We start from the raw sequence: 267,287 nt of genomic DNA, 5'->3' as shown, positions 1-267,287 counted from the left end.
TCTATAATACTTGTCATTTCATAAAATGAATGCATAAATTATTATATTCTTCATTTTTTATATGTTTGTGGGTTATTAGTCTTGAAAATATAAATTTGACCAACTTAGAAAAGCTAAGTAAATAATTCATATTTATTGGTTAAAATTAATCAAGATAAATTAAGTCACATTTATTGATTGAAAACTTAAGTTCCAAAAAAATTAAATAAAGATAGAAGGATAAAATTATATTTGTTAATGTTCAAAGTAAAAATGTGACATATTAAACGAAACAGTGAGAATATTTTCTTTCTCTTTTTTTGAAGGCCTAAATTACCCCTATAATATTTAAATTGGTACAAATATACATACATCTTCCTTTCGGCTCCCAAATACTCTTGACGTCAATCTTTTGGCTAAAAAATATTCTTATTTTTAACAATCCATACTTATAATGTAAATGGAAGATAATATTATATCAAATCTTATATTTTAAAGATATTTTAGGTTCTTTTTCATTAAAATAATCTAAAATTACTTAATATATTGGGCTCATAGTTGGTTTGATTTTGAATCTTGTCCATCATTTCAAAAAATTTCATTGTTTGACAAAACAAGGGAGAAAAAAGGAGTAATTAATGGTGTCATTCATTACATCAGTATTAGTTTAATAAAAGATTATTTAATTAAGTAAATATATACTTATACTGTATTTTTCTTTTATGAGTTACCAAAATTCAAAGTAAAAAATAAAAATAACATTTTCTCCTATCCCCCTCTCTACCCACAACATCATTATAATAATACAAATTCAAAGAATATGAATATATCAAATTTATTTAAAGTTTGAATTAGTGATATCTTAATTAAGAATAAAAAAATTTATTTTAAAAAATAAACTGAGGGAATGAGCAAGACGCAAGACAATTGGATAACTTACTGAATATATATATTATATATATATATATATATATATTATCAATGAAAAACAATGGTATTTTTTTAGATGAACAGTAACAAAGGGGTAGTGTGATTTTTTGTTGTATCTCCAATTCTCCATTATGAGTGGAACTAAAATAATTTGGGGGTTGATTCAAAATAGGACAATAGTAACATATCAATATTAATAATTTTTTCAATATTATTTTAAGCGTAACAGGTCAAGACATGAATCATGCGTGAATTTTGTTATTTATTTGAGAAGGGCTTAAATTTTGATCAATTAGATTAGGTAACATAATAAATACATACTTAATGATTTTACTTTATGATCTTAGTATAGTATAAGTGTGTCTCAGGGATTTTGGACATAGGTCGAAGGGATACTCGTGCAATATCCCAAATTATATATATAACGTTGGATTGGTTTTGTCTCTGATTGATTTTTTTTAGTTGAAACCAGACCAACCCAACTATAGTCGGATTTTTTTTCCAACACCAAACTACTAATCAATTTTTCTTTTTCGATTCGATTTTGTACGCCCCTACTTTATGGACCAAGTCCAGACTTAGGCCTAACAATAGGGGCCAGTGTTTGATAACTCCGCAAGTAAAAACAGATGTAGCAAATATGATTTCCACTTTGACTGAGATAAGACACAAGCACGCACATCCTTCATTCAAATGTAACAATACAAAAAGAGAGGAATTATATGGCAGCAGATATTAAAAAGGAAAAAGAGAAACAAACAAGCTCAAGCCTGCACTTGCAATTGCGCACAAGATTGATCATTTGGTTTGTGGTGGTGTAATGGAAAACTTATATGATGACTTATAAAGTGCCTCGCCAATTCTCTGCCCTGCCACTTCACTGGCGGGCACTGCATCAGAAAGCTCGTTTACGTCTTCTTCTGTGAGTTTTACTCTCACGGAACCTATGTTATCGTGAAGATTTTTAATCTTTGTTGTACCTATAATAACAGACAACAGACTAACTCAGTATTCACAACATCATCATAGCACAACTGAGTGCTACAAGTACTCTAACATCATCATAGAACAACTGAGTGCTACAAGTACTCTAACATCATCATAGCACAACTGAGTGCTACAAGTACTCTAACATCATCTTTGTATTAGTGAAACTACGAGAAGAGTTAATGCTTACCAGGAATAGGTACAATATCATCCCCTTGGTGAAGGACCCATGAAATAGCAAGTTGTGCCGGAGAGCATCCATGCTTCTTGGCTACTCCTTCCATATGAAAATATATAGACTCGTTCTTTTCAAAGTTCTCTCCTGTAAACCTAGGTTGTGTAGTCTGATAAAGAGTAAACAAATCCAGAATCATAAGAGCATGAAAAATGGATTTAATAACAATGAAACGACGGTTTGTTTTCATACCAAAAAGCTGTTGGCAGGCAAGCTTTCAATAACTGCTTTTCCAGCAAATAGTCCGCGTCCAACAGGGCTATATGGAACAATCCCAATTCCAAGCTCCCTAGTAGATAATGAGAGAATTGAAAATTTCTCCAAACTATATACTAACGAGTAGAAAGTTTCAAATCTTTTCTTCTTTTTCAAAATGTGTAATGGAGTGTAGAGAAACCTGCAAACTGGAATTATGTCATCCTCCACGTCACGTGTCCATAGAGAATACTCCTGCTGTACAGCGGTGATAGGATGAACTGCATGTGCTCTCCTTATCGTCTCCGGGTGAGCTTCAGACAGGCCAATATACTTTATTTTACCTTCTTCAACTAATTTTTTAAGTTCTCCCATCTGTAACACACCTCACCACAATAAAAAAAATAGAAGTGATCCAATGGAAAAATAAAAAGCAAGATTCTTGATTACGAATGCAGGCATTCCTACTCAAGGCAAATGAAAATTATGAGGACTAAGAGACTGAAAAATAAAGGCAGATCACTTACTGTTTCCTCAATGGGCACTGTTGTGTCTATACGGTGCACATAGTAGAGATCAATGTAGTCCACTTGTAGGCACTTTAAGCTAGCTTCACAGCAGGAACGGACATATTCAGGAGTTCCTTTCACTGTAACCTTAGTTGGTTCAATCTTATAAATACCGAACTTTGTTGCAAGCTGTACTTTTTCTCAAGGCAATTGCTTTAATGCCTGAAACAGTGAAATTCTTGGTTTAACCACAAACTACTTAGAAAAAATCAAACAGCTATTTAACTGAATGGTAACGAGTCTTCTGGCATTCGGTTACCTCACATAGTACATGAGCCAAAGAAGAAGAACATAATTTAAATCGTTTTCTCAGTCCAACATTGCCATTATACACTCATTTTTCCGCATTAACATTTCCTTCCCATTTTCATTTTACTCCATATATTCTATTCAGGAATGTGACCTGAGTTAACAATTCTAGCAACAAGTTTGTAAAAACTATGAATGTTTCTGCTAAGAAAAATGCATCTTTTGATGATCATGATTCGTGCTACACCAATTGCTTGTAGTTTACCTTCCCGATCAAGTACTCATTTGCATGATCCGTGCCATAAACGTCTGATGAGTCAAAAAATGTGACTCCTTTACTAAAAGCCTCCTTGATTATTGCAATGCCTTCCTCCTCAGGAACAGGACTACTATAGGCTCCAGTGAGCCCCATACAGCCAAAACCTAATTTAGAGACCTACAAACAAAGGTTCAACATACTGTGAATGACCATTACATCAAAAATCATATGAACACTACTTCACGAAATAAACAATTTTGCAAAAAGGAAGTAACACAGATAAAAAGCAAATTACTGCATCCATTTTGGAAAGGGTAGAACATCCTTCTTTGTTCAGAGTAGAATTTATCCATTAAATTCACAGGGAAAAGTCCATGAGATCTAACTTACGATTAGAATTTTAAGTGGACGGGATTTTGTTTAAGCAACGGACTCCATGATTCAGAAGGATTCCATGGGTTTTGAGTCCAGTGGATTACATGGGCTGTTGTAGGATCTATAACTCGAAACCACAACATTCAAATCTTGAATTCACCTATGACCCGGTGACAAAAAACTATGTATATATATAACTTGTTGAATCCCCTTTAAGAAAACTTTTAGTTTAGCATTTTTTGAATTCCCTTGTTAGAATTTCAGGCTCCACACTAAATAATACCAGTTGAGATAACGAATGTTGATGCCTTTAAGAGCTCTGAGTAGCACCACTTTATCCAAAAATAGATACTCATACCATGCGATTAATACAATAACAAAATAACAAGACGAAGAGCCTGTTTTGATTGACCTTGGACTTATAAGCTAAAGCCATAAGAGCCTGCTTGGATTAGCACATTTTTAATTTACTCAAACACTCAATTAAAAAAAATGCTATAAGTTATTTTTAGGCTAAAAACACTTAAAATACGTCAACTCAGACAGACTCAAAATCAATTACTCTAAAATAAAAACCTACTTCCAATACAAAAAGACAGACTTAGAAGTGACAAATGTGATATCATCCAAAAAAAAAAGTATGATATAGCTTGAAGTTTTTACCTCAAGTCCTTGGCTTCCCAGCTTTACTCTAGGCATCTCCACTGCGTCCGCCATTGCTCAAATGGAAAAATCTCTTTTTCTTCTTTTCTGGGTATTAAAATTGAATAAATTTGTAGTGATTCTATGGTGATATATATATATATATAAATATAAATATATATATATATATATACTTCGTCATTAGTGATTTTTCCCCTGCATGAGGAGAGCGATTAGGTAAGCAGGGGGGTTGCGTCAACGATTACGTTGATCCTGGTCAACTTTGCAAAACGTCAAATTACGTTAATATATTTTATTAGAATAATTTACAATATTTTTTTTTCCAAATATGTGGAGCAGTCAAATAAAAATGTATGAAACTAAATAATTTATGTTTCCAAGTTCCAATTATACTTTCCATTCCCTTATACTTCAACCTAAATTTGTCCTTAATTTTTTGGGATTACTTTTAATATCACTTTTTTTCATTTAAGATATAATATTGCTCAACGATAATATTTTTCTTATTTATTCTTTTGTGACTATTATATTATACTTAATTTTATTATACAATTAAAGATCAAATATATATCCTTTTACCTCATCTTAAATTCACAAAACGCAAGTAATAATTAGTTGGATTGTCTATCTTAATTTAGGAATACATATTGTACCCATTTGAACTTAAATTGATGGCATTATAGTAAGCGTTAAAAAGCTACTTTTTAACACATGCAAAAAGTATAAAGTTTAAGCATGATAAAATATTCTTTAAGCATGAAAATTTCTTTCTTTTACAACTAACATATTTTTTTAAAAAAATAATAAGATTATATTTTTTATTAAATGAGTATGATGAATTAAATAAATCTATTATTATAAAATTGTAACTTTAATGGCATGACATGACATGACATATAAGAGAAACATAAACTTTTAAATGAAATAAAAATAATATTTAAATGTAAGAATAGTTAATGATCAAAAAACACATTTAAATCATCATATTTTTGTGAGTATCTATTCATCTAGGTGTGTTTCAAATACATAAATATAACGAAAAATGTGTTAAAACTCGCAAAAGAGTTACCGTTTAAATGTGTTTTTGACGGTAATCTCTCTTTAGATATATATTTGAATAGTTCATACTGAAACAATTGAGCAGGCCAACTAGCAAACCGAAGCCGGCAATGGCATCGCTTACATTCTAGAAGAAAAGACACAAATAGCACATACGATACTCATATTAAACTAACGATGAAAGCCATTTGCTTATTTCTTAGACAGTCACTATCCTTCATAAGCACAACATTATATTATACACTCATGACCTTAAATTTTTCATGCTTATTATTGTTTCACTACGACAACAACCACGCCTCAATTCGAAGCGAGTTTAGAAATTAGATATATGAATTCACACTGCTTCATTTGAACTCATTTCATTCTTTGTTGTTCTGGTACGTAGTTGAATCACAAGTAATCTTGCAAGGGACGCCCGTCACTAATGGGACTTCCCTCAAATCTATCACCAGATGAGGCAAGTCCGGGATGGATGAACAAAGGTGACAACGCATGGCAGCTCACAGCTGCCACCCTAGTCGGGCTCCAGTGTGTGCCCGGCTTAGTCATTCTCTATGGTGGCATGGTGAAGAAGAAATGGGCAATTAATTCCGCGTTCATGGCACTCTATGCCTTTGCCTCCGTTCTCATATGTTGGGTTGGATGGGGCTACCGGATGTCATTCGGTGACAAGCTCGTGGCCTTCTGGGGAAAACCATCCGTCGCCTTGGACGAGAAGTACCTTCTTAGACAAGCATTTCTGGGATACCTCCCCACAGCAACAATGGTGTTTTTTCAGTTTGTTTTCGCAGCCATTACGCCAATCTTGATAGCTGGGGCGCTTCTGGGGAGGATGAATTTTATAGCTTGGATGTTGTTCGTACCTTTGTGGCATACTTTTTCGTATACCATTGGTGCATTTAGCATTTGGTGCCCAGATGGATGGCTGAACAAACTAGGAGTGATTGATTTTGCAGGAGGATTTGTTATTCATCTCTCTTCTGGTGTTGCTGGATTTACTGCAGCTTATTGGGTAAATTTCTTCTTTTTATTCTTCTTTCCCCAGTAGAGCACTGACTACATCCTAATCGCGCGCTACAGGGCCATGTGGGTTGGCATTACCAACAAGATTTTTTCCATACTAGGACTCAAACCCGAAAGCATGAAGCTAACACAAGACCCTTTTCCCTTCTGTACAACCATTAAAGTGGAATATTACTATTTCAACTCTCTCTAGATTTACTTTGAGGTGATCTTCTTGTCCTGATCATAACTTGGGAATGTTGCATGGCAATATTAATATTGACAGGTAGGTCCCAGGCTGGACAAAGACAGAGAGAGGTTTCCACCAAACAACATTCTCATGATGTTAGCCGGCGCCGGCCTTCTATGGATGGGTTGGACTGGATTCAATGGAGGAGCACCTTATACCGCCAGCACTGACGCCTCCTTAGCCATATTGAATACACATGTCTGCACCGCCACCAGCCTCCTTACTTGGCTGGTCCTAGACATTGCTGTTTCTGGCAAACCCTCTGTGGTCGGAGCTGTTAATGGGATGATCACCGGCCTTGTTTGCATCACCCCTGGTGCAGGTACGTTCTCATTTTGTGCGCTGACTGGGTATAAATTTCGACATGCTAGACTAACCAGTAGATTCTCTACCTACAGGAGTTGTTCAGAGTTGGGCGGCCATCCTGATGGGCTTAATTTCAGGAAGTGTTCCATGGTACACAATGACAATCCTTCACAAGAAGGTCAAGCTATTAAGGCATGTCGACGATACCTTATCTGTCTTCCATACCCATGCCCTAGCAGGAATTTTGGGCGGTATTCTCACTGGATTTTTCGCTGTGCCAAAGCTCTGTAGGCTATTTTACCTCGTACCTGAATGGGAAAGGTACATTGGCCTAGCCTATGGTTTACAGACAGGCCGAACCTTAGCTGGGCTACGGCAAATGGGAGCTCAACTAGCTGGTGTTGGATTCATAGTATGTCTAAATATTGTCATGACAAGCTTGGTCTGTCTGTTCATCAAGTTGATAGTGCCTCTTAGGTTGGACGAAGGGGTGTTGCAAATTGGAGATGACGCTATCCATGGAGAGGAAACATATGTATTATGGGATGATGAAGAGAAATATGAGAATACCCAGGTTAATTCTGCATATGATGCTGATGAATATCCATCAGTTGTTTCAAAGACACTGAGTGAACTCCAAATGGTATAAAAGTGTTCTCTATGGCTAGGTCACACAATACTTTGCTTCTAGCACGTGCAAAACTTCTATAACTTCAGTAGCTGAAGCATGTTTTGTAAAGAAAGTCTGGCTTTCTTAGCGGAAAGATGAGACTCAACTAGCTAATATTCAGTAGAACTACATGTTATTTTTCTTACAAAATATTGCAAGGACCATTTTACTCGCACATAATAGACAGGTGAAATCGAGACAGCAATGGAGAAATAATGCACAACCATAACATTGCAGTGACTATTGATCAATCATTTAAAAAAACCAAAATATGAAGTACAAATACACTCCTCAAAATATAAAAAGCTTGAACAAACAAAAGGGCCTTTTGTTAGACGCCATTCTAGAGAAAAAGTGTCCAATTAAAGAGATATGGGAACTTTCACCAAGCATTCACATCACACTTACAAATACTAATAGAGTTCCCTTGATCTCAAGTTATGGCAACTGGCAATAAATTCCACATCTCTATCAACTACAATTTTCACCATGTAAGAGAGTGTTAACAGCCATTATAAAAATACAAAAAAAACTACAAAGACATAAACAGAGGAAGAAAATAGATTTACTTGCGCTTCTTGGATTTTACAGGGGGCTGCTCGGGAATTTCACCATCATCTTCTGAGGAAAATTCTTCTGGTTCATCAGGGACTTCATTTGGAACATTATGCTTGGTGATATAGTCCTTCAGTATGGTCATGCTTTGCTCTTTCATAGATATCAGTTGCTCCGATAAAATCCCTTTACATGCCTCAACAGAGTATGCTTCTGATCCTAGGCGAAATGTTGCTTTAACTTGAGGAGGGGATAATGCATCTCGCATTTGAGCATCCATAGTCTCCTGCATAATTTCAGTCCTCGCCTCAATCCAGATTTTAGTGTCACCGATAAAAAGAAACAGATATTGTGTGTGATGTGAAAGTTAACCTTCAAGTGTACACCCAATAAAACACACAATGAAGATAGATTTTCAAGCATATGGACATATTGTACGTGCATGATTACCTTACATGAAACATTTGAGTGCTGAATCAATCTACATGGGGCATTCATTTTTAATCAAATGAGTAGAGCATATAAAGATATGCAGAAACAAAAAAACACCACAAAAATCGTTAGATGTGGTAGTACGTATTTCACATTCTTCATGTCACTGATACCAAATCCTTCTTGTGGTCTACTCTTTGACACATCGGCCAATCCCCGAGGATGGTCTTACTTTACAAATAAAGGAAGAAGAATAGCTAAAATATATTCTTCCGCTGTAAAGGACACTCATTTCTGATGGGCTATGGTAGGTCGAAGGTCCCAAACAAGATGATTTCACGTAACTCAATGGAATAAGAACTTCTTTTTGGTTCTGTAAACCAAAGGAACAAGAAGAACCATTTCCCAGCTTCTAAAAGTACCAAAATCATTTCCCCTTTTCTGCTCCTTTAAAAATAGGCAAGGTTCTGTCTTAACACAAGTCATAATCAAAGGGAACTCCAAACTGTCCGCTTGGCCATAAACTACAACTAGGCCAACCTACATACTGAATAGAATTTCTTCAAACATGCATATAAAGATTTACTTTTTCAAAAAGTTGCACACCAAGATTTGCTTCTCCCTATATTAAAATACATCGCAAATAGTTCAATGAGAAACCAGAAAAGCAAGCACTGGAAAACTGTTCCCCATACTGTCTCTGCACAATTGACAAGCAATGCACATTCTGTATGGAAAAAAGCATCCTATATAACATAAATATTGGAAAGATCAAACAAAATGTACTAAAAAAGAATAAATCTGTATGAAGTCTGTCTTTTTTATTTTATATATCATATATGTAGTAGCATTCTAGCAACCATTTTCTGAAAAAACATTTTTCTTGAGATAGGGTGTATCCGAAACAACCACAAAAGTAGGGTTAAGGTCCGTATACATCCCACTCTCTCCATACCCCAGTTGTAGAACTATACTGGATATGGTGTTGTTGTATCATATATGCAGTAGCACAGTGCTATGTGACGTCCCGCCATCCATTCAGGCAGAACGCCACCCAACCAGGCTGCCAGCAGCAGGCGCAAGGGGGCAGACTGCCCAAGCCGGCCAGCAGGCCAAGGGGCAAGCAGCAGTTGAAGAGGCAGCCGTTACAACAGTTTCAGCTGTTACGGCAGTTACAGCCGCTACAGCTGTTACAACAGGTAGTGGGGCGGCAGTTTCAAGCTTGGAGAGGCTTGTGCAGAACGTGGGGCAGACTAGGAGCACCTAGGAGTCCTTTTTGGAAGACTTAGAAGCTTGTCTTGTAGGCAGACTTAGGAACTTGCATAGTTAGTATTTATTTACTCTTAGGCATTAGAGTAGTATAAATAGTAGTTCATTTTACTTGTAAAGCATCCAATAATTTCAGCAAGTAATAGAAGTTTCTTCTTCCAAAATTCTGTCTACATCTTATTTTCTTAGCGATCCGAGTGAGAGGCTAACTTGAGTTTGCAAGAACGTGCAAGAATCGTGAGTAAACCGTCAAGTGCCGCACGGAACATTGTCCGAATCAAAAAGTCCGTGACAATTGGTATCAGAGCAGGTTCATCGTAAGAGAATGACGAACGAAGGAGACGGAAGCGGCGCTAGCAACACCCCCAACGTTCAGGTAGGAAAGAAGAACAAGAAAGGGAAGAAGCAGCAGAAGGGAAATGAACCCAGTCTGCCCAATCTGCCCGATCTTCCACCCACTGATCCTCCACCAACTAATCTTCCACTAGGCAGTCTTCCACCAGGCGGTCAGCCATCAGGCAGTCTTCCACCAGGCGGTCTTCCACCAAGCGATCTACCATCAAATGTTCCTCCACCAAGCGATGGACAAACATCTTTCCAGCATAATATTGTCGATGGAAGTGACGACGACGACAGCGAAGATACTATCGACGTCACTGTTGGACATGAATGGCTTGCAAGCATCGAGAGGGCAAGGCTAGCTATTGAGATTTTAGGTCAGCGCTTGAATGAGTTGGACAATGATGTCAAAGACCTTGAAGAGAACTCCCTTGAGGAAGTTGAAGCCATTCGGAAGGAGTTGGAGGTATGCAAGCGGTCTGAATTAGCGATGAAGGAAACCATTACTTCCTTGGAGTTCAGATTTTTGGACGCCCTAACGACGATCCAGACACTGAAGAACAAGGTTGAAGCCCTCGAAGAAGAGAGGGAGGTTGGAGCATCAACATCACTTGGCCAGGAAAGGGAGTCCAGAGTCTAGGTTCCCAAGCCACCAACATTCAAGGGTGTCCGCGACGCCCTAGAGGTAGGAAATTTCCTATGGCACTTGGAAAATTATTTCAGGTGTAATCGGGTCAGGAGCGATGCAAACAAGATCAACATTGCCGTGTTGTATCTTTCCGACGTAGCCATGTTATGGTGGAAACGCAAAGATGCCGAGATCAAGAGGGGCACACGCACCATCAATACATGGGAATAATTCCTTGAGGAATTCAAGAAAGCTTTCTTCCCCAACAATGCTGTTTACGAAATGAAACGCAAGCTCCGGGAGTTGAAGCAGACGGGAAGTATTATGGCCTATGTGAAAGAGTTCACAATTTTGACCCTTCAAATTCCCCAACTCACGGAAGATCACATGATGTTCACCTTCATGAACGGGCTGCAGAATTGGGCGAGGACCGAGTTAGAGCGGCGTCAAGTAAAAACCATTGATGAGGCCATCACTCAAGCCGAAACCTTGACAGATTTCAAACATGATCGTTTGGACAAGGCGAAGGGCAAGGAGGTAAGGGGCAGTCAAGCTAAAGGCGGGGGAGACCGTGGCCGAGGCAGAGAACAGTCGGCACATCCCAAGCAGCAAGACACGCCCAAGCCCGATGGCAAACGGTTTGAACGCCAGAAATACTCGGAGAGGCGGACGCAGTCCAGCAAAGGAGACGGGTGCTATATATGCGGCGGACCACACGGTTATGCCAGGTGCCCAGAGATGAAGAGCCTTAGTGCCATCGTCCGTGAGCGGAAAGAAAAGAAGGCACAAGACAAGGTGAAAACGGCAGACACCACTCAGTTGGGCATGGTTGGTATTTGTGGTGCCATAGCCAAACATGCCGACAACCCAGGGGATTTCAGTACGCAATACGTGGACATCTCCATCAATGGGCAACCAGTTCGGGCCATGGTAGATTCTGGGGCTGAAGCCAACATTATGACCAAGACGGCGGCAGAGAAATTGGGACTGAAAATTGTTCCAAGCAACAATCGCCTCAAGACGGTCAACGCCCCACCAACTCTCGTATGTGGAATTGCTCATGGGGTCAGCATCACTTTAGGATGGTGGAGAGGTAAGACAAATTTTACCGTAGCTCCTTTGGACATATCCGATGTTATTCTTGGACAGGAATTCTTTCAGCGTTGTCACACGATGATTGATCCCTACCTTCAACAACCCATGGTGATGGAGGGGGAAGGGTCTTGTATGGTGCCTCTTGTTAGGGTGCCGAAGAAAGACGGATATGCCCAATTGTTGGCCATACAGATTGTGAAGGGCCTGAAGAAAGGAGCACCAACCTTTTTAGCCACCATCGCATGTTCGGGTGAAGACCATGGTGCTATGGAGCCCTTGCCACCAATCATAGAGACTGTTTTGCAGGAAAACAGTGATGTGATGCCGGAGGAGCTGCCGAAAACTCTACCTCCAAGGCGCGAGGTAGACCACATGATCGAGTTGGAGGCGGGAGCCAAGCCACCTGCGCTTGCACCTTATCGCATGGCTCCGCCTGAGTTAGAGGAACTGAGGAAGCAGTTGAAAGAGCTCCTCGAAGCAGGTCACATTCGTCCATCCAAGGCACCCTATGGAGCGTCGGTGCTATTTCAAAAGAAGAAAGACAGGTCGATGCGTCTATGCATTGATTACAGGGCGCTCAACAAGATCACAATTCGGAACAAGTATCCAATCCCGCTGATCGCAGATTTGTTTGATCGTCTTGGAGAGGCCAAGTACTTCACCAAGATGGATCTCCGGAAAGGCTACTATCAAGTGCGCATTGTAGAGGGGGATGAGCCAAAGACAACATGTGTGACCAGGTATGGAGCATTCGAATGGTTGGTGATGCCCTTCGGCTTAACCAACGCACCTGCCACATTTTGCACGATTTTACATCCCTACTTGGACCAGTTCGTAGTAGTGTACTTAGATGACATAGTCGTCTATAGTAGCACTTTGCAGGAACATGTGGAGCACTTGAAGAAGGTCTTCAAAGTTTTGCGGGAGAATCAGCTTTATGTCAAGCGGGAGAAGTGCGAGTTCGCTCAACCAAAGATACATTTCTTGGGCCATGTGATCAGCCAAGGTGAACTTCGTATGGATGAGGCAAAGGTAAAGGCGATCCAAGATTGGGAAGCACCTACGAAAGTGACCGAGCTACGTTCTTTTCTTGGACTTGCTAATTATTATCGCAGGTTCATTAGCGGGTACTCCGCTATTGCTGCCCCACTAACCGAGCTGCTGAAGAAGAACAGGCCTTGGTTGTGGAGCGAGGAGTGCCAGGAAGCATTTGAAGGTCTTAAGGTTGCGGTTACTGAAGAACCAGTCTTGATGCTGCCTGATTTCACCAAGACCTTTGAGATCCATACGGATGCTTCTGATTTTGCCATTGGGGGAGTCTTGATTCAGGAGAAACACCCCATAGCATTTGAAAGCCGGAAGTTAAATGAAGCTGAACGACGGTACACGGTGCAGGAGAAGGAGATGACGGCCATTGTGCATTGTCTACGCACATGGAGGCACTATCTACTAGGCTCCAAATTTGTAGTGAAAACTGACAACGTTGCCACTAGCTATTTTCAATCACAGAAGAAGATCACACCAAAGCAGGCTCGTTGGCAGGATTTCTTGGCGGAATTTGACTACAACTTGGAGTACAAACCAGGAAGGGGCAATGTGGTAGCCGATGCATTGAGTAGAAAGAATGATCTAGCGGCCATCTCCTCAGTCCGTAGTGAATTCCAAAGCGCAATCAAAGATGGTATGCAACGCGATCCGGAAGCCAAGAAGATTATGCAGCTGGCTGCTCAAGGCCAAACCAAACGGTTTTGGGTAGTTGACGGGTTCTTGCTTACCATTGGCCGGAGAGTTTATGTACCAAAGTTCAGATTCATCAGGCGGCGTATTATCAAAGAGAGCCACGACACTCCGTCAGCTGGGCATCCGAGACAGAAGAGAACGAGGGCATTAGTGGAGGCCTTCTATTTCTGGCCACGAATGCGGGAAGAGATCGAGCAATATGTGCAGACTTGTCTTGTGTGCCAGCAAGACAAGGTAGAGCAAAGGCAACCTGGAGGGTTGTTGGAGCCATTACCCATAGCTGATCGTCCATGGGAGAGTATATATATGGATTTCATCACTTCTTTGCCGAGGTCAAACGGGTTTGGCACGATTATGGTCGTAGTGGATAGATTCTCCAAGTATGCGACTTTCATGCCTGCCACAGCCGGTTGCACTACTAAGGAAGCTGCACAATTGTTTTTCAAAAATGTTGTGAAGTATTAGGGGCTGCCGAGGTTCATCATTAGCGATCGGGATCCTCGTTTCACAGAGAACTTTTGGAGTGAACTCTTTGAAATTCTTGGCTCAAAACTTCACTTCTCCACCAGTTTCCACCCCCAAACTGATGGCCAAACTGAACGCGTCAACGCCTCGTTGGAATGCTATCTTAGGCACTATGTAAGTGCACATCAGAAAGATTGGGCTAAGCTCCTAGACATGGCGCAATTTTCTTATAATTTGCAGAGGAGTGAATCTACAGGGCGCACACCGTTCGAGTTAGCAACAGGCCAGCAACCCCAAACTCCACACTCACTGCCAACCTTGTTCGAGGGGAAGAGTTTGGGCGCTTACAATCTTGCCAAGGGTTGGAAAGAACAACTCGACCTTGCCAAATCTTATTTGAGCAAGGCGGCAAGGAGGATGAAGAAGTTCGCCGACCGCAAGCGTCGTCCCACCAACTACAAAGAAGGTGATATGGTTTTGGTAAAGTTTAATCCGAGGCAGTTTAAAGCACGTAGAGGCGTACATCACAACTTGGTGCGGAAATATGTGGGTCCGTTCAAAATTGTTGCCAAGGTGGGTAAAATTTCATACAAGTTGGAGTTACCTCCACACTTAAGGATCCACCCGGTCTTTCATGCAAGCGTTCTTAAGCCTTATCATGAGGATAAGGACGATCCCAGCCGGAACAAATCACAACGGGCCCCTATCACCGTTACTGCCTTGCATGATCGAGAAATTGAAACTATCATAGATTACCAAGCCAAGCGGAAACGAGGACAGCAGGCTAGTGTCATGTTTCTCGTACATTGGAAGGGACAAACTCCGGAAGAAGCCACTTGAGAGAAGTACGAAGACTTGTGGCAGTTCAAAAACAAAATTCAGGAGTTCTTGCAGCAACGCATCGCGGTCGTCGCATCATTGGGTGGGGGAGATTGTGACGTCCCGCCATCCATTCAGGCAGAATGCCACCCAACCAGGCTGCCAGCAGCAGGCGCAAGGGGGCAGACTGCCCAAGCCGGCCAGCAGGCCAAGGGGCAAGCAGCAGTTGAAGAGGCAGCCGTTACAACAGTTTCAGCTGTTACGGCAGTTACAGCCGTTACAGCTGTTACAACAGGTAGTGGGGCGGCAGTTTCAAGCTTGGAGAGGCTTGTGCAGAACGTGGGGCAGACTAGGAGCACCTAGGAGTCCTTTTTGGAAGACTTAGAAGCTTTCTTGTAGGCATAGACTTAGGAACTTGCATAGTTAGTATTTATTTACTTTTAGGCATTAGAGTAGTATAAATAGTAGTTCATTTTACTTGTAAAGCATCCAATAATTTCAGCAAGTAATAGAAGTTCCTTCTTCCAAAATTCTGTCTACTTCTTATTTTCTTAGCGATCCGAGTGAGAGGCTAACTTGAGTTTGCAAGAACGTGCAAGAATCGTGAGTAAACCGTCAAGTGCCGCACGGAACATTGTCCGAATCAAAAAGTCCGTGACAGCTATCTATACTACCCAATAAAAGCCTAAGACGGAAATTTCACTACAGCACCAAGAGCCACTTCGACTTCAACTAGTAAATTTAATTACTTCAAGAACCGTATATTACTAGCGCAAGAATCTTCCACTCGATATACTACCAAAGAGTTTCCGATAAAGGATTAGCAAGAAGTAAATATACCTAAGTCATATACATGAAAAAATTATTACAGATTGAGCCTAAAATCAAATTCTAATACTTACATATTTCGCTTTTCGAGCGTCAAATGAAAAAACAATTACTGATTCAACCTAAAATCATATCCTACTCTCACCGTTTCAATATACTTGTTCTATTTCGCTTCTTGAGAGTCAAACTAACTGAAAATATCAAAAACTTACCTGATTGAGCGGAGCGTTGGGAGCTACAGAGACGGCTGAGGAGAATAATATACGGTTAAGCGAGCAGCTAGTTGAGTTAGGGTTTTTGAGGGAATTTATAATTTGGGGTTTTTTGGAGGGAAGCCCTACCAATTTTTCCTCAACGCTACAAACTTCAATATTTTGATATTCTTGCTAACATATAGTTATTCATGCAAATATTTTGCAAAGTTACTTGTTGCTCTTTTGCACTATGATCATCAAATAAATCTAAAGAGGAGGAATTTTCATTATTATGATTATTCATTTTAGAATACAAATAAGTATAATTTAGATTTTGAATTGGGTTGTAAGTTTGGAGTTACGGTTAAAAAATAATTACCTTAAAAAGATAAATTTGAGATAAGGATGAAATCTATCTAATGGTTAAGATTTAGGATGAAAATCATCTTATGATTCAGATTAAGATAAAATTTACCTTACTATTTGATGTTTTATTAAAGATAAATTTAAAATAAGAATTTTATTATTTCAATTGTAAAATAAATTAATCTAATGTGTAAATAGTTATGTCATATCTAATATGATTTTATTCATATATCAAAATAGCGTTCAAAAAAGTGTCAAGTTGAAACACCAAAATATGAAATATAACTTCCAAAAAATGTATATGTAAAATCCATCAAATTTACCTATATTAATGGTCATCCAAAATTAGCCTACTTAATTGGGTCAAAATATCTTTATTTCATAAAAACTTAACGAGAAAAATAATTAGAGTGTGTTTGGATAGACTTTTAAGTAAAGAAAATAATGAATAGTTGATATATATATATTTTTTTTAAAAAAAATTAAATATATAAGTGTATTTCAGATAAATGATTTTTTTCTGTACAATTTCATTAAATTTAGTGATTTTATTTATATAAAATTAACATAGATAATTTAATTACATAATTTTGTAATTAAATGACCATATGAGAATTTTACTTGTATTTTGAATTTAAGAATTGAAAATCTTATTGGATTTTAATTTGAAGTAATTTTATAGAATGACAAATTAATAATATAAAATAAATAAGTTACCTTTTGATTTATTTGTGTTCCATAGCAAACTGTTTGTCAGTCCCTCTGCCCCTTTTATTCTTGCTCGCTACTCTCCCTTTCTCACTCTCTTCCTGTCGCTTGCCTCTCTCGCTTTATACAATAGAATTGTATATATTGTGTTTCTAATTGTATAAAGCGAAAAAAATTTGTATAAACGCATGCAAATGCATATATCTTCGTCCTATAAACTTATAATTATACAATACTAATATCTCCCTGTCCGCGTCTCTTTTGCCTTTCTCGTTTTATACAAATTCAAATTGTATATAATTTCTCTCTTTCTCGTTTTATACAATTCAATTCGATCGTATATTCCCTGCATAGGTCTCTTTTTGGTTTTCTCTCTTTCTGGTTTTATACAGTTCAATTTTGTCTTTCTCGTTTTTATACAATTCAAATTGTATATAATTTTTCTCTTTCTCGTTTATACGATTCACTTCAATTGTATATGTATAGCGAATTATACATATATACGTTTGCTATGAAGCGCAGTTATGCAAACTTTGTTATACCATACAAATATGAATTTTATGTTTGTTATATGTGAAAGTTGCCCTTTTAATTTAGTTGGCTTCCTCCATTATAGCTCTGTTAGTATGTAAAGGCGCATAATTTTTTCGGACACCAACCTACTAGTTATATGTATTAAATGAGTAAATTTTAGATTAATAAACATACACAGATATATTAGCGCTCTATAGTTATAATTTTGTTGTTTGATCTATAGCAAATATTGTTTGTTATAGAGCATTTCATTTGTATAAATCCCAGGCAAACAACTCATTTGCATAAAAAACGCAACAATTATAAATGTATGTCGTTTAGATAATTTGTATATATATGCAACTAATGTATATCTATCACTGATTGTGTTTGTATATTTGCATAAAATTTGAATATGTATACAATTAATCGAATTAAGACATTTGTATATAATTTTTGTTTAAAACGAAAAAAAGAAAAAGACAAAAGAGAACTTGACAAATGAAATTTTGTATTGTATAATTATAAATGTATACGACGAAGAGTTAGGTAGTTGTATATGTATATACAATTTTCTCTCACTTTATATAAATACAAACACAATTTGTATATTTGTGTTTGTATAAAAAGAGAGAGGCGAAAGAGAATGGCGCGCGAGAATTGTTTGCTATGGATTAGGATAAAATGAAATTGTGGTATTATCATTAATTTTGAATTTTATACTATAATTTCGCTTGAATATATACTATTATGTATGTTTAGAGTCTGTTAAATTAATTAATTATAATTAACTGATAAGTTTAAGTGTTGGAAAAATATTTTATAGTGTTAAAATTAATTTTATAAATAAATAACTATGTATTTAAATAAAAGCATTGAAATTGATGATAAATTAGGATGATCTGGATTTTCTTTTTAGCAAGCTAAGTATATTTGTTAGATTGATTAAAAATAGAAAAAATTACATGAATTAATACATTTAAAAAAATAATTAATGATTTTAACGATACTTTTTTGTTTATTATCATTTATATTAATATTGTGATAAATCTGTAATATGTATTAAAAATGAATTATTTATGCAATATATTTGAATTATAATTATTTTGAAATATATTGTGTTTGTTTGGTAAAAAATAATCACATTGTATTATAAGTGTATTAAAATGTGTGATAAATGTATTATCCATCATTAAAACTTGCATTATATGTGAATAATAAATTGTTTTTTGTAATATGTATTAAATTTATATTATAAATAATTTAAAAGTGATAGTATGAAAAAAAAAATTACATGATAAATATTTTTTTATTATAACCCATTTACTTTAAGTTTTCCATTAAAATACACTTACAATTTTATTTAGAAACAGATGTATAAAGGAGAAAAAAATAAGAATACAGAGTGAAGAAGAAGTGAAAATTTATTTTGATTAAGATATTTTGGACATCAAAAAGAAGTTAATTAAAAATAATAGTACTTAGTCAAACTTGGAAAAAAAGTCATAAGCCTATTTGCCTTAAAGTCAAACAACGGTACGTTACTACGCGTTTTCGTTTCTTATACTCTCCGCCAATTCAAGACTTCCCTTCTCACATTAAGAGGAAAATGTCGGACGGAGGATTGACGATTTTGGACGGAACACAGCTCAGAGCCGTTGATCTATCGTTACCGTCGACGGTCGACAGTTCAGTCACCGGTGCTCAGCTTCTTGATGTCGCAGAATCTAAAGTTTCAGAATCACTCTTCGGCTTCTCATTGCCGGACACGCTCAAGTCCGCCGCTCTTAAACGCATCGGCGTCTCCGATGACCTTGAATTCCGCCGTGAAAATCTCGATCGTGAAAACGCCTTGTCTGTGCTTCGGAAATACGTCGACGCTATTGCGAATGAACTCCAAGGTGAGTGTGTTGACTTGTTCAGAAGTACTCATATAATGTACTAGCATGAAATTATTGGTAATTTAGTGGAAGATCGAACTACCGGGGAGAATAATTTAGATGCTTGTTGTATTTGTCAAATCGGAATCTCAGTGACTCCGTCCGTTACATAATTTTTAGGTCATTTTCACTTTAGTTGAAGAAAGCATGTTTTTATTCTACTGTGCGTTTCTTTTATATATGTCAAAATTTATATGTTTTCGTTGAAATTCGAAACTTATTGATCAGATTTTTAAGAAAGAAATACTAATAATTGTTGAATGTCATTGCTCGGGTTCAATGTACCAGTCAAGGTGAAGTGGACATACATTAGTACATTTGTCTCGATAAAAAATAGAGTAATAGAATTTGTGAACCTTTTTTTGGCAATGAATTTATGACTAGAAAGTGAAATATGACAATTTTTTGGTTCCGCGTCTGTAGCTAGTTTCAAGTATGATGGATAAGGAATCTGACGAGAAATGTTTTATGTAATTACTAATTACGCGTGATTGAAGATCAAGTATCACATTTTAAAGATGCACAATGAGGATGACATTGAAGAGGAGATATTGTTGGTTTTGCTTGACCAATAAGATGATCAGATTAATTATCAACAATTTCTTAGATATGGAAATTTTAGGTGATACTGGCATTTGGATAGCTCTTAATCATTCTTCATGCATGTTTTCTTTGTAACAGTTGCGGTGAGGGGGCACTTTGTGCCTTGGTCTATAATTAATTTGCTTGTTTCTTGTAAGTTGTATGAACTCAGGTTACTCTACTATTCAGTCTATTCACTTATTGAGACACAAATTATGAAGTCTTACTCTACTCACCAAAACCTTGGCCTCAGCGGAGAATCTTCTTTTGCCTTGTTTAACTCTATTTATAATTTAAGGGGGAAAGAAATAATTATGTAAATATATGGGTATCCAAATGTAAGATTTGAGAATCTCAAGTTTTTTGGAACTCCTAAGTATTGGAATGATATGCGCTTTAACAGATGATTCATATAGTCATCCCCAGCTAGTTTGCGATTGAGATGTTGTTGATTGGTATTTTACTAGTTAAGGTGAGATAGGAAATCCGAAACCAAGTGATAATAAGCTCAATTGATGTAGAGTACAAGATGCCTTAGATATCACTCTTTGATATTCCAAATCTCACTGAAGACAGATTGATCAGATGTCTTGTGTTACATAGTTCTAAAAAATTGATTTTGATGCATCCAAATTCCCAAGATGCGCCAAGAGTCTAAGACTACCTAAACTTCTAAATGGACTGGAAAGTAACCTTTCAAGTAGTTGCAATTTAGAAAGCTGCTTCCTATGGAGAGCTAAGTCAAGTAACTGTTAAAAGAACTAAGTAGTTCTTTTTGAACTAAACATTGCCATTCTTTATTTTAGGATGAAGTTGAACTAAACATCGCAATTCTTTTATTTTTGGATGAGGTTGAACTAAACATTGCAATCTCAGAAAGAGGATAATGTCTTGAATGGCCTTGCAATTTATGGAAAATTAAGATGCTCAAACCTTGACTATATGAAATGCTCTTCTCTGAATTGGCTATGTATGTCATTGCCTCGTTGCTGTCCTTTTGTATGCTTCTATGCTGGATTGGATATTTAAGTGCCAGACATGTCTCTCTGTTCATTGGATCAGTGATCCAATTTTATTTGATGAAGTGAAAAAACATACTGATTTCTTTATATCCATGTTCAGATGATCCTATAGTCATTGCAATTTTGGATGGAAAAACTCTTCAACTGTTTTTGGAAGATGAAGATGACTTTGCCATGTTGGCTGAGAATCTTTTCACAGATTTAGACACAGAAGATAGAGGAAAGATCAAAAGAAATCAAATACAGGATGCTCTTTTTCACATGGGTGTCGAAATGGGAATCCCACCTCTTTCAGGTTTGCTCCACTACTCCCCAATAAAGAGCATCAAAACACCATTCACTCTCTAGCAACAACAACATATACCGAGTGTAATCCCATAAGATCGTTCATTCTCTATCATTGCTAGATATCATTGAAATTTGAAGGTGTTCAAATGACTTAATACAAAAAATTAAATGCATTCAAATGATGAAGCTTTTCTCAAAACCCCTTTTTCATATGTATCTTCATTTGACATTATATGTTTCAGCATATGCAAATATTATTTCTTAGGAGAAAATGCAGCAGTAATCCTCATTCCTCAACATACTTCTTTTGACCTTTTTGCTTTTAACTTCTTATTTATATGGAAACAAAACTCTTTGACATCAAGAGTGAAAAACTTACCCACCCATTGAATTTGGTTTCAAAATAGTTTTTTTTAATAAAAAGATCAGGTATTTCTTTGTTTTCTCTGCTTCTCACTGCTGTCCTCTTATATATCACCCATCGCCATAACTGTTAGGCGTTAGCAGCTTCACGTTCAACCCAAGACGCCCTTCATTCTGCAGTTGTTATCCTGTGCACAGATTCAAGCTTAATCATATAATCCTGTCTCTGAATATTTAAGTTTCATCTGATTTCATAATTCTGGTAAGGATAGAGATACCAAGCTTAGCTACAGTTTAAATATAAGTCGTAATTATCTCCATGGTAGAGATAACTCCATATGCAAATAAAACTAGTTGATTTGGTAATGTTTGAGTTTAACCATAAGAAATTGATATCTGTGTCCATATTCTTCTTATATTTCTTGTTATTATTTTTAATGATTAAATATTATAATTTCAACGCATAACCCATTGAGAAGTTAGCTACAATTCCATTCATCAACTATTCAAAAGTCAAATGAAAGGGTAGTTACCGGGCACCATTTTATACATATAAATCGTGTTTTTTTCTCCTATAACATATATTTTTGTCTTGAGGTTTCATAGTGTTTATTGCACTTCACTAGAGATTCAAAGACTTTAACTGAGAAGCATGTGAGCTATATGATCTGAATAAGAATCTTTTGTCTAGATCATTTTTTCTCGTCAGTGTTTGGCTAAAGAGTCTAATAGCATGATATTATTAGTTTTTCTGAAAACTACTAACTGTTTCATTGTCATTTGAGCTTATCCCTTTTGTTCCATCTTATATGACTTGATTCCCTTTTTAGTCCAATCTGAAAGATTGGAATCCTAGCTTTGGCAGCTGATTTCTGTGTTGCTCAATCAAATTTCATCGACAGCCTATTTCTATGCTAAATTCTAACTTTGTTGTTGAGCAGAGTTTCCTCTACTAAGTGACATTTTAAAGAAACATGGAGCTGAAGGAGAGGATGAATTGGGGCAAGCCCAATTCGCGCATTTACTACAACCTGTGCTTCAGGAGCTGGCAGATGTTCTTTCTGAGAACCCTATGGTTGTGTTGCAGAAAATCAAGATCAATAATGGTTCCAAATTGAGAATGGTTGCTACTTGACTCATTTTTCCGTACCTAAGCTGAAATCTTCTTTCTTTCTTTCTACCCTGTTTTTCTAATCTGTTAAACTGGTCATGATGTGCAGATTTTGACTGATGAAAAGCAACTAAGCGAGACAGTAGATAAGATAATGCAGGAGGAAGAGAAAGACGGTCTAAGTACAAAAGATGTCATTCGACACTATCTCGAGAAAAATGGAGCATCATTGGGCTTGCCACCTCTGAATGATGAAGTGGTGATTCTTCTGTACGATACCGTATTAGGTGCTGTAGAGAATGGAAACACTGATGCAAAAACATCAAAGGAGGACGAATTCATGGTTTTTCTGAAGGAGATCCTTGAGAAGTTTGCAGCTCAACTTGAAGTTAACCCAACTTTTGATGATCTTGTTGACAATTGAAGGTATGTTGATGCGCCTTCATGTACACCCGCTCCATATAAAATTATTCCAGAAATGTTCACAAATTTATCTTAGATTTTGACTCAACTTATCATTAAATTTCTTCTACTCTTACTGTGTTCCTATATGGAGTATGTTTCTCGATCGAATCCACATATATGTCAATATAGTAATCAAAACTGCCTTTTTCTTGACAATGCGAAACAAAAATTTTCATGACTCAATTATCTATGGTCATAACCAAGGCCCAAGGAAATGAATGTTTTTGAGGTGGTTTTAATAGTCCCTCTCTATCCTATTTTACGTCGTCCCTATAAAAAAGAATGTTCTTTAATATTTATCACTTTAGACTGATGCATAAATGACACTATTAACTTTGAAAATATGTATTTGGCCTAACATACAAAAATTAAGTAATTGATTCGTGTTAATTTATAAAACATGACTTTAGGTGAACACACCAAATAAAGTATAATGAAATTTCTTAAAAAACACGAAACTCATTATTTCGGGTGCTAAATGCAAGGCAATTGTGGCGCATGGAACTTTGCCGACACCTTCAAAATAGATTATTTTCTTTTATTTGATTGATATAAGCTCCACTAATTTATACTTAAATTTGTGTAAGACTTAATTAGAGAGAATCTCTTTTTTTATTTGATTTTTTTTTATTTTCAAGCTTAAATAAAAAATTTATGAATCTTATTCCATGAAGGATATTTCAACCGTCGTATCTCATTTTTTTAATGAATTTTTCTTATAGTAATCTCCTCCGGTTATTTTAAGGTGAAATAATAGCATATAATTGATTTTAAAATATAGTAATAATTTAATTAAAAGTATTTGTTACCAATATCATAATTGATTGTTTTGGTCTTCTAATAAACAATTCATGATTTTAATTTTTTTTAAAATAAAATAAAATTACTTTTTATTTTTTTTAATATATAATTTCCTATTTTATTCTGGCTTTTACGTTTTGCAAAAAATTTTAAAAAATAAATTAGAATGTAAATCGTTAAAAGTAAATGAATAATATAAAAGTCATTAAAGAATGTGAGAAAACAAACAGCAAATTACTTTAAAAAATAATAAGCAAAGTGTACAGAATATGACTCCACGCGTGACAAAGACCACATTGTACTATGGGTTAGAATCTCAATAATTAACCCAAATTATATGAAAAGTTAATGGACCACATGTATTTTTCGTAAAATACATTGCAAATAATTGAGTAGGAACTTGTAATTCAGCCTTTGTTTATGAAATTTAGATAAAATTTTGTATAGATTTCTCACATGTTTTCGTCAAAAAAGAATTTATACGTATCAAATATTTATAGTAATCTAATTCTTTTTTTTTTTAACTTTTGACGTGGAATATATTTGTTCACTTGTTCTGGTGAATATTTTGGCTATTGAGACACTGAAAAAGTAGATTAGGAAATATGTGTAGTTTGAAAAAGTGCATGGATTGTGACTTGTGGAAAATTTTGATCCATATGTGATACAAGGACACCACTCAACAAATAAGAAAGAAAAAAAGGTATCTTGCACAACACTTGTGATAGCTCAGACAAATTTGTGGGGCATCAAATAAAATAACAAAAGAAAAGGCTATCGAAACTTGTGATTTAAAATAGATCAATGAAATTTGTGTAGTGATAAATAATTTCAATAATGATAAAAATGAAAGTTTAATGTTTAAGTAGTTAATCTGTTAGATATAGAAAAGTGGCATTTTCTTTTGGAATAGTTGGAAAAAATGAATGTCACGACTCACTAACACAGTATAATAATTTTATAATAGCAAACATAATAAGGTTTTATATGTTATAGTTTCGATAATTGTTCTTCATAGCTGTAATTTTGTTGTTATGGAGGTTGCGGTTTGTATACTTTTGCCCATTTGTATATTTCACTCGTGAATACACAAATAGGATAAGTATACACAAATTCTATATTTTGACATTTAGGATTTTTCAAACTCGTTTGCATATTTCATTTGCCAATACATAAACAGGATAATTTATTATGATATTTTCATAAATCATTTTCAAATAGCTAGGATAAGCATATACAAAATTCAAAATTTATACAATTAGAAATCGAATTATACAAATCAAGCAAATAACAAGAATTAGAGAAAACTACAACCACTAGTTATAATTTTCTTAAAACTATAGTTTTAGTGCCTGATATAAACTAAATGTTTGTTATTCTGCATAATTTCTGAACTTCTGTCCAGGCAGCAACAGTGATTTGAAAACTTCAGTATCCTTAGAAAATTTCAATCTCATTGCTATATGAAGAATAATATCTATGCAATGAAATCTCACATATCTTTAAACCTTATCAAGGTTAAAATTTTGATTACATGATCACCAACAGCACAACAGCAAGATCCTGAACTAGGTAAAAAAAACAAGAGAGGATCCACTGGCAGTTATTCAGTTCTCACATTGAGATCTTCTCGAACGACTGATAAATATAGATGAACTATTAAACTATCCCCTTCACAAGACCATGGGGTAATAGATTACATTGACATGTTCAAACTAAAACCAAGAAACGCCAACAATTACCAGAATCTAACACATCTTCTACGACGCCATAATACATAATGCAGCAATGTCATAGCAGATGGATTGGCTTCCAATTGAAATGATGACAGAAGGAATCAACTTATTCCTTGCCATCAGCAGCACGGAGGGAACCTAGCTCAACTGGAGCTTGGGTGCCCACAACCTTGGAAGATCCATAGGTTGCAGTATCAACTCCTTGAGATTTCTCTTTCTCGATCTGCTCCTTGATCCAGAAGTATGTAATTCTCAGACCATCCTGCACTCGGAGAATGATCATTAGTTTATACATGGCGCAGAACATTGTTTTGCGAAATGCAAATGACAATGTCACTTTTGATAAGAGAAAATCAGGAAGAATTTTACGATGTCAGCAGTAAAGAGTGTAATGGTACCTTCAATCTCATTGTTGGAGCCCAACCAAGCTTCTCTTTAATCAGCGTGTTGTCTGAGTTGCGACCACGGACGCCTTCTGGGCCAGGAATGTGTTGGACAGGAAGCTTCTTGTCCTCAAAGCTGAGGACCATCTCAGCCATCTCATTCATGCTGACCATCTCATCACTTCCAATGTTTACTGGCTCACGGAAGTCGGATTTTGTCAATCTATATAAAGAGTATTAAATAAAACAAGCCACTTAGACAAAAGCTTATTCGACGACCATTGTTAAAAGTAATATTGAGCAACTAAAATTGATTTGTTTATATAAACTATAGCTAAGTTTATTATATTTCTTCCAAAGTAACAAGTAAGGTCCCCCTTGAGGAATTCAATCTAATCGGCAAACACGTTCCCAAAAGAAAGAAATTCAAGGTGCCTAATTCTCATAACTGAATCCAATCAAAGCACAAAACACGACTTCTCCAGTAATTCAGAATAAGTGGATATTTGTAGTAACTAATTGCTTAATTGTGTACAGAAGAAATCAAGATTTGGCTGTCTCACCTAAGAACCCCTTCAACACACTCATCAATGAAGGTGAATGAACGTGTTTGAAGTCCATCTCCCCACATTTCAAACTTATCCGTTGCAGTTTGTGCTTTTCTACAAAAAGCGGCAGGAGCTTTTTCCCTTCCACCTGAAATGCAGAAAACATTAAGAAAATGACTTCTCACAATCCATATAAAGACAGAATGTGATTTGTCTGGTTAGCAGCGACTTTCAATAAATTACCTTTCCAGGTTCCAAAAGGTCCATAGATGTTATGGAACCTTCCAATACGACATTCAATTCCAAAATCCTTGTTGTAATGTTTGCACAATTCTTCTGTGGCAAGCTTCTCCAAACCATATGCATCTTGAGGCTAGAACCCACAAAACCGAAGAAAAGTAAGAAACTGTTACTTTGCAATTATTACTCAAATGGCATAGTAAAGAAACATTCTATTTTTAGGAAACAAACCTCTGCAGGCCATGCATCAGCTTCTTTCAGGCTGACATTTGTTTCAAGTTGTTTGAACTCAGGGTATATGCAAGCGCTAGATGCATAGAAGAACCTGAATAATATCATCATCAGATACCAAATGAATATATTTGAACTGAACTGACAAATAAAACTATATGGTAATGCAGCAAGTCCGGGAACTTAATGCTAAGCACGAATCAAACTTGAATTACTAAAATTAGAACACAAAAAGGCATAAAACAAAGACTAAAGACCTTTTGACACTGTTAATCCTAGCAGCTTCCATCATATTGAAGCTGATCATAGTGTTGTTATAGAAGATAACAGAGTGGTTGGACTGAATGAAACCCATGCCACCCATATCAGCAGCAAGGTTGAAGACATGGTCAACACCTTTTGTTACCTTCAAGCAATTATCCATAACCCTAAGATCCGCAAGATGAAACTCATGACAGAACATATCCTCTGTCATGTGCTCATTCTTCTTCCAATCAGAGGCAATTATGTAGTGGCCCTCGCTCTTCAAACGGCGAGCAATGTGAGAAGCGATAAACCCTCCAGCCCCAGTAATGGAAATACGGAGCTTCTCAGACGGCCAGTAAGGTTCCCTCTCAAGATTCTCATAAGTGTAAGAACCATAGTCAATACCACCAGAGCTTCCCATTCTGAAAAAGCTACACTCAGTCAAATGATGTTCCTCTTTCAAAACTCACAAGGAGCAGGCAATATCCACAATTATTAACACCCTAATGTCTAATTACCAACAATGTTTTCTTCTCAATTATATGCTAGGATGAGGCACTAATACAGTGCGTATAAGATGTATCTTTTTTTGTTCAGCCTTGTGAATATATAAATTTAAAGAGGAACTTGCAGTGATATAAACACTCACATAGCTTTAACTCATACATCAAAATTGGTTTAAACAAAAGAAGAGATCTTTCTAGTGATTTAGCTCCTAAAGTGAAGGTTGGGGCAATGAGTAAAATAACTACAACAACAATAACATACCCAGTGTAATCCCACAAGTAGGGTCTGAAAACGATAATGTGTATACAGACTTACCACTTCAAGTTAGAAAAACTGTTTTCAATAAACCGTGGACTCAAATAGGAACAAAAGTGAGAGCATTAATAATCAGAAACACATATTCATCATAAGTGAAGAAATAATATAATTAATACTAAATCAACACTATTTAAGTGAGAATTTGAGAAAACAGTGAGATTTCACTCCTCACCTCCACAACACACCCATCCACCCCACACAAAGAAAAACAAAATGAAGAAAAAGTGTCAAAACAAATATTTCACAATGTGAGATAAAACATATGAAACAAAACGTAAAGATTGAAACTTTTTTCAAGAAACACAGCACCCAAATACAAAACAACATCAACATTTACAAATCAAAAGACATCTACCTCCAAGATTTATAAATACAAAATATAGCAAAACCACAAAGTGAGAAAGGGGAGAGTTATAACCTGTAAAAGTATGGAGGAGAAAAAGATTGAGATATTAGAAAGAGAGTTGAATGGTTGAGAGACAATTATGATAACAACAATTTGGGTATATATAGAGAAAGATAGACACACAAACCATAACTCTTATTTTCCCCATCCATCCAATAGTGCAAATCTTGTTTACACTTGAGACCAGATTCACTATGGAGATTGCCTTTTTTTTTTTGGCTTAAACCATGGTAAAAAGAAATAAATTAAGGGCAAATTATAGAAATCACATATAAATTAAATTAAGGATAAATTATAAAAATAACATATTTTTAAGGTAAAATTATAATTTTATCCTTTAAAAGTTTATAATTAAATTTTATACCTGATACACTAATTTGATGTGCGAGATACACTAATCTGGTGCGTGAGATACACTAATCTGGTGCGTGAGATACACTAATCTGATGTGCGACATACACTAATCTGATGCGTGAGATGCACTAATCTAATGCGTGACATACACTAATCTGGTGCGTGAGATACACTAATATGATGCGCGACATATACTAATCTGGTGCGTGAGATACATTTTATACATGATATACTAATCCGATGTTTAAAATATATTAATATGATATATAATATACATACGCGAGATATATTAATTTGATGCGCGAAAATAAAATATTTTAAAAATTTATAAGGAATAATGATAATAAATTAACTAAAAGATAAATTTCGTAATCAATCTTCTGACAACCATCAAACCAAAAAAATAAAATAAAATTTAACCACCATTCCAAAAGCTTCTTTTGGGGGATTTTCTTTAAGGAGGTATTTCTTTTAGAACCAAAAAAAAATAAAGATTAATACCTACTATTTTGTCATCCATCTTTTTTATTGTCTTAGCATTAATACTTTATTTTATAAAATTCTTGACAATATTTTAAACGTTTTCCTATTTTATAGGCCAAGATGTCATGAGAATCATTCTGATTGGCTCCTCTCCCATCTCCAATACCTCCTTACACATCCTAGCCCACCTAGTATTTGAAAGATTATATATATAGAAAATCGAAATTATAAATAGCAAAGAGATTAAATTTAATAGTCTTCTTGGTTATAGTTTGCCTAATTATGTTTTATAATTTTAATTTTATATGCTATACGTATTTTGGTTTGTATAATTCGTTTGCCATAATATAAATAGAGAAAGTATATATAAAATCTACATTTTATACATTTAAGAATTTTTCAGAACTGATACAAATCAAATATATTAACAAGATAATTAGGATACACATATACAAATTCTAAATTTATACAATTAAAAACTGAATTATATTAATTCTGAATTTGTATAACTAAAGTCGAATTATATAAAAAAATTTAATATAAATTTACATATATATTAGCGGCCAATACTAGTTTTTTTAAACTATAACTATATTAAATATTTAATTACGTCGACTAAGGAGAGGATGATAGGATGACACGATTTTTTAACGTACAAAAGTACAATAATAATGAGAGAAAGGACGACATATGCGATTCCAAAATATCAAATTTTATTGGGATAATGCACAAGTACCCCCTCAACCTATGCCCGAAATCCCAGAGACACACTTATACTATACTAAGGTCCTATTACCCCCTGAACTTATCGAAAAATTCTATTATGTATTTTAATAAGAGAATATTTATCATAGTAATAAATATAATACAAAAATTATTTTAGATCATAGATTCAAAAATTTTGATTTTACTAATTAAATTTCTTGATTTCACGATTACTCTCGTATACCCCCTAATTTTTTACTAGTCTTCTATTGACTTTCATTTTTGTAAAAGAGTTATTTATTGAGAATTTGTTTCATTAAATTATTAGTAGTTGCTTAACGACGAGAGTAATTTTGAAAAAATAGCTATGAAAAATTCTTTTTAATAAAATAAGCAAGTAAAAAGATTATTTTTTTAGTACAACTTTTCCCCTTAAAAAAAAGGGTGATTGTTGCAATAGCAAAATATTTAGGGGATAAAGTAAAATACTTTAATACGTCACAAGTTTAGGAAATGTATGGAACGCAATAATTGAATGTGCTTGACCAGCTGATGCAATATATGGATTAGTTGAATCCTAACTTATTTTAAATTGATATAAATTCCACTAATTGAATCATGAACTTATTTTTTATCATATAAATTTGTTTAGTTTGAATCATTAGCTATTATAAAGTATTGCTTAGGCAAGGGTGATTAGTGAGGTGACTGTAGATACTGTTTTCTTTTGATTTTATTTATGAAATTACATTAGGGGTGGCAACATCAAATTCAACCCAATTTGTTTGAGTTTGAACGGGTTATTGACCCGCATAAGCTTAACCCAGTTTAACTCATCTAAATTGAATTGATATATAACCTGAATTGGCTCATGAGATTCTTGGTAAAATATTTTGAAATTGTTGTTTTTTTATTTTGATGTGTTATATAGTAGAAAAAATAATTTCATTAGGTACAAAAATAGTTTGAAAGAAATAATAAAATAATTAAGTTTAGTAAAAATTAAATTGGATTTGATCTTTACCCATTATATAACTCGTTTTGATCCATACAAATTTTTTTCATAACCTATTATGATACGTCCAAATTTTAATCTAACCCGCTCAATCGTCACCCCTGAATTAAATTACATTGTTATAACCACAACAAAGTAAACTATTCTAAAATGTACTAAATTACTCCCTCAATTTATTTTTACGTGTAAGACACATGATTTTTATTTTATTTTTTTCAAATAACTTTGGCGATGCAATAATCTTTTATATACTTCATAAATATTAAAATTTCATTTTTGGCTTTGAACATTAATACGTCCATTATCATATTTCAAATCCAATTATTATTTCCTTGCAAGGAATAAAGAATAATATTAAGTACGGTTGGTACCATTTCATGATGAAGATTCGAGGCATGCAAAGTGGAAATTTTTATTTATATTAGAAAGACAACAAAATATAAAATAGTAAAAGAAGATGCTAGGAAGTTTCAAAGAGAATTCTTCACATAAGACGTTAGCCATTTAATCATCAATATTTATATCAATCTTCAATATTTATATCAAATTAATATACGCATTATATATATTCATTTATTTAGTCACTTGATCATAATTAATAAATGTATATTTTTCGAGTCATTTAATTACTTGATAATGACAGGTTTGATATGATTTGATCTAATGACTTATAAGTTGGGTTGAGAAGAACCCAAAATGTTAACTGAAGCTATTCTTGAATAAATCTTGTCCCCAAACTAGAAGACCTTTTCTAATACTACTTGCACAAATGTCTGTCTATCTGCAATTATTTTGATAGTACTATATAAACTATCAAGGTATAAAATAAATCACAACTCAACGGACTACAAGTGAACCCAAATGTATATTTGAGTAAAAATTTGTAAATATGATGACTAGCATGCAAATCAACTAGGTTATTTGAACTTCAGTAATATGACGCATAATAACAACTTAAAAAAAGGATTTATATGTATCTTTTGAATCTCTACTTGTTCTTCGCATCTCATACCGATGATATCTACATGAATGGTTGCTATGCAACAGAGATGATGACTGAGAATAGTCAGAACTAGCATAGCAAAGGGATGTCAATCCATTAGTATCATCCAAGAAGGCGTTGCCATACAAAGAATGGGCATTTTTCCTGCCACAAATGGTTAAAAACAGTATAATTTTATCAACATGCATGTGCAAAATCTGATTCAGTGCAGCTGGGGGCTTTGACAGTGTTTATTGCTCTCCCCGACCTTGGGTTCCACAGGAACTCACTTCTCCACGTATGCGCTTCTGCAGATGCTCCAAGCTGGCTACGCGCTGCATTGAAGCTGTTCTACCCATCTTATTCCCACCAACTGCTGCAGCTGCAGGATTCTGCTGTACAGTTCCTATTGTAGGAACATCAACCATACCATTTTGAATTCTAGGATCATGGGTTGGCATATGATTATTTGGCGGTTGTTGGTAGTAATGATGTTGAGAATCATCTGGCACAGGCACAGCAGTGTCTGTTGATGTGTCCGAAGGACTGCCAGAGAAGGATGGCATTGCCATTGAGGACATCTCAGACATAGCTTGGAATAAAGGATTTAGCCCTGTAACTCTTTTAACTGTTTCTTCTGCCATCTTCACCTGCACGACAAACAGCAAAGGAAGGAAGAACTTTTAATACATGTTTTTAACAGCAGATGATTTTCAACAATACCACGCACGTGTTTTAAAAAGAAAACACCAACAACGATCCAACTCCTCTCTTCCCTGTTAAGATCTACAAAAATATTAATCTACTATATAATGTTTACTCAAGTATGAAGGAAAAGAGGATGAAAGAATTTTTGTCATCATGGCAATCCTTTTCTTTGGATCTGAAACATGCCTCAACAGCAAAGGTATCCTCCAGTAGGTGATAGAAGCACAACATAATCATGTTGCTATAGTCCAACCAAAAATTATTTCTTTGTTAGCGGAGCCTGATATGCACTAGAAGCATGAATGAAAACAAAAAAGAGATAGCAAAAGCAACATGGAATTGCCACCTCATTTTACCTTGGAAACATCCCCTCCCCCTCATGTTTTTTCTTCTTTTCTCCCTTTTGGTTACAGGAAAATTGATCACTGTGCTAAAGCAAAACAATTGATGCACACAGCAGGTTTCTTCTTGTACTTACCCAAACAAAATACAGGACCTACTTCCTCAACCACAACTAGTTAAAGAGCCTTACCTTTGCTCTCAATGTCTCAACATCTGCTTTTAGGACACGATTATCAACAGCTGATTCATTGTATTTCTGGCTTATGTCAGTCAGACGTTTCAGTAGGGAGGAGTTTTCTACTCTCAGTTGAGATACCTACCAAAAAATAAGGCTTCATAAGACAATAATCTTGTGCCGACATTCACTTAAACACGACTTAAGAAACATACCTGTGTCTCAAGTTCTGTAAGATGGGCTTGCTTTCTTCTCCTTGAACGTCTGGCTGATTCTCTATTTGAAAGCATTCTGATAAACCAAGGGGTTGATATTATTAGGACTTTGATCAGCCCAGGTATACTTCACTACTAAATAAATTAATAATTAGCTTTACATTTTGGATGCCTACCAATTACATTACCACTGGGACATGATTCAAGTAGGAAAAAGTTTCTAATCAGAAAAGGTTGGAGCACCTTATGCCAGTGAATCATTGCACCTCTAACCATATTATTCTCCTAGGAAGGAATACTCTGCATGTAATGGACAAGCAGCCTTTACATAATGACACCTTCCATGAGAAGTGTAATCTCTTTCCTTGCAAAGCAAAGAGAAATCTCGTTCGATGGAGGCAACGGTAATTGGTAGCATGATATTCCCTTCTCTGAGACAGAAAATGACAGGCCAGACTTATACTTACATGGGGGTGCATGCAATCTTTTGCAGAGAGGAGGGATTTAATATGCAACAACGAAGGATACTATTTATACCACACCAGGTGTGGATCAGAATTTCGCACAAGTGAATTCAGACGAAGACTAAGAAAAACTCTCCAGCAGCCAACAATTAAGGTACCATAGCAAACACCAAAAGAAAGTTTTTCCAACTGCTCTACTTGGTTCATACACAGCCTGTAAACAAGTCATTTTGGTCTCATGCTTATTATATTTTAATCGGTTGGGCAATATATATGCTTTAATTTCATTCCATGTGCTGGCCATATCTGTTGCCTTTAAGAGGGAGTGAGAGAGAGGAGAAAGAATGAAAAAGACAGGGGTTCTTTTAATTGGCCGTGTTTGTCTCTACAAAAACATGAAACTGTGGGCAACACATCGAGCATGTATGAGTATGAGTGAGTGTGAGTGTGTGCGTGTGTTTATACGTACATAAACTGCTCAAGAAAAAATATATACTAAACATATATAAGAAGAAGTATACTTTGGCGGTTAGAGTATTTGATTGGACCTCTGTAGTCACAAACAACTATTCCTCAGTTGTATTCAAACAAAAATTTCACCTTCACAAAGCATCAATAGTCATGCAAGTGTTCTCTAATAACATGCATGAATCAAAATTGAGTGTTGTACAATCAAGTGAATCAAAATTGAGTGTGAATAATCAAGGGAATTTACTTTTCACAAACGGACAAACCGCTGTCCACAATTATTTATATCAGATGTAAAAAAAGAAATCAAAAGCATCTAATTCATCAGGAACTCATGAATCAACTAGTATGATGTGTCTATCCCCAATAAATTACTAATCTTTTGACCATTCTCTCTTTCCCAGATTTAACAGCAATTTAAGTACTACTACTAGTACAAAAACTACAAACCACATTACCTCCTTACGCGTTTTGTATCAGCTGGATCTGTTCCTTGAGTCGTTTCTGCTTCTCCTTCAGCTTCATCATCATCGGATAGCTCTCTGGATGAACCACTAGTTGTTGATTTCACCTGCACCCCAGGTTTCTTCTGCACTGCGGGCAAAGAGGGTATTCCAACTGGTCCACCAGAATCCTTATCTTGAACTTTTCTCACTTCCTGACCAGATCCTGCAGAGAAAAACGAACAAAAGGCTGAATGCATGAAACTAATTTCCATAATAGTGATAATACATCGTACAGAAACCTACACCAAGTCTTTGCCTGTCATTATATGGATGTCTACATACATTTATTCTTCAGTTGCATATTACACGCTTCTGCTGATGTAGATGGTTGCATTGTCAAGTAAAGAACAGAAGTACAGAACCATAAAGTTACATCAGTACTTAAGCAAATGGAGAAACATTACATCAAGGAGATAGGGAAATGACTAGAATGATGACTGCAGATGAAGAATCAGAGCCCAACAATCCGTAAATTTCTGTCATTGAAACGGGTAGACTAATTCCTATTCACGAGGACCCTATGTTAAGCATGATTGGAGCTTGGAGCACAAATTACACCACCAAATGTAGTTAGTTTACTAGGCTCTAATTGAGGCGAGAGTGGACCAATATAGTTACTTTTTGTGTCTTAATTAATAAGAAAAGTTAAAAGGTTGAGCTAATAAGAGAAAAAATTGGTTCCTTTCTATGATAAATAGTTGGTTAAATAACCAGAGCAACAAGCGGCTCATTGATTAATTATAAGTGTGGTTTGTGTGATAAGAAAACAACTATTAGCTGTGTCAATAATGTTGTTATGACGTGTGCTAGTGCTTCTTGCTTGTGGAAGAGTGTGGGAGTTCTGTGTTAGGATCACATTGAAGAAACTCATTCTATTTCTTTTCTTTTCTTTGGATAAAGTAATAAACTGGAAACTGGAAATAAGAAATTTTTCTCATTCTACTCTGGTAAGGAAAGAATATTTATGCCTTTTGACAAGTACAGACTACAGAGGACTATATATTAAGCCTGTGACCTGTTTTTCATTGAAGAGACCTTTTGCTCCTGCCAGCAGAATAAGCCCAAGCGATTTCTTCTCTTCTTAACAGATTTTTAGTTAGGACTTGATTGAACTATATCATCTCTTCTTCAAATGAAATTTCACAACATGGGAATACATTGTGCATGTTGTTTTTGATGAACTACATTGGGTATGTTGTTGTTATCATTGTGGTGGTGTCGGAACCTACTATGCAAACCTCAACTAATTCCTGGGGATACCACATATGAGATGAAATTACCTGTGTTTTTGTCTCTGTTAGGATTTGAACTTGAGAATTCATGGTTCTAAACTTATTCCATTGATTACTAGTCTATACCCTTGGGTATAGAGTTGTTAATTGAACTCAAATAGCAGGATGTTCAAGTTGGCTCGATTTATTTGCACTTGACAGTTCTACCTTCTAGGCTTCGACTATGGGTACAAAGTTTTGAATTATGATCAAAGAGAATTGATTAAGGATTGGAAGGTGTTGTACATCATAGAAAGTGATAAGTGATGGAAAAACTATGTAGAATTTATATAATCTCAAAGAACATGCATTAAGCAGAGGTTAAAATTTACTTCCTTAAAAATTAAAATACTTCGAATGTTTTTTCTTATTTGTTGGAACTTCTATAAATTTGTTTTAAGTATATATAAATGACAATTATTCTAAAAGCATAACATAGTGCGACTAAGGATCCACCTGTTTGGTTCAAATCTTCAGATTCCTTTAAAGTTTGTTCTTTCTATGTAAGAAAATGTAAACTTTCCAGAAGCTAATGGCGAAGTGACACCTTCATGGAATCAATGGTAATGCAGACAAAATTTAACTCATCCAAGAATCACTCACGTTTACTCAAATGTTTCACATAATAATACAACTGACATCAGTCATCAGCATCCTAAACCAATTTGAAAAAAGCAGGAAGCACAGATCTTCATAAATTACTGTCAGACCACTAACCACTTCGCTAAATCTTGTAAACTTTCTTTAGCAACAGAAAGCACAGACTATCATAACACCAAAATCAAAAACATCATACATGATCAATGGCAAGCACATCATGTTATACATCAACAACACAAGAGAAAAAGTGAAATGAATCTCAAGATTGGTCACAACTTACCTTTAGAGGTGATGTGAGATACTGATTGTGATGCACTAGCAGTCTCTGGTCCTTTATCAGGTGCAATGGAACTCGCATCTTGAGGCTTTAGATTCTTCGCCTATGAATTTTTGCCAGTATAATTTCATCAGTGAATAAATTACTCGATTTAGCTGAAGACAGTAACAATTATTTGAGCGCGAAACTTTTCAAAGCTAATTCGAAAAAAATTAAATTAAAATAAATAATTTACCCGAGTCAATGCGACTGCAGCACAAGCCAAATCGAGGCGACTTTTGAGAAAAGCTTGATACTCTTCAGCATCAACGTGAATATTCTGCGGAGTCGCAGAGCCAAACAACGTCGCTGCCGGCTTCGAATTTAACGCCGTGCCGGAATTGAGATTAGGAGTAGAAAGATTCTCATCCTTGATCTCGACAACATCGTTTTGGTGTGAAGATGACGACGATGACGCCATTGTAGGTGGCTGAGGAGGAGATGAAGTGGTCGTACCGGCGGCGCCGGCGGCTTCTAGTAGGAAACGCTGGAAAGCCCATTCGGAAGAGCTGCGATTCATCATCTTCGAGTAGGAGATGGCGGCGGCGGCGGCGGCAGAGGTGGGTGAATCAACGCCCAACTCCGCCGTCGGCGGCGTCGACCAAAAATGGTCGCCAATGTCATCGTCCACTGAAAATACCCTATCCATAGTTCTCTCTCCGAAAAAAAAAAACTAAGACTTTTTCAAGCTTTTAAGCAATAAATAGGAAGAAAAGAAAGAGAACACGAGTTTTGAGTTTTGATTACTCTTATATAATTGCTATCATGGAAATAATATGGATTCTTATAAGACTACTTATTTACCTTTAGTCTTTTCATTTATAATTTTTATAAATATTTTTCCAAATTTGTTTTTCTTCAAGTTCAAATTATAAACTATTATCTATAAAAGAAATTGTCAAAACTCAAGTCAATGAGATGATATATATAGGTAAATTTCATTAAATATTGAAATTATAAGGCAAATAATTTAATTTGATAGATGAAGATGATTTGATTTGATCATATCCATTTAAATTAATATAGTGAGATGATTAAGATTCTTCTGCCTTTCACAACTAATCTTAAATAGGAAAAAAATTATTAAGAAGTATTAAATTCTTTAATGTGTTTTTTTATACATAAATTTAAATTAATCAATTAATAAAAATAGTATACAATAGATCAAATAAGTAATTCGTATGACTTTTACATAAGAATTATCAATTATTTATGGTTTTATAAACCAAACAATTTGTCATTAATTAACTAAGATAAAAATAAAAATTTTAATTCAAATACATGTGATTTCAAAAAAAGCTTAGTTCACCATTAATTTAATTATTCAATATATTTAGTCACTATATATAATATTCTTTTCGACGAAGGGTGAATTTAGGAGCTAAAAATGAACCTATTAATTTCCCAACATCATATATATCCCTTTACTTGTATTAAATGCATTTATAATCTCATAATTCAAAACATTTTTTCCCTTTCTTTTTTTGGGGGGGGAGGGTAGGGGTGGGGTGAGGGGGTCCTTTGGCATGTGTTAAAAGAGTCGAGGGACATTTTTTGAGTCCAAATATGGAAAAAAAGGTAAGTGGTCATTATCCAAGTAATGGTAATGAAATAACCTTAAATTTGAGTAAAAACAAAATAAAAATCCTCATTTGAAAATGAAAAAAAAGTATTTTTTATGTAAAAATAAAATAAAAATCCTCAATGGTATTTTGAAAATGAAAAAAAGTATTTTTTATACCTTGTTTGGATCATTGTTACTCATTATTTCATGATGCATTATACTCTGTTGTATTGCATTGTATGATATATTGTATTGTTTGTTGTTGTTTAGTAAAATTTTAACTGTTTGGTTTGATAGTATCGTACTGTATTGTAATCATAAATTTACTTGAATATCCTCAATTATTTTATGGTAGGAGGTTTGACTAGATTTAAATAATTAAGATAAAGGGTAAAATAGTATTTTGAAATATAATTGTAAAAAGAAATAAAGTAATCATGGGAACACACCAAATTGGTTGTTCCATAAAACAGGGGTTTCCATCGTGACATAACAACGAAATTTAACAATACAGTTACAATACAGTTTAAGTAACAATCAAAATAAACATTATAGATATAGTAACGATACAATACAATAAAATGGATAAAAATAATACAAACATAGTATTAATTCGTATATATATATATTTCTTTTATTCGATATGCGATATTTATATTGAGATAGATTATTGTTATTAGCCGATAGGAATAGACGACTTTTTTATTTCCGATGGTCGCATTATTTTGCCTATTGGATAAATTTTTCTGTGGGGTGTGGCCCATTTTTGGTGAAATTGTGGATAAATATGAAATGCGGCCCACACAGTCTTTCATGGCCCTATATACCAATTGCTTTTCTTCACTTTAAAGGGCATAAAGCTATGTCTTGTTGTAGCCATTTTTATTATTATTTTTTAATTTGGTGAGTGGAAAAAAACAAGATTGGGCAAGTTGAGGGAACAAAATGGAACACACTTTATGGTTCGTACAAAATGGCTCTGTGACACATGATTTAGACATTGGACACATTTTATAAGAGTCGATATCTTGGTCACTCGACTAACATTCTTCTCTTGGAAAGTTATTCAATTTTAAATTTTAACTCAAACGTTATTCAACTATCCACTCTTTTCTCAGAAAGTCACTCAATCTATTAAATTACTTTTTAATTAAAATTTATTGATATTAATTATTTATATAACAAATCAAAAATTTTAAAAAATAAATTAAATCATTTAGTGATCCACCCACCTAACCCGATCCATTAAAAATTATGATATGACCCATTTTATTTTATCTTTAATCCTAAATTAATCCCTCTCTTTAAACATTGAATTAGGATTAAAGACAAAATAAAATGGGTCATATCATATTTTTTAATGGGTCGGGTTACGTGGGTGGATCACTAAATGGTTTAAATGGTATTTTTATTTTAAAAAAATTTTGATTTATTATATAAATAATTAATATCAACAAATTTTAGTTAAAAAAATAATTTAATAGATTGAGTGACTTTCTGAGGAAAGAGTGGATAGTTGAGTGACTTTTGAGTTAAAATTCTAAGTTGAGTGACTTTCTGAGAAAAAAGTGCATAATTGAGTGACTTTTGAGTGAAAATTGAAAGTTGAGTGACTTTCTAAGAGAAGAGTGCATAGTTTAGTGACCATATGAGGTATTAATTCCATTTTATAAGAGCTAATTATTTTAGAGATTATAATGGTTAATGTCGTAAAATTGATTTATTTTTTTGATTATATATAGATTGTTTTCTAATATGTGAAGCAATATTTCAAGTGAAGTTTCACATCAAAAATATTTTAAGCTAAGTCTTTCATTACAAACTAGAAAAATATTAGAATGTTTGATTGATAGTATCGATAGACATCAAAGAGATAATTGATAGAGTGAAGTGATTAAAAAAACAAAAAATAGGAAGAAAACTTATATGGAGTGATTGGGAGCAGAGATAAAGAGGAAATGTGGCAAATGTGGGAGGCATTTGGGGGGTGGGGGGTGAAAGAAAAAAGTGAAATTAACTATTACAACATACAAAAAGCGACAAAGCTTAAATATTTGTAGGGTAAACTTCATGACAAAAGTTAGGATAAAAAGTTGTATAGATTTGTAATGACATGAGAGTAGATGGTCCGCGACTTGAATTAGATAAACTGTAAAATATTGACGGAAGAGACTCATATTAGATGATGACAATAGACATGATTCTTGAATAGATAGGATGAGGGGGTGGGGTAAGAATTGAGCTAGTTGATTTAGAGCATTTTAAAAATTAATGATATCGTGTGTATTATAAAAGTATTAAGTTTTAGGAGGTTGTCATAAAATGAAAAAGAGGGAAACACACTATATTTTGATAAAATTTTAAACACCTATGGAATAATTGTGTCCAATAATTTAAGTATAAATTTAAAGAATCACATAGTGTAATATAATAATTACATTCTGTCCCGACAAATTAAGTATTTATTAATAATCCTTTAAAATTGTTGTGGCGTGATACATTAGTATGTTGTGATACATGGTAATGATATACAGTAACTTAAAACTATTAATATTAAAAAGGGGGGGGGGGGAGGATGGAACATTTAAATTTGTTATCTAAATCAGCTTAAATTACGGTAACAGTTCATTAATAAGCATTAATTCAGCACGTAATTTGATAACAATTTCAAATTTTGAAAATTCAAGATTATATCATCTAGTTTGAAGACATTTTTATGAACATCTAGTTATTAAACTTATTGACTAATACATGTAACAATTTTCAAAAACTCGTGATACATAGAAAATCATATGATACACATCAAATTCATGTATCAATGCATCGTCTAATCACTATAACACACTGAGTCGATATGTATCAGCAAGCACACTTGATGACGCAGTTATTAAACTTATTGACTGATACATGATAACAATTTTCAAAAACTCTTGATACATAGGAAATCATATGATACACATCTAATTCATGTATCAATGCATCGACTAACACACTGAGTACTTATATATTAAACTTACTGTCTGATACAAGATAACAAATTTCAAAAATTCATGATACATATGGGATTCCTTTACTACAATTTTTACTAATTTCAACAATAATGGTTGCTGCTTCTTTTCTCTTTTTTTGGTGTATTTTGTCAACCTTTGATGTAGATGATTCACCAAAATCTTTGTTTGAATCCTTCCGAACATTCATAGGATCATGCAAAGACTTTTTTCTATTTTCTTTCCAATTTTCATCGTCCGAATCATAAATCCTTCTATTAGTAAAAGTACTCATTAATATGATGTAATAAAACAATGGGAAAAAAAACGGATGATGAAGTAAGAAGAAAAAGAAGACCTAGAGACAGCTGGTGTAATATAGCATTGAACAAGAAGAAAAAAAGAACAGATAATGGATTAAGAATAAGAAGAAGAACTATAGACGGATGATGGAGTAAGAAGAAGAAGAAGAAGAACCAGTGAACAATGGTCCAATTTTCAGCAATTTCAATTTTTTGGAATTTTGAAATTCAAAATTTAATATTAAATGTTGTGAAACGTTTTTAATTAAAATTAATAATTCAAAATTCAAAAAGTGATTCAGAAGATTGAGCGTTTTAGTGAAGAAAAAATAGGCATGATATTGGGGAAGTGTGTTTTATAGGAGATAGAAGACTATGTATCTCTAAACTTCTACTAAATTATTTTTTTAAAAAGGAAATTATGTAATGTTTAAAAAAAGAAGAGAAAATTAGAGAATACTAAACTTATAGTTGTGTATTTACGTTATTTCATCTAAATGTCTAGCTCAAATGAGGTAGTGCCTAATGTCATTGAGAGCGAGTACCCTAGGCTCGCTTTGCTTATTCAAGTTTCACCCTTTCTTTCAAAAATCAAATTAAAGAGGGTTGTTCAAAATAGATTCAAAACTAATAAGTCAACCACGAAACTGACTTATTAGTATTGGATTATCACATTAATGGTTGGTGAACGTATTAAAATTTAACAGTTTGTCGATACCGGGTAGATTACTCCATTTTTCTTATTGGATAAATTATTACTTTACTAAGAATTATTATAGTTATATTTTTACCGTAAGTATCGTTATTAATAAATACCTATGTGAATGCACCCTCAAAATTTAGTTTTTCAAATATTTCTCATTATGTATAATTAAAGAATTATCATTTATCTGCTTAAGTAGAGCTAAAAAATATTTTGTTTGATCGAAGATTGATATATTAGTGGGTGAAAGTGAAAAAGAAAGCATGAAACAATTGAGCCAATGCACCATTCCTTAATTACCAATCCGACATTAAATGAACCATTACCTTATTAGTTGGCTAGTGGATCAGTCTATTTAAAAATCAATATCCGACAAGCCAAATAATTAAGCATAACTATCCATCTGATCCGTCCAATACACAAACCTAAATTTTAGGTTATTGAAAATGTCCAAATAATATATATGGACTATGATGATCTAGTTGTATAAAATAAATGTGATATTTAAGATACAGACATCAAGCTATTAAAACACACTATAAAAAATGAGAGAATGAAAAGAGTGATCCTATAAACGAAACTAATTTGAATTTATGCTAAAGCGTTTGATTGCATAAGTGTCATATATCTCATAATGAAATTGACGGAATCTCCCTTCATCATTATACCTCAATGCATTATTTAATTTTAATTACGTGATAGTTTTTGAGGTTAAGGTATGCCTCCAAACATGAGAATGAAACTCCATATATTCAGAGATGTTGATCTTCTTCATTAATGTGAAAATAACCAGTTTAAAGCTTGAAAATTTGTAGTGAAACAATATTTGAAAATAATAGTTAAAACTTTTTGACGAATAAATAATGTAACGGTGCATATAATTATCAAATAGACGAAGCCATCATCACTTTAAGAAAATCAAGAAATGTGTAATTTCTTGAAAGAGAATTCTGAAACTGGGGCGGAGTAATAAGGGACTACGAGGACATGTTCATCTCTGGACCTGGACAAACAAGTGGGCGAATACTATGACTATAATAATTAGATTTCACTATTACGTGATAATTTTTTAAACAAGTATACCAGAAGTAAATTCGCAATGATTTATTAGACGCGTAAATCAAGAAATTTAAGTTTCATGAAGAATAATTCAGGTCACAGATGAATAATAAATGAATGATTGTTAAACACCGTTTTAAAGAAAAAATAAAATAATAGATAAGTTCTTACCGCTCAACAGATAAGCTCAAACAATATTTAGGCTTCACATACTTTGAAAGGTATATCAAAAAACGCAATAAAAATATTTTTTCGCACACTTAATAAATATTTTTATATGGAAACTTTCTAAATATTATATTTTTTTCTAAATCAACATGATTTAAGGAGATGAATTTTTATAAACTTGGTCAAATAGAACTTTAGAGGTTTTATATTAGTTTTGACTTCTCTCCGACTAGTAGTACCATATTCCAATTTTGCACACCCTCTCCCTTCCGCCGTTACGCGTTACCTTCAGACATCCGATCTATCAAAAAGGGAAAAAAAAAATAGAACAACACTCGCTTCATTCACTCTCTCTACAGGTCGGAGATTCATATTTTGTTTCAAATTCCACAATTTTTACAAACCCTAATAGTAATTGATTGTTTGGGCGGTCAATTTTCATTAAATGGCATTGTATTAGTAGGAATTCGGGATCGTCGGAGTAATTTAATCGGAGGGTTTTGCGGAGATGGCGGAATTAGGGCAGCAGACGGTGGATTTCTCGGCACTGGTAAGCAGAGCAGCTGAGGAGTCGTATGTTACGTTGAAGGAATTGGTGGAGAAGTGCAAGTCGTCTAACTTATCTGATTCTGAGAAGAAAATTGGGATTCTTAAATATGTAGTTAAGACTCAGCAGCGTATGCTTCGTCTCAATGTCCTATCCAAATGGTGCCAGCAGGTTGTTTTCTTTTTTTTTTAATCTATTCACTCCCTCTCTCATTATGTATGTTGATGCATTCAAGATTGAACACTATCTTTTTTTAATTTTTTAGATATAATGATGTGTTTTTCCCAATTTGTGACCCCCTTTATTAATCCAAAGGTACCCGTTACCTCCCACCGGCATAGGTACGGGGAAAATTTTCTTTCCAGGCTTAGGCAGATGGGGATTCTATGTTTGAGTTCTTTAAGGGTTATAAGAAGTGTGCCTTCTTTCTTCTTTGTTGAGGGGTGCGAAGAGTAGTTTTCGACTTCTAGGGTTTCTTTTGTTTCAGGATTTGTGAATTGGAAAGAGGAAAAGGAGAGGATTTTCTCTTTCTTTATTGATGCATTGAGAGAGTAGTGACAGAATGTATATTGGTCATGTATTTGTTTTTGTGAAATTTGTGAGTTGGAATGGAGAAAAATGGATCTTGATTAAGATTAGAAAGGTAGCCGTGAAATGAGTAGGGTGGATGTTGTTTTAGGAATTGGGAAAAGATGGACCACGAGGAGTAATTTAAAACTTAAAATCAGATAGTTAGGGTGGAAGTTCTAGTTATAGTGAATGTCGAGGACAATTGCCAAAAGAAAACAAAAGTTGAGGACAACTTCAAAGGTTTTAAGATTGTACGATGCTCTGTTCAAGTTGTACCAACAGCTTATTTGATGAAAGGCGGAATGATCCAAGAGACCCTTGTATTTGAATCGGATTGTCGATTAGACCCTTCTATTCTCGCCTTTTTTTTTATGACAAGGGAAACCTGGAGCCGCTGCCTTTTGGGTGCACATAGGGTAAAACCCCACTCCTATGCAATAGCTCGCAAACCACATAGGAGAGGTAACCCGCACCAGGCGACTCAGAAGGCAAACCCCCTTGCTTTCACATGCAAGGTGTTTCGAACTTGAGACCTCCAACAAAGCCCTTCTATTCACGACTTTGTCGACTGAACTTTTAGACTCAATGAAACACAATCTTCTAAACCCCTTTGACCCTTCAGATTTTTAATGACATGTCATTTATTTTTAACTTTATTTTGAAGTTTTCAATTTTTTTCCTTATTCACTCCATTTCTCCCTCACCGTCTCTATCCCTTGACCACCTCTTTCCATTTCTTACATCTGATATACCACCATAACTTTCCATCTTTATCGGTAACCACTTCCCAAAAAAATTAAAGACCTCCATTCTCCTCGAAATTTTCATCATTCACAACTTTCGATCACCTTTTTTTTTCAGCAACGCCTCTGTCCACCACTTAAACCACCGTGAAGACTGTCATTTTCTGATGAGATGGTAGAGAAGATGAGCAATCTGGCGATCAGTTCGTTGAAGAAGGGAGAAGATGAAGAGGTTTCCAATATACAAAAAGCTGAACAATTTTGCTCTTTGGGCAATTAACAATTTGGGTTTATTTTATTTTATTTTATTTTATTTTGTTTTGTTCTGGACCAACTTGTTTTGCACTATGTTTTTAATTATAATAAATTGATGACCATTTTTGGTCACGTTTTGACAAAAAAAAACCACCACTGTGAACTCCTCTTCTCCATTGATGCCAATGAACACCACTAAAAGACCTCAATATTTCTGGACATATGCACATAATTTTACACAGCACACACTCCACCTAATTCAAAGAATCACAATCACTCTTCACGCTCTAAAACTACTGGATCTTTGTCACCTAACAATTACGCCAAAAACATGGAAAGGAAGGACAAACCAGGAACAGTAGGACTTATCCCATTTCTAATCTTGGGAGAAAGAGTATGTGTAAAAGAAATAGGGTGGGGTGGGAACAATGGAACTGCTGTCACACCAAAAGAGCTATGAGTTTCCTGTAGATCTTGCTTCAAACAACTTTCTGTAGCATCATTTGAACCTTTAATCTTTGATTTAATAAACTCTTTCGAGGTATATGTTGGTAATGCTATGTACAAGGTTTGTCTTCATGTCTTTCTTCTCCCTTTCATGTCTTCATTTCTTCATCTGTCTTTTTCTGGAAGGAAAGATACACTTGTATTATATTCAGTATCTAGGTGAGTAGAAATATGGTTGTCAAATCTTCCTGGACCCTTAGAATCAACGGTTGGCCCTATATTCTTTATCATTGATCTCGTAGAAACTGCAGTTCAAACTCCGTATTTAAAGTACCAACACAATTATCTGGTTTGCAGGTCCCGTTGATACAATACAGTCAGCAGCTTGCATCCACTTTATCTAGTCATGATACATGTTTCACCCAAGCTGCCGACTCGTTGTTTTTTATGCATGAAGGACTACAACAAGCCCGTGCTCCCATCTATGATGTTCCTTCAGCTGTTGAAGTTCTTCTTACCGGAAGTTATGATCGTTTGCCAAAATGTATAGAAGATGTAGGCTTGCAGAGCACATTAAATGATGACCAGCAAAAACCAGCATTAAAGAAATTAGACACACTGGTTAGGTCGAAACTCCTTGAAGTTTCGCTTCCTAAGGACATTACTGAAGTCAAAGTTTCTGATGGTACTGTTCTGCTTCGTGTGGAAGGAGAATTTAAAGTTCTAGTTACCCTCGGTTACAGAGGACACTTGTCAATGTGGAGGATATTACATATGGAGCTGCTTGTTGGTGAGAGAAGTGGTCCTATGAAGCTGGATGACTTTCGGCGGCATGCTCTTGGTGATGATTTAGAACGAAGAATGGCTGCTGCAGACCATCCATTTATGACCTTATACTCTATCTTGCATGAGCTTTGTGTGGCACTTGTTATGGACACAGTCATAAGGCAAGTGCAAACACTTCGTCAAGGAAGGTGGAAAGATGCTATTCGTTTTGAGCTCATAACTGATGTCAGTACTGGACAGGCTGGCAGTGCTGGCTCCACACAAACATCACAAGACGGGGAGTCTGACTCTGCTAGTTTGCGTACTCCTGGGCTGAAGATTTTGTATTGGTTGGATTTGGATAAGAACTCTGGAACATCCGAAATTGGAACATGCCCATTTATAAAAATTGAACCTGGACCAGATCTGCGAATTAAGTGTCTTCATAGCACATTTGTTATTGATCCTCTAACGGGAAAAGAAGCAGAATTTTCCCTTGACCAGAGTTGTATTGACATTGAGAAGTTGCTGCTAAGGGTGATATGCTGTAATCGCTATACTCGTTTGCTAGAGATTCTTAAAGAACTTGAGAAAAATAGTCAGATCTGCAGAGTTCCCAGCGATATTCAGCTTCAATGCCATGTAGAAGAAATGCTTGGCGATTCTCGCAAGGTTAGTTATTTTAATACATCTCTTGGAATTTTTGAGAGCTCATGCAAATCATAAGTTCCATATTGGTTTATTATACATGGTTGTATGCATCATCCATGTCGTGTTGTTTTAAAGATCTGCCTCTCTTAACCACTACGTTAAAAAGAAATTGATGTATGGTTTAGCAAGGATAAAACCGATCAAGTCAATCTCTGCCTTCTCCCACAAATAGCTATTTTTGTCATTATGTTGTCTGTCTTTTGCATCACAAGTATGATAGGGTAGAGTTGTGATAACCGATGGACTCTTCATAAATGATATATAGAATTAAGGATGTCAGAGAAGTAGCATTACAATGATATTCAAGGAAGAAAGAGTGGAAGAATCTAAGTTAGAAGTTTCCAGTAGCAGTTATGTAGGAAAGAACTTGCCAGCTGTCCAAATGCTTAGAAAATTTGGAGGGAGTTCTGTTTAATTTAGGCTGCTTTATGTCTATACCATTGCACATGTGATCTAAATGTTAGAAACAGAACGTGTTCATAAAAATCAAGTAGGGGGCACTAGCTTGTTTGGTTGCTTTTGGGTGGAGGATCAAGTATCTAAATTACTGTTCTATGTAGTATTTGCTGTTTAAAAGCTAGGGGCTAACTGTGAATAACTACACATATAGTTGAGATATGGCGTTTAGAGGCTGGTAACAACCAATACCGGCTTACCAAATATATTGTTAGTCACCAAAACAGCTCAGAACTGTGTGCTAACTTACCAATCATAGGAAAAAGATAGAAGGAAAAAAATGTGTGCTAAATCAATATTACACACGACTCCAGCTACTGAGGTCATTTCTATACCAAGCAATGTGTTGCGAGGCCTAACAATAAGGTTTAGGAGATGTGAGGGGTATGCATTATTTTTGTCCATGCAGACAAGGGTGTTAAGGTCAACTTGTTGACATTTATTTTGGATAAGTGCAGTCTACTTATTTACAATCTTTAGGTAAGGAATACATCTGTGTAGAAGAAGTTCTATTTATTGGCCACTGTAGGCAATGCATACACAAATGTAAGTTTCGTGATTTTCCACTAACAGAATAATTCCATGGTATGGCATACTATATAGACTAGCGAATAGTAATTTGTGCATTGTTGCACATGATATAATTGATTAGCAGTCCCCTTTGTCGTTAATTTAGTTTATTCTCTAAGAGCATACATAGTTAATAAAAATGCAACAGTGAAGCAGTACTCGAACTATCATCTCTACCGAAAACCAAAAGACGGAGGAGATATTAGGTGACTGAGTTCCAGAGCTCTTTATCGTTGCATGTTGAAGTGCTGTGTTTGCTTCTTGCCCCAACTTTGGTAGATCCTTTCTGCATATAATATAGTTGTACGTTGTCTTAAGGCAGCCAAGCTGAGATCTTGAATCCTGATGCTATTTGTAAGTGATGAAGTTCACATATGATCTTTTCTGAAGTTCTCTAATCTAGTCTAGACTCTCTGGTACTATATCTGCATGACAAACTTTTTCCTTCTTTAACTGTTGCCTCTTTGCAGAAGGATAACAAATTTGACAGCAGGGAATATCAAGGTCAAGAAGTCCTGCGTGTACGTGCCTTCGGCTCATCGTTCTTCACCCTTGCAATAAACATAAGGTTTTCTCTTTTTCCTTTTATTGTTGGAAATTGATCTCACCTGGGTTTTTGAACTTTTTATCTTCAACTGACATGGAAAAAATGCTGGTCTCTGTGCTCTAATTATGTGCCACCAAGTATTATAGCATGAAATCAAAATGAGTATATGTGAGGGAAGTATTGGAATAATTATCTCCCATTAACATGTGGGAGACCAATTGCAACACTTGACTTGTTTGAATAACCCTGGGACAATTTCACGTTTCCGCTGAGTTTGGTCTGCCAAGTCAGTGGTAGTCTTTTTCTCGGGTCAGCATCAGCATTATCAAAAGCAAAAACCGTAAAAAACCTCTATGGTCTGTTGGGGCTTTAAACGCAAATAAAGCGTGGGCTTTAACGGAAAAAGGCTATAGAAAGGGAGAAAAAAGTACAAAGATATATGTTTAGTCCAAGATTTATTATAATTATAAGCATGAGTGTATCAAAAGATGTCTTAGACCCTTCAGGGTGGCCTAGTGGTTTGAGCTAGGGACTTCCATGTTGGAGGTCTCAAGTTCTAAACCCCTTGCCAGCGAAAGCAAGGGGTTTGCCTTCTGGGTCGAGCTTGTCGCACCAGACTTGCCTAGTGCGGGTTACCTCTCCTATGTGGTTTGCGAGCTATTGCATAGGAGCGGGGTTTTACCCTGTGCGCACCCAAAAGGGTAGCGGTTGCGGGTTTTCCTTGTCGTAAAAAAAAAAGTATGTCTTAAAACCTTCATGATGATACTGAAGCATACATGCATGTATATATTCTTAGGATGTTCGTCTACACAATTTTGGATGTTGCTTGATCATTGCAATATTTGCAGAGATGTGGCAATGTTAAAAAGTTCTACCTGATTGTCTATTGATTTGATTTGTTTGGATAATATTACGTCTGAGTAGCATATTAATCAATGACTAGAAATACTTGTCTTTGGAGATTATCTATGCTCATTAGTACTTCTGATGTTTGCCACATGCTTTGACCACTGTTTGGATAATGTTATGTCCGAGTAGCATATCAATCAATGACTAGAATACTTGTCTTTGGAAATTATCTACGGTCTTAATTGCTTTTGATGTTTGCAACTTTCTTCGAGTACACTGTTATCTGGATCTCTCTTTGAGAATCCCGATCAGGAAGCAAGAATTTTTCGGTGTACTCTTAACTATTTCTTGTATTCCAGGAATGGACGCTTCATTCTTCACTCATCCAAGAATGTTATATCATCATCAGTAGTTGTTGAGTGTGAAGAGGCCCTAAACCAGGGAAGTATGTCAGCTGCTGAGGCTTTTATTAGCTTGAGAAGCAAAAGCATTTTACATTTGTTTGCGTGCATTGGGAGGTTCTTAGGCCTTGAGGTATGCATGCATTTTTATCTCTTTTTTTCCTGTCTTTTGGCTATTAGTTGTTCTGTTTATTAATTTTGATAGAGAGGCTTTATTGTTATATTCAGTATTCCTTGTCTTGACTTTTCTGCCAGTTGCCTTCCTTTGACATTTAGGAGTGATCTTAACTTCACATAGGCTTTGCTTAGTCATTAAGTTGCATGGAGCCATATTTTTTTTTAATCGGTGTGGAGCGATAACTATTTTGTTTTACTTTTTTTTAAAAAAAAAATAAGTGTGGTGTCCTGGCCAGCTTGCCTTTGTATGGCTTATGCTTCTCAGTAACTTGATTATTAATTGCCAGTTTGTTTTATTATTTTATCTTGCTGCATATGTTCTGTAGATGCAGTGGCTGGATCAAAGTTTGGTGTTTGCATTTATGCGTTCAATTATAAATCATTTAAGCTTATCTAGTGGTAATTGATATGTTTAGCTATTTTAATGATTATATGATATATGAATTCAAATCCCAGGTCTTTGAACATGGGTCTGCAGCAGTTAAGGTGCCAAAGAGCATTTCTTCTGGTACAAATTTGTTGCTTATGGGTTTTCCAGAATGTGGAAGCTCGTACTTTTTGCTGATGGAACTAGACAAAGATTTCAAACCTGTGTTCAAATTGCTTGAAAGTCGGTCAGATTCACCAGCAAAAGCTCAATCTCTTGCTGATCTGAGTAACGTGGTTCGTGTAGAAACTATTGATGTTGGAAGGATGCAAATATGTGAGGACGAGCTCAATTTGAGTCTTCTCAACAGCAAGAAATTGCTGTCTGTTTTACGTAGTGATGGCGGCAGTCACCAAACTTCTGAAAATAGTCTTCTTGCCGACTTCAGCTTGGAAGGTTCTATAGTTGCTTCCGGTGTGCAATCAACATTTTTGTCTATTGTTGATGAAGTATTCGAACTTGAGAAAGGGTCCTCGGTGCCTTCTTTCTCTGGTCAAATCCCCCCATCAACATTCGGTGCTTCTCCTGCATCTCATTTTGGCACTGGTGTTGCTAATTATCAGAGTCTTAAAGTTGGAACTCTGTCCCCTAAGTGGGATCGTGGAGTAGGAAACTACAGTAACTCCATGTACAAGGGCGTGATACAGTCAGGTTCAGTTGGTTCATTAGCTGCAACTCAAACTGGGAAAAAGTTGACAGCTTCGAAGTCTGAGCAAGATTTGACTTCTCTCCGATCACCTCATTCTGCAGGAGTTGGATCATATACATCATTGGATGAAGACCAGCTGACTGTATCTACAAATCGGTCAGCTCGGCTCCTATCTCCACCACATCGAGTTTCTGCATCAAGTGGAAAAGCTAGTGGCTCAAGAAACTCTGCTGTGGGAACTTTACCAGGTGGTTTCAGGACTGCTGACTCTAACTCATTGGTTTTAAGTCCCGGATGTAAGTCAAATCACCTCTGAGAATGTCTCTTATATATCTGTATGTGGTTGAGTATATACATTTGTCGCTGTAGCTCTCCCCCCCACCCCCCCACCCCCAAATAAATAAATAAATAAAATAAAAATTGAAATAATAATAATAATAACGAAAAACTCCAATGCTCAGGGGACATGGTTATTTTTTATGCATATTTCTCAGAACTGTGTTGCCTTTGTTTTTTGCCAGCCCAAACTATAGATTCAGCAACATGTATAAAGTCAGAGCAAGATGCAGCTTCAGGATATAACATTTTGCCTAGGAAGCGTACATTGTCAGATTTGTTAGATTCACTTCCATCACTTCAATCAATGCAGTCCAATGAAGGATCATATAAGCGAAGAAAACTTGTGGAGTCTGCTGGCACCCATCTACCCAAGTCAATGATGCTTACTTCTTCAGATATTTCTGGGAAAACTGAAGAGTATAGCTATGGAAGTCTTATAGCTGAAGCTAATAAAGGGAATGCACCTTCTAGTATATATGTTTCTTCCCTTCTCCATGTAGTCAGGCATTGCTCACTATGTATCAAACATGCCCGGCTTACTAGTCAGATGGAGGCGCTTGACATCCCATATGTTGAAGAAGTGGGTCTTAGAAGTGCATCCTCGAACTTATGGTTCCGAGTTCCATTTGCCAGAGATGACACCTGGCAACATATATGCCTGCGGCTAGGTAGACCTGGAAGTATGTACTGGGATGTGAAAATTAATGACCAGCACTTCCAGGACTTGTGGGAGCTTCAGAAAGGAAGCAATAGTACTCCATGGGATTCTGGCATTCGGATTGCCAATACATCTGATGCAGATTCTCATATTCGTTATGATTGTGAAGGAGTTGTTTTGAGCTATTATTCAGTTGATGCAGATAGTATAAAGAAGTTGGTGGCCGATATTCAAAGGCTATCTAATGCTCGAACATTTGCGCTTGGAATGCGGAAGTTGCTTGGTGCTAGGGCTGATGAGAAGTTTGAAGAAAATAATGCAAACTCTGAAAGTAAAGCACCGGCTGCACTTAAAGGCACTACTGATGCAACTGATAGAATTTCCGAACAGATGAGAAAGCAATTCAGAATTGAGGCAGTAGGACTGATGAGTCTGTGGTTCAGTTTCGGTTCTGGGGTGCTTGCTCGCTTCGTGGTTGAATGGGAATCTGGTAAAGAGGGCTGCACTATGCATGTTTCACCTGATCAACTTTGGCCACATACAAAGGTTTGGTTTCTATTTTTTTACGTATAAGTTGTTCTGTTTTTCTCCGGTCTCCTTTTATTCCTTTTGTTTTTCTTGTCTACAATTCCATGAGCCTCAAAATGCTTATGAACCTATAATTGGCCTTTTTTTGAGATCTTGAGTTATACGTTGTTCCATTACATTATTGCGGTTTAAGCTAGGAAAGTCCTGTGAAATATTCTGCATGTGGGGGCATAGCCTTTCTATTTTGTTTCTCTTTCAATTATAAGCATTTTCATACCATATTTTAAGCTCAAAACTTTCACTGTTGGTTCCAAACTTAACGACTTCCATATTTTTGTGTTTGGCAAACCACAGTTTCTTGAAGATTTCATCAATGGTGCTGAAGTTGCATCTCTTTTGGACTGCATCCGTCTCACTGCAGGACCCTTGCATGCTCTTGCTGCTGCAACGCGGCCGGCACGAGCAGCTCCAGTTTCTGGTGTTCCTGGTGTTACAGCGCCTATTTCTTCTGTTGCAAAGCAGACTGGTTATGTTCCATCCTTACCAAGCAATGTAAACTCTAGCATAAATCAGCCTGCACCCGGAGCTGGAGTTAATCCTGTTTCAGCTTCTGTGGGTACACTTGGCGCACACAGCCATCCTAGTGCTGCAATGTTGGCAGCTGCAGCTGCCGCTGCTGGAAGAGGTGGTCCTGGCATTGTTCCGAGTTCACTGCTGCCAATAGATGTCTCTGTTGTACTTCGTGGTCCGTACTGGATTCGCATTATTTATCGGAAAAAATTTGCTGTTGACATGAGGTGTTTTGCTGGAGATCAGGTTTGGTTGCAACCAGCAACACCACCTAAAGGGGGGCCAGAAGTTGGAGGATCTCTGCCATGTCCACAATTTCGACCTTTCATCATGGAACATGTTGCCCAGGAACTGAATGGAATTGACTCTAACTTTACTGGTTCTCAACAAGCAGTTGGCGTGCCTAACTCAAATAGTTTAAATGCTGGTTCACAGCTTCCAGCTGCAAATACGAACAGGACTAATCTCTCTAATTCTACTGGGTTAGCTCGTCCAGCAAATGCTGTAACTGGTTTCAATCGTACTGCAAATGGTCTTCCAGCAGCATCAAATTTAGCTGGGGTAAATGCAGGGATGCCTTTGCGCAGAGCGCCTGGTACTGGTGTACCTGCTCATGTCAGAGGAGAACTAAATACTGCAATTATTGGACTTGGTGATGATGGAGGGTATGGTGGTGGATGGGTTCCTCTTGTTGCTCTCAAGAAGGTTCTCAGAGGCATTCTAAAATACCTTGGGGTGCTATGGCTCTTCGCTCAGTTACCGGACCTTCTGAAGGAGATTTTGGGATCTATTCTGAAAGATAATGAGGGTGCATTGTTGAATTTGGATCAGGAGCAGCCAGCCTTACGCTTCTTTGTGGGGTAAGGTTCCAATCATTCTGTATTCTATCTAGTCCCCGTCTATTCTTATGCTGACTGAATTGTGATGGAGAGAACTTGGGAATGGGAAGGGACCTCCTGAATCTCAATTCTCACATGTCCTTTAAATTGGATGTGTGTAAACCTGGCATTTGAAGAGAATCTCCAAATTCTTAGTTCTCACATTTTCCTTTACGTTGGACACGTCTTACATGAATTTTGACTGGCTATGCATGATTTGAACCCTTCTGAAGTCATGTTTATCATTTTTCCGGTTCTCCTTGTTTTCCTGCCTTCAGCTTGGATTTTGATTTCTCATTTCTGCTTGAATTGTATTGCATGTGTTCATTGTCATTCAAACATTGATACTTAGCTTTGATTGTCTTTCTTAATCATTCGTTGTGCTTGGAGTAGGTCGAACTTTAGTTATGTTATGAGTGTCGAGGCTATACAGTAAAGTAGTCATGTAGTGTACTCATTCAGCATATTTTCTTACGATTAGCTCAAAGAAGTACTGCTATAACCCCTGATAAATATCCGAATCTTTTGCAGATATTTTCTCTGTGACTTCATACTATTTTTTATGTTATATTTTTGGAGTCAGGCAAGTCTATTGTAAAAGAAGAGTCTGGGAACAACATGGATATCATGTTTCTTTTTGGTTTTTGTGCTCAAGGCTTTTCCGTTTAGAACCATTTTCCCGGGCCTGTCTAATTTCATTAAAGCTCAGTCTAGTTAAAAAAAAAATCTCACCTGAGTTTTGTCCATTTTAGTTTCACATAGTTACTTTTAGTCTACTGGTTTGATGTTCAACATGTTCTGCTTAATGTCTTAAATTTTCTGACTTGTTAGTACTCTGTTTCAATTGGCTAGAAAGGTCGGTACTTTTTAAGTGTATAATCTGAATAATATATCCCATTTTGGGGATATCCTTGTCTGATGTTTTTTATGGTGACCTTTTAATCTTTTATGTCTAGAAAAGTTGCCTGCTGTTTCAATATATTCCACTGATTACTGGGGTGTTAACTAGTTTTATTTGGTTTTTTAAAAGCATGTATAATATTTTGTGATCTTGAGTTCCTATTTCCTGATAATTTTGTTGCTGCAGGGGCTATGTATTTGCTGTTAGCGTTCATAGGGTTCAACTTCTCTTGCAAGTTATTAGTGTCAAGAGGTTTCATCAGTCGCAACAGCAGCAGCAGCAAAATCCCGGAAGTGCGCAAGAGGAATTAACTCAGTCAGAAATAGGAGAAATATGTGATTACTTCAGCCGCCGTGTTGCGTCAGAGCCATATGATGCTTCTCGTGTGGCATCATTCATTACACTTTTGACGTTACCTATTTCTGTTTTGAGAGAATTCCTTAAACTCATTGCATGGAAGAAAGGGTTGTCTCAAGTGCAAGGAGGTGATATGGTCCCTACACAAAAATCCCGTATTGAATTGTGTCTTGAGAATCATGCTGGATATAGTATTGATGGTAGCTCAGAAAATACATCTGCGTCCAAAAGCAATATTCACTATGATCGGGCTCACAATTCTGTCGATTTTGCACTTACGGTTGTTCTTGATCATGCACATATACCTCATATTAACGCGGCTGGCGGTGCTGCTTGGTTGCCCTACTGTGTGTCTGTTAGGTTGAGATATGCATTTGGTGAGAACCCAAATGTTTTGTTTCTGGGAATGGAGGGGAGCCATGGTGGACGGGCTTGCTGGCTGAGAGTTGATGATTGGGAAAGATGCAAACAAAGAGTAGCTCGAACTGTTGAAGTGAATGGAAATTCCGCTGGTGATGCCAATCAGGGAAGGTTAAGGGTTGTCGCAGACAGTGTTCAAAGAACACTGCATGCGTACCTTCAGGGGCTGAGGGATGGTGGTGGAGTTGCTGCAGGCATTGGATCGTGAAATAGAGAGATTTCAATGAAGTAGATCTAAACAATACACAAATGTAGTGCTGACTAATCCGAAAAATTGCCTTGCAAGATTAACCGGAAGAACCAGCCAGTGTAGATTTGGATGTGGCTAACCAGCTGGGATGTAAACTAGACTTCCTTTTTAATGGGTATATGCAGGCTCCTTTGTACAGGTAAAAATAGATCTATTCGCGTCTTGCTTCGAATGATACACAGAGATCTGTTCTGGATGGTCAAGCTCGACTGCAATTAGAAGGATCGCTTAGTGTTGTAAATTGTTGGAAGTGAAGGCTTAAATTATTTCTCCCTAAATTTCTGTAAGTAGCAACACTGTAAGACAGTTGGATGTGTTTCTCTAATTCTCCCCATATGAAATTGAATGGATACACAATTTATACAGATAATTACTATTAGTTTAGAGATGTGGCATAGTTGTTTTAATTGTAGAAAAGATCAATTCATTGTTAGAGATGGATAAATGAGAAAATTACTTTGCTGGATCAGCCAAGCAATACATGTAAAAGTGAGGGGGCATGATTGATGGTGTATTTTAGACCCATATATGTATGTTGCTAAAAATTATATATAAAAATTCGTTGCATGCTAAAACAAAAATGTAGCAGAATATGCAATCATATCGAATTAATGAAGAATTGGAGCTAAGGAATGGTTAACTTACCTAAGTTTTGATCTTAACCTGTCAATGAGGGAAAAGCCAGGAATGTAAAATTAAACACAATAGCTCAACACAACTAGTCAAATACAAGAAACAATCGTGTTGTAGAAAATAGTAAAAGCCTAGAAGCTATAGCTAGAGGCAAACTGCATTTATGAACTTTCCTTGGTGCTTGGAACTTTTGTGTCTTGCTTCTCTTCTTGACTAACCTCAATGGCCTTTTCGACTGGGGGCTGAGCAGAGGCATCAGGCTCCTTTTTCAACTCACTTTCAAACTCTTTTGCAGCCTGTATTATGAGATATGGTTAGGAATTATGAAATTGCATCACCTTGACAAGATCACCTACTATAGCCTTCAAGAAAGTAAGTATGATGACAGAAAAGTGTCTGAAATCATTTTGAATAAGCACACAAGTGCTAAACCTACTTATGTAAAGTCAATACAGATATCTTCCTATTTCAATGGTCTGACTGGCTTGTGAGCATTTACAGTTTTCCCATTGTTTTAAGAAATTGAATGTGGTTTTCATTTGTTGGCCTTAATGTACCCACACCGAACGGGAGTGGTATATCTGTTTACTTCGAGTAGATTCTTCACTAATACATCAAGAATCAGCAATAAGTTGCATGTATCTTTATTGGATACTTACACATACCTGTATCAGATATCGCCTAGAGGAGTATATGTGATACAGAGTGTAGTAGGGACTTGAGAACAAGGAGAGGCTAGTCATTCATTGTCATTTTCATGTGTTTGGATCATGAGAGTGGGATCCAGAATTTTAGGAAGCGACTGGAGTTATAGTCTCAAACCACTCAGAGTTTGTTATGACATCCACCACTGACTTTATGTCCCCTTCTTTACGCGCTTCACAGTTTTGATATCAGAGATACTCCTCCATATGTTAAATCTAATCCTACTTTCCCTTCAGGTCATCAGAGTCCAATGATTTTTAGTATGAAACTTCTAGTATTCCTTGAGTTAAAAGTTGTACATCTTTTATAAAGGTACACCAACTCAACAAAAGTATTCATGTATTCTACCTAATAGAACTGGTGAGAATAGTCAGTAGTCAGTATGATGAATTATAATATGCGGCTGTTTTGTTTGAGGATCTTAAAGTAATAATCATAGAACTTACTGGGCTCACCTTGGTAGGTAACTGTCTTAACAATTATATTGATTTCTCCTTCTTCCTGACTTGCCTTTTAACCCCATACCCTGATTTTACCAACTCCTTCACTTAGTGAAATGCCAAATTCATCATCCATCCTACCGGATCCTTAGGATGAACTTCCTACAATTGACTACTACCGTTAACCATCATGATCAAGAGAGATCATCAACTGTATTAAAGCTCCAGAGAGTAGTAATACCGACTCACCGAGATACCCATCTCCGGTCACTCACCTTCCCATATCTTGATAGACCAGCCATCCCGCGCTTTGCCACCCTCAATACAACTCTCTTCCATAAAAGACACACACCCAACAGGTTAACCGAGTTCCAAAACCAGGCTGATAGCCAGAATACTGAAGTCACCAATTCCTTGTGAAGGGAAGTAGGTTCAGTGGCAACCTAATATTATTCGTGCTGGAAGAGCAATCTTCAGAGTGCCACTTTCTTTGTCTCAAACAACACTTGTAGAGATGCATCAATTAAGTAATTGTAGTAGCTCATCCTATCTTCATTGTTTTTCCTACCAAACCTTCCAACTCCCATGTATTCACAAAAAACATAGCTTCAGCTGGGGGAACGTATGCTCAGCAATACGTGGACTCTCTGAGGAGGCTGGTCTGACCAATCTTGTATTTTTTATCTTTCTGTCATTCCATATTCATAACAACAGACATAAGCTATACTACTGAGAATAGATATGAAGTAAACTTCCTTACAACTACTGAATGATCACAAAAACTCTTCAATCTTCAAGAAGAATCATACAAAAGGAACAGGCACTATCCACCATATATGGATACATGGGTGTTTTCACTCCTAGTTAGTCACAGAGGCAGGGCATGCCTTTCTCCCAAGCCTCATCATTTTTGTTAAGACCTGCTTTTTCTCAAGTTGAGCCCTTCTCCCTAGGAGGACAAGTAAGATGTCTATCAGTATTCAATAATGTGGTTTTCCATGTATTTATGTCTGCAAACATTTCACCAGACAAGAAATTCTATCAACAAACTCCCGCTAGAATTACGGGAATTTCTGAAGCCAAACAGTAAGATGTGCACCAAGATTTTCCTTCGAAAATACTGACTGCTCCTACACTCTGTCCACCACCAACATAGCTCACCATAACTTTCCCATGATTTGCATTGATTTTCATGATGTTTTTTATCTACTTCGGTAAGAGCTTATTAGTAATAATATACACAATCGAAAATCCCGAATGAAGTATCAAACTTATCTCACAATCAAAAGGCAGTCTGATTCCCACAATCCAATTGAAAACGTGCATCTTAGCCTGATGATTGTAACTTCTAGAGATCTTCATCTAAGATGTCAGGTCACTAACAAAATTATGTTTATCTATATGTTTTATTATTTATGGTTTTATAACCCTCATCCTAAAGGTTGAAGCTTGCTTATACGCTTATATGGTCATCTGATAATTCACTTCCTTCTTGCTCATGCATAACACTTGAATATTTATCGAATACATATGCATTTTCAAAGATACCTTTCCTAGCTTGTTCACTAGAACCAAATGCAGATTAAATTAATAAGTGGAAATGGGGAAAACCCATTTTCTCCCTCTGTTGGAAGAACAAAAAGGCCAAACATCTATTACAACCAGCACAATTGTTATTTCAACTTCTTTTTCCAGCCAAGATCATAGAAAGAACTTGTTCAGTCACTCACGAAATCTCAAATCTTATCTCCACATCAAGAACTATTAATGTGTCGGGATCAATTGGAAGTTTGAAACTTCTTTTCTCCACATTTGAGCCTTCACTTTTTCACCCACAAGGGACTAAACTCATTCCCAAAGCCCAAACTTTAAAATCCAACACAACAATGAGACCCTAAAACAATCAAACAAGCGCAAAATATACAAAAACAAAAATCCCCCATCCCTTAGTTACGCCCTTTTCAAATCCCGAAAGGAAAAGAAAAACATGATTTTTGATTTTTTAAATTTGATTATGAATTACCACCATTCTGAAATCTAAGAAGTTCCAATTTTTCTTCAAGTTATTAAATCTCAAGATTTTATTCTTGGTAGGTGAATCAATAATTATATTTCTAATTTAAAGCAAAGTTAATTAATTGATAGATACTATAGCAGATTAGCAGGTTAATTACCACACGAACTACTAATTTCAGCTAATCTTTGAAACTAACAAATGACCTAATTGTATAAATACTTCATGATCTAATTATCCGTCCAATCAAATAACTATTTTTGTATGGAGGAAATTTAACCTGTTGAAAACTCTTGACAGTCTTGCCAATATTACGGCCAACTTCAGGCAACTGTTTGGGCCCAAAAACAAGAGCAGCAACACCAGCAATCACCGCCAGCTCTGGGACTCCAAGTCCAAACAAACAGTAACAAGAAAGACCCCTTTTGCTGTTGCTCCTTACTTTTCTTGTAGTTGTTGGAGGACCCAGAAACAGTTGACTGTTGCTGTTGAAGAAAAGTGAGCTAGAAGAACATAAAGTTTGAATCTTGGGTGCTGAAGAAGAAGATGAAGATGAAATGGGTTTTGGTGTGAAGGATAAAGAAAGAGTTGTAGTAACAGCAGCACCAGATGAGATTATTGCTGCCATTTTTTCTGAATCTTGGATTTTCTTGATGTTATATGACCTACAGTTGTTGTTCAAGATTGTGTTGGATTATTGGAACAAGAAAGAGATAAATTTTGGGAATTTCTTATTGGGTATACAGCTACTGCTGACCTTGTGGGTATTATTATTTTTTATTTAGCTACTAAAGTATTAAATATTCAATTTTTGTACAATATCTCCTAATAAGAAAAACGTGGTAATGGAAATTAAAGATTGGTTGGTGAGTTTAGAAATTTCTTGATTTTCTATTCTAGTTTAAATACATCTGATATATTAGGTTGTTAAAATTACTATACATTTATTTTTTTAAAAAAATGTTTTCACAATTATATCTTGTTGCTACTTCAGCTTTGGTTAAAAGCACAACTGATATAATCCCCTCTTAAGTAAAGGGTGAAAGAAAAGAAACAGAATACATAAGAACCTGCATGTTTTAAGAATCTCAAAACTGTTTTAAGACACAAGACATGAAAAAATCCAATCAAGAGGAGCAGTCTTCAACCAACAGCAAATTCGAACGCAAAAATTATGAAATTTTATTAGTCCTCCTCAAGATTGATTGAATCCTTGAATTTGCCATATAATATCTTCTTAAGTTCAGCCATCTGGGCAACTATTGATTCTTTCTCTTCCTCTAGTTTCTCCAAGTTCTTGCTAGTTTCCTCTTGCAGTTTCTCTATCCTGCTCTCCACTTCCTCCTTTGGAACATGAGCAAAAACTTCCCCTATCTGGAAGCGCACTATCTCTTCATCGGTCAGAATAAGCTCGTTGCTTGCATCCTCAAGGTTTTCACATTTTTCCTGACAAAGGAGAGACAAACAAAAGAAAGCATCCAGCATCATTTCTCTAGCTCATGCAGGCAAATGCATATATCTAACTAGCCTGCAGTATAATTTACCACAAAATTTTAGAACTACAATCTTAAAGTGACAACGGGGACACTAGCTAGTTAAGCGTTCTATAGCTAGTATGCAGATTCATACTTGTATGTCACAGAGAATCTCATGATCTTTTTCAAAATCATACTAGGTTCTAAAACTTTCAGTTAATTTGTCAAGTAAATGCAACACATACAATTCCAGTGAACAGTATTACTAAGTCCAGAATGTAATCAGCTTATGTGTTTGATTGTGGAGAGTATTCAACACTTGAGCCAGAGTCTTTTGCAGCTGGTATTACACACCGTATGTCAAAAAGAAAAACTGGTCTTTTCAAAATCACACTAATTTTAGATAGTCCTGTTTATTTGTCAAGTAAATACATCATACATTTCTAGCAAACAGTATACTGCACCCAGAAATCTTTTTCCTGATAAGATCTTACATCAAGAATATTATCAGCTGATTTTTATGTCAAAGCGATAAAATAACTATTCTTCAAACGTAAATATGATTGACCTTGGAAAAATACAAAATGTATGTAAATTTATTGATACAGGTAATCAAACCTGGCCTAAATATAAATCTAGAAGGGTCTGGGACCAATGGCGTTTTATCATACCATTCTGTTTCGCGGACAAAATACATGTTTATAATAGTTAATAACTTAATATGCAAGGTAGACACATATATTTATTGCGATATGAGTCTAGTGAAAACATGTTGGACTGATGGTAATATAGACATTTTCCATCTCAAGCAATCAATTGTAAATATTTAAAACTTAGGTGTTCCAGTTCTTAGGCTTATTCTCCTTGGGGTTCATGACATATGCTTAAATGTCTATTAAAAGATGTTCTGGAATCTCTGGATCGAATATCTATACACATACATATGTATGATGCGAATAGGTAACTCTGATTGGGTCTTGAGGTCAAATTTTCAAATTCATCTTCTTATGAGGGGCAGCATAAACCGCCCTGGATGAATTTCAAATCCAGGCCACTAAGTTTGGTTTCAACTACCAAGCAAACCATCATAAGATTGTAATGATTAGCAGTTTTCTTCATATAGCTTGTTCATGAGTATGGCATTTACTTTTGACAAACAGTGTAAAAGACGTAGTAGCCTAAGGGTCTTCTCTCTCTATGATCACTCCATCACCTGCAGCAAGTCTATAATATTTACACCCAAAACTGTTTTCCTCCAAAATTCCTATGCTGAACACCTGATATAATCAACACTCGCACTTAACCACCTTTAACCTTCATTTTTTCAAGGCAAAGAAGGAGATCTTCCGATCGAAGATTCACTGTTACCTGTACACACTAATTAATATATTTTTTTGCACTTCACCATAATACAAGCAAACTCATAGCTTGAGTACATCAAAATGTTGGGGCTGAACTTTGCTTACTCATGGACTCCCTCATTTATAAGCTTTTGAATATGTATCATCATAACAACCAAAACCATGCATTATTCTGATATTACCTGAGAACTTTTTTCTGCATTAGCACGTAGATGCATTTGAAAAAATCTAAACATACAGAATGAGAGAACATGAATAAATCAGAGACTCGGTGTGTTAACTGGAACTAGTCATTTTGTTTATTTATCTTACACACATAAAAAGGGGCCTTCTATGACTGAGGTTTACAGGTAAAATGAGAAAACACTTGCTCATTAGCTTAGGAGAACAATTTTTCCTTCCTTTCTTAGCCCATACTCTTCTAAAATTAGAATGTAAATGTTCAATCTTCCAGATAATGAAAATAACCTCAATGAATACTAAACAAAGTAGAAGTCTGTCCATACAGTCACAAAGAACGCTTTGATGAACCTCACAGTTTTAATGTACTCACTCCATCCCACCATATTATTTGATATTTATTTTGACCCACTTCCTAGTTTAGATTGTTCCAATGATATCTTTAAGAAGATGAAACTCCAGCAACTTGTAAGAATCATATGATTCATGATTATACTAATTCATATTATAGATTTGGTATCACATCTCTATATATATATATATATATTCTAACCATTACTTTTGCACATATTTACAAAAGTCAACTGCCATGCAGGTGGGATAGCGCTAGATGCACATCTAAAAGTTTGTTTGGGAAATTATTTCAATTGTAATTGCACTTTACCTTACGTATTCTAGGTACCAACATGTCCTCTCACACGCAAATCCGAATCATTTCTTCGGCCAATCACATAGCAATATTTTGACAATTGGTGATGAGACTCTGAACCAGTATCTCTAGTTCTCTATAACTACTCTAATTGGAGTAGTCACAATCTTTCTTTTGTACTTTGCTTATGCGTCTGCTTGATGCCTCTAATGGTACTTCCTTACTTCTTTATAAAAATAAAATAAAAACAACTCCAATACAATGTTTTTTTTTTTATGAAGTAATAGATTTTATAGAAAATGCATCAAGAAGATGTGATTTGTTAAAAAAAAAAAAGAGGGACAGACTCAGCTATAGAACAAAAAAATTCCAATACCATGTTAAATTATGTGAACCATCTCGTCAAAAGTTTAAAATGTTAAAGAGGAGACACATTTATAAATTTGATAGTGGACAGTGAAGGACTTTGTGCTGCTCATGATTCAAGAGCCAAATAGAGGAAACTGAGCATTTCATTGGCTAGAAAAAAATTATCGCTGCTTGAATTCATGTACTCCCTCTGCCTGATTTTGTGTGAACATATTGACTGGGCGAGAATTTTAAGAGATAAAAACTTTTTTCAACTTATAGCCTTAAAAAATTTATAGAAGTTATGTGGCTATTAAAAGTCATTATATTAAGGGTAAAATTTAAATCTTTAAAGTAAATTACTTCAAAATATAGAGAGGTACCACTATTAAGCAAACAAACTAAATAGTAAGATTGTCACATAAAGTGGAATAACGTATTGAACATGAACAAGACACTGAAGAGAGCATTATCAAAGTATATGGTCCTCAAAGCAAACAAGAAAGCTTATAAAAGTTTGAATTTCATACACATGAAGAATGTTGAATGTAGAACCAACAATTTTCTACAAAATCACCTCCTTTTAACAATTCGACATGTCATGAGCAGACTTCTATGTGTGCCCGTTCATAGGTGTGACATTATAATGATTGAAGCTGATAAAATGAACAAACTAGACCTCAAACATGTAGACAGGGTTGTCATAAAAGACCTAAAATGTCTATGAAAAAAAGGTGCACTTAACTAAATACAACACAATCAAAGCAATGGATCAACAATTAAGTATCGATCATACCGACTTGATGGAATTAAGGCTCAAATTTTGTCAGTTATACGAAACAAACGTCATATTAATAGAAATTCTAACTTAAATGAACCCTTAATAAGTCTTGAAGTAACAAATTATTCCAATTATCATAGTGAATCGGAAATTGGAATGAATATGAATGATCCTAATTCAAATACTGCATCCGGTTTCCTTTCGCCCATCCAATTTTGAACCGCAAATATATACACAAAACTACTGAAAGTGGAAATGCTGAGGGAAAACGGGAAAATAAAAAAAGGCATTTACCTTGGCAGCCTTGATTTCATCATTGAGTTCGTGAAGACGATTATTCAATCTGCCAAATTTGTTAATATTCTGCTGATCCTCCCATGTTACCTCCACTTCGGACCCCGAAGTTCCAGCCTTCTCCACAGAATCAACAATGATAAGTATTTCTTAGAGGAAAGCTCCAATGGTGAAACGGTATAAGTTAGGGTTTAGTAGACTCACCTGCTGCATTTTCGATTGCACAAGAGAAGACGATGGGTTGGGCACAAGTGAGAATCTTTAAACTTAAAACTCCTTATGTTTTCCGCAAGTAAAATTTAACCCCTAAACAAAAAGAACTAGCTAGTGCCCACCTCGTCGGTCGTTTGGTTTGGTGTGATAAATAAAAATAAATAGTGATAGCTAATATATATTCTTGCCTAGTTATCATGTTCGAAAAAATTTATCCCATCATTTATATCAAAATGATAAGATGCATTATCTCAGAATAACTAATCGTAAATAACTCGCTTCCAACCAAACGATCCCTAGATTTTGTTAAGTGCTAAATAAAAGCAAACACCTATATGTGTTCTTTATATTTTAAGAGTGTATTATTAAGTGTATATGTTACAGTGTTGTGTGTTGTTTGAATAAGGGTGTCCAATTTACTAAAATTAGATAAGTATTTTCATAGTTGTTTTGGTGTATCAACTTAACGTATTATGGACAATACATTATATTGCATTGCATTGTATTTTATTGTGTTGTTATCATCAATAAACATAAAATATTAATAGAGACTAAGTTATTGTGTAATAAACAAAGGTAAGCGTTACATAAGATGTTCAAATCACCATTCTTTTTGGAGACACAGATTTTGAAGAGAGTTGGCAAAATAGTCATGCTCAAAATTTTAAGATCCAGATATAAGCAAACAACTTTAATTTAATTATTATTGTATAAAATTACTACTTCCTTGTTTACATTGTTGGATTTTATTGGAAAAAGAAAAGAAATGTGATTAGACCTAATTTACTTGCATTTGTTAATCAAAAAAGGCAAGTTGTTAATCAATAAATCCTATGGATTTACCACATTGCTCAAGCCCAATGGGTCAATGAACTTACTTAGACAGGGCCTTTTAAAAAAGTTTTTCTATTAATGGGCTTCAGAAATTCTAAGACAGTCTTATAAAAGGTAGCCACTCAGTGGTTCTATTTAAAACATAGCCTAAATTAGCTACTTTTTGATATATTTAAAATTGCTAACTTAACTTCTCTTGTAGCTCATGGTAAACGTTGTCTACTAGAAATATGGTTATCTGAAATGAAATTTCTCTTTTGTAGATGTCAAAAACTAAGTAATAATATTTTCACAAAGAAATATTAAAAAATTCAACAAGTATATATTTGTTTACTTATTTGTATAACCTAATTTTTCAAATGAAAGGGTATCAATTAAAATATCTCAATAATAATAACTCCACTGTATTGATACATTGCACCTCAAAAGCCATCATCAATTACTATCTCTCCTTCTCTCAAAGTTATCATCACAAATAATAATTAAATAGTTGTTATTGATCGAGATCTGACATATATTTCATGAATTTAATATAGATTCGAATTAATGTGAACATAGCCAATGAAAAATATTGCAACTACCCTTCACATTTTCATCTCTATATTTCTTTTAATATGTATTTTGAGCATTCATCTAAATAACAAGAAGTGACATATGAGACCTCTAAAATGTATCAAATTGAAATAATGGGGTATGGCCAATTGGCCACTCACAAAATAAATAATTGATGCCCAACAAACACTAGTGATTGAAATAATTGTGATCCCTATAAGTTTGTCCCCATTAGCAAAGCACATGGCCTTGCCTCCCAATAACTTTAAATATGTCCATGTTACTTGTCTTCAATTTATTAGATAATTTCAAGTGTCACTTACACATAGGGCCACACTTACAATATAATATAAATTCTAAAGATTCCCAAAATTGGGCTCCAACCAATATGAGGCTGTCACACACTTGACAACTATTTAGATCTATATATATATATATATATTTTTTTTTTCTTCTCATGGATAAACATTTTCTTAATTTTTTCCCCCTTATATTATATATATAAACCCTTCAAATTACAATACATTTAGAAACTCCAAGGTCAATATATAATTTGACCATGGAAAAAAAAAACAATGAACAATTAATTGGAACATCAAGTTTAACTCCTGTTCTTGCATTTCTCCACTGCTCTTGGTGCTGCATAAAGTTTAATTATATTTATGTTAGTGACATAATTTGAAAAAGAAAATTAAGGAAAAAAGTTAATATTTACGTAACGAGATAAAAAATAGAAAAAATGTATTAATTTACCTAGCCCAATAGCTTCTGATCCTTTCATTATCCGTAAACGTTTGCATGAATCAACAAACATCCTATAATAAAATTAAGAAAATAAAATTAATCATTCAATTTATATAACTAAATAAAAGATATAATATTTTATCACTATCATATTTAGAAACTTACTCCCAAGGTACATCACCAACAAGCATCCAATCACCATCTTTGTCTTCATAAGTTGGTACATAGTCTGAACCATTCAAGAGGTCTATCAATTTGCTCTCATTCATGAAATCCTTAAATCCTTGAGTCCCACAATTTCCTACACAAATTTCAAGGAATAATAATTGTCACATCAAGACAAAATGAAAAGAAAAATAATACACTTCCATAATTTTAATGGACAAAAACCTTCCCACTACCAAAGATATGAAATGCCCAATAATAATAATATTCATTTACTATATTATTTTTTAAAAACTTCACAATATAATATGACAAATAAATTAAATTTTGTTAAAACTTCACAATATAATATAATAAATAAATTAAAACGAAAGAATCAATATTTACCAATAGTAAAAGAGCTAAACATTTTGCCAAGTGCATCAGAGAGTTGTTGGTAACTTTTGTACATCTTCAAGTCCACTTTACGTAAGTATGGTGCACCGTCAACACTAACTTTCACAAAGGCTGCGCCGGTGCCGGTGCCGGAGATTTCGCCGGCGCCGGTGGTGTTTTTCTGAACAGTCATTACATTCTTCCTGAATGATCTCACTGGTGGCCAACCCACAACTTGTGCCCTAAGTTAAGCAAATAATTAAAAAATTAATTAGTCCCATGCACTTAATTAATTATTATTAAAAATCCCCATATTTATTTACTCATGATGATGATTTAGCACTGAAAATTCATAAAATAAATAATATCTTAAAAGTAAAAGTCCAAAATTCAAAAAACTTAATAAAGTAAGAATTTTTATAATAAAGTATTTAGCTAGGAGTAGCATTTATGAAATTATAATTATCTTTTTAAGCGCACACATGCGTTGTCTCACCAAAAGGTAACAAAGAAATACTCTGTAAAGTACCTCTAGATTTGTTTTTATAAAAATAATTAATTTACATTTTGAAAAAGGTTTATAGTAATAAATAAAAAGTTCCATGTGTTTTCCACTAAAAATGTTGGGTGATGAAAGTAAAAGATTCCAAATGTTTTGTTTTTTCTGCCATCATCTAGACACAACCACAGCCATATCCTAAATTCCAAAATTCTCAAAAAGATAGGTTACCACTACTGACACCTAACATTTAGATTTTTTTTTTTTCCATTTTAAATAATTTTTTTTAAAAAAGAATTATTTCTTTTAAAGCAATTATACTCTTATACGAAACAACGTTACAGTACAATATTTTTTCCTATATATATATCATAAATTTTAATACAAATATAAAATAAAATTCGAACAAAATTATAAAAATCTTTCTAACTCAAAAGTCTAGCTCCGCCTTCATTATACTATTAATTAAAAAAAAATTATTGTAGCATACCCAAAATTCTTTCTTAATTCAATATTTGATCTCTAACGTAGATTAGTAGGATATATATTCAATTAGCATGATCTACAATGCAAATTAAGTAATTTACAACAAAAAAAAAAGGAGTAATAAAATTGGCATGAGAACAAAAAATATATAAAAAGAGACAATTAAACTTAAAAAAAAAAAAAGGAAAATGAATCCTTTTATGTTGCAATATATATTGTAAGAGTTCAATAAATATATAAGAACTACATAAAAAATCAAGATTTCAATTTTATGAGTGTTGAAATAACTATTTCAACTATTAACTAATAGAACCTAAACATACTAATATTTATATATATATTCAATGCATTTCTAACTAAAATCTATTATTTTAACGAAAACTATATTAAATTGAGACAAATTTATATAGGCTTCTAGCTCCGTCTAACTATTGGTTCTAAGCATACTCAAGAAACTTAAACTTCATCACCATAAAGATATTACTACCACAACAAATATTAATTACTTGGAACCATTAATCAACATGATTAAAGAATAACACAAAAGTAATTAACTTACTTGGCTGGTGGCTTAGCAGGATCATTAGAGCTTGGCACAACAATATTATTCTTCTTCTCCTTCATGTTATCAACTTGATTAATATTAATATTATCCATTAATGTGGAATCCTTTGAATTAGAAAGGTTTAATTTCAAATCAACAGTTTCTGAAAAGACCCTTTTGCCATTGTTCTTATTACTCGATTCCAGTTCATTCCCATTAGCTCCGGGCAATCCGAGCCTCAGCTCCGTCTCCGCTTCATAATCCAATCGGATTTTGTCACACTCCGCACCCAACACGCTTGTCATACTTCTCTTGAGAATTAAAAATTTTACGTGAAAATTCTTCTGAATTACGATAAAAATACTTTCTTTTTTTTTAAAGATTTTTAATGTGAATATGAAAGTGTAAGAAGAAGGGTATAATAAGCATGAGAAAGCATGCTATATATGAAATAATATGTGAAGAGTGTGTTGGATAATTGAGGTGTTTATTAAACGGCAAGGATTTTGCCACGTGGAAGTGAATGATTAAACGGGTTGGGCTCGGGTTGTCGGATCGTTTATGTCATGAGTGACGTGTTATAGTTTTTGATTAGGGTTTTTATTTTTTTAATTTTTAAAAAATAAAATAAAATTGTTTTGTTGTTGGAATAATGGATTAAGCAAGTTGGCAACTATTTTTGAGTTTGCTTTTTGTTTGTTAGGCTCCACTTATTGTTGTTTTTTTCCTTTTTTTTTTGGTAATAATTAATTGAAAATTATGAGATAAACAGTATGATGAGACTTTAAAGGAGACAACAATGACAACTTTTTTTTTATGAGTAAACAAAAAGTAATTAATTAAAGGGTAAAATAATTAAAAAGAAAAAAAAAAGGCAAAAAGTAACAAAAAGATAAGAAAAGAGCCAAGGAACTTTTATCTTTTATAGCTAGATGTTCCCTAAATTATCTGACTTAATTCTTGTGCTCTGTTTATTATTCTCGAATCTAATGATAAATAAACAAATATATATTAACTTAAAGAATTAATTAGGTCATAACTTATGTCCACTAATTTAATGAACGATAACACATATAGTTGATAGTTGTGATGATTACGTAAAGAATTAAAGATGTTGAAAATTTGAGAGTTATCGATATATTTTATGTGTTTTCAATGAAAAAGAAGCAAAAGATGTACATTTGATTCAAAAACTCCAGTTGAAAAATGTTAAACCTTATTCAGAATGTAAAAAATAGTTTTATAAAATCGGAGTTAAAAGAATGACATGGACGATATGAATAAGCCTTTTCTTTAACAAAATAACCTTATTAACTAAATTTTTGACGGATAATATAAAAAAAAATTTAAAAATTTGATTGTATATTTGAATCTTTTCCCTTAATTAATATATATATACTATGCAAATACTTCATATTTGATTTTATCCCTTAGCTAAATTTACTTTCTTTCTCTATGTGTTATAAATTTTGAATATCTTAAACACAAAGCTAGAAATTGATTTTATAGTTTACTATCTTCAAAATATACCTTGCAATTTCAGTTCAAATATAATATATAAAAAATTAATATTTGATATATATCTTCACATTATTAACTCTATATACATGTCATAAACTCATAATCATGCATCTTAGTTTTGCTGAGACAAATAAAAAACGTTCATAAAATTGCTTAATGTAAATGTCTAAGTATGATGTGTGTGTGTATATATATATATTAGATATTGGTGCCAGGTCTAATATCTTAGTATTATTTTATTTTTATTTATGAAATATATGTTTTATTTAGATAGTTAAATAAATTTAATATGATTTTTAAGTATACAAGTGGTTAATTATTTTTAGTTTGAGCAAATTTATTGCGAAGAGGTTCATTAAAATATCTATAACAAGTATTTTTTGTCATCAATCGTGATTTTTTTTTACTCAAAATAGTTACAAGATATAACAAATATTACCGACATTCAAAATAATAAGCAGTAATTAAAGAATAAGAATTTAAAACTAAAAATCATAGCTAAACAGATTTCATAATTTCGAAAAAAATTATAAACTAATTAAATTATAGTATAAATAAAAAGTTATTTTTTAAAAAGAAATTCTAAAACACGCTGAATAGGCACGTTGACGAAGACGTGCGTGTTTCAGCGTAAAATCTTGAACTTAAACTAAAAGTCACAGCTAAAAAGGATTTCATAATTTTGAGAAAAATTACACATTAATTAAATTAAAGTAGAACAAAAGAAATAATTTATTTGATTTTTTTTCGAAACACACTGAAAGAGGAACATCGATTTGAAAAGTTATAATTATAAAGGATTTCATAATTTCGAAAAAATTATACACTAAATTAAATTATGTATAACAAAAGAAGTAAATTTTTAATTTTCAAAAACATGTTGAAGCAGACACGTCGACGAAGAACTAAAAGTCAGAGCTGAAAAAAATTCTATAATTTTGAAATAATTATACACAAATTAAATTAAAGTTAAACAAAAGTTCAATTTTTTTTCGAAATACGTTGAAACAAGCATGTGAATTATAAAAGTCTTAGCTAAAAAAGAGTTCATAAATTCAAAAAAATTATACGTTAATTAATTTTTAAAAAAATATTAATATTATTTTTTTCAAAAAGACGTTAAAGCAGGCACATCAATGTCGATGTTTCTGACCACTAAGTGTCTCTTATTATATAAGAGAATACTTGAACATTCACGTGGTTTAATTTTTTCACATCCAATTTAAGGTAAACAACAAGTCATGGGGTTTGGTGCATGCAAAAGGTGTATTTAATTAGTACTTAATTAATTTGTCTTATGATGAAATCTAAGAAAGAGCAATACTAATTGTATGTCACCAAAAAATATTTGTATATATGATACTTGGTACTACTCTCTTGTGGATGCATCTAAGGTCAACTCCATTTAGTTGAGGAAGGATTGTTGACATAATGAAACTTTTTCTTAGATTAGTTATTTATTTTCTTGATAATTAATTAGAAATCTTGATTCATGTAAAAAAATTTAATCGAAAATATTTTTTTCAAAATGAGAGCTCAAATTCAGACGATAATATACATATCAGATAGTAAATGAAAAATAAAAAAAATTTAGTGACAAAGATATTAGGTATTAAAGATATTACTCCTCCAAAGTTTTAACTACTATTCCAAAGTCAACATACATCTTCTCAAATTGATACTCTAAATCACACTTTTTTTTAATTCTAATTTTATTTTAAAATTTTCACACCCCTACCACCCCTTGTGGCTAAAACATCCAAAAACAAACATATCTGGCAAATTAGGATTTTAAAATTTATTTTTCTAAAGAAAGTCTTAAGACAAAGGAGAAAACATGTGCTAAGCTTTATTGAAGCATAGAGAATAAATAGAGGGCCCAAAAAAAGAAAAAAAACAAGAAATGAAAAGGCTCAATTGCATGTGCGCCAGCCTCACCTTTACCCAACTCCATCTCTTATGCCATCTTTCTTTCAAACAACCTTAGCTAGCTATCCTGGGTCGGGTCGTAGTGATAGAATTGTTTCATTTGTAATATAATTAGAAATTTTAAATTTGAATTGTGATTATGAAGAGAATCTTGTTAGAAACGTCTCACAAGTAGATATTATATAATCTAAACTTAATCAGAACTTTACCGTAAATTTTAAAACCAAACCCGAAAAAATAAAAAGAAAACCTTAGCTAGCTAATACTCCAACTATTTATTTAAAGAAATTCCCTTCTACTTTCCTCCCTAATAAATATATTCCGTTTACTTGCCCTACCATCTTTGTATTATGGTTTTGGTACAATATTAGTATATATTTTTTAAAAAAAATTGATTAATTTAAATTTGTATTTCATAAGGTTTATGAAAAGAGGAATCCGCTTTCTGTAGTTGGATTCACAAACTTAAAATTCTTATTTTTGAACTATCAATCCTTTTTTAAATTTTGGTTTATTTCATTTTATGTGACACAATATAATTAGACACAATAATTTAGAAAGAAAAATAAATTTTGAAGTTTATGGTGTGAAATAAATCTTAGACATTAATATGGATATAGGAAACTTCATTACGAACTACGAAGGGAATCTTTCAAGTGCTTTTAATTATAAAAAATTGATATTTTTTTTAAGACAGACTAAAAAGAAAAATGTGTCATATATATTGAGATTACAAAAAGAATACTAAATTTGATATAGATCATTTACATATATATTAAGTAGATTTCTTAACAAACTCTCACTCCCAAAAATACACTTATTGATGCTGATTTGTATATGAATGTATGACTTATATTAAAGGCATAATACATATATTGGATCCTAAATTTGATTTTAAATTTTAATTTTGATCTTCAGCTTTCATAATGCACAAGTAGACACTTTAACTATCCAGCTTTTAAATAAATAATCACATGAGTCCTACATGACACAATATACGCAGGACACCACGTAGGATAAATAAATGACATATAGGATATGTGTGTCTATTTGTTCAACTTTATACAAATTTAAGTATACATTTGTGCACATTCAAAGTTGAAGAGCATAAATGCGATTTGAAACTAAGTTAAAGGACACATTTATATATTATGCCTATTACAATAATCTAAATATAAAATTATATTATATACGAGCTAAAATGATAACAAGAAAATTGTGATGATACTGAAGAACGAGGAAAAAAAGATGGCTAAGATCAGAATTAAAGACAAAAAATTCTACCAAAATTTGTAATTATGTATGGTAGATCCACTTTTTATTTAATTTTAAAAAATATTATATTGTTATACCTTAGAAATAAGTTTCCTCTTTTTCCTTTTTAATCCTAAGATGAAGAATCTTTTTTATTTTTTTAATTAAGAAAAGAAAAGTTATTTTGGTCTTCTTCGATCTGTCCCTATTATAAGCAACAATATTACGATTTCCAATTATGAGTTATAATATTCTTTCATTTAAAATTCAATTTTGTTTTTGTGGTAGGCTTGCTTAGAACGTGTCTTGAAATTATATTATGATCAATTTGCTAATTATATCAATTGTTCTTCTGGAACTTTTGCTAATATATGATTAGATCTAGACTTATTTATTTCTAAAATATATCAACAAGCTTTTAATATCTTAAATTTCATTAGCAGAAAATGTATTTTACAACTAGAATCACTTCACATCATGAATCATTATTTTAAAATATCATTATAATATTTTATTAATATAAATTATGATAAATATAATTAAAATCTTTTTAAGTATAATATCAAATTCTTTTAAAATATCATTATAATATTTTATTAATATAAATTATGATAAATATAATTAAAATCTTTTTAAGTATAATATCAATTCTGTAATATATACTATTTAAAATTTAATTATATTTTAATATAATACGAGTAACAAACACCTGATAAGTTAGTTAAACATTTAAAAAATCGAAGAATATGATATATAGTGATCAACTAACAGTCAAAAGGGGAAATATCAGAGAATGTCTATTAATTTTCTCAATTCCTCAGGAATTTTTCCTAGTTAAAAACCAGTTTTATAATAAAGTAGAAAGTTAAATAAATAAATAAATAAAAAGTAATAAACAGTTCAAGTTTACACAATAAAATCAACTTGGGTGATGTTATTTTTTTTATTTAATTATTTGATATTTGAAATTTTATTAACTCAATTAAATTAAAATTCATTTTGAATGGATTTACTATGTTCGAGGATTAAATATTTATAAAAATTGATATATTTTTCATTCACAAAATTTAAATTCTATATATTTAATTAAGATTAAAAGAATTTCAATTAGTTTTTCGTATCTCATGACGTATGATTAAATCAACTTTAAAATTCAATATTTTGGAAGTAATTTTACTAAATTGATCATTTTCTTGTTAGCCTGAGAGTTAGACAAAGTCGCGGCCGTATTTTAACAGATAATTCAAATATATTGTCATTATAAGTATGTTCCGTACAAAATTTTCATTTTTGTAAATAATTGTATGATAAAAAATATAAATAAATTATATAATTGATATTTCATGTTGGAGAATTTAGATTTTTCATATGATGCTTACGCTACTTAAAAAAAGACAAGGAAAAATTGTCAGTAAATAATATTTTACCCGTAATTGCTTGATATGTTAGTAAATAATATTTTACCCGTAATTGCTTGATATGTTGGTAGATAATATTTTATCAGTTTAAAAAAAGATATACATAAACACCTAATTTTGTTAGGGATTATATGTTCACGTTCTCAATTTTTTTTTTAGATAGTACATTTTTATCGTTACTTCATCTTTTATTATATTTATCTAGATTATATATAAATAATTTTATTTACATATCAAACACAAAAAGATATTTATTTTTCGTGAAAACTATTTTCCTTATTACAGTCTTGTTATCATATGGCACAAATTTTCCGTCCATTATCTCTAATCTCCGTCCACTTTTCCGTTCTCAAACATGTTTTTTATGGTTTAAATTAGCGACGGAGCTAAAGTCCAAAGGTAGTCGAATGATTATATTTTGATCGACATGCTCAAATTTTATTATTATTTTTTTAAATAATATATTCACTAGACTTTCCTAATTTAATAAACAAACAATATAAACAAAACGTATAATAGATAATCATAACTTTTAACTTATCTCAATTGATATTTGTATTTTTTTTTTAATTTTAAGTGTTTACAGATAAACACTTAAATTTATATAATTATTTGTTTACTTTTAAATTGACATATCTATTAAGAAAAAAATGATTGACATAGTGAATTTATCATTTATCCATATTACTTAAGAAATTGATGAATAAAAATTTAAGATTTTCAAAAAATTATACATTTTTAAAGTAATTAACCGGGGGTGTAATAGGTAATTATTATTTTTATCATTTCTTAATTTGTCAAAATGAACTAGTAACTCGAACTAAAAAAAATAAATAAATAATTAAAAACGAAAAATATAAAATTAAATAAACAGACAACATATCATCCCTTCAGATATTCAATGCATCAAGTTCAAACCTAACTTTAGTTAGATGATGAAATATATGATATTTCGCACCGAATAAAGTTTAAACACACGTGAATAATATTTATTCAAATTTTACCCGATGTAGCGTAAATTCAATTATTATTACCTAAATTTCAGTCATATTAAACCATTTCTAAGTTTTTTGTCATGTTGTATATATGCATGTATATTCATATACATAGCCAACATTGAATTAATTTTCAGAAAGAGAAAGCGTAAAGAGCAGCGAATGAAAAAGATATGTGTACAGTAGTGTCGCCGCTCAAAGACAAAATGGACTGTTGACTATTAGGCCCATTAAGGGCCCACAAACAAATTTAAAAAGGCCCTCGTGTGTTTTTGGGCCCATAAACAACAGCTCATGGTCATCCATATTTTTCTGTCCACAAAAATCACTTACTTTTCACTATCCTTTCTTAAATGTCACACGTGTGCTTTTAATGCTTTTTTTTTTTAAAAAAAGTTAGGAATACTTCCTCCGTCTCATATTAGTTGTCCGCACTTTCCTTCATACATATTAAAAAGATATTACGAAAAACAAATTATAACATTTTTTGGACTTTACAAACTTGTTTACAATTTCAAAGAGAACTTGTTGTAATTGTAAGAAGAGAAAAATTAGTCAGTTATCTCTTTTGGTTTTGTAAATCGACGAGTAATGTAGAATAACTAGTTTTAATACTATAGACAACTAATATGAAGAGAAGTAAATTATATTCATAAAAAGCTCGTTTATCTCTCTCTCTCTTTTTTTATAGGGAAAAGGGTTTGAAATATATTCATAAAAAGCTTGTTTATCTCTCTCTCTCTTTTTTTTTTATAGGAAAAAGGATTTGAAATATATTCGAACTTTGACTGAAATTGTTGTTACGATATCATACTTTGAAAAAGACCTTTTACCCTCATTCACTATTTAATATTGTCTTTCAAAAGGTGTATATGTACCCACATGGACATAAAAAATATTGCATAATTATAAATAGTAATGTGTCTGCTTGGACATATATATACGTTTAAATTACACTATTAAATAGTTCAGGGGATAAAAGGTCCTCCATAAATTTGATATCGTAACAACAATTTCGATCAAAGTTAAAATATTTTTCAAATCCTTTTTCCTTTTTTTAATATATGCATAGTTGAGTTGAGAAAATTGTAAGTTTCAATATGCATGTGTTAACAACTGATGCACAACAATTTCGAGTCCGGAGTCTAAAGGTATAAAATATTAACAAAAATTTTAAAACGGTATATAAAATTTTATATTAACTAAAACGATTTTCAAAAAAAAAAATTAAAACAATTGAAAATCGCTGCCTAGGTAGCGATTTAATTTATTTTTTTTTTAAAAAATCACATTTTGTAAAATTGCTGCAGTAGCAACGATTTTGCTTTTTTCGGTGGAGTAAATCGTTGTTGTTCTAGCGATTTTACCGTTTTGATTAATATATAATTTTATCAACCATTATAAAAAATTTTTTACTAATATTTTATACCCTTTAGAATTCGGACTTTAACAATCTCCCTAATTGAGCCAAGTTTAATCATGATGCATGGTAATTTTTAGCTACATAATATGAATCATATGTATCATTTATGATCACCAAAGCTCTTTTTATGTGTGCTGCTTCAAAGACATTGCAAATTCACAGGCCCATCGATGAGCAAAGACACCTAAGTCGGACCCCATGCTATCTATTACTCCCCCATCTCCATATTTGTGTGGCGAAATAGTAGCTTTAATATCAATTGCTTTGATCAAAAATATTTTTAATATTAGTATTTATGATAGTATCCGTTTTAAATTAAATCTCCATATTTTTCTCTGTAAATGCCTCACACCAAGAATATCCAACCCTTATAAAGGAAATTAAATTAGTTAATTAGTACAAATTAAAATTCTTTTATTTTGTGTTAGTGGTATTCATGTTATTTAATTCTTGCATTTATATCACAATATGAGAGTTCTTTGGGCTATACTAGAGTTATATTGCAACGAGCCAATGTGAAATTTCTTATTTTTATGTTCATGATGAGATTATTTTCAGTTAGATAGAAATTTTCATATAAAAAAATCTCGCTATTTTTACTTTACTCTTATTATTAACTAATCATTTCTTCAATACATTTCTCAAAATATCAAATTTAATATATTCAAAAAATGCTATATTTATTTATTGCTCCTTAAGTATAGTATCGAGTTTATTAAACAAAGTAAAGATGCATGGTGGATGCAGGGGCGGACCTAGAGCCTAGACGTTGTACATTAAAAATATTGTTAAATTCTTTTTATCTTTATATGTTAATTTAACGAAGCATACTGAACAAGTAAAGATAGCAGCACGATGAAGGAGGAGTATTACAAACATCTTTTTCTAGAACAAATTAGAATTTGAAAAAAAAAAAAACTCTCCTTTATTGAGCTGTTTACATATGTTTTATCTCTTTCCTCATTAATCAATATTTTTATATTATTATTTGTAACATATATCCTTTTTATGCATGCATGGGAGACTTATAACAAAACCGTACTGTCCTTTCATTGAAATTGGCTGTTCCTTTTTACCTATCAATATGAAATACCTTATAATAATAGTAATAATAATAATAATAATAGATACATTTAACTTGGTCTACTATATCCATTCGACATTTAACAAACAAAGTCAAAGAACACTTTCCACATTATTGGTTGAATATGACTTATCAGAAGAGTCAGATTCAAAATTTAAATTCAAAGTATAAAAATCTTAATATATATTGTACACGTTGTAGTTATAGAATGATGGATTTGAATTCAAATATAGTGATTTATTCACATTCATATTATTTTTCATGTTGAAAATATCAAATTTAGATGAATTTATTAAATTGAAGTTATATCAATTTCTCTAGATACGAGTGAGACATATTCATGAATCAATTGGTTAGAGACAAGTTCAGATATGCCCACACTTTCTCGGGTATATATAGTTGGTCCAATAAAAAATATATTTTAACAGTTAAATTAAATTATTTAATTTAACGTAAATCGTAAATATTCGTTGTGAGTAAATTTTTATTGTTTCAAAGTTGGGACAAATCACAAAAAGGAATGAATGAAAGTGAAAGAAATCAAGAATGCGTGTGGATATACACTTTTGACTAGAATACGAATATTATCCCCTGAAATAAATTCATTCTTAAAGTATGATCTACCAACTATTTATAAAGATTTCAATAAAAAAAATTCAAAGGATATAAAATTTTGAACCCATAATTTCAAATGTATAATAAGTTCAGTGCAAAAAAAACTAAAGATCAAACTCATTAAATATAAATATTGAATTCACCTCTACATTAAGCACAAAGTGAACAATACGTATTTTATAAATATTTAAATTAGTTTGTACTAATATATATATGAGATTCAAGCCAGTGGATATAAAAGTCCACAAGTTCATTTAAGTTTTTTGGGAAAATGCGCAAGTACCCCCTCAACCTATACCTGAAATTTCAGAGACACACTTATACTATAGCAAAGTTTGCATGATTGCGCTCTATAGCAAACATAAAAATGTATAATTCGCTGGCCTATTTCGCTGCAATTGTATAGTTTACTTTGCATACAGTTGAATCGAATTAAAATGTATGTATACTGCATAATTATAAGTGTATAGCAAGAAGATATATGTTTTTCTCGCTTTATAAAAAAACAGAAACACAATATATATACACTTCTGTTGTATAAAGCTAGAGAAAATTGTATTTCACTGCAATTGTATAATTCGTTGGCCTTTTTCTTTGCAATATTTGAAGTAAAATGTTTGTAAATTGTATAATTAAGTGTATAACACGAAGATATACATTTTTGCATATGTATATACAATTTTCTCTCACTTTATACAAAACAGAAACAAAATTACACACTTTTATGTATAAAGCGAGAAAGGCGAGCGAGAATGGAGAGTGGCGAGCGAGATTTTTGGGAGAGAGATGCTGGCAAATTTTAGCTAATGTTTGTTATGGAGCACAATTAAATCAAACCCTAGTTATTCTATTTATTTTAGGTTATTAGTTTACTATTATATATAATTTTTTCAAATTAATTTGAGCCAAATATTGGGTATATGGGCTTAGATGAGTTTTGATACAAAACCCAAGTTGAGCTTTCTAGGCCCATATAATCTCTTTATATGGTAAAAATGTAAAATAAAATATTTTGAGATATTTTTATCTAATTTGATCTTTACAAATCACTTCTTTGTGATTTTAATTGACTCAAATACTGTTATGTGTTGGATCATCACTGCAAAAAATTATGAGATTCAAAATTATACCGACAATAATCATGAATCTTATAATTTTATAATTTGTGAGTGAAGAATATTATTGATGCAATAAATAAAAAATCTAAAATTCTCGCATAACTATGGAGAATATAATAAGGTCGCATTAGGATTTTTTATTTTTAATTTTAGTTTTGCGGTCAAAGTATTAATTAATAACTAGAAGCTATTCGTAACGGAGAAACAATCTAGATGCATTTGCCAAACCTTATCCAATCGCAAAACTATAAGGCAGCGTATTTTATTTGGGTCAAAAAAATTATGTTAACTTTGTGCATTTTTATTTTAGAAAGATAATTTTAAATTGTGACAACTAAACAAGTCACGTATAACGAATAGTGAAATAGTAAATAATTTATTATTTTTGTACAATTATATTTATTTAATCTAGTAGACAACTTAAATTATTGTTATTTTGACTTATCATCAATAAATGAATAATCATAGAAACTAATCTGATAAATTTTACATCATAATTAAAATGATGACTTCATATGTAACGTCTTTCTAATCGAACCTTTAAAAGCCAAACTGTAGCTTTATTATACTTTAAAAGCCGCCTACTAGCCTTACTAGTGTATACTTCTTCTAAAGTCCTTCCTATTGAAATTTAATAACCCGAGTATAGGGCAGGGCTATTCTTCTCTATCGATAAAAAATAATAATTTTGAAGCAGAATTTATATTTATATTTAAATATAATAATTTATATTTTCATGACATTGCCTTAAAAAAAATGGAGTACTTTTTCACACACTTCTATTTTTTTTTTCTGAGTTTGCATAATTGGAAGAACACATGAATATCGAATTATCGAGTGTAGTACACTAGAGTGAGTTCTCACTCAATCGAATTGAGCAAATGGTTTGAACTTAAAATGTTATATATGTCAAATTATATTTGGAATCCTGAAAAGATGCATATGTATTAAAGAGTAAATTAACGTGCTAGGCGTGTGTTATGAAGTTGTATTTTATTTCTTAATTGCTTAGATTAATTCCGAAACCTCCTCCCTTTTTCCTTTTTAATTTCTTCTTCTTTCCTTTTGAAGATGAGTAATTATTACCGATTTGAACTCTTAATATTTTTCGGTGTAATCCCAATTATCTATTTCAATAAGTTCATAACATTAAATCTAGCAAATTATTGAAACTAGTAAATTTTCAATATCCCAAATTTCCAACTCAATTTGTCAAACTAATTCAGGCTAAGTAGCTATTATCTATCTATCAATTTAGGGGGGAAAAAGTACTATAAAACCCCCACAAGTAATAAGATCAAATTATACTCTTTCCAAAATGACGAAGCTAATTAGTATTAATATTTTGTTCGTGTTGATTATATCCGCGATTGCGAACGCACAGCAGTGCGGTAGACAAAAGGGCGGAGCCTTATGCAGCGGCAACTTGTGTTGCAGCCAATTCGGGTGGTGCGGATCAACACCCGAATTTTGTTCACCTTCCAAAGGCTGCCAGAGTCGCTGCACTGGTGGCGGATCAACCCCAACTCCAACTCCAACTCCATCTGGTAGCGCGCAAAATATACGTGCAACGTATCATATATATAACCCACAGAATGTTGGGTGGGATTTGAACGCTGTCAGCGCTTACTGTTCAACTTGGGATGCTAATAAGCCTTACTCCTGGCGGAAAAAGTATGGCTGGACTGCTTTCTGTGGTCCAGTTGGACCTCGTGGTCGCGACTCATGTGGCAAGTGCTTAAGGGTAAGATATATTTATATATAACAATATTTCATTATAAAGATTTGTAATTGATATTATGTGTCAGGTGACAAATACACGTACAAGAGCTCAAACGACGGTGAGAATTGTAGATCAGTGTAGCAACGGAGGACTAGACTTGGACGTTAACGTTTTTCGACAAATCGACACAGACGGAAACGGAAATCATCAAGGCCATCTTATTGTGAACTATCAGTTTGTTGATTGTGGTGATAATTAAATCTTATAGTTGACATAGAGAATGATAAGATTCATGTTTGATTATCCAAATAAATGTTGAAGTATGAAATTAAAATAATAATAATAATAATAATAACAATAAAGTTATATCCGAATTGAGACAAGCTAAGTCACGTACGTCCAACAAAGTTGATCCATTGGGTAATCAATTAATCCCTCATTTTGTTTAAATTAAAATGCAATGATATTCAATCGAACACAATACTATGATATTAATAATTCAATGTATATGTATGCATTTTGAAATGTCCAAAATGAGATATTATGCCATATAAAGTGAAAAGAAAGCAATAAGTTGTTGGGAAGAGGAGGAAAAGCGAGACTTAGATAATTTAAATATGTGAAGATGAGGTGTGAAGATGCGTTAAAGAGGAGGTTTCTGAGATGTTTTTATAGATTTATAGTAAGAATTAAGGAAAAGTATGGAAAAAAGTATGTGTGTGTGTGTTGGGGTGTGAGAGTGGGGAGAAGTGATTAGATAGGATATGTCATAACTTAAGCTGGCTGAGGACGTGACTTTAAATAGAAAGAGATATGGAGATCTAGTGTTATAAGGTTAGAAGATGTTATCGTACTTCTAATAATAGTATGATTTAAATATCAGATAGTTTATTTTTTTAGTGTGTATTGATATATATCCATTGCTACACTTGTTCATATTTTGCTATATTATTGTCTCATTTTCTTCCTTACTTACATTGAATTGAGCTAGGTTTTATGTAATATTTTATCTTTCTAAATCTTGTAAATTTATATTGAATATCTCATGATTATTATATGCAAAATCAGATTTTTTATATACATATTTTTTAAAATTGATCTAATATCATTATAAGTTATGTATCGTAAATTATATAAATTATTTCTATTCAATACTTTCTTCTTCATTAATAGTAACATTTTTATATACATATTTTTTAAAATTGATCTAATATTATTATAAGTCAAGTATCATAAATTATATAAATTATTTCCATTTAATACTTTCTTCTTAACATTCATATTATAAAAATTTTACACTTGTGCATCGTAGAGATAAACAAATAGGATAAGATGCAAATTTATGAGTAGTACTATTAAATTTCATAATTTCTGTGGTGGTATAAGCATAATTCAAAAAACTGGTTTGTTAGACTCATTTATTCAGCTCTTCCATAATTATCAACGCATTTGTGGGTCAGAAGTAGAAATAAACTTAAGAAAGATACTTTTTGTCTCTTAATTATTCCTACTGTATTTAAAATTTTAATTTTAGCCTTTATTTTTCTCACTATATAGGGAAATATAATTATTTTTATTCATATAAAGTAATTATTGACATACAGGATCATCAGATTTACGTGAATTTATGCTCTCCTCTTGAAATTATATATAATAGTATTATATTTTTTAACGCGATAATGATTCGGTGTTTAGATTAGAATTTTACATTTTATATTTATCTTGTATTATTTCTCCCTCTAAAATTGGATAACATCTCTCTAAATGGTTATTGATAATACTTTTGACGTTTTAATTAATTAAGTATTTCAATTTTGAACCTGTAATTAAATTTTTTTAACTGTTTTCAAAGATACAAATTTATAATATATCAAATCGATTAAATTCACATTTTCATAATAATACATCTATCATTTAGAAATTTTCGATACACAACTTATGCTAACTCTTAAATGATTTACTTAATATATAATTATTCGTAAAATTTATAGAAATATTTCATATGTAGATTGGATCTAACAAATATATCAAATAAGAAATGAAGGCTCGATGTATTTTTTAAATAGAGATCACAAAGATTAATATCAAAATTTTATTTATTTTGAGAGCTTAAAAGAAAAAAAAATATCACGTCGTAGGGACATGGAAGTGTATTTAAAGTTTGGTCCCTTTATTTTTAATTCAACGAGGAGGACTTTCTCTAGATAAATACCAGACACGACGCAGTCCAACTTTTTTTTTAATAGCCGCCTCAAGTCGTGCACTTCTAAAAGCCGCCATTGTTTATTTATTTTTTCGATCAATATTCGTATTAAAATCTAATTATATTTAACTTTTTACGATATAATTTTCTTTTGAGAATATCATATCTTACTTTTGTAATCAACACTCCAAATATTAAAAAACAATGTACTCCATATAATATATTATTATACACTTTTTTCATTTCAATATGTTTAATTTACTTTTTTCTCAATATTTTTTTTACTTTTTATCAACTATTAAAATATTAAACTTTCTACTTATTTATGTCTAAAATCACAAAATAATATAACAAATTTTAGACAAAGTAAAAAAAAATATTCATATTTGATCAAACTAAATCATATAATTGAAACGAAAGAAAGTATATGTCATATAGTAATTATTAATCTTATCCTTACTGACATTGACTTAAAAATATCACCTACTAATTAAAACAATGCTAGTCTAAGCAGCCGCAAGCACCCAAAATTTCACGGATACAAGCAAACTAAATAAATAAATAAATAAACAAACCCCTATAAAAAACCCCAAATCTATTAAATCAAAGGTACATATCAATCGAAAAAATGAACAAGCTAAGCAGTAGTACTCCCATTTTGCTAGCTCTGGTTCTCTGCATTAGCCTAACCTCTGTTACCAACGCGCAACAATGCGGAAGGCAAAGGGGCGGAGCATTATGTGGTGGCAACTTGTGTTGCAGTCAATTCGGGTGGTGTGGATCGACGCCCGAATATTGTTCACCTAGCCAAGGTTGCCAGAGCCAATGCAGAGGTGGACCAACTCCAACTCCGACTCCAGGTGGTGGTGCACAAGTTCGAGCAACGTATCATATATATAACCCGCAGAATGTTGGGTGGGATTTGAATGCTGTTAGCGCTTACTGTTCAACTTGGGATGCTAATAAGCCTTACTCATGGCGGAGTAAGTATGGCTGGACTGCTTTTTGTGGTCCTGTTGGACCACGTGGTAGAGACTCCTGCGGAAAGTGCTTAAGGGTAAGATAAATATTTGGCATAATACATATATTAGATTTTAAATTTAACTTCAAATTTTAACTTTGATTTTCAATTTTCATAATGCACAAACATGAACTTTAACTGTCCAACTTTTAAATAAATAAACACATGATTTCTATATGAAAAAATATGGACACACTGTAGGACGAAAAACAACATGTAGGATGACATGTAGGACATGTGTGTCTATTTGTTCAACTTTACACAAGTTTAATTGTCTACTGAAGGACATAAATGTAATTCGAAATCAAATCAAAGGGCGTGTTTATGTATTATGTCTAAATATTTTGAGATTTAATTATTTCATATCAAAATTCTAATACCATATATATAGGTGACAAATACACGTACAGGAGCTCAAACAACGGTCAGAATCGTGGATCAATGCAGCAATGGCGGACTAGATTTGGACATTAACGTTTTTCGACAAATCGATACAGATGGAGTGGGAAATCAACAAGGACACCTTATTGTGAACTACCAATTTGTTAATTGCGGTGACAATGTGAATGTTCCTCTGCTATCTGTTGTTGACAGAGAATGAGAAACAACTACATATACGGCTCTGTTTGTTCTGATGATTGTATTATTAGGTATAAAAGTCGTCTTTATTTGATGATTTTAATAAGAATAAAAGAAAAAAATGAAAAAGAAAATTTCATATGATCTTTTGATCATGAATGTCTTCATTTAAGAAAAAATGAGTTGAAGTGTGTATTGTATTTCTGATCATTTTGTACTCAACTATTATGAATTTTAAAAAAAAAAATTCGAACAACTCTTGTTTGGAAAATAAATTGGGACGGTATTTATAATTTATGTTATGCAAGTGAGTGACAATATAGAAAAATTGTCACGCAACATTATGCGAAATTATAGTTTTTACTCTCGAATACAAATTTATTTCACACTCTTTCCAATTGGAATTTTCGCATATCAAAAACAAATTAATTATTGCTCCTTTTCTGATCGTTTGTTAATTACGATTCGTAGCTACACGTTCAATGGAGGAGAGAGACGAGCGAGAGAGGGTAGAAAAGTGAATTGTATAGGTAGATGCCCAATAATTGTATATATATAATCGGTATATATACGTATTTGTATATCTGACGAGTGAAATTGGAAGAGGTAGAGAGAGGTGAGCGAGATTGGTAGGGAGAGGAGAGGGGTGAGCGAGAGAGGACATAGACTGGAAAGAGGTTAGTTGTATTTGTATATCTGTCAAATAATTGTATATATACATTTATATAATTTGTATATATATTGTATAAGCGACATAATTACAGTTAAAAGTAAGTAGTGAGCCGTAATTAATTTAAACTATAGCTATCTTAGCTAATTAACTAGTATATATTTGCTTATCCGCGTAATTTTCTTCTAAAGATAGTTATATTTTTTTTAATTTCTATTTGAAATTCTCATTCGATCATAATTTATATCCACATAAATATTTAGAAGTTTGTTAAAGACCAAATTTTTGATTTTATTTTTAAACAAAAGGACATGTGTGACTACCAAAAAGAAAGGCCCAAATTTTGAATATTGGACCCAAAATATACGTACCCCGTCTCCAATTCAAACACCAAATTCTATATAATTAACTTTAATATACTGCACCAAATTTTACACAAGAAAATAATTTTTTTTCTCTTTTTATTATTATTAAATTATCATTTTTTATTTCATTTATATTTTCTTATTTCATAAAATAAAATCTTTCTGAAACAATCATCATATACAATTCATATTATTTCCTTGGGATAATGTATAAGTACCCCTCAACCTATGCCTGGAATCTTAGAGACACACTTATACTATATTAAGGTCCTATTACCCCTGAACTTATTTTATAAGTAATTTTCTACCCCTTTTCGACCTACGTGACATTAACTTGAAAAAAAAGTCAACCAGCATTGGACCCACAAGATAGTGTCACGTAGGCCGAAAAGGGGTAAAAATTATTAATAAAATAAGTTCAGGGGGGTAATAGGACCTTAGTATAGTATAAGTGTGCATTTGAGATTTCGAGCATAGGTTGAGGGGTACTTGTGCATTATCCCTAATTAAAATATTCAATTTATTTTAATGTTTAATTAAAAATTTGTATAATGAAATGATATTGTAATATTCAAAAAGTTATTTGGTGTGATGAATAGTTGTTACACCAAATTTGGTGTAACACTGTTCACGCACCAAACTTGATGTAAAACTTAGTGCGAGTTGGAGCTCAAAACATCAAGTTTTACATCAAATCAGGGCCAATGGTTAATGAAATTAGGATAGATGAATTTTCACATTAGTTGGGTTAAATTTTACTAGTGGGTTAATTTTTATTCATGGATCTTCACATTGGTTGGGTCAAATTTTACTACAAAATACAAAATAAGTTTTTTATTATAATAATGTATATACTCATGGAGCCATGAAGGCGTCATATAAACTAATAAAAATGAAAAATGGTGCCATAATAAATTAAATATATAAGGATAAAGATAAATATATATATCTAAAGTTGAATGATAAAAATAAATATATCAAAAAAATAAATATGACGAAGGTTAAAGACAAATAATATAATAACCCTTTTTCATAAGATTTAAAGACAAATATGACCCTTTTTGAAAGGTTTACAAGTTATGTTAGTCTTACATACACCCTTTGCATAACCAAATTTTTGTTTAAACGCCTTTTAGTATCTTCTTCGCATTCTATATTCTCATTCTTTTGGGGGTTTCAGTTAGAAACGCAGAAAACCAAATCAATCAGTCTCTCTGCTATGGCTGTTGATGGAGAACAGTCGCACCAATCTCATAGATCACGTCAATCTGTTCCTACCGCCCAGAAAAAATCAAAGTCTGATGAGAAAAAGAAGGGCGTTTCCCAGGAAAACAATAAGCAACATAATCCCAAGGTACTCATATTTTTTAATTTTAAATTTTAATTTTAACTGTTTTGCGCTATCCTGATAGATATTTAGGCAATAATATGTGTTATGTAACCGCTTAGTAGATAGTTATTTCAAAGTTTTAGTATTGCTAATCAAATACTAGTAATTTTCTTAGACTTATTGACAGTTGCAGTTAATTCCACTGTGAAAGCAAAGAAATTGCAAGCAGATGTTTGGTTTGGTTAGATGTCATTCATTGACTTTTAGATCTGATCTTCTTATGGATTATGCAATTATAGGTTGGGAAGTCACTGATAATAAAGTCTCTAGCAAAATTTTAACAGTAAAAGAGGAGAAACTTTAAGTTGAAATATACCCGTGTAAATGCACTAGTGGAAACCGGGGAGGATGGAGTGTAGGTAGGCTTTCTCCTACCTTGCGAAAGATTGTTTAAGATAATATTCTCTACTCAAGTAAAGAATATTAAATAAGATAAATGCATAATAGCAATGCAATTCTTAATTTGATGATTACCCAACATGCTTTAATAATATTGCGATTCAATCAAGTGAGTAAATAGGAATTAAGAGCCACTAGATAATATTAGGCTTTAACTTAAATATTGGATTGATAGGTTAATCACGATCATCGATAATTCATTTTATTTTTGGGATTTTAATCCACTTATTTACACCTATGATTGTTTTTTTACTTGATTATTGTGTTATCTAATGGTGTAAAATTTCTTTTGTATGAAATTTATAATCCATATGTGTAAAGAAAGAAGAATAAAGATTGGTTTCTTTCTTATACAAGTCAAACTGTCCGATCTTCGTAGTTACTTAGTATTAGAGCCGTCAAAATGGACTTAACCTTTGAGGCCATCCAAGTCCAATCCACTACTAGGGATTGTTTTTGTTATGATTTCTTAAGTCCATTTAAACCTGATGCTTATAAAGTCAGCTCAAGTCAGTTCACTGATTATTGAGGCTTGACTGGAGTTAGGTTAAGTCCGTCTTGTGGGGCAATTAGACTGAACCTTTATTGGTGGAGGAAGGGATAGTGATGGATTCCTATAGAGCATCCAGGAAAAGCTAGCTCGTACTCTTCCTCCTTCTCCTAAAGGCTATTTAATTTAAATTAGAAATTTAAAAGAAGATTGTGAAAAAAGAGAGTACAACTAGGAATATTGATTATCGAATAAGTTTTAGTATCTTACAAAATGCTTTACTCATTTTGCAAATCCTAATCACCAAGTATAGAAGTTGCATTCATGATTATGATTTAATGTAAACTCTAAACTTAAAAAGAAAATTGTGAAAAAGAGTAGAATCTAGGAATAGTGATTATCGAGTAAGTATTGGTATCTTACACAATACTGAACTCACTTCGCATTAAACATCCAATTCTAAAATTCCTAATCACCAAGTATAAAAGTTGTATCCATCGTGAAAATGTTCAAACACTTGTTTCTACTAAAAATCCGATATACATTTTTATTCAAATTCAAAGTGGTAATATTTTAAAGTGAATTTAATGATTATTATTTTTGATGATGTAGTTGTTTGATAGTGTTCAACTAATTAAACTTGCATATAAATGCGAAAGAAGATAATCTCAGCTCAAAAAGAAAAGGGAATATGGCAAAATTGTTAGATGCTACAGACTTAATTGGATTGAACCTTGGTATAGAAATTTACTAGGTAATCACTTTCAAATTTAGTGAAACCGTGAAATTAACAAAAATGAGCAATCCTGAGCCATATTGTCTCCTGCCTCGATGATAAATCCAACCAAAATTACCACATCATCAATTGAAAAAAGAGATGAGTTTGGATATAATGCTGATTCATTCAAATTTACCTCCTACATACTTGATGAAGAAGGAGTGTATGATGTTAATTAAAACAACTTTATGAATCGATTCAAATGTGTTGGCAAGTGTTAAGTGTTGAATATGTACTTTCATATAATTATATGTTAGAAATGTTAACAAATTGACATACAAGTTTGGATATAGATTGAAAACAATGAAGGATCAGTCCACCCAACCCGTGACACGCTTTTAAGGCTAGGCTGGGCCGCCCAATTTAAGGGTTTTTAACATGAAGGGCTGACCCGCCCTAACTGATCGAATTCCTTGGTCCGCATACCTTAAGCTGAATTAGATTGGACTGCCCTATTTTGACAAATCTACTAGAAATGAAATTACTAGAAAGATTTTGACTTGAAATTGTGTAAGGCAATGAAATGTCTAAATTCTCCTCCCTTTATTAACTTTGTTTCCTAATGTATATATATCCAAAAAAGCAAACAATATTTCCGTTACACAAACTAAACTCTTTGCTAAATTTTTTGGAATCTTGAACTATCTTCACTCTTCTCTCCCCACACGGTTCTCACACCGCTAGAGTTTCAAGCCCTTTCTTCCCCTTCTTCTTTCTTTACAGCAACTCAACCCCCGGGCATTGTGAGTTCTTTCTTTAATTCTTCTAAATTTGTTTAATTACCTGTATTCATTAAAAACTCTTAATTTCATTTTTACGATTATCCATTATATATGTCAAAAAAGTGATTTATTCTTAATTTGGTCCATTTGATCGTCATCTGTTTCAATTGTTAGAATGTGTTTTGATTCCTTGTATTATGCTTATGTAGGACTAGTTGTATGTAAATATTTCACGTTTCAATTTACCAAGAATTATATATATGAACCATCGAATTTTACTCAGATTTATGATATGATCTATATGTGACCGACTTATTTAATTGCCTTTTGACACTTTGTTTAAAAATTCATTCTTTATGGAAGATTACTTTTCTAAATCTATGGTTTCTTAATTTTTAGTATTGTGAAATTTCTTGATTCTTGATATTTTGATATATTCGAACCACAGTTATCACGGAGATGAACTGCTAAATGGTGATTGGGAGATTAACATTTCAAAATCGATGATTTTAAGTATAGTGAAATGTCTTTCCTTCTTTTGATACTGATGATTAGTGATTTATGAAGTAGAGTCTAGAGTTTACCTCATCTGCTCCTTTTATGAGATCCTAATTTCTCGCATACTAAAACAATTTGTTAGAGTGGATTAAGTTATTTTTCTTTTGATTGTTCATAAGTATAATTTGAAGGAGTTTATGCTTTAAATTTTCTATTGTCACTAATACCGTGCTTTTTGTGCAGAAAAAATTAAATGGAATTGTTGAAGGACAACATGATGACTAATAGCTCTGATGAGTTTGAGAATAATATCATGGCTGATGCTGAGGAATTTTCTCCCGCTATTCAACAACAGGGCAGTGGGACTCACAAGGTATCGTTTTCTTCCTCTCCTATTTTTGAGTATTTTTATTCTTATTATATGAAGAACAATACTGAAACTTATTCATTTCGGTACAACAACAACATACCTAGTGGAATCCCCACAAATGGGGTCTGGGAAAGGTAGGATGTACGGAGACCTTATCCCCCTCAGCCCTCCACCTTTATTGGATAGAGAAGTTATTTCCAATAACTTCTATTATTGAATAATAGTGATTTTTTTCTTCTGATAGCTAGTTCTGCAATAGTGAAACATATCTAGGTTACACAACCAACAATTACTTGGATGGAGGAAAATTACTATTCATCTTGCTTCATTTGAACTCATCTTATTCCAAAACCATATTTTTTTTGATGGCCTTGCTTCAGGAGGCCTATTTAGTGAGTTACTACCTTCATTACTCAAAGGGGAATAATAGTTCTTTACTAGTGTAATAAATTTAGGGCAGTACAGAAAATGCCTCAAATGCAGGCTATCTATTAACCTTCCTGTTGTTCACTTTAAGCTGCAACCTTTTGAAGTTCTGCTGGCTGAATATCTTTTTGTTTGAGGGGATGAACTTGTTTAGGTTGAGTTATTACTCCCTTGACTGGTAATTTATGTTCTCTAGCGAGACCTTTGTGCCTCCATTCCTGGGTAACAGTTTTCAGTGGCTGTCCTCTCTTTAGTGCCTTCCCTAGCTGCTCATCCTTCTCATCTTTTTGAAGACATTTATGTCCTACTACCATGCGTTGTTTACAGAATTCTGATCTCCAATCATAGTCCACATCTTGCTCTTATTGTTCTCCATTTGGATCTATAATGGTAATCGTCGTAGGTAAAGGTTAGGTGACATTTACCTCAATGAGCATCCAAGCATAAGATATTCTAGTTTGTTTGGAGGTGCATTCATCTGCATAGATTAGAGTACCTACAAGACTGGCTGTCCTACTGAGACAACCACATCCCAAATATTAGCTATTTTGGTAATACCACCCACAGTGGTATTTCTGATGGAAATTCAACACTGAAATCAAAGTTTGGTTTCCACTTCTTCAAGATGATCTGCCTATTATTGTGGGAATAAGGGTCATTGCAGTAGATTGCTTGCATATCATCAATGGACTGAAATTAATAATATAGTAACCTTCATCATGAAAGAACACATCCGAAGTTGCTATGTTTTCCCAATTTGTTGCAATGTACCTGCACATTGCATTATAGCCAGGGGTATCACCAAGGAAGTATGCTATCACAACACATTTCCACTTCTGAATTCAGGTTCAACTTCCTTATTCTCTAGTTGAGCAACTAATTGACCATCCAACACTTGAGGAGGCACATAAGTGAGTGACATACCTGATGCAGCAGATCTGTTATTTCGAAATCGATTTGTCCAAATTAGAACTTCTGGCTGGAGCTTCTCTTTGCCCTGTTAGGAATCACTTGATTTTGCTGGAACTGGTCCAATGCTAAGCGCTACTGTTTCGTTGGTCTAACTTCGCCTTATGCTATAACAGTTTCACTAGGGGTTGTACTCACCTGTGAAGAGGTAAGAATAAGTCATTTTACCAATCCCGATCCAGAATTTCCTACTCCATTGCTCTGCACTTCATCTCCCTCAGGTGAACTTAGTTGCTGATTCTGTCGTGGTTGACTACGAGCTCCACTATCATTCACAACTATAGCTTCTTTCCTGAGTCTCTTTCGTGCTTGCCCTTTCCCTCGTCCCTGTGCCTGAGGTTGCATTTGTGTTTTTGCCCTACCTTTCACCATTGATGCTATTTCCAGAGCATGTTAACTAACATGCGCCCAAAGCATGATGCCAAATCTTGTAGATAGTTGGAGACCTGTTACAGTGGTTTTCTTATTATTATTTTTTATTTTCACAATTTAATTATATAGGCAATCTAAACTCCCCTATTTTTTTAGAAGCTGTTTCTTTAGATCTTGCACTTTCTGATAATACTTTTCTCTTGTTTGTCTTTTCATTGTTTTCCTTTTTTTGAGAGCTGTTGATGAATACACTATTTAAATGAGCCTTTGTAAGTGAATTAAGTGTCCAACCTAAATAGAGAGGAGTAGAAGTAAATGTTTCAGGTGACTTGCATCAACTAGTATGAGTTTAAGCTGTAATTGATATGTATATATCTCTTTCATTTAATTAAATACCTCTTTTGTCTTGCAGGAATGGAACGAAGTATCAAAATTACCTGCAGACTACATCAGGAGAGAGGATATGGAGATGAAAGATGTAGCGATGAAATATGTGTTGCCTTTCCTTCCTGGCAAGTCCTTGATGAAGTTTCGAGCAGTGTCCAATGAATGGAATCATTGGATAGGTTGTCCGTTATTGGCATACCAGCAAAGCACTTCATTCCAGAAACTTTCAGGCTACTTTCATCAGATTGTGGATGTGGATCTCCAATCTGATCCTAACTTTTTGTCTTTGGATCATTCTGCGAATGGAGTCCCCAATCCTTCCCTGGGTTTCTTGCCTGAGGGGATTAAAATTCTCAGTTCTAGCAGCGGGTTGCTCCTTTGCCAGGGGTTAGAGAGTTATTACGTTTGCAATCCTCTGACCGAAGATTGGAAATGTATCCCTCCTCATCAATATTATCACGGATCTAATCCAGCTGTCATTCTTGCGTTTGATCTTGAAGGTAATATTGAATCATATTTTCACCTTGTCGCTGCTTTCCCTCTTCTTGATCAACCAGTTGTGCTATTTGAGATTTATTCGTCTGAATCAAACTCCTGGAGGCGCTCTTCCTCAGAATGTCTTGAGTTAGAAGATACTACTCTTGTTGGTGGGGGATTATATATGAAGGGGATGGGGTACTGGAGTACTACATCAAATGGTGTGCTAGCATTTGATGTGAAAAATGAGGTTGCAGCAGTTTTACGTGTGCCTATTCCACCTGGGAGATATGGTGCGTTGACTCAGATAAAGGATGAGTTATCTTACGTAACTGTTTACAACGATTGTGGTGATGTTTTTACGTTAGATATCTACGGAGGAATGGACATGAGCTTGAATCGCAGTGTGTGCATAAATCTTGGACACAAGAAGTCTCGGCGAACATTGGAGCAAGATCCATTTATTGACAATGGTAGTGTATTGTGCAGTGTATTACCGTGCATAAACAGTGGTGATGACATTGTGGTGATCTGGACAACTGAAAGGATATATCTTTATTACCTGAGTGGGCAAAAGGTGGAGACTATTATGACTGCAGGACAACTAAATCCAAAAAGAAGATTTATACCGTACACAAACAGCCTCGCTGCGATACATGAGCCGAAGAAGTAGTTGTTTTGTTGCTGTCAAGTAGAATTCTCATCTTGTTTTGTTTTTATTTGACCTGGATTGCAGATTATTTGTTATAGAAATATTTTGGATTATCAATGTAGTTTGAACGTTTTCTCCTTCACTCAGTTTTAGTTTTTACTTGTGATTTTCAGTTCCTTTCTATTGCTACTGTTTATAAAATATAAGCTTTACGGGTAAGAGGTTGAGTTTCCGGCTAGTGGTTTGACGATGGAATGTGTGACTATCATTTACTACTTGAACTGATCCTTCTTGTTTTTCTCACAATGAAGAATTGAAATTTTTATTATTCACGTTTTCTAGTTATATATATACATATTAAAATAAAAAATAACTACGTAAATTTTATTATATGTTTTTAATGAAACTGGGAAATGGGACAAATTTAAATTAATTTGGGCAACTATGAGGATAATAGACAATGGATGAAAACACACATAATCGAGTACAATATTTACTCTTCAAATTATTTCTAATAATTATTTTGAGAAAAATACTAAATGGAAAAGAAGAAAATAACATTCTCATAAATTGGGTTATTCTCTACTTACATACTAGTAAGAATATCTGATGTTATAATTATGATAGGACAAAAATGAGGAGATACACGCCAAGTAAAAGTGTCTATCTATAACTAATAAAATTTGATGTAAAGTAAATAAATTTTACTAGTTTAAAGTCTAATTATGTGTATTCACTCGGATACATGAGATAAAAATATATGTAATTTGTTCTTGAAACGCTATATTCAAGTTCGAAATTTCACCAATAAAAACAAGAAATTTATCTTCTGATTGAACTCATTTTACCCTATGATACAACTAGCTAGTTAGTGTAGTTAGTGTGTGAAGTTGCTAGCTAGTTATATATATATATATATCAAACTAACGCCCCCTCGTCTGCCGCCGAAACCCCCCACTCTGATGCTTTCGGCTCCCGAGGCAAATCAGCCCTGAACGAAAGAAATGAGGAACTTATTCTTTCAAATATAAAACGATCTCGGAGATGACCATAGAGTCAGAAATATTGTCAATGATGTAAAATTTTAAAGAATTTATATTTTTTTTAGCAGAGTCGGTGTACAAACATTTTTTTAGTGATGAATGGGTGCACCCAAATTTTAAAATTAAGTTACAGATCACTTCAATAACTAAATCATACGAAAACTTAAAATTATAAAACTATCAATAGTTTAAATCAAAACTAATGGATAAAAGTCAACAAAAACAATTTTAGCTACTAGTTAATGTACTCCCTCTAGTCATATTAAATTAATTGTGGAGACTTTTTTCGTGATTCAAATAACCGAATGTTTCAAAATTCAAGAGAATTATCAAAACTTATTTCCATATTTACCTATTTTTTTTATTAAGATTCTTAACTATTTACATTTTCCAAAAAAATAGTTTAGAAATAATCAAAAGTATAATAGAGGATAATAATCTTGAAGTTTGTCTTTACAAAAATCTTCAGAATATGTATATCTGATAATTCACTTAATAAAAATCGAAAATACATAAAAAAAATAAAATCTTGATTATTAGGTTAATCAATTTAAGGCTATAAACATATTGAAGATACGCGACAACTATTTCTATTTGTGTTTTTTTTAGGGAAAATGCATAAGTACCCCCTCAACCTATGCCCGAAATCCCAGAGACACATTTATACTATACAAAGGTCCTATTATCCCCCCTCCCAACTTATTTTATAAATAATTTTCTACTCCTTTTCGGCTTACGTGGCACTAGCTTTAAAAAAAATGTCAACACACACTGGGCCCACAAGATAGTGCCACGTAGGCCGAAAAGGGGTAGAAAATTATTTTTTAAATAAGTTAGGGGGTAATGGAACCTTAGTATAGTATAAGTGTGTCTGAAATTTCGAACATAGGTTGAAGGATACTTGTGCATTTTCCCCTTTTTTATTTAAAAAGAGATTGTGTTACTATAACACAACAAGTGAGTACTTCTTACACATAAATGAATACGCTTACCATCAGACCACTAGCCTTTATCGTGTCTTAGGGTGTTCAATTAATTATATATCCGATATTATATACTAGTATTACATGATATAATTTTTCAACACGAAGGGTGTTCGACTGACCAGCTCTGCCCCCGGAGGACTTAGGTACCTTCCTTCGTATTTGTTTATCCATCTTGTAGTTGTAAGGAAATATCAATGCCATAACCAAATAAAATTTAAAGATGTATTTATAAGGTATGTCCTTTGAGCATTTTGGCTTCACTGTTTTTGTCTGAGTATTATTTTTGCCGCCATTTACATTGTTTGTAATTGGTGAGATCATAAGAAATTGTTAAAGATGTATATGTACTTCTAAATGGGGTTGTGAAATCAATGGGAATCAAACAAAGTCGTTAGTTTTAGTAGTTCATTATAGTTCTTAGTACTATTCTTATTGTTAATGATTTATATATATATTTTTAAATAACATTCTTGAGACAAAGTATTCGCATGAATATATTGAAATATTTAACTTATACCATCATACTTTGAATATCGTAAATTTAAGGTTCGTAGTACACATTTGGGATGGAGTTGCATGTTTTATTAAAATGTCATAGAGGTCTAAGGTTGGTCAAGCTAAGAGTTGAGTAAGAATATGATGCAATTAACCGATATGAACAAAATGTGATAAGATTAGGAGATTGCTTAGATGGTAAACGTTAGAGAATGTAATTGAATCTGATGACTGAATGAGCAAAATTAATTAGATTTTTGATTAATATAAACTCTTTTTTTTAAATGTAATAATGAATGATAATATTGAAGTTTTCGTGCATGGATGATATTTATTTTCATTAAAATGAATTATTAAGAATTTTTAATACATTTTTTTTTATGTTGATGACTTGGAAAGTAATATTTTGGTTTGGAAGCATGTGTGATAAATTAATTTATGGAATTTTATATGTCCCTACAGATCTAATGATCCACAACTGATCCACCCAAATCCTCTTTTGGTAAAAAGGGTAACTGCAAAAAAATGACAAAAAGTGATCGGCAATTGTGAATTCAGCCACCAACTGCCACCATTCAGCTGCTGCTCGCCGCCGTCAGCTCCGGCGATAATGAGATCCAGACCACCATTGGTACGCAGGAGATCGCCTACTCATTATGACACAGGCACCCCCACCTATCAACCTAATGGTACTCTTTTTAATTTTTCACCCAAATTTTGAACTTTTCTGCTTTAGATTTTCCGGTTTCTGTTTTTGTATATGGGTTTTTGTTTTCTTGCGTTTTTGGCGTGTTTTCGATCTGGGTTTTGCTTTTTATGGGTGTTTGTATACTTTGATGGAAGAAAACAAGAAACCGGCCCAAGTTTTGTCCTTCTTTTATTTTGCTGGTGATCTTGAGTTTCTTAGTTCTCTATTACCTCTTTCTCTTCGGCCCAAGTGTTGTTGTGTTTGCTGCATAAATAGTTACAAGATGGGAGTAAAGGTTTTAGTGATGAAAATTTTTAGCAGCTAATGCTAAAAATAATTTTATCTTGGTATTACTCAAGTACACTGCTAATGGGATTATACTTCCATATAGGTGATTGGCGAATTTAAACTAGGAAACTGTAAATGAGGGACTATTAATTAGGAGAAAGGAAAAATCCATTTGCTCGGATAGACGGGATACCGTAAGAGATGATAAATTTTTTATTTCTTCAAATAGATCTGCTGATCTTAGACATAGTTGCCAAATCTTGATAGCTATTGTGCATCCAAGTGGCCATTATTTGAATCATGTATTGTGTTGTAAATCGTATCATAATAAGCAAAAGATACTAAAAAGTACATATGATTTAGTGGTTTTGACAAACTGTTATGTTGGTCTATTCATTTAATGAGTGGCCAAACCAAGTTGGGAGTACATGAGTTGAGTTGAGTTTTGCACACCCGTTTCTTATGCCATTTACAGATATAACCATTAATTAATATATTTCTTGAGATAAAGGAGGTAATTATAGTTGCAATTGAACTTGTGAAATTGAGGAACACCATCATATTATAGTTTTAAAATAAATTCTTGAAGCAAAGCAGTAATAGTTGTGAGATGATGGTATGGAGAAGCGGCAGTGCGTTTGACAGGGAATATAGTTCATTGATGTTAATTCTTTGGGGTTCCACTTCTGCATTTGGTGTAAATCACATGGTCCGCATGTATTGAAGTAATTTCATTTCTTTGTTTGGCCTGTATATGCTTTTTTAACTTTTAGTTCCAAGTTCACTGTGTTAATTACTCTTTTCCTACTAGGTGTGTAAGGATGCTTCTATGTATGCATACTTGTACGCATTATGATGACTTATTGAACTTTTACATAACCTGTACCTCACATACTTATATACAACAGGCATAATATATTAAGTTGGAGTGAAAAATCTGAAACGATAGGGATAATTCTTAGAGTTCATAATCACAATTCCAGTTATATACAACGTATCTAGTATGCTGGTCAGTGATGCTGTCGGTTGTCTCTGATATTACATTTATAAGTAGTGCATGTATAGGTATGGATTCTTCTAGCTAAGATTTTGGTTTCCTCTTTCTTGAGGAAGATGGAGAGTGGAGATCAGGCTAAATTAACTTCTGTCGCAGTTTTTTGGTTCAGTCTTGATTATTGCAATTGTACTTGCAGTTCTTGACTTCTTGTCCTAAGAGAAAAAAATTGGTTTTGGTGATTTTGTCCCCTCTGTTTTTTCTCTCTCAATTTCATTTATGTGGGTTTGTCAGTTATTAGGGACCTTTTTCTTGGAATAAACACACCTTCCTTTTTTGTCTTTTTTAACAAGTAACAATATTTTTGCTCTGTTGTCGGCATCTTGCTCCTTGTTTTTAAGTTGATTGATTTGTCTGCATCAAACCGTGAAACCTAGCATGTAAATACATCCGTCCATCTCCTAGCATTCTGCATACGTGACATTAAATTTTGCTGTTTATTATAGGATTTGACCAACATGACCTAGATAGTGGGGCAAGGAAGACAAAGCACAAGGGAAAAAATGTTGTATGGTCTCCGGCAATGGACAAGTGTTTGATTGAAGCACTTTCTATTCAAGCAAGAAATGGAAATAAAGTTGACAAATGCTTCAATGAAAATGCATATAACGCTGCTTGTGTTGCCGTTAATTCTCATTTCAGCTTGTCCTTAAATAACCAAAAGGTTGTTAATCGTCTTAAGACAATCAAAAAGAGGTACAACACAATAAGGAATATCCTCAGTCAAGAGGGATTCTCTTGGAATCCCAATACAAATACAATAGACTGTGAAGATGATGATCTTTGGAAGAGATACGTTGCTGTAAGTATTAACTTGTTATGCCCACTTAATGTTCTGAACTTTGTATTAATTCCTTTCTTTGTGTTTTGACGTTTCCCCTTTTCATTTACCTCTCTAAGTTCTCCATGTAACATATTTTTTTAAATCCGTCTGCTAGTTTGATGCCTTTGAATATTATCTAATATTTTATCAGGCACACCCTGATGCTAGGACCTTTCGAGGAAAGCAGATAGCCATGTATGAAGAAATGAAAATCGTATGTGGAAATTATCAAGCTCATAGCCGCTGGGCAAGAACGCCAGGCAAAGTGAACGGAAATCCAGTGATAGAGTGCAAGTATGAACAAGAGTCTGCATCATATCTTTCAGCGAGTTCAGATCATATGAACGATTCAGATGGAACAGAGACACAGTCCTCTGCCAAAGAACCAGTATATACTGAAATGCTTGCTAATAATGAAGATGAAGATGAGCCTGAAGCTCAACCCGAGGGGCAAACTGCAAAACGGACTCGCAGCTCAGAGACACTGCAGGATGCAATGTTGGCGATAGCCTCAAGCATCCGACACCTAGCTGACACAATCGAGCAAAGCAAGTACACCATTGACACCCCTGCTCTTCTGCAAGCTGTAATGGAAATCGAAGGTCTGGAAGAATCAAAGCAAATGTACGCCTTTGAGTTTTTGAATGAGGACGCTACCAAAGCCAGAGCCTTCATGGCATACAATAGAAGACTCAGACGAATATATTTGTTTCGACTGTTTGGATGGTGGAGATAATGTTTAGATGATCTGTTCTACTACTTGTTGGTCCTCCCTTTTGATGGATGAGTTCATTATATTTACTATTCCCAAATTTTGTTTGGAGTATTCACTGAAGAGAATTGCTGTCCATACATAAGAAATGTACTCATATGTATTCAAAGCTGACACAGAATTGTACAGGAATGTTGTACTATGATCCTTGTGTTGCTTATTTTATCAAATAACTTTGCAACTTTGTACCACAGAAGATATGGTTCCTTTTTGTTATGAAGAAATTTCCTTTTTCACTGGATTCCATTTGATATGTGAACCATTTAATATTAATATATTCCATGTGCATCTTCTTTGGCATAATACATCGGCAGCTCCCTTCCCTTGTCATTTAGATACTCAAACTACGACTTGGTCAAAATATATTACACATTTTTCAGTTAAGATTTGTTCTGAAACGTCTATTAAGTGTAATTTATTGGATAACTCCATTTATCTTTGAACATTTTATTTGTGATCAATATGGAATAAATTCCTTTTTTAGATCATGCTCAATATTTAGCCTAAGTTCTAATGCAAAAGGTTAGAATCCTACTCAACAATATTTGTCATATCATACTCAACATTTAGTCTATGTCCTATTTAGCTTTAATAATTGGGTATGAATGCTCTTAAAATTTGTACTTCTGATCTTGAACCAATCAACAACTATAATTACTATGTTTCAATCTCAAATAAGTTCACATATAAAATAAAGTAATAAAAAGAATTATCATATAAGATGACGTTGCAAATATGACATATGTGTTTAAAACATTTCCATTTCCTAAAAAGTGAACCCATTTTTTTAAAAAAAATTCAGTTGAAAACTAGATCAAATTGAAGACTACGTGAGATAAGATTAGCCTTCTAGAATTACCTAAAATAGAGAGCCAAGAAAAAATGTACATTTCACAATATTTGCTTTAGAAGACTTTTCTTCAGCAGAAATGACCAAATTAAGGGTTCGTTTGGCCACAAATATATTTGGTTGGCCATATAGCTTGCCATTACTTGACAATTATTTTAGTAAATATCTCGAGTTTTCAAATCCCAAGTTTTAGAGAAAAAAAACTAGAATATGGCTGAAATTTTTTAAAAATTTATATTATATAGAACATCCATAATTTATAATGGACTAAATTTCATTTCAATTTAGATGTACAAGAATTATGCTGTTATATACATATTTTATAAATTTTTTATCCGAGTTTGCTATCCAATGACACCTCCAATTACAAGTAGTAATAGTAGTTTTTGGTATACAAATCAATGGTATTTTCCTTTTGTCTTCTTCCTCTTTTTACAAATTCATATTAATTATGTTCGTTGTTATGACTTTTCACGGATTTCATTATAAAATTATAATACTAAACTTATGAGCATTTCAATCATTTTTAGAACTTGTAGCTATAAATCATTTTTCTTTTGAAATCAAATATTTTTTTCAAAATATATGACTAAACACATGATGAAACTTTACATAAAATAACTTTCCAAAAATATTTAAAAATTTATGGCCAAACGATAGCTAACAAACAATTTTGCCAATTTTTAGACATCATTTGACAAATCAAATGGTAGGTAGGACTAGAATAAATAGTAAAAAAAAATTGATTTTCTAATATTCTGATAAATATTAACGTCATTTAATTAGATTTTTCTACTTTCTTCTATATGATAGCATGAATATATTGAATAGTAAAATTTGCGCAATTCATGGATTTAATTTCTTAAATTTCATTTTGTTTTCCACATGTCTAATTAGTATAAGTCCATAACTCATATTGAATCGGTCAAATTGATATATATTAAAGCCTTTTTTCTTTTCTTTTCAAAGTTTCAATTAATTGTACATCTTCATGATTAATTTAGAAATGGAAAATTAATTTAGAGAATATGAGTCATTGAGAGTTCCAGTCTTTCACAACTCCTACATGAAATTAATAGCAATGACTTTTCCAATGTTATGTCTATTATTTTTCCACACTAATTTAACTAGCTAGTGTCCCTATAAATAACACCTATTTATCCTTCACCATTTCACATAAACCTCACAAGAAATTAAAAAATTACAATATTTATGGAGAGAGTTAACAAGTTGTGTGTAGCATTTTTTGTCATCAACATGATGATGGCGGTGGCCGCAGCGCAAAGCGCTACGAACGTTAGGGCAACGTATCATTTGTACAATCCGCAAAACATAAACTGGGATTTAAGAACTGCTAGCGTTTACTGCGCTACCTGGGATGCTGACAAGCCTCTGGAGTGGCGCCGGAGGTATGGCTGGACCGCTTTTTGCGGTCCAGCTGGACCTACGGGCCAAGCTTCATGCGGTAGATGCTTGAGGGTAATGCTTAATTTTACGCTATCTTATAGTCTATACAAGTGTTTTTTCAAAAATTGATGCTAATTATATTTTGTATATAATATTTTCGATCTTCGAAATGACTACTACAGGTGACCAACACAGGAACAGGAACACAAGAAACAGTGAGAATAGTAGATCAATGCAGAAATGGAGGGCTTGATTTGGATGTAAACGTTTTCAACCGATTGGACACTAATGGATTGGGCTATCAGAGGGGAAACCTTAATGTTAACTATGAATTTGTCAACTGCTAAACTTAAAAAAAGTGTCATATATCATCATTACTATAATAAAATAATAAATCACGATCTAAATTGATTTCATAGTACGTACTATCTTAAAGTTAGTAAAAGAAATCGAGCTAACTTTTAATACTACTCATATATAAAAGTTCTACATGTATTTTGTATATCCTTCACGATTAATGAAATAAATCTTATTATTATTATCATGTATTTCGACTATAATTTACTTTGTGGCGATTCAATTATTAAAAAAATAAAAATGACTTTTGAATAGCGTGAGTTGATAGGAAAATAAATAAATTCTTTTTTGAAACATAGAACTAATTAGTGATCCAAGTGACAAATTAATGATGGACATCAGTTGGTACATGTTGGCCGTAGTCATGGTCATGGCTGTCATGGTTATAAAGCAGGAGGACAATTCATTCTCTCAAGCTGTCTTCCACCTCCATTGTTGAAGCTTCCAATTTCTTAAAGGTATAAAAGGGGAGAAGAAATTAATGAACAAGGAGGAGAATAATCTGAATCTAACATTGATCATCTGAATCCTTCTTCTCCCCTCCAATACTAATTCATGGCAATTTCTGCAAATTTGTCCAATTATGGTACCCTTCCAACTTCAACCCCACCAGCATCACCACAAACCACACCTCATTCCGCAAGAAAACCACCTCGTCCACCGTTACCACGACCACCACAACCACAACCACAACCGCCGGTGCGGACGTCGACGGTCACTAGATCCGACCCGGCAACACGTCGTTCATGGCGTGTGTTCTTTGACTACAACATTATGTCTCTTCCGTATAACTATTCTGAAGCGATTACCCGGGTGAGGAGGAACCTTAATTATTTCCGTGTCAATTACGCTATGATAATCCTTGTTATTCTATTCATCAGCCTTGTCTACCACCCTATCTCTATGATTGTCTTCTTGGCTATTTCTGTAGCTTGGTTTTACTATTTCCGTGAAGAAGCGATTGTGATTTCGGGAACCCAATTGGATGATCGGCTTGTTTTGGTTGGGTTAGGGTTGGTTACTGTTGTTGCCTTGGCGCTTACTCACGTGGGTCTCAATGTTTTGGTTGCTTTGATTATTGGGTTTTTCGTTTTGGGAATCCATGGGGCGTTAAGGGGAACTGAGGATTTGTTCTTGGATGAGAATGAGGCTGCGGAAGGTGGGTTGCTTTCGGTTGTCAGTGAGGAACAAATCAGGCCTAGTTATAGGTAGTGGATTTTTGATTTGTTGCATCTTCAAATTATGTGGGTAATTTGAAAGAACAGATTTTGTTAATTGTTCTTGGATTTCATTGGCGAAATGCTGGAGATCTTTTGTTGATAATTTGGCTTATTTCTGGGCTGAGTTTGGGTGAACATTTCTAATTTTAGAGCAGATTTGTTGCTTCGAGGTGTCTGTCTGCCTAAAGATCGTTAAAGGTGATTCTTTTTGCCTCAACACTGTTTTCGAGTTTAAGTAGGATAGGGGCTATGAATTGGGATTGTTACTTTGATTTGATTATGATGCAAATGAGGGTCGATCAAAGTGCTGCCATTGTAATCAATTAAAAATTTGGCTAGTTTTTGCTGAATCTATGTATTCATTAAGTAATCTTTAGGTCAATTTGTACAATTTTTTTATTGCCTATCCGTAAGAAAAGAGTCACATTTTTTCATTTATTTGGTTCCAAGTGTTCTGTTGTTTGGATGAATAAAATCAGCAATTGTGAATGCAAAAAAGCATGATCTCTAGTTTTACCCTCTTCTCAAGCTGTTATCTCAGCTCCTTGTTGCTTCATGTTCACATCGTTATCCATCTTTCCATCTGTTTGAATTTCTCAGGCTTTTATCTTACTGTTCATTTATGCATAGCTAGTTCATAATCTAATCTAGTAGCTTAATGTTGTACCAGTTGGCATTGTGTTTGCAGAGTTAGGTGTGTGATTTGCTATACAATAGATGAATTGTTTTGCCTTTTACTTTGTTTCTGATATTTTGTTCCTTATCTCTCTTTTTCTCTTGCCCTTTTTCGTTCCGCTTGCCAGCAATGTATTATAAGTAGTGTTCTTCCGTAACTGTTAACACCTATCAGAGCGATTCCAGTGCTGGAATTCAGCTATGAAGGCTCATGCATAACCTTCAAAGGAGTAAGGTGGAATCGCTCTTTCTCATGGCTGTGTGATCACGTAGATAAAATCTGGTTGTCATTGGAGTTAGCAACTTTAACTGGATTTATTTTTTAACATGCTACTGTTTCCTTTTAACAGATCCTTGTCAAAAAAATTATAGAGCTGATAGCTTATAGCTGAAATTTCCAAGGCATATACAACAAACTAGGGAAATTTCTTGTTACGGTAGCATTCTCAAGTGTTGTTAACCTTCTTTCTTTGTAACTTTGTGTTTAAGCTAATCACGCTTGGAGGTAGCTGACTTACTATTACTTTAAGAAAGAAATCTAATCCTTTTGCTGTTTATGCTAATATGACAGTGCATATGTATGTCCCATGATCAAGGGAAGACCAATTACATATATATTCATGTTTTTACCTGAATTACATCTGAACTTTGGTGTGTCAAAGCAAGTACCAATGTCTAGCCACAAATTTTTTTTTTTTGATACTCCATATTCTGAGGATATCAGTTTGGAAGAGGGCAATTTTATAAAAGTTATCATCTTCTGTTACGTTCTTGATTTGTACCTTAATGTCATGTTTAATTGATGTATAATTCCTCAGAAAGAACATTTACTTCATGTATACTACGTTGGTTGACATGATCAAATATCTGCTTAGTTCTATCCAATTGAGAGACAAGACTAAAGAGGAAGAACAATGATATACTCAAAGCGAGATACTGAATTGAATTGAATGTTTTTCTGAGAATATACTAAAATGTAGAGCGTTAATGTCCGCGTGGCTTTATCAAATCAATACTACCAGAGGCCTCGGTTTTGAGCCCTGGGTATGGAGGATTTCTTGGGAGCGCCACCTCGAATGGGCCTGGCAGTGCGATCTGGATTTAGTTGAAGGCTCTAGCGTATGCTTTACCGGGAAGGTGTTATGTCAGTTGTCCGTCCGATTGAACCTTTTTGTTTCTTTTTATTATCTTACCTGACAATTCCGGCAGCAACCTTCCTAATTCTGGTGACTGTTCCATTCATACTTTGCTTATTTTCGGTGATCGTACTGGTGGTACTGTACTGATTTCTTTTATCTCTTTTGGTACTGTCTGGTGATAGCAGACCTCGTTTCCAGGACTCTCTATCAGTATCATGACTCTTCAGTAGCTATTTTGGTTGCCAGTGCCTTCTGACATTTTCCTAACAACTTGTTCGATGAATTGCAAGTTGCAGATTGTTCCAGTTTTCCTGATAATCTGCTTTAATATCTCTTTTGAAGTAAGTCCTAGTTTGCAGGAATGAATTTTCATGAAGAATGGATCTTTTTCATTAAGGATCATTGAAGTCTTAAGTTAGATATTGTCTCACGTTTGACAAGTCATCACTCTGTGCACCTAAACTTTTCGCAGTTACACTAGCTGTTGTTTCTATGTTCAAGCATGTATCATATTCTCTAAAATCTGTCAGTGATCTTTAGTTTTGCACAATCAGATGTCATACTGTACAGGTTGCCAGTATCTTGTTCGACTGCAGATAGCAGAGGAATATTCACATTGTCACAACAATCATCAATCTGCTACTTGACATTAAGGTAACCTTGTTCAAATCCTGCTCCGTTTGTGTTGAGCTTGTGAAAAGTGTTAATGTCCAAATGAAATATAATTCCCCTGACATTACGTTGCTGTATTCGAAGACTATTTTAACTGTCGTTATAGCTCCTGTGGCTGTATTTTATACATTTAATTTTTCCCTGCATAAATGTTTTCACTTGTTGCAATAACAATCTTCTGTATTGAATAGTTACGAATAGTTGTGCTATATTATTTTGCTCATCTTTACCTTTCTGTTTAGAGTGTACATCTTAAATATTTTACAGATAATTTTTAGAAGTTCTGTACTTAATAATATAACCCCAAGTATGGTCCACCGATTAGAAAAAATAAACAAAATAAATTTTGAAAAATTAGGCAAGAGGGAAAAGTTGAGATTAACAAAAATAGTAAGTCTATAAATTGCAGCAGAACAAATCACTAGAGAGCAAACCATCAAAATACAACTACCAAAGAAAAGGGCAAAAGAAGTGGCTACTTGGTTCTGTCCTTATGTGCTTCCTAACTCTTGTAGGACACAACTTAATTCTAGTCCCATGTCGTGAATTTCTTTAGCAGTCTCAGCATCCCTCTCAGCAACAGCATCCCTGCAATCATATAGAAACTACTGCATTAGAATAAGGTTCTTTGATGCTAGAGATATATATCATCTCCAGTTGCTAAACAAAACAACTTAGAGTCTCAACAAGCATACTGTAAAGCTGTTATGAGCTCATCATTAGGGTCGATCTGGATGCCCCTATAGAAAGCATTGGCTGCCTCTTCAAACCTCTGAGAATGAAATATTAGAATATCAGAACACATAGGTATATAAGTTGGCAAAATTTGATGCCAGGAGAGGAAGGGGGGCATGCCTTCTATAGACGTAGAGCTGCACCTTCCCGATAATAAGCCTTTGCCAAATCTTGTCCAAGTCTTTTGCAGGCCTTGGCATCAGTTAAGGCAGATTCACCTTGCCCCAGGTGGAACCAACAATCACTTCTACCGGAAAACAGAGTGCCATCAGTTGGATCATAACTGATTGCCTGCAGAGTATCAGCAAACACAAAGTGAGCTCAGTAACTAAAGCATACACATTATTAATTACTTGCACCATTAAGAGGACAACTACTTCATCTCATCATTATCTTCTTTATTTTTCCCTTTTGCAGGTATTTTACTGTGGAAGGGGTGGAGTTGGGAATACAGGAAGAATTCAATAAGCCTTATAGGTAACCAGTGTATAAGCATCTTTAGCCGCAGCAAAATCCTTCCTGTCAAATGCCTCGTCTCCCTTAGCCTTTGCATCTGCAGCTTTTTTCTTTGCTTCAGGACTCAGCTATAAACGAATCAATCATGCCGATTCAAGATATATATTTAGCACATAAAATCGAAAACATTGACCACTAGTAACAGACCTCCGGTAAATCTTTCTTAGGGCGCTTGTTTGCTTGCCTGCCAGCTTCTGTTAATCCCTGCTATTATCACAGTTTAGACAATGAAAACAAAGCAGAAGTTTGCAGGAGAGAAGGAAAGGAAATAGTCACCAATATATAAAACCAGCAGCAATCATCTCACAGAAAGACAAATTAAGTACCTGTTCAGATTTCATAAATTCAATAACTCCATCCACAGTCCATTCGCAAACACCCCAAGTATCTGATGTGACGGTCAATAGAGCTTCAACACACTCCCGACTGTCACTTCTAGCTGCATAATGTATTGGCTTGTAACCATCCTGTAGAGATACCAAAAGTTATTTTTCGATATCAATTAACTGTCCTCAAAAATTGCTAATTGACTTTTTTCCGCGACTTTGCTCAGAAATTTACAGAAGTTCATTGATTGAAGTTGTGTGTTTACGATTCAATAAACAGAACACACGAAAATAAAACTTAAAATTGTTTGGAATCATCTTTCCAACAATTGAAAGAAGTAAAATTCCTTGGAAATTTCTTCCAAAATATATTCAAACAACAAAGAAATTAGATTTTTTATGTTAGATTTTCTTTTCAATTACCTGATCAGTGAAATTAGGATCAGCTCCAGCTTGTAATAAGCATTTAACACTTTCTGCATTGCCTTTACGAGCAGCAACGAGCAAAGGAGTCATTTCACCACACCACATTCCTTCGCCAGTCATAACATTGACATTAGCCCCTGCCTGGTAGCACAAAAGAAGTCAAGCCTTAAGTTGACAGATGATGATGAGATCAATCTATTTCTAAGAGAAATCTTTCATTCTATATTCTATTATGATTTTATCTTAAAAGAATCTTGTTAGTTTCTGACTCTTAGTTTTATCCTAGAAGAGCTTGTTGAATACCAGGAATACACCAATATCTGGTGAAATATCTTTCTAAAAACAGTTTCTGACATGCCTCAAGCTTTGGTGAATTCCATACATAAAGCTCCTAAAGCAAACCCTCTCCTACACCTCAGAAACAAAAAAAGAGAAAATTGAAAGATAATCAATGAAATATATGCAACATGGAGGATGACGGCCTCAGTAATTACAACGGGCTACTGCGCATGCTAGAGGAAGAAGCAATTTTACAGAAGTTTATAGTATGACACTTGCAGTTCGAAAGAAACTATAGGATCTTCCAGCAACAAAAGAAAGTCACTGGGAGGCTACTATAAGGAGCATAACGAAAGAGCAGACTAGTACAAAGATTCGAGCAGCTAAACTTCTATCCATAGAGGATTCTTTTTGTTGGTATTATAGGCTAGTCGACAATAGCAAGTTTTTTGGTCTGGTAGCTGGTTGATACTATTGTTTATTACCAAAAAAATAAAATTGTGAGTTCCATTAAAGCTCTAACAGAATCAAGTTCACATGGCTCCCGAATGATCAGAGCAGTTTCTTGTGATTTGATCTAGCACAAATTTTTCATGGTTCCAAAACATAGCAAAGGCAGAATGATAATGCATCAAACAACAGCACCATATGTTTTCTGCAACACAACTTCTTGGGGATGCTCAATTGGATTCAGCAATTTAAAGTACATACAGTGAAAGAGTAGAACAATCTAATGCATATATACAGTTTTAAGGAGAAAATGGAATTTTATTAACCTTTACCAACAGTTCCACGCAAGGAAAAGAATCGACTGCCACAGCTGCTTGCAGAGGAGACATACCATCATCTCCTACTTGATTAAACTGCACAAAGTAACTTTTTTAAACCCATATATAACAAATGAAAATAACACTTCCTAAAAGAGTATTTTCGCCCTGCCCCCACCTCCACCCCCTTCTGCAAACCCATCCTCAAAACAGTACAGAAAAATGCATCAAAGTGAGAAAAAAATACAACCCAGAAAAACTTGACTTTTTCCACACATTATCAAAATGTGCCCTCTCTAACGAGTAAGAAATGCAAATGTAAAAAAAGCTGAGAAAATCATCTTAAGTTAAAGAAAAAATATAAGTCGAGTAACCAATGAAAAGTTAATTTATATACTATATCTAAGCTAACTTCTTTTTCGCAAAACAAACACTAACAAACAACTATTTTGAAACTGAAAAGCATTAAGAAAAAGATGAAGTCAATACATACCAAAAACAGTAAAAGTAAGAGGGAAGGTGGGTGGGGTGAGAAAAGAAGCATGTACAGGCTGGGAGACAGAACTCTGCACTGTTTGGCAAAGGGAAGAAATTACATGAACTAAGAGTTTGAATACACCAGCGCAACAAAAGTGTGTAAGGACCTTGTTTGGTTGTGGAACCACTTCGTCTAAAAGAAAAAACCTTAAGTTGCTGAATAGGATGAATCTTTTTTTTAATAAGGATGATGGTGATGTTATGAAACAACGATTAACTGAGTAACCCTCTAGGAAGCTTTAAGTTATTAGATAGGGAACACTTGAACCACACAACTGCTTTCCACTTTGTCTAGAGAGAATTGTTAAACAATGACTGGTAATTTTGATTCGAGAAAAGAGGGGTTTAATAGGTAACAAAGCACTCACATTGGCCAGCAAAACCTTAACAACATCTTTCTGTCTGTGACCTACAGCCCACATAAGTGGTGTGCCAACATCACTTTGCAAATCAATGTCTACACCTATCGACAGAAAGAATTTAACCAATTCAATATGTCCTGCAGAAAAAAGATAATGAATAATAAAATGTCATTCTATGTAAAGAAGGATGATAAATAGAAAAATGCATGTAGCCACACACATGTGTATGCAGGACACCATTATAAATAATAATATAGGAATAAAGCGTGACATGTTGATTGATTTCTCTCATTGCTTTACCAATAAAGAATTAAAAGCCGACACTAAGATCTCAACCACTGATATCCATTAGAACATGATTAGATTCTCAATTCAGATTATGTATCAGCAAAGAAAAATAAACCTGCAAATAAATTTTCACTTGTGGTGTTTCTTTCATGTGCTTATGTTCATTATACCGCATTCACATTCATATTACTTGGAAGAGTAAGGCACTGAGAATGAAGTAGCTATGGAAGCACTCTAATGAAAAAAAAAATCTATGGGGCACTGCCCTTCGAAACATCTAGCTTTCCTTTCTTCCATATGGCCCACCAAATGCATGTTAGGATGGTCTTCCACCATTCTTTTGTCATCGAGTTAACTTAGATGGATCTTCTTCATGTTCATGATACGATTTTATCAGTAGAGACAAACAAAAAAAGGAGACACAGAAATTTTGACTACATTCTAACTTGAATGAAAATCAGTCAGCTTTCTTACTACATTTTTATTGACATGATCATCCAATCCTGCTTAAATTACAATAGCAGAATACATATTTGCATTACAGTTCTTTGAAGCTCTAGTAATCTAGGGTCATTTCAAGTCATTGATTGAGGAAAAATAAGATATAGCATCGTCAGAAAGAAAAGACGAATGAAGCAAGAAAGACCAAATGTTCAGGGAATTCAAGTCTCTACAAATTTAGTTTGACAATTTAGCATAACATTTCCAGCAAAACAGAAGCCAAAGTTAGGTTTTCAACAGCTGAAAGTAGAAAAGTCACCTGAAAACAATGCAGCAAATAGAAAACAGACCCCATCCCACCCTATCCATCTCTGCTTCTTACTGCTAATTATAACCTTATTTGGTTACCTTTTCTGCGTTTATTTGCTTAAGATAAGAACTTTGATCATTCATCATGGTTTTAGTTCTTACTCTCCAAAACTTGCTCAAATCACAAATTCTACAGATTCTAGTGGATTTCATGTTGTTTACCGACGAAAAACCATTTTGAAGTACACTTTTTGGAGAACTGTTGAAGAGAAACCAGTAAGAACCTTCTTTATAACACATTGCATGAATATAATATCCAAGTCTTGAAGCATTGCCTTTCCAGAGTTAATGTTGGTCTCTTCCTCCCTTGATTTGCTTAGGTTTTACAACTGCCCTCAGATAATCTGCTGTAACTTTTGATCAGTTCTTCCATTTTCTCCTCACAATGGATGGCTAAAAGCCACAGAGCTTAGCCCCAATATATTATATGTTTTGTCCTAAACTGTACAAGAGCTAGGTTAAAGTAATTAAATGTATATGAACCCAGGACTCTTTCCCTGATGAAGAGGAAAAACCTACCATTTCTTGCAGCATTATGCAAAGCTGCCCCTGAGGTGCTGAGTATTGCAGGTTCTGCACCCTTATCTATGAGGTACTGGACAGTAGCAGTGTGGCCGTGCCTAGCAGCATTAAGAACAGGAGTCTCACCTACGAAGAAATAATATATATTAAGAGCAATATCACTTTCAGCTCATATCAATCAATCAACAAGAGCTTCAATCCCAAACAAGTTAGAATCTGTAAAATGAATCCTCCATATATTCTGCTGTATTTGAGTCTACCATTCCTATATTGGCGAACAAATTGTCTTTCAAAGCAAATTAAGGGTTTTAAAGAACTTGAGGTTCCCAAAATTCATATGCTTGTCCTACCAAGACTTAATGTAAATATACAACTAAGCCTTGATCACCATGAATTAGTATCACCTATGTGTATCATTTGCATCTATTGTTTCGTATGCTAGCCAAGTCCGTGTTGATTCTTAAAGATTTAAGATCGATTTAGATGACCTCTCTCCCTTGTTATTTTAGCTTTACCTTGTCCCTTTTTTAGCACCTTCAATTATCATAATTGTCACACCTACATAGGTGCATTTGGAGGCCTGCATAGGACACAACCAAACCATAACCGAAGTCCTTCTCACATGTGTACTACTTGCATAATGTTATTATTTCTAATTTTATTAGAATCTTGTATGGTTGCACATTGATTTAGCGTCGGCATTTTTAAGACATTCATTTTGTTGACAAGCCAGCACATCATAAGTTCAATATTCATTCCCATATAATGTTGCTGGTCTCACAGCTACTCCCTAGAACTTGCCTTCCAATTGTCACAATGTTGAAAAACTAAACTTAAACAAAAAATAGTTTCCAATACAAAATATACACATTATTCAAAACTTGCAACTCACCCATCATTAGAAAACAATAAACTAGAATATAAAGTGAATACCTTCTTTATCTCTTTCATTGACATCCATCTTCAAATCATCTACCAAGTACTTGCACAAGTCAATTTTACCTTCCCCAGCGGCAAAGTGCAATGACCCTCTTTTCTGAGCATCCTTTACACCCGCCACCGTAGCGGCCAACCCTTTCCCATCATGATCCAGTCCCTTTGCCAATTCTGTGTTTCACAATATAATCATCAAAATTAAAAAAAAAAAAAAACAGGAAAAATAGTGTTTTCAATTGAAAAACCTACTCTTGAAAAGCTCAACATCCCCTGCACAAGCAGACTCCAGAAACGCCAAAACCTGTTTTTGAGCTACTCAAAACAATTGCAAGATTCAATACCATTACAGTATTTGAAGAAAGGAAAAAGAAATGGAAGAATGAATCGAAACCTTCAGTGAGAGGAGCAGGTAAGTGGAAGAATGAATCAAAACATACGATTTCGTATTCCATTTCCATAACTGAAGAATTTTTTGCAGAAACTAACCAACTCAAACACGGGGGAAAAAACGGACCGACGGTTTTGCAGTTTGTTTGTTACACAAAATGACAAAAACTCCAGGGAAAAGCATTACAATGGTATAAAATATCCTCCATAAAAGTGTTTTTTTTTTTTTGATAATTGAGTCTTTAACCACGCAAATATATGCATTACTAATACGTAGAAATCAATGGTATTAGTAGTACACTCCTGAATACACGATAGAGTATAGCATAAAAAAAGTGTACCAAACAAGGAGTTAATACATGCATTCTTTTTGCTAATCAAGGTGAAACAAATCAAAGTAGTACCGGAAAGGAAAAACAACACTTTTAAAAATATTCAATGATTGTAACGTCACCAACAAAGTGTGATCACCTAAACATTACACATAACATATATCAAAAGTCAAAGACTATATGAATTGCCTAAACAACAAACGCTACTCTAGACTATCACCTAACCGAATATTACATGAACAAGCTAATAGTACGACAACACTCTGTTAACTATCGATCTTCTAACCTTATCAACGACCTTCACACTCTCTTAGATAAAGTCATATCCTCATTAAAGCTGAACATGGAACATAACTTATCTAATTACTTCTCTTCAACACTTAATCGGTCTACCTTTGACCTTCCCTCACTGAGACATTTGCGCATTTCCTTTTCACATGTCAAAATCTGGGGATGGCATTGGGGCGAGACTGATACGGGTTTGAACATGTGCAGGTGGTGGCGTGCAATCGAATCAATTTTTTTTTTTTTTGGAAAAAACTTTGTAGGTTGTTACTATTAAGTTCTCATTGTTGTTAATAAAACTACTTGTATGAGAAATTCGTTTTGTTCTTATTTATTTATTCGATCATCCTTTCATTATATGATTTCTCCTTTTTTGCTTTTTTATAAATAAAATTACGAAAATGCATAACCCCAAGCATGAAAACAAATGAAATAAATTTTGGAAAATAACGCAGAAGGACAAAGTTGAGATTAACAAAAACAGTGAGTATAAATTGCTGAAGATGCAACAAGAGGGCAGGCAAAACATCAAAATGTTCTTTCTACAGAATTGATGTGCTTTCTAACTTATGCTTGTCCCGTGCCACGAAATTCTCTACCAGCCTCAACAGCTTCCCTGCAATCATATTAGTACCTCACAGCCATGAGAAAAACTTGAATCCAGAACGCATTTGAGTTTCAGGGTCGATCTGTACGCCCTCATTTGCTAAATGAAGAGCTTCAAGTCTCAACATGCATGCCTGAAAGCAGTTAAGAGCTCCTTACTGTACGCCCTCATAAAAAGCATTGGCTGCCTCTTCAAACCTCTGAAAATGAAATACATTAGAAATATTTGTCTTCACGAGAAGAAGGGCATGCCTGCAATAGACGTAGAGCTGCACCATGCCGATAGCAACCTTTTGCCCAATCTGGTCCAAGTCCTCAGCAGGCCTTGGCATCAACCAAGGCAGATTCACCTTGCCCCAGGCGGAGCCAACAAAGACTTCTATTGGAAAACAGAGTGCCATCAGTTGGATCAAAATTGATTGCCTGCAGAGTACCAGCAATACACACACATTATTTATCAGTCTGCATCAGGAAGAGGATAACTACTGGGGAAGGGGTAGAGCTGGAAATTTAGGAGGAATCCAATAAGCCTAATAGGTACCTGTGTATAAGCATTTATAGCCCTAGGTAAATCATTCCTCTTAAATGCCTCGTCTCCCTTTGCCTTTGCGTCTGCAGCTTTCTTCTTTGCTTCAGGAGTCACCTACAAATCAATCAATTATGCCAATGCAAGATGTTTAGCACTAACTGGTAAACTGTTTTTCTCCAACACAAGGTTCTGAGCTAATCCATACACGCATAAAAAGATATTGATACTCAGTGCAATTTGAAGGAAGCTGAAACAGGAGTCTGGAACCACATCGTTGGTATAATTTCACGACTATAAGATAAACTTTATGCATTTTGAAGCCCTAGGATCACTGTGTCAGCACCATAAGCAACAACATTGTTCATTGGACTTCTTGAAGACATTAATTTCACGCCCCCAGATGCAGTGTTTATTATGTTATTTACTACATATATTTGCACTTGCAAATTCAATTTTGTTGTCTACATGTTTCACAAGATGTATTATCATATTAACCAGAAAAAGTGCAAGAACAAAAGATAATATATACACAAGTAAAATATATACGCACTTTGTTCCATTTTCAGAAATAGTTTACTTTTGTGCCATAACTACCCTTAACTTAGAGGTGGCAAATTGGATATGGAGTTGAGCAAAAATGGATTGGATTGCAATCCATCCATATAAATAAGGGTACAATATGGCTTGAATAAAAAGGTTTCAACCCACTTTAATATCCTAAAGCCAATGTATAAATTTCATCGGTACAATTTTTTTTAAAAAAATAAAAAATTCACACCTTAAAGAATCTTGCAGATTTTTTCAACCCCAAAGAGCAAGAAATAATACAAAAGAGGTTTAAAAAAGAAAAGAAAAATCCAAGATCCCCACCCCCCACCCCACACATACCAAAACCCAGTAAGGAATTAAAAAGAGAAAAGAAAGCACCCAAATGAAAAACACTATGCTCTGTCTTACAAGTTTTAACAATGGAGATAATCTTTCAGCAAACCAGACTTCACTGCCATTCTTCACAAATCTATACATATCTAAAAATAATGTTGAAAAAATAAAAATAAAAAATTATATATATATATATATATTAAGTTTTGAACTTATATGTTAAAAAGAAAAAAACAGAATCTGTCTTATCTAATTAAAATTTTGAATCTGTCTCTGCTATTGTAAAACTTCTTTCTTATGGAGACTACAAAGATCCAAAACTATTCCATATATGTTGGTTTCCACCAAGCTTTAAAATTTATCTAATTGTTAGCTATCAAATCATGCTGTTGTTGTTATTGGATACCTGAAGTTCAATCAAATTCCTTTTTCTTTTCTGAAAATAAAAATGCCTATCAAGTTGATATTAAAGCTTAACTATTTAGTCTTCCTACATAATAAAGGATTGATTCTGCATATTAACCAAACAAATGTTAGTAGATACATGCACGATAACCAACAACACAGCCTCCCCTTCCATATCATAATTTACATATCATTTTACTCAAGTATTTAAGATTTTAAAAAAAGGGAAGGAAAAAAAACATTTTTCTGCTTCTTCATCTCAACTATGCTTCTTGAGAAATGGTAACTTTTGGGAGAGGTACTGGTCTTTGGCGTGGTCTGGAGGCCGAGGGATCTGTTATTGTGTTATTAAATCTATATGGATACCCATTTTGTCCATATTTTTATGGATATTCAAAATAGGCCAAAACCCATATTTACTCAATAAATCTGGGTTAAATGAATTGATCTCATCAATATGGGCTGAATTGCCAGCACTATCCTTACTATAGAAGCTTATTCATTTCTGTTAGATGATTACTATCACAAGGATAAAACTAGCGAAGCCTGTGATAATATTCCACTTTCTTGACATTATACAAAAAGGCAAATTAAAAAATACTACTCATGTACAATTTGACAACAAATTGAAAACAGTGATCACCAATAACAGACCTCAGGCAAATCTTTCTTTGGAATAATACATTCTTGCTTCAAGCCCTTGAATTCATCCTCCAGCCTCGTACGTAGACATCTTAGAATAGCGCCATAGTTTTCTTCTCCCCCAGCTTCTATACTTCCCTGCTATTATCACAGTTTAGACAATGAAAAGGATGCAGAAGTTCGCAGGAGAGAAGGAAAGGAAATAGTCGCTTACCTAGCCAATACCAATATCTAAAACCAACTCTGAGTTCAGGCAGCAGACGAAAACCAACAGCCATTTATCTTACAGAAAGACAGATTAAGTACCTGTTTTCTCCTATAATCAGATTGCATAAACTCAATGACTCCATCCACACTCCATTCAGGAACACTCTGAATCTGTGGTGTGACGGCCAATAAAGCTTCAACAGCTGCCCGATTGCCTGTTGTAGCTGCAACATGTATTGGCTTATTACCATCCTGTAGAGATAGCAAAAGTTAAATTTCAGTATGAATTACCAGTCCTCAGAAATTGCTAATTATTTTTTATTTCCAGCGACTCTGCTCAGAAATTAACAAAGTTCATGATTGAAGTTCTGAATACCAGGGAACCCGTACAAATGTATGTTAAGTACAGACACTGGGTGGCTTATTTAGATCAGAATGAATCAGATATTACTATATCAAAGATACAGTAGACCAGGACAAAAAGAAGATCCCAGGTCCATCAAGTCATATCTGTAGAGGTATCACACATAATACACCAGCTCTTACATCTATAGATGTTGGTTCTCACTGGAATGCAGAAGGCATGAGACAATTGAGCATAAGGCTTCAGCAAACAGTAATCTGTAAGATAACTTCACAGACATTACAGAATGCAGCAAAGCAAAGCACTATCTGCACTTTCTTCAGCTAAATTATCTGAACCCCAGATCGGACCAGCTGATCTGTCACAACCCCAAAGAAAAAGGTCACAGTTTACCTCTAAACCTTTCTGAAATGTTATTTCAACCACGAGAGAGAAAAGTATCACTTTAATTCAGCCCAAATATCTTAGTAAACCCTTTAGTAAGAATGAATCTGAAAGAGAAGAACACTATTGGAAAACTCAGATCTTCCAGGAGAGGAAGTATCACTATTTTTCATGTTATTCATCTTTCTTTTTCAAATATTTCAGTCACGAAACTGAAATACATTACAAGATACCATTGAGGAGAAAATTCTGTTGTTGTCTGTCAAAGTAATTCATAAAATGAATCTGAAACAAAGAGAACACTGTTGGAAAACTCAGATCTGCCGAAAACAGTGCAACGATTGCCGGGAAGTGCTTGAAATCTGGTATAAAATATACAAATCCTTTTGAAATCAAGAAAGGAGAAGACCCTTGAACAAGAAAGCCGCCAAAAAACTGGCCAGATCAGGCTTGCACACCGGTTATGGTTTGGTTGCAGGGAGACATTGTAACTCTTAGTGTTAGTTTCCGCACAACACTAATGAAAAGTGTAACTACCATCTGAGGAGTCACCGAAAGGACACAGAACTATGCAAATTAGATCTGATGAGTCACCATAAAGAGTCAAAGACATACGGTGCTACAGAACTCAGATATGAGAAAGTAGTTAAAAGAAAGATGTACAACGCTAAGCGTATCAGATATGATAAATTAGTTAGCGGAAAGATGCATGGTGCTATGCAAATCAGATATGAGAAAGTAGTCACCGAAAAGATGCACGATGCTATGCAATTTAGATATGAGAAAGTAGTCCCTAAAGAAATGCACGGTGCTACACAAATCAAATCTAAGAAGCCACTGAGAAGAAGCAGGTGACTACTTTCTTTGTCCCAAATGCTTCTCAAGTTAGTCCTCTCAGCATGATTTTTCTTCCAGCATATAGTATTGCCCCAACTTTTGCTATCATAATCATTGGCTAGATGGGCAACATGTATGGGTTATAGCTGCCCACCAGCAGCGAAAGCTTTTTTATTCTCAAACTCTGATACCGTGTGAAATATATAGGAGAAAAATATTATTGAATTGCATCTCTATATCATTACACTCAGATCCTATTAATAGATACTATATTACAATTTTATCAAAGTCGGATTCTATATACTATTCATGTTCCTATTCATATTCTAACAAAAATGGTCAGGTTTACAATTTCTTATAGAAGGTAGTTAAGAAACCACAATTTGTAAAATACGTACACCTAATCTTGGTTTTATTTGTTTTCTGATTGACAATCCCCGTTTCAACCAGATATTTCTTCTTTGTGCCAGATCTCTCATGCATACCTTCATAACGAGCTCCAATCTCTTGTTATATACTACATGATGAAGGATCATAAGTTGTGGGTGAGACATCTTCTCATTACTCAAATTTGTATTAGTATCTGTTAGTTGATTTACATACCTAAATTTGATCCATGTTCTATGAAGAGACACTACATTTGAGAATGTGCAAGTATTGCAGTCAAATATTTTTCTCAACATAATTATTGACCAGTGACCCAAAGGGGTGGTTTGGTTTAAAGACAAATTATGTTGGGTGGGATTAGTTATGATGGGTAAAGTTATGCTCAGATTATTTTTTATTGGCTGTTTGGTTAGTAATATTCAAATTATATACTGGCATAATTTCTAAGAATAACCTATTTGTTACAAAAATGCCCTCCATTTTTATTTAGTTTTTTGTACTTTCTTTGCAAGCTTTAATTATTCACTCTTAAACAAAAAAAAAAATCATCTTATCTATCTTAAATATTTTTTGTGTACGCATTCTCATAATTATGTCATGTGTTCTTTAACATAAAACATCCATCTTATTTAGCTTAAAAATAAAACTTTCATCTTAAATTTGTTAAAGTAAAAAAGATTTAATTGTAGATGTCACTTCATTTAAGCACATATACTTTTAAGAGAAATCAAAATGTAAATAAATATAAGAATTAGTCAAATAAATTAACGTATAATATATTCATAAAATACAAATTATATTTATATAGTGTAATTTTTTAATTAAAAAAATAATCATAAAAATAACAAGTAGCGAAGGTTGCATGTAAAAATGATGTATAAATGAAGGTGTATATTGGGGGGGGGGGGGGGGGAGTTTTTGTTATTTTACATTTTTATCCCGGATAAGTTATCCTGGGATTAGTATTCCACCCACAAGTAGGGATAACTTATCTTAGTCATAATTATCAATCCTGGGATAAGTTATGTGACACTTCATAACCAAACAAAGAATTAAGGGGAACTAAAAACTTATCCTGGGATTATTTTTCTTTGTCCATCACACCAAACGACCCCTTTGATTATTAGTTCTCACTCTAGGTCCAAGAACATATTCCCAAACCGAATATGCATGAGCATGTCAAATCTGAAAAGTGGGAAGTAGACTAGAAAGTGACAGTAAGGAATACGATTCACATGTGCTTGCAGATAAACAAACACACGAAAATAAAACTTAAAATTGCTTGGAATCATCTTCCAACAATAAAAAAGAAAAGGATGCCTTGGAAATTTCTTCCAAAATATATTGAAACAACAAAGAATTTATATTTTGTTAGATTTTCTTGTCAATTACCTCATCAGTAGCATTAGGATCAGCTCCAGCTTGTAGTAAGCAGTACATAATTTCTGCATTACCATTATTAGCAGCAATGAGCAAAGGAGTTGTTTCACCATACCTTGTTGCTTCACCAGTCTTAATATTGACATTAGCCCCTGCCTGGTAACACAAAAGACGTTCAGCCTTAAGTAGACAGATGCCACACTTAACCAAGCAACATTGCAAAATACATAGCAAAATGGAAAAATTGAAAAAGACGATTCTCATAGCAAAATAGGTGTTTGGCTACAAATCCTTTTTTTTTTGTGAGCTTAATTGATCTATCCTTGTATAGCTTGCATCTTCTTGATGCCTTGAAATGAATCTACTTACTTCATCAAAAAAAAAAAAGTGAAATAGGTGTTTGTGTTCCCGTAAACAACACTTCCAATTTGGTGTGGCATATGTAAAAATTGCTTCACTAGATATAATTTTAATGCTTTTACCAGTAAACCATCTTTAAAAATATGTAAAGCAATGTATTCTCCAGCAGGTAAAGGATGCCTTACTTAATGGACCATCTTGGATTAAGTCTTCATTTCGACAAATCACGCTCAAATAAGATAGACTTTAAAAGTAGAACATATAACTTTTAGTCCCAGTGATATTTGATTACGCACATTTTTTAAGCAAAAATAAATAAGCACATTAAACATTCATTTAGCTGAATTGTGCTAGTCAATAGTAGCAAGTTTTGTAGTCTGATAGCTGGTAGTTAATATGTTGTAATGGGGGTCCATTTCAGTTTTTTTTTTAATACTTGTACATAACTCACTCTTGGTTAATAAAATTGTGTTTTACTACCAAAAACAAATAAAATTGAGTGTTTTAGGAAAGGCCGAAAGGTGAATTAGAATCAAGTTTCACATGGCTCCCGTATGATCAAAGCAGTTTCTTGTGATTTGATCTAGCACAAATTTGCATGGTTCCAACACATAGCAAAGTGCAGAATGATAATGCATCAAACAACAGCACCACATGTTTTCTGCAACACAACTTCTTGGAGATGCTCAATTGGATTCAGCAATTTAAAGAACATATAGATAGACTAGAACGATCTAACGAATATATACAGTTTTAAGGAGAAAATGGAATTTTATTGACCTTTACTAACAGCTCCACGCAAGAAATGAATTGGCTGCCACAGTTGATCTCCTGTTTGAGAATCAAACTGCACAAAGTAACTTTCTTTAGACCATACGAACAAATACAAATAACATTTCTAAAAGAGTATCCTCACCCCCACCCACTCCCCTTCCGCAAACCCATCCTCAACAGTAGAGAAGAATGCATCAAATGAAATCTAAGTTGCTCGGACTCTTCAGTTTTGGTGCCGCGCCCGCGTCGACATGACATGGGTGTGGGATCCGTGTCCGATTTGGTCAACCGATTTTGGTCAAAGGTGAAATTGAAGAAAATTGAATACCTTTTATATAGAAATTTCTATGTCACTCTCTCTAACGAGTAAGAAATGCATAACAGGTTCTGTATGTGAAAGAAAAATTTGTCTTAAGTTGAACACCAAACAAAAGCTAATTTATATACTACATCTAAGCTAACTATTTTACTAAAACTTCTTTTTCGCAACACCAACACTAACAAACAACTAAGTGAAGCATGAAGAAAATGGTGAAGTCAATACTTATCAAAAACAGAAAAAGAAAGAGGCGAGGGGGATGAGAAAAGAAGCCTAGGCAAGTTAGGAGTGGAAACTCTACACTGTTTAGCAAAGGGTAGAAAGTACATAAAACAAGAGAAGAAAGAAAGAATCAACATCTATTAATTGGTCACCTTTTGAATAGATCAGTGCAAGAGAAGTGTAAGGACTTGTTTGGTAGTGGAAACACTTCATCTAGAAGGCAAAAGCTTAAGTTGTTAGAGAGGGGATACTTTTATCATTTATCAAGACGCCTCCTCAAATGTGGCTAGACTCTTTTTGCCTTTTGAAGGGAGGGAGGGTGGATGAAATTTGTTTGGATAAGGGTGGTGGTGATGTTTGAAAATAACCTCTCTCCCAGTTACAAAACAATACAACTGTTTTCCACTTTGTCTAGTGAGAATTGTTAAAACAATGGTAATTTTGATTTAAGAAAAGAGGGGTTTAAAAAGGCAACAAAGTACTCATGTTAGCACGGTCAAGCAAAACCTTAACAGCATCTTCTTGGCCGAGACCTGCAGCCCACATAAGTGGTATTCCAGCATCACTTTGCAAATCAACGTCTACACCCTTCGACAGTAACAATTTAACCAATTGAATATGTCCTGCAAACAAAGACAATAAAAATAAAATGTCATTCTATGTAAAGAAGGATAATAAATTGAAGAATGCATGTAGCTACACACATAACAGTATGCAGGACACCACTATAAATAACAATATAACAATTAGGCATGACATGCTGATTGATTTCTCTCATTGTTTTACCAATTAGGAGATTCAAAGGGTAGTAGGTTTTTTCAACACCATTGGGCAATTAAATGGACTGGAAAGGGGTCAAGACATTTTGTGGCGATTGGAGAATCAGTTTTAAGGTGTTGTGCATACAACTTCCACACCAATCAGCTTCAAAGTCAACAGCCATGGAGAGGAATCTGGAAGTCAAAAATCCCATATAAAGTGACATGTTTTGTCTGGTTATTAGCCAAAGAAGTTGTACTAACTGAAGACAACTTACAGAGCAGGGGAATAACATTAGGTTAACCATTTTTTTTCTACACTGCAAAATCACTGCTGATTATGGAGATTGATAATTCATGAATCTTAAGGATATGTCATGGACCATGAATGCCAAGATTACAGAAGCAATCCAGAGTTGGGAGGAACCAGGAAAGAAATCCAATAAAAAAGATAGACGGAGCATTATCCCAGCTAGTATATGGTGGGCAATATGGAAGGAATATAACTCTAGAGCTTTTGATAGTATGTAGAATAATTATGCAAAAATTCAGAGAATTGTCCCAGCTAGTATAAAGTGGGCAATATGGAAGAGAGCTCTTGATAGTATAGAGAACAGTATGCAAGAATTCAAACTAAATTGTCATATGCTACTATGATTTTGGTATAATAAGTTATACTCAAATGATATTATCTCCATAATTGATTTACTACACTCAATTTAGTAAAAAATAAAGAGGATTTGAAGTTCAAGTTGTAAATATTGGCCATTGTCTTTTGAATATACAAAGTTATCAGTTTCAAAAATAAAATAAAATTGCATATTCTATAATATGACATTTCTCAACACAGTCTTATCTTTTCATAGTCCTTAGTCCAAAACAACTTATGTCGGTTGAAAAGTCCATCAATTAATATCAAAGGATCAAAAATTTAAAAAATTTATTGACTTTTTTGTCTAACATTTTATCAAAAAATGTGGAACTCCCTAAATAGAAAAGTTCAATGTACAAGAGCTACAAGGTTACAGCAATTAAATGCATATGAACCCAGGACTCTTTCCCTGACACATATAGAAGCTTCAACCACTTCTACTAACAGAGAGGAACAACCTACTATTTCCTGCAACATTATGCAAAGCTGCCCCTGAGGTGCTGGGTGTTGCAGGATCTGCACCCTTTTCTATGAGGTACAGGACAGTAGCAGTGTGTCCTTCCCTAGCAGCGCAAAAGAACAGGAGTCTGACCTATGAAGAAATAATATATATTAAAAGCAATATCACTTTCAGCACATATCAATCAATCAGTCAACAAGAGCCTCAAATCTCACAAGTTGGAATCAGTAAATATAAATCCTACATATATTCCGCTGTATTTGAGTTTACCATTCCTATATTGGCAAATATATTGTCTTTCAAAGCAAGTTAAGGGTTTTCAACAACTTGAGGTCCCCTGAATTCATATGCTTGACATTACCAAGATTTAATGTAAATATACAACTAAAGCCTTGATCACAACAAACTAATCACCTATATGTATCATTTGCATCTATTGTTTTGTATTCTAGCCAAGTCCGTGTTAATTCTTAGAGATTTTAGATCTTTTGAGATAACTTCCCACTCTTGTTATTTTAAGTCAAAAGATCACTTCCCACTCCTGTTAGTTTAGTTTTACCCTGTCCCTTTTTAGCACCTTCAATTATCATAATGTCACACCTGCATAGGTTCACTTGGAGGCCTGCAAAGGACACAGTCAAACCATTACCAAAGTCCTTCTCACATGATCTAATTGAGGTGTTAATCTTGTGTGATTGCACATTGATTTGACATCGGCAGTTATACTATACTCATTTTCTTGACAAGTTGAGTGCATCAGAAGTTCAATAGTCATTCCCATACAATATTGTTGGTCTCACAACTATCCTCTAGAACTTGCCTTCCAATTGTTTCTAGTTAGGTGTATTTTTATTTTTTTTTGCATCAATTTTTTTGTATTCTAAACAAGAACACAATAGTAGAAAATACCTTCATCAATCTTCAACTCCTCCACCAAGTACTTGCACATCTTAAGTTGTCCTTCCGTAGCGGCAAAGTCAACGGCCCTCGTTCTTTACCATCCTTCACAGACGCCACGGTAGCAGCCAACCCTTTCCCACGATCCAGTCCCTTTGCCAATTCTGTTTCACAACCATCAACCGAGATCCATAATAAAAAAGGAAAATAGTGTTTTCAATTCTTGAAATTTGAAAACTTACTCTTGAAAATCTTAATATTCCCTGCACAAGCAGCCTCCATTAACGTCTTAACCTGTTGTTTAACTGTTCAAAACAATTTCAAGATTCATACATATGTTAAAATAACACAGTTGCAGTATTTGAAAAAGAATTGGAAGAATCAAAACCTTTATCAAGATGAGCATTAAGAAGCCTCGAGAATCTCTGGTTTCGTCTTCCATGACTGAAAACAGAGAGAAGAATTATGGGGTTTCGGTAGAAACTTGTGCACAGAAAAAATGGAAGAAGGGTTTTGCAAGCAGTTTGTGATCTTTTATATACCGAAAAGATACATGCACTTAAAATTTGGCGGAACTACATGGTGGGATTGTTATTAAATTACATCTTTACCCTCGTCACCTTGTTTGGATGACTATTACTTAAATTATATTATATTATATTATATCGTATTGTTTACATCAGTCACGCGGTAAAGACGGAAAAACTTATTTTATGTAACATCAGATTTGGTATGATCGCTTTATTACCTTAACATTTTTTTCTCATTTTGCCTTTATTTATTACTAGTAAAATTATGCTTGCTTTGCGCGGGAATTCAATATCACAAAATTGATAAAATAATACTTAAGACCTATCATTCGTTAAAACTAAACATTATATTATCTTACGTACTAGATTATGTAGTAACAAACATTAATTATGTAACAAAAAATGAAAATTATTACATTTTACTATCATTTATTCTTAATAACATAAGCATTAATTAATGAAGTAAAATTATGAACTATATTATCTTATCTATAAAACTATGCAGTAACACATTAATTATGTAAAGAAAAATAAAAATTGTTACATCTTATTATTTATCCTTAATAACATAAACATTAATTAATGATAGTAAAATACATACCATGAGTTGTAGCATAAGCAATGGTGTTTGAGTCACTCAACAGGAATAAAGTACACATATTTAATTGTAAAGAAAAAAAAGAGGTTCATATTATTTGTTGTTATAAAATGAGATATAAACTATAAAAGGTAGTGTGAACAAATATTTATTGTATCTTATTAGAAAGGTTACAACTATTTAGAAAAGTTGCAATTCTTCAAAAAGGTCATAACATTTCATGAAAATCATAATTTTTCATAGAAATCACAACTCTTCATTAAAATCAATTTTTTTTTTATAAATATCACAACTTTTCATGATGAAAGAAAGGCTAATTTTAAGATTAAATAAATTAAAAGAGAAACTTAATTTATGGTGGCGAACCCAAGATTCTCTTTTTATAATATAAGATGTGATATATATTTTAATAATTATATTTAATCTATTACCCTATTTTAATAATTATATTTCATCTATTACCCTATTTTTCATGGTAGTACTGCCGTATACCATCCATTTCTTATAGATTTATCATTCAACTTGATGTATGTCATTATGCAATAACAAAGAACGATACAATAAACATTATACCTACTAAAACAATACAATACCAACAATAACCATCCAAATAAAGTGAGGTAAAATCATTGAACTTGCATGAAATTAAAATAGATTAATTGGAAAAACACGATATAAGCAAATGAATATGATATTCATATTTTTTTTAAAAAAATTATCGAAATTTAATAATTTTTCAAATTATCGAATCTCTCTTTCTTCTTCTTCTTCTACAACCCCATCTCCACCATTATATAATCCATTTGGAACTATCCAAAAAAGGCATGCCCCATAATCAGCTTGCTCCAGCGAAAGTCTTGTCGCCCAGGAAAAAAGAAGCGGACAATTGTTCTCTCATTATGCGCTTTCTAACTCTAGGACGGCGAATCAACCTTGTTTGTGGCATGAACTTTTCTACCAGCCTCGACAGCTTCCCTGCAATCATATCAGTACCGCACGACAATGAGAAAAACATGGATATAGTAACTACTGCATCTGCTAAATGAAGAGCTTCAAGTCTCAACATGCACACCTGAAAGCAGTTACGAGTTCCATATTATCAGGGTTGATCTGTACACCCTCATAGAAAGCATTGGCTGCCTCTTCAAACCTCTGAAAATGAAATAATAGAATATCAGAAAATAGAGGTATACAATTTGACAAAATTTGACTCCGGGAGAAGAAGGGCATGCCTGCAATAGACGTAGAGCTGCACCTTCCCGATAACAACCTTTTGCCCAATCTGGTCTAAGTTCTCTGCAGGCCCTGGCATCACTTAAGGCGCGTTCAGCTTGGCCCAGGCGGAGCCAACAAAGACTTCTATTGGAAAACAGAGTGCCATCAGTTGGATCAAAATCGATTGCCTGCAGATTATTAGCAAACACAAGTGAGCCTCGTAAGTGATGCATCCACACTCATAATTAGTCTATTTCATATACTTGCAACATGAAGAAGATAATTACTTCCTCTCATCATTATCTTTTTTCTTTTTCCCTTTTGCAAGTATTTTACTGAGGAAAGGGTAGAGCTGGGAATTCAGGTCAATAAGACTAATAGGTACCTGCGTGTAAGTATCTATAGCTGTAGCAAAATCTTTCCTATTAAATGCCTCGTCTGCCCTCGCCTTTGCATCTGCAGCTTTCTTCTTTGCTTCAGGACTCACCTATAAACCAATTAATTATGCTGATGAAAAATATTTAGCACTGTTCTTTAAACTGATACTCCAAAACAAGATGTTGACCATGCTGAGGTTCTTCAAATGAAAGAGAGACCTAAGTAAAAACACAGTGTAAAAAAATATTGATCCTCTGTGCAATTTGAAGCCAGCTGAAACGGAAGTCTGGAACCACGTCACTGGTATGACTTCACTGACTATAAGAGAAACTTTATGCATTTTGAAGCCCTATGAAGTGTTTAACTGGGCCAGAACCACAAGCAAACATTGAACCGTTCCCACAACATTGTTCATTGGACTTATTGAAGACATTAATTTCATGCCCCCAAATGGTGTTTATCATGTTTTTTACTACATATACTTGCACAATCAAATTCCATTTGTTACCTAAATTGGATGTATTGTCATATTCACGATGAAAGTATTTTAAGTCTGTCTTCAAGAGTGCTTCACCAGAAGAAATCAAGATTCAAAGATAACATACACACAAGAAATATACATGCTCACTTTCTTCCATTCTCAGAAATGATTAACATACACACGAGAAATATATATGCTCACTTTCTTCCATTCTCAGAAATGGTTTACTTCGGTTCCCACTGATTGACATAATACAAAAAGGCAAAAAAAGGAAAAGGAGGTAGTTAATACTTTTCATGCAAAAATTGATAACGGAATGACCCAAAGCTCACACCTAAAAAAGAAAATAGTGAACACTAATAACAGACCTCAGGTAAATCTTTCTTTGGAATAATAGGTTCTCTTGACTTGTTTGCTTTCCTCCCAGCTTCTGCTCTTTCCTGGTATCATCACAGTTCAGACAAATAAAAAAGAAGTCGAAATTTGCATGAGAAGGGAAGGAAATAATCACCGAGCTAATTCCAATATTTGCAAGCAACTCTGACCGAAGACCAAGATCAGCAGCAATTTATCTTTAAAAAATCACAAATTAAGTACCTGTTCTCTCTTATATTCAGATTGCACAAACTCAATCACTCCATCCACACTCCATTCTGGAACACTCTGAATCCGTTCTGTGACAGGCAATAAAGCTTCAACAGCTTCCCTACTGCCGCTTGCAGCTGCAACTTGTATTGGCTTGGTACCATCCTGTAGAAATAGCAAAAGTAATACTTCGGTATCAATTAACAGTCCTTTGCTGAAATTGCTAATAGATCTTTTCTTCCAGCAACTTGTTCAAAAATTAACAAAGTTCATGATTGAAGTTCTGTGTTCACCCAGAAGAAAGTTCTGAATACCACGGAGAATCCATACGAGTATATGTTAAGTACAGAACCTGGGTCGCTGAATTACATCAGAATGGATCACACATACTAAGTTAAAGATACAGTAGACAAGGACAAAAAGAAGACTCCCAGGCCACTTCAAGTCACATCTATAGTGGTATCACGCATAATACACCAACTCTTTCATGTAGAGATGTCGGTTTTCACCGTAAAGAATGATGATCCAGAAGGAATGACACAATTGAGCATCAGCCTCCAGCAAACGGTAAACTGAAAATAAGTTACACAGACAAATTACTTAATGCACTTATAATACTAATCTTAGTTCTGCTAACAGTCAATGCATGGTATCATGTCTGATCCAGCAAAGCTAAGCACTCCCCCTACACTTTCTTCACTTAAATGTTCTGAACCCCAGATTAGACCAGTTGATCTGTCAACCCAAAAGAAACAGGTCACAGTTTACCTGAAAACCTGTCAGAGCGGAGAATCCACCAGTAAGACCAGAAAACCCATCGGATTGACTGTTATACAACAAAATGACCAGGTTTACAATTTCTTATAAAAGGTCGTTAAGAAACCAGAATTAGTAAAATACCTAAACCCTAATCTAGGTTTAATATGTTCTATGACTGACATTCCTCTTTTCAGCCAGGTATGTCTTATTTATCCCAGATATCTCTCTCTAGAGCTTTTCATATCCAAATGGTGAGAATCGCAGCAGTACTCTTCATTAATGCTCAACAATGGAGCAGAAAGGATATTCACCTTTAGAAGCAAGACAAGACTACAGTCCATATTATAAGATTCATGTCTTTTCTTTTCTCTCTCCTCTTTTTTTTTTTGGTGCGTGTGTGTGTGTGTATGTGAGTACACTGAGCCGGGTAACAAGCTTACACCATGGTAGATATAGGTTTTTTTGGTCGTAAAAAGAGAGGTTTCATTACTACGTAACAAAATGACAATAGGGAGCATGGTGTAACCTGGACACCACATTAGAACATAAGTACGGATGTCCAATACGGGTGCTCTAGAGGCCGGATCCTTCATGATCTAATTTTTAAGATCGGAGATACGGATCCATGTATGGATACAGGTGGGGTGATTCACCTAAAAATAATTAAAATATCTAAATATAGAGATATAAAACCTAAATTATGAGATATTATGTAGAAAACTCAAGAAGAATCCTAGAAGGAGATAAAAGGAAACGACGGAGTGAAATAGAAATTTTTAAGGTATTCCATTTTCTTCAATTTCACCTTAACTTTTGTATTGATTATAGAAATCATTAACTAGTCCCGACTTTCCCCATCGATTTTGGTTGAAGTACCCAAAACCGGTTGACCAAATCGGACGTGGATCCCATACCCATGTCATGCCGACACGGGTGAGGCACCAAAAGTGAAGAGTCCAAGCAACTTAGATTTGATCCATATTCTATGAAAAGATACTACATTGGAGAATGTGAAAGTATTGTATTATAAGGATTGCTTTTCTAATACAACAAATTTATGGTGTATATTTTTTAAAATTATTTATTTATGAAATATTCAATAACAAAAAATTGTGATACGCTTATGAAGTCAAAATAGAATTATCTCTCAACAAAATCATGAACGACTGACCCATAACACTAAGATTTTAGGTTTCCACTCCAAATCCGGGTTCACAAACATATCTTCAACTTCAAAAAACCCCGAGGAAAGATGGCCAAGGTACATAGATTCTACAAGGGAATCTGAAAAGGAATAAGAGGTAGTAGACTCAAAGTGATAACAAGGAATATAATTGACACGTTCTTGACAAACAGAAGCCACGAAAATAAAACTAAAATTATTTGGAATCAACTTTCCAACATTATAAAGAGTCCTTGGATATTTCTTCCAAAATATGTGAAATAATAAAGAACACTATATTCCTTTAGATTTTCTTTCAATTACCTCCTCAGCCGCATTCGGATCAGCTCCAGCTTGTAGTAAGCAGTTAATGACTCCTGCACTACCATTATGAGCAGCAATGAGCAAAGGAGTTGCATCACCAGTCCTAACATTGACATCAGCCCCTGCCTGTATGGTAGCATAAAAGAAGTTAAGCCTTGAGTAGACAGGCGGCATGCTTAACCAAGCAACATAGCAAAATCCAAACCAAAGTGGAAAATTGAAAAAGACAGTTTCAATCAGTGAAATAGATGGTCCCGCATACAACAGTTCCAATCTGGAGTAGCATATGCACAAATTGCTTTTCAGGGAGGAAATGAATTTTCTTTCTTTTTCCCTTTTTGGATAAGTAGATAGAAAAGATTGTTTTACACAATAAACCATCTTTGAATATGTAAGCAATGTTTCCTCCAGCATCTTGGATTAAGAACCAAACATGCCAGTTGTACTCTGTATCTTCAAGGGACTAAAAGTAGAACATGCGCAACTTCAAATGGAATCATCGGATAAAAAAGGAAGATCAAAGAAGAGCTTATAAACAGTAATTCTTTGGGAACAACATGATCATATATTATCTATTTCCTATTTTTTTATGACAAGAGAAACCCGCAGCCGCCACCCTTGGGTGCACGCATAGTAAAACATCCGCTCCTATACAATAGCTCGCAAACCATACACATGAGAGGTAACCCGCACTAAGCTAGCCTGGTTCGACGAGCTTGGCCCAGAAGCCAAACCACTTGCTTTTGCTAGCAAGGGGTTTCAAACTTAGAGACCTCCAATGGAAGTCCCAAAGTAGAGCCAAACACTCAGACTTTCAATTCCATTAACTTCTCCAATTGATTGAATTGGGCAATTTTTAATCCCTTTGCTTGTGAATATTCACAAATTCAACATAATTATTGATTGTCTCACTGCCTAATTACCAGTGTTGTTAAAAGCGCAAAAAAGCGCGCTTCAAAGCGAGGCGACCCTAGTGCGCTTTTTTAACTTGAGGCGAGGCGATTTGAAAAAAGCACTCGCTTCAGAGGAAGAAGCGAGAAGCGACGCTGAGGAAAAAGCGCAAAAAAACGTGCTTTTTATAAAAAAAGCGACAATTAGGGTTTTTTTAAAAAAAATAGGTATTTTTAAAAACAAATCTGAAATATAACTTCTCTCTCCTCACAACTCTTCTTTCCCTTCTCTCCTCGCGACTCTTTTTCCCTTCTCTCCTCGCGACTTTCTTTCCCTTCTCTCTCCTGAAGCTCTCGACTGAGGCTGCTGGCTGCCGCCCTTCTTTTTCTCGTGAAGATCTCGACTGAGGCTGCTGGCTGCCTCCCTTCTTTCTCTCCTCAAGATCTCGACTGAGGCTTGCAGGTAATTTGTTCATCTCTTTTTTCTTCTTCTTCTCTTCTTTTCTTCATCTCTATTCTCTGCTGCCTGCTCTTTTCTTCTTAGTTCTTACTGACTGCTACCTCTGTTTTTTTTTCAATTCTTTTGTTTTTTTTTATTTTGTGATCAGTGTGTATGCTAGCAGCCTTTTTTTATTATTTTCTGAAACTTCCTTTTGTTTGTAGTATTTTGTGATCTAATTATGTTTTTGATTTTTTGCTTTATATGTTATGACTTGTGAGTATTTTTGCCCAAGTAATTTCTTTCAATCTAAGACTATATTACCTCTTTTTAGTTATTTAATATTTTTTTATTTTTATACTAAATGTCGCTTTTTTTTAAAAAAGTGCGCGCTTCGCTTCACGCTTCTGTGAAGCAAGCCCTTGTCGCTTTTTTCCGCTTCTCGCTTCCCAAAACACTGCTAATTACTCATGTAATATGTTAAATTTGTATTGTTACTCCATACTTGATGGTAATGTAATTCTGTAAATAGTCAAATATAACATATTTTCACATGAAGGGGCCAAAAACACACATCTTGAATAATTGAATGTTAAATATCCCCAGTCTTATCACAAGGACCAAAAGCAAAATTTACCAATAACTTTGGTTTATATCAAAGAATAAATTGTATTAGCAATGGGAAAGAAAATATACATATACAAGAAGAATATAAAACAGTACAGAACCTTAAAAAAGATATGATTTCTATAAATGACAGCCAAGCTTCTAAGCAAGATTGATACATAATGTGAAGAAGATGATTCACATCTTCATGAAAGCTTCTACACATGATAGCCACGTGAAATGGAACACCAAAAATCTGGAGAAGTGTACTCTTACATACCTAGAAAATTCTAATAGTAGGACTTACAAAAAGATGCCATTATTCTCACTCCGCATTTTTGTACATCACGGCTAGCTGGTGAGGAACTTTTTCCTGAAGTGTCTTAACTAGACTGAAATTCCAAAACCTCACAATCTTGCAAGTTCCTCCTAAATCCTCAATTCCATATGAGTTTCTTAACCTTGGACCCTTTGAGTTCGTTGAATTGACATCTCCTTTTGGCATGAAACTATATACATATTTGTAAATGTACTTGTTCCCGCAGGTGTTGTATCTCTATAACGTATCCTACACCCATCACCTACCCTAAATGATACATAACCAAAGGACTCGTCCCACTCTTTCAAGATAGAACGATATTTTTAGCATCTCTTTTATAGTCAGATAATCTCATTTCTACCCTCTCAATCATCAGAACCTATAACTCTTTGGTCCTTATAAGATGCTACAAGTGATAGACCAAGATAAATAGTAGTAAGCACCCCCATCTTGCAATTACATTATTAACGACATTAATTACATTATTTTATTGGATCAAAACTAATTAAGCAATATTGAGCGTTTTTTATGTGTTTATCTACTATCTAAACTCCCTCCGAATTGTATGCTTTCGCTTTATCAATTTAAATAAGGTGTGGCTATGTTGACAAAGGTAGTTGGGTTCTTGCCTTGGCTTATGCCCCGACAAGTAAGGTGCACAATATTCATAAAACGATGTGGTCAAGAAATTTTTTCTATATTGGGCTTAACCAGTCATAAAGCTCTTAAGCAAAGCCTCTCCTACATCTCAGAAACAAAAAGAGAGAACTAAAAGAAAATCATTGAAATAAATGCAACATTGATGTGAGCTATTAACAACAATTGCAGATTTAACAAGCAGAGGAGATCAAACTTTGCTCCTCAAGTACTTTAGGAAACCATTTCCACAGAAAGGCAAAAGGTAAAGAAATGTTTGAATTACCTAATTAGATAAACCTGAAAGCTGAAGTCTAATTTAAGTCTAAGCTTTATATTGTAACATTGTGTTTTAAAAGGCTTGTTTCGCCTGTAAAATTGAGGTTAAAATATGTTAGTTTTGCTGGTAATAGTTTTTTCCTATAACTAGGAAATTTCGTATGACTAGTGGCGCAGATTCGAAACTCGGTGGATAATGAACCCACCCTTTTTACCCTTCACCACTTAATGCTGGTATAAACTGAATGTACACAAATTGAATATTTTCCCCTTTTATCTTTAGCAGTTTTACTTGTTTAATTTTCGAGGGGTATCTCTCAATTGTTCTATTCTTTTAAGCATGTTTAAACTTAACTTTCAAACAAATATTAAAAAGATAAAAAAAAACAGAATAGAAGTTAAGAGTTTCAGGAAAGAAAAACTCAGATAAAGAAGCAGATAGAAGTTAAAAGTTTCAGGAAAGAAAAACTCTAAGGGGTAATAGAGCCAAGTCTCACATAGCTCATATGATCAAAGCAGTTTCTTGTGGTTTAATCTTAGCACAAATCTTGCATGGTTCCAACACATAGCAGACGGCAGAGTGAAAATACATCAAACAAAAGCACTATATGTTTTCTGCAACACAACTTCTTCAGGATGCTCAATTGGATTCAGCAATTTAAAGTAGATAAAGTGAAGAAGTAGAACAATCTAATGAATATAGAAAAAATATAATTTATTGACCTTCACTAACAGCTCCACGCAAGGCAATGAATCGGTTGCTACAGCTGATACCAAAGGACAGACATTATTTTCATCTTCTGTTTGAGTATGAACCTGCACAAAGTAACTTTTTAGGCCAAATGAACAAATAGAGATACTCCCCCTGTTCTAATTTATAGGACTCACTTTCCTTTTTAGTTGGTCCCAAAAAGAAAGACATGCTTCTATTTTTAATAAACATTTAACTTTAAAATTTCCATTATACCTTAATGAAATGATTTATAGCAACAAACATCTATGACTTATTTTGGACCACAAATTTCAAAAGCCATTTTTTCTTTTCTTAAACTTCGTGTCAAGTAAAACTACATCACATAAACTACAAAAGGAGTGCATCAACATTGGAGGGGGGGAGGGGGAGGAATTGGGTTTTCCAAATATTATCAATACATGCCCTCTCTAACAAGTAAAAAATGCAAAACAGGGGCTGTATGCAATATAGAATTGATCTAATTTAACTTATGAAAGAAAATTTATCTTTAGTTGAATCAACTAATCAAGAATTGTTGTTTACAGTATATACTATATCTAAGCTAACTCTTTTTTCTTTGGGACGGGTGACTTCATATATTTCTCACAAACAGTACATAAGTATGCACTGAAAACCAAATTTACATAATTTTACTTCAAAATCCTGCTAACTCCTACCTAAATTGTCAATTATGGAGATAATGTCATTTGAATAGATTTGATTACACCAAAAACATAGTAGCAAAAGGTACTTTAGCTTAACCTTTTGCATACTATTCTCCATGCTATCAAAACAACGATAGCATTCCCTTTTTTGAGAATTAAACATCTATAGCATTCCTCTCCTTGCAAATTGTCCAACAGATACAAACAGGAACAGTTCTCCATATATCTAAGCTAACTTCTTTTTTTGCAACACAAACATTAAAAAACAACTAAGGGTGTGTATGGTAGCAAGGAAATGTTCTCCCCGAAAATCTTTTCTAGGAAAATAAATGGGTTTCTTATTTATTTTTTTGTGTTCGGTATATAGGCAAAAATACTATCCTAAAACTATTTATATATAATCTAAACAAATACTATGAGAGATGAGAGTTGGATGATGAGGGTGGGGTTACGACAGTGAGGGGGTGAAGTTGAGGTGTGTTGAACGGTGGATAGGAAAGTGGAAGTGGAGATGGGGCTACAGAGATGTGGGAGTGAAGATGAGGTGTATTGAAGGGTGTAGAGGGGAGTGGAATGCCAGGGTAGAACTAGTTTTTCTTACTTCCATTTAGAAAGTCATTTTCCTCATTTTTAAACAACTTATTTTTCTAAAGAAAATATTTTCTAAAAACTTTGACCATCTAAACATGAACAAATTGGAAAACATTTTCCCAAAAATATGTTCCTCCATACTAAACACGCCCTAACTGGAACTAAAGCATGAAAGATGATAGTCAAATTGAGCCAAATTTTTTTGTAATTATTTTTATCAAATACAGAAAAAAGATAAGAGGGGAGTGGGTGAGAGAAAAAGAGTGGGCAGGTTGGGAGTGGAAACTCTACACTGTATTAGGCTGCCATGGCGGTTTAGAAAATGCACCACCTTGGCTAGCCGTTAAAAATGTGTTAGATGAAAAAAGAGAAGGGATGGGTTTTTTTAAAGGTTGATGAATTTTTTATGGCTTTATTGTATTGACAAAAAAACAGTTAAACAATAACTGGTATTGTTAAATTGAGAAAGAGGGGTTCAAATAGGTAATAAAGCACTCACATTAGCATGATGTTCCAGCAAAACCTTGACAACCTCTTCCTGGCCGAAACCTGCAGCCCACATAAGCGGTGTTCCAGCCTCACTTTGTAAATCAACATCTACACCCTTTGACAGTAACAACTTAACCAATTCAACATGTCCTGCAAACAGAGACAATGCACAATGAAGTGTCCCTCTATGTAAAGAAATACAAATAAATTGAAGAGTGCATGTTACTACACACATCAACACCACAATAAATAACAATAAAGCAATAAGGAATGACATGTCGATTGATTTCTCTCATTGTTTTACCAATAGAGAAGTTAAAGCTGACACTAAGACCTCAACTACTGATATCCATCATAACGATCTGAACTACTGATATCCATCAGAACGATCTTGACTACTGATATCCATCAGAACATGATTAGATCCCTGATTCAGACTATGTGCCAACAAGGTGGATAAGGTAAAAGTGTTCCATTCATAAACATGGCCAAGTTGGACGTATACAAGGGATAAACCAAAAGGTACAGAATCTACAAAATATGATTCTCTACAAAATTCTGCAAATATATTTCAGGAGAATTTGTGGAATTTCCTTTCACATGTGTTTCTGTTCTTGACACCCCACTCCATTCACATTCATACTACTTAGAAGAAAAGGAAAAAAAAGAAAATGTTAGGATTAAGTGAAAAGGATGTGGCAGAACAGATAGGCTTATGATGATTAAAAAATTGCAGCAGAGATCCCCACAGGCTATCATCAGTCTGCCTCTTTGTGAATTCTGTAATAGTGAGTACTCAATTGCATGCAGGTAATCATGTTCTCCATTCAAGCATAGTTTCTACTCGTGCACCTCCTTTCTAAAGTCTTCTGTAATATTCATGCATCCTTTATATAGCCCCAAAAATTCAGATCAAGCCAAAAAAATACACTTCTCTGAGATTCATATATCAGATAACAAAATCCAAGTATCAGCCCATCAAACTTCCGTCACTTAGCGTAAAGAAACAGCTATCTTCAATTGTCTTCTTATTCATCATGTCAAGTAAAACGAATGGATTCAAAGTAAAAATGGAGGGAGCAGCTTATAATAGCAACAGAGCTATGCTCTACAATGAACACGGTTGCTGAAATAGTAGATCCACTTTCTCAGATTCCGGCCATTTAGAGTTTTTCTTTAGAAACAAGAGTTTTATCCAGGAAAAATATAACTGCACATGCATCCTTTGATATAATGGGGAGGAGAAGTTGGACTTTTTCCAGCCAGCAAAGCTACTCTTGCTTGTCTTCAAGCTTCAACAGCTTGGGGAAAAAAAATCTTCCTATCAATCATGATATATTGAGATGAAGACATCTCATAACGTGTTTGTTATGAACACAGCAAAGGCTAGTTATATGACCAACAATCCAAATTTTATGTTCCTCGTAGGGTTAACTTAGACTGATCTTCTTAGTAATACACTTTCATCAGTAGATAAGAACAAACAAATGAGACACGGAAGTATAGACAGCTTCATTACAACATCTTCAGCTATATAGTGATTTAATTCTCATAATAACAATATCAGCTAACGTTTTTGAGTTATGTCGGCTCTTTAAAGCTCTAGAAATCTAGGGTTATTTCAAGTCATCAATTGAGAACAAATGATGTAGCATTGACAGAGGGAAGGAAAAGAAAAGATGATGAAGCAAGAAATGTCAAATGTTCCAACAAATAGAGGATAAAGTTTGGTTTTCAACAGCTGAAAGTATAAATGTGACCTGAAAGGCTGAAAAGTGTGAAGCAAATAGAAAACATAGCATACCCCGCCCTATCCATCTCTGCTTCTTACTGCTGATCCTAGCCTTATTTCCTTGCCTTATCTTATTAGCTTATGATAAGAACTTTGACCAGTTCATTGAAGGGATTTGGTTCTTAATTTTTACTCCCAAAACATGACTAACTATACTATTATTAAGTATTCAATAATAATGTCAACTTCGCTAAAAAGGAAATTTGCACATTATATACTATGACAAATTCTCAATACAATTTTCTCTTTCATATTCCTAACATCCAAAACAATTTCTATGCCCCAAAAGTTCCATCAATTAATATTAAACTAAAGAATTTAAATATATATATATACATATACATATATATACATATATATATATACATATATGTGTGTGTGTGTGTGCGCGCGCGCGCGTGTGCGCGCATTGACATGTTTGTCAAACATTTTTATTTAAAAATGAGGAACTCCTTAAATAGAAGAGTTCAGTGTACAAGAGCAAAAAAGTTACAGCAATTAAATGCATATGAATCCAGGAGTCTTTCACTGGCACAAACAGAAGCTTCAATCACTTCTATTAACAAAAGAGGAAGAACCTACCATTTCCTGCAGCATGATGCAAAGCTGTTGCCCCCGAGGCGCTGGGTATTGCAGGATCTGCACCCTGTTCCAAGAGGTACTGGACAGTAGTAGTGTGCCCTTGCCTAGCAGCATGAAGAAGAGGAGTCTCACCTACGATGAACAACATATCCAAATCAGTATACAGAAATATCACTTTCAGCACATATTAATCAACCAATAAATAAGAGCCTCAAAATCAAATAAATTGGGAGCAATAATGTGAATCCTCCATATGTTCTGCTGTATTTGAGTCCACCTAAATTAGTGTTACATATAGGTATTATTTGCATCTATTGTTTTGTATGTATTCCCAAGTTCGCATTGATTCTTTGATATTTTAGGTCATTTGAGATAACTCCCGCCCTTGTAATTTTAGCACTTCAATCATCATACTATCACACTTGCATACAAATTTATTACTGTAGTTTAGAAAATACCTTCATCATCTTTTTCATTGACATCAATTTTCAACTCTTCCACCAAATACTTGCACAATTCAATCTTGCCTTCCCTGGCGGCAAAAATCAATGCCCCTCTTTTATTACCATCCTTCACATCCGCCACTGTACCAGCCAACCCTTTTCCATCATCCAGTTGCTTTGCCAACTCTGTTTCACAATCATCAACACTATATAACATCGCATAAACTGAAACCCTTAAAATAAAACAGGAAATTGTTAACTTACTCTTGAAAAGCTCAATATCCCCTGAACAAGCCGCCTTCAAAAACTTATTAACTTTTTCTCTAACTGCTCAAAAAATTTCAACACACACATATATGAAAAAAAAACAAGAAGGTTTACAGTAAACTTCAAGAAAGGAAAAAGAAGTTAAAAAAAAAGATCAAAACCTGCAAGAGCATCAGTAGCATCAGGAGCCATAACTGAGAGACGATAGTACTAGTAATTTTTCTTCTACTTTAGGCTTCGCTAGAAACTTCTAGTACTTATACAACGAGACCTAACAAGGGTTTTTCCAAGTTTGACTTTTAGTCAACTCAAATGTCGAATAAGCTAGTTGTTCACTTTTTTTTTTTATTCTTTTAAGTTGCGTCTAATTATTTGTCGATTTAGATACAATTTAAAAAAAATATAAAATAAAATACTTAATGAATTTATAGTAACAATAATTATTTTCTTAATATTTATATCAATTCAGTAGACAAGTAATTAGGAATAGTATTTAATTTGATTTTATTTATATTTTCTTGATGATCAATATATTTGATCTCCAAGAATTTTATTTATTAATATAAAGATGGACCATTCCACTACTTCGGTTTAAACATTGAAAAAATTATTTAGATTGATACCTTTTAATAAATAATTATTAATTTTGATGATATTTTTATTCATCAACATTTATAAAATATATTATGTTAAATTTGTAAAATGAATTAAAATTGAATTATTTATTCAATAAATATGTATTAATATTATTTCTAGAAATATATTATGCTTATTTTGTTAGAAATTAACACATTGTAAGTGTATTAAAATGTGTGAAAAATGTATTAATCATTAGTAAAACTTGTATTATATGTGAGTAATAAATTGTTCTTTATAATATGAATTAAAACCATATTATAAATTTATCAAAATTAATCAAATAAAAGAAAATATTTTTACTATAAATCGTAAATATTTTCTTAATATAATATATTTATATAAATTTACCTTGAATATTTTCATTTAATAATGTATTATTAAAAGAAGAAAAAATCAAATATGAATTAAGTACTTTTGTAGTGAGCTAGTCTAGAACTCATTATTGTTAAGAGGATGAACATAAATTAAATTTCCATGACTAAATATAATAAGTTAATAACTTGGTCCAGATTAAAGAGGAGTTTTCCAAGCAAAAGATCTTAGTCTATTAATTTTTTTTCATCAAACGTTTGATGTTGCGATTTTTTTGAAAAATTGCGATTATTATGAAAAATTATGACTTTTATAAAAAGTTATGATTATTATGAAAAGTTGTGACTTTTATGTGACATTTCCAAAAAATTGTAACTTTTCCAAAAGTTTGTGACCTTTCCACAAATTTGGGATACTAGAAGAGAATAATTTCCTTAATGGGACACTATGCATTCAGTGGGCTTGATCTTCTTTCTGTTATTCCAGATTCTGGTATGTGTTACAAATTATAGATTTGTGAATTAATTTCTATTCTTCTATTCTTTTGTTATTTACTGGTTCATTAAACTTTGGTAACTTTGTATTTCTGCAAAGTTTGTTAGAATCAGTAAGATTTTTTAGACACATATTAACAACAATTCTTCTTTAAGAAAAATATTTCGTATATCTTTGTTTAGGTTCTAGACCTTTCCAAAAGATTGTGACTTTTCCAAAGGTTTGTGACTTTTCCGATAAGGCACAATAATAACATTTTCACACTACCCTTTGTTTTCTATAAATTGAGGGATTTCCTCTCATTTTAAGAAAGATTTTTCTGAACTTCTTCTTCTACTACTAAATCTAATATTCTAAGTGTACTTTACTGCCGTTGAGTGGCTCGCTGACACCAGCGTTTTCGATATCAATACACTGGTGATTGAGATCATTCTATCCTGGGAGGACATATATCAAATCAAATCTCGGATACTAGAGGGGAATAATTTCCTTAGGGGACACTGTGTATTCAATGGACTTGATCTTCTTTCTGTTACTCCAGATTTTGGTATGTGTTACAAATTTTAGATTTGTGAATTAATTTTTGTTCTTCTATTCTTTTGTTCTTCATTGGTTCATTAAACTTTGATAACTTTGTGTTTCTGCAAAGTTTGTTGGAATCAGTAAGATTCTTTAAACACATATTAACAACAATTCTTCTTTAAGAAAAATATTTCGTATATTTTTTCTAATCTGTTTATGATTCTAGTTTCGCTACTAGTTTTAATTTTCAAATTGTGAAAATATTATTAAACTTTGTTATCTTACAAAATTGTTTAAAATTTTGTTCTAAGTATATTAGGAATACATGATGAATAACAATTATTATTGGTTAGCAAACTTCCATAGAGTGACAGTGGAAATAAATTATAAGGAAAATAAGCTCTTTTTTACATTATCGAATCAAATAAAAAGACAATAACAAACATTTGTTTATCTACATAAACAACAATTGAAAATACTTTTTTTTTAATAAAAAGAAGAAGCAATCATCAATAAAGGTCAAAATACACCAACAACGAATAAAATTATTTACATATCAATACCGTATGTAACTTATATCCTTTGTTGCCTCAATTAACTAAATTGAGAATCAACATAACTAGTGGTGAAATTGACCGCCTACAACTATGTGGCTCTGTTTGATCATTTGGCGCATGAGTCTCAGTCCATCCTCAAAAGTCATGACTATATTTCAGAGACGGACACGGGATCTGAGTCGATCGATACGATGGAAATGAAATTAATTTTTTTATAGTCAAAAAACATGGCGTTTAATTTCATCACTACCCTTTCAACTTCAATAAGACTGCTTGACAGAACAAGCCACTGCCTGCGCCCAATGCCTCAACTTTGTCTTAACTTGTTGAGGATCATCACCTACACAACATTTATATAAATATTTTTTTTTAAAAAAATCGTTTATTTTTTAAGATGAAATAGTGTACAATTTAATATACCTGGGCTATAAATCTTCCATGCATCGACATGATCACTCCTAGGGCTTCCAAAAGAGGATGACCTTCCTCCTAGAGAATTCAATGAACCCGGAGATGACATTGATCCTTTATTGCTACCCGGTGAAGAGACAGGGCTAGTTAAATACTGACGATTCACCGCGAAATAAAGATCAAGAGCGGGCAAGGTGTTACATAACCTTTGCCCTTCTTCTTCATTAAATCCAAATCCTAAATCTATGCAACCTTTAAGTTCATTCAAATCTTCATCAGTTATATATGCATCCATGTCTTGAGTACTTCCAGTAATATTCTTTTTCCTCTCTTGATGAAGAAACTGACGACGTCGTTTCTCCCATGCAATGTCACGTGGAATCTCACACATGGAAAGTTGCTTTGATAACCTTTTATTAGGGTTCCTCCAAAAAGGTGGTGCATCTTCTAAACGTTGTAATTCGTCACATTGATCTGATAATTCACTAGACGATGATGAAGATATATGTTTTTCATGATTTGGACGAGGAACCTTAATATCTCCCATCTCAGATATTCAGATCAACAATTAATTGTTTTTTTTTTAACAACAACAACAACAACAAATAGCGTAAGAAAATTTTCACAACAATGATTATACAAATTACGTTATAATCAGATTTCTAAGGTTGATGGACGTTAGAATAGGCTGCCATGGCGGTTTAGAAAATTCACCGCCTTGGCTAGCCGTTAAAAATGTGTTAGATGAAATAAAAAGGAGAGAGGGATGATTTTTTTTATATTTTTTTTAAGGTTGATGAAATTTTTATGGCTTTATTGTATTGTAAAAAGGGAAATGGGATGCAGGTTTAGGAAGAGTTTAATGGGGGATTACTAAAGGATAACCATTATTTGCGGTTCTTCCATTAATTTGTAACAGTTATAATAACCAAAGAAAAAAATTGTTGTTTATAATAAGAAAAATGATGACTTGTTGGTTATGAAAAGAAAAAAAAGATTCTTGTCAATTGTCATGATTGTTATATATAGTAATTACTCTTTTTATGTTGGATTGAAGAATATATATATTTTTGGACTAATTATAGTTTACTAGACCACTTTCTACCATTATTACAAAATTTTAAACTTTTTAAATGGTTAATTTAACTAAACAGCAGGCCTCTTATATTTGAGCCTCGATTGATTTTTAATTTTCGTCTTTTTACAAACCAACTATTGAAAGTTGCATCAATGACGAGATGAAGGTTCAATATAATTCCCAGCGAGACAGAAAAATGTCTTAAATATAGAGTCAGTTACCCGATATCTGTAGTAGGTTGTGGACTAGTTGAACTCCGCACAAGCTGGCCCAAACACGGCCATTATATGAGAAACATGAAGCTGATATACCCTTTATATTGAGCCAAAAAACCGATGTTTCATTGCCAGAAACTCGGAATGTAAAAGCTTTAGAAATCAAGATACCAGTCATAATGCTAAGCTTATTCACTAGATTAACTATTAGAAACAACATTCTGCCATTATCAAGCTTCATCATCAAAGATCAATGGAGGAAACAGTAAGCACTTCATAATTTGTAAGCAGTTCAAACTGCCACTGCCAACTTTCCAGAAATGCACAATGGTGCCAACAGTCCACCATATCTGCTTTAACTCTTTAGGAACCACCTGCTACTGCCAACTTCCCATTAACTCCTTTACATAACAAGGCGTGAATCACCAACGTAATACGTTTAAAAGGGTGCTCAACTGATTCCTGATTTTTTAGACACAGATAACATCTGGTGCATACGACTAAACCTAGCTTCTGCTATTTATTCTGAGTTGCCATCCACCCAAAGCAAGCTACCATAACAGGAGCTTGACGTCTTCCATATCATCTTCCAGTGCCAACAAGCAATTCTTAACTGAAAATTTTTATAGGGTTTTTCACTTCTACAAGGGCTTGCCAAAAGGAAACAGAAGAACGAAAGAAGACAAGTGCTTACAATTGACACACCCAGAGAAGGTGGCCTAGTAGTCACTGAAGCGGGATCAGTAATCATGGGAGAGCACTACAAGAGTTCAATTCCCAGTAAGTACCAAAAAATGTCTTACATCTTGGTATATAGAGTAAGTTAGCTGGTACCTGTAGGAGGTAGCAGGTGGTAGACTAGTCGAGTAGCGCCCAAACTGGCCCAAACACCACCGTCATATGAAAAAACACGTGCTTAGTAATAGAGGGGGGATTCTATTTGCCATGACCAGCTGCTTCAGTTCATGACTCAGACTCACTCCTCAAACCTGTTCTATCTCAAGCTCCTTCAACATATTTGAAAATATAGAAATGGCATACACTTTATATAAAGCAAAAAGCAGAAACTCAAATATTAGAGCTTTGAAAATCCAAATATGAGAGTCTAATGGGAATTCAGCCTCAGCTTGGACTTTACCAACTCACACGTGAGTAATTTGAAAGAACCATAATGCTAAACCAAGTCACTAGCTTACAACAACAACAACAGTAACAACATGCCCAGTATAAAACAACAAAGTGGTATCGGGAAGGGTAGAATGTACGAGAAACTCACTAGCTTACCTATCAGATTAACATCTGCCATTATCAAGCTTCATCATCCGAGATCAATGGAGGCAAAACAGTAAACTAAGCAAGCCATAAATAAGTGACAAGCTGCATCACCCTATATCCATCCAAGTTAATCAGAATGTCTACAAGTTGTGAATTTCAAGAGTAGAAATCCAGAATTCGACCATAGACGCATGAGTTCAGAAAGTTTTGAACTTGCTCACTATTGATAAGATCAACATCTCCAACACAGAAGATACAAGTCAATTGTGAACTTTTTGAGCAATGAATTAGAAAGTTCCTTAAAACCATAGACCAACACTCAAGAAAATCTTTCAAAATTTCATCTTGGGATACTAACCAATTTCATAAATCTAAAATCTAGTAGAATACAAATATTGAGTAGCTACTATGAAATCCAAAAGATTCACAAGTCAGATCAGAATCTGATACCCCCAAAATTTTCAATTTTCACCATATCTTCATTGATCGAAAATTCATCACTATAACATACTCCATTACAAATTGAAAACAGAAAAATTACCCATCCACCCAAAAAAAAAAGAAGAAAGAAGCAAAAATACTATATATCAAATTGATACCTCTAAGAGAACAAGATCATCTAAGATCTCGGAAAAAGAGAAGAATCAAAATAGAGAAAACAGTTTCACGACCCCAATTCCTCACAAATCTTAGCAGATCTCTGAAGTCTCCGGCTTTTGGGTTTGGGCTTCGATGACTGAATCATCGCTGAATCTTGATACTTAGTCGGAACAGTCTTCAATCGCTTCCTTTGCTGTCTTTTAGGCAACGACCCATCTTTGCACTTCACCCCATCATGCTGTTTCTCAAAACACTCTGCTATAAAAAACCTTTCAAAGCTCAAAACTCTTCTCCTCCTCCTCGTGATGACCCTTTTCTGAATGTAAGGAACACCCACAACAGAACCATCAGTAACCTGATGAATGGCCTTGACTAGCAGATCAAGGCCTTGACATCTAGCAGTGGTGATAGAGGAAGAAGTTGAAGTTGAGGAAGATGAATCTATGGATGAAGCAAAGGAGTTATCTGTTAGGGAAGAGAACGTGTACAAGGAAGATGAAGAAGATGAAGATGACGACGATGATGAAGATGAAGATGGTGAATTGGGTATGGGTTTTCGAATCCTCATTTTTCTTGAATTTTTGGATCAACAAGTGAAAATGGAGAAATTTGAGATTTTTTTTTTCTCTTTTGGAAGAAGAAGAAGAAGAAGGTGAAGGGAAATGGGGGGTGTGAATAATGTCCTAAGAAGGAGGGGGGGTTTATATTAGGATTTGAGTTTATTAAAAAAAAATAATTACAGCCTGATTTGGTACTTTTTTAAAGTCTATTTGAAAAATTGAAATGGTTAAATATTATTGCTAAAAATTATTTACTTTTTAAAAGTATTTCTTAAAATAAATATTTTGAAAAATGTATTTTAAAAAGGGGATAATTGTATAGAATATCAAATTAATAATGTAAAATAAATACAATAGCTATCGTTTGATTTATTTGTGTTCCTTAGCAAACTGTTTGTCAATGTATTTATGTTTATAAGGCGAGAGAAAAATTGTATATACACATGCAAATACATATATCTCCGTTTTATACACTTATTATTGTGCAATACAAATATTTCTCTGCTCAAGTCTCTATTGCGTTCTCTCTTTCTCGTTTTATACAATTCGATTAAATATTTGGTCTTGAAAAAATAATTTTCTATTTCTGCTTCTAAAAGTTTTTACGTCTTCCTAATGATATAGAGCTTTTTTGACTTGTCAAACACCTTAATTTTAAAAAAAATGTTTTTACCTTCCAACAATAATGTCAAACAGGTTATTAAATACAAAAAGTTTTACTTAGTAAGTATTTGGTCATGTAATATTATATCATGATATGAAATTGTGAGATAAAATCAGCATTTGGACATGCGATTTTAAGTTGATTCCATCTCATAATTTCATATCATAAGATGTGATTTCATATTTTCCAAAAACCATGACATGAGAATTCAATATCATGATTTGAGATGTTTTACTACAAAAATTGATTCACAAGTTTATATTTTGTTAAAATAATCCACATTTATATTTACCAACAATTTATTTCATACGTAAATAAAATTTATATTCACGTAATTACTTTGTAAAATTTATTATTCTCACAGACATAAAATTTATTATGCTCACCAACATATAATCACTTTAACTCAAGCTAACCGACTATTGAGTAATAAATTTATTCTCTTCATTACGCCAACACCTAATTTATTACTTCTGTCATTTTGTATTTATTACAACTTATATTTATTTCTACTTGAACAACATATCAAATCATATTGATATGAGCATATCAAGTAGTGGTAGTGAGTCTGATATCGACATTAAGGATGTTAATTTCTATGTTGTAGCAGTTGAATATATCGAACAAGTCATACAATAACATAGGTTGTTATGTCTAACATAACAACATACATCTAGGCCTGGTATGGTATGGTATGAAAATTGTCATAGATTATGCAGTGTTACATAATTATTTGCGAGAATACTAACGGACTGATGAAATATTTATAGTCTATGAGCATGAAAATATAGTTGCAGATGATATTAACCAATAAATGACTCAAAGCAACAATGTTGGTTCGTCTTCTCGGTCACATGATCTAGAAATGCAAGTTTAACGTGAGGAAGTTGTTCATACTATGTGGGAGAATTATATTAAAAACTAGTACACTACAATTCATGTTCAAAGTTTTTTTATTGAATTAAAGTTAGATGAAGCAATTAGTTAAGTGGAGAACAAATAACTTTGTAATAATTTATTATGTGATTTTATAAATTTTTGTGTATTTGGTAAGATTGAGTAAAAAATTAAGACAAATTTTATAATTTTATAATTTATGAGATTCTCATGTTTATGAAAAAATATACAAACACAAAAATTTTATATCGCATATCCAAACAAAACTTCAATTTCATTTTATAATATTGTACTATGATTCCATATCATGATACTGTATCACATAACCAAACAAACCCTTAATACAAGTGTTCTAAGTGCATTAGACAAATTTTTAATAGGGTAAAAATTATAATACTTAGCTCAATAACGCTACATATTTTATTTTCTCCGAATCATATGAATTTACTTGAATAACATCAATTATCATTTATCATCTTTAAGCAATATATGAATTTATATTAATTAGCCATATTTAATTGATTACAAAATTTGTTTTTGAGATCAATTGGTGACACAAGTTAATATTAAAAGAAAATGCATGAAAACTCCCTAAGTTTGGTTGGACAATTTAAGTATTTAAATTATACGGGCGTATAAATATCTTTTTAATATCTTCGAAGTAATTTGTTTCCTACCACGAGACTATAACACCAGTCTCACTTGCCACATCACAGCCACGTAAGTGCCACATCATAACCATGCAGGCACCATGTCATTAACTGTTTATTTCATTTTTACTAATTCATCATTATTTTTTCTTAAATGTCAATTGATTAATTTATAAATGCATACCTATACCGTCTTTTTCTTCTTCCTTATTGTTAACCATTATTTCAATCTTCAATTTTTTTATTTTTTCTTCTTCATCACTATTCAACAATATTTTAAGTCACTTTAAAGAAGAATATTTACATTATCCTCTTCGAACCCTCCAAAAGTATTTACCCTCTTGAAAAATGAAATTTTTTGAAAGTCAATTTTTTCTTGACAATTCAAATAAGAAATGCAAATTGCATAAGAAAGTTAATTCAAAAAATAAAAATTTTATGAGAAATGTTTGAATGATCTAGAAATCAAAAATAGGTCACCCAGAAATTAAGAAAGTTGACATTTGCGAAATCGACACCAATAATAGAGTGAAATCGACGTCAATAGAATGACATTGATATTAAATTTTATGGATTAGTAAAAGACAAATAAAATCAAAATAGTTTATAGTGGTGAAGATGAAGATGGAGGATGATATGTTTCAATGAAAAAAGATGTATATTGAGAAAGACAACAAAGTGATTTTTTTTAAAGAAATTAAAAAGGGGACCACTAATTTCATTTACCACTTAATAAGAAATTTTTTCTTATTTTTTTTGACTTATGATGTTCAATTATCGAGTGAGAAAAGATCTCTTATTGTTGTTGCGAGATCAATCAATATTCTATTGAACAAATCCAACTAATTTCAATTGCGTTTATAACTGATTATGTGCTATGATCTATGACTAAAATTGATGAGATTTTTTCTTTTATGAAAGTTAAATGATTTGAAGAACACTAATTTCATGGAATCAAGCATTAATACAATACAATTTCTTCTTTGTTCATAGTTTTATCCTCTACTTTATTAAATATCGAGGGCAAATGATAAATATCACTCAAATTAATAAATAAAAAATAGATATTTATTAACATTGATACTTATCGAAATCGCAGGGAAAGAAAATATACTTCATACCAAAAAATACAAATTTGATAAAATCATCATTATGAAAAAATAAAGAAGAAATGGTTCGTATAAGTACTTGATTGTAATACTTATAGGTTATGTGCTGCGATGGATAAAGAAAACTAATCTCAGAATAAATTTTTAATATTTCTCAATTCTTTGTTTGGTTATAAAGTATGAAATAATTTACCTCATAATTTATATAGTTATGACTGACATAAGTTATTCCTACTTGTGCGGGAAATACTCATCCCGAAATAACTTATCCGGAGATAAAAATACAAAATATCAAAAGTACCCATTACCTTTTTTATTAGCAAACAAATTAGAGCTCTTTTGAATTGGCTTAAAAGTCGATCAAACCTACTTTTAAGTTAGCTTTTGAAATCTGAAAGTGTTTGACAAATATAAAAAAAAAACTTGAAATAAGTCAAAAATGACTTAAAATAAACGAAGAAGTGTTTGACAAGGTGAAAAATGATTTAGAATAAGTCAGAAACCAAAAGTAGGTCTCGATCCTACTTTTTATTTTTTGATTTAAAAGTCATTTCAGTTTGACTTTTTATTTCTGACTTAAAAGCTATTATTTTTAAGTCAATCCAAACAGACTCTTATTTTTACATGTATTTTTAATGAGTATTTTTCTAAACAACCAACCCATTCTCAGAAATATGTCTTGCATATTTGAAAACCAAACAACCAATAAAAAAAATTTCAACATAACTAATCCTATTATAACTTATCCATCATAATCCAACAAAACTTGTCTTCAAATCAAACGACCCCTTAATAATGCCCAAAAAAAAAAATCTATTTAAATGGTTCCAACCCATTTAAATAAATTAATTTTTCAAAAATAAAATTTACCCCTCCCTACAGGCACCCACCCACACTCTCCGACCTTCCACCAACCTATTCCTAAATATTTTTTTTCAAATAAAAAAATCTGTTTCATTTCTCACTTGTATGGGCTGAATAGGTTAAAGACCATATTAACCCATTTAATAAGATGAAATAAAATACGAGTGTTCCATTTAGTTTAACATGGGCAAAATGGTTTCGTTTCACTTATATAAGCCGAAATTGCCACCCCTATATGTACTAATAGTTCTTATACATCTACAGTTGCATATTCAAACTACAAAGTTTTTCTTTCTGAAATTGTAGAATTCGTCACTCAAGGTTTTATAAGACTTGCTCACCATCTGAGATTCTAATGAAATCGAGGCTCGATTTCTGACTTTTGAGTACTTTTCTCTCCAACCCAAAGTTGAAGGTTCGAGAAATCCAACTTGAGTTTCGATTATCAGATATTTAGCTGAACCTGAAAGCAGAAAAAGATTATCAACTTGAAAAATTCCTAAGTTATCATTCTAAAGGATGCCAGTATGCAGAAGATCTTATACCTTCGCATGAGCTGCTAGCAAAATGATTCAAGCTCAAGTATATGTCTATAACCAGTATTGCAAACTGCTTGTTCCGATAGTGTGTCTTAATTTGTTTTCGCTTGCTTTAACCAACAAATCATCCTTCGCAGAAAACACGCAAGAGCATCAAATGTGGGAAGAAAAGAAGAATGCATCTTCATTAAGACAAGGAACTAACATGAATTACATTACAGATTATAAATGCTTAAGAACTTACAGAAGACTTCGTCACAGGATCAGTTCATGTAGCGAGTGTCAAAGCTGGGACATTTGTAATTTGATCAACAGTATCCAGTCCTGGAAACTGCCCTATATCATGTCCTTCAAGTGGCTTATATTCATCGTGCAAACCAACAGCAAACTCATCTGAGCAAGGACCACCTTGTTCGAAGTAATCTGCAATCTGTAGGGAATTTCCTATTATAAGCTTGGGAATAACATTCAGTTTAAACGTCAGAGTAAATTCAATAAAATGAGTACTCCATTAAAGACACTGTGAGGAGTCCCAAATTGGCCCTTTAAGGGTTGGGTGGTCTCATTAATATGGCTTGGACAATCCTCACCTCTTGAGCTTGCTTAGCTTCAGAGGTTGAATTAGGGCCAAGATCCATTTCTTTATGGACACAAACATGAACAAATATTACTCTGGCTTAAGTTTATAAATTTTATCATAATTAGCAGTGAGCCAATAATAAGGAGACAGAAAAATGAAATTCAGGAGGATTACTTGATCAGCAAGAGCTATGCCACTTAAAGCTGCAGCTTCTAAACTTGATCCAAGTAGCCAATCACCACATATACCAGCCCTTCCACGAGGATCAAAGATGCATGGAATTCCAGGAGTGTTGGTTGGAAGAGCTGCACCCCTGCAATGTAGTAAAATAAACCATATGATTACAAATAGATAGCAGGGAACAATTTCTTCTTCAATAAATTTAGTAAAAAGATAAGCAGAAAACTCCTAAAAAGGAAAACGGGAAAGTGGCATTAATAGGACCGGCTCATTCAATTTTTACAACAAAGCAACACACCATACTGCAGAACCATGCAGTACATGGGGAAGAAACACGAGGACATTTGAAGGCAAGAGTAGGCAGTAGCTAAAGAAGTTGCTTATACATGTAATATTAGCGCTCCTATAGGTATCAGGGCCAAGATTCAACAGCTCCAGTTTTCATTTGCTTTAGTTTTATTTTGCTGCTTGTAACTGAATCTCAAGTAGATAGCAAACTGTGATAGTTTTGCTATGGTTTTGCCCTGCTTATCCTTTGGTGATCAATAAATTGTTAGTTAGCCCCCACCTCCATCCACCCACCACCAAAAAAAGCAACACGTATTTCTTAGAATACATAGCTTTCTCAGCATAGCACCAAGTCATGTTCTTGGACAATAACTGTAACCGAGACTCCAAATTCAACTGTTCAAATCCACCCTAACTTAGGAGCATCTACTTGATAAAACACCCTCAGTGTTACCCAGAACCAGTTTCCCTTTGTGAGTACAGCTTCAACTCCAAGATATTTGACATGCTGAAGGAACTACAGTTCAGTAACAAGAAACACGACCATTGCTATAAAATTAGCAGCTTCAGAAGAGAAGATCCTATAAAAAGCACTCCACTCCCAACTAACAAAATTGTTCAACTGTTTACTGCCTTCAATTGAAATTAGAAAGATGTGAGCTTGACGGATCGATAGCCTTTTAAATTATATTAGAAAATCTATGATCAGTAACAATGAAGAGAAGTCTCCGTCACCCAAAATTATACACAAAACATGTAGGAGAAGAGGTAGTCTTTTGCCATCTCAGAGAAGGTAATATAATTGAAGTGTCGGTCCATGTCATGCAGAAAATTCATTTCAGTTGATCCAGATAGAAGAAATTTGTTAGGTAGTGGTGCAGCATCTCTATGCCTTAGTAACAAATACTCTGTGTGATAGTTCTCCGTTCAGTTTCTCATTATGTATCAAGTGTGTGCGACAATTAGCATATATTGACTAGATTGTTCAACATAACTTCATACCATAGTTGTAATTTTGTATAAAATGGCTTTTGGAGTGAGCTTTTTGATAGTCCTAGAGCCTTCTCAACACCCTCAAGCATAGCTTCCTTCACTTTCTCTCCTGTAGCATTTGGAATACTTTCCTGTTAAAGAAAAATTGATCATTCATGAGTATGTCCAATGCCGTCAGTATATGTATACGTGCACAAACACACACATCCCACAAATAATATACATACATTCTTCACCTGAAAAGTTCTCACAGCAATCATACTGTCCATATATGTTCTATGTGGCTGCTGATAAAGCAACTTACGACAAATCACAAAAATTCAACCATCCCTTAAAACTTGGCTCAGAACCTCCTATTTAACAAATTTAAAGATTGGAAACAGTTCAAATATAATATTAAGCTAATACAGCTGCCAAGGGCCAAATAAATTAAACATGAATGATTGGCCTGCCTATCACTCACTTTTTAGATAGTTTAGGAGGAGCATAAGTGATAGATCTCTTTGTTTTGCTTACTGTATACTCCTGATGTAATTACTAAATAAAATTCAACAATGGAGTATTTTTGTCTATAAAATGTTTAACTTTATCAACAAAAAAAAAGTAGAGTAGAGTTTCTCCCAGTTGCGGAGTAGTCTCCTTTCCCTCATTTTGTTTTGGTGTAAGCAGAAAGTTCCTTGTTGTATAGATGCTTGGGCGGAGTTTGTAGAGAATCATATTTTGGTATACCCCTTGTATTGGACAGTTCGGCCATGTTTATGAAGGAATACATTTACTTAGTCAAAAAATAAATAGTTGAGCTCAAAGCATTGTCACAGAAAGAGACCTGGGGGACTTTGTTCTGCTTTCCAAAGGTTGCAGTGCTGAAAAATGTCCAACATTGTGGACCACTATCTGAAGCTAAGAGTTTCTTAGTGTTGTTTGCCATCCATGAGACAGATTCAACCCCTTTTACAAAAGCCCCTTCAAAGGGAAGGGACGCTGCATTTAGTGCAGTTGGCAGAGGATCCTCAAATGCAGCAAGAAGAGCCCATATAGAACTAAGTTCAAGTCTCTGTGAAAGATTATGAAAAACAAAATCATGAATTGAAACAATAAATAGGAAAGAAAAAAAGAATCAAGATACATATGCATCGATGAGAGAAGACCAGCTAATATTTGCCAATACCTTCATTTGTTTTGCAATGAGGGGTAAGCCTGATGCTGCAAGCAATCTATTGGCACATTTACCTGGCGACATGTAAAACAAAATATGAGCGTACCAAAGGAGAAATCACAATTATGCAGAAGGTGTAAGTATCTGTGCTTTCTTTAGTACACTGAATGCATAAAGTCCTGTCAACATAAGCAAGCAACAATAAACTTACACATAAACACTATGAAATCATCAAAAGATGCAAGAATAAAGTTCCTGTCCAAAACTGCTATTGGTCTAGTCCTGCATCTTTTTTTACATTTTTTCCGTTATCAAAAAATATAAAAAAAGATGCAGGACTAGACCAATAGCAGGATGGATTGGCTGTTGGCAGAGGTCATGCGGCCTACAGTTTCATAAATACTAGACTAGATACGTGTCTCCATGACTTTTCTTCCATCGGACTGAGAATTGGCCTGCCACCAAGGCAGAATCAAACATCAAAACTCATCATATATTTGTTCATATACCATAGAATTGTTAAAAATAAAAAAAAACAGAAGTGGATAGGAGGTTTTTCAGTTTTGCCTTCGGGTCTACTTTTGAGTGCTAGATTGATCATTATTTAATTGATTAATCATTTTGGTCTGTCTAGTAACTTCTTAATGGTCCATGATCATCGTCTTTTCCACGTCAATATTTTTCTTATCTCAAGTCAATTCTAGGAGTTTCATAAAGCTTTGTTCTTTCTTAGGCTTTTGCTTCTTCTATTCTAATTAAATACTAATTGGGTCAGTGCAACTATTTAACATTTAAAACCTTCGTCTTCAAAAGCCTAATAATTATTTCATAATAATACGCATTTTCAAGATTTCTATGAAGACCAACTTCTCTTCTTCAAACAAGCATAAAACGTTTTTCGCGTATGTTTTCTTTATCAGTGCACTTATTCTCTAACTTGAAAAAGTTCTCCTCTTTTTCTTAACTAAAATCTCCTCGAGACCACACCCAAACAAAATGATTTTTTGGGCATTTTGTCTATGTGAAGATCAACATTACCAGTTGCATTTACTCCTGAAATTGCATGGCCAAAATGTTGCAAGATCTTGACATTACCAGTTGAATCTACGTTTTTTTTAACAAGGTAAGGTGGTTCCATTAATCACCATATATCTCATTACAGACTTTTTATTTATCCATAACCCTACTGTTTGTTGGTGAGAATGGGAACGATCTAAGAATGCTTTTAGTTCCCATAGATCAGAGGACGATTCAAACCTTAAAAAAAAATTGAAAACCGAGAAAGTTCCGAGGTTAGAGGAGCATGATTTGAAACTCGGTGGACATGCACTTGTCCACCACAATTCGTTTTTGTCTGCAGCAGGGTCCAAAAACCCACGATGTGCACCTAATCTACACATTACGGTCACTCTTATCACTAGACCAAAACCTTGGGGGCTGAAAAACTCAAATGATTTATTCTTCATTGAAACATGGAGATAAAATTACTTGATCAAAAGAAGAAAAGAAGGCAGACGGAGATAAACTATGGAAAATAGAGGTTATTCTACTGCATATAAGTTGAATAGCCAAAAATAAACATAGCTATAAGAAAAATATGACAAAATAGAAGATAACAATTATTAGTTTACTTCAATAACTCCCACCTATAGCTATGAGGAGAAAAGGCTCTTTAAAGTGAAATATAGGCCAAAAAAATTATGAGCATCTTCTCTTTGACCACCACTAACTTTTGTCCTCTTTGACAGATTGAAGAGATAAACTCAATCAAGGTTTGCTTTAGCACATTAAAATTTTGCTAATTTTTGCGAAGGAAAAGACTATCTGAAGACAAAACTACAATATGAATTGAAAATAGTTACCATTATGTGCAATGACAATTGCATCAAACTGCCCACAAGGCTTCCCCTTCTCACTCAAGTGCCACGTCCCATTAAATGGTTCAAGTGCGCTTACCCAACAAGGTCGTACCACATTGACCAAAGAAGTCTGTCCAACATATCAAACTTTTATAAAATTGAGGGGGAAAAGCAAACAAAAAAAATGATGCGACCAAAACATAAAGGACAGTGAAAAAGTGAAATTTCATAAACTTACAAACACCAATAATAAAAATTCTACTAAGCATACATTCTCAACAAACAAATTTGAAGGGAGTTGTTAAGTTGAATAGAGGCATCATGAGGAGAATAGTGTTAAGTATTACACAAAAGGTTATGCACCTGAGATAGTAATGAATCCGCAAGTGGGCGCATACCGTTGACCCCTATATATTTAGGAGGTGAAGAAGGAAATGGGACAAAATTCCCACCAACTTCAAGCTCACCAATTGTACCCTTCCATTCACGAACCAGACCTCTCTTCAACCAGTCATCAACTAGCTCAGCAAACTTGGGGTTTGTCACTGTGAAGAACTGAGCTGCATGGTCAAATATCAAAGGCTGATGATCAATCATTCTTGTTCCCATTCTTCCTCCCAACCCATGTATTCCCTAAAGCAATCAAACACGATAAGAAGATACACCATAGCATTCTTCTACTTTGCATCATCATATAACTACCAATAACTGTCAAGCAATTATAACAAACCAGACAGCACAGATAATAATTGTTTTAATGAATGTTTAGACAGCATAAAATGTAAAACTATGCCATACATATTTAGAAGAAGAAACAAATGGCATAGATAGTAATTGTTTTAGAGAAGCTAACTTTATACTAGTTTTGGTTTCAAATCATTTAAACACTATTAAATACTTGGACTACTACATTCATGGCCATGTCAAAACAGATTTGTGTATTTAAATCTTGTGGTCTTAAACTTGAAGGTAAGATGTTGTAATTGAAAAACTTGCTAAAAGTATTGAAAGACACACTCAAGTAAACATTATCACAAACGGACTAAAACAATGCAATGTGAAATAGATTCAAGAACGCAAAAAAAGGGGGAAAAGAATAACCAACCGTGTCGAAAACGGTTGAACGAATGCCTCTTTTCTCCAAATAAAGAGCACAAGTAAGGCCAGACATTCCACCACCAATAATCCCAACTACAGGGTCATCAGGGATGGGTTTAGTAAAATTAACTTGTTCTTGACTAAGACTTTTCTTGATAGTTGATCTTCTTGAAGTTCCATATCTGGGTTTGAATTTTCTTGGACTAGTGCTTCTTCCCTTTGTGGGATTCCTGGACTCCATAGATCCCTTAATGGTTGTTTTTATGGGAATACAGCGATTTGGGGTAATGGGGTTTGAAATAATGGGGAAGAAAATGGATACATTTGGGAATCTTGAAGATTTGAGAGGTTGGTGAAGGAAGGAAGAAGAGAGAAGGGGGTTATTGCAAGCGCTGTTCATGGAGGGAAAAACGAAGGGCTGAGATATTATTGAAGAAGATAACGCTATTGTTATTATTGTTGTGTTATTTATTTATATACGACCAATATCTTTATGCTACTGTTATTTAACTTATAAGCTGTTAAAATAAGCTGATCCAGTTTAATTTAATTCAATGCTAACAAGCTAGTGAGTTAAATGGATTGGAGCAATCTGTTCCTTTTAATTAAAGGGTCAATAAAGTAGCTGTTCAATTCAGTCCTAAGCGAGGCAATCTGGCCCTTTTAATTAAAGGGTCAATAAAATAGCAGTCCAATCCAGTCCTTATCGGTTCACCAGTTGGGACGGGTTGACCCTTCATTCAAAAAATGAACAATATATTGTTCTCTTAGAAAGAATATAGAATGTTGATGTCTATGAATACGACATCAATTCGTACAAAAATTTATTTATAAATCACACTTTGGTGGATACTTACAAAAATACATTTACGAATAACACACTTTGGTGAATATTTACAAAAATATATAATAGCCAACGTAAGATTTAGCGGATAAATGTTGATCATTCCATCATTTCTCTCACAAAAAATTAGCTGGCTTAAAAGATATCCAGCAACACAAGACAACCTAAATACTTAACAAATCTGAATTTCTAAATATTTCATGAATCATTAATTAATGTTTCACAACTCCACTTCTACTTTCACTGTCGATCACATTTGAATCAATATGTGATATTATTTCTTTAAGAAATTCATCTTCATCTACAATTCACCATACAAGATGATATTGCAAAATACTTGATTTTTTATTTTTCGAAATATTTATTCATAAAATCTTTACAAATAAAACAATATTAAAAATATATATAAAAATATTTTTTAAAAAATTACTACCTCTGGCTGGCCTCTGAGGCTTGCGGGTTGGGCCTACGAGGCCAATGGGCCAAATGAGGCGGGCTAAAAAGTCTTGTCGTAAATGGGTTAAAAATATTAAGTCCAACCCCACTTATTTCAAGGGTTGGGTTGGATCGACCTTGCGGGTCAATACCATTTTGACGGCTCTACTTACCAAAAAACATGGTGAATTATATATTCAAAGAATTAACATATTTAGAAAATTTTATATCTGAATTTTTGTAACCTTTTAAAAGTAATTTTGAGTTGACTGATAAAGGTAATTTTGAGTTGATCGATATTGAACAGTTATGTATATTTATGTACAGTTTATACTTATAATTAAGTTGTATTTCGTTTTTTGAAGTGTATCATAATATATAGTTAGTGTATAGTTTAGGTATATATAAGCTTTATTTATAGGCCGTGTATATTTTCTACGACTTTTCACAAGTTATATTACATCGTTAGTGTATGTTTTCTGTAACTTTGGCAAAACTATATTGTACAGTCATTATATATTTTTTTAAATGATTTTTGTCTATTTTACTTTACTTTACTACTTATATAGAAAAAGCTAGTGTGCTTGATGTCTTTTAATTCAAATTTGAGGGTATTTTAGTCTTTTTAATGCTGGTGTCTTCCAAAGAGATATCTTCAATTGACACATCATTTACTTGTTCTTTCAACTTTCTCACTTCATCATTCTCTACTTTGATCTCAGGTAAGGTTACTTTCTAATTGTTTCCTCTAATATTTGAATTTCCCCAAAACTTTGATGGTTGTTTATTCCTTCTTGTAGTTGTAATCGTTATTATGTGCTTGGACTATCTTCTCATTCTTTCTTTTAGTTGAAACCCTTACTCATATTGCCATGGATTATATTTGCTATTATTTTGCTCTGAATCTCTGTTTTCTTGGCTAAATTTGAAATTAAGTTGCTAGCTTTTTATTCTCAGTTGATGAACTTTGATCTCACTGTCTTTATAGTTTTTTAGAAAATTATTATTTGAATTTGTTGTTGATGTAGCTTTTGCGTAGGGGATCATACAAAATCGAAACTTCTCGTGTTTGAAGCTATATTCCCTTTCAGAATTCAATTGCAGGTATGTCTATTGAACCGTGCATTAGCTTTATCTACCTTTGGAGAATGACTTGATTAATTGAAGTGACTGAAGGTTAAAATCATGGAGCAAAAATATTAATTCTGTTTGTGTCTTATTAGTAGTCGACCCTCTGAAGCTGTAAATACTACCTTCAGTTTTATTTTACCTAATTAAAAAGAAAAAAAAATCCTTTAGTTGTCTCTGGTTACTTTTTCCCTCTTTTATTTGGCACGGGAGCTGTTCCGTTGCATCGTGATCTTTGGAGTGATGGTTATTTCTCGGATATTGCTAAGATCATTGGAGGAGTATGGTTAAGATTGTGGGTTCAAGGGGCTTCGGCTGTGTCAAATATGGGAATGTTTTTAGCTGAGATGAGTGGTGACTCATATCAGCTTTTGGGAATGGCAGAACGGGGGATGCTTCCTGATTTTTTCGCAAAGAGATCGCGTTATGGAACCTTTTATGATACTTTGAAATTGTTAATTGAATGAAAGTCTAATGGGTATGAATTGACGTAGATGCTTTTATTTTATTGGACCACTATCCATTCTTTATTCGTCGAAAGAGGAGTTTAAACCTATCTATTTTTGATATCATTTGTCTACTTTGAAACCATTACTATTATAATATATAATATTGAACTCGGTTTTGTTTTCAATCTAAATTAAGCTTAAGCTAGGAGTCTCATTAAGAAACCACTAGTTTGAATTGCCCAAGCAAAAATCTCATGATGAAAGAGTACTTTTGTGGGTCTTGAAGGTTGGGTGTTTGTTAATGAGGAAGGGAATAAGCAACAGTATATCAAAGATTGTACTTTTGGTGTGTATTGAAGTTCAGGTTGAAAAAAACATACTTTTAATGGATTTGAGGGAATCGAAACGTTGTTAGTTGTGTGTTGGTGGGGAAAGTTAAGCTACAGTCATCAAAGATTGTTCTTTTGGTGTCTTTTTTGAGGTTTAGATTGGAAAGAAACATACTTCTTGTGAATTCTTGTTAATTCAATTCTTGATTGAAATAAGATACTTATTAGATTATCACTAGACTTTCCAACCTTGAAATTTTATTGTTAATTCAATTCTTGATTGAAGTTGGAGAATTATAAGATTAGCAGTTCACTTTCCAACCTTGAATTTTTTCTTGTTAATTCGATTATTGATTGAAGATAGTGAATTATTAGCTTTGTAGTGTTATTTTCAAAGTTGCAGCATTGAATCTAGAAAACTGAAATACTTTCCAACCTCAAAAACAGTCAATGTAGTTGAAGCGGGATCCTTTTCCTTTGTCCAGAAGTTCTCAATTTGTTTGATTGTATTTACATGATCAGATAGATGATATTCAGAACAAATGTTGTCGGAAAAGGTAAACTTCTCGGGTAACTATCTAAATATTGGGAGAACTTCTATGTTTCAATTCTTGATTAAAAAAAAAAAAGAAGAAGAAAATTCAATTCTTGATTATCACTGTTATTTTTAAGTGATTGCTGCATTGGATCAGGAAAACTGAAACACTTTCTGACCATGGAATTGTTCTTATTATTCAATTCGTGATCGAAGTTAGAGGTACACTATCCAACCTTAAAAATTAGTTTTGTGTTTGTAAGTCCCCCAAAATAGTTAATGTTCTGAAGTTCTAAATATGTTTAATTGTATGTCAATCTGGAGACTCTGACTTTTGTGTGTATGTGCACTCTTTGATCTTTGCTGCATCGTCTTGAAACAACTATTATCACAGTATGGACCCAGACCAAGTTGTTGCTGGATTGGTTGGAATGGGATTTTCGTTATCTGATATTGCTAATGCTCTAGAAGTAGTGGGTCCATCAATGATAGTTTGATTGATTATTGCTGCTGTCTTGCCTTAGTTTTCAAGAAATTGTGGCTGCTGAGAACTTTATGAATTGTTTCGCAATGATTTTGGAATTTCTATCTTTTGTCAAGTTAAGAATAAAATATTCAGCAGCATCAAGACCTTATAGGATTCCACTAGGAAGTTACTTCAGTTCAGATAAAAAAGATATGCAAAATAGGACATCTCAGCATGCCAAGAACCTACTACATATAGACATATAGGAAACCAATCTGGCTCTCAAATTAACACGTGTATTTGATTATGGTAGATGCTTTGTTCTGTCAGTGCACTCTTTCTATCCTCAATTGTACCAAGCCATTGTCACCCACATTTTACAATTAAAAATCAACAAGCAGAGACCCAATTAAACCGGTGACCCTCTAATGTAAAACCAAGAGGATAGCTTCATCTATTTCTAAATGAAACCAAAATTAAGTGAACAAAACTCTTAACCTACCATAGAAGAAAAGGAAGTCAACAAATAAAATCGCATGTATACAGTGTGTTCTGCACAAAAATTACCATGTAGTCGATGCACATCCGCCTGATCAAATCATAAGCTTCAGAATCACCATATACTTGGTCAGCAGCTGCACGGAAGAGGCAAGACCAATACTGATAGAAATCACCTATTGTCATTCACTGCATCAGCAACTCTAGAAAGCAGCAAATGCAAGCTGTACCAGATCATGATGAAGGAAGACTGAAAGGTATTCTCTTCACAACTTATTTTTACTTGATTCATACTGCCACGAACGCAAATACACATTCATTTTGTTAATTAGAATCCTGATCTAACTCTAATTAACCAAACTACATTCATTTGTCATTCTATTTCTCCAACAATTGATACCTTCAAATGTTGATGGCTCTTCTGATGTTGATGGCGTAAACTTTTGTTGTCTACTTCTTCAAAATTCTCAAGTACAATCCAAAATGATTACACTATATTTTGATCTTACATGTTGTCTTTAATTCTGAAATACACCATTCACTAACAAATTTTAGATTGTTGATCCAGTGATCCACATTTACTATATTATATCCATTCTTAATTCATTTTTCCTCTTATTTCACAGGTTATTTTTATGTGGAGCTGCCCAACTCTGAAAAGCAGCCAAAAGGCAGAACTATGTAAATATAATAGGATGTAAATATCTAAATAATACAGCCAGAAAAACAAACTAAACAATTGCCAACTTATTTACAATATCTAACGATCTCTATATATCTATGTATCTCCATATGTACATTTAGCCGGCTTATACATTTTTATATATTTAGATCCAACTAACAAAAATGTTTCAACGTTGGGCCCGTGCAAGCACGGGCCACCTCTATCTAGTTATATAAATAAAACATTTCTATATTTATCGTAAATGAATGACTTTATTGTGTATATTTAAAATTAGACAAAAATGAGATCCTAATTTAGAAATATTATCCAAAATGTCATTCTAAATTAGAGGTTTACTCATAAAAGAATCTCACTTTCCACAGTGAAGTAAATATAGGAGTTTGTGTTCGCATGGTTTCAATATTAAGTCATTTTATAATTCAATTTATGTTGTACAAATGATATTCCGAAAGTTGAATAAATTTTTATATATTTTTTGAAATATTATACATTGTTAATTATTGTGATTTATAATGTTCAATATAAATAATTTCTTTTATGGCCAAACAACTCCCAAAAAAACAAAAATAAGATCACGACCAAACGCGTACAAATCACACAAATTTAGGCAGAATATAACAAAGATGGCATATACGACACAAGGGAGCAAGAAATAACATACTCAGTAAAATTTCACAAGTGAGATTTCCGAGGAGCAAGAAATACGAGTAAGGAAATTCAAATTATTTCAACATAGTAAGTTAAAAAATGGCATAAAAATTGAAAATAACATGGTTTGTTTTCTTTTCAAAATGATGAGCAATACATGTATGAGCAGCCAAACAGCCACTTGTTGCCTCTCAGATCATAACTCCATAGAATCCTTTTATAAGACAATATTACAATCAGTCGAACTATATATCAGGGTACAATATATCCCCTCTTCTTTAGCATGGTTTATCTGTCTTTTTTTTTATATAGCTATGCTGGTTCAGTGTGACCCTTGCAGTAGACCTCAGCGCAACGACAAACTGGTCTACCAGAGGATTCCCATCCATTAAAACCACGCTCTAATACCATAATGTTTTTTATTCCCACATCATCTTTCGATTCAGCTAGATATTCTGCAAGCCTCCTTGCACATTTTGGTCCTCGAACCTAGAAAATAGTCATTCACAACTCAATAAGTTAATTCATATGTGAAAACAAGAGACGTGGATAGGAGGTAGTATTCTCTTCTTGCACGACACAATTCAACACGTTAAATGAATAGTTTTTGAAGATGATGTAATATCAAGTTACCATTCTCAAAAAAAGAGATGATGTTGAAGAGAAAAGTAACTATTTGTAATTATTAGCTTAATATAAATTTAAGCCGAAAGGAAGTGCTACTATTTGCACTATGAGAGAAAATCAAGTATGAGAAATATTCATAACTACTACAAAAGTTAGAATTTGAGTTAACTAAGTTATAACATAATCATTCTATACCTCTAGACAACATTAGACATTTTTGCTCGTTCGATCTTTGAAAAAATCCATGTCTGTAATGTATTATTATTTTATTGATAACAAGGGAAACCCGCAGCCGCTACCCTATAGTTGAGCACAGGGTAAACCCTCGCTCCTATGCAATAGTTCACAAACCAACACAGGAGAGGTAAATCTGTAATGTATTATTAAACTGGCAATGTAAAGTATTATACCTTAAAGGAAATTAGAAGAGGAGAGATTTTGGAGAAAATTTTCTGTGTCTATTTCTATCCACTGTAGCTGTTTTATACAAGTTCTATACATAAAAATAAATGAGGAATGGAAATACAGTATTTACACCCTTCCATTCTTTATTTGTCTATGTACTAGCAAAAATAACTAATTATATTCTTGAGTGTGCATAGGACATGCTCCTTCACAGCTGTATTTGTGTGTGTGTACATATGAGATTATGTCCAGCTGATGTGAGATAAATGGTCCTCGGCTCTACATGTTTCCACCCTTATATTTTCACTAATTTAATCTCAAAACTTTGGACATAGACTTTCTGTAGGCTGAAAATTGATCTGTTTCTCTCCTCTTCTCCATTTCATCATCTTCTCCATTCTCTGTTTAATTTCTAGACCATGCTGTACACCAATATACCTTTAATGTAGTCTACGAGTATACTCTCTCTCTCTCTCTCTCTCTCTCTCTCTCTCAGTTAGCACTTCCTTTGCACTACACTTAGAATAGGGTCACAAGTGCAATTTCAAAAACCAAAGCAAGAATTAACATAACATGACCCTTTGGGGTTTAAACTATTGCTATTTCTCACACTTTTGAGAAAGGAAAACCTTATTTTAAAACCTTACCTCCTATTTCTAGACTTATTTGTTGTAATTACAAGTTGAAACCACCAGCTATCAGTTGTCTTTCCAGGTTTACTCCAGACTAGCAGCTCTGCAAATTACAACTTCATGCTTCTGATAATCACTACCTAGGATATTGCTTTGCCTTTCTCTACCTCTCTAGTCTAACTGTCTACCCTAATCTTTCTATATACTTTATTCATTGAACTTTTAGTCGTTGCTTCATCCATGAGATTGACATATATAGCAAACTTATGATACAAATGACATATCCACCAATGCTAGCATAAAAAGCTGGAGATTCTTCATCTTCTCCTTTATCGAAATGGATATACATTCCAAAGAGACCACTAAATAAAGTTTGATCAACTTTTTTATCAAAACTTTACATATGACCCAACAATGTCACCCACACAATCCTTCTGAATTTCGAATGATCCTCCAGATCTGATTAAGGAATATACCTCAATATAGAATGTTATTGGAAGGAGAAAAAAAAACCCGCCAACACGTTTTAGTTAAAGGTTAAATGGTAAAGGACAGAGCTATATTCGTATCAGAAGTTGTACCCACCAAATGACATTAAAACATTGTGCAGCAGAAGTACCTCTCAAGCTTTTACAAAGAGAAAAATGCTGCTATTTGTTCCTGAATATTCCAAACATGCGGAACTATGTATAATATAATGACTGTCTAGTGAACATCCGAAGTTGGACGACAATATATCCTTAATTTGCTATTAACCAAAGAGTAAAAGCTTTTGGTGGTAGGTAAAACTCATGGACGGAAACTGTAAGCCTATGCCAAACATGTAAGTAAATTAATCTGAACAGTCAAAGATTGGATTGAGAAGGTAACTTCAGGAACCAAAACTTTGAATCCCATAAAAGCCGATAGCCCTAATACCACCATTTGGTGTTTAGGGGGAAAAAGTTGTGATATTTGTGACTTGTGAGGACTCAAAGCTTGTTACTCCAGAGCAATTCCAGAACAAAACCAAGCTTTGAAGGTTTATACTAAGGCATAATGTGCTTTCAGCAAAGAGACAAAGATACCAGTGGCATGATTACTTTTAGTCTAAGAATTTACTTAGGGAGTCCAGAAATTTCTGGCATATTACATGTTAACTGAACCTCGGATCTCCTACAGGCACTATAACTAATTTTAGGACTACGTACACTACCTAATATTTCAGAGAAGCAGTTGAAATCGTACAAAATCTTCACTCCCATAGCTTTGAATAATTCAAAATTCAAAAGCCTAACTCAACCCAAAAGCTAGCTCAAGTGGGGAGGATCACCGGTACATTATCCAACTAACGTGGGACGCTAACTTACTCTAACAAACCCCTTAATACCAAACTCATACATGGACGGACTTGACCCTGATATCATGTAAAGATATGACACCCTAACCCAATCTCAAAATATAGGTCAAGAGGGAATGATTGTCAAATCCATATAAACAGATCACTAAACCATTTACACCCTAATGTGGGACTCTAACCCAGTCCAACAGATTAGGAAACAAGATTAGTCCAGGGCAGCTTCACAAAGAATTGCATTAACAGCAGATAAACAAAACACCCAAAAGGAATCTGTGCAGCAAACTATAGAATCTTTAACCAAAAACAGAGATACCCAATTAAGGAAATAGAAAATAGATATGCAAACATCAAAAAGTGAGTAAAAAGAAGTACTAAACAAGATTCAAACCTGGCTAAGAGCACAATGGAAAACAAGGGTATCTTTGCCATTAGCAGCCTGAATAAGACTGGGTATTTTATCAAGAAAAGTATCGCTCGCAAAGTGAAGCGACCCAGCTATGTGCCCATCGTAACTCCTCTCATCATCCCTGCAAATTCGAAGCAAGAAAATCAATATGGTACAACAGAGAGATCTGGAAAATTATGCAAGTGAAAATTGAGCTTTGTAATAACCTGACGTCAACGATGGCGATATTCGGACGGCGTTTGAGAGAGAGAAGCTGAGAGCCTGTGATGTATGAGATGCTCCTAGCCATGGGTTCCTCCTGTCTTTGGCTTGTCAAGTTTCTCCAAAAACAAGAAAACATGGACAAAGCAAAACAAAATAATAGTTTCAAAATTGAAGATAATTTTCCTTTAATATGTAACTAAGGAATATTATCATAATATATACCTACAAACATTAGTTTATTAATTAAAATATGAGAAAATTTCAAAAATAACTAAGATCTTGAAATATAATAAGGCTTTTTTTAGTTATAGTTGGTTTTAACTTTTATTATTAGCTATGTATTTAACGGAAGAGAAAGACGAACGAGATTGGGAGAGAGAGAGGAGAGAGACATAACTGATTTGTATATCTGATCGATAATTGTATCACTGCTATAATTGATTTGTATTTTTTTTTAAAAAAAATTACTAGAAGGAGGGAGACGAGTGATATTGAGAGAGGGAGGAGAAATACAAATGAGATTTGAGAGAAAGAGGAATGAGGCAGGATAGATACAAATGATTTGTATATCCGGCTGATAATTATATATCTAGCTAATAATTTTACCACGAAGATAATTGATACAATTGATTTGAAATTGTGAATACAATTGTGTCAAGAATATTGTGTGCAATTTATGCAAATCAATTTTGTCGAGCATATTAATGAATATAATTTGTATCAGCGAATACAATTGTATCAACAAATACAATTGAATTATAGTTGTAATTCGTAACAAATTATAGTTGTATGCATGTGAATTTGTATTCATTTTAGCCTTGTGTATTGTATTTATGTGTACTTACCATTTATATTCATGTCATTGATTATTACCATTTTTGTTAATATTGTAAAGAGGCAAGTGAGAGAAGGCAGAGATAGAGAGAGGAGAGAGACGGGTGATACTAAGGAAGGAGAAATTCAAAAGAGGATGGGACTCTGATCGTTTTGATTTGAAATAATTAATCAAATGAAAAATATATATTATGATTCTTTTTTTTTTAAGTTTTGTATGAGCATGTGTTTATATATAAGAGCCGTAATAATTTATTATTATTTTTTTGTGACAAATATTTTTTCTATCTTACCACGATATCGAAGACAACAATATACTCAACATACCATGAATAGTGAAGTTTTATTTATATCTTTTATTAGCGTTCTTTATTTAAAACTCAAATTCAAAATAAACTAAGTTTTGCCTAACCCCTTAGTTTTTTTCAATGTGAAATTCCCTATACTCCTTTTTCTTTTTCTCCTTTTACTTCATATACTCCTTAATTTGTGTAATTGTCACTTATATCGTAAAACATATTGTAACACTAAACGACTAACCAATTTGAACAGCAAAATTAAATTGAAACCAAATACATTTTAATTAATTAAAGAGTAAATAAGTATATCATACAACTAAAAATTGTCTCATTATCATCAGCAAACGAGTAGTAGATGAGAAAAAACAAAACTACTGAATATACTGCGTATATAATTTTACTGTGCGTAAGCTCTTCAATTAACAATTCATTTGGAGCACCAGATCGTTTTACCAAAATCCTAATGATTTATTTTAGAAAATAATAAGGGAAAATGAGGAAACAAACACCAAATTAAAGAAAAAGAACAACTCTATAGCTAGTCTACATAAACTTTCAATTTGAAAAACAAAAATCAACAAATAAGTATTCACAAATGTGGGAGTCAAAATCAAATTTGATAAGAATGAAATGAGAATGTGAAATTTCAAATTTATAATTGTTGGTTCATTGTGGTTTGACCTTTTTTATTTTGTTAGAAATTATGAGGGGTTTAATTAAAAAACTTGAACCCCATTTTTGAGCTTTACATATTAAAGTTTCTTATGAGTTGGGTAATTGTTGTTACTAAAAACGGTTAATGTATGATTTAATTAAGCATAAATCAGTAGCTACAAATTGATTAGGAGCTATTTAGAAGATCACCATTGAGGGACTTTGAGAAAAGTTCGAAGAAATCATGAAATTAGTATAACAATTTTGTGATATAAGAAAAGCGAAAGAATTAAAAAAAATGAATTAATTATATAATCTCCTATGAGAGATTGTCACATGAACTATTTTATTCAATTTTAGACATTTTATGTCGTTTTGTTGGAATCCATACGCGCCTACAAGAGGTGTATTTACCTTCTGGGACAGGTCGGCATTTAAGGGTCACAAAGTATCAAAAATAAAAAATTCAGGGGTAATAGGATCCCGTAAAGTATAAGACTGCTAGGTTAGGGGGCATTTGGCTGCAATGTGAGATCCTGAAAGAACAAAAGTATCGCCAACAGATATGATTGCAGTGTTCTGTTGTTCCAGCAAGTACAGTGAAACATACTACAGCACAAGAATATAAACATGCTTTGAATCACCAAGAAGCCTAATGAATGGCAGAAGAACAGATGATGAACTAGGTAAACATAAAAGTACGAAAAACAAGATGTTCTGTGACAAGAGGAATTTACAGCAGGAATAAGAATGAATTTTCGTATTCAGACCTTGTATGATATGGCTGAGATCAAAAACTGACATTCCGTTTGTCACTGATTTGTCTCTTTACTGGTTGGTTAGTGATCCTCTCATCTGCATTATCGAGAACATAAAATTCAACTGCCAGGACAGAATTTGTTTGCATTGCTCATCAGCTGGGATCCCTACGCTTTACTCTACTTTTCATCATTTCAGCCCATCTAGCAAAGAGACTTGAGACCTCAAACTTTCCAGAGAACTTCATTCGCTTAGCCAACTCCTCCAGTATATCAGGCTTACCACCCCGAGAAAAATCAGCAGCGAATTTGTTGTAGTCAAGTTGAGGTGCTTTCATGCCTTTGTCTATCATTTCCTCCAAGTATTTACAAGCCTCCATAGATCGCCCCTGCCCTATAAGCCCTCCAATGAAGACGGTGTAAGAATTTTCGTCTGGACAGCAACCCCTCAGGCTCATTTCCTCCCAAGTTGCATGAGCCATGTCATAGTTCTTTGTCATGAAGAATGATTTCATCAACATATTGTAAGTGTGAATAGTAGGTTGAATTCCATTTCGGATCATCTTTTTATACAAAGTAACTGCATCAACTGGCATTCGTCGATTTATTAGCAATTTGATCAGTGCATTATACAGCCTTGCATCAGGTGGGCATCCTTTTTCCTTCATCTCCGTCAGCAAGGCAAAGACTTTATCCATCCTCTTTTTGTTTCCAAAGCCTGTTACCAAACAGGTAAACGTTGCAGCATCTGCCTCACATCCAGAGCTAAGCATTTCCTCAAAACCGGCAACTGCTTCATCCATCTTACCCTGCTTACACAAATCCCGGATCAAGATCGTATAACTTCTTGTATTAGGTGATGGACCCTTTGCTTTCATAACCTCAAACAGCGTGATCGCATCAGACCTTTTTTTACACTTTAACAGCCCTTCCAACATTGTGTTATGGGCGACAATATCAGGCTTAAAACCCTTATCAATCATCTCATTCCACACTTTACCAGCATCCATCAGATTCTTTACCCTACACCAACCATTGAGCAAAACCGTATATGTTTGTAAATTTGGTGTGAATCTATGCTCCAATTTCTCAAACAATAATTGTGCTTCTTTCCCAAGCTTTGCCCTTCCCAGGGCATCAAGTAAACAATTGATTGTCTCCACCCCAACTTTAAACTTATACTTCTTCATCAACTCAAACATCCCAATAGCTTTCTTCCGCTCTTTTGCTGCAGCAAATGCTTTCATGGAGATCAAAAATGCCTCCATTGTAAGCAAACCTTTCTCCCCCATTTCTTCAAGAACCGAAACCATAGTCTCAAACTGCCTCGTCTTTCCAAGTATTGCCATCATTACATTATACGTTCTTGAATCATGAGCATACCCTGGCCTCATAGCCGCCCAACAAAAGAACCTGAATGCTGGTTTTCTAGCATGCTTGAACCTCTCCAACACATCTACTACCAAATCATGGCTTAAGTTGATCCCACATTCATCCAAAACAGCCTCCATATTCCGATCTAACGAAAACAACTCATCAATAACCTTACACACCCGTTCCACCTCTTTAGGATCCGCCTTCGACTCCACCACCCTCTCATCGCTCTCAGTATCAACATCATTATCACTTTCTAACTCACCATCATTATCTACACAACTACAAATTCCCCTACAACTCAACCTCAAATTCGAATTAATACCAGTAAAATAAAAATAACCTTTTGACGAAAAAGGCGAAATCTTTCTGGAATTACTAAATAACAACTTCCCTTGAGAATTACAGAGTGAAGTTTGTACAGTGCTAAATTTCTTAGTATTGAACTCCAAAAACTTCACATCTGGGTGACTATTGGTAACATAAAAACACCCTTTTGGCAAAAGAGGCCAAATTCTTCTGGGATTACTCAATGACAACTTTTCTTGAAAAAAACAGAGTAAAGTGGGGTGTGGCAAAAGAGATGAAACTTGACAATGAGAAAAATGGATACTACAATGAGCAAAAGAATGAAACAAACGAGACAAGGGCAGAGAGCTACCAAAAATACAGAAGGCTTGCTCTCTTCTTCTAAATCTTCCTCGTAGGCTTGCCTCTTGTTGGTCATCATCAACAGAGGATAACTGGGTGGCGGCGCTGTTGAGGAGTTGATAGCCCTTGAAGCTGAGCAGTGGAATTGTGTGCTCAGAAGGCTTAAAGATTGCAACTTTTTCAAGATTCCTCATGGAAATAGCCATTGAGAGTCCATTGGAAGTGGAAAAAATTGCCACCAATTTGGGATTTTTGAGCTAGTTTTGCAAGATCGCAGCAGCGAGATTTGGGCCTATTGGAAATTTTTGGCTATTAAGATTATGCTTTTGTTCAGAGTTGTACAGTGTGCATAGTAACTTGTACATTATCTTGTTCTACTAAAAAAAAGTTCCCTTTTTTAATGAAAACACTTGCAAAGTGTTCCAATTCAATATTCCGAATATTTCTGGTATAAGTTATTCTTTGTCAATAAGTTGTTAAATTAATCACATAAAATATGTTATTTTCTTTTCATTTTTAAATAAACACTCCGTTCTAATGAGATAGTTTGAATTTTTCTGATAGCTCTTTCGACGATGATGATATTGTGTTAATCACATAAAATATTTTAATCTTCTTTAATCATACGCATTCGCTTTAGTAGTCATAAGACCTCATGTATTTTCTACTTAAGATTGAATGATTGATGTGTTTATTATTAAAGAATGTTATGTTTTATATAATTAACTTAACTGCTTTTTTTAAAAAAAAATTATGAGAAATTGATTTGTTCATTTAAGTAGAATAATCTTAGACATAGTATATTCCTGAAGAAAAAAGTGATTATAAGCTTTATCTTACATCAATAACAACTAGAATGCTTAAATTTGAAGTTAACTGAAATCGATTACATAAATCATCACTAATCATGTCGCAGCATATTTCCATGGTAGCTTTTACTGAAACACTAATTTGATTGTACCCTTTAGCGCCCACCACTGAACACTTGCTGCTTCTTCACTCTACAGTCTACTGTTTCACAAATTATTTTTGTAATGAGTGACTGATAACAGCATGTCAAAACAAGAATCATTTCACCTGAGCAAATTATGCCACAAAAGTACCCTACAAGGCAACAACCTTTATGATTATATCCTTATGAAATGATGATTTTTTTCTTTCTAAATTGTACCAAATAGGCAAAAAGTATATATCATTTTATAGAAGAAAGTAACTGATTGCTATCTGTTCCTACCAAGTTTGTAGTACAGACCAGACAATAGTATTATATTAATCATGAAGTGATAAATGTTTGATAAAACACATATCATGCATTTATTCGTTTAATATGAATCCCTCTGAACAGAAGAGAAAGATGGGAACATAGCAATTCACTAACCGAGTGTCGTTGAGCACAAACTGTCCAGCCATCTTTTGGAGATATATAGAGTACTAGTCACTCAATAGATGGGCAAGGAAACAGTAAGACAACCCAGCCAAACTGTTCTTAAAGTTATGTTTATAAACAAAATGTTCAACAGGAGTCTCTTTCTATGTAACATATGTACCAAATGAAAATTACATATAATATACAACACAGTTTCAAAGCATCACTTCAACAAGTCATTGCCGAGAAGAAAGGACAAAGGCCAATTTGACCTTGCCTGGAACATCTCGATTCGATGATAAACTACAAAGAAAAAGAAAAAGGAAATGAAAAAGAAGACTAATTGCTCAATGCTCATGATTGAGCAGCAGTTTCTTCAGACACTTGCTCTGTCATTGTATCAGAAGACTCCTTCATCTCTAAGACGGGAATTTCCTTTATCTCCTTGACAGAAGCAACGTTTGTCACCTTAACCAGAGCTTCATCTGTCTCTTTCATTGGAGTTCCATTTGACTCTGCTATTGGAGCTTCCTTTATTATCTCCTTAATTGGAGTTTCCTTTATCTCCTTAATTGGTGTTTCCTTCATCTCCTTCAAAGAGGATTCCTTTTTTGCTTTCACCAACTTTGTAGGTTCTTTGACTCTAGGAGTTCCATTACTGATTCGACCACTCACACGATCTTTGCTTTTGGGGGTGGGTGGGGTAGGACTGCCTTGTTTGTAAACACCAATGCTGTGACGACCCCTAGCAGAAGCTTTCTTTTCTTCAGGAGATGCTCCGACTGCATCACTACAGCTCTTTCTACGGGTTAGATTTGGTGATTTGGCACGAGTGACTGGTAGCTGCATGCAAAGCAGGAACATTTTTATTTGCTTACAAGGATACAAACTCAATCTAGTACATCAGAAAAAACAGAACTCAAGATTGTTGCATGATTGTTTGATCAATTACTTGGGGAGTAGAAGACACATTTAGGTCTAAATTACATTCAAAATATGTCATTTATAGAGTCAAGTTGCTTCGGTTATGTCTAATACCATCGCTTTCGAACATAGACTAAACATGCAAATAGAACACATGCATTCCACAATTGATTGCACTAACTAGCATCTTCATGTTTTATCTTCTGAAATCCTTTTTGAGGCAACAACATTTGTAACTGTGATTTATCACATGGCATTGAAGTTAGAAAATTGGTCATTCATATTTTATGCTAGCCAAACCCTTGCCTTCATTGGACAAGTTTCTTATACAGGATAGAAGGAAAAATATTAGCAAGAGGAACCAACTTCCAACTATAAACAAAGAGTATATATATACGTGAAGAGTACCTTCTTAAGTTCAGCCTTTGGAGGTGGCCCTTCACGGTAAAAATTAGGAACTGGATTTGCTCTGTAGGACATGGCCTTTCTAAGCTGTTTAATTGCTGCCTCTTCCTCTTCCTAAAATTGTAGAGAATAAGTTAGGGGTCAATTATCTTACTTCACAACGTGTCATTTTTCTCCCCACCAGGCCTAAAGGTTGGGGCAATCAAAATGTTGTGAGAAACTAATCCATGCATGCTACAACATAATACCTTTGTTCTGGCTGCATATTCTTGTTTCTCCGCCTCCAGAGCTTTGTGCTTTTCCTCTAACTTTGTGTAATACTAGATAATAAAATGAGAAAGATTGAGATAGCAATGTTTGTTGAGAAAACAAAGCACAATTACAAGTTAATTATGAACGACGAGAGGAGCTTAGTTTGAACAAGAATTTCATTCAAGTTTCAGGAAAATACCTCTTTACGTCTCGCTGAGCGTTCAGAACATTTAAATGTTGGAGCTACAGGAACAGTAACCTTGGACCTAATTGTCCGCACAGAAGCTGCAGTTCTATGAAAGATAAGGAAGATTTCCCAGAAGAACAAGGAAAAAAACAGACATTTTTGATAGTGAAGTCTGCAAAAAGAGGAATTAGAAGTCCAATAAAAGGATACGAGGAAGCCAAAGACCAATTATCATCTTCATCCTGCATCCGCAACTTCCTTGTCATCATGGGAGAATTTTGCTGCAACAAGATAAAGGATTCTCAAGGTCAGTGGTCTGATCATAAGGGCACAAGAATTACATGACATCAGAGGAGATACAAGTATTATATAGAGTTATGAAGGATGTGAAATAATGAAACCAAAAGACTGAAATAATAGTATGGAAGCCTGATAAATTCAAACAAGATACTGAATTTGCGTTCGGTACAGGTTGCAGTAAATTATCGTTCTGCTTGCTGCAGCCAACTTTTTGTCCTTCTTCATTCAGTGACTAACTCACTTAAGTTGCAATCCAAAATCAATCTATCTACTTTTTGGCAAAACCTGAGTCATGATTTGCTGAAGATACCCAGTTAATGCTACTGTGATATCAACATCAAAATTTAAGCCTATTTTGTTTACGTGGTGATGAGTTCGGAGCTTCCCACTAAGCATCCAGATATCATCATAGAACTTAAATCTTGACATATTTATAGAGGAGTAAGAAGTTATGCATTAAGCATCAACTCGTTTCAGGCTATTCATTTTACCACTCACACCACCCACCAAAACACCACCAAAACCTACAGAAAAGAAATCATTCTCTGGATTTTATGCTGGTTCAAAAATACTTTAAACATTGTCAGATAATCAATAGCAGGATTTAGCAAGCAGTTTTTCTGGACATCTTTGAGCTGCAAATAAAATCCACGGCCCCTTACAAATGCAATCCTTTATATGGTGGCAAATAACAGAGTCCAGATTATAAGAACTGCAGCATATTCCAGATTGTTCGTATCAATTTAAAGCAACAAAATCTTACATGCAATTTTTGTGAAGTCATAGGAGACTGCAGATCGATGGACTTTGATGAACAATTCGAGCCAGCATCAACAGTCTGAGTGTTTTCATGATTTTCAGATTCATTCCCTGATGAATTCATAACTGGGGGGGCTGGACTTTCAGTTGCTGCAGTAGAATCAGATGAAGGTTTCATTGGTGAGCCCAACTTCTTGTCACTGGACTTCACAGCCTCAGTCTTCGTAATTTTTCCCTCAATCGGGCCAGGTTCACAGTTAGTGCTTTTCACAGATAGTACATCCTGCTTCTCATGGGCTTCCTCCACATGTGTGCCATTTGCAGTGTGATCCTCTGCCTCAAACTCCTTTGCTTCAACCCTTTCCTTGGCAATTCTGGGGGCAACATGGACTGCACCATGGGTGACACCATTTGGCTTAACAGTAGGTTTCTTATCAGAACGTAAACCTGTAACGTCTCTCCCCATCACCTGCAAGAAGAAATATACAGAATAAAAGCCTAAAAATGCAATCCCTCAAGGGTAGATACACTTATAACTTGTGACTCACAGATGAAAGGACTACAGGACATGCAGAAATAAAGTCATTACACACTTCATTGTTTGATCACAAACCAAAAAAGATAAACAAATAACTAATAAAGCGTAACACATACATTTCTAACCCCAGAAGGAAGAAGAAAGAACGAAGTCCCCAGAAATATTCTAGAAGTCAAGAAATGCAACTGTATCACAAATTCAGACAAGTATAATTCCAATGATTCCCAAAATGATGTCCCCGTCGACAACATTTGGCACATTATGGAGTCAAATAAACCAGGTTGCAGATCTATAAGCAAATAAATGCATCTTCTGTCTAATAGCTTAAGCCTTAGGTGAGGAGATCAATCCATTCAACAAACCAAGTGATAATGTTACAAGCTCAGTCCTTAGTCCAGAGAAAAACATATTTAGTTTTCTGAGGACAGAAAATGTTCAGCTGATCAAGCAAAATATTTCCATCAATATAGTAATCACAGTTAGGACAGTCGGAAGCATTAAGGTAAAGGTGCAAGCAAAAAATAACGAAACAACAGGAGTCTCCAGCGACCTGCTTTTAGATCCCAATAGTTCATTTATTTTGTTTCAGTAAAGCAGTCCGAAGAATTAGCATCTACCTAGCAAATCAAGAATATATTCCTGAATCGAAAGAGAAGTTCTTCAAAATTCAAGAAAGTCCTTTTTCCCTCATATCAGGAATTACCATTTATATAGTGACCAACTTTACATATGAAAGAATCTAATCCCCCTATGAAAATGACATGGCCCGACAAACAAAGTCTTTGAGGTAGAGATCAAAAAATCTAACCCTATAGGTTACCTCTCAAACACTAAAATTGGAGAGCCAAATAGAATGTTACAAGGCCCCAAAAATATCTTAGAATTGGAAAATTTACAGAACTAAAAGGGGAAAGAACTTGCAAGAAAGAGAGAGATCAGGAGAATATCCTAACCACCTCAGAATGCAAAGTGGCACAATATTTTTCAAGGGAGGCCACACTTAAAGAAAGAAGACTCCCAAATGTCTAATTCCAATCATGAAAAAGCTCATGACATGAAAAAGAAACTAATCTCTGAAATCTGAATATTGCATAAGGAAAAAAGCCTCACAATTCACAAATCTCTGGGTGCACAAAAGAAAGATAAAACAGAAGGAATAAATGTATCTATCCAAATTTGCAGAACCAAATGCTCAAATCTATCAGAAATGTGAAAACTCTGGCGCAAAAGAAGAGGAAGTAATAATCTTCTAACCAACAGAAACACAGCCTAAACAGCCCCTTCAGTAGACACAAAAAAGCATAGCCCACCCTTGAAAACCAGAAAAAAATGAAGGAAAAATTTTTTAACAAAAAAAAAAGAAAAAAGGAATCAACCCAATCTAGTACCCTCAATGCCTCCAACATATGCACCAAATTGCTCAAATACATAACAAAAAACAAACTTCAAACTCTTATGCAAAACAAAAAAAGAAGAAAAAAAAAAGCCATAGACATGAAGGCAAAATTCCCACAGCTCAAACACCCACGAAAATAAAAATAAAAATGAACCAAACTCTCAACCCCATAAACAGAATTAGCTCAGAAAGAAAGAAAAACACCCTAAAATTCCTCATGTTCAAACCCCACTTCCATTTTCCAAGATTTTAACCAAAAAAATCCAATCTTTACCACAAAACTCAAACACCCACATAATAAAATGTGTTCATACACAGAGAAAAATGAACAACAACAAAAATTTACCAAAAACTTGAGTCTTTCAGCTTAAGAACCTAACCTGAAACAACCCCACCAAAGAAAAAAACAAAAAGAAAAGAATGGGGGATTTCAAAACATGCAGATCAGAAGGAAAAAATAAATCCTTACGAGGTTATCTTTTATGACCCTTTAAGCTTCTGATCTGATAGAGATCTCTTCAAACACAGCAAAAACACAAAACCCCACAAACGTGAAACCAACTCTTCTTCCTCCTCCTCCTCCTCCTCCTCCTCTGCCTCTGTTTTTTGTTTTCTCTCTGTAAAACTATACAAAAAAAAAATGTTTTGTGTTTACTTTTTTTTTATTTTATGTATGTATAATTGTTATGATTATTGGTTCTCTCTTCTGTCTGTCCTTTTCTTTCTCCTCTTCTCTCTTTTTTATCTTTTTTATTTTTTTTAAATAAATTATGCTTCTTTTTTCAGCTCCATTTTTATCTTTTTTCTTGGTCAATCTCGAGTCTCAACACCGTTATTGTCGGGCAGTTGCCTGTACAGTAGATCTATAGTCATATCAATTACCATTAATATTTTTTCCTTTTTTCTTTTTTTCCTTATAAATATCAATTTTGTAATTTATTGGAGGGAAAAATGAAAATTTATATTTTTATCTTCTTTTTTTTTTTTGGGTGGTTGACTGCATTTTAGGGAGTATATAAGATTTTATATTTATATGAAAAAGTGGGGCTAGCAAATATTTTATTTTATTATTTTGGAAGTTTAAAATTTAAAATAGTAATCCCTCCTTTTTCCATCTCTTTCTTAAGTTTTCAACCAAAGAAGGGGGAGGAATTCAATAAAGCTACCCATGTTGAATCAAATACTCAAAGTTAGTTGAATTAAAAAAATATTTTTTTTGATATGTTTATTAAAATTTGACTAATTTAAATCACGTAAGAATTTTATTTAAAAGAAAACATTTTCAAATTAGACTCAAAAATTGAATACGAGATTTCGATTAAGGAGGAGCAATCACGTCTGTTGATGGTAAAGTTAGTTGAATAATAGTATCTTTTTAAAAAAATTATAAAAGTATTATTTTACAGTTTACTTTTTATTTTCGAGTCTAATAGTGAATTTTAATCTAAAATATTAATAAAAATAACAATTAGTAGTAAATATATTATATAAATAATAACATGGTTAAGTTGTATTTGCCGATTGTGGAGTCGATTTATGATTTCCTTCTCATAAAATTCGAAATAGAAATTTATACTTAAAAGTGAAGTGAAAATCAATCATCTCAAATTGATATCTTTCTACTTTTAGATAGTTGAGACAAAGCACCACATCTTGTTTTTTTTTTCGCGTTATCTCGAGCTCTCACACTTCACAACTTAAATTGATAAATTCTCAATAAATGAAAGAATCAAAAATTTAAACTAAAACTTTTTTTTTTTAATTAAGCAACAACAACACAATCTAGTATGTTGAAAATATCATCATTTTACTTTGCCTTGTCCAAGAGTTTTCAGAATAGTATGTAACTAAATCATAAATATGAAAAAAAATCATTTAAATTTTGCTTCACTTAATTATATTTGGTACTAGGTAGGGTAGGGTGGGGGTAGTCTAAGGGTGGGGCTAAGTTAATATTTGATAATAGCAGAAAAACTCGCAAATCATTTGTTATTTCAAATTTATTCAAAATTATAATTTGTAGTTTAAGTATAAAAAGAAAATTACTCGATATAAATTTAAATTAGTCGGAAAAAAAAATTACCTCGAGGGGTATGGTAGTAGTAGTAATTTTTTGTTGTTATGGTTTTAGACAAAGGTAGGGTTTACATATAGGCCTTCTGTCACTCTGAGCCTCTCATCTTTTCGCTTTTTTGTCGGAGATGCTTTTATTGCCCTTTGCCTGAACTAGTTTTTACCCTACACTTCAAATTTTTTTAAATATTTACCACATTATTTTACATAAAAAAAAATATGTATGTGTACAATTTGAAATTAAAATATATATTAATAAAGTAAGATTTAAAAAAATATATATTTAAAAGTTTAAATTGTGTTTGGACTTATTTGTTTCTATCTTCCTATATTTTGAAGGAAAAAAAAAACAAATTTTATAGTTAAACAGTAAAATTTATTATTAATATTGTTTAGAGATGAATAAGCGTCAAATATTCTTTAGCTGTGAGTAAAATAACGACGGACCAATGATGAAGTTCATAATTAAATATTGTAATTTTTAGTGGTGAAGTTCGAAATAATCAAACATAAAATAGATAAGAAATTCATGATTTATTTGTGTGCGCTTTCAAAACTATATATAGATAGCTATGAAGAGAGGGGAGAGAATTTCAAAAATGTCCGGGGTTTTGAGTTTCACCGTACGAAGGTGAAAAATTAACAGATATTAGAAATATAATTTGATTCGAAAAATAAATCAATCAATCATTTAACTAAAGCTGAAATCAAAATCGAAGCCAAAATCAAGCAACAATAATAGCGCATCGGAAAAGACTATCTTTTTCAATTTTTTTATGAACTAGCAATGTATTTTCATACATAAACACAAAAACTCACCTCTATCTATCTCAATTCACACCTTAACTACATATGGAAAAAAAATTTATTTACGCACTTCGAATATATTTTTTTTTAACAACTTTTTCCGATATTTCCCAAATAATACAAAATTGACTTAACACCAACATGAGTGTTGCTACATACACTCAAATAAAATGAAAAAATTGAGACTATTATTGATGATAATACTCCTTTAATATTTTGATGTTAAGTTACCATAAGAGTAAAGTTAAAAGTTAGATGAGTTTGTTAAGAAGTTATAATGATGAAATATAATGAACTAATTTCTAGTTGCATGGTGAAGTCATATCACCAACATTTGTATGACAATAAATGTGTGATATAAGACATATATACTATAATTTACACCTCAAGTCAAAAAATTAGTTGAAATGTTACATGTAATTAATTAAATAAGCTCAAATCTACATCCAAATTAGGTATTTTGTTAGTATATTTATAGAGACATTTAAACCTTTTATTTTAATGCATTAAGTATATCGAATTGTCAATTTCTTATTCTCGTGTGATAGAAGACATGAAAAGATCCTCTCCATTACTATGTTGTCCAATACTTTTTAATGGCATAGTAAATGAATGTCATATTTATAAATAAAAAAATAGTTTTCTTGTTAATTTTTTTATCAAAAGAATCTTACATTAAATAATATTAAATCTGAAGTGTTTATATGTATTGATACTTCTTTAATTTTATGTATATGTTAGTTACCACATTAAAACTATTCTAAAAAGTAAACCGACACAAAAATTGTGAAAATTTTTTATTTAACGATTTAAAATTTTTAGAAATAGACACATGAACAAGTCGAAAGAATTTGATTGTTAATATATATATATATATATAATTATTTTAATCATACATAAATAATATAATTTTTTGACGAAGAAGGTTTGAATAAACCGATTACGTATAAGGTGTCTCTCCCCTAAATAGCAATTGAGTGTTTGTCATATTTTTTATGTGGAGAAGGTTGAGGCTATTTTATTCAATAGTCACATAGTTTTCTTCATTTGTTCTTTGTATCGTAATATTATTTTAAAAATACTTGTTTTACCTCACAAAACAAGCAATACTGTTCGTACATTTGATCTTCTTCGAATTCATGAATAGTATATGTTATTGAATTAGTTATACATAAATTATTTTTATGCGTTGTTTTATTTGATGTATAAAAATAATAGCGTAAATTGTATACTATGGTAAAAAAGATGTAAAAAGAAATATTTGAGGGGCCATTGGATCTTTAATCATTTTAATGCATGTATTAAAATTATTGTATTGCCAATACTTATAAATTATTGATATTTGCAATACACACTTTAATATACGATAAAGAGTGGTCCCTCCGTCCATAGTTTTTTTATACTAAAAATAAATATTCAAGATTAATTGTCAATTGAAACAATAAAAAAAAATATTAGTTGTTTTTTTTTCAGTTCTGCCCTTTATAATTAATCAAATTACAGCTTGTATTAAATTTTTCTTAACGGAAGTGCAATTGTGAATGAAGGAAGTATAACTAAAGGTCGAAAAAGAGTACCAAAAAAATATATATTAATAATACTCAGCGCTAATGTGTACTTTTCTAATTTTCTTAATACATTTTACCAAACGATCCATTATGATTAACCACACAATATTCAAAATTCTCCAAATATTTGGAAACTTTATTTATTTATTGTGAAGAAATTTGAGAAAGAAAACTATAATTAAAGTTTTGTTGACAAAGAGGCAAATTGGTAGAGCTTTCATCCTCTAATTTTCTTACAACACTTTAATCCACCAACTGACAGAGAAAATTAAACTAAAGTATTAATAAAATATAAAGTATCAAAATGAAAAAGTCATTACAAAAGTGAACCCAACATTGTTATTTTTAATATTATATGGTACACGTTCTTATCTTGAAAAAATATATATACACAAAGATTCTTGATATATACTTACTAAAGAAGAAAAGATAATTAGGGTCCACTAATCAGAAAATTTTCGGTAAGATAGTGATTAATCAATAATCAAGACAAAATATAGATTGCTTGCAAGGTTTGTGTTACGATAATAATTATTAAATTGATTAATTGCTTAAGATCAATTCAAATCTTTCTCGTAAATAAATTTATTAATTTAGTAAGATGTAGTGACAATTATAAATAAATTGATCAAGTTCTTAAATCGTTACATATTAATCTTAGCAAGATAGGCGATCGATAATTTTATTTTATTTTTTAAAAAAAATCATTTTTAAATATACATAAGTGCCTTTCATAGTTAGATATTCCTTTTGTGGCGACTTAAATTAATTATTCAGTATTAAAATTTAATGACAATGGGTCAATTGGTTTTGTTATTCGTCAACAACTTGTTTTAAATATTAAAAAATTAAAAGAGATTTGAAAGTAGCATATAAAAATCAGAAAAGATTTTTTTTTCTTAGAATTCAAATTACGAGCCGTCATAGAAAGTTTTTTTTCTTTTTTTGCAATTACAATAATAATTTTTGTATCGCAATTTAAATTACGTAAAGTATTTTATTTTCGTCAAATTTCATGGAGTTATGCTACTAGACCATGATAAAAATGTAAGGAAAAAAATGTGGGGAAGTAATTAAAGAAAAGATAACTTTTTATTTTTTTGTGTTTGATTACATCTTTAATAATTCTCTCATCCATTTTAAATTGTATATTCGAATGTTTTGATTTGACTTCTTAGTCTAAATTGAACACCAACGATATATTTAATCTAAAGTGGAAAAGAAAAACACTTGATACTTTTGCATAGACATATGTTATATTTCTTTAGTGGAGTATTTATTATTTAAAATTAATGTTGTCCGCCAATAGTTCTTAAAATATATAAACATTTGCTTTAGTACAACTTGAAAAATATGGAAAAAAATTAATATATATTTTAATAATGTTATTAGCAATGAGCAAGAGTCCTTTTAATCATATTGAATATAAATTTATTTTATTCGTATTGAGTTAAATAAAAAAATAAAAAATTAATTTTTGCATAAAATTCAGGAAAAATAAATAAATATGTGATATCATTTAAATGAAATGTTTTTAAGAAAGAAAACCAAATCACTTTTGTCATTTATTTTACTTTCGAAAATATACAAAACTAAAAAAAAAGAGTTGATTATATGAATGCTCGTTAATTTATAATTATTTTTTACGAAAACTAACAAACACATGTCGATTTACAAAATAACGAAAATACAATTGAAGAAAAAAAAATCGCAAAAATTAGTACCGTCTTTGAATGGTACATAAATAATAAATCTCAGAGGGTTAAAATGAACAGAGGGTTAACATGGAATATAACTAAAATAGTGTATCAAAATAAAAAATAAATATATATATGTTACGTCTATATTTTTTATAAATACTTAATTTTTGACTTTCTAAATATTATATTTAAAAAAAATTATTTATTTTTGCGTTAAATTAAAACAAACTACAAATAAATAGAACTATAGGGGATCAAAGTTATTAGAAGTATTACAAAAAGTTGAAGGCCATGGGATGACAAAATAAAACAAAAAAAAGTAGTAAAGTCGGCAAATGTGATTCAAATTATGCCTTTTTATATTTTGGTAGTCAAATATTGGAGTCCACAACAAGATTTGCTAATCCTGCTCACCTGACTTGTCAATTCCTTTTTTTCTTCGACTTTAATATAGATATTGAATATTTAATATCTAGTTTATAGCTTATTTTAAAAAAATTATGATTTCTCTAGTTAAGCATTGTACGATAAATTCTTTTAGTGAAATTCTTTTATTATTTATACATTATTAAAATTATTTTTTAAATATATATATAATAGATGTCGAATCCTCTTTTACTAAATTTTAAATTCCTTTTAAAATTTCTGACTCCGTCATCTCTGATCACGATTTTGAAAACGTATCAATTATCAAAATTTCAAAGAGAGTTCAAAACATATATGCAATTAAACACGATATTCAAATCTATATGACTTCATCTTTTATATTAATACATAGTATTAAATTATGAGCGAACAATTAAATTAGTAAGTATGCTTTATTCGCTCCATTAATTATTTCATTAATATATATTCCTTTGTCTTTTTTAATACCTATCTTAATATATTAAGTGCAATTAAAAAAGAAGTTTAAATATTATAGTATACAAGTTGGGATTTTAATTTGAAACATGTAAAGAATGTGTTAGGAGAAAAAAGATGGGACCAAATATAAGTGGGGATCGTAAGGTAGCACGTACATACGTAAAGTAGGAATTAGAGGTGGGGAAATAAATTAAATTAAATTGAATTGAAATGTCAACGGCGCCAATCAAATAAAGCATGAAAACATTAGTCGGTGGCATTTTTGAATTTGATTACTCATGCATCCCCAAATCATCATTATTATTTATTTTTTTCGTTTCGTCTGATATCTGATACTCATATTAAAGTTTGATATTTTGAATTTATATTACGTAAAAGATAATTTTTTTTATTAAAAACTCTTATATATATAAAAATCGAATTTGATATTTTTGATTAAAGAAAAACTATGTACTATCGTCATTGATATTGATAATTTTATTGTTAAGAATAGATTGAAAAGGAATGTAACAAAGAAAACGACTTGGCCTTAGTTAATTTTTTTTTATTAATCGTGTTGGAATTCTCTTCTTATTTTCTTCCATTTAATTTGTCGAAAATATAGCAAAAAATATTTAGCCTTTTTGTTGATTTACATTGTGGGTCAATCTTGTTTCATGATGGACGGCACATTCTCAAGGTAGGGATTTCACTGTATAGGTGTAATGTGAATTCGATAGAAATTGGTTTATCGAAATTTAATAGTTTTAACGCATGAATTTAGTTAGGATATATTTTTTATTGGAAGATATTTATCTTCATTACTATTTTGACTACTATTTTTATTTATGTGTAGTCGAATTGAATATGTATCCTCTTACTTATTTATTTATTTGTACACTAACTAATATTTTTAAAATCAAAAATAAATTATTTTTGGCGTAAGATATAATGATTTTGAACTTTTTATAACTAAAATTATTTTTTTTATTGAAACTCAAAAATACTATTTAAATTAATAAATATTAATTCATCAATTAAATAATATTTCATAATTCTAACAATATAAATTCAGAAAACTTCTGCCGTAAATTTAAATATATATATATATATCATAGCCAAGTGTGTTTTGATATAACATAAATATTTTCAAAAATATAGTCTTAAAATTCTAATGGTTGGTTAGTCAAAATATTTTCTTCAAAAACATAATTCTTAGAATTTAAGAAAACTCCTTAGAGAAGTAGAAAAACAAATTTCACACAAAATTCTCATAATCCCCACCAACCCACTCTCTTTCTGAGATAAAACTTACTCGCACCGGAAATTATATTACACAAAGTCAATATATACATGTCATGTTTTAAAAATAATTTTAACGATATAAAAATAATATAATTTTTTTACTAATTTTTTTTTAATTGAACCTCTCAATTCTACTTATTTTATTAGCTCTCTTGTCATTCATGACCTCTCTAGGTATGCAAAATGCTATTAATATATGATTTATTATTTGTGAACAAGACTTGGAAGCATGTTTTAATAATTGAAGAGCGGTAGTACAAAGTAAGTTAAAATTGGCCATCCATCATAAATTATTCATGAAAATCCCCTTTGAGACATTATTGCTGGTGTTAGTTACAACATATATATTAATTGAGTACCACAAATTCTTGGTAGTTGGATTTGTGGAATAAAATCAAAATATTCCTAGTACCAACCTTATAATTTTTCAAAACAAGACAAAAATATAAGTTTGGTAAATAATTATTAAAAAAAAAAACTTTTTTTAAGCAATACATTTCCATTTTTAAAGTTAATAGGATAATATTAAATTATCCTTCTAAACTTTTTGACATTATTTTCATATATAATTGCTTCGCTGAACTAATTTTTTTTCTTTTCTGAAGTTGTAAAAGCAAACTTCTCTCATTATTTGTTCCATATGATGCACCGTGTTAATATTTTTCTTCGTGATAAAAGAAAATACAAAAATAATTAGGGATGATGCACAAGTACTTCTCAATATATGTCCGAAATTTCAGAGACACACTTATATTATACTGAGGTCCTATTATCCCTGAACTTATTTTATAAATAATTTTCTACTTCTTTTCGATCTACGTGACACTATCTTGTGGAACCAACACTAATTGACTTTTTTTTCAAGCTAATGTCATGTAGATCGAAAAGAGGTAGAAAATTACTTATAAAATAAGTTTAAGGGTAATAGAACCTCAATATAGTATAAGTGTGTCTCTGAAATTTCGGGCATATATTGAGGGGTACTTGTACATTATCCTTAATTATCCAAAAATATATTTTCCAATCTATATCTATCTTTGTTATTGTTTTACACTATTGTTTGTGGTTATAATGTAAATTTTATAATAATTGCACACGTATCAAGGATGTAATTATGGAAAAGAAAAATTGGCCTCACTTACATTGCCTGATTATTATCTCATTTGTTATTCATTTTCCTAATTAACCCAATAATTAATAGTAATGACCACTTTTAGAAAAAAAGTTCTCTACTTTTCTTCTGAAAAAAAGCCCTTGGAATATTTTAAAACAATTATTTTTTTGGTCGTGTAAAACAAAGATTTAAATGAAATAGTAACAAAGCTTTTAGAATTAACAGTAAATAAGAACATTTTTAATGAATTTTTCCTTAAAAAAAAAAAGAAGAAAAAGGTTGAACAAAGATTAAAATTCGGAGTGCTTTTTCCCAAAGAGTTGATTAGACTTGTGGACTTATAAGAAGAAAAATTACCAGTTAATAATCTCTAATTAGTGCGTAATTTGCGTGGATCAACGAAATTACTTTTTGGTTGAACACTTAATTTATAGTTGCAACTATTAATTAATGATACTCTTTTTTTTTTGGTGGTTGGTTTTTCACCCGGTGTTTAATATCACATTGGAGTTCGACTAAATGTGAATTTGAGCCGAAAAGTTTTACATTGGAGCTCGACTAAATTTTGAATTCGCGTCAAAAAGTCCCACATTAGAGGTAAAGGGCTCCCTAACAAAAGCGACTTTGTACCTTAATTCGAATTCGCATCGAAAAGTCTCGATTCGCGTCAAAAAGTTCCACATTGGAGGTAAAGTGCTCCCTAACAAAAGTGATTTTGTACCTAAATACGAATTCGCGTCGAAAAGTCCCACATTGTGGGTACGACAAAATTTGAATTGGTGCCGAAAAGTTCCACGTTGGGGGTAAAACGCTCATTAACAAAAGCGAAATTCGCGCCAAGAAATCCCACATTGGAGGTAAAGCGCTCCCTAACAAATGCGACTTTGTATCCAAGAGGGACTTTGTATCTAAATTCGTATTCGCGAGGGACTTTGTGTTGGGTTTTAGCAAGTGTGAATGAAAAAAGAAAAGAGAGAATATGAAAAGTGAGGAAACTATTTTGGAGGGAAAATGAAAAGTAATTTGCAAAGTGCAAATGAAAAGTCATTTCTCCCATATCGGCAAAACAAAGGGAAATTGTTGTCCTCATAGAAAGAAACTCTTCCATTACTTCTTAAAGAGCTAAGAATAAGATGCCCCTTGTGCCGCCGTCGTTGCTCGGCTTCGGAAAATGATTTGATTGATAAATTTTTTGGACAAAATTTATTTAAATTATCTCTTATAAATTTGCGGGTAACGGTAACATTCTGAAAAGTTGTTACTCTTTCCGAAAAGTCGTTACTTTCCAAAAAGTCGTTATTTTCCTAACAGACATAATTTTTCGAAAAGTTGTTATTTTTTCCAAAAGACACAACTTTCTGGATAAAATGGGTCTGAACAAATTTCACTGAACAGGCACGTTCCTTGCTGAAAATGGCTATAAAAGGAAGTCAATTTTTTATTTTTTCAAACACGAGGGGATTAAATTTCTAAGAACACACAATAGTTTCTGTGGACTCGAATTAATTCTTGTATTTTATGTATTTTCTGCTTCATCTTATTTCTGTTTCTGTTCATTGGTTAACCTAATAAATACAGGTTACTATAAGAATAACATTTTGTACCCAAGAAGGCTTGAACTTGTGACCTCTTGATTAAAGATAAAAGAATACTTACCATTCAATCACAACCCTTATTGGTTAATTAATGATACTAACCAACTTGAAAAAAGAGAGAAGCTTTTTCCAACTATTTATTAGTTCTTATAGTATTAAAAATAACTAAATATATTGGATTTTCATATAACATTTTAAGTTCGCATTACACGTGATGTGTAGAAAGATAATTAGGTATTAATCATATTTTATTAAGAGTAATTTGTTTTTGAGGAAGTATTACATGTGATGTGTAGAGAGATAATTAGGTACTAATCCTATTTCATTTAGTGCAGTTTGTATGAGATTATCAAAAAATAGAAAAAAAAATATGCGTAGAAAGATATTTAGGTACTAATCCTAATTTATTTAGAGCAATTTGTTTGAGATTATCAAAAAATAGAAAAAAAGTATGTGTAGAAAGATAGTTAGGTACTAATCCTATTTTATTTGGAGTAATTTGTTAGAGATTAGCAAAACATAGAAAAAACATGTTTAGAAAGATAATTAGGTACCATCCTATTTTATTTAGAGATATTTGTTTGAGGTTAGCGAAAAATAGAAAAAAATATTTGTTTTGACATTAAAAATAAAAATATTTCCGTTGCCGGGACTTGAACCCGGGTCTCTCGGGTGAGAGCCGAGTATCCTAACCAACTAGACTACAACGGAACTTATTATTTGTAGCTAAATTAATATAATATAGAGTCGTCGAATTGAGGATTTGAGAGGTGGTTGGAAGAAGGGGCTCAACACATGCTTTTATCAAATCGAACTCCTCGCACTCAACACACTCCGTCTTCACCCACACTTCACAATTTATATCAAATATTTAATAATATTTTTAAAATTATATATAATATAAGATTATATTTTTAATTCATATATTAAAAAAGGAGAAGAGCAGCAAAATTGAAAAAGTGAAAAAAAGTATAAATAAGTCACTTCTTTTTCGAAAAAATATATAGTATGGTTTTTTATTGAACACACCCTTAATGTTGAATAATTAATAAAAAGAAAATGCATAATACATGAACATGATTCTTAACTTGGATTTAGCGAATAATTATGCCCTCCAACTTTAAATGTGCACACATATAAAACACTTGAATTTGTATAAGTTTGAATAAGACACAAGTGTCCTACATAACAAAATACACGTCAGGACATCATGTAAGATATAAAATTACATGTAGGGTGCCATGCAGTACGAATGTGTCAATTTGCTCAATTTTTACACAAATTAAAATGCCTACTTGTGCACATCCAAAATTAATAGTTATCAAGCGACATCAAATTAAAGGTAATTATGCATTATGTCAAAAGAAAATTTGCTTAGACTTACAAGTTACCTACTTTTGTTATCATTGAGATAAACTAAATATACCGAAAGATACACTTTTTATAAGTGCTATAGTATATTTAGAGTCCATTGACATGTTATTTCACTTTTTTTTTTTGATTTTTGCGCCCTTACTTGCTTTTAAAGAGCTAGACTTCATATCCTTTTATTTTAATCACGAGATATAATTTGAGAATTTGTATTATATTATATATATTTTTTAAAAGTGATATGTGCCCTAATTTATTATTCTCGCAAAATAACTAAATCAACGATTCTTTATGATTGAAATAAGATACGCGTATATCACCCTCTTCGATTTTTGCCATATGAAATTATATTGAAGGGTGTATTACTGTTGCTATAACAAAACAGGAAAGATACAAATAAGAGAAAAAGAAAGGTTATGGGTCAAAAAGTAGAAAAGCCCAAAGATACACCCACACTCTCGTGGTGTTATGTTCATATTTAAAATGTTTAGGGGTCAGTAAAGACTCTTTAAGTAGTTTGGGGGCTTTATGGACAAAATCTTAATTTTACAAAGGGCCTAAGTGAAAAATATGAACCATGAGTGGCAAAGTTTGCAATTTTAAGAACAATTTTGGGCTAAACATATAAATTATCCTCCTTTCTGAGTTTCAAAATTTCTCAAAATTTGGCGCCTTTTTGCCTCCATTATCAGAAGCTTCAAACACAATCTTCAGCTCAGAAACCCTAGCAGAAGAATAATGGTTCTTCCCCAGAACAAGCAAATCGGTCCACGTAAACGTCCGGCGAAATTGAAAACTGGATTCGTTACTCCGTTTGCTCCGCCCAACAAAATTCCCAAATCCGCTGTCTCAAACGAGGAAAATGTTCCGCAAACAGCATTGGAATCGGAAGCGCCAAAGTTAAGACAGTCACAAACTGTAAATTCTATTGAGAAAATGATTTCAGTTCTAGCAGATGCCGGCTGTACGTTGATCAACCCCTCGGGTCCGCCCTGTCTACCATCTGATCTACATAAGCTTCGGAACCAACTCAACAGTCTCTTCTCATCTGATTCCTCTCTGAAGTCTGAGTTCCTCCTGGGTCTCTCGTCTTACATCAACTCTCCAAGTAACCTTCGGCGGTGAGCATGAAGGACTGCTCTTTTCATTAATTCCCTTCTTCCCTCCCATATTACTTGTATATTGCGTTAGTAAGTAAATGTAAGGCATCTTAGAACGTCGGTGGAAACATAGCATCATTGGATAAGGTTTAAGCGTGTAAACTAATTTGAAATTTGCATAGATAAGAGTTTACTTTGGATTAAAATTGGACTTAAGTTGGGTCAGAAAGAGCATTATCTTATTTTGTGGGGTGAGAGAGAGGTTGTGTGGACATTTTCAACCTCACAGATATATGAGAGTTGAAAATCAATGAACATTCATAATATTTTGAGCAATGAAAGAGCTTTATGTTGTTTTGTTTTAATTTATGTACGTTTCCTGAGGAACATTGTATTACTTCGCCAAATATATTAGCAACTCTCTTTTTATGCACTTTTGTGTTTAGAATATCAGGAATCTAAATGACAAGTGAACTGCTTTATCACAACCCAAAAATATGGTATTACTCTAGCTTTTAACCGCCTACCAGATGTCTCAAGGGTGATACATGGTTTTTGGCTAGGGACTGCGAATCTTCGTATAGGAAATAATGGAAATGATAAATGTAGAATATCATTTCTTACTTGGTCACTTATAACAGATGGGATTTTAGATTCATTCATGGGAAGCCCTTGTAGGTATCATTTTTATGCTTTCCAATAACTTGATCTTGAATGGTAAATAAAGGCTTTTTGTGGCATCTTGGAAACACGAGATGCAAAATACTTGTGGAACAATAAGTTTATTATTCGTTTTCCAAAATAAGAAATAAATGCTTGAGAAAGCTTCTCATCGGCATGTCTAACTGTTGCAACTATTTGGTTACAACAGCATTTTAACACCTTCAAAACGAGATGGACTTGGATCAGTACGGAGTGACAGCCTGGCAAGAGTACTGCTACTGGTTCCTGCAGTCCAGTCAGACATTCAAAACTTGCTGCTTGAAAAGCTTCCTGAGTATTTTGATGTGGACCCTGCTGGAAATATTGGAGGGAGATCATCTTCTTTATGTCTTGAAGAAGACATAGCAAGGTTGATTATTAACCAATTCAGGTGGCTTGACTTCCTTGTAGATTCAGAAGCATTTACAGAAAAACTATTTCAAGTGTTATCAATTTGCCCGGTTCATTTGAAGAAGGAGATAATTGGGTCCTTGCCCGAGATTATTGGGGAGAAAAACAACAGAACTGTTGTAGATTCGCTTCAGGAGATGCTTCAAGAGGATACTTCAATTATTGTTCCCATGCTTGATTGTTTCTCTAACCTCCATCTGGATGATATGTTGCAAGAACAGGTTGTTTTGTTGAACATGTATTAAAATCAGTGGCCGATCTACTAAATGTTGACTTTCACCTTAATAACAATTCCTTTTCTTGTGAAACTTGTAAAAGGTCATTACAGTGGCGTTATCTTGTATCCGAACTATTGATGCGGAGCATATGCCCTACCTATTGAGATTCTTACTGCTTTTGGCTACACCAACCAATACTCGTAGGATTATTTCACACATCCGACATCAACTGAAACTTGTTGGAGCATCAAACGTTTGGACCACACAACAAAGAAAGATGAAGGGAAAGTCAGTCGTCAACAATGCAGAAGCTTCAATACTTGATGCCTTGCGAACAAGTTTTCGATTTAATAAAGTGGGATTTACAATTTCTATTTCCTTATACTTGATAATTTCATTGAGTCATTTGTCAGTAGGCATAAATATTTACATCTGTTCTGCTCTTTATACATGGTGAATTGTTGGTAGGTAATTTGCCAAGAGACATTGAATGAACTGAAAAGCCTAGAGAAAGTTCAGGATCATAAGATCATAGACATATGGTTGCTTACACTTATATACATGAACAACGAGCCTTTACAAAAGATTGTTGAGAAGTTACTGAAGAAAAAAATTCTTGAGGGCTGTATTGTGGAAACTATGTTTGATCAATGTGTTTCTGGGAATACAGATTTGACTCGGGTATGGTTTACACTTTGGTATCATCGCAGTGCAAAACCTTATATTCCTATTTCTTGTGCAAGCTATATTGGTGCAGTTCTTTGTACTTGACTTATTTTGCTCTATACTAGGATTATCTTCCTACCCTCCTTTCCATTTCTGAGTACTTACTGGCTTGCAAAGAAGATAAAGTACGGGAATTCGGCGTTCGCATGTACACAGATCTGTTCAAAAACCTTGTGGATAGTTATTCAAGACAGGAAGTAAGATTGTCTTCTTGAAGCATTTAATAAATAGTTTCTCCTAATTTTGGAAGTAAATGCAAAAGGTTGTATTGCATGCTGCAAGTGTAATCAGCTGTTTTTTATTTGAAGGTCCTTGGAACATTAATTACTCATGTGGGCTCTGGGATAAGTCATGAAGTGAGTTCTGCTATGGATGTGATGGTCCTCCTAGCCTCGAAGTACTCACAGGAGTTGATTCCACTTTCTTCTCATATAAATGGTGTGCTTGTTGGAGCAATATTAATGCTGACTAGAAAATTTTGCCATAAATTTAGTTATATGCTTATCTTTATGCTTCTTTTCAGGCATCCTAGATTACTTGGAGACATTTAGTATTGGAAACCTGCATAAGGTTGGTGAAGACATCGCCGTGCCTCTCTTGGCATCATGACATGAGCCATTTCCTGGCTTGTCTTTGAGAAGCACTTTTTATGTTTCAGGTGTATGAAGTCTTCAGTCTTCTGGCATTTTCTGCTGAAGTGAGTACAGGGCCCTTTGGATCTCCTATTTCAAATGAACTACTAGTGATTGTGAGAAAGCAGGTAAATCTGTAAATGGATAATATGACATTCTCTAGGAATTGTGACAGTATCCTTCTCTTGAGTCACAATGACAACTTATCCTCTTTAAATCTTCTGGCAGTTGAGTCATCCCGATCTTACTTATAAGAAGATGGGCTTAATTGGAACTCTTAAAATAGTATCCTACCTTGGGGATGCAAAAACTACGAAACATCTTCCATCATCTCAGGTAGCCTGCTGATACTTGAGGCAACTTTATCTTATTCCAATTGTTCAAATTAAACAACATGATGTTGCATTATTTTTGAATTATGTATTGTTTGACCTTGTTCCAATCCTTTCATGCTGAAATTTGTCTTTCTGATTGTTATTAGTAGCCATATATATCAGTATACACACTAGCTAATCATTCATTTAATACTTATATTGTGTAGTCTTCTCAAAAGGGAGGACTACTAATAGAAACCAGAAGACATACCAAAATTATATTCAAAGCATGACCAAAACCCCTTATCTATAGTGAGGCTCAAAATTAATTTGAAATATTCCAACATATACCGTTCTTTCTTAAACAGCTTTTTAGAGTTCAAATTCATTTAATTATTCAAAAAATTGAATTTCGATATTATGTTTTCTATGTCAAATTAACTTCCAGCTATTACTATAATATTTTGTTACAATAAAACTAATATAATGGACAAGTTAATTAACGTTTCAAACTTATCTAGTCAACTGGCATTATAAAATGAAACTGAGTACAACTTCTAGTGCCAATAGTAGCGATATGGTTTATGTGAATTCAGTAATGGAGGTCTAGTAGCAGCTAGGACTTATAGTAGAAAGTGGAGGAAATGAAAAGGTACTGACTACATTTGGTTCTACTCAGATACACTGTATTGTGAGATATTGTGCTTTGCTGACTATCTTAAATTTGTCTATTAGTGTTCTAGGTTATGAATGTGATTCAATATTGCTTACAGCGAAAGTCTTTTTATTGGTAGATCTCTTCTATGTTGGTATCACAGTAAATAACTTCACAGTATGATTATTGGTGAACTTTTTTTTTTCTTGAAATGGTAAGTAATATTGATATAGCACAAATGCCCGAGTGCATTCTCCAAAAAAACCATACAACCAAATGAGGAAAACTTTAACCTATCTATGTAAGCTTTCTACACACCGTGATAAGGTTTCCACATCATTTACAAAACTCATATTACACCAACCAGAGGAAGATAATACAGTCAGATCTGATCTTCATTATATTGTTGACCTGTCCTTCAAAACATCTTCTGTTCCTTTACTGGTAGACATTTTTATCATTTAAAAATATCGTAATCTAATTTCAACACTGTTTTGTAGAGCATGATAAGTACATGTATATATCATCATTAAAGTGCTTGGTAATATTCCCTTTTGGCCTTCACAACTTCTGATGATTAATGAGAGTAACTGTGCTGATCGCATTTTAAAACAAAAAACTACTTAGCCATTTGTTATATTTGATATTTCCCTCAAACTACTAGATATCAAGCTGTGTGTTTCTTCACACAGGTTTCAAGAGTTATATGTACTAACTTGTCAATGTACACAAATGTTACCTTCCCTCCCAAAAAGAAGGAATTATCTTGTAAAATTTCCGAGATGTCTCCCATTGAGTTGGTTTTTCATGTTGTATTTCCCTATTTTGTTTGTCATGATACTTCAGATATTTGAGCTTCTATTTAAAAATTTCTTGCCATTGTTACTTTGTTATGATGCTTCCAACTTATGAGATTTGGTTTAGGAGTCAAATCATGAGGAAGCTTTGGAGCTCTTGGAAACATCTATGAACTCTTGCAAGCAGCTACCACTACCATTAATTATGTTTTATGATGAACTGGCTTTAACATTGAAGAAAAAAGCACTTCATCCAGCCATAGTGGAATGGTAAGCACATGATTATCCCCAAAGATTTACATCACAGTACATAAAATGTGCATTACTCACAGGACAAGCAAACATGTTGGGGACTTCGAATCAAAGTTTTTGTGTGACCTCGATGGTGGGAAGCTTATGGTCAATGACTTATATTGTGGTTTGGAAGGTAAGATCCACAGGTGCATTCCAGAAACTTACACTAGCAAATTTCCATTAACTAATCATCAATTGAAGTTTTGACCTATGTATGTGTGCAGGAGACTTATGGATGAACCTTGACGGAGACATATCTCCTATATGTCTCAATATCTTGCCACTTGTATCCTCTTCTTTGCGGTAATTTTGTAATTCTTCTTCTTCATCTTACTGCTTGAAAAGCTTATACACCCCTATATACTGAATTTCAAGTATGGAAACAAACAAAAATTAAATGAGAGGACACACCTACTTTTATTACCTCACTTTTACTAAATGGTTTGATACTATGAAGCCAGAGAATCACTAACTTATCATGGGAGCTTGAACTTTTGTTTATCAGGTTTAGGAATTAAAATTGTCAATCTGAAAGGAATTCTTTGGTGCAGAATTATTTCCTGCTCTTAGGCTCTGCTTTACTCAGATATTATCCTGACTATCTTAGGAAAACTGTTATGCTCATCCTTCACTTTTTATGAAATATGATTAAAAGGTTCTAGGAGATATTTTGCTGCACTTCAAGGACATTTCTGAAGTTAGAGGGAACGCGGACCTTTGCAGAAATTGTGGAGCAGTTTTGACTTAACTATATACATCTAGTAGTTAGTCCCACTGCCCTCTTTTAACTTATGAAATGAATTGTGCAAAAACAATGCAGCTAGGAGATGTTTCATTGCACCTTGAAGATGTTGTATGGGCTTGAGGGAAAATTTGACATTTGCACCACACTGTAATCTTGCAGTGTCTATGATAAAAATTTCTCCTAGTATGCCTTTGCTGTTTAAAACTGAATTTCTATCAAATTTCTATCTGAGTCAAAATCACCAAAGTAACTTTAGACTTATTGATATATATTTACGTTCTGGTAAGTTTCTGCCTATCAGTGTTGTTTTTCTGCATAGATTGTCACATATTATACAACTCATGCAGGGCTGCTTCATCACTGCAAATTCTTCCAGCAAACTTTTTTTTGCTATCTTCAGTAAGTACATAATTCAGTTTTCAAAAAGAATTTCATCCTCTAAATCCTAGAATGTTCTATATTTGATCTCAAATTTTATGTTAGATTGAGGGGTTGGCAAATCAAGGATCTCTTGCAGGAATTGATGCACTTCTTGGCTGTCCTATACACCTTCCTTCCTCTAAGGTGGGATTCAGTGCCTTCTCAGTTACTCTTATAAACCATCTCAATCACACTCACTGTGAAATTAGTTGGTACATTTGGCTTTACCATTTTGTTCAAGTTTGGAGTGTGGTGATCCTTCACCCTTAAGCTAGAATTATTCGAAAAACAATATTTAGTCACTTGGCAGTTGATGAAACTTGATGGTTCGAACTCTTTCTTCCCATCTGGTGGGAGAGTTGTACTCTTATACTGTGATAATGTTATGCCTGCTGCATGCCTTCCATGTGCTAATTGTGTCTATTACATTTGTATCAGTTCTTCGGTGAACCACTTTGGGGATCTTTAAGTGGAAAGCAGAAGAAAATCATTATTCTATCATTGTACTATGCTGTCAATTGGCTGCGGGAACTGGTAGGTAGTGCTGATAATCTCGCCAGTGATGTTGGTAATCTATATCTGACAACTTGATATGTTTAAGCATGCTATCTGACTTCTTGGGTATATCATGTAGCTCAATGCCTTCTGTACTCAAGCTGTTGATGAGTGCAGTGCAGTCAGTCAAGCAACAAGAGAGGAGATAGCTCTTAAACTATTTAAGCGGTTGAGGAACCTTGTGTATGTCCACATGTCCTTTTCTTGTATGGATGCATGATATAACTTTTGACCCCCATAGATTTTGAGGACCCTTTTGAATCTCCTAACTAGTTGTCAACTCTGTTCATCGTGCATCTGTCACAAACAAATTGTGAAGGATGATTATCTGTTTCTTAGATCCTATACCTAATAACATTTAATGGTAAAAGGAAATGCATTGTCCCGGTATTTTATAGGGATCACCCACTACTTTTGAATTTTCTGTGAGATATCAGAATAAGATAATCACTCTATACATGGTAATATTTGCTCAACTTATATGGGTCTTCACTAGTTGCAAAGTGATTTGAAGCAGTTCTATAAAAATCTTTATTCCTCCAGGTTACAAGGATATACAAATACATAATTATAAAAGTTTCAAATGATTAACTTTCATCTGTATTCATTCTATACTTTGGTTTTACAAATGTCAGACCTGGAAGAATGTGTTATCTTGCTATAATACACTTAATGTGTGTTCCTTCTCTCTGGCAACTTTACTCTGCAATATGCATATGCATCAGCAACTGTATTATAACTTTGACTACAAGGCAGTTTTATTTTCAATAAAGAATCATGCTGTGACAACAGAACTTCATAAAACTAACAAGTTTACCAATTCAGATTTTTGGAGAGCTTGCTAAACATTTCCCTCAAACAATGCTCTTTTTCCTTACCTGAACTCCAACCTCATCTGGAGTCCTTGTCGCCGAACCAACTTGATCATAATAGAGATCAGGAGATGAAGAATGGTAATGGTAATGGTAATGTTGGTCCATCACAAAAGAAGAAGAAAGAGAAGAAGAGCAGCCAAGCATCACTTACTGATGGACAACTTAGGCAGCCAACCATCATGGATGTTTTGAGGAAAGCAGGTGCAGTTCCAAGCCAGGAACCAAGCACTGCTCCTTCTGGAACGTGTTCTAAAGGTAGTGCGCCTGAGCCATCAGTGAACCAACCACGTAATGTTAATATGTCAGCGAATGTAGATGTTTCTACTGCTGTGGAGCATGTCGAAGCACAAAGACACAAATTCAGGCCTCTTTTGCTGGATTGTTTTGCTATTTTAGCTTTTCAGAAGGTAGTGTTTGTGTTTTAATGAGTTCCTTCTTTTCGTTGTCTCAATGGGTTTATCATTTGAACAAGTTAGTGCCTGATGTATATGGGTCTATTTGCTACTGTCACTCTTTCAAATCCTTTTTCCTCAAGTGCACAACCTTCATTTGATTTTCCTTTTCTCCTGGCCATTCTATCTGGATACTGTGGGCTGGGTATTTCTTACATCTCAGGTCTTCTGTATGTTATTTTAAAAGATGGGGTAGCAAAAAAGGGTTGACATTGTCTCTCAAACACAATCTAAATCTGCATAATTTAAATTTAAAAAACACAAAATCTTCAAATAGCCAATGAGGTGTTACTTTTCTGGGGGTATCATCTTGATACATATCCTTTGTTTGATTATTGAACTGTATCTTGCTTCTTCAATCATGAATTAGTCAAATATCTAGATAGTTAAGAAGATAATTGAGAGTTCATTACCATGAGTACACCTCTTAGGCATTTTCGTGATATTTTCCATTTCACAATTTTCTATTGAGCACAAAATGCTTCAAGTAGATAGAGTATTGAACTCTAAGATACCTTTTCAAAAGAAAAGAATTAGTTATTTGATTAAAGACTAGGGGATCGTGTGATTTAAATAATTTACCTGATTTCATCAATGTTTATCAAATTCATTAATTGCTTAATATTTGGTTGTCACGCAGGAATGACACCTTATGGACTAACAGCCACAATATTACTCTGATGAAAGTAGTTAATATTGTAGTATTGTACTTATTGTTGAATCAACACATCTAAATAATCATAATTAGTTTTCTAACCAAATGCATATAGGCTTTTGTTCTGATTATGAGTTGATTGATTGTCTACTAACTCAGCCCTTGTGATCTCTTGATATGTTTCATTGCTAACTTGCATCTTCCTCTTGTATTGTTTTAATCTTCCCTTGTTATAATTTTTGTAAAGGAAAAGTGACATATCTTTCTTAGGCCATTAGTTTTGAGGTACATCTCGTTCTATTCTGGCAATTTATTCATTCTGGCAATTTATTCAATTATATTTTCCTTCAATTAAGAGTAGTACAAAAAGAGGAGATTTTTCTGAACTGAGAGAGAGTTCTGATATTAAGTTGACACTTGATATCTTTGCAATTTTGTAAATTCATATAATAGCTGCCAGAAATCATTGCTAGGCCTGTACAGCGTTTCTAACTTGTTTCAGTATGGTTTTTCAATTGCAGACTGAGGATTCCTGCTGTGCAGATCCAGCTTCTGAGGTATTCAGTGAGCTCTTTTTGTCATGCCCTCTTCACTAGTGTATATATGAATCTTTCACACCCGTCTTCAGTTCCTTCTTCCTCTTTAATTGTTCATATTTATAATATTTGGAAATCGGTGCGTAAATTTATATGTACTCGTCTTTAGACTTTAATTTTTGAGAATATCTAACTCCCTGGTGGTACCAGTTGCCCCTTTGTCTTTATTTTCTGAGGGATCTAAACAAAAAGCTGGACTACTTCAGTCCACGAAGGCATATATTGGTTAGACGCATGAGTGTTCCTCCTGCTTTTGGTGAGATGAAAGTAATAGAGTTCATAAGCAAAATTCAGCCACTATTTCCTTCCCTTAGAAGACATTTGGATTCTGCAGTATCTGGTGTTAGAAAAGGTATTACAGCTGACTTTGTCAGATGCCTTGGAAGAAATATTGCCAAATTTTAGAATATCTTACAGGGATTTTATGCAGATACAGACACATGCCCAGATCATTGGAGAACTCATTCTGCCTTTGCTGGAAATCCTGATTTACTCAACATTACAAGCTTAAGACCATCAGTATCTAGATCTGTCATAAAAGAGACACTTCAATGCTTTGGCAAGGTAAAACATTTCAGTCTAAAAAGCAGAACTTAAGGAAATGGAGGGTGGGGAAGTACCTTTCTTTTTTCTTTCCTAGAATTTCTTATCAAATTTGTTTCTCATTGTTTTCTTTTCCTTTTACCTCAATTGCAGACGTTAAACATACCTAATGTTCAGAGAGACAGGTCAGTACTTTCTGATCTTCTGGAGGCATTCCAGCCAATCAGCATTTCAGACTGCTTTTTCCAAGGCATGCAATTGATTCCATCACCAGGAGATATAGGTTATTTATATGCTGGTGCATATTTATTTGTTGGGATCATCTTTGATGAAGGTATGCTGCTTATGAATTTCTTCATCTTGATCACATATTTCTTTCATTTACCATTGAAGAATATGTTAGCCCATACCACTTGACTTTTTCCTTGCAGCATGTGCTGTCTCATTTGCTTTGGCTTCCGAAGTATTGTTAAGCTTGGAATCAGTTATTGTGTCTTTCCGGACTATCCTAGATAACGATCTCAACGATATTGGAGAAGATATTCGTACAGGTTTTTCAAAAGAGCTACTTTCTTTTCTGTCCAAGAAGCTGGGCAGTTCTGCTTACAAACTCTTGATGCAAAAGTGTGATGGTGTTAATGAAATTGAAGATGGTCAGAAAGTCAGAGTAGGTTAATCTAGTGCTACAGCAAACATCAGCATCATGTTTCTTGGATGACTGCTGACTGTTCAATATGTTCTCTTCATTTTAGGGTTGCTAGTCTGATTTATTGTTTTAATTGCAGGCAGAGGTAATTCAAAAGCTTTTACGAATTCACTTGGAAAATTGCCAGTCCACCTCCGATTCCCTATGTGAGCTTGCCTGCTCTGTTTTGCCCCAGGTGCATATATTAGGTGGTTTTACATAATTATTTCTTTGACAGATCATTTGTTGTGCTTGAAGCAAAGTGAAAACTTTCCTAGATTTGTTACATATTGCATCAAATCTTTCTGCTGTGAGCTCATCTGTTACAATTCTGCTAAAACTTTGCTATGTTTTTAGCACATTGCATCAAAACCTTCTGCTGAGCTTCTATCTGTTATCCAACATGCTTCTAGTTCAAAGGTATAAATGGAGACCTTAAGGATTCGTTATAACCTCCTTTAGCTTTTTAAATAAGCTTACTACATGACTATGCAATACTTGTTTGATTGCACCTAGCCAAGTGCATTTACATTTTGATTGCTTCAAAAATTGGAAAAATTATGAGAGCAGCTAAATTTGCATATTAAGTGGCAAGATTTAAGTGAAGGTTTACATATTCTTAATATTGTAAGAATTGAAATGCAATGTCTGAAAAATGTTCTATGATTTTTTGGTCATGGGATTTCAGTCTCTAGATAATGTTAGCATATAATATGCTTAGTGGTCTGTAACCGTGATACGCTCCTAGGAAAACCCTAACTTAGTCCTATTCTGTTTAAATGCCAGGTTTCATTACACAGATCTGCATTGGAGGATCACTGTCGTTTTTCTACTCTCTGTCCTGCAACATTTTACATTTGGTACCGGGTACTGGTAAGATTTCCACTATGTGCTTAATTCTGTGTGCATTATCTTCCCCAGATATTTTATGTGTTCTTAAAAAGACGTTGACTGATGATGAATTGATGCTGCAGCATGAAGAGAACCTTGCCATGATTAACCGCTTGGTTGGTACCAAAAATATTGCATATTATTTAGAAGCTACACATCAACAGATGGAAATTCCTAGATGAAAATAATTGTTATGTTTTTCTTTACTTGCTTAGATAAAGGAAATTTCACTTCTGGAGAAAGCCAGGGGTGGTGAAGTGGAAGATGTCAAATGCCTTCTGAAGAAACTACAACAATCTGTTAATGTGGTTGTTTCTTTAGTCAATTTGTGCAAGACCCATGATAAGGTGGTTGGTTATCTTGCTTAAATTTCTTATTTCATTGCCTCTTAGCTTTATGCTACTGACATAATTGGTGTTGACTAATAGGTCAACGTCCGTGCAATTGCTGTCAAGTTTGGTGGGAAGTTTGTTGACTCTTTCCTCAAAGGTACCTACCTCTATCACGGGTCAGGGTACAATGAATTATTTCTTTCAGTTAAGGGAGGGTGTAGTCTTTGACCTCATCTTTGTGATTGTTACAAAATATGATGTATTGAAGTTGTTTAAATTGAGTGAAAACCAGAAAAAGAACAACAAAATACTTATAAATATGAAGAAATAAAGATAGAGAAAAGGACCGAAGAACTAGAAAGAAAAAAACTTTTGAATTTGAAGTGGCAAGTCAAAACTGCAATGAAGACTTACATTTATAATGCAGTAACTTTAACTACCTAAATATCAGCACATCTGTTGAAACTAAACAAACTTCTAAAGACTAGAAAAATAAGTTGCTTTAAAAGACTACTCTACTGTAGTAAATAAAAAATTGCAGTCCTAAAACATAGAAACTAAAACTCTTCCTTGCTTTAGGATCTGCAGATTTCTAGTTTCTTTATGAAAAACTCAAACTTGCTGAGGGGAAGGGGCTTGTGAAAGTGTCAGCAACCTGCTCATCACTTTTGTAGTAAAGAAGCTTCACATCTCCATCTTTCTGCACATCTCTCAAGAAAACAACTTAACATTGAAATGCTTAGCTCTCCCATGAAAAGCTGGATTATTAGCAATAGAAATTGCAGCTTGGTTATATCAGTATAAACCTCAGTCACTTCTTTTTGCTCCATACTCAGATGACACATGATTTTCCTCAACCATAATACTTGATTTACAGCTGTTGTTGCATTAATGAATTCTGCCTCAGCTGTTGATTGCACTACTGTATCTTGTTTCTTGGAACACCAAGAGAGTTCCTGATCCAAGATTGAAACAAAAACCCGAAGTACTCCTCTTATCAAATGAACCAGTCCAATCACTATCTAAAAATTCGATAAGTCTAAAATTCCTACTTTTCTGAAACTTAACACCATAGTTGACAGTTCCCTTGATGTATCTGACAATTATTTAGCTGCTCTCAAGTGTAAATCACTTGCACAAAGCATGAACCGACACAAAAGACTCACTGCATAGTGCATACAGTATATCAGGCATGGGTGCAGTCAAATACATTAAGCAATCATTAAGACTTCTATAATATGCCTCATCCACCTTTTTTGCTCCATCATCTATGGACAACTTTTCTTTTGGTTCATTGGAGACTCGTAACTTACAATCTTCCATATGAAATTTCTTCAGAATTTCTTGAGCATACTTTCTCAAGCAAATGAACACTTCGTCTTCATTTTGTTTGATCTCCATGCCAAGAAAGTATACCATCATTCCAACATCTGTCATTTCAAAGACCTTCATCATTTCCAACTTGAAATCCTCATAGGACAAGTCTAACTTACAGTGACAAATAGATCGTCAACATACAAAGAAATAATAAGTATGTCCGCACCTGAACATTTAGGAGTCGTTTGGTAGGGAGTATTAGGGAAAATAGTCCAAGTATTAAGTGTGGTATTATTTAATTCTATGTTTGGTAGGAATTTTGGATCAATCCATGGATTAGTTATACACCCTACATGGTATTAGAGGGTGTATAACTAATACCTTCCATTTGGTGGTATTAATTTAATACCATGGGACTAATCTAGATAAAGACAAAAATACCCCCTCAAATCCTTTTAATCATTTTGTTTATTTTCTTGATTTTATATTTTATATTTATACTAATAAATTTGTTTAAATAAATTAATTTGCAAATTTTATTATTTAGATTTAACTTTTTGTTTCTAAAACATGAGTTATTTAATCTACTTATTATTAATATAAAATATGATAATCCGACTAATATGCTAATGTTGATGTATGAATTTAATAACAATTCATAAGTCAAGTATTGTCTGTTAACGGAAGTTCCTTAAACATTACACAAGTAGTCTAAAACAAGAGCATATACATATAAATAAGACATCTCGATCATAAAAATAGTTTAATTAATTTTGCTATATCTATTGTTTATTTTTATTTTATTATATGATAAAGAGTTTTTTAAAAGATTTATTGATACAAAAACAAAGTTCAATAAATTTTCTCTATATATTATTATAGTTGTGTGACATTTTGAGATATTAACTCAATTTATAGATGACAATTATTTACCCTCAAATAATTTAAGTGACAACGTAGTGAATATGATAATAAAGTTTTGTTCTCCTATCTAGTTAAAAATGCTATGAAAAAAGTATCCGTCAATTATCTACCTTGACCCAATTACATGAAATACAAAAATCCCATAACAACTCAAGGGTATAATTGAATTTTTTTTTGTAGAGCTTTAAATCACACACAAAACTAGTTAAAAAACAATGAACCAAACACTTGATAATAGTAATCCTTGCATTACCAATCCCTGCATTATTAATCCCTGCATTATTGATCTTTGTACCAAACGACCCCTTAATGTAAAGTGTAGATTTAGACTCTTCTTAAATCCTAAACTATATAAATGATCATCAATCTAGCTATACCAAGTTTTTGGTGCTTGCTTTAAACAATAGAGAGTTTTCTTTAGCAAATAAACCTTGTCTTCTTGTCCCTTGATGACAAAACCATCTGGTTGCTCAACATAAATCTCCTCCTGGAGAAGACCATTGAGAAAGACCGACTTAACATCAAGTTGATAATCTTTCCAACTATTTTCCATTGCAATGGCTAGAAGTAGTCTGATTGTGTCAAGTCAAGCAACTGGTGCAAAAGTTTCTCATTAGTCTACTCCAAAAATTCGAGCAAAGCCCTTTGCCACAAACCTCACTTTATGTTTGTATATGGATCCATCTGCATTCAACTTTGTTCTGAAAATCCATTTTACACCAATGATCTTTCGATCTTGAGGTTTATCAACAAGTTCCCATGTCTAATTTTTTTCCATCATCATCATCTCCTTTTTCATAGCAGCCACCCATTTTTCATTCCCTTCTGCTTCCTCAAACATAGCTCGCGGGCTCACAAATTGCAATATTGCATCTATGATAGATATCAGAGATCGACTTCGTGCCTCTAACAGGAAGATCATCTACTAGATCTTTTGGATCTAATAGAGTGTCATTGTTGGATTGCTTTTGGGATTCTCCCAATTCCAATGTTGGTCGATCCTCAATGAAGTGAACATCTCTACTTATGAGAATTTTCTCTGTTTGAGGTTGATAGACTTTATATGCTTTGGAAACAGTACTGTAACCTGTAAAGATGCTAGGAACTTCCTTTTTATCAAGTTTATCTCTTTTAACCTGTGGCACATAAAAGAAACAAAAACAACCAAAAATCTAAGTAATTGTAATGAGGGTTTATGACCATACCATTCTTCATATGGTGTTTTATCCTTCACGGCTCTAGAAAGAAGTTTATTTTGCAAAAACATCGCAATTCTGGCAGTCTCCGCCCAAAACGTTTTTGGTAGATTTTTCTCATGTAGCGTGCACCTTGTCAACTCCATTATACTTTTATTTTTCCTCACCTACTCCATTTTATTGTGGAGTATACGGGACAATTAGTTGATGTTCTATACCAGCTTTGTCACAAAATATTTTGAAGTGCTCTAAAGTGTACTCTTTCCCATTATCAGACCTTAAAGTCTGAATTGTGCAACTACTTTGATTTTTTTACCTTTACTTTAAAATTGACACATCAGCAACTTCTTAGTTGAATTTTAAGAAAAATATCCAAGTCAGTCTTGTTAGGTCATCATTAAATACAACGTAGTAAAGACTGCCATTTAATGATGGTGTTCTATGAGGTCCACATAGATCTATATGAATTAGCTAAAGCCTTTTTGATGCTCTCCAAGTTATTTTGGGATAGGGCAATATGTTCATCATGCCAAGTAAACAAGCTTGACAATCTGACCAACGATTCTGTATGAATGGTTGATCATTCACATGTTTCTTTTTTTGCATTAACATTATTACCTTTATGATGAAAATGACCCATTCTATAATGCCAAACTTCTGTAGAGTTGTCTGAAATAAAAAAAGCCGTTTGCTTCTCTTCCATAGGATTGAGCGAGAAACATCTCCCCTCCATTTTGACCTTGAATACTTCATGGCCTGATGGATCTTCTATCACACAAACCTTTTTTTAAAGAACATGTTGAATCCTTTCTCCATTAATTAACCAACACTTATCAGGTTTTGATGAAGGATTCTGGACATGCAAAACATTTGTAATAAACTTAGTTCTAAAGCAACTTTTAATGGCTATGATGCCTTTGCCTTTCACAGAAAGACACTCACCATTTGCAATTCTAACTTTCTTTCTCTCTGTGTTCCTCAACTCTATGAACAACTATTTGTCAGATTTCATATGGTAAGAACAACCACTGTCGATTAACCAACTTTCACTTGAATCAAGACATGTGAAACAAGTTGCAACAAAGAGTTAATCTTCTTCTTCTCGGTCAATAACTTGAGCTTCAACGAGTCTTGGATTTACAAATTACAGCTTCGTGTCCGTGCTGGTTGCACTTGCTGAACTTTGCGTCAGGTCTCCTCCAACATTTGAGAGGAGGGTGACCTTTTTTCCCATTGCGCCGACAAGGGGGATAGTTAGCCTTCTTGCTTTTCGCAATATTATCACTGTTCCCTACTTGTATCTTTTTGTTCAGCTGCTTCTTGTTTCTTCCATCGTGTTGTTGTCTTATTAGTAGGGTTTCTCATTTTTGTCTCATTACATGTCGTTGCTCTTGTGCTTGAAAATCACTTAAAGCTCCGCAAGTGTAAATTTTAGACAAGTCTTTAGTATTTTCTAAGGTTGTAACAGTAGTCTCAAATCTTTGTACTGTTACGAGGATTTTCTCAATGATCCTTGAATCGTTAAAAGTGGTACCCAACAATCTGAACGAGTTGCTATGTTAAGAAGTCGGTCGGAATACTCCTTTATAGTTTCACTTTCCTTCATCCTTTGCAGCTCAAACTCACATACCAGATTCAACACTTGCATCCCTCGAATCATTTTATCTCCTTCATACTTAGTCTTGAGATAATCCCTTACCTCTTTTGCTTACTTTAAGGACATGATACGAGTGAAGATGGTGGATGACATTGCAATATACAAGCATGATTTTGCCTTTGTTTTATGATTTTTCTCTCCTTGTGGTTTTTCATCTGTGCCATCGTGGGATTGTTTGGTAAGGGAACAATTTCATAATCATCTTCTACAGCCTCCCAGAGATCCAAAGCTTTTAGATATGTCTGCATTCTAACTGCTCAGATCTGATAACTTTCTCCATTGAAAGCTGGTGGTTCATTGAAGAAAAACTTGCTTCTCCGTCCATAGAATGCTCTGATACCAATTGTTGTTTAAATTGAGTGAAAACCGGAAAAGAACAACAAATCACTTATGAATATGAAGAAATAAAGATAGAAAAAAGGACCAAAGAACTAGAAAGAAAACTTTTGAATTTGATGTGGTAAATTAGTTTTATTCACTGCAATGAAGACTTACATTTATAATAAATCACTAACTTCAACTACCTAAAAATCAACACATCATCTGCTGAAAATAAACGAACTCCTAAAGACTAGGGAAACAAGTTACTTTAAAAAGACTAATTTACTGCACTAAATAAATAAAGCTGCAGTCCTAACACTTGGAAACTAACTGGAATTAACAAATGTCTTCAGCTTTTGGCTTCTTACAGGGGCAATTTGAATTGCACCGTGAGCAAATAATTCAGATGGTAAGATGAGTGAATTACTGGCTTGAACTATAGTAGATGCGAAAACGCTGACTTTAGATTAAGGAGCCTCTCTATATTTATTACCAGGTTAGAGAGCTTCAGACAGCAACTAGAACTATCCAGACGCTTTGTTCAGACGCAAAGGTTTGTACAGAAATCCCATATGTTTTGGTCAGGTTATACTCATTGGTTGTGTCCTAGACATCTTTCTGGACTTTCATTTGTATTTTCTTTTCTTTCTGGCAGGGCATGAAACAAACAGCAATAACCAGCAAAATCCCCATCACCAAGAGATCTATGGAGCGGTTCTTATTTCGTGTTAAGGAACTTCTTCACTCGACATCAAGTGGATGCACCTTTTGGATGGGTATTTTGATAATGCATTTACCTTATATTACTTTAATCAGATAGTTGATCAGATGGTGGTTTATAATATTATTCATTGTGCTAATCAAGTTTGCTGTGATTTAAAAGCCTAAATCTTTCCATGTTCAATACATGTATGGATTTGATTGATCTGATATCAATTTGATCCATTTTGAGAAAGCATGCGCCACATCTGTTACATTTATAGGAACTATGCCAAACAAATTATGATGCTAGGAGAATTCTTTTTAAAGCCAAGGCCGTGATGGTCCTTTTACAGATTTAGAACAACATAATGATCAAATTTCATTCTTCTGGTGATTCTTTCTGGTGTCCCCCCACACATGAAAGTTTATTAACAGTTTGTTGCATTGATAGCTTAAGCTTTATCTAGTTGTAGAAAATCTTGATGCATCAGTCTTAAATTTTTGTTGGCCAAACATATCTGAAATTTGTCCTCACATGTACTGATTGCCTTAACCCATTTCTTTGTTTTTGGCAGGCAATCTGAAGCATAAAAATTTGATGGGGGATGTAGTTAGCTCCCAAGCATATGTAGATGATCAAAAAGACAATATGGACAATGTTTCGACAGAAAATATGGATATAGATGAACCCGCAGATATTGCTGGTGAATGAGTACCTAATTAATTCAAGCAACAAGAGCTGACCCCGAACAATATCTCTGACACAGCCACAGTCAACTGAAGATAATTATAGTGAGGTTTATTGATTTCTAACTCTTGCCTAATATGTATGTCAATGAATAGTGGGCAGGTGGATCCTTAGGAACTTGCCCAGCCTTCAGGTGTACGACTCTGCATTTTCTCTATATTCCATGCCTCACACCACATGCTTGGTATAGCCCATCTGAGAAGTGATGGGATAGACATAAATTCCGTGGTTTACTGCCTATTATGAGGCGTGATAGAAAGAAGGTGTCATATCTTCTTTGAATGTGGCATTTCAAACATGTTCAAAAATATTTTAATTTTAAGAAAGTGTATCATATTAATTTTTGTATAGTTCCTAAATATGTCTGATTGAGTTTTAGTTCTGTTAGAGTGGGTTAGAGTACTAATTGTTGGAGAATAAATTGGTGGTCTACTTATATGGATTCCTCCCCTCAGGAACTAGCTTTTGGGGTTTGAGTTAAACCCTATTGTCATATCTTCAATAAACAAAATCAAGAGTCTGATATCTGAAATTAGATGAGTTCTCTTGCAATTTGAACCCTCTTTTTAGTAGGGAGTATTTAAGCTGTTTGTGTCTCTAGCCTAAGTGATGGAATAATCTAATGATTCTTTCACGTGTTTGCCGGTTTGCACATCTTACAGATTAAGGATGTGAAGAAATGTTATAGTTGCAGTCAGGGATTGTTAGCAATATTTGTTGCATCATTTCTTAGATGGGCAATCAAGCATGGGATTATCCTAGGTGTCACACCAGCATCTCTGTCGCATCTGTTGTTGCAAAGCTTCTGCAGAATGTCTTCTGATACATATCCTCTATGGTTTGTAAGTAGCCTCAATCTCCAAAGTTATGCTCGATACCTCCCTCTCTCCTTGTATTTCCTGAATGCCCTACAATGGATAATGTAAATACACCTTTTTTAGTAACTAGAAAATTTGCTGAAAACAATTAGCTTGTGTTGGATTCTGGTTAACTTGAATTGAGCTTGAGAATTGTACATCTATGTAGCCTCATTCAACCGATAGTCCTAATGAAGAATACTATAAACTCAAGCTCATATTCTCCTTCTTCATCTATCAATGTGGTAAGAGTATTTGATGTAAAACCCCATAATCTCTCTCTAAACTCTATGGTAGCAACCAAGGTGAGAGAGAGAGAGAGCCAATTGGTTGCTTATTTAGGATTCTCTTGTTGGAATGTACGCGTCCACTAATTACTTTAGGACGAGGTCCTCTATCGATGTCAACAACAGACAAGGAACAAATGCTAAAAGTAAAGCTTGAACACACAACTTTACGTGGAAACCTCCTTGCTCAAGGAAGTAAAACCACGACCTGTTGTAACAGGAATTTTCAAAATGTTTTCACTAAACTTCACAAGCAATCGTAAAACACAATTTACACATGAGATTAACCTACTAATCTCAAACACTAAGTAATACCTCCTATTACTTAAAACCGAGCCTAAGCAGATGGAACACTGTCCACTATACTAATTTTGACTGATTAATATAGACTTTGAGTGTAAGACACAGTTATTCCTAACTATGTTCTTACAAAGATTCACACAAAGATGAAATGTTTCTATCACAAACGAAACGATTCCTACAATATATGCACAAATACAAGCTCTCGGAATAGCAGATGAAATAGGAAGCTGGAAAGCGAGTATCAGATTGCATGCAATTTCGAGGCTTGATTTTCTCTCTAAAAATGAAAGAATGAATTTGTTGTTACTATGAAAAGCTATTGTCCAATGTGCAAACAACTACGCCCATTCTGATTGGTAGAGGACACTGGCGTCTCACCAACCCGCTGAAATGACAGCTTGCTAGCTGTAGAGCATTATAACCTGGACGAACATACTCTGCAGAAGACCAGGTCCCAGCACTTGTGAGGAGATCATCAAAACTTTGAAAGCAGTAGAACTTATCACCTCTTCCATTTCCCTTTTCTAGATTGGTTTATCATTTTGAACCATTGGCAACTAACAGAGACTGCTGATGGTTAAGGTTCACTACCACTTTAGTTTTCAGTTTGCGGCATAGTGGTTTATTGGTCATAACATCTACTTTGTGGGGGTAAACTGAGCATTTTAATCATCAAGCAACAACATAGTGATTTTGACTTACTAAACTAGTAAAAAAAATTAAAATTCATGTACTATTTGTGTACTTTTCAGAAGAAAACAGAGTCTTCTCAACTATTTGTTTCATTCGGGAGAAAAACTATATGTTCTATCAACCAAACTGACCATTTTTTGTGGTTTTATTCGTTCCCCTCAACCTAATGACCTCTTATTCGAGTCCCTATTCTTCTTACAGGAGGGAGACATACAGTGTTTGGTATTATTTAATGATAGACGGAAGTATAATTTTACCATTGACGGCTTCTTGAGTTGTCTTGACAGTTGACAGTGATATGTTTGATTGTGCATTGTCTTATTTAGCATCCCTTATTGTAATTTGATTTGTTTGAGCAAGTCAGAGTTGTTGTAACGTCTACCAAAATGGAAATAAATTGTTTGAAGCATGACAATATTTTCGCTTAACCATGATTAATCAATATGTGATCTAACATTAATTTAATCACTTGAGCATGATAGAACTAAGAGTTTGAAACTTAAAGGGTACAAAATATTAACAAAAATTCCAAAACGGTATATAAAATTTTAATAAAACCAAAACGGTAAAATTGCTGCAGATGCAGCGACTTACCTCACCTGAAAAAGCAAAATCGCTGCCTCAGCAGCGATTTTGCAAAAGTTTTTTTTTTTTAATAAAAAAATGATTCAAAATTTTTGTTTCTTAGTTACATTTTTTTTAAAAAATAAGGTATATCGCTGCCAGGGAAGCGATTTAAAATAAAAAATAAAAAATTTATAAAACGCTGCCCAGGCAGCGACTTTATGAAAATTTTTTTTTTATAAAATAAATCGCTGCCAAGGCAGCGATTTATAGAATTTTTTTTTCTAAACGCTGCCCAGGCAGCGACATTATGATTTTTCTTTTTATAAAATAAATTGTCTCCTGCAGCATACTAATGGACCACTTTATGAAATTTTTTTTTCCATAAAGTCGCTGCCTGGGCAGCGTTATATATATAAAAAAAAATCATAAAGTTGCTGCCCTGGCAGCGTTATATCTTATTTGTTTAAAAAAACAAATATAATAAAAAAAAATGAAATCGCTGCCAAGGTAGCGATTTCTAAGAAACAAAATTTTGAAATCACTGCTTAGGCAGCGATTTCATTTTTTTATTAAAAAAAATAACTTTTGCAAAATCGCTGCTGAGGCAGCGATTTTGCTTTTTCAGGTGAGGTAAGTCGCTGCATCTGCAGTGATTTTACCGTTTTGATTTTATTAAAATTTTATATACCGTTTTGGAATTTTTGTTAATATTTTGTATCTTTTAAGTTTCGGACTCATAGAACTAATGTGGTTTGGTGTAAATAATTAGTAGCTTTTTCTCACCTTCATTTAATACTTAAAGTACAAATTTAGTTAATGATTAAGCTAGAGTTTAGCATCTATGAATGGATGCTGTAAAAATTATTTTCACTTACATAAAATTGAAAATACATGTAACTCGATACTCCTAAGATGGTAAATGATCTTTTACAATTGATAAACTAAGGTGATAGTGTGAAATCTGTTACATTATCAGTGTGTCTAAGCTTTGGCTATATCGTTGGAGAAACGACAAAGGTATAATATGATATTTCTGTTTTTTCTTCACCTATATCCACTTGATATTGTTGGTGAAACAACAAATGTATAATATGCTATTTCTTTTCTTTTTCTGTAAATAAATCCATCTGCTTCAATTGGTTTATACAAGTTTATGGAATTTGTAACAAGCAAACTTTAGATTTCTCCTTTTTACATTGGTGAGTAACACCTTATTTATGAATTTTGTCGGTTTTTGATTTTATTGTAACCAATTTGTTCATAAGTCAATTTAGATGAGTTCCCACTGTTAAAGTGGAAAATAGAAGTTAATGAAGAAGTAACACTTCTCCATTTATTTAAAGGACTTGCTTAGTCTGATTAATTGAAAGTGACGAAGCAAAACTAGCAATAGTAACACCGAGTTTTTAATCAGTTTAAACTTTGACAAAGTAGCTTTAGACAGAGTCCACAGCTTTTAGGACAACCAAGTAGATGATCCAATTGTTTATGTTTGAAAGAGAAGGACACAGAATTGAAGAAGTGGTTGCTAACGTTGTTGCTTTCCGTCCTCAATTAGGTATCTTTCTTGTAATTCCTTGTTTAATGTTGTTTGTGATTCACATTTAGATCTCTCGCAACTCACAATCAGAAAATGAATCTTCAATTTTCACGCTTTTATAAAGTATAAAAAAATAAATTAACCCGAGCAAAAAGGTTTTTTCATGAAAGAGAGAAATTTATGTTTTCCCCTAAATTAGACTTGACACGATTGGGTCTTAGGTAAGTTAAAGTGATTGCACTTTTGATTCAGAAAATCCGATATCTAAATTCTACATTTGTTACTCCGCCATGTTGGATGCACTTGATTCAGTAGCTAAATTCTACATTTGTTACTTCGTCAAGTTGGATGCACTTTTGATTCAGAAAATGTGATGGCTAAATTCTACTTTTGTTACTCCGCCAAGTTGGATGCACTTTTGATTGGGAAAATGTGATAGCTAAATTCTACATTTGTTAATTTGACAAGTTAGATGCACTTTTGATTCAGAAAATGTGATTGCTAATTTTTACATTTGTTACTCCGCCTAGTTGGTTCATTTTGCATGAGTCAAAAAACGAGTCTAATTAGTCTCACTTCTGACTTGTCCAAGGTCGCACCAACAAAACAATAGAAGTTATTTCTATTCATATCAACTTCTAACGTGGAACTTTTTTTTGTGTATCCTATTATTCCGCCTCAAAAAAAAAGTGTCTTAGGTCACATTGCCAAGATTCAAAGGTGTTGAAAATTGTTGATTGGGCTGGTCTATCCAAGTATGACTACCTAGTCATTTATAAGTACCGATTACATAGTAATTTATAAGCACCCTAACTACAAACATTATATATACAACATCCACTCCATAAAGAATGATGCTTAACAAAAACAAGTCTATGGACCTTGATCCTCACTTTTTATTTGGACATTCATTTTATGTCATCCACATCATATTGAATAATTACAAATAGCAATAGTCACAGCCCACAAGTTTCTCCTTTTGTTGTATTCCCTTAAACTATGGGCAAAGACATGCAAGGGGTCATTTGCACTTCCGGTCTTATTTTGTCCTGGTCTTTAGTTTGTCCCTTATGTTTTCGTGTCATAATATTTTACAAGTTTTGCAAATGCTTAACTCATTATATGGGCAAAGATTAAAGACAGCTCATTTTAAGAGCAAATGTGCAATTGAAGCCGTCCACCCCATCAAACCATGGGTCTCTTCATAGGCCACACAACAAGAAGAACGGAAAGTTAATGTAGTTTAATCAACTGACTTACATACACAGGTAGAGACGAGAAATCCACTATTTTTTAATGAGAAATCTAACGGGAGATTATTATTAAACATTGAGGGAATAATCTCATGAAATTTATTTTAAAATCGGTTCATACAAGTGATGGTTAAATTTATATCTCACAAATCTTCTCCTTGAACTAAATTCTCTCCTTTCATTTGAGATGAATGTGATTTTGAATGATGTACTATTATCTGTTCAAATTGTTATTTTTAGCAGGATTTTTGTCGAAAGAAATGTCTAGAGAGTTCAAAAACTTCATGTGTAGAACCCAACAAACTTCTCGAAAGTAAGATCATAACCTTTAAAATTTTGGAATTTGCCGAGGACTTGGAAGAAGCAGTACAAAAGTTTGCACTTTACTGAAGTTTGTTGCATGATGAGATCTTCTGGGAGCACCTATAATGCTAAGAGAAAAGGAAAAGAGATTTACGAAGAGAACAGCAACACTATGGATTTTGCAGAATTTTATGCTCAAAGAGGAAATAAAGGTATCACCATCTGTGAGAGAAGTTCAAATTCCAGATCAGAAGAAATGGCGAGATTTTTGGGAACAAGCAATGATCATTCCAGTGGCCAAAAATTGCAGTCGCGAGATAGGACCAGTTTGAACCAAGTGAGTCCTAATAATTTCCTTAGTAAAAGTATTAAGGAAATGAGTGTATTTCCAAGACAACATCATAAACCAAGAATCATAGTTCATCCATCCAAGATTATTGGTCCATCAAGATTCAGCCAAAACTATGATCAGAACACTCAAAGAACATCAGTGTCTGCACCGCGTAATTTCTCTTTGCTGAAATTGTTATTGGAGGAGGACAATATCTCAACATTGACTGATGAAGAATTACTATATGCAAGAGAGTTGCTTAGTGCTGATCAGGGATTACCATTAGAAGGACAAGGGATGCAGCAATTTCCCTGCAGTCAAGTAGGAAGTCATCAGAACATAGAGAGAGCATCAGTGCCAGCGACATCAGACTTCTCTTATATGAAATTTCTAATGGATGATAATAGCTCCGTATTGACTAATGACCTTTATGAAAAGCAGCTGCTTAGTGCTCTTTGCAGTTTATCATCAGAAGGACAAATGGCGCAGCAATTGCCGTGCAGCCAAGTAGGAAATTATCCGTTTGAGAATGCATTAGCAGGACAAATGGTGCAGCAATGGCCCTGTAGCCAAGTAGGAAATTATCCGTTTGACAAGGCATCAGAAGCACAAATGGTGCAGCAATGGCCCTGTAGCCAAGTAGGAAATTATCCGTTTGACAACGCGTCACTAGAACAAATGATGCAGCAATGGATCTGCAGCCAAGCAGGAAATTATCAGTTTGATAATTCATCGTTAGGACAAATGATGCAGCAATGGATCTGCAGCCAAGCAGGAAATTATCAGTTTGATAATTCATCGTTAGGACAAGTGATGCAGCAATGGTCCTGCAGCCAAGTAGGATACAATCAATTTGAGAATGCATTGCAGCAGGTCAACTTACAAAATTATCAGAATCAAGTGTTGCAGCAACCCCAGCAAACATCCTATATGAATCTGCTGAAAAGAGATGATATATCCTACATGGATCTGCTGACAAGAGATGATATATCATGTGAAGATACGCTGACAACAGAAGAACTATCCTATAAGGATCTGCTGACTAGGGAAGATATATAATGGACTTCCGATGCATGATTCAGATTCTGCTGGACCTGTCCTTTTATGTTTTGTTATAATTAGTTCCTTATGGTGTAGCTATCCAATTATCAAAGTTAGATTCTACAGATAAACTAGCGTATGTAAGAAACGACGGAACTTGGAAAAACTGTTGGAAATTCTGATATCAAAAGTTCTTATTCTGTACTTCATATTTTCCCATCCTTTTTGTCTTGTCTTTTCGTCAATCTTTCTTTTTAAATTGTTTTCGGTCATTCACCTAACCAACTCTCATTCTTTTAATAACCTCTATTTATAGACAAAGGCAAAAGGCTACTGTGTAGTCATGAGTTCAGATGTAATTTTTCTCATAACCAAGAAATTCACGAGGGCTAGTGGTAACATATGATGTGTGATTTAGGCGCACCACAGACAAAAACTTGATTGTATTTAAATGGAAAGATCAAAGTCAATTCTCGCAACCCTATTGGAGATTTATGTTGCTTGACTTTACTCTTATCTAATTCATTACTCCTGAAAATACAAAATTTGTTTAGAATATTAGTCAAATTACCTGCCTGTGTTTAGATTTGTTCACCATACCAGCCAAAAACTCGTAAAGACCTTCGTAATATGTTTGATCAGTTTATTCACCCGGAATGATTCTAGACAGCAATATGTTCATAAGACTACTTTCTGAATCCTGATTCGGTTTAATTATTAAGACTTTATAGAGAATGAGATCACTACATAGCTTTGCATTATGAAGCATTTCAAGTACTTACACATTTGATCTCATTAAGTATGCAGCCAAATAGTAAAACGGAAATAGATGGACATCCATAGAATTGCTGAACAATATTTTATGTACATTAGGTTAAATTTCTTATATAAAAAAATCTTTTATTACAACAAATGGCCATTTGGCACTTTTGTTTTACAAATTTTGGCTAATTTCCTTCTTCTCCGTCCTTAATTTTTCGTCTTCTCTGCTCCTTTTACTGTTCTTCATCTTCTTCATCGTCATTCTTCTTCTTCTTTTTAAATTTGATGTACTACAAAAACATGAATTGTTTCGAGTGAATTATATATCAAAAGACTCGAAACATTCAGAAAATTTCATATCTAAAATTTGAGATAGTTTAGAGGAGATTTTGAGTTAATCAAATTGAATGTAAATATGTACAAATAAGTTATATTCAGCTTTTTGAATATATGATAATTAATGTATATGTAAGTCGCAAGCTATATTGTATAGTTATAACTTTTGACAATTTTTTTTTATGTAAATAAAATGTGACTATGTTTATTGTAAACTAATTACTTTATCATACATGTATATTCGAAATTGACCCAATTTCCCCCCTGTTTTGGCTGTCTGATATAGGCATGTGCCAGAACCACATGGACAATATGAAATCTTAGGGAGTAACCGGGGCCTCGGGTGGTCAGACTACCACTGATAGAATCAACAAAGTAACTAGCAGAGTAACCGGGGCCTCGTGTGGTCAGAGTACCACTGAAAGAATCAACAACCGCCACTCTCCCTGGAAAATAGTCAAATCCGAATTAGAATTAGAAATTTACGGTGAGTATTGAAAATCAAATTTTAGCATCACAACAGCACAACAGAAAAATTAAAAGTTAGAACTGGAAAAAAGTTGTATGTATATGTGTTGCTGAAGCCGAATATATAGAGAGTGATGGAATCACAACTGCTATATCTAAATGTAGCTAATAAATAGTAAATGAGACAACAACAAAAAGAACGCCAGAAATTAATGAGGTTCGACAAACTTTTGTTTTCTTTTGCCTAGTCCTCGGACACAACCAACCAATATTTATTTCACTCCAAAAGAGTACAAGTGAAATACTACAAGAGAGAAAGAAAAACAAATGCCTTGGTAGATGAGAAGACAAGTTAGAGGTGTTTTACAAATGAATTAGGAGCTACCTATTTATAGGAGTGAATTCTTCCTATTGATGTCATCCATGACATCACAATATGTTAAAATGTCAAGATTTACCTTGTGAAATCAATTTATGGTTGAACCTAAATTTCACTTCAAAAGATGCTATCTTGACTTTTCTACCAATGAAGAATTATCCTCCTAACTACCAAATCTTCTCATTAATCCATTTTTGAATCTTGTCAAATTTAACAAATCTCCACCTTGGCAAGATTCTCCATTTTCAACTCTCTCAACAACAATTTTGATTGTCTCTTCAACCTTAATCTTCAATGTTCAACAATGTTGATCAAGTTCAAACAATGTTGAAACTTGACCGTAGTCACCACTTTTGTCAACATATCGGCAGGATTATCTGTAGTATGAATTTTTTGCATTATGACTCCACTATCTTCTATGATTTCTCGTATGAAATGATATCGGACGTCAATGTGCTTCGTCCTTGCATAATAAACTTGGTTCTTGCTAATTGAATAACACTCTGACTATCACAAAATATTGTGATTTCTTCTTTTCCAATACCAAGCTCTCTAAGCAATCCTTGAAGCCAAGTTGCTTCTTCGCAGCCTCTGTAATTGTCATGTACTTTGCCTCAGTGGTAGACAAAGCAACTGTTGACTGCAAAGTAGACTTCCAACTAACTGGTGCATTTGCAATAGTGAAAACATAACTAGTACTTGATCTTTGTTTGTCCAAATCACCTGCATAATCTGAGTCACAAGATCCAACAAGATATTGACTATCTTTCTGCTCGAAAACCAAACCAACATCTACAGTATCAATTGTTGCGGAAGCCGAATATATAGAGAGTGATGGAATCACAACTGCGATATCTAAATGTAGCTAATAAATAGCAAATGAGACAACAACAAAAAGAACGCCAGAAATTAACGAGGTTCGACAAACTTTTGTTTTCTTTTGCATAGTCCCGGACACAACCAACCAATATTTATTTCACTCCAAAAGAGTACAAGTGAAATACTACAAGAGATAAAGAAGAACAAATGCCTAGGAGATGAGAAGACAAGTCAGAGGTGTTTTACAAATGAATTAGGAGCGACCTATTTATAGGAGTGAATTCTTCCTATTGATGTCATACATGACATCACAATGTCAAAATGTCAAGATTTACCTTGTGAAATCAATTTATGGTTCACCTAAATTTCACCTACAAAAGGTGCTATCTTGACTTTTCTACCAATGAAGAATTATCCTCCTAACTACCATATCTTCTCATTAATCCATTTTTGAATCTTGTCAAATTTAACACTATGTTCTTCACCTATAGGTGGATTCGCATCACAACTTGCCGGCAAATTATGATGCTGGGAGAATTATTATTATTATTATATTATTATTACTTTTTTTTCTTTTGCAGATTTAGAACAGTATAATGATCAAGTTTCATGCTTCTGATGTCCACAAATATATGATGTTTGGACAGAAAATATGTTTATAGATGAGCCTACAATATCCAAGACTGGACATATGGCGTGGGAAAACTATTTAAAATTAGGCTTTGAGCCAAACTCATACTTCAAAAACTAGCTTAGACGGAGGAGGATTGCGCAAACCTCATAAAGTGAGTAGGAGACTAAACATCTCATCAACCACGATGTGAGACTTTTTCATTCTTCAACATTACAGTATGAAAAGAATTGTTATGGTTTAGCCCTTATTGATATGTTGCAATCAGATTGTTGGCAATATTTGTTGCATCATTTTTCAGATAAGAAACCAAGCATGGGCTTCCCCTCGCACCAACAACCCAGTCACATCTATTGTTGCAAGGCCTCCACGCCAAGTGACGTTTTTGATAATCACATATACAGTTCATATATATTAGTATTATACTAACAAATATATAAACAAGTATTTGTAAGAAACTAATTGCTTAGGTATTTGGAATTTGACGAAGACTTATGGTACTCCTCGTTATTTACAGTGCTTTAGTTATCACATTAGTTGGTTATTGTTATACTATGTTTTCCCTAATATTATCTATGTCCTCTCTGCTTTTGTATTTTTTTAGCAGCTCTCATGTTCTTTACTCGAGCCGAGGATCTCTCAGTAACAAACTCTCTAGTTAGGGACAAGGTCTGCATACACTCTACCCTCCCCAAACTCCGCTTTTAGGACTACACTGGGTTTATTATTGTTGTACTTGGAATTTTGACTAATTTATCTTTTACAACGGATAAACCAAGGTGATAGTGTAAAAACCTATCACATTATCAATGTGTCTAACTTCCCCTAATATTGTTAGAGAAACGACAAATGCATAATATGATATTTCTCTTTTTGATCTAAATCCATCCACATTCACTTTGTTTATAAGATTAGCGAATTTATAAAAAAACAAACTTAAAATTTCTCTTATTTATATTTGGTTAATTAGTCACACCATTATTAATGATTCTTGTCATTTGCGATTAAATTGAAACCAATTCATTCATATCTCAATTTCCCCAAAGTTAAGCTGAAATCTAAATGCCAAGAAGTAACATTTCTCCATCTATATAAAGGACTTGAAGCTTGTTTAGCTGAAAGGTAAGAAGCAAAACTAGCTATAGAAATACCAACTTTTCAAGCAGATGTAATGTCCATGTCAAAGAAACAAGCAAACAAGACCATTGTTTATTTTCGGAAGAGAAAGACAAATGAAACCGTAAAAGAAGTTGCTAATGTTGTTGCATCCTCTGCTCAACAGGTATCGTTTTCTTTAATTTCCTTGTTTAATGTTCTATGCGATTCACATTTCAGATCTCTTATAACTCACAATCAAAAAATGAATTCCTGATTCTCATGCTCTTATGAAATATAAAAAATTAACTAAGCGGAGCGACAAGGGTTTTACATCAAAGGGAGAAATTTATTTTTTTCCCTAATTTAGGTGATAGACTGTTGGATTGTTCTTTTGATTTAGAAAACGTTACATCTAAATTTTATATATTTGTTACTCTGTCAAGTTGGTTCTTGCTCATGTTGGGAATTTTTGACTAGGTCAAAAATCGAGTCTAATTAGTCTTCATCCTGACCTGTCAAAGGTTGTGCCTACAGATGGATCCCTAATCCCTAGTAGAAAGTCTTTCCTACTTGTCTCGACTTCTAATGTGGAACTTTTTTGCATATCTAATTATTTTGCCTCAAAATAAGTATAGTAGGACACATTGCCAAGATTCATAGGTGTTAGAATTTATAGGTTGGATTGGTATGACCAAGTAAGACATGGGACATTTTGGCATTGAGTCGATGTATTACTTTTCGTTTTAATTATTTTTACCCCTGACCCCGACCTCAACCTTGACAAAAACTTGAGACTCAACCTCCAGCCCTACCATGACCTAGGACCCGACCCTTGACCTCGACTCGAGCTCTGATGCAGACCTTGACTGAGGAGTTTACCTTGACCCTAACCAAAACTTGGGATTCGACCTGAGACTTGACACCTTGCATGACCTCAACCTGAGACTCGACTCCTAGCCATACCCTAACTGAAGACTCGATCTTCAACCGACTCGACCCTTAACTCTAAGACACGATCATAACCCTGGTCTCAACTAGGACACGATTCTAATCCTAACCCCAAGTTAAAACCCAAGACTCAACCCCTGACCCGATGTTGACTCGATACCCCACCCCTCGACTCGAGACCTCACATTGACTTAGTCCCGAGATCTATATCCCCAAACCCTTATTTAGGACCCGACCACTGATCAAATGTTTGGACCCCCACCCCCAACCCTGAAGTAGAATTTGAACCTTGGCTTGACTAGAGATCTAAACCCCAAAACTTGACCTAGAACAAGGATCCAACCTAGGACCTTGACATAGGATTCAACCCTATTCCTATATCTGAAGACTTGACTCTAATCCTCAATTTAGGACTCAACCCCGACCTTGACTCAAGACTCGACCTAATAACCAACCCTAACCCAAACTTGGGACCTTACCCTTCTCCGGACTCTGACTCTAGCCTTATTCCCGACTTAACCTTGATAGATAATTGCACCTTAATCCGACCCTGACTCAAGACTTTAACCCCGACTTAACCCAACCTTGAGAATCTGTAGTATTTATGAAGACTTGTTGTGGATTTGGTTAAAAGGGAATAATAAAAGCTAAGTCAAATTGGGCAGGTTGGGTTATGACCCATCATTTAGCTTATCTTGACTCAACCAATATCAGCCCAAGTAAGCTTTGGGCATGGTTGGACTTTCAAGGCGTGGACACCATGGGGATCTTCACGGGCCACAACAACAGAGCTACTCTCTGCCATTTTCATACTCTTCTAAATAGCTTGATAATTCGTTATCATTTGGAAATAATAAAGTAAGTATGACAATAATAGAGAAAAATAGAGAAGGAGAACAGAAAGTTAATGTGGTTTGATCAATTAACTTACATTCAAAGGAAGAGACGAGAATCCACTATGTAAATGAAAAATCATATGGCAGAGGATTAAATATTTATGGGTGAAGCCGCCACAGCAAATTGCCAATATATAGTTTAGTTTTTGAATGATGTACATACAATTATCAGTTATCTCTTTTTTGCATTGTTATTTTTTAGCAGGAAGCAAAAACTATTGAGGAAGGAAGAGCATACTGTCCCGATAGCTCAATGTTGAATATTCAATCCAAAGGCAAGTGTTTTGTTTTCTTCATTTTATTTACAATGTTAATTCTGCATTTTTTTTACGTCCTAATTCATTATGTACGTATATAGGTGGAGGTGCTGTAAATGCTAAAACTACGAGTGATAATTTGGAGAAAGAGCGCAATACCTGGAATCCTTATGATGAATCGACAAAGGAATCTTTATTGGTTCAACCAACACAACAGGAGACGAATGAGATCCAGCTTCCTCTTGTAAGTAATCGCATACACTCTACTTTCACTTACTTTCCGTTACCATTGAGAATTGTGGTGGGATGAATAAAATTTCAAAGTACTTACTCCTTTGGCATCACATGGTCCAAATCTGGATATACCAGTACCAGAAACTGGGTGGTAACAAAAAAAATAATAATTTACACAACCTTATATTGTCTGTTGGATAGGTTCAACCTATTTTTTTTCAAGTATTTGACAATAGTTATATCATATATGCTACTATTATAAAATTATGAATTTGGTTATGTGTAATAGTAAGTAAATTCTTTTACAACCATATTTTTCTTAATCTTATACAGTTTAGATTTATTATTTTTTTTAAAAAAAAAAATTCAAAGTAAAAATTTTTCTTTGAAGAAAAAATGCAGCTTACCAGACATTCAAAGAAACTCATCACATAATGTTTCTTTGAAGGATCGTCAGTTGGAAGCTAAAATATTACTACTACTAAGCTTATTATATAGTGAGACAAAGAAGAAATTTTGATAATTCTTTCTTTATTTCTACCGTTAGGTTCATAAGAGGAACATTGACTATGCGATTAAGCCATTGGAGTTTGCAAAGGACTTGGGAGGAACAGCACAAAGGCTTGCAAATACAAGAGTTCGTGAGAGCACCTTGGATGCACGAGAAGGGAATGTGACTCGTAAAGAGAACAACAAGATTATGAGTATTGCAGATAATCGTGCTCAAAGAGAAAATAAAGGTATAAGTATCTCTGAGAGAAGTCATAATTCCAGATCAGAAGAAATGGCCAAATTTTTGGGAACAAGCAATGATCATTCTAGTGGCCAAAATTTGCAGTTCCAAAACATGAACCTAGTGAGTCCTAATTATTTACTTATTAAGCCAAGTACAATAGTTCATCCATCCAGGATTATTGGCCCATCAAGATTCAGTCCGAACCATGTTCAGAAAATGCAGAGGGCATCAGTGTCTGCGCCACGTAATTTCTCTTCAATGAATTTACTAAAGGGGAATGAAAATACCTCAACATTGACCGGTGAAAAATTACTAAATGACCAAGGCTTGCTTAGTACTGATCAGGGCTTATCGCCAGAAGAACAAAGGCTGCTGCAATCACCCAACAGCCAAGTTGGTAACTATCAGAGCATGCAGAGAAAGCCAGACTTTTCTTATCAGAGATTGCTAACAGAGGGTGAAGACATCTCCACCCTGACTTATGACCTATATGGAACACAGCCCCCTAGTACTCAGCTCAGTTTGTCATTAGGAGGACAAAGGGTGCAGCAATTGCCCACCAGCCAAGTAGGAAATGATCAGCTTGGGAAATTATCAGTAGGACAAAAAGTGCAGCAATTGCCCATCAGCAATTATCAGTTTGGGGATTCATCAGCCGGACAAAGGGTGAAGAAATTGCCCGTCAGCCAAGTAGGAAATGATCTGTTTGGGAACTCATCTGCTGGAAAAACGGTGCAGCAAAGGCCCATAAGGGAAGAAGGAAATGATCAGCTTGAGAAGTTATCAGCAGGACAAATGGTGCAGCAATTGCCCACCAGCCAAGTAGGAAATGATCAGCCTGGGAAATTATCAGTAGGACAAAAAGTGCAGCAATTGCCCATCAGCAATTATCAGTTTGGGGATTCATCAGCCGGACAAAGGGTGAAGAAATTGCCCGTCCGCCAAGTAGGAAATGATCTGTTTGGGAACTCATCCGCTGGGAAAACGGTGCAGCAAAGGCCCATCAGCGAAGAAAGAAATGATCAGTTTGAGAAGTTATCAGCAGGACAAATGGTGCAGCAATTGCAGATCAACTCACAAAACCATCAGAATCAAGTGTTGCCGCAACCGGAAGAAATATCCTTCAGGGAACTGCTGGCAAGAGATGACATATCCTACATGGATTTGCTCACAAGAGAAGATTTACAAATATCATGGATTTGAATTGCTTGATTTGTACTCTTCCAGACATGTCTTTAATGCTTTTTTCTTCTTGAATTAGTAGCTAATATTTAGTTTTTGAGGTGCAGTTGGACCATTTATCAAAGACAAATTCAGCAGACAATAAGCATATGAGTGAAAATTGAAAACGTTGGAAATAGTGATATCAAAAGTTTACCAGCACATTGTCTTTTCTTTCAAATTATATTCAGTCAATTCATCCAATTGATATGCTTCTGTTTCCCCTGAGTTGAGGCATTTTGGACAGCAATTGAAAGTTCACTTCATACTTGCCCATAGTATTTCTGTTGATAATAACATTCTTCATGGATATAGCCCTTTAGATACAAAGCTAGGGTTCCTATGATAGCTTTTCAGAAGCAAGCAAGACGGTGAAGGGCATTTTTAATTGAAAGTCAATTACTCCAAGATACGCTAATGGCTAATGTCTTGCTTCATATTATATGCTATTTGAATACAGTTAACACAGCCCCCAAAGGTACCAGGCTGAGATGTTGGAGCACCATACGCACAAGAGGAGACGTAGGATAGGGTGTCTAATGGGAGGGTTAGTGTTAAATTGAAAAATAGAAATTGGGTTAGCTCATGAAAATCTAAATTTACTTTGTCAAATTTAGGTTATTTTTATATATGTTATAGTTATAGTTTGGTGCATCAGATTTGTATAAATCGTTGACAACCTCTTATTAGCATAAAATACTGGCAATTCCTCTCGATTCAATTTTATGTGTGTGTATATCTGCATAAAATTTGAATTTGTATATAATTGAATCGAAATAAAACATTTGTATGTCAAATCTCTCTCACTTTATACAATACAAATTATACATGGTAATTTGTATGATCTGTATTTGTATAAAGATGGGGAAAGAAGCCAATGACAATTGTTTGCTACGGGTTACAATTAAATCAAATTGTGGTTATAACATTTAATTTGAATATAGTTTGTTATTACAATTTAAAATCAAGTTGGGTTATGACACGTATAATCTCAATACTTTTAATTTGAATTTCAACTCAAGAAAAAATAAAAAAATACAAATAGATAAATCAATAGAGTAAATTGGGTTTTTAAGAGTGAAGGCATGAATGCGCTGAGATTGACACAATTCAAATTATTTTGAGTTTAGTCTGGCTTTAGATCTCTTAGAGATATATGCAACACATTCTCTGCAAAATTTTGGTGGAAATATAGAACCCAAGATTCTTTATTGAAAGCATTCTTGGATGCCAAATATTGCAAAAAAAAATTCATCTTGTTGCTAAGAAGTGAGCTTCTGGGCAATCTCACCCTTGGAAGAGGCTCATGGATAGCAAAGAAAAGGTGGAAACTCTTATTCTATGGTAAATTGGCAAAGAAGATGTATCGTTTTGGTGGGATAACTGGACTATTCTACGTCATCTTGCTAAACTAGTGCCCCAAGAAGACCTTGTTGAAAGATATCTACAGAAACAACAACTGGAATATTGTGAAGCTTAGAAGAATTTTGCCACAAAATGTGATCAACTCTATTGTCACTATTGAATTCAATAATAGTGAACTTGACCTTCCTATTTGGACTCCTGATTCTAATGGTAATTTTAACAGTAAGTCTGCTTGGTATATAGCGAGAACAAAGAAAGGGAAAAAATGTCCAGCAGGGAGGCGTTATTAGAGACTGCAGTGGAGGAAATATGATTATTGCCTTTGCTGAATTTTATGGTTATTGCTCCAATAATGTTGCAGAAGCTAGGGCATTACGGAAAGGCGTTAACATATGCAAGGCTGCTGGCATGTTTAAGGTGATAGTGGAGTCGGACACAATGTTGATTATCGATTTACTCAATGAAAAACTAAAAAAACACCTTGGCAAATCAGCCAGACTATAGACAAGATTTTGGGAGATATTAGTTTTAATCATGTCTACAGAGAGGGTAATTCTACTGCTGACCATCTGGCTAACTTGGGTGAGGACTCAAAATGTTCTTCTATCTTCACTGAAGCCACTTCCTTACCTTCTAAACTTCAGATTTCGAACCAAGAAAAACAAGTTCATCAGTGATGATTACTGACAAAATTGATCCTTGTTTGATGAGCTCTTATCGACGTAAAATATCCTGTTGTTGTGACGTTTCTTACAGTAGAAGGATCATTCAATCTCAAATTGGTGTTGTTAACCGTATGGGCAACAAAATGGTTATATCCAACCTACACTTTGTTTATGAGGCTAAGCTTTATGTCTTCCTCCGTCTAATTATGATTTTTGGTATATATACAGGTCGGAGTCATGCCTAAACTCCTTCATCTTTACGATGGATTTCTTGAAAAAAAACACTATAAAATTCTGAGCGAGTTACCTATACTTGGCTCTTTTTGACATTCTTAGAAAGATCGCTGGATGCCAGAATCAGCCTGTGTAAATCCTGATTGAGCAACAAACTGCATATAATCCTTAGGGAGCTTTACAAAATATATCAAAGTTAAGATGCTTGACATACGAAAAAACAAAAACTGAGTCCTCAGGAGTCAGGATGCTTTCTTTCCTTTGTTACAGCTTATTTTAAAGGGAAAAAAATTAATTGCAAAGTTAAACATACTCAAGTCCCAAAGGTCGAAAATTGGAAGATTTAGAGGAAATGGGATTTCCAAACCATCACTAAACAGCAAAACAATGAAGAAAGCTGTTACATAGTGTCATATCTAACATGAAGTTCAACATTCAAAACATCAGCAAAATCCAAGATCACATATACTCATTAACTGCAACTTGAGACTGATTCAGTATCAAAGAAGAACAAAACGTCCTTTCCTAGAAAGTTGGGGTGGGCAATATTTACATCAAAATTATAGCAGTGCTTCAGATGTCATCAAAACCAAGAGGGAATCCACTTCGCACAATCACTGCTCTGGAATCAGTTGGATGAACAGTCCTTGGCCCAGCAACCAGGCTTGCCACACTTAAAACAAGTTCTTGAATTGGAATACTGTACTCCTCCATCAGCAGCAGAGCGTTGAGAAGACGACTGTGGACAATCTTTAACCCAGTTGCCAGCATTGCCACATTTGAAACTAGAAGCGACTGAATTGTTGATTTTGTTGGTTGACCCATCAATTTTTGGATAAGTCTGAGAGCTGTTAGATGAATTTGAGAAGCTAGCATTGGTCGTGTTGTCATTACACCATTTGAAGAATCCACAACCTCCCTAAGAACAGTAACAACATATTAGCAGATATAAACATAATGAATACATCGTATTTGGGCTACCTTCCTTTGATACCACAGAAAACAAAAGAAAGAAAAAAACAAAAAAATAAAAATAAAAAATAAAAACAATAACCTCCGCAGACACTTTTTTCTATGAATCTGCAACAAATATACTTGCTGGTAAAGACTGGGAATTGAAATTGAACACTTAGATTGTTGTATGCACATGTGCTAGAGCACAATGCACAACATCTTTGGAGACCTCACTTTTCAGTAATTGAAATCACTGCCAAAGTTGGTCATGTTCCATGATGTATATACAACATGTTCGTTAGGGTGTCCCACATTAGCTGAGGAAGTGGATTGTGCTCTCCTTTAGATAGCTTTGATCAATCCTTCAAGAACTAGCTTTCTAGATTAAGTTGAGCTAAGGTTATTCTCTTGACATAGTATAAGAGTCAAACCCATCCCTATTGTTGTGTTTACTTATGTTTTGTAACGACCCTTCTTATCATTTTTAGTGTTTTATCTTCTGTGCATCGTTTAGAGCGTTCTTATAGCGATCCCAAGTCATTTATGACTTGCTGGGACTGACAGATCAGTCACCTGGTCGTTCGTTTGGTTATTGTGTGAGCTTTAGTATTTTTGAAGCTTATGAACCTTGAACGATCATTTTCGATCAAAAGTTCAAGAAGATGACATCAGAATCCAATTCAGACGATTCCATCAATTCTGGAAGGGTCATTTTAGGCTAGTAGCATTGTCAACATGACACCCAAGTTTTCAGTGTGAGTTGGTGTGATTAGACGTTTTAACTTTAAGTTAAAGTCTAAGTTTGACTTTAGTCAACATTCTGAGTAAACGCGCTCAGATGAGAATTCCGTCAGCGCAGCTAGCTCCGGAAAGTCGAATTTGGTCTAGTTTGACCCTTCTTTCGTGTTCTGAGGTTTTTGATATTTTTCCGTGCCCTTTTGTGGTTTTTGACTTAAAATGGCCAATGGAAGTGTGACCCACATTTTATCAAGATGACCTCTGATGAAAATTTTGACTGCGCCATTGAGTCCGGAATGTCGACTTTGGTAGGGTAGCATATCTGTTTTATTTTTATCAGGTTCCGAACGGATTCCGAGCACCCGTCGGAGACTTTGAAGAAATTAGACAAAGCTGAAATCTGGTGCAGCCCTTTAACAACCAGAATTTGGGGTTTTAACGACCAGATTTTTGGGTTTATTAGCGACCAGCTTCGTCCTTATAAAAGCCCAATTTTCAGCTTTTATGTTTTACTTTAAAATTGCAATATATTGAGCTATAAAACTCCAAATTGGCGATTCAAAAGGCTAAGTTGTGAGGCTTTTCGAGGCAACGCATTGGTGGGCTTGGAATCTGATTTAGGGACCCGATTTGAGGTAAATATTGTGTTTTAACTGCTGTCATAGCTCATTTTCGAGCTCAACTTTTGGGAAACTTTTAGAAGGTGATTTTTTGGTCATTTTAGGTCCGAATCTATTCAAGAGCCTATATTGTGGGGGGTTTCGTGAGGATCGTCGTGGTGTAATTGGTTTAGGCAGTTGGACCTTTATTTTTGGTAAATTCTTGTAAATAGCTGTTGTCATTGTTGCTGATTTTTAGCGTAGAATTTGGGTTTTTGGTTGCATGTTCATGTTGGAACTGTCTTGAGTCCCTGATTGTGTTCCATTTTGGAACACAAGTTTCGAGAGTTGTTTAGGACCTTTATTTGGGTTAATTCTTGATTTCTCAACACATATCCACTTTTTTCGTTTTGACCGCGAGATTGACCCGTCTTCGTTTCTTGCAATTTTAGTGTTTAAATGACCGTAATAACGTTGTGACTCTATTTTTGATAGTGTATCAACGTTTCGAGGCCTTTCAGAAAGGAAAAGCTCCGAGGAAGTGATTTTTGGAGCGCGCATGATCTGTGTTCAAGCAGGCTACAGTTTCCCTTCTTAGATTGAACTCGAACATGTGAATGCATGTTGATTAGTTGGGATTTGGGTTGGGTAGTTATTGGATCATGCATAGGTGTTAAAAATCATATTTTTGGCCTTTTTCTGAGAATTATCGGGTAACTGTGAGCATGTTTATTGTTATTAATTGACCTTTTTTGCTATATAGAATACTTATATGTTGGAATAGTGGTTATCAGAAGTATGTTGGGCCTTAGTTTAGGTTTGACTAGGATTTTCCTTAAAAATGCATGATTCAAAGTCGGTAGGACTTAGTTTAGCCCCGACGTTGCTCAGAAGGCTTAAATCCTTGTAAACTGGTGTAGCATACTTGAGTCTGATAATTTGGTATTTAGCTAGATGATGAGCTTGCTCCAGCGATAGTTATCCTTATTTCTTCGATGTTACGGCTTCTCGAGTTACGTCAGTGACAATGAATTCTGCTCCGCGATTCAAAGTTGAGTTTCGATTCGACTTCAAGGACTTACATTGATTAGCTAAGTATGGATGGTGTTCCATGGGTATTTATGATTATGGATAGATAAAGACTTTTTCAGCAGCTATATCGACATCTTTGTCGGGTATCTGGATTTAAGGTTCGGCCTTGATCATCCACATACTTATGTAGAGCATCTGGTTAGAGGCCCGGCCTCAAGTATTTAGAGCATCCGGTTAAAGGTCCGGCCTCAGTTACTTATATTTTGCAATTGGCTACTTGTGTAATTCTGGTGAGCGTCTGGTTCAAGACCCGACCTTCGTACCGTCAGATTCTACTATTTGGTTCGGTGTTCTTTGGCTTTGAAAACTATTCTCCTTAAGTTATAGTTATTTGTGTACTCGTCGGGCTTATGGGGGTCTGTTTTGGTTTTTATTTAAACTTGCGCACGAGTGTACCTTCTGGGCTTATAGGGGGTCCAGTTAGGTGTAGTTAGCTTATTTATATTAATTTAGTTAGATCTTTATACACTCGTGTGCATTCCTATGTTACTTAGCCTTCCGTTCTTGACCTCTAGTTATGTGATTCCGTCGTTTCATATTGCTTTACTTTTCTAGTTCAGTCGGCCTATGATGCCTACTGGGTACCTATTATTTGGTACTCATGCTACGCTCTGCATCTATTTTCGTGTTGCAGGTTCGAGCACCAATAGCCAGCGTTGATTGAGTTTGGGGCATTTTTGGTTTGGAGACAGGGGTGAGCACACGACGTTTTGTACTATTTCAGTCTCCATCTGTTTATATAAAGATTTGTCTTTTACTTTTCGAGACAGTCTAGTTTCGATGGTCCACTGTTGGGACTTGTACTCGTTTTGTTGTTAGCTCTGTATTAGTGACTTCCAGGTTCTGGGAGGGATCATTAATTGTATTTATGTTTTGGTTTGCTTATGTTGTTATAATAATGTTGCTTAGTCTTGTTTAGTTTCTACCCATACACCCATTTCGTGTTGTTTTGGGTTATGATTTGGCTTACCTACTGGTGGGTTATAGTAAGTGCCTTCATGGCTCGAGAAATTGGGTCGTGACATGTTTGGCCTCCTCTTATGTTATCCGCACTCAAGTTGAACAATTTCTGGAGTGCATGAAGTGTTAAAAGTAACTCACGTTGGTTAAGACATAAGTTACTATCTCCTTGTAAGTCCATTTTCTTAACTGTGATTAAGAAATTAGAACCTCAATGGTTCAATCAGTCATACTCATATTGAGTTCTCATTGAACTCTAGATGAGATCAGTGTTGTCAAGGCACACTTAGCCCTGAAGCGATGCTCAAAATGTGTTGAGCACTTTGCTTCACTTAATTTATGCTTCAGTGTTGCCAACTTGCCATCAAGGTTCTAAGGCATGCTTTTCCTTGCTAGTGAGCCTCTTTTGAAGATAGGACACTAAACATTGATATTTCACCTTATCGTTTTAAAAAAATAATTTATTTGTCATTCATGCTTAGAATTATTAGAGTTGGACTAAAAATATATATTTGTATTTTTTTTCTCCCTTTGCGATTAAAGTTACGACAAACCTTAGAGCTTTCTTAAACTTGAAAACACTTGATGAGATCAAGCTATTCTGCAGTACCATCAATCCTCAGTTTCTTGATATAACCTCTATTCAAAGGCAAAAGCAAAAGACTATGTGCAGTCACAAGTTCAGGTGTGATTCTGTAAATAACCAAGAAATTTACGAGGGCTGGTGGAAAGAACGCAACACATGATATGTGTTTAGACGCACATCATGAGGCTTTGAGCCCTACTGAAGACAAAAGCATGATAATTAAATGGAAAACCAAAGTCAAGTTTTCACCTGAGATACCTAGTTCTCAATCCTCGCACCCTAATCTACTATTGAAGATTTGTGTTGTTGACATTACTCTATTCATTACCACCTGAATACAATTAGTTTACAATATATGTCCAATTTCCATCTGAGTTGTACAAATTTGTTTACAATATTTATCCAATACAACCTAAGTACAAAACTGTTCACCTAACCTGCCAAAACCTTGCAAGTGACCACTTGAGCCTTCTTTATTTTGCAGTTAACAACTTTACTCTTTTCTTTTCCTTCAAACCAATCATCCCTCAAAAGACTTGATCAGTTTATTCACCCCAACTGATTCTAGACAGCAATGAGCTCCTAGAACTACTTTCTGAATTTTGATTTTTTGTCATTATCAAGACATTATATAAAGCAGGAAATTAAGGGTAACATATCAACTGGTCTGGATGATTTAAAGGCTTTTGTGCAATCAAAAGAGTCTATGCTACACAGGTACATGTCTATGCATTGTGAAGCATTTCAAGTAGTTAGACATTTAATCTCATTGAGATATGTAGAGACCTGGTAAAACAGAAAAGGGAGGTGATACTAAACCTGATACAATGGGCATCGGTAGAATTGCTGACCAATATTTTTTCCTGTTTTGGCTGTCAGAACTAGGCATGTCCCAGAACCACATGGACATGAAAGTTCCGGGAAGGTGGAACTGACAGAGTAACTCGGGCCTCGGGTGGTCAGAGAATCAGTAACCGGAGGTTGGTCACACCACTGAAAGAATCCACAACCACCATTCTCCTGAGAAAGTATTCAGATCTGGATTAGAATAGAAATTTAAACAGTACTCGAAGTCCGGATACTCAAACTCTGGCACTAACAATAGCATACCAAAAACTAATAGGTTAAAACCAGAACCTACGTTGATTGATAGACACTATTTACCTTTATCACCTAGAAAATAAGTACAGATACAAATCTAGTAGCAAGCAAGTGTTGTACATTATGTTGAAGTGGTAGTACCTGTCTCATAGGGCATCTGTAGAACTTACGGCCGCGATTCTTCTCAGTATTGGCAGTGAGTACAAGGCAACTACCCATTCCACACGCACATATCTTCTCAGGAAAGCTCACAGAATCATCAGTCGGTGGATTTGCTTTGTATTTGTTGTTAATCGGAGTAGAAAAGGCATTTGTCGATACTTTTTGTTGGAGTAAAACACTTGTGTTCCCTTTCAGAACCGCTAGATAAGCTCCTTCTTCCACACTGGCATTATTATTGACATTGACTTTGAACTCTGGCGTGGTAACCGCGGAGGTGGTAGTGGTAGTGGTTACGGTGGCAGAGATTCGGCGACGCTTGGCAGCGGTGGAAAGGGCTTCTGCTTCTGCTGCGGCGACCTGAGATAGGAATTCTTCATCTTCAAAATCCGCCATTTTTCCTCTCTTCGAAAATTTTGAACCTTTGGGTCTCAACTTCAAAGTTGCTTCAACATTTTCCCGCCAAAATTTTCGTTTTTTTAATTTACTTTTCTTGGAAAACAAAGTTTTGATTGTGAACTTCAGTTCACTTATTATTGAATATTGCACATTTAACCTTTAATTCCTCTCAGACTTAACAAATTTGGTCCCCTACTCCATTATATGCTTTAGAAATATCAAATTAAATAAATCACATACTCCCTGTTTATTTTATAAATAAATCAAACTGAAAAAATATTAATGGGTTTCTAATGGATTTATAAAAAAATTTTACTAGGTTATTAGTTCGGTTTTGATTTTTAGTATTGGTTTATTGGGTAAATCAAGAATGCAATAAGATGGTGATAATTTATTATTTTACCCTTCTTAAATATCAAATATTAATAAGTAAATATATAACTAGACCCCAATAACTATATCAAATTATTAGTACTCTACCCACTTTACACAAGGCCGATTTGTTGTTACTTAAAATCTAAATACTAAATAAGGGTTCACAATTGTGGGTATTTGATTTTAGTTTTAGTTTGTACTTGTAGGTTGTAGCTTTTGCAAGTTTATAAAGGTCTCTATTTGATTAACATAAGAAATTTCATAACATGTTTTAGCGGTGACATGTAAATTGTAATTATAGTCTCCTTATTAATTTTTCCTTTGATGCAATTTTTCATTATCTTTCGTGTTTCACTATATCGAAGCATTTAGAGAAGTAAGAAGAAGTTATATAAAATTTTATAGACATTTTCTTATTGGGTGAATCAGAAACTAAATCGATAACGATCAAAAATCAATAAATCAAAAATCGATAAAAATATTTTATTGATTTGTTATTGAATTAGCATTTAAAGAAAAAAAAATTGAAAACCAGTAATACATAAAACAATGCACACCCCTACTTTACACAAACGAAAAAAAGGCTCGAGGAAAATAAAATTTTCTATTCAAAGTCGAGTGAGCGATAACAACGGCAAAGGCTAGCAAAACTTAGAATGGAACATTTTTTATTTGTATCTAACAAATTCATATAAAGAGAACCAAACATCCCTTCATCCTCAATTCACAACATAATTCAAAGGTCATGCAATCAAACTCCATTCACGAAAAAAAAAAAACACTCAAAGAAACTAATATGGATATAGATTTAAACTATATATCTTTAATCATATTAGTAAGTAATTAACTTACTACAACTATATATAAACCCTAAATTAAACTCTATATAAACCCTAAATTAAACTTACTCATTAAGATCAAAAACTTTAAATGTTACTAAAAGCAAACTCAAAATAAGTTGAGTGGAACCAAAGTTGGCAACCAGAATTTTCTTAGCATATATGACATAATACAACATGTTTAAAATGCATATTTTTCAAATATATCAATGTTATTTCTAAAAAAGGAAACTCAAACATAGCCCATCAACAATTTGATGTTTTTTGTGTGGCAAATTAAAGATTGTTTTGTAAGAGTAGTTGACATCAGAAATGAGTTTTCACATATAACTTTTAGACACACGTGCTTAAATTAAAAGTGTACCACATGATATGCCAACACATGTTTTGCGAGCCTAATGACATTAACAATGTAATCGTTTAAAAAAATGTGTTTTATTTTATTTTAGCTTTATCAGGTCAATTGCTAAATCATATAACAATATTATGTTTCTATATAGTTTTTGTGTCATCTGATTTATCATCATCATAATTTATAATTATCAATTTTCACGTGAGCAACAATCATTTTGAATTAGCTTAAATTTGAATCAATTAGTGTTAATCATATCAAATATTCCAATTAGTTTCAAAGCGTACGTAACATATATACCCTTCATTATTCATTAGCATTTTTTTTTTTACTGCCAATAATGATCTGATATTGATGGTGAGATGTTTATTTATATTCACGTAAGCGTATTCAATATTTTGAAATAATAGGTGCACTATTACGAAAAGATGTATTTAAGATATAAATTTGATCGGTTTAACATTTAGATTTTTAGCATTGAAAATCATTAACATTTTAAAAGTATAGGTCTAAAATTATTTTTTCTCTATCAAACCAATTAGAGAGGCGTTACCTAATTTTTTTAAAGGAAAATAAAACAAGAGAAATAAAAAATTCAAGTGTACGTTCACACATCTATGTCTAGATACTTATTAGCAAAAATAACACTATATTATATATATTTTCAAGAAGGGAGGATGAATTAACGTGAACCTAATGACCCCTCTTGAATACGCTATTTTATATAAAGTCAATTTTTCTTCTAAATTGATGAAATATCTTAAAGGATGATATAATTGACACGCCTCATATTAGTTACTAAGTAAAGTGCCTAAGATAAAACATTTAATTAGGTACATTTAATTTGTCCACATCAAAGTGAAAGTGAAAGAATTCAATTCGTTTTTCTCTTTGTAAAATGAAAACCCAAACAAACCCATAAATTCTTGGTGTACCAAACAACTAGCTTTCCATAATAGGAAACTATTTAAAGACTAGTTGAACCTCATGACAACTCAAATTTGTCCAAGAAACATTACTAGGGTATTAGCGGAGGCAGAGCTAGGTAGGCCCGAGGATTTTATACAAATATTTTTTAATAAAGAAATGAGTACTATTATTTATATCGTTAAATTATTTTATGTATTTATTCCTATGTATATATTTTGAGCTTCTTAATAAAAAACGTAACTCTGTTACTGAATGTTAGGGAAATGGTGAAATGATATATAGATGTGATGAAATAATGTCTAATCCTTTTCAAGTAAAATCATCTTATTCTTTATTTATCATCAATGCAATTCATAACTTTTTGTTAAATGTGACTCTATGCCTGTTTTTGGCAAGTAATTATGTGTCCTAATTAGTTAATTAATATATAAGATGTGAAGAATGGTTGCATCAAAAGAATAAAATCAACTAAAAAAAGAACAACTTCCCATTTCTGTTAAGGGAATCATTTGTCTCAAGTTGATGAGAAATTATAAAGTTTGTTTTTATAATTATTGATCTTTATTAAGCTTAGAGGTTATGGAGTTTGTGCAAGTAGTTAAATGTTATACTAATAATGACAAAACTCAAAAGGTGATCATTTTGTAGGATGTTTGAGGGGATTGGTATCTTTTTTCTAAGGATATAAGGTTTGCTAATTATTAATAATTTATAATAGAGATATATTTTTAACTATAATTAGAGATTGGTCCATGATTTAAATGAGTTTGGTTTTAAAGGGTTTTAGTATTGAATTTATTGAATATTTAAAATTATGAAAACGGGTAATTTAAGATTATGACGATTTGTAATTGAAATTTTTTTTGTTTGAATATGCAATAGATACTTTTTTTCTTCTCATAAATATATATTAAAGCTTCAGAATTTGTGAAAATTATCAAAACTCCCTCAACTTTTATACAACTTTACCTAATAAGCAAATCATCGTTCAGAAACAACCTAAACTATCAAATTATCACAAGGCACAACATAAATAAATTACATACTCCATGTTTATTTTATAAATAAATATAGAGGGAAGCCCGTCATAGAGACTGCTGGCCTGAGAGAAGGCGGCCTCTCTCGAGAAAAATGGCCCAATTTCTCTTCTTATTAGATGATATTACAATAACTTTCAAACACACAAAATTCTACAAAAATTCACTAGTCAACAATAAAAAATAAATACTTTTTTCCACATAATACAAATAATATAATCTTTTTAGATCGAATTTATTTATTCATTCCAAATTTAAATAATGATTTTTGTTTATAAAATATGAATTTATCATGAGACAAGTTTTATATTTGTAAAAAATAAAAATAAAAATTTTACGTTTAAAAAGATCTAAAATTTTAAGAAGTTTGAGATTTGAAACTGAAGTTATAATGACATAATTTAATTTATTTAAACGTGAGAGTAAGTTAGGTAGGCAGGGTCATTAGGCATGTGGACAACATGTTTCATATGATATATATATATATATATATATATATATAGTGATGTTTCTTGACTTTGTTAGTAGCAAAATTTTTATGGATTCTTAACCTAACAATATCCTTTTAATAAATAGTACTATTATTCTATACTAGGCTTTTACTATTTTGTTTTCTTGGTATAACTTATACAATTGTTTTAGAAAAATGTCTTCAATTTATAAGCAATTGAAAATTTAAGACTTAAAAAAGTGAGAAATATTTATATTAATATATAGGCATGAAGAAGAAATCCAGACTTGTCCTTCAACTTTCCCCTCCATTGGCTCATGATCACTCTATGTAAGTCTCATAATTCCATCTTTTTAAAATTTGTTATATATCTCATATCATCATATTTTATTTTATTTTTATAATTTCTAACTACTTTATGCACATATCGATTATTTATTCTACTATCTAGTAAAATATGTGAATTCTATTTTAAAAATTTAACTAATTCTTAGTCGAATTAAATTGATTGTACTGACCAAACATATATATTAGTTCTTACATACAAGAAAATTATTTAATGGAGAATCTGATTAGTTCAGCTGATTGACTACATGATCTTTCACCTTATTAGTGAAGGTTCCATTTCTCAATCGTAATTAGAGATGAATCTAAGATTTGTGTGTTCATCCTATAATTTCTTCGTTGAATTCATTATATTTTTAAAGTTATGATTTCATATCTCTTATTATTTTTACATTTTTTTTGTTGATTCTTACACACATAGTCCTCAAAATTATGATTTTGGTTTAGTATATCTGTATGACTATATATGCAGGACGTGTTCATCAACAATAAAGCATGTCACAATTTTTCATCATGCACAAGTTGAGGTTTATGATACATCTGAACTCCGGGTGATTTTTTAATTTATTCATTATATAATTGTTAATTTTATCATTGCTATTTTAATTATTATTTTTAAATTTTAAAGAAAATTTTAACTACAGGTTCACAATATTGATCAATTGAAAATTAAATAACATGAAGTGTTTTTTTTTTTTTTGTATCCAATAATGTCTAACAAAAATAAACGAAAAAATTAGTCTTAATTATGCAAATTTGACTTACAAAAATCAAAAAGGCATTTAACTTAATTAAAATGAAGAGAGCTTTAAATAATACTCTATTTTTCCAAAGTAAATATTTCTCACCTTAATTATCGCTGTTTTTATTGGAAGATATTTTCTTCCTAATTAATTTTCTTTAGAATTAGTTGTTTTTAATTTGTTGTAATTAAGTTTGAAATTTGTTGTGTAGGCCTTAGCCATTCTATGGCTTGCAAGAGGAGGATTAAAATCATCAAACTTGGAAATTACATCATCTTTTCAATTTCATTTGCATAGGCCATATGGATTATCACTCAAAAAATCTCTACATATATTTATGCAGAGGAGAAAAAATAGGATAAAGCAACCTATTCAAGAAAATAAAAAAGAAACCTAGCCATCAAGAATTTATGACGATCGTGTTGATTATTATATTGATCACCGTTTTTGTATTGTAATTGATTAGAATTTCGAATTTCACAATCAAGATTCCATCAATGAGGAATTGGAAGGGTCGGATTAATATTGATGTAATTTTTTCGTTCTATTTTATTTGTCATGAATTGACTTAACACCCCTTCTATGTTTATAATTATATATAGGTATCTAATGATAATGGTAATTTTGAAAATAATTGTTATAATAGATCTCTTGATTTGTTAATAAGTAAAAGAATTTTTTATTATTAATTTAAGGATAAGTAAAATAAAACAAATTGAAATAGTTATTTCACGTTTAATATAAACGAAAATATCTAAAGTTGACACAATTTGTCATTTCAATATTTCATCTCAAGGCGTGACCTATTTAACACCTCATCTTTATTAAAATTTAAAACTGTGTTATTAAACACTTTTTGTTAGTATGACACCTTGCGCGATCACATAACTCTTCCTATTTGGGGTCGTCATTTAACTTATATTCACTTTGTATACTTTTTACAAGTTTAGCCATTTTAGAAATAATTTGTACACAACTAAAGTTAAAATTTCACGTCTGATATGCATTTAAAATTATTTTAAATCTCATCAATGTGTGTCTAAATTTATTTGGTCAATCTTTTTGTTCTTCAATTTCAGCGATTCAACAATTAAATCTATTTTAAATAAGCTCAGATTGAAAAAAAAAGGTTTCATATACTTTAAAAAACAAACTTTAATATTATTTTTTCAAAATAACAATAAATTTCACAAATCTAACACCATTTTTTTCATGTGTGCATGAGTTTCAGACTTTAAGTCATACATGTCTGAACCACATTAAAATTGATTAGAATTTAAGTCACGTTCACCTAAAAAAAAATTATATTTGATTGCGATATTAAAATTTCAATCGTGTGCATATGAATTTTAATTTGTGAAATATAATAATTTTATCCTTCAAATTTCAAAACTCAAATATGTTCCAACTAATCACAAATTTAAAATATAACTTTCATGTATTATAAGGAACAAATCTCAAACATTATTTTGTCATATCAATAACAAATATAAACAAACTCATTTAGCATCATCTTAATTTATAAAAAAAAAAAGGCTAAAAATTCAGACAAAGGTTACTCAATAGTCAATACTAAGTACTCATACAAAATAAAATATTTATTGTATTTTAAAAAAGGTGTGAATGGAAAATGAAGAGTTGCGACTTTTATGAAGAGTTGTGACTTTGATGAAATGTTGCGACTTTGATGAAAAGTTGTGACTTTTATGAAAAGTTGCAATTTTTATGAAAAGTTGTGACTTTTTATGGAAAGTTGTGACTTTTATGAAAGGTGATGACCATTCTGAAAGATTGTGACTTTTCCAAAGGTTCGTGACCTTTCCGGTAAGGCACAAGAACCTTTTTGCACCACCCTTTGTCTTCTATAAATTGAGGGATTTCCTCTCATTTTAATATAGAATTCATGGACTTTTTCTTCAACTACTAAATTTAGTATTCTAAGTGTACTTTACTGCCGTTGAGTGGTTCGCTGACACCGGAGTTTTTGGTATCTATACTCTGGTGATTGAGATCATTTTACCCTGGGAGTTCATGTTCCAAATCAAACCTCGGATACTAGAGGGGAATAATTTCCTTAAGGGGACACTGTGAATTCAGTGGACTTGATCTTTTTCCTATTAAAAATTTTCAGATTCTGGTACGTGTTTTACAAATTTTAGATTTGTGAATTAATTTCAATTCTTCTATTCTTCTGTTCTTCACTGGTTCATTAAACTTGGTAACTTCGTGTTTCTGCAAAGTTTGTTGGAATCATTTAGACACATATTAACAACAATTCCTCTTTAAGAAAAATATTTCGCATATTTTTTAAAATCTGTTTCTGATTCTAGTTTCGCTACTAGTATTAATTTTCTAGTTGTGAAATGTTCTTAAACTTTGTTTTCTTACAAAGATGTTTAAAGTTTTGTTCTAAGTATGTTTGGAATACAAGATGAACAACAATATTAAACCCCCCCTCCCAAAAAAAAAAAGAAGGGTTACTCCCTTCGTTTAAAAAAAAATCTTTTTAGTCTGTTTAAAAAAGAGCGATCCTTTTTTTCTATCAACACTTTAACTTTAACTTTTCATGCAATATGTTTAACACCACAAAATTAAAGAACATTTTGGTACATTTGACATAACTTTAATTTAGAACTACAAGATTAAAAAATCTTTTTTTTTCTTAAACTCTGTTCCAAATCAAACTAGACCATTCTTTTAGAAACGGGAGAAGCAACTAAGATTGTCCAAATTTTTTATTTTATTTTTTTATATATATAACATGTGTTCTTAGTTATTTTGAATTAATCAATAGAGAGTCTTCCTCCGTTTATATATATTCTCCAAAATGCATCTTTTTTTTTTCTAACAAAAATAGAAAAGAAGAGAATCTAAGATAATTTAGGATGACAACTAATTAGTGTTCCTAATTAGAGGGAAAAGCAAAGAAATGAATGGATTAGTAGTAGGTCTAGTAAGATGCATAACCATTGTTTAATTGCTTTAATCACCAATCATTATTACTTGTTTTTTTTTTCTGTCTTAATTAACTACCAATGGATGTTTACTTGGTCAATTCAATCCTATTGAATAGGGCCTCTCTATACTTAACATTTCTTTATTTATATTTAACTCTCTCTTCTATTACTTTCCCAATATACTTTTTTTAATTTAAATTTTAAAAAGTTTAACCCCAAATTTAATTGAAATTTTTTTTTCACATTTATTAAGACAAAATAATATGCCAATTGAAACAATGGCACCTGTAGCTGCACCCACACTAGCCACAGCTACACCTGTATCTACACCAGCATCTGCACCAACAAACAACAACAATGAGGCTCAGAAGAAAAGTAACAGAATTCAAGTCTCTAACACCAAAAAACCACTTTTCTTCTATGTCAATCTTGCTAAGGTATATTTATGACGGATTCAGTATTTAAATTTTGACCCGTTTAAACATTTGCTGTCCTACCATTAGGTGGATGAATAATATATAGTACAGGTTTGACAGAATTCAATAGTTTTGTGTTAATGAGAAATTTACTAAATGTGAATCGGGTAGGTTATAGAGTCTTATCGATATCTAGGTTTATGAGATTATATATAACAAATTTTATTTTACCAATTTGTGCAGAGGTACATGCAGCAGCATAATGAGGTTGAGCTTTCTGCTTTGGGCATGGGTAATTAACAATCTTCAATCTTATTGATATATATATATATATATATATATATATATATATATATATATATATAAATCATAAAATCATAATTAAATGTAAATAAATCTTATTGCTAATGTATTTAAATTAATTTATCAACAGCGATCACTACGGTTGTCACAGTTGCTGAGATTTTGAAGAATGGTGGATTTGCGACGGAGAAGAGTAAGTAATTTGTGATCCCTATATAGGTATCTTATTTAGTATAGATCACAATTCACATTAGCGTCATATTGATACATCTTTGTCATCTGATTAAAAGAGATTGTTTCTGATAAACGTTTTACACAAATAAAGTATGTAGAAAGATAATAGTAGCAACGGCAAATGCTATGATGATTGAAATAAAGAAAACAACAGATAATAGTAAAATCGAAGAATATGATAGCATGAGAGCTATTGATGATAATTTTGGTAACGAAAACTAAATCACGCTCGACTACTTGCTTATTTAGCTTTTGAAAATGAAAGCAAAGATGAAGAGTAATTTTTTTTTTATATAAAAAAATTTGCATTTGTTGATATATAGTTGTCATTTGATGCAGAGGTTTTAACATCCACAGTTGGAATGAAAGATGAGGCCAAAGGCCGCATGGTTCAGAAAGCAAGAGTAAGCAATTTATTCTTTTTACAATTAATGTCGCTTGAATTCTCCAAAAATGTTGTTGCACCTGTGTTTTGATAGTCCAATATGCATAATATTTGGAGTATAATATACGGAACGGAATAGTTTGAGAAGGAATCAAGTAACATAGGCTATGCTAGATGCAATGTAGTCAACCTTCCTCCAAAAATGTTGTTGCGCATGTATCAGATCCTCGAAAAATGCATAATATTTGGGGAACTCGACACAAAAGATACATCATTTTTGAAGGATTCAAGCAACATAGGCTATGCTAGATGCAATGTAGCCGATCCATTCTGCAAAAATGTCATTGCACCTATGTTTGATCCTTCAAAATGCGTAATATTTGGAGAATTCAACACAGAAGTGGCATCAATTTTGAAGGCTTCAAGGAACGTAGGCTATGCTAGATGCAATGTGGCCAACCCTTCCTCCAAAAATGACGTTGGACTTGTGTCGGATCCTCAAAAAATGCATATTATTTGGAGAATTCGACACAAAAGTGGCATCGTTTTTGAAGGATTCAAGCAACATAGGCTATGCTAGATGCAATGTGGCCGACCTTCCTCCAAAAATGATGCTGCATCTGTATCCGATCCTCCAAAAATGCATAATATTTGGAGAATTAGTAGCATCATTTTTGAAGGATTGCACAGCAACATAGGAATGTTGTTGCACATGTATTTGATCCTCCAAAATGCATAATGTTTGTAAAATTGGAACCAGAAATGACAACATCTTTAAACAATACATGGTTCTCCCCTTCCCATTTCGTTGAGAATCGATTCTGGGCTAAAGCCATTGGCCAGTAAAGCGCTCTCCATTTGTTTTTCTAACAAGAATTGTTGTTCCAACGTAGCGTCTGCACGTAGTGACAGCTTAGTGCATTGATCATGACAAATTTAGTGAATTTGCAGATTGAGATAGTGTTGACGAAGAGCGAGAAGTTTGATAAGCTGATGACACCAAGCAATACTAATAGTGATCATGCAGTAGCACAAGATGGTGCAGCAACCAACAAGAATACTATTACTAATGACACTAAGGAGCAAACCAAGAAGTAGAAAGGATGCTACTTGTTATTGTGTCAAATCTCATTCTTACTGTATCTCAGTCTAGATATGAGGATGCTACATATCATATTATTCTGCTATTATTTCTTATTATATTTGTTATTATTATTACTACTACTACTATGTTAAAAGTTAGAGAGGCTAAATATAGGGTGACAGCAAAGGCAACCCTCATCAAGGAGTGTTGTTTGTGAGTTGTGACTTTTAGGAATTTTTTTTTTTGCCTCCATATAACTTATAGAGTTTGTCACATTTTGCAGTTCCCTTTTTCAAACTTGTATCTCCCAAAGATACAGCACATATATAATATGATTGCTGTTTAGTTTTTAGTATATGTTTATTGGTGTCTTTACACATTGCTTTCTGTCATTCTGTTTGGATGCTTTATTTTCTCCTTTATGTAGTTTTTCTGGTTCAGACTCTCCGAAGATGCTTCCGCACCTGTGTTGAATCTTCCAAAACTAAAATCCTTTTGAAGGATCAGACCAGAAACCCCTCGACATTTTTAAAGATTCCGAGCAATAGCTTGTGTTTGGTTCATCTTTTTGAAAATCTTCCAAGTGTGTTTTTTTTCTGTAGGAAGTGTTTTTGGAGAAAAACTATTGTATTGAGCTTCTGAAAGAACAGTTTCTACTACTCTCCCCAAACACTTACTTTTTCTCAAAAACTTGATCAAAGACAAAAACTTGATCAAAAACTTACTTAAAATACACAAATTTTGATCGCTCAAAAGCTTGATCAAACAGGCTATAAAAAGAAACATAACCAAAGCTAATTTTATCACAACAAATTCATTAATCCACCAAATTAATATCATGATTCAAGCCACTCTAGCAAAACTTTACATCAAATTATAGGGATATTGAGTTTCAACTTTACAAACAATCTTTACTCAAACAAATGTAATAATGTAATAATGAATCGAAAAGGATGAATAAGCAAAAAAAATCACTGAAAAAACCATATCACACAAAGCTAAAATGCTGTTTGTAGTCTTCTACCAATGGGAGAAACCATGTTTGTGTTCACCCAAAAACTGTACACTTCATGCTCTAGGAGAAAGAGTCAGCTTTAATTTAATCTGCAAGGAAATCAAAGTGAATACGTCAAATAAAAATCTTTTACATCACCTAAAACAGGCGAATTTAACAAAGATAAAAGCATAAACGCGGAAATGGTGAACAAAACTAACAGGAAAATTCAACTGATATACAAAGTGGATTTGGGAGTAACGAGTCCAAAAAAGATGATAGTTTCATTCCCAACTTCTATTTATGACCGCATTTCCCAAGTCAGAGACTATAAATATCGACATGCAAAATCACTAATTGAAGCGGGCAGTGGCTTACAATTACCAAGACTCAATTATCAACATTTCCATGGCGCGAGATTTCAGGAAAGGTAGTCTTGGAAGAAAAGAGTATCATAGAAAATGACCAAGGTACAGCATAAGATAACAAGTGAAATATACATGTCATGGATCTTGAATGTGAATTAAGGCCGACAGAAAATGAAAACACCAGTTTCTAATCACAAAGTTCCTAAAATGAAACAGAACAAAATATTTTGATGCTGCATCATTGACAGAATTTTAGTTTCTCTTATATTAAACATAGGTAATAAAGAATGTGAAACAAGAGGCAATAGCTCAGGAGGCAGGACTCATATCAATAGAGAGCAGGTTAAAGAAGTACTGAATCAAAGTGTTTGAAAGTGAGACAAGTATGATAGTCAAGTGGAGAATGGTAAAATGGGTGGACCTAAAATTCACTGATTTTTAAAAGCTGAAAACAGCAAAGTTCAAGGTTATGAACGTAGCTTTATTCATAAGATGATCACCTTTATTAATGCGCAAGTTCACCACTCGATCTTTCGAAAACAAAATGCAACTGTCGCAGGTGACCAGCTATCTCCTCAATCAGTCGATGTCCATCCTTTCCATTCCTCAATGAATTTATGGACTGATCAAGAAAGTTATGTTCTATACCAAGTTCTTCCAGTCTGCTGCTCAAAACTGATAACTCATTTTTCAGACTCACTAACTCAGAATCTCCATTAGTACACTGCCCATATTTGCTCCCATCCCTTCCTTTCTGTAGTGATTCTGGAAACTTGCTAATAGATACTTCTTCACCAGAAGGGCTTCTGTCTGTGATTGACTCTGGGGGAACATTTTCCTCTATTTTACCATTACTTCTAGAAGACTCCCTATGGTCCAATTCTTCCGGATTACCTACTTCAACCCATTCTTCTGTTGAAAACTCGCAGTTAACATTAGCAAAGTCTTGACAAGCCTCATGCTTAGAGAGCAAACGGAGTCTTTCTTCTAATTTGTTCAAACAAAGCACAAGTTGCTCCCTTTCACTCTCCAAATCAAGCAAGGGGCTCCCGTTATCTATGTTATCCACTCCCAATGGTGTCAAGACCTCACCACTTCTACTGCTGCTGGTGGTATTATGAGCAATTACGTCGCCATGAACAGCTGAACAGTCATCACTGCACATTGTATCAGCTTGCTTAGCTTTATTTGAATCATAACTTGCCTCGAGTGCATCCTCAAAGAGAGCCATATTCCCAAGTTTCTTCTTGTAAAGTTCAAGTTTAGTTTCAAAATCTTGGATCTCCTTCTCCTTCTGCGCAAGAAGATCATTTGCATTCTGCAGTGCTTCACTGTCATATTCAGCTTGTTCTTCCATCATTCTTAGGCACTGCAAAGCTTCCATGTGTAGTGCTGCCTTCTCCTCTTGCAATCTTGTAATCATTGCCATCGCCTGATTTGCAGCGACTGAGGATGCATTTCTCTCTTCCTCCAACTCTCTATAGAGAGCAGCCATTAATTTTCTATCATACTCCACCTGCCGTTTCAAACGATCAGACACACTCTCACCTTCAATTTCACTCACTGTGCTTCCCTCCAGAGATAAACCAGATTCATTTCTCTCAAGCGAGATCCTTTGATGAAGTATCTGCATTCCAATAGAGCTAGAAGCTTCAAGAGTTCTAAATTCCTCACCATTTACAGACATCCTCGGGCTCATCTCACTCAATATAGAATCGGTACCACGAGCAGCAGAGAGTTGCGTAAGTAGGACCTTCAGATCTTCACTCATTCGTGTAGACTCCTTGAATGACCTCTGCTCCAAAAACTTTTCGGATAATTGCCTCCCTTTGTTTCCAACGGCCAGCTTATAAGCATCACCTAGATCAAAAGCATCATCTGCCTGTGAACTACTCTCATTTGGCTCTGGTTTAGAATCCAATTCTGTTTCACTCTTTGGGATCTCATCACTTTTTGACCTGGAAACTTCCCCGCAATCGTTTCCAACGGCCAGCTTATAAGCATCACCTAGATCAAAAGCATCATCTGTCTTTAAAGTAATCTCAGTTGGCTCTGGTTTAGATTCCAATTCTGTTTCACTCTTTGGGATCTCATCAATTTTTGACATGGAAACTTCCCCACAATCTTCGACAACTTGATCGACCGTCTCACCTGCTGCTGTAGAAAGCATAGCAATATCAATAAATACGCAAGACAGTGAGGTAAGTTATTATAAAAGGTAAAAGATACGCTTGATAGACCATCTTCAAATGTTTAAAGCTATTCAACAGCTCTTTTAGTGTTACATGAAAATCAACACATCGGAAGAGATTATATTGATTGAGCTGCTGCTATAGCTTCCAAGTCAGAAAACAATTAACAGAAGTAGTTTGAAGATCAAAACAGAAAAATGTAAATCCATCTGTAATTACTTTTTCTCTATATTCTTCCTATTTGGAAGTTGAAAGTAGAACATGTGCAGTTAAAGACAGCAAAGATTCAAAAAATCATTCTCACTTGTAAAGCATTTTGATCTAGGGGAAGCAAAGAGATATGGAGCACTCACTTAAATGGTTAACAAAAAAGAGAAATGGAACAATAAGGAAATGGAACTTACAGGTCTCTCTTGCTAAATCAACAATATTTTCCTTGACATCGGACAACGGGTTGACTTCATCAAAACTTATGAGATCAGATGGGACAGATGCATCAGTCTTCCGTTCAGGTTGCTGCCAGCTAACTTCCTCTGATCCAAGCCCAACAACTGCATCCGAGGTTGTAACAGACGAAAAATCTCTAGTCATTAAGTCTATCTCTTGATCCAGAAGTGATGGTTCAGGCACTGAAGCCGAATGTATTAGTTTCTCGGTAGCAAAGTCACCAGTGACGGTAAAAATTTGAGGTTCTGGATGCAAGCATCTATCAGATAAATCGTCTATAGAATAGTCCCTTGCACGGATTAGAGGACTAGCACTATCACTATCCGAGTGTGCAGCTTCTGATTCAGAATCAGAGACAACCTTTACCTTTTTGTACTCCAAACGAGGTGAAGGAACAAAGACTGATGTCGATGCCTCATTTTCAATCTCCTTGGGGTCACCCCTCTCTTGTCCATTAGTCACAGACAAAGGTGCATCTAGTTCAACTGTGTCAGTACATGAAGATGTAATCTTGAACAATTTTTTAGCATATCCTCCGGTAACAAATTCCTCTTTACAACAATAACATTTTCTTACTCCTGACGAACTCTTTGTTTTCTCCTCGAGTAAAGGATCCTCATCAGTTAGGTAAGGCTCTGCCCCCAATTTTCCAACCAGCAATCGGTAGGTTTCAGCATTCGACTTATTTACTGTGGCAAACGAGAATAGGCAACTCTCACACATCCCATGAACATCAACAAGGTTATTGTGATTATGACATAGAACTAATGAAGATATCCTATACTTATGATTAGGGCAGATTAATTCCCAGTAAAATCCAGCTCTTTCTTTGCCAAGAACATGATCAAGCCTCGAGCAAAGCAAACATGGAACTTGCAATTGGCAATACTGGGCAAACTTCGTGACTAAGTAGGCAAAACCACCGTCAATAAACAGAAAAATCATGAGCAACCATTCAAGAAATGCTGAAGTTAAAGCTGATGTTATACTAATAGGACCTTTAATTTTTCCTTTACCATAGTCCCCCATTACATCCATATTTGTCAATCGGTAGAATGATAATTGAACACAAATAACAGGAAATTTTTGAAACTTAGACACAACGGAATCTGTGATGCACCCTGCAATGAAACAATAAAGATATGTCAAGAAAACACAACCAGACTTTTATATGCATGTGATACAATTCAACTCACACACAAAAAGAAAAGTTGGCTTTTTTTTTAATCAACAATTCAATTACAGAACCTTATAACAATTTTCATGCATCACCCAAATTTTGTTGAACCGCAAACACTATAATATTCATACGCCTGCAGCATAAACTCAAAGCTTCTGCTTTTACATATTTGTCTTACTTTCCCTTTTAGTTCGTCTAAAAAAAAATGTTACTTTCCTTGTTTAGCAACTCTTCAATTTCAATTTTTCACATACTTAAAACTACAAGATACAAAAGCTTTCTGACTTTCTCAAAATTCCGTGTCAATTTCAAACCAGACAAACAAATTAAAATGGAGGGAAGACATTTACTTTCCAAACCCAAAAAGAAAAAGGATCAGGGAAGAACTAAACCAAAAAAAAACCTTTACTGGGGTTTATTTAAACTAGCAAAGTAATCAAATCACATACTTTAAAGTCCAATATCTCTCCCCTAAAAAACAACTCAATTGATCAAATCAATCCAAGTCAAAACCCCAGTTCTCAAACAAGATCCAAACCCCAAGAATATTCCCTCAGACATATAAAAAAGCTCAAGAAACAGTCCAAGAAAATCCTATAAAACACATAAAAAACCAATCTTTTTTCCAAGAACTTAACAAACAACCCAAGAAACAACAAAAAAAATAACATATGCACATATATGTCAGCAACTTCAAGAAACCAAAAAAAAATATATGAAAGCAACAGATCATAATTCACCAAAATAAGAAACAGAAAAATACCTTAGAGGAAAGTCCTTTTTTACTTTGAAACAAAATTCCAAAAAGTCTCAAAAAGAAATGGAGAGATCAGACACAGAAAATATATAAATGGGGTACATGTAATGTTTATGCTAATGCACCTGTATTAATACTATATACTATAATTTATATACTTTTTTTAAAAAAAATATAGAGTTTGAACGTTCCTGTCAGAAATGCACGTTGTTTTCAACTGTAAAATAAATTACAAAGAAATCCCACAAGTATTCAGTATTTCTAATTTAGTACCCATCTTTTTGTAGTATTTGGCTAGTTTACTCTCTTTTCTAGCTTATTATTTGATTAGTATGTCAAGTCAAATATGAACGAAAAGACTATTTGATTTGTTATTTTATGATATGTAAAAATCACATCGTATTATATATTTATGTTAAAACTTAATTAATTGAATTCACGTTGTGTAAGTCTACTCAAGAGAAATAATACATATCAATATAATTTTTTCATTTTTAATATTTGAAACTTAACATTTTAATTAAAAAGAAAATAGTCATATTCACTGCACTATATCGTTCTAAAAGTGCAATATATTATAAGAAAAGTTCATAAAAAGAGATTAAACTTAATAATTCTTCTTAGCTACTGATAGTCTAATTACGCTCAATGGTTATAATTTAGTTTGCTATAGGTATTTCCTTTTATATATTTCACTTGTCAATAAACAAATATTATTTTCTATATATATATTTCGCTTACCCATATATAAACAAGGTAAGTATATACAAATGTAGTATCTATACATTTATTTTGAATTTTTCATATCATGTATAAATTAAATATATCAAAAAATTGTATACAAACAGTTAGAGTAAACATATATAAATTTATACAATCAAAAATTAAACTAAACTATATAAATTCATAATCAAAATCATAAATATTTAAAAATTTAACTAAATTAAATAATACGCTTATTTCAGATAATTTTTCATATATATTATTAAAAAAATATTATAATAAAGGTATAAAAGATGAAACCGACAATGATAGTCATAGAAAGTTGGCTTTCCAATTGCAAGAATTACAATTGGGCGGCTACCGAAAGGTGGCCCATATTTAATCCAACCTTACAAATATGTCATACACCAAAAAAAGTAGTCTTTTTTTTTTTCAAACTTTTGTTTTATTGAAAAAGGAAAAAAAAATAAAAGAGAAAAAAAAGTAGAATTATTGGTTTTGGTGCCAAATTGTCATAGTATATTATTCATAACATGTATGAATATGATATGAAATGTTTGTATTAAGATTTAAATATTGAATCATTAAAATTATTTGTTTTTGAGTATATTTAAAAGTTTTGTTTATAAATGAATCAAAAAAATATCAGTGCTGATGGCAGGTGATAGTAATGGTTAACGATAATAATGGTAATGAAAGTTGATGGTGTTAGCAAGGCGATGAATGTGGTGTACGATAGTGATTGTTAATGGTGGTGATTATTGATAGTTATAGATATTGTTATTAGTAATGATTATAAGTGACGGTTAATAATAGTGATGATTGACAATAATTAGAATTGTACAACTAACTTAATAGCTACATATAAAAAGATAGTAAAAATGTTTATCTCACGAGAATTCCTAACATGTATTAAATTATTTTTATATAAAAATATTGTATTAATATCTTCTAATGTTTGAAGAAATAGTGCTCTTACTCATCAAATGGGTATTTAATTAACTAATAATCCGCTTAAGTAAATATTTAATTGTGGTTCTTTTCTTACCTTTAAGGTTGACTTTTTTATATTTATACTTTTTAGAAATCAAGGAGAAAATTAAAAGGAAAATATTTGATGATGTCAAAGTTTTATCAATTGCAATTATAAATTATTTTTTATCAGTTATTTTTATTATGTTTTAGTAGTATAAGCAAATATTTATGAACATTATTTGTTGTCATGGTGTGCAAAATGATTTATAAAACTAGTAAGAATTTTTATAGAGTGATATGGACAAGGAAAAGAAAGCACAAGTCGTATTTATTGTAACAATATATTTACAAAATATAAGTTAATCTGATGATATTTGTAAATTAAATTATATTTTTTAAATAAAGAGAGCGATTTTATTAGCTAATAATGATAAATTCTGACCATTCGACTAGCAACAAAGTTAAATGAACAAGACACAGTCGAAACAAAGGGTTAAATTGCTAATTTTTTATGGAAAATTATATATAATAGCAAACTAATAACCTAAAATAAATAGAGTAGCTAGAGTTTAATTTAATTATGCTCTATAACAAACGTTTGCAAAAGATTGTCAGGCGCCTCTCTCCCAAATATCTCGCTCGCCACTCTCCTCCAATCTCTCGCTCGTTTCCTCACTTTTTATACAAACACAAGTGTATAAAAATTATTTCTAATTGTATAAAGCAGAGAAAGTTGTATATATACATATATTTTTGTTCTCCTCTTTCAGATCTCGCTCGCCACTCTCCCAAATCTCGCTCGTCACCCTCGCCTTTCTCACTTATACAAACAGAAGCGAAATGTATAAATTGCGTTTCTGTTTGTAGAATGCGTGAGAAAATTGTATATACGCATGCAAGTATATATATTTTCGTCCTATACACTTATAATTATACAATAAAAATACTTCCTAATTTCTTTTGTCTTTTTCTCTTTCTCGTTTTATACAATTTTCAAATTATATCTAATTTCTCTCTTTCCCGTTTTAAACAATTCGATTCAATTGTATATTCATTGTCAAGTCTCTTTTGTCTTTCTCTCTTTCTCATTTTATACAAATTAAAGTTGTATATAATCTTTCTATACACTTATAATAATACAATTCGTTTTATACACTTCATTTTTATACAGTTCTCTGCCCAAGTGTCTTTCTCTTTCTTGTTTTATACAATTTGCTTCAACTGTATATGTATAGCGAATTATACAGTTTCTTTGTTTGCTATGGAGCGCAATTATGCAAACTTTGCTATAGTGTACAAATATGAATTTTTTATTTGCTATATGTGAAAGTTGCCATTTTTTTATCGCATTACGGGCCCATTTGGCCATGCGATATGGTGTCATGATATGAAATTATGAGATGAAATTAAAGTTTTTTTTGACATGCGATATGGAATGCAAGTGTTGTATATTTTCTCATAAACATAAAAATCTTATAAGTTCTAAAAATATTAAAATAGCTCAAATTGTTTATTCAATATTATCAAATAAACAAAAAAATCATAAAATTGTATAATAAATTATTACAAAGTTGTTTGTTCTCCACGTAAGTAATTATTTCATCAATATATTTGAGTAAAAATGGAACACCTTTCACAGACTCTTCAAGATCTTATTACTCAACAATCGTGAAATGTGAGTTAAAGTGATTATATGTCGGTGATAATAAAATTTTTTAAAAAGTAATGATGTTATTATAAATTTTATTTACATGTGGAATAAAATGATTATTAGATATAAATGTGGGGTTATTTTAACAAAATATAAACTTATGGATCAATTTTTGTATTAAAATAACTAAAATCATGGCATGGTTTTTGGAGAATATGATATCACATCTCATGATATGAAATCACGAGACGAAATCAGCGTGAAATCGCATGTCCAAACGTTGATTTCATTTCACGATATCATATCGTGATATGATATCGCATAGCCAAACGCCTACTAAAAACTATATTGGGCCTTTTTTTCCTTTTATATTTGTCAATTATAATTATATTTCTATAACAATTTTAAAGAGGTTTATGACTAAAATTGAAAAAATACGTAAAACTTAAGATGAATCTTAACAAGTCAATTTGATTCAATAATACTTGTTTCAAAAGATGTCTAAGGGAAAGTATGTTTCTATATGTCTTTTCAATATTTTTATGTCTTAATATAGAAAAATCAAGAAAGTGGGCAACTTTTTCATGAAAAATTACGAGTTTTTTTTTTAGAATAAAATTCAAACCGTGACCCGATTTTATTGATAAGAAAATTCAATGGACTTAAAGTGAGCCCATTAAACAAAAGCCAGAAAGGAAACAAATATATATGTATAAGATCGGTCCACAAGTGATCGATCTCCGGGTGAAAAAAACAAAGCCCTATAAAGTAGGGTTTCTTAAAGTGGACTTCAGACTCATCTTCCTCTTTCTTATTTGATCTCCGCCGCTGAAGACGTTTTCAATTTCCATGGAGTCCCAACACAATCATTATCCTCTTTCACTTCTGGTTATCAATATTCTTCATCATGGAGAGAATTATTATTACTCGATCATCTTTCAAAGGTATCAATTTCTCCGTTTTCATCATCATTTGTTCATCCCAATTTTCTTGTTTATGCCTTCTATTCAGTAGGCATACCTGTCTGTGGGGGTTTATGGATTTGTAAGAAACCCAGAGAGAGTCAAAATCGTGTGTATTCAACTTTGTAGATTCATGTAAGTTTTCTTGATCCACTCTTTTATCACTAAGTTGTATTCTTTTGATGTCTCTTTCGCAAATAAAGTCAAGATAGAGAAATCTAAGTAGTCATGCAGTATTTTCAATCAATCTCTTAGTTTTACACAAAGATATCTATGCAGATCTGGTTTCATGATTCTTTTTTTTGCTGGTAATTTTCACTTTTTATCAGTCGATACAGTTTAAGCTGGTTAGTTTTTATTTTTGCCCATAGTCTAATTTAAAGTGGACTTCAACATCATTTTTCTTTTTCTTCTCTGATCTCCGCTGCTGAAGACGTTTCTATGGAGTTCCAACATAAACTTTATCCTCATCCGTATCTGTTTATCAATTTTCTTCATCGTGGAGACGACCATTATTATTTGGTCAACTATCAACTATATTCATTTATTGTTTTCAAGTTCTTCGGTCATCCTAATGTCCATGTTTAATCCTTTTATTCTGTAGGTATACCATTCGATGAGGGTTTATGCGTTTGTAAGAAATCCAGGGAGAGCCAGAATCGTGTATATTCAGCTTCGTGGATTCATGTAAGTATTTTTCGTTCCTCTTATTTATCACTAAACTGCCTTTTTTCTGATTGATGTTTCTTTTGCAGTTAAAGCCAAGATAAATAAAGCCAATGCAACTTTCTCTCCGATATCTTACTATCAATCTCTTAGCTATACACAAAGATGGCCATGTAGATTTGGTTTCACAACTCTCGCTTTTTGCTGATAATCACTTTTTGTTGGTCGACATAACTTAAGCTAGTAAGCTTTCGCATAGATATTTTGCCCATAGTCCCACCACAAACTTTTTTTTTTTGTAAATATAATAACTATGTAACTCTGTGAGCTTTCTCTGTTTATCATGTTAACGATGACTAGTACTAGTGATGCTTCCTATTCTTATTTTGGTTGATGGTAATTGTTGCTTGTCCATGTTTAGTATCTTTCTTGCCTTACTTGGTAGATCATAAAAGCTTTCGTACTGTTGTATTTTCTCTTGATTGATAGTTATGTTTGTGATGCAATCTATTTGTTGGTACAAGATAGTCATTGTTTCATGTATCTCGTATATTCTTTCCATTAAACTCCAAGATATTCTCCAGTTTATCTTAATCATATTCTTAAGACTTAGAGAGTCAGTCTCTGAGATGATTTGATTGATCACTTGTCTTTTACAGTGTTCTAAGGCTTTCTAAATAGCTACTACTTCTGCTTTCAAGTTTGTAGCGACTCATATACTGTGCCTCTGCATATACTAGTTCTCCCCTGTATATTGCACTTAACTCATCCTTCATTTGATAAAAAAAAAATACAAACTTATTATATTTTACGAATCGAAAATTTCATGAGAAACTCAGATTCAAAACCTAGAATTTTATAAATATTCTAATTCTAAATAGTAATATCTCAAATAACATGAAGAGGGGGGAATAAAAAATGTTCAAGTATCATCAATATTTATAAAAGGGTGTAGGGACCAAATGAGGAAAATATAATAAATTAAAGAAAAAAGAGGGTAATATGGTAAGTACAAACTATAAAAGGAGTAAAGGGGTGTCCCATTATGACCTAAATACCCATCGTTCTCAGTGTTAGCCCTTATTTCTGTAATTCCTCACAATCGCAAATCCCCAATTCCCTTTTGCCCCTCAATTTCTTCACCCTCCTTCCTTCCCTTCCTTGCCCTTCTACACTTTTCCGATTTTCCCATTTCTCTCCTTCTCTCTCTCTTCATCCCTATTTTCCCCGCCATATTCAAATTTTTTCCTCAACCTCTCCACCTTTTCGTTTGTTTTTTGATCCAATTATGAGATGGGTTCTGATGGGTTTTGTGTTTCCTGGTGTTTTGGTTGGAAAAGGTGAAATCTTGGAGTGTTAGGGCTGTTCGACAAACAATCGATCGGTGATTTGAAGGAGTTGCGTGTTTTGACTTTGGCTAATTTATGGTGAGTTTTTTTTTTTTTTTTTGGAGTTCCTGTTTACTGATTTGGTTTGTGGTTTCTTCCTCTTTTGATGAGTAGATTGATGGGATGATCCTTTGCTGTTTTGTTTCTTTTAGGGATTTGTGTAGTTTATTTTGTTGGTTTGATTCGTTCTTTTAACTGCTATTTCGTGGTGTTTGATCGGTGCGGTGGAGTAATATAGTGTTGGGAGTAGGTCAGACTGTATTCAATTAATGTTTTGCCCCCTTTTTTTTGGTTTGTTCTGGTTTTGGATACTGATAATGGGTCTAGATTATTGTGTTTACTTCTCCCTCGTTTAATATTCCAGATCATGAATTGTCTGTGCTTTTTTGAAGCAGGTCTTAGTGAAGTCACTTGAAGCAGAAAAGTAGGTTTGGGTGTTTGTTAGTGGTTTGATCTTTTGTTGGTACAGTTGCAAAGTTCTCAGTGTGGTAGAACAGTCTATTGATTGAAAGAGCTACTTTTGCAGAGAGGAATGGCGAACCATGAGTTGATCCTTGGTCAGAATAACGACTTAGCTGTTGGTGGCGAGAACCAGGAAATAGTATTTGACCACACTCATCCGATGGGCATAAGCCAGAACCATAACAATGAATTGGAACTAGCGCAGAATCATAACCATGAATTGGAACTAGCGCAGAATCATAACCATGAACTGGAACTAGCGCAGAACCATAACCATGAGCATGAGATGGGTATAGGGCAGAGCCAAGATCATGAGGGGAATCATGAGCATGAGTATGATCACGAGAATGGTTTATCTATGGAGCAGAAGCCCGAGCATGAAAACCAGGAGTTGCCTACTGAAAACAATGAGCTAGATATTTCTGAACATGATGAGTTGGGGATCGAGGAAAACCAAGAACTTGATGATAACCTGGAATTAGCTGTTGTTGAGAGTCATGATATGGGTGTTGAACCTGCACATGAATATGAACTCCATGATGGCCAGATGGTTCTTGCTTCGTCAACTCATGTGCTTCAGGCTCGAACTATGTCAACAACACCTGATTTTGAGTTGCATGTGGGACAAGAATTCCCTGATGTCAAAAGCTGTCGAAGGGCCTTACGGGACACAGCCATTGCTCTTCACTTTGAGATTCAGACCATAAAATCTGATAAAACTCGTTTTACTGCTAAATGTGCCAGTGAGGAGTGCCCTTGGCGTATTCATGCTGCGAAACTTCCTGGTGTACCAACGTTCACTATCAGAACAATTCATGACAACCATACATGTGGAGGAATCGCACATCTAGGCCATCAGCAAGCCTCAGTTCAGTGGGTGGCCAACTCTGTGGAGCAACGGCTTAGGGAAAACCCAAATTGCAAGCCAAAAGAGATCCTTGAAGAAATTCACCGGGTTCATGGAATCACCCTCTCGTACAAGCAAGCTTGGCGTGGAAAGGAACGAATTATGGCTGCTATGCGCGGTTCCTTTGAAGAAGGTTATCGCCTTCTTCCTCAGTACTGTGAACAAGTTAAAAGGACCAATCCAGGGAGTATAGCATCAGTTTATGCAAGCCCTGATGATAATTGCTTTCAGCGGCTTTTTATATCATTCCAGGCTTCTATTTTTGGTTTTCTGAATGCTTGTCGCCCTCTTCTTGGGCTTGACCGGACCTTCTTGAAAAGCAAGTACCTTGGTACTTTACTTTTAGCTACTGGTTTTGATGGTGATGGCGGTCTTTTTCCTCTAGCATTTGGTGTTGTTGATGAGGAGAATGATGATAACTGGATGTGGTTTCTCTCTGAACTTCATACCTTGCTAGAGGTCAATACAGAAAACATGCCAAGACTTACCATCTTGTCTGACAGGCAGAAGGGCATTGTGGATGGTGTTGAAGCAAATTTTCCCACTGCCTTCCATGGTTTTTGCATGCGTCATTTGAGTGAAAGCTTCCGTAAGGAGTTCAATAATACAATGCTTGTTAACCTGTTGTGGGAAGCTGCACATGCTCTTACAATCATTGAGTTCGAGGCAAAAATTCTTGAGATTGAGGAAATATCACAAGATGCTGCATACTGGATTCGGCGGATTCCTCCACGATTGTGGGCCACAGCTTATTTTGAGGGAACAAGGTTTGGGCATTTGACTGCTAACATAGTGGAACAATTGAATAATTGGATTCTAGAGGCCTCTGGACTTCCAATAATTCAGATGATGGAATGCATCAGGAGGCAGCTTATGACTTGGTTCAATGAACGACGAGAAACCAGTATGCAGTGGACGTCAATCCTGGTGCCTACAGCGGAGATGCGAGTTGCGGATGCTCTTGAGCGTGCCCGGACTTACCAGGTTCTTCGTGCTAATGAAGCTGAGTTTGAGGTGATATCTCATGAGGGTACCAATATTGTTGATATTCGGAACCGTCGCTGCCTTTGTCAGGGCTGGCAACTCTATGGTTTGCCCTGTGCACATGCTGTGGCAGCACTACTTTCTTGCCGGCAAAATGTCCACCGGTTTACTGAGAGTTGCTTTACTGTTGCGACGTACAGGAAGACATATTCCCAAACTATTCATCCTGTTCCAGATAAGTCATCATGGAGGGAGATGACAGAGGGAGATCCCGATGCTGCCCAAGCTGTTGAGGTTATTATAAACCCACCTAAGTCACTCCGGCCTCCTGGCAGGCCAAGGAAGAAGCGGGTTAGAGCAGAAGACCGTGGTAGGGTGAAGCGAGTTGTTCATTGCAGCCGCTGTAATCAGACTGGCCACTTCAGGACTACATGTGCCGCTCCAATTTGAGTTCTCTCAGCAGACTCTTCACTGGTTGTGGAAGATGTCAGTGTGATATACCTTTTTCCTGTGCAGAATCTCTCTTATATTCTATGAAGGATATTTTCTAGTTAGTTTCTCAGTCCATAGTGATAACTTTTTATCAACTAGTCTAGTAAGCTTATGCATGTTTTTGGATTTGTTTTAATAACTCATTGCAACAGAGGATAGATTTGGTGATTATGACCATATGATATGATGAAAGTTGGATTTCTGAAGTTGTGGATGCCCTATGCAATTTACACCCCCTTCTCAATTGGCATGCTATTTTATAGTAAACTAACAATATGTAGAGTGCAGGTGCAGCAGTCCCTTATTTTGTTGATGTTCCAAACAAATGTTTGGTTAAAGATGCTCAGTTCTGGTATCAAATAATGAAGTTTTCCAGTTTGTAGCTGGCTGGCTGGCTATAAGCTTGTTGTACATAGACAAGCATTCTAGTCTATCCTAATCACTTCTTCTATGTGATTTTGATTGGTTAAGAGTCCATGTCATTGCAGTATTGCTGTTTCTTCTAGTTTGTTGTCTATATTCTTTGGCTTAGTTGTTCTTCTTTTCATTTTTATTGCGTCTAGACCACGGTGCAAGTTAGTGGTCTAGTTTTCAATGAAGTGAAAAATAAAATAGCTAACCAAACGTTCAAATCTTAGCGGAGAAAAAAAAGAAATGTTTTCTTCCGTTTTAATCACATATTGGTGGGTATTGTCTTCCAATATTTGTGTTGGTGGGAGCCTGGAGGTACGAAGTATCTTGTCCTTCGTTATTGTATTTTGATTGTCATAGTAGATATTGTTTTTAATAGTTTTTGCCATACTTTATTTAGTATGTTACCATGACCTCCATTAACTTTTTCTACATACTCCTTTTCGATCGTTTTTACTCGAGTTGGATCCCATTTTCTAACTTATTTTCTGTGTCTCAAAATATTGGACTTCTCTTTTGTGATTGTCATAAGTAATATAGAATAGAAAGGACTTTCTTTTTTTTATCTTCGGTATCAAAGTGTTATAGGATTCTTTTTGTTTTCAATTATATTTTATCATACTCAAAACTTGAACATTAACCCTGGTAAACCCATTCCATCATAATCCATGTTAATACATAAAAGACGCTATCTATACATGATTTTACTATATAAAAACAAGCGTTATCGTTAACCTGTTTTTTAAAAATGACAAAAATCAAATTTAGTAGAAGTGAAAGGCGAATAACAAAGTACCTTGCTTTGAAGAAATAGAAGCCCACATTAAGCCAAAATTTTGATTTACATTAGTAGTGTTCTTATATAAAGTTAATACGTAAGCACATATATTTTACTTGACCTCCTACATGCAATTTGTTTCCTACACGACTTGTAGTATGTAGAAAAACTAATAGTTGTGTTGTGAAGTCAGAAACGTGAAGCGACGTTAGTATTTAAACGGAAAATATAACGGAGGGATGTTTTTGGTTAAGTTGGGAAAACTTAAGGGACGTTATTTGTCAAGTAGAAAACAATAAGGATGTAACCAAATAGAAGGCAAACCATCAAGGACCGAAAACTAAAAACCCGAATTTGAGAGGCCCATTTGATTTGGTACCTCGAACTGTGTTTTTCTTTAATTTACAGAAATTTCTACGAGAGAGAGAAGCAGAAGGTGAAGAATATCGAAGATGATTCACAGAAAATGGAGCTTGTTAACCGGTCCTGTTGCTATACTCGGCGGAATCGTCGGTAGTATTGTCGTCGCTAATTTTATCTTTGTCCAAAATGTAAGCTCTCTCTGTAATTTTATCTTCTTTTTTTTAAATTTTTTTTTCTATCTGTTCTACGTCCTTTTTGGATTTGTGAATCATCCTCGTGCAGTGGCGTTGCTAGTGTTTGTTCGGTTGTTATTTACCTTAGTGGAATGGTTGTTGAAGCTCTTTCGTCGTTGATTTTTGTTGAATGATTTAGATCGGGATTAGATTAGGGTTTTCTTGATATTTTTGAGTTGATAATCCGTATAATGAAGATTTTGTGTTTCTAAATCTCAATCCAAGGGTAGAAGTGTATTGGCTTTGAGCTTTTTCGTATTAATCTCTAATCTCAAAACTATTTTGATTTATCCGAAATTGAATGTGATTGTGTTTTTTTTGAGGGATCTGAATGAAGCACTCATTAGACACAATTAACATGTAGAATAAACGAAGAAACACATGTAACCTACTCACACAAGGGTGTCGGAGTTTGAATTGAGTGGTCTCTCTGTATGTATATGAATAGGAGATTGATAATGAGATTGTGTTGGGAGCTGCCTACTAGAAATTTTTGAAATAATGTTGCGGAGGTAAATTGGGACCCAGGGCTCTTGATTTGCAGTTCATTTGGATTCACGTACAGTGGTTCAAGTCTATGGAGGGTCTGAACTGCAAGCAGACCACTGAAATCATTAATCTGTCGAAGGTATTTACCGGGTGATGGGTTTTTCATCTGTTTGATAGCTTGTCGTGAGAGTATACCAAAATTGGGACCCAGGGCTCTTGATTTGCAGTTTATTTGGATTCACGTACAGTGGTTCAAGTTTATGGAGGGTCTGAACTGCAAGCAGATCACTGAAATCATTAATCTGTCGAAGGTATTTACCGGGTGATGGGGTTTTCATCTGGTTGATAGCTTGTCTTGAGAGTGTACCAAACAATGGTACCTGGGGAGGTGAATGGTCTACATTTGGTTCCAGTTCCACAAATGAGAGGGAGTGGGTAACAAGAGAGGCATTCATAGTTTGAAGTCCTTGAATATTCAACTTTTACTTCTACTTGCTTTGTACAAGTGGAAGAGAAGCGATAGATGTATGCTTCTTTCTATACCTCCAACTTTAGAGGGTCCCAAAAAGTTACCCAACCCTCCAATTTTACTCTTAACTGAATAATGTTTATTTGTTTTCCTTCCTCTTTCCAATTCTTTTCACCTCTACTAGATAATGTTACTGATGCCAGATTGAGCTTGAGCTGGTTCAAGTAGCTTTGAGCTAAGTTTCAGCATATATCCATGGAGATGAGCAGATTGGGTAGCTTAAGCCCAGGCCATATAAATATAAGTAACATTTATTTTTATGCATGTATGATGTGTGTCTTAACTTAATTTTTTTGGAAAAAAGTACCTAGCTGTCTTACTTGATTAGGCATTTGTATAATAAAGAGACGGGGAATAAAAGTGATGCCTTATCTTCGTTGCTAAACCAAGTAAGTATTTGTTCATTTCTGTAACTAGAAGGCCACAGAATAAAGGAAGAAAGTCTTGAGGAGAAGCTAAAGTTTTAGTAGGACTATGAGAGTCTTCATAGTTGCTTCATCTCCACATGTGCATTTTTCTTATGATCCCTTGTCTCTATAATTCTCTCTCCGCCTCCCCTGCCCACTTCCACACACAACCCCCAGGCAACCCTAAATCATTTTCTTTGGCTGTTAAATCTTGAGCTACATTTGCCCTACTGGATCTTTTCTTCTGAGACTTTCGTTTTTTTAATACATTGTACTCTTCTTTCTTTTCGTTACTTCTGTGACTGTTGTGTTCTTTGGCACTGTGAATTAACTGTCGACATCTTCATAGCCCTCAGATAAGTGATGGTGAGTTCCTCAGTTCTCCATCTTCATTCAGCAAAATCTTGCAAACATTGTTAGTTTTTAGCCCTGAGAGACTGTCCAACAGTAACTGCTGTGTTGGAGATGTAACACAAGACGCACCTTGGGTTATACGTAGGGTTTCTCTAATTAAAAAAAACCCAGTGTTTTCTTTTATTGTGCTAAAATCATAACTTAGTCAATGCTGGAATTTTTTGGAAATGTGAGCTATAAGTATTTGGACAATATTCTCTGTAAAGCTGTAGCCTGCAGTTGAAGGTATGTCTTATTTATAACCATTGAATTTATGTGGTGTATGGAGAGGACCCTGATGAAGTCTGAAGATGTAATTTCGAAAGGGAGTAAAGAAAATTGTCATGGAGCAAGTGAATATTTAGGACCCCCTTTTCCTGGGGGCAGGGAGAGTAGATGCTTAACGGAATGAAGCTGTACTGCTGAAATGACCTTGCTTTTTGGTTGTCTTTTAGGCAGAATTTCTGAAAAAGACCTTTTTCGCGAGATAAAATGATGTGGTAATTGTTAGGCCTTTGTTTCATTGTTGAGAACTCTATAAGAGTTAGCAGCAAGTTCCTTCTCAGTTAAAATCTCAAGTGGGCAAAGGATGACATACATCATTGCTTTCTGTGATAGAATTTTGTGTCACAGCACCGACTACTAGATAATAAATCAAAAATATACTGTGTTTTTTCTTTTTGCTGCAATTTTTTGTTGTTGCCCTTTTTGGTTGCTACTAAGTTCTCTAAGAAAGTAATGTGCATTTCTGGCTGTTGATTTCTCACAAATATTACTATAAATGTGGATTTTAGAGTTTATGTCCTCTCATTATTCAACTGCCAACTTGCAGGATCCCTTCCTTAAGCCAGAACGAAAGCTGGAGAAGGCACCTTCAACCAAGTAGAAATAGTAGATGTGTGAAATTCTCTGATTTGAGGTTTTCCGCTTGTTAGGTTCATTACATTTGGGCCCAATAAAGTGAACATCTGAGCAATCAAAAGCTTGAATGTAGGTTTTCATTTGTCATTTATCTTGGCTTTCTTTCTGAACTCATTCAAATCACTTTATAAAATATGAAACTATCTGCCCTCAAACAAAAGTTGGGTCTCCTGTTTTGTGATGCTTTATTCAGGTTATGAATACAATAAGAATCTGGAAATGGTGTGATATTAATCTTGAACCCCCCTTCATGAACAAGAAACAAGTTCTAATGCAGTGGTAAATTGACTCTCGCGTCCTAGGATTGAGTTCCATTGGGAACACTCGGTTTCTTTAAGCTTCTCTTCGTTTAGTTTTTGGACCAGTCTTTCACCTTTTTCTTTTTTTTTAAAAAAAAAAACAAGTGCAAAAAGAGTATTTTTTGTATCT

At 33.7% G+C, this 267,287-nt stretch overlaps 26 protein-coding genes, 4 long non-coding RNA genes, 2 other non-coding genes and 2 pseudogenes across 50 annotated transcripts; 14 read left to right on the top strand and 20 right to left on the bottom strand.

Annotated features, from left to right (window-relative positions):
• Positions 1-1,571: 1,571 nt before the first annotated feature.
• Positions 1,572-4,597, bottom strand: LOC101253034 (perakine reductase-like; annotated as a pseudogene).
• A 1,230-nt stretch (positions 4,598-5,827) lies between these two features.
• LOC101262860 (ammonium transporter 2 member 4-like) lies at positions 5,828-7,710 on the top strand. Its single transcript, XM_004230051.5, has 3 exons — positions 5,828-6,515; positions 6,792-7,077; positions 7,154-7,710. The coding sequence occupies exons 1-3, from the start codon at positions 5,928-5,930 to the stop codon at positions 7,708-7,710; spliced, it is 1,431 nt and encodes a 476-aa protein (XP_004230099.1). The 5' UTR covers positions 5,828-5,927.
• A 252-nt stretch (positions 7,711-7,962) lies between these two features.
• Positions 7,963-16,397, bottom strand: LOC101262355 (uncharacterized). Its single transcript, XR_182373.5, has 3 exons — positions 16,114-16,397; positions 8,301-8,572; positions 7,963-8,206 (listed from the first exon to the last, which is right to left on the bottom strand). It is a non-coding gene; the product is annotated as an uncharacterized lncRNA (long non-coding RNA).
• Positions 16,398-19,171: 2,774 nt separating this feature from the next.
• Positions 19,172-23,622, top strand: LOC101262051 (uncharacterized). The gene is made up of 4 exons (XM_004230050.5): positions 19,172-19,583; positions 21,327-21,521; positions 22,819-23,000; positions 23,098-23,622. Exons 1-4 carry the CDS (start codon positions 19,292-19,294, stop codon positions 23,410-23,412), a joined length of 984 nt encoding a protein of 327 aa, XP_004230098.1. The 5' UTR covers positions 19,172-19,291; the 3' UTR covers positions 23,413-23,622.
• Positions 23,623-25,732: 2,110 nt separating this feature from the next.
• On the bottom strand, positions 25,733-28,944 carry GME1 (GDP-mannose 3',5'-epimerase). The gene is made up of 7 exons (NM_001247805.2): positions 28,882-28,944; positions 27,650-28,060; positions 27,393-27,486; positions 27,165-27,294; positions 26,937-27,069; positions 26,389-26,596; positions 25,733-26,252 (listed from the first exon to the last, which is right to left on the bottom strand). Exons 2-7 carry the CDS (start codon positions 28,057-28,059, stop codon positions 26,097-26,099), a joined length of 1,131 nt encoding a protein of 376 aa, NP_001234734.1. The 5' UTR covers position 28,060; positions 28,882-28,944; the 3' UTR covers positions 25,733-26,096.
• Positions 28,945-32,373: 3,429 nt separating this feature from the next.
• Positions 32,374-38,370, bottom strand: LOC101261751 (light-inducible protein CPRF2). The gene is made up of 6 exons (XM_004230049.5): positions 37,670-38,370; positions 37,438-37,537; positions 35,239-35,449; positions 33,849-33,924; positions 33,649-33,774; positions 32,374-33,058 (listed from the first exon to the last, which is right to left on the bottom strand). The coding sequence occupies exons 1-6, from the start codon at positions 38,120-38,122 to the stop codon at positions 32,660-32,662; spliced, it is 1,365 nt and encodes a 454-aa protein (XP_004230097.1). The 5' UTR covers positions 38,123-38,370; the 3' UTR covers positions 32,374-32,659.
• Positions 38,371-44,440: 6,070 nt separating this feature from the next.
• Positions 44,441-57,641, top strand: LOC101261458 (mediator of RNA polymerase II transcription subunit 14). 4 transcript variants are annotated; one of them, XM_010329374.4, is made up of 9 exons: positions 44,483-44,615; positions 44,720-44,974; positions 47,176-48,255; positions 49,791-49,888; positions 51,076-51,250; positions 51,751-52,666; positions 52,892-53,913; positions 54,250-55,325; positions 56,431-57,641. In XM_010329374.4, the coding sequence occupies exons 2-9, from the start codon at positions 44,765-44,767 to the stop codon at positions 57,227-57,229; spliced, it is 5,376 nt and encodes a 1,791-aa protein (XP_010327676.1). In that variant the 5' UTR covers positions 44,483-44,615; positions 44,720-44,764; the 3' UTR covers positions 57,230-57,641. The 4 variants fall into 4 exon arrangements, with proteins under 4 accessions (XP_010327672.1, XP_069148381.1, XP_010327678.1 ...); XM_010329370.4 differs by having other exon boundaries at positions 44,441-44,974; XM_069292280.1 differs by lacking the exon at positions 47,176-48,255 and having other exon boundaries at positions 44,445-44,615.
• Positions 57,642-57,854: 213 nt separating this feature from the next.
• LOC101261162 (sec-independent protein translocase protein TATA, chloroplastic) lies at positions 57,855-61,981 on the bottom strand. The gene is made up of 2 exons (XM_004230047.5): positions 61,344-61,981; positions 57,855-58,200 (listed from the first exon to the last, which is right to left on the bottom strand). Exons 1-2 carry the CDS (start codon positions 61,689-61,691, stop codon positions 58,066-58,068), a joined length of 483 nt encoding a protein of 160 aa, XP_004230095.2. The 5' UTR covers positions 61,692-61,981; the 3' UTR covers positions 57,855-58,065.
• A 77-nt stretch (positions 61,982-62,058) lies between these two features.
• Positions 62,059-66,672, bottom strand: LOC101260870 (prefoldin subunit 4). The gene is made up of 3 exons (XM_004230046.5): positions 66,356-66,672; positions 66,152-66,268; positions 62,059-62,509 (listed from the first exon to the last, which is right to left on the bottom strand). Exons 1-3 carry the CDS (start codon positions 66,362-66,364, stop codon positions 62,249-62,251), a joined length of 387 nt encoding a protein of 128 aa, XP_004230094.1. The 5' UTR covers positions 66,365-66,672; the 3' UTR covers positions 62,059-62,248.
• A 1,362-nt stretch (positions 66,673-68,034) lies between these two features.
• Positions 68,035-70,983, bottom strand: IAA16 (auxin-responsive protein IAA16). Its single transcript, NM_001279120.2, is given in 5 exon segments — positions 68,035-68,389; positions 68,504-68,565; positions 68,660-68,795; positions 69,047-69,276; positions 70,579-70,983. Coding segments are annotated over 5 exon segments (756 nt in total). The 5' UTR covers positions 70,869-70,983; the 3' UTR covers positions 68,035-68,351.
• An 11,980-nt stretch (positions 70,984-82,963) lies between these two features.
• On the top strand, positions 82,964-84,017 carry LOC101260272 (wound-induced protein WIN1). The gene is made up of 2 exons (XM_004230044.5): positions 82,964-83,664; positions 83,729-84,017. Exons 1-2 carry the CDS (start codon positions 83,239-83,241, stop codon positions 83,900-83,902), a joined length of 600 nt encoding a protein of 199 aa, XP_004230092.1. The 5' UTR covers positions 82,964-83,238; the 3' UTR covers positions 83,903-84,017.
• Positions 84,018-86,364: 2,347 nt separating this feature from the next.
• Positions 86,365-87,718, top strand: LOC543758 (wound-induced protein WIN1-like). The gene is made up of 2 exons (NM_001328660.1): positions 86,365-86,903; positions 87,259-87,718. Exons 1-2 carry the CDS (start codon positions 86,475-86,477, stop codon positions 87,466-87,468), a joined length of 639 nt encoding a protein of 212 aa, NP_001315589.1. The 5' UTR covers positions 86,365-86,474; the 3' UTR covers positions 87,469-87,718.
• A 1,779-nt stretch (positions 87,719-89,497) lies between these two features.
• LOC101259674 (F-box protein At5g49610) lies at positions 89,498-96,553 on the top strand. Its single transcript, XM_004230042.5, has 3 exons — positions 89,498-89,835; positions 93,002-93,131; positions 95,308-96,553. The coding sequence occupies exons 2-3, from the start codon at positions 93,012-93,014 to the stop codon at positions 96,430-96,432; spliced, it is 1,245 nt and encodes a 414-aa protein (XP_004230090.2). The 5' UTR covers positions 89,498-89,835; positions 93,002-93,011; the 3' UTR covers positions 96,433-96,553.
• A 2,805-nt stretch (positions 96,554-99,358) lies between these two features.
• LOC101259373 (uncharacterized) lies at positions 99,359-102,801 on the top strand. Its single transcript, XM_004230041.5, has 3 exons — positions 99,359-99,624; positions 101,412-101,767; positions 101,940-102,801. Exons 1-3 carry the CDS (start codon positions 99,546-99,548, stop codon positions 102,522-102,524), a joined length of 1,020 nt encoding a protein of 339 aa, XP_004230089.1. The 5' UTR covers positions 99,359-99,545; the 3' UTR covers positions 102,525-102,801.
• Positions 102,802-104,599: 1,798 nt separating this feature from the next.
• On the top strand, positions 104,600-105,360 carry PR-P2 (pathogenesis-related protein P2). Its single transcript, NM_001247154.1, has 2 exons — positions 104,600-104,889; positions 105,000-105,360. Exons 1-2 carry the CDS (start codon positions 104,623-104,625, stop codon positions 105,162-105,164), a joined length of 432 nt encoding a protein of 143 aa, NP_001234083.1. The 5' UTR covers positions 104,600-104,622; the 3' UTR covers positions 105,165-105,360.
• Positions 105,361-105,592: 232 nt separating this feature from the next.
• Positions 105,593-116,432, bottom strand: LOC101252444 (uncharacterized). 4 transcript variants are annotated; one of them, XR_002026151.3, is made up of 13 exons: positions 115,776-116,432; positions 115,634-115,696; positions 115,382-115,555; positions 114,446-114,574; positions 112,835-112,965; positions 111,939-112,025; positions 110,881-111,024; positions 110,458-110,598; positions 110,279-110,335; positions 110,098-110,199; positions 109,736-109,906; positions 109,576-109,652; positions 105,593-109,468 (listed from the first exon to the last, which is right to left on the bottom strand). XR_002026151.3 is itself a non-coding variant. In XM_019211045.3 (12 exons), the coding sequence occupies exons 1-11, from the start codon at positions 115,840-115,842 to the stop codon at positions 109,739-109,741; spliced, it is 1,263 nt and encodes a 420-aa protein (XP_019066590.1). In that variant the 5' UTR covers positions 115,843-116,432; the 3' UTR covers positions 105,593-109,652; positions 109,736-109,738. The 4 variants fall into 4 exon arrangements, 1 of the variants encoding a protein (XP_019066590.1); XR_011213087.1 differs by lacking the exon at positions 110,098-110,199 and having other exon boundaries at positions 115,776-116,430; XM_019211045.3 differs by having other exon boundaries at positions 105,593-109,652.
• LOC101259082 (PRA1 family protein F3) lies at positions 105,730-106,892 on the top strand. The gene has a single exon (XM_004230040.5). The coding sequence runs from the start codon at positions 105,730-105,732 to the stop codon at positions 106,384-106,386; it is 657 nt and encodes a 218-aa protein (XP_004230088.1). The 3' UTR covers positions 106,387-106,892.
• Positions 116,433-116,859: 427 nt separating the features above from the next.
• Positions 116,860-129,117, bottom strand: LOC101252127 (uncharacterized; annotated as a pseudogene).
• A 99-nt stretch (positions 129,118-129,216) lies between these two features.
• On the bottom strand, positions 129,217-142,438 carry LOC101258306 (ankyrin repeats-containing protein). Its single transcript, NM_001328331.1, has 13 exons — positions 142,378-142,438; positions 142,214-142,276; positions 141,965-142,135; positions 141,507-141,638; positions 139,143-139,282; positions 137,378-137,470; positions 133,486-133,611; positions 131,253-131,405; positions 131,024-131,095; positions 130,182-130,283; positions 129,814-129,984; positions 129,654-129,733; positions 129,217-129,556 (listed from the first exon to the last, which is right to left on the bottom strand). The coding sequence occupies exons 1-13, from the start codon at positions 142,406-142,408 to the stop codon at positions 129,496-129,498; spliced, it is 1,395 nt and encodes a 464-aa protein (NP_001315260.1). The 5' UTR covers positions 142,409-142,438; the 3' UTR covers positions 129,217-129,495.
• A 2,501-nt stretch (positions 142,439-144,939) lies between these two features.
• Positions 144,940-146,143, bottom strand: LOC101258598 (uncharacterized). The gene is made up of 2 exons (XM_004230038.5): positions 145,162-146,143; positions 144,940-145,081 (listed from the first exon to the last, which is right to left on the bottom strand). The coding sequence occupies exons 1-2, from the start codon at positions 145,697-145,699 to the stop codon at positions 145,002-145,004; spliced, it is 618 nt and encodes a 205-aa protein (XP_004230086.1). The 5' UTR covers positions 145,700-146,143; the 3' UTR covers positions 144,940-145,001.
• A 777-nt stretch (positions 146,144-146,920) lies between these two features.
• LOC138340511 (uncharacterized) lies at positions 146,921-147,421 on the bottom strand. The gene is made up of 3 exons (XR_011213086.1): positions 147,280-147,421; positions 147,140-147,205; positions 146,921-147,058 (listed from the first exon to the last, which is right to left on the bottom strand). It is a non-coding gene; the product is annotated as an uncharacterized lncRNA (long non-coding RNA).
• A 5,792-nt stretch (positions 147,422-153,213) lies between these two features.
• On the bottom strand, positions 153,214-160,241 carry LOC101257708 (uncharacterized). Its single transcript, XM_069292229.1, has 10 exons — positions 159,765-160,241; positions 159,023-159,292; positions 158,663-158,789; positions 156,813-156,874; positions 156,471-156,698; positions 155,654-155,775; positions 154,358-154,496; positions 153,848-154,033; positions 153,610-153,732; positions 153,214-153,527 (listed from the first exon to the last, which is right to left on the bottom strand). The coding sequence occupies exons 1-8, from the start codon at positions 160,155-160,157 to the stop codon at positions 153,872-153,874; spliced, it is 1,503 nt and encodes a 500-aa protein (XP_069148330.1). The 5' UTR covers positions 160,158-160,241; the 3' UTR covers positions 153,214-153,527; positions 153,610-153,732; positions 153,848-153,871.
• On the top strand, positions 157,055-157,163 carry MIR9476 (microRNA MIR9476). The gene has a single exon (NR_130097.1). It is a non-coding gene; the product is annotated as a microRNA MIR9476 (primary transcript).
• Positions 160,242-161,528: 1,287 nt separating the features above from the next.
• LOC101257408 (uncharacterized) lies at positions 161,529-165,288 on the top strand. 5 transcript variants are annotated; one of them, XR_182372.5, is made up of 6 exons: positions 161,529-161,758; positions 162,065-162,140; positions 163,390-163,499; positions 163,635-163,699; positions 164,555-164,698; positions 165,068-165,288. It is a non-coding gene; the product is annotated as an uncharacterized lncRNA (long non-coding RNA). The 5 variants fall into 5 exon arrangements; XR_011213083.1 differs by having other exon boundaries at positions 161,619-161,758; positions 162,076-162,140; XR_011213085.1 differs by having other exon boundaries at positions 161,619-161,758; positions 162,076-162,140; positions 164,257-164,698.
• A 540-nt stretch (positions 165,289-165,828) lies between these two features.
• Positions 165,829-169,870, bottom strand: LOC101257112 (dual specificity phosphatase Cdc25). Its single transcript, XM_004230034.5, has 3 exons — positions 169,390-169,870; positions 169,166-169,304; positions 165,829-166,263 (listed from the first exon to the last, which is right to left on the bottom strand). Exons 1-3 carry the CDS (start codon positions 169,521-169,523, stop codon positions 166,087-166,089), a joined length of 450 nt encoding a protein of 149 aa, XP_004230082.1. The 5' UTR covers positions 169,524-169,870; the 3' UTR covers positions 165,829-166,086.
• Positions 169,871-171,708: 1,838 nt separating this feature from the next.
• Positions 171,709-175,294, bottom strand: LOC101256809 (pentatricopeptide repeat-containing protein At3g62470, mitochondrial-like). Its single transcript, XM_004230033.5, has one exon. It carries the CDS (start codon positions 174,161-174,163, stop codon positions 172,088-172,090), a length of 2,076 nt encoding a protein of 691 aa, XP_004230081.1. The 5' UTR covers positions 174,164-175,294; the 3' UTR covers positions 171,709-172,087.
• Positions 175,295-175,438: 144 nt separating this feature from the next.
• On the bottom strand, positions 175,439-181,085 carry LOC101256524 (protein WVD2-like 2). The gene is made up of 7 exons (XM_004230032.5): positions 180,554-181,085; positions 178,155-178,619; positions 177,302-177,372; positions 177,104-177,197; positions 176,901-176,972; positions 176,656-176,766; positions 175,439-176,166 (listed from the first exon to the last, which is right to left on the bottom strand). The coding sequence occupies exons 2-7, from the start codon at positions 178,614-178,616 to the stop codon at positions 175,678-175,680; spliced, it is 1,299 nt and encodes a 432-aa protein (XP_004230080.1). The 5' UTR covers positions 178,617-178,619; positions 180,554-181,085; the 3' UTR covers positions 175,439-175,677.
• Positions 181,086-191,727: 10,642 nt separating this feature from the next.
• On the bottom strand, positions 191,728-191,800 carry TRNAE-CUC (transfer RNA glutamic acid (anticodon CUC)). The gene has a single exon. It is a non-coding gene; the product is annotated as a tRNA-Glu (tRNA).
• A 1,313-nt stretch (positions 191,801-193,113) lies between these two features.
• Positions 193,114-212,993, top strand: LOC101251522 (uncharacterized). Of its 4 annotated transcripts, none has more exons than XR_743628.3 (32): positions 193,114-193,581; positions 194,432-194,894; positions 194,992-195,246; positions 195,360-195,572; positions 195,683-195,814; positions 195,926-196,055; positions 196,141-196,187; positions 196,276-196,377; positions 196,478-196,585; positions 198,143-198,285; positions 198,348-198,442; positions 198,534-198,612; positions 199,402-199,453; positions 199,538-199,618; positions 199,913-200,008; positions 200,109-200,212; positions 200,855-201,311; positions 202,533-202,568; positions 202,758-202,959; positions 203,044-203,171; positions 203,304-203,484; positions 203,582-203,817; positions 203,936-204,031; positions 204,622-204,708; positions 204,810-204,842; positions 204,942-205,073; positions 205,155-205,215; positions 210,827-210,882; positions 210,970-211,026; positions 211,129-211,249; positions 211,751-211,972; positions 212,586-212,993. XR_743628.3 is itself a non-coding variant. In XM_010329300.3 (31 exons), exons 1-31 carry the CDS (start codon positions 193,199-193,201, stop codon positions 211,885-211,887), a joined length of 4,509 nt encoding a protein of 1,502 aa, XP_010327602.2. In that variant the 5' UTR covers positions 193,114-193,198; the 3' UTR covers positions 211,888-212,282. The 4 variants fall into 4 exon arrangements, 1 of the variants encoding a protein (XP_010327602.2); XR_011211288.1 differs by having other exon boundaries at positions 203,038-203,171; positions 211,751-211,967; XR_743626.3 differs by having other exon boundaries at positions 203,038-203,171.
• Positions 212,994-219,924: 6,931 nt separating this feature from the next.
• Positions 219,925-228,296, bottom strand: LOC104649738 (uncharacterized). Its single transcript, NR_136247.1, is given in 4 exon segments — positions 219,925-220,150; positions 220,430-220,642; positions 225,852-226,070; positions 228,041-228,296. It is a non-coding gene; the product is annotated as an uncharacterized lncRNA (long non-coding RNA).
• Positions 228,297-230,481: 2,185 nt separating this feature from the next.
• On the bottom strand, positions 230,482-236,793 carry LOC101256221 (uncharacterized). The gene is made up of 3 exons (XM_004230031.5): positions 236,319-236,793; positions 235,896-236,096; positions 230,482-231,066 (listed from the first exon to the last, which is right to left on the bottom strand). The coding sequence occupies exons 1-3, from the start codon at positions 236,730-236,732 to the stop codon at positions 230,776-230,778; spliced, it is 906 nt and encodes a 301-aa protein (XP_004230079.1). The 5' UTR covers positions 236,733-236,793; the 3' UTR covers positions 230,482-230,775.
• Positions 236,794-244,815: 8,022 nt separating this feature from the next.
• On the top strand, positions 244,816-247,561 carry LOC101255925 (uncharacterized protein At2g34160). Its single transcript, XM_004230030.5, has 5 exons — positions 244,816-245,201; positions 245,424-245,472; positions 245,614-245,676; positions 246,057-246,121; positions 247,054-247,561. The coding sequence occupies exons 1-5, from the start codon at positions 245,028-245,030 to the stop codon at positions 247,198-247,200; spliced, it is 498 nt and encodes a 165-aa protein (XP_004230078.3). The 5' UTR covers positions 244,816-245,027; the 3' UTR covers positions 247,201-247,561.
• A 423-nt stretch (positions 247,562-247,984) lies between these two features.
• On the bottom strand, positions 247,985-253,273 carry LOC101255631 (probable myosin-binding protein 4). Of its 4 annotated transcripts, none has more exons than XM_004230029.5 (4): positions 253,131-253,273; positions 251,145-252,308; positions 249,049-250,705; positions 247,985-248,290 (listed from the first exon to the last, which is right to left on the bottom strand). In XM_004230029.5, exons 2-3 carry the CDS (start codon positions 252,223-252,225, stop codon positions 249,054-249,056), a joined length of 2,733 nt encoding a protein of 910 aa, XP_004230077.1. In that variant the 5' UTR covers positions 252,226-252,308; positions 253,131-253,273; the 3' UTR covers positions 247,985-248,290; positions 249,049-249,053. The 4 variants fall into 4 exon arrangements, with proteins under 4 accessions (XP_004230077.1, XP_010327558.1, XP_069148296.1 ...); XM_010329256.4 differs by having other exon boundaries at positions 249,049-250,702; XM_069292195.1 differs by lacking the exon at positions 253,131-253,273 and adding an exon at positions 252,436-253,115.
• Positions 253,274-259,148: 5,875 nt separating this feature from the next.
• LOC101255138 (uncharacterized) lies at positions 259,149-262,540 on the top strand. 3 transcript variants are annotated; one of them, XM_010329245.4, is made up of 3 exons: positions 259,184-259,528; positions 259,885-259,913; positions 260,016-262,540. In XM_010329245.4, the coding sequence occupies exon 3, from the start codon at positions 260,022-260,024 to the stop codon at positions 262,290-262,292; it is 2,271 nt and encodes a 756-aa protein (XP_010327547.1). In that variant the 5' UTR covers positions 259,184-259,528; positions 259,885-259,913; positions 260,016-260,021; the 3' UTR covers positions 262,293-262,540. The 3 variants fall into 3 exon arrangements, with proteins under 3 accessions (XP_004230075.1, XP_010327547.1, XP_010327550.1); XM_010329248.4 differs by having other exon boundaries at positions 259,388-259,528; positions 259,882-259,913; XM_004230027.5 differs by lacking the exon at positions 259,885-259,913 and having other exon boundaries at positions 259,149-259,528.
• Positions 262,541-267,287: the final 4,747 nt, after the last annotated feature.

The sequence above is a fragment of the Solanum lycopersicum genome, chromosome 1 (genome assembly GCF_036512215.1).
Source record: "Solanum lycopersicum chromosome 1, SLM_r2.1".
Classification (NCBI taxonomy): domain Eukaryota; kingdom Viridiplantae; phylum Streptophyta; class Magnoliopsida; order Solanales; family Solanaceae; genus Solanum; species Solanum lycopersicum.
Note: the sequence above shows the minus strand (reverse complement) of the source record. Positions and strands in the feature narration are given on the sequence as shown.

What these genes read in the sequence shown, in the direction of transcription:
- LOC101258598 (XM_004230038.5), bottom strand. Translation starts at nt 145,699, where the DNA reads ATGGGAGATATTAAGGTTCCTCGTCCAAATCATGAAAAACATATATCT. An exon ending in ATGGAAGATTTATAGCCCAG is followed by an intron (nt 145,082 to 145,161) that starts GTATATTAAATT and finishes AATGTTGTGTAG; the next exon opens with GTGATGATCCTCAACAAGTT.
- LOC101260870 (XM_004230046.5), bottom strand. An exon ending in ATGAAATCAAGGCTGCCAAG is followed by an intron (nt 62,510 to 66,151) that starts GTAAATGCCTTT and finishes CTCCTTTGTCAG; the next exon opens with GAAAAATGTGAAAACCTTGA.
- PR-P2 (NM_001247154.1), top strand. Translation starts at nt 104,623, where the DNA reads ATGGAGAGAGTTAACAAGTTGTGTGTAGCATTTTTTGTCATCAACATG. An exon ending in CATGCGGTAGATGCTTGAGG is followed by an intron (nt 104,890 to 104,999) that starts GTAATGCTTAAT and finishes TGACTACTACAG; the next exon opens with GTGACCAACACAGGAACAGG.
- LOC101251522 (XM_010329300.3), top strand. Translation starts at nt 193,199, where the DNA reads ATGGTTCTTCCCCAGAACAAGCAAATCGGTCCACGTAAACGTCCGGCG. An exon ending in ACTTTTTTTTGCTATCTTCA is followed by an intron (nt 199,454 to 199,537) that starts GTAAGTACATAA and finishes ATTTTATGTTAG; the next exon opens with ATTGAGGGGTTGGCAAATCA. An exon ending in TCAATTGGCTGCGGGAACTG is followed by an intron (nt 200,009 to 200,108) that starts GTAGGTAGTGCT and finishes TATATCATGTAG; the next exon opens with CTCAATGCCTTCTGTACTCA.
- LOC101256221 (XM_004230031.5), bottom strand. Translation starts at nt 236,732, where the DNA reads ATGGCGGATTTTGAAGATGAAGAATTCCTATCTCAGGTCGCCGCAGCA. An exon ending in ACAGATGCCCTATGAGACAG is followed by an intron (nt 236,097 to 236,318) that starts GTACTACCACTT and finishes ATACTTTCTCAG; the next exon opens with GAGAATGGTGGTTGTGGATT. An exon ending in ACCGATGCCCATTGTATCAG is followed by an intron (nt 231,067 to 235,895) that starts GTTTAGTATCAC and finishes TACTGTTCTTAG; the next exon opens with GGAGGTTGTGGATTCTTCAA.
- LOC101259082 (XM_004230040.5), top strand. Translation starts at nt 105,730, where the DNA reads ATGGCAATTTCTGCAAATTTGTCCAATTATGGTACCCTTCCAACTTCA.
- LOC101256524 (XM_004230032.5), bottom strand. Translation starts at nt 178,616, where the DNA reads ATGGGGAGAGACGTTACAGGTTTACGTTCTGATAAGAAACCTACTGTT. An exon ending in AATTGGTCTTTGGCTTCCTC is followed by an intron (nt 177,198 to 177,301) that starts GTATCCTTTTAT and finishes TATCTTTCATAG; the next exon opens with AACTGCAGCTTCTGTGCGGA. An exon ending in GCTCAGCGAGACGTAAAGAG is followed by an intron (nt 176,973 to 177,103) that starts GTATTTTCCTGA and finishes TTTATTATCTAG; the next exon opens with TATTACACAAAGTTAGAGGA.
- LOC101252444 (XM_019211045.3), bottom strand. Translation starts at nt 115,842, where the DNA reads ATGGAAATGGAATACGAAATCGTATGTTTTGATTCATTCTTCCACTTA. An exon ending in TTAAGGTTTTGCTGGCCAAT is followed by an intron (nt 112,026 to 112,834) that starts GTGAGTGCTTTG and finishes TACTTTGTGCAG; the next exon opens with TTTAATCAAGTAGGAGATGA. An exon ending in ATCCTAATTTCACTGATCAG is followed by an intron (nt 110,599 to 110,880) that starts GTAATTGAAAAG and finishes GTATCTCTACAG; the next exon opens with GATGGTTACAAGCCAATACA.
- LOC101260272 (XM_004230044.5), top strand. Translation starts at nt 83,239, where the DNA reads ATGACGAAGCTAATTAGTATTAATATTTTGTTCGTGTTGATTATATCC. An exon ending in CATGTGGCAAGTGCTTAAGG is followed by an intron (nt 83,665 to 83,728) that starts GTAAGATATATT and finishes ATTATGTGTCAG; the next exon opens with GTGACAAATACACGTACAAG.
- LOC101258306 (NM_001328331.1), bottom strand. Translation starts at nt 142,408, where the DNA reads ATGGCTCCTGATGCTACTGATGCTCTTGCAG. An exon ending in GGATATTGAGCTTTTCAAGA is followed by an intron (nt 142,136 to 142,213) that starts GTAAGTTAACAA and finishes ATTGTGAAACAG; the next exon opens with AGTTGGCAAAGCAACTGGAT. An exon ending in CAGCTCTACGTCTATTGCAG is followed by an intron (nt 129,734 to 129,813) that starts GCATGCCCTTCT and finishes TTTCATTTTCAG; the next exon opens with AGGTTTGAAGAGGCAGCCAA.
- LOC101259373 (XM_004230041.5), top strand. Translation starts at nt 99,546, where the DNA reads ATGAGATCCAGACCACCATTGGTACGCAGGAGATCGCCTACTCATTAT. An exon ending in CCCCACCTATCAACCTAATG is followed by an intron (nt 99,625 to 101,411) that starts GTACTCTTTTTA and finishes TGTTTATTATAG; the next exon opens with GATTTGACCAACATGACCTA. An exon ending in TTTGGAAGAGATACGTTGCT is followed by an intron (nt 101,768 to 101,939) that starts GTAAGTATTAAC and finishes ATATTTTATCAG; the next exon opens with GCACACCCTGATGCTAGGAC.
- LOC101259674 (XM_004230042.5), top strand. Translation starts at nt 93,012, where the DNA reads ATGGAATTGTTGAAGGACAACATGATGACTAATAGCTCTGATGAGTTT. An exon ending in AGGGCAGTGGGACTCACAAG is followed by an intron (nt 93,132 to 95,307) that starts GTATCGTTTTCT and finishes TTTGTCTTGCAG; the next exon opens with GAATGGAACGAAGTATCAAA.
- LOC101261458 (XM_010329370.4), top strand. Translation starts at nt 44,765, where the DNA reads ATGGCGGAATTAGGGCAGCAGACGGTGGATTTCTCGGCACTGGTAAGC. An exon ending in TATCCAAATGGTGCCAGCAG is followed by an intron (nt 44,975 to 47,175) that starts GTTGTTTTCTTT and finishes TCTGGTTTGCAG; the next exon opens with GTCCCGTTGATACAATACAG. An exon ending in ACCCTTGCAATAAACATAAG is followed by an intron (nt 49,889 to 51,075) that starts GTTTTCTCTTTT and finishes CTTGTATTCCAG; the next exon opens with GAATGGACGCTTCATTCTTC.
- LOC101255631 (XM_004230029.5), bottom strand. Translation starts at nt 252,225, where the DNA reads ATGGATGTAATGGGGGACTATGGTAAAGGAAAAATTAAAGGTCCTATT. An exon ending in TGATTTAGCAAGAGAGACCT is followed by an intron (nt 250,706 to 251,144) that starts GTAAGTTCCATT and finishes TGCTTTCTACAG; the next exon opens with CAGCAGGTGAGACGGTCGAT.
- LOC101262860 (XM_004230051.5), top strand. Translation starts at nt 5,928, where the DNA reads ATGGGACTTCCCTCAAATCTATCACCAGATGAGGCAAGTCCGGGATGG. An exon ending in GATTTACTGCAGCTTATTGG is followed by an intron (nt 6,516 to 6,791) that starts GTAAATTTCTTC and finishes TAATATTGACAG; the next exon opens with GTAGGTCCCAGGCTGGACAA. An exon ending in TTGCATCACCCCTGGTGCAG is followed by an intron (nt 7,078 to 7,153) that starts GTACGTTCTCAT and finishes CTCTACCTACAG; the next exon opens with GAGTTGTTCAGAGTTGGGCG.
- LOC101261751 (XM_004230049.5), bottom strand. Translation starts at nt 38,122, where the DNA reads ATGGATAGGGTATTTTCAGTGGACGATGACATTGGCGACCATTTTTGG. An exon ending in TTACAGAACTTGAGACACAG is followed by an intron (nt 33,775 to 33,848) that starts GTATGTTTCTTA and finishes ATTTTTTGGTAG; the next exon opens with GTATCTCAACTGAGAGTAGA. An exon ending in TTGAGACATTGAGAGCAAAG is followed by an intron (nt 33,059 to 33,648) that starts GTAAGGCTCTTT and finishes TTTGTCGTGCAG; the next exon opens with GTGAAGATGGCAGAAGAAAC.
- LOC101255925 (XM_004230030.5), top strand. Translation starts at nt 245,028, where the DNA reads ATGCCAATTGAAACAATGGCACCTGTAGCTGCACCCACACTAGCCACA. An exon ending in TCTATGTCAATCTTGCTAAG is followed by an intron (nt 245,202 to 245,423) that starts GTATATTTATGA and finishes CAATTTGTGCAG; the next exon opens with AGGTACATGCAGCAGCATAA. An exon ending in GCTTTCTGCTTTGGGCATGG is followed by an intron (nt 245,473 to 245,613) that starts GTAATTAACAAT and finishes ATTTATCAACAG; the next exon opens with CGATCACTACGGTTGTCACA.
- LOC543758 (NM_001328660.1), top strand. Translation starts at nt 86,475, where the DNA reads ATGAACAAGCTAAGCAGTAGTACTCCCATTTTGCTAGCTCTGGTTCTC. An exon ending in CCTGCGGAAAGTGCTTAAGG is followed by an intron (nt 86,904 to 87,258) that starts GTAAGATAAATA and finishes CCATATATATAG; the next exon opens with GTGACAAATACACGTACAGG.
- GME1 (NM_001247805.2), bottom strand. Translation starts at nt 28,059, where the DNA reads ATGGGAAGCTCTGGTGGTATTGACTATGGTTCTTACACTTATGAGAAT. An exon ending in AGGATTAACAGTGTCAAAAG is followed by an intron (nt 27,487 to 27,649) that starts GTCTTTAGTCTT and finishes GATATTATTCAG; the next exon opens with GTTCTTCTATGCATCTAGCG. An exon ending in ACCTTTTGGAACCTGGAAAG is followed by an intron (nt 27,070 to 27,164) that starts GTAATTTATTGA and finishes TCTGCATTTCAG; the next exon opens with GTGGAAGGGAAAAAGCTCCT.
- LOC101256809 (XM_004230033.5), bottom strand. Translation starts at nt 174,163, where the DNA reads ATGGCTATTTCCATGAGGAATCTTGAAAAAGTTGCAATCTTTAAGCCT.
- LOC101257112 (XM_004230034.5), bottom strand. Translation starts at nt 169,523, where the DNA reads ATGTTTTCTTGTTTTTGGAGAAACTTGACAAGCCAAAGACAGGAGGAA. An exon ending in ATCGCCATCGTTGACGTCAG is followed by an intron (nt 169,305 to 169,389) that starts GTTATTACAAAG and finishes TCGAATTTGCAG; the next exon opens with GGATGATGAGAGGAGTTACG. An exon ending in TCCATTGTGCTCTTAGCCAG is followed by an intron (nt 166,264 to 169,165) that starts GTTTGAATCTTG and finishes ACTATTTTCTAG; the next exon opens with GTTCGAGGACCAAAATGTGC.
- LOC101262051 (XM_004230050.5), top strand. Translation starts at nt 19,292, where the DNA reads ATGTCGGACGGAGGATTGACGATTTTGGACGGAACACAGCTCAGAGCC. An exon ending in GGGAATCCCACCTCTTTCAG is followed by an intron (nt 21,522 to 22,818) that starts GTTTGCTCCACT and finishes GTTGTTGAGCAG; the next exon opens with AGTTTCCTCTACTAAGTGAC. An exon ending in ATGGTTCCAAATTGAGAATG is followed by an intron (nt 23,001 to 23,097) that starts GTTGCTACTTGA and finishes CATGATGTGCAG; the next exon opens with ATTTTGACTGATGAAAAGCA.
- LOC101261162 (XM_004230047.5), bottom strand. Translation starts at nt 61,691, where the DNA reads ATGGCAGCAATAATCTCATCTGGTGCTGCTGTTACTACAACTCTTTCT. An exon ending in CTGTCAAGAGTTTTCAACAG is followed by an intron (nt 58,201 to 61,343) that starts GTTAAATTTCCT and finishes CTCATAATACAG; the next exon opens with GCTGCAAAAGAGTTTGAAAG.
- LOC101257708 (XM_069292229.1), bottom strand. Translation starts at nt 160,157, where the DNA reads ATGAACAGCGCTTGCAATAACCCCCTTCTCTCTTCTTCCTTCCTTCAC. An exon ending in GTTCAACCGTTTTCGACACG is followed by an intron (nt 159,293 to 159,764) that starts GTTGGTTATTCT and finishes TGATTGCTTTAG; the next exon opens with GGAATACATGGGTTGGGAGG. An exon ending in AGCAGAACAAAGTCCCCCAG is followed by an intron (nt 155,776 to 156,470) that starts GTCTCTTTCTGT and finishes TTTCTTTAACAG; the next exon opens with GAAAGTATTCCAAATGCTAC.